The sequence below is a fragment of the Rhinolophus ferrumequinum genome, chromosome 4 (assembly GCF_004115265.2).
Source record: "Rhinolophus ferrumequinum isolate MPI-CBG mRhiFer1 chromosome 4, mRhiFer1_v1.p, whole genome shotgun sequence".
In the NCBI taxonomy this organism is placed as follows: domain Eukaryota; kingdom Metazoa; phylum Chordata; class Mammalia; order Chiroptera; family Rhinolophidae; genus Rhinolophus; species Rhinolophus ferrumequinum.
In genome coordinates, this window is record NC_046287.1 from 86,273,925 (window position 1) to 86,562,282 (window position 288,358).

The following is a 288,358-nucleotide window of genomic DNA, read 5'->3' on the forward strand; positions in this document are numbered from 1 at the left end:
TGTGGAGAGGAGGGGGACGGAGGAAAGAAGGAAGGAAGAGAGAAGAGAGAGAGAGAGAGGAGAGAGAGGAGAGAGAGAAAGAAAGAGAAGAGATTGTTTTAAGAAATTGGCTCACGTGATTGTGGGGGCTGGCATGTCTGAAGTCCGCAGGTGTGCAGGGCAGGCCAGCAGGCCTGAGATCCAGGGAAGAGTTGATGTTGCAACTCAAGTCTGAAGGCAGTCTTGAGGCAGAATTCTTTCTTCCTTAAGGAAGGTGTCTTTTTCTCTTAAGACCTTCAATAGATTGGATGAGGCCCACCTACATTATGAAGGGTAATCCTTATGTCTGTTGATTTAAATGTGTATCTCACCTAAAAATCACCTTCACAGTGAATTCTAGACTGGTGCTTACCAAATATCTGAGTACTGTACTAACAAAATTGACACATAAAATTTTGGGTCACAGCTAAGAAGAGGAGAGGCAGACCAGGGTGGGCTTTGAATACTAGATAAATTGTTTAGCTTTATTACTTTATAAAATGTGTATAATAGCACCTGAAGTGTAGTAGGCACTCAACTTGTGATTCCTTTTCTCTGTAGGAAGATTTTGAAAGTTGTTGAGTAGCATGACCAAAGCAGTACTTTCAGAATATATTTTTGGTAGTAATTGTACGATATATTAAAAAAGGAATGAAACAAAGAGAAGGGATATAAATGAGAAATCTATTGCCATGGATTAGGCATGAGGAAATAGATCCATCACTTACTATTAATATATGTCAGGTGCAAATACATGCTTTAAATACATTATCTCATTTAATACTAACAACCACCCAATAAACTGGGTACCACTCTTACTAATGAAAAACAGACCTCCCCCAACGCAAATGAACTTGCCCAAGATCTTATAACTAGTAAATGGTGGAGATGGGATTCAAACCCAAGTCTGTCTGATTCCAACCTATACTGTCATTAATGAGGGTTGTAGCAGTGGAAATAAAAAAGAGGGGGACAGATTCCAATAACATCGTGGAATTGAAAGAATGGAGCAAATCATCAGATGTCCTAGTGACAGACTGAGGACTTTCAGGAAAAATAGGGTAGCTCGTATTAGAGGCTGGTTTTGGAAGAGTCAGAGATTTTTGGATTCATTCAAAAAGTATTCACTTAATGATGATTGTGTAACAGGCTTTGTTCTAGGCACTGGGGATCCATCAGTGAACAAAACAGATTAACATCCCTTTCCCCAAACTTTCCGGTGTGGAGAGTCAAAGAAATCAATGATGAATAAGTAAATTGCAGTTTATGTCAAGGATAAGTGTTCCGGAGAAAAATAAAGTGGGAAAGGGGAATAAGGCGCATTTAGGGTGGTCAAAAAAGTCCTCATTGAGAAGTCACTCAAGTGAAGACCTTAGGGAGGGGAGGGAGCCAATTATGCAGGTATCTGAGGTAAGCATTCCAGCCAGAGGGAGCAACAAGAAGAGGGAATGTAGAACGGAAGAGGATGAGACGAGGTTGGAGGCTCATTGGGTAGGACTTTCTAGATCCTAAGAAATCTGGCTTTATTCTGAGATGAGAAGCCACTGGAAGGTTTTGTGCAGAGATATGTCAGGATCTGATTTACTTTTTAAAAGCACCACACTGGCTGCTGTGTTCAGAAGAGTGAAGTGGGATGAGGTGGAAGCACGGAGGCCAGGAAGGTGGTTGCTACAACAATCCAGGAAGACCTGATGGCAGCGTGGACCAAGTAGGAGGCAGAGAGAAGTGGTCAGAAGTCGGCATGTATTTTGTGAAGAGACCAGATTTGTTGATGGTTTGGATGTGAGATCTAAGGGGAACGTGTATGAATTTTAGAGTAGAATTTTTGTATATAAGTGGCAATATCTAATAACTCTCAGAAACATTAAGACTGGAGCCCATGGGAGGACAACGCTGGAAACGAAGATTGGAGTAACATTCACAATAGTGCCAGTAAGATGTCTTATGAATCAGCATAGTACTATTACTGCTAATTTTGGACGTCTCCTACTCATGGTGATATTACTTGATTCTATTTGTGATTAAGGCATTTGATCATTTGAATCATCACATAAAACATCTGACAGTTGACAGAACTTAGATTTGAAAAAAATCGAAGAGGTGACGGGTATTCTTTGATCTTTTTAGTTCCTTTTGTTTTGGGCTGCTTAATTTGTACTCATGAAAAATGTGTTATATCCACCTGTGATGAGCTATCCTACTCTTCCCACAGACACTAACCTCATTGTTGTTTGGATTCAGGGCTTTTTAAAAATGTATAAAGCACTAGGATTAATTAAATGTTCACGTTGGGCTTATAAATCCTTAATAGAAGTAAAACTGGCTTTCACTGGCTTTTCCTTGGTGTGTTCAAGACTCTGATTTATAGTTAAAAATAAGTGTTACATAAGTGAGATTCTCTGTGTGCAAACAGCAAATCTAAGATTTAGCTGCACAGGGAGAAGTCTCCTCTTTTACAGAAAGAAGCATTTAACTATTCAGAATGTTCCAAGACTGCACTGGTAGTCTCCAGGCTTATAGAACTCAAGAAAGTGAAAGTGTCCCGTGAATGTCCTCCAACTCGACTGTGATTGGATTTGGCTTTTCTTCATGGTCTCACGTCAGTAAGAATCTCTTCTTGGTTGCATCTCATCAAGTATGATCACCATTGTGCAAACAGGGTGATAGTTTGGTCAGACCTCCTCTGCATCTCTTCACCCTGCAGACTGTCCCCTCACACTCTTCCTTTTTTACAGTCCGACAAATTTTCTTCATACTGAGAATGCTTCTTGCTCCCATTCTTAACTTTCTCCAACTGCTTCGTCTGAATATATTTAGTGACTGAGAGCTTATATGATGCTTACATTATGACTGTCATCATTAAGAAATATCTTCTAACACATAGTGGATTCCAGACTGAAGATTTTTAAATTTAGAAGATTTCGGCTTAAAAAAAAAAAGTTTGTACATTTTCTCATCAATTCTAATTAATGGAAAATGAAGGACTGGAGTGAACTTGTGATAGTAATAGTCAACTTTGAGAGCTTACCATTTGTCATGCGCTTTATATATTTTAACTTGTTTAATTCTTACAATAAAATTCTACGAAGCAGGTATTTCTAGTATGCCCATTTTACAGATGGGGCAACTGAGTTTTAGACCATTTAATTAACATGGCCAAAGTCATAAAGTCAGAAATTGAATATGAACTCAAGATGTGTGGCTCCAGGGTCCACATAGAGCCTGTACATTCCTCTGCCTCCATACTTCTTCGCAATGAACTTCAAACTTCATTTACTTGTAATAGCTCGGTTCATTGTGTTTCTTAAGGGTCACAGCACCTTTGGCAGTTGGGTAGGATAATTCATCGTTGTGCAGGATAGTCCCACACTTTGTAGGATGTTTCATATTCCTAGCTCCTGGCGCTAGGCCAGTGGTCACTGCCTGGCACCCTCTCCATCACCGAGAGACCAAAGTGCCCTCATACATTTCCAAATGCTTCCCAGGTAAATGTCTCCAGCTGAGAATCACCAGTCCCACAAATTTTTTACAGTCCCACAAATTTTCTTCATACTGAGAATGCTTCTTGCTCCTCAGTGAAGGGGAATGACTGCATAAAAATAAATACATGCATACATACTCTCTCCATCTACCTATGTCATAACTTCTCTAGAAGTTTCTTAAGTGTTTATAAATTTGTAACCGTTTAAAACTTTTATAACTTTAAAAACACAGCAACACAACTGATAGGTAAAGAAAATGATCAGGTTATGAAAATGAGGTAATATTTTAGATGTGTTTGCTCTTCTTTATTATTTATGAATAAACAAGTTTGAGCCTAAAAAATCTTGGATAGTTTGACATTAAGTAAGATAAACTCTACTGTTTACCCATCTGCCTAGCAAAATTTTTTTTTTTTAATAGTGCAAAGGTAAACTTGAATTTGGCCTCAGCCAAATCTCAAAGTCATACATTTGAAAGTCATGTTTTTTTTCTCTCCTATGTCTATTTTTGGCTGTCAAACTTCAGACCATTAGGCAAATGCCTGTTGCTCTTTTACCAGAACAAACTCTTCCTCAAGGAAAGTACAATAAGTGAAAATCTTTAGTAGAATAAAAGTGAATTTTGGGATTTTCTATTTTCTAAGCTATCCTAGGTCCCCTTTACTAGACTTTGTAGAATTGGAGCTAAATCTCCAAAGAAGGTCATCCACCTTACAAGGCTGAAATGTGGACTTTTAACTTCATTTGTTTTATTTATTAAAATTTTTCAATTACAGTTGACATTCAATATTATATTAATTTCAGGTGTACAGAACAGTAGTTAGACATTTATAAAACTTGTGAAGGGATCCCCCCAATAAGTCTAGTATCCACCTGGCACCTATACAGTTATTATAATATTATTAATTCTATCCCCTATGCTGTACTTTACATCCCTGTGACTATTTTGTAACTACCAATTTGTACTTTTTAATACCTTTACCTTTTTCATCCAACCCCTGAATCCACTTCCCGTCTGGCAGCCATTAGTTTGTTCTCTGTACCTATGAGTTTGTTTCTGTTTTGATTGTTCATTTATTTTGTTTTTTAGATTCCACATGTAAGTGAAATCATATGGTATTTGTCTTTCTCTGCCTTACCACTTAGCATAATACCCTCTAAGTCCATCTGTGTTGTTGAAAATGGTAAGATTTCATTAGTTTTTATGGCTGAGTAATACTCCATTGTATATATGTACCACATTTTCTTTATCCAATTGTCTATTGATGGACACTTAGGTTGCTTCCATATTTTGGCTATTGTATATGAAATGTCCTTCTTTGTCTCTTGTTACAGCCTTTGTTTTAAAGTCCATTTTGTTTGATGTAAATATTGCTACTCTAGTTTTATTCACTGCCATTTGCATGAAATATCTTTTTCCATTCCCTTTACTTTCAGTCTGTGTGTGTCCTTTGATCTGAAGTGGGTCTATTGTAGGCAGCATATGTATGAGTCATTTTCTTCTCCATGCAGCCACCTTTGTCTTTTGATTGAAGCATTTAATCTAGTTACATTTAAAGTAATTCTTGATAGGTGTGTGGTTATTGCCATTTTATTATTCATATATATTTTTTTCTTCTTCTTCTCAAAGAAGTCCCTTTAACATTTCTTGTCATACTGGTTTGACAAGCTCCTTTAGCTTTTTCTTGTCTGGGGAGGTCTTTACCTGTCCTTTGATTCTAAATGATAGCCTTGTTGGGTACAGTAATCTTGGCTGTAAGTCCTTGCTTTTCATCACTGAATATTTTGTGCCAATCCTTTCTGGCCTGCAAAGTTCCTGTCGAAAAATCAACTGACAGTCTTATGTGAGCTCCCTTGTAGGTAATTGCTTTTCTCTTGCTGCTTTTAAGATCCCCTGGATCCACCTTGGAATTTTAATTATGATGTGTCTTGGTGTGAGCCTCTATGGGTTCATCTTCTTTGGGACTCTCTATGTTTCTTGGACTTGTATGTCTATTTCTTTCACCAGGTTAGGGAAGTTTTCTGTCATTACTTCTTCAAATGCTCTCTTCTCTTTCTGGTACCCCTATTACACGAATGTTATTATGTTTGAAGCTGTCCCAGAGCTCCCTTAAACTATCCTCATTTGGGGGGGATTCTTTTTTGTTGTTGTTGTTCTGATTGAGTGTTTTCTGCTACCATGTCTTCCAAACTGCTGATTTAATCCTGTGCTTCATCTAATCTGCTCTTGATTCCATCTAATGTATTCTTTTCAGTTGTTATATTTTTCATTTCTGAGTCGTTCTTTTTTATGATTTCTATCTCTTTGTGTAAGTTCTCAGTAATTTCATCAATTCTTCTCTTAAATTCATTGAACGTCCTTAAAACCAGTGTTTTGAACTCTATATATGGTAAATCGCTTGCCTCCATTTTGTTTAGTAGTTTTTCTGAAGTTTTGTCCTGTTCATTCATTTGGGACATTTCTGTTTCCTCATTTTGGCTGCCTCCTGTGGGTGCTTCTATTTATTAGGTAGATCTGCTATGTCTTCCAGTCTTGGCAGGGTGGCCTTAGATAGTAGGTGGCCTGTGGGGCCCAGTCGTGCAGACTCCCGCGTCACTTGAGCAGGTGGTCCAGAGGTGTCCCTTTGTGTGGGTTCTGTGTACCCTCCTTTTGTAGTTGCACCTTGATTGCTGTTGGCACATCAGTAGGTGAGACTGACCCTCAGGGTGACTGGCTATGAGGACTGGCTGTGGCTACAGCACATGAGCTGTAGTGTGGGGGCTGACCCAACAGAGGGAGATTTACTCTAGTGGGCCACTGGTGCCTGCTGAGTCCACCTATCTTGTGTGTCATTTGTAGAACTAACTGGGTGGTGCTCTGGTGTGGTCTGAAGTCGGCCACTGTGTGTGTTGGTTCTGGGGCCTCTTGGGAGGGGCTCCAATGCAGGCCAAGTTCAGCTGCTGCCTGTGCCTGGCCCAGGGCCACCTGGCAGCAGCTACAAAGTGATCTCTGGTTGGTAGCTGCCTGTGCTGGACTTGGAAGCACCTAGGAGAGGCTATGCTGGGAACCAAGGCCTACTGCCACTAGTGCTGGGGGCCGCTTGGCAAGAGGTACAGGGCATGTCGAGGCCAGCTGCTGTTTATTTCGGGTTTGTGGACCTTTGAGAGATTTTAGGAAAGCCCATACCATAGGCTGAGGCTGGCAGCTTGTGAAGAACAGCTGCTGAAAAGAGGTTTAGACTGGTGCATGGGTTGGGTAGGGCAGGGTCTCAAGGAATCACCAGGGTGGGGCAAATTTTATGGGAGACTCAGATTTCATGCTTGCCTGGGCCTGCGGGCTGTGTGGGGAGAGGGCTCAGCAAAGGAACAATGGAGCCTGCCAGCATTAACTTCGTTTTTAAATGACTGCTTTCTCAAAGATGTTATAATAATGCTCTGAGGAATGTTACTAGGAGGAATACATTTACTGAAGGAGGAAAAAGGTCAATTATAAGATATATCCTGAAATAGATATGCCTAGAACTTCCCCTCCCTCTTTTGGTTTACTTATTAAAATAGCCTATTAGTCTTAAGCAAAATACTTTATAACTTTATACAATATGTTAGGTATTGGCAACAGCCAGGTGACAATGTTAGGTTTTGTCCATACCCTGTGTTGCCTATTACATATCTGTTTGCAACATGCTTCCAGAGCTTGAACAAGTAGTAGAGGAGATATACCTTGATGCCCCTAAGAACTTAAAATTTAGGTCTTTTATTGTTAGAACTGTTTAATGATGTTGCAGAGATTTAAAATAAAAATTTTCCTTTGATAGCTGTGAAATGACAGAAAAACCCACATATACTGGTATCACAAAATGTTGAAATACGTATTATTGAAATTGCCTTGAAATATTTTTTATCTTAGAAAATAAGGCAGAACATATTTTAAAAAGTAGTTTATCCATAATGAATATACATTTTAATTTCATTAAAAAAAAAAAAAAACCCTACCGTGCCAAACATTTTTACTTACACTTTGGCTTTCCCTGAATAAGGGTTAGAGATGGTTAAAGGAATAGTCGTTGCTAGCACATTCCAGGATCTTTTTATGAAGGAATACGGTACCCTTCTGCAACTGTAACTTCTGGTGGCTTAAGGCCAGAGGAGTGTGCTTAGTCTGCTCTGTGGAAAGGAGCAAACTATTGGATCTGAGTAGTTAATAGGTTTCAGAATTCTTTATGAAAGTGAAAATGGTACTGCTTCAAAGTATAAAAGGATCATGTTGGAAGCATTAGTGAGAAAAATGAAACACACTTTTAACTTAAAAATTATTTTTTATCTTCAAAAGCTTCAGTGGATTAAAGGAAAACATGCACTTATTTAAGTTTTCAAAAGACATGAGAAATATTTTTTCCATATTGATATTGTTATATCTAAACAAATTCTCCTTCACAACTGAGACTGACTTTCAGCATTGAGAATATTGTCAATGAAATGATAATGTTGACACAGTACTACTGGTGAGAACAGGATATATGCTAAATTGCGGTTGGGGTTAGGGTTGTGATATGGAGCTGGAAGAGTTGTAATTAAACTAAATGAAATAATTTAAAGAAAGAGAAAGACTTTCTATAACACAGGCTTAACTATAGATGATGGGATCTAAGCAAAGGGAAAAGTAAGCAAGAAAAAGTTAAAAAGAGAAAAGTACAGGATTCTTGGTGGAACAATGGTAGTTAAAAGCTACAATTTAAAGTTTTATACACACACACATACACACACGAACACATAAAATATACATATAAAAAATTAACTGGATAACTCAGTCAAGTATTTTGGTAATTATAGAGAAAAAAGACAAATCTTGCAATCAAGGGGACATTTGGGTTTGAACTTCGTTAGCTGGTAATGTTCATCATTTCATTATTCAGTTCTTCATATTACATTGCTTGTATTGTCTTGGGTTGTATTTTGAAAAGCAAATCTGAACCAAAATTACATTTCACAGATCTGAAAATTAAAACCACAACATATCTATATATTAACATGAAAGGTCACAAAATTGCTACATGAAAGACTGAGAGGCTAAGTCATATTTATGACACGATTACATGTTTAGGGCATGGTGTAAGGGAGCCAAGACAGGCTGCAGGGTCTGATCTGTGTTTGAATCACAGCTGCAATTCGTTGGGGATGCTACCGTGTTTCTCCGAAAATAAGACCTAACTGGAAAATCAGCTCTAATGTGTCTTTTGGAGCAAAAATTAATATAAGACCGGGTCTTATATAATATTGACTTTATTATATTATATTAGACTCGGTATTATATTATATTAGTCCCAGTATTATAATATATTATATTATATTATGTTATACCTGATCTTATAGTCTTATATTAAAATAATATTTTAAATATATTAAAATATAAAAATATATTTAAATATTGTATCAAAATATATTTTTTATTTTAATATAAGATTGGGTCTTATATTAATTTTTGCTCCAAAAGACGCACTAGAACTGATGGTCTGGCTAGGTCTTATTTTTGGGGAAACATGGCAAGTCTCTCTGAGGTCTCCTTTCCCGGTGATTCCCCTTAACTGGAGTAATAACTGCTCAAAGAGTTGTAAAGATTGAGAGCTACAAGTATTTGTAAAGCACTAAGCATAATGATTCCTAGATTTTTTTAAATGGCTAGATTTCCTACCTTTTGTTACACACACACACACACACACAAACACACACACACACACACACACACACACCTTGCTCATATTTATTCATTTTAAAGAAAATACTTAGAGGTTTTATATGAAGTTTTTTTGGCTTATTCATTTCAAAACAATTTATATAATAAAATTCAAGTATAACACAATATTGGATTATGCTTCAACATTTTGTTTTACTATGGGATTAACTGGTACACAATGTGTCACATGTATGAGGCAGATGTTAGTGCTACGTATTTTTATACCTATTACATTTTGATAATATTTTTCATTTACACATGTAAAATTGGTTAATTTTCTCATAAAATACATATTTGTCTTCTTTTCCTCTTTTTGCTTCACAAAATCAAGTACCTTACATAAAACTCCTGATATTGCCATTCTTGCAACTGAACCAGAAACCCAATGATCCCACAGATACATCTGTTGAAGGTCAAGATCTTTACTTAATGATATATGAATAATACAAATAAATATTTGTGGTAAAAGTATAATGCTTCAACAGATGTTATTTTTTCAACATGTCACCAACTTGAACATGCTTTAGTTATGATAAAATATATTTTAATGATAATCAAATACAATAAACAAATATTTTCCAACTCATAAACATAAATAGAGAAAAAGGTCATTTATACTTAAAACTTTTGAGACTATACTGCACATTATGAACTATTGACCATTGTCCAAAATGATAATCTGGTTAACCAAATGAGTTTTTAAAAGTTGCCATACCAATATTTTAGTGCCAAACGGAAGTTTGGTAAAAATTTGTTTTCCTACTAAAATTATTTTATTTTATTATCACATTGAAATCTTTCCATGTGTGAAAACACTTCATAATTACTATGGAAGAAATTTGAAGATCACCACTAGTTTCATTTTTTCTAACAAAATAAGTCATCAGTTTTTCAATGTATACTAGGTACCAAGCACATGCTGGGCACCACATATACATTCTTCCTAATCCTGGCGACAGTTCTACAGTGATAAGACTGCTGTGCAGCCACCATGCAGATAAGAGTGGCCATGTGACATAGCTGGCCAATCAGATCTGAGAGGAAATTATTAGGAGTGGTTCCAGATAATTTCCTTTTTAAAAAAGTCCAGCTCAGCTGACATGCTTACTTTTGTCCTTCCCATTACTTTTACCAAAGCAAACCTACAATACTTGAGGTGAAATAGCTGATTACGAGTTGACAAGCACATATTAAGATTGGCACAACAAGTAAACAGAGAAAGTCTTATGTTTTTAATGACATTATAAAACTTAGATTGGACAAATATCTGCCTGGACTGCCTACCACTGACATATGTGATAAAAATAACCCTTGTTTTTTTCAGGTTTCTCATTTACAGATGAATGAAACTCTCAACTGATTCACCTGCAAAGAAAATGTTGACCTTTCAGTCAGTGTCTGAGAGGAGGCAACCCAGCTTGGTACAAAATAGGACAACATTTGATGCATAAGTATCAGAATCATTAATGACGATTTAAAAGTGCTTTGAGAACCTTGGATTAGAAGTGTTATAGATCATGGGGAAGATACAATATTGGAAGATGTTTAAACATTTCCCTTAATTTTATTTCCATAAATTTTCACCTTGGGCAAGTGTCTTTACCCTTGTTCTCAGTTTACTTATCTCTCTTTTTAAATTTTATTGGGGAATATTGGGGAACAGTGTGTTTTTCCAGGGCCCATCAGCTCCAAGTTGTTGTCCTTCAATCTACTTGTGGAGGGTGTAGCTCAGCTCCAAGTCCAGTTGCCGTTTTCAATCTTAGTTGCAGGAAGCGCAGCCCACCATCCCATGTGGGAATTGAACCTGCAACCTTATTGTTGAGAGCTCGCACTCTAACCAATTGAGCCATCCGGCCACCTCACAGTTTATGTATCTTTAATACAAGAGAATTGCACTAGATTATTTCTAAGATTCCTTACCGAGAGAACTATTAAAATACTGTACATATTGGCCTATAATGAAACAACACCCTGGCTCCAAAATGCATTATTCCTTGTAATCTTATGAATACTTGTGAACTATAAATGTGCACAATACAAAATTTAATGCATAGGAGTCCTAATATCCCTAAAACTTAGAGAGAGGAATAATCCAAACAGACACGTAGTATTGTACTTTGTACTGAAATTTACATAAATGTGCTGAATGAAGTCACTAAAAGATCATGGTCTCCGGTCTTGAATTTTGCTTTTCTAGACAGATTGTGCCTTTTTAGAAAGAACAAAAGTGCTATACATTTATAGGACAATACAGTAAAATCTCCCTGATCCAATGCTGGTAGGGGATTAGTGGATCCAAGAAGTAAACTAAAGCAAAAAAAAATTTTTTAAATGATGCTTCATGCCTTTAACTTTTTAACTTGAACTACAAGTGTACTTCATTTGTCAATGTTTTGAAATGCAAACACTTGTAGATTTTTACTTTTTCTAGCCTCTTGCAGTTTTTTTGCTTACACTTGACAGCAATTTCTTCAGTGACTTTTGTTTCATTCCATTGGTTTGCATAATATTTAATTAAAATAATTACAATAACAAGTACAACTGGTACAAAGGGACTTGGGGAAAAAAATGCAACTGACTCCACAAGTATGGAACTTGCAGTGGGAGCAAATTATAGTAAAGGGAATTTTAGTAGTTTTGAGAATATACATGCTGTGGGAATGTTTTAAAGAGCGAACGAGGAGCATCAATTAATCTGGCAAATTAAGTGTACGTCATGAGAGCTCCTATGTACCCATCATCAATGATAGATATTGCATAATCAGATGTGAAGCTATTTTATTCAGTTTTAGAACATGGGTCTTTGGAGACTAGTGAAATTGAATATTAAAATGATCTTCTCACTAACATCCCAGAAGCTCTTACCCTTTTATCCTTTCCATCTTGTTCTTATGAACGAATTTCTCCCTTATATTTTGTTGTCTCATCATTTTCTTATGTGCCTGAGTCTATGCCTTGTTTTCATGTCAGGTATCCCATTTCTAGTCTTCACAGGGATTGGACCCTTTAGCTTACAGGTTAGATTAAATGATCAAGGGAGGCTGTAGCAGAGTGCCTGGCATAAGTAAGCGTATGAAATGTTTTCTTCTTTCCATTTCTTGATGTTACTGAGACTTCGGACATAACTACTTTCTTCTAACTCAGTTGACACTAATCAGAACTCTACAACTACTTATATTGTTGAATCTCCGAGGTTGACCACTGCTGCCAGGATCTTTGTCCTTATGAGCCTGGATGATCGGCTTGCGTGTCCATACTATTAGCCACCAAAGGAATTTTCTCAAGCACTGAGCCTAGCCCCTATTCTCACTGGTCAGTATGGTGACCATCTATTTCCTATGGATGCCTCAGTACCTCTAAATTTCCTCTCCACCTCTAAATTTCTCTATAATTGATTCTGTCATTCAACATATATTTAAACACTTACTATATACTGGTGTATTAGGGTTTTCCAAAGAAACAGAACCAATAGAAACAGAACACAGGACACACTCACACACACACACGTTGGACAATTAAGTTCGTGAACTTTCCACTGTGTAAGTGCATGGTGGAAAGTTCGCAACTTAATTGTCCTTTCGTATATTATATGTGTGTGTGTGGAGAGAGAATATAAAGAATTGGCTCACAGGATTATGAGGCTGACAAGTCCCAAGAAAAGCAGTCGGCCAAACTGGAAACCCAGGACAGCCAATGATGTCATTCCAGTATGAGAGCTGGAAGGCTTGAGACTCAAGAAGAGCCAATGTTTCAGTCTGAGTCAGAACACAAGAAAAGACCTAGCTCAGTGCAGTTAGGCAGGAGGAGTTCCCGCTTACTGGTGAGAGGGTAAGTCTGTTGTATTTAGGTCTTTGATTGGATGAGGCCCACCCACTTTGGGGAGGGCAATCTGCTTTACTCAGTCTACCCATTGAAACGTTAATTTCAACAAAAACAGGCTCACAGACACACCCAGAAAATTGTTAGACCAAATATCTGGGCACCCTGTGGCCCATCAAGTTGATACAAAATTAACCATCACACTGGGCACTGTGCTAGGCATTGTTCACATTCTTGTCATTATTTCTGGTCTCAGAGAAGTCTGTGTCCCTTCTTTCACATACTAATGCTCCCATTTATGCTCTTTACCCTGTAGTCTCCTGTTCCTGAGACTCGCTATACCTCTCTCACACCTTTGGTTTTTCCCTGCTCTTTTTCTACCTAAAAACTTGTTTGGGTTTTTCCTTGACCTCAAAATAAAGGTCCTCTTTGGTCCTTTGAGGTACTATCCCATCCTCTTTTTTAGTGTGAAAAGAGAAGTTTATGTTCTCTGCCTTCAGTAATTTCCTAAAATCCCTGGTGATCTAATTAACCTTGTTTCTTTTGTCTCTATATTCCACTAACAAGACCCTTACAAAAGTCAACAATAGCGTTCTCAAATCTAATGGCTTTTGTTTAGTCTTCACTTTGATGTTGCAGTAACTTCTGAAAATCCATTCTTTTCAGAAGGGAAATTCTCTTTTCCCTTTGCTTCAGCAAGTCGAGTTCCTGGTTGTTCACTTTCTTCTCTAATTTTTTTTGCTTTCTCTTTCTTGTCCTTTTAGGTAAATGTTCCTCATAGCATTTTGAACTTTTTTGGCATTTATCAAATGCCGCTCCACGTTTTAGTTATTTCTATAGTACAGAATTAAAAGAAAACACCTAGCCCCACATTCTTATTCTCTTCCCTGCTTTATTTTTCTCCAGAGCACTTTACCACTATCTGACATCATATATAGTTTACTTTTTGTCTCTTTCCTCCTCCTCAGGAGGGCAGGGATTTGGGACTGCTTGTTCATTAATTGTATCTCTAACATCCATGGCAGTAACTAGTGTTCAAACAATAGCTGTTCAATTATTACACAGATTTACATACAGGGTTGTTCAATGCATCATTATTTATAAAAAATAAAACATCTGGCAATAAACAAAATATCTAGTAATAAGAGGAAAATAAATGATATTGACTATCAGATGGAATATTATGCATTTATTAAAAATCACATTTAAAAATTACTTAATGAAAAATGCTCACATTATATTAAGCGGGGAAAAAGCATGAATGAAAAGATTAATATACTCCAATTTTATTTAAAATATAAAGGAGAGGATATATTAAAATGTTACCAGTGGCTTTGTCTGAGCAGTAAGATTAAAAGTAATTTTTGCATTTTGTAAATTTTTGACAAATCTTTAAGTTTTTTTAGTTATTTTTTTTCAGTTACAGTTGACATTCTATATTGTTTCAGGTTTTGACAAATCTTTTAAATACTATAAAAATTTAAAGATCGAAAATTGTAAAGCTTTGAAGAAAAAAATGCTTCTTCATTCAGTTGCTTTATTCTCTTCTCTAGTCTGAATGAATTTCTCACTTCAGTTAGAGATGTGATTTGTACTTATCTTTTGCGCTGATTATATGCTGCCTAGTTTTACGTATATGTATTTTCTCTACTAGGCCCTACACTTTCTGAAGTCAGAAATCATATCTTATTTACAATTTGCAGAGTCTACAGCACTTGTTTCTACAGTCAATAACTGAAAGAAAAAACACATTAAAAATGTTTTAATCGCCAGAAACAATATATACTGTTAGTTGCTTAGGGAAACCATCAAATAATGTAATTTTCTTATTTGATCTGGTGTCTTTCATGACTGCCTTGAAAATACTCTTGTTTAATGCTATATTAGAATGATGACAATAATACAAGCATTTTTGGGTTTGGCCTACTCTCTGTTGTCTTTATTTACATATATTTTATTAGTTGTTGGTACATTATATGAAAACTTTTGATTCTAGAGTAAATTTGGGCATGATAGATTTCAGGGACTGAAACATTAAGTTCGTTAGGCTAGGCTGGTATAACAGAGAGATCATGGTACAAATGGATCCAAAAACAGGACAAGTTTATTTCCTGTTCTTAAGGGTGGGTGTTCATGGTTGGCTGGTAGGTTCCCTCCACACATTCACAGTCTCAGGGCCTTCCAATTTTGGCTTCCCAGTATGTCCACAGTATGCTAATTATATTTAATAATCTCTGCCTCCAGGATAGAGTATAAATTCAAGTGAGGCATAAAATTGCCAGATTCAGCAAATAAAAATAAGGGATGCCCAGTTAAATTTGAATTTCAGATAAAGAACACTCAAATTTTAGTGTAAGTACGTTTCATGTAATATTTAGTACATGATTATACTAAAAAGTTATACATTATCTAAAATTCCAATTTAGACTCCACTTTTATCAGGCAACTCTATGAGGGTAGGGATTAGGTCTATCTTATTTAACACCGAATCCCCAGAATCTAAAACAGTGCCTGTTAAGATAAATAAATCTCTCAATAATATTTAATGAAAAATTGGCATTCTGCCTTTCAGGCAGAACCTGTGTCAGCAAAGAATACTTATTATTATTAATTAGAATAAAACTGCTATTAATGAGAATTTGTATTAAGTATCAGCAAATACTTACTCATTAATATTTATTGTTAAGAATAAGATTACTTGTTAATGATATTTCTTCACCCTGTAAAGCGTATTTTTCAACCGGTACGACTTGAACATGTATCAGCATTTCAAACCACAAATGTTTCACTAAACTTCAGTAAGCGGATAAAATCTGTCTTCCCTAGATTTCTGCACGGCTATCTCACTTTTTACAAGTCTCTCTACTCAAATGTCATTTTTTTCAATGATGCCTTCTCTGTTCTCCTCTTATCTAAAACTGCAACTCTCCTCCCTTTGCAACAGTTACCTCTTCCGCTCCCGCTTTATTTTTCCTCCTTAAGTATACCATATAATTTACTTATTTATCTTGTTTATTGTCTACCTCTCCGGCTAGAATGTAAACTTCAAGGACAGGCATTTTCCTCTCTGTTTTATTCACTGCTCAATTCCCAGATCTTGCACATACTAGAGATTCAATAAATATTTGAACAAGTGACTGAACAAACACCAATGGCTGTTATTTTAATTTAAAGTTACCAGTAGTTTGATATTTACTTTACATGACACAATATGGATTTAACCTCAACTATATCATGATTCTGCCTGCATCTACTCAGTTCACCATGTCCCATCAATTCTATCACCTCAGTCTTTTATAACACACTCCTTACCTTCCGTTGCCACTTCCACATTCGTTCCAATAAAATGATTCCTATTTGTTCTCTGTATTAATGCAGAAATTGCCTAATTGGTCTCTTTGCCCAATTCTAACCCATCTTCCCAATTGTTACTAAAATTATCTTTCTAAAGTGAGAATCTGATTATATAACTACCTTGCCCCCAAACTGTCTCCCTATCAAAGATAAAATTCAAAATATCTTACTTGGACACTTGAACCCCTTTATGATGAGGCCCAGCCTCAACTCCTACCACTCTTCCACACCTTCCAGCCCCATGTGATTTGTCTGCTCAAATATCACTTTGTAAGAATAGCTGCTCTATCCTCAGTGCTCAGAGGTCTCTGACACTTATTTTACGAACTACCAGCACTAAATGGTATTTTACAGATTTTACGATGTACATTTCTGTTTTAACACCTCTAAAATTGGAATTTAACTTGCAATAATGGTATCTTACAATGCTGTCTCCAGAAGGCTCTTGTGATGTAGCTATCTTAGCTTGTACATGTGCAAACTTCGTGGTTATTCCTGGTGGCATAACTAGGCAATTGCAAACCCTAGACATTTCAGTCAGCCATTTAAAGAAAGGATATAAATCCTGGTTGTGGTCTGAAACCTTTCATTGATATCTTCTAGTTGGATCAAGAAAGCACCAGCATCAAAACTCGAAGAATGGAAGCCGATGGTTTGGAAGAAAATACTGAAGATAATAGCTGAGTATTCTTTAAAACATGTTGAATCGCTACTGCTCCTGGTTGGTAGAATTTAATACAGTGTGGATAAATTCTAATTGATAAAGAAGCATTACGTCATAGTTTAATTAGTAGCATTTTTTTCCTTTCAGTGGTCCAAAAATAAAGGCATTTCTTAGAACCCAAGGTGTCTCAGCATAATGAAATATGGTTATGTTGCCTCACATTTTCAAAACAATCCTCTAAGACAGGTCTTATTACATGCCTGGGGTCTGCTGACTCATCATAAGTGTATTCTCATCACCTGTTTATCTGCCTCTGTCTTTCCATTAGATTATAAACTCTCTATGGCCTACCATAGTGCCTGTCATATAGGTGTGCAATTAATATTAATTTTAAAAATTATTGCAATTTTCATGCTCTTTTGCTAGAGAAACTGTTCTACTGTGATTCTCATTCTCAATTTGGATATGTCACTTTCAGAACTGATCTTGAATTATCTCAAACTTCAACTATTACTGTGAAATACTGCTCAATGGAAAGGTCTAATTCCTTTTAATAGTAGTCCCTAGCAGCATGTTTTCCTGAGGATTGATATTATATAATATTAGGATGACCAAAATACATTTTCTTGTATATATATTACCTGAATACATTCTGCTGCATAGTTTCACATCTAATTTTTTATGCTTATTACGTCATTTTTTTGATGCTCTCAACCTCTCAACATCATTGACTATTTGTGATCTCAAAGAGTAAAAAGCAGAGAGCTAAGGAAATGGTAAGTGAGCCAAAAGAACCATTGTTAGGTTACACATGAACACTAATCTGATTATTTTGTTCAGATGGCACATCCAGAAACCATAAGCCATGTCATTGGCACATAATTATTTTTAAACCGTGTTTACCCTGTTTAATTGGTTTAAAGTAATTTAAAAGGGCTCTGGTTGGCTTCTACAAATCAATCTAATTCATCAGTTTTTTCAATTCCGTTAGAATAGCTCTATTTACACAATTTAGGCTATTGTTAAGCCCGAGTCACCATTCTTTCAGAGGGTTTCATAAAATTTATTCATTCTCTTTTAAATGGGAGCCACAGCATTTGGGCAGCACTCCTTTAAAAGCAGCAGTAAAGAGCAAGTTTTCTCCCACTTATCTCTGTTGACCAATGCCCTCCCAGAAAAATCTTCCTTAATTCCCTAGACTGCAACAGCACAGGGCTTAGCACACACTACTCCAACTAGTTTTCTCTCTAGCATTGCAAGAGCTCACCACTTCTTCAGTTGAGTCTGATGAAATAGTTGGCTTGCATTTAGGAGCCATGTTTTAGAAAAATAAGTTGCATATAACCAGAATCTTTCTAGAATCACAGGGATTGAGTAAAAAAAGAGATTCATGTTTCTCATGTTTCCCAAGGCCTAAAGTCACCAAGAAAAACAGTGGGAATCTCTCGCACTGTTTAGTCTTTGTAATTAGCTGTCCTGATCTTTGTATCTAATCCTGGCTTTACCATACACCTCCACTTATGACCCTAGTATGACAATCTGCCAACTCCCAAGTTAGGGAAGAAAGAGCGATGGCTCCATGGAAAATGACTTCAAATAACTGCAATAAGGTAGTAACTGTAAAGCATGGTCACCCACTTCAGTAAGCTAGTTTGATTCCCTTCAAACACTGCTTTGTACCAGCACCCCATCTAAAAACTCTCATTTATACGGAAACAAAAATCCTTAGCCTGGAATAAAGGCTCTCTACTGTCTAGACATGACCTACCTTTCAGGATGTTATCCTATTCTTTGTGTAGCTGGTGCGGCAGTCTTGCTGTATGTACTTCACTGTTTCCCAGAAAGCCATTGACAATGCTGTGCTAACTTTCTTCACTACATTTTAAATGTCTAGGACTTTTTCATTGGCAGCTTCCTCTTCCTCTACCCATATATCCAAATCCTTTAAAGGAGTATTTCTCAAACCTGAGTAATGTAAAATAAATTCTTATGATTCTATAGAATACATTTTTAGACAGGCAGGAGTCCATAGACCACAGTTTGAAAAGGACTGACATAGAAAAACTGTAGACCAATTCCATGAAAATCAGTTGCCAATTATCACGTTAAAAAAAATATATATATATTATTATATATAAAATATATATATAAAATATATTATATATGTAAAAAATATATATATGTAAAAAAATATATATATATTTTTTAACTGGTAAAACAATTTGTATATTGTCGTTAAAATGAAAACAAAAATTTTAAAGCATCAAAGAATTCTGAGTCTTAGCTCCAGATCTAGGACCCCAGTTTGAGAAACACTGCTTTAAGGCACAGCTTAAACATACTGACCCTGGAAAATGCTCTTTCATCACCCCAGGGTAATACATTTTCTCTTTTCTGAGTTATTTAGTATCTAATCACTTCTGCCTTGTAGTAGCTAGTAATACTAATGTAGTATTTTTCTAGAAAAACTATAAGCTCTTTGAAGGCAGGGACCATATTTTAATCATTTAACTCCACCTGGGGTCCTCAGCAAATATTGCATGTAAGACCTGTATTTCATCTTATTTAGCAGTCCCAATCTCTTTAAAAATCTCTCTTCTATGGCACACACTCACAGGACAGCGTATTACTGAAATAGCCCTACAATAAACTAAAAGTTCAGAGGTTGTTTTAAATATTAGGAAGAGTCCAAGTTATGAAAGTGAAGATTTTTAAAAAGGGCCACAAAGCATGTCTCTTCAGTGTTAACAGGAACTACTTCTTAAAATGATCAGTAAAGAATTTCAGCGTGAAGAGTGAAACAAAAAAACACGCAATGCAAGGCCTAGTAAGAGAGGCCCTAAAAAAATCCTACAGTCTTATGAGAACTATTATGTCCCTAATTCAACTTGTATTTCAGGCAGTATTCAGTTTTTTAACTAGTGTAGAGGATTCATTACTTCAGGTATGACGACTGAGGCTTGTTTTAACCTAGAACGCCTTCCCTCATACTGTATTTGAAATGAGTGTGAGAGGCAGCAAATAGTGAAAGGAAAGCACAGACAGGGTTATGGGAACCCCATTCTCTGGGTCACCTGGGCAAGCTGAAGTCAGTTTTTTCATTTAAAAATAAAGAGTAATTCATTATGGTTTGCTACCGCCCCTTTTAGCTCTGAAATCGGTATTCTATGGCCCTTAAGTAAACAAGGTTTGAGAGAAGTATTTCGTTGGGTAGAACCGGTTATTTTCCCCTAAGAATAAAATGGGCAACAAACTGTTTGTCGATATTGAACTCTTTTCCCATCCCCTTTTGGGGCTGTTTGAAAAAAGTGGGTTGAATCCTTTCTTGGTAGGTCCTCGAACAAGAGGGGTCCTGGCCTGCTCCGAGTCCAGCCCTCACCCCGGCTGCTCCCCAAGGCTGAGCGGAGCTGCGGGTGAGGTTTGTCTTTCGTCCCCACTCCCCAGCGGGAGCGCTGTGACTCGCGGAGATTAGTCCCTCGTCATAAACAACCTCTCACTTCCCTTCCCCCGCTCTGGGTCCGCCTACGCTGAGGCCGGCCCTCTGAAGACCAAGGAACCTCTTCCGGAGACCGCTGGCCTGCCGCCTTCCCCTAATTGGGCGTTTGATCCTATATTTATCCCCTCCTCATGTGCCCACCAGGGAAGGGGCTCGCTACAGCGACCTCGGAAGGGGAGATGAAGCGAGCCTCCATTTCCCCTCCCTCGACCCCTATCACCTCCAACAGCCAAGGAGAGGCCGGCAGCACTGACGCGCAGACTCAGCCGCTGCTGTCCTGCGCGCGCCGACGCGGCTCCCACCCCCCCCCCGCGATCCTTCCGCGGTCCGTCCCCGCCCATTCCCGGAGCCCGCCTCCGCGTCTGCCGACCCGCCTGCTCGGCCCTCGCGATCGCTCTCGCGCGCACCCGACGCCCCGCCTTCGCGCGTGCTCAATAACAGTTCTCGGAGCCGGCCTACAAGCTTCTCCCTCCCCTGAGCTGTTTGAATATGCTAATAAGAGGCTAGAGATTAACGAATTGAATTGCGGGGCGGTGCGTCACGTGGCGCGAGGACGTGTCAGGAGGCGGAGCCGCTGCAGCCCCTGCCCGAGTTAAAACCGGAGTGTGAGAGAGAAAAGCGCTTCAGTAGCGAGAGGGGCTGAGAAAGTGGTGACACAGCCGGGGTGCGGAGGGAGTCCCTGAAACTTCTCCCAACAGCCCCAGGGCCAATCTCCCCTTAGCCCACTCCCCTCTTCGCCAGCTCCCAGGTCCCCACTCCCTGCACCGGGGGTGGGGTGGGGAGCCAGGCCCGTCTCCCGCTGGGACACACACAGGGGCCGGGAGCGGGGACGGGACCCCCGAGGCGGGGAGTACGGACCGACAGACAGACGGCCGGGCGCCCGCCCTAGCGGGCAGGCCGGCAGGAGGAGGCGGAGGAGGGGGTACGACGGGGAGGACTGGGTCTGGGAGTTTCCTCTCAACTATCGGGGGAGAAACTCCCCGCAGCCGGAGGAAAGACCCAGACGGTGTTTTCCTCCCGGGGGCCGCGCTCCCCCGCCCCGCGTAGCGGCGGTCGCCGCCGCCGCCACCGGCGCCTCCACCTCTACCATCTCTTTCTCTACCACCTCGGGCCCCGGTGTCCCCGGCCAGCACTATGCCCATCTTACTGTTCCTGATAGACACGTCTGCCTCTATGAACCAGCGCAGCCATCTGGGCACCACCTACCTGGACACGGCCAAAGGCGCGGTAGAGACCTTCATGAAGGTACCGACTGACCGAGCCCGGGCGGCGATCCCGGCCCGGCGGCCCGCGGGCGGCTGGGGTGGCAGGGAAGGCGGCCGGGGGCGGCGAGGCGGAGGTGTCGGGGACCTGACTGCGGGAGCTGCCGGGCTCGGGGACCCCCTCCCCCACCGCGCGGGCGGGCGGGCGCTGCGAGCGGGGCTCGGCCGGGGCCCGGGCTCCGGCCCCGGGAGGTGTGTTGGGGCCGATCTGTGTGTGGGGGGCGGCGTGAGGGGGTGGCCGCTGCGTGTGCGGTACTGGGGGTGGGGGGGCGGTGGGGCCGCTGGGCACCCCTTCTCCGCCTAGTAACCTCGCCTCTGTGCTTCCCTCTCGCTCGCCCTGTTTCTTCTCCCGTCCCCCACCCGCTCTCCCGCAGCTCCGTGCCCGGGATCCTGCCAGCAGAGGAGACAGGTATATGCTGGTCACTTTCGAAGAGCCGCCCTATGCTATCAAGGTAACAGCCCTCGCCCTCCCCCTTCCCTTCCCAGTTCCTTCCTCGCTCGCCCTCCCCGCCCCCCATTCACCCTTCATTATGCTCCCCTCCCCCACCCGCTGTGCTCCAGGAGCTGAAGTCTTTTCCCCTGCGGGCTCCCACCCCCTCCCCCGCTCCGGAGCGCCCTGGCGCGGCGCGGAGTCGCGGGGCCACCGCCATGCCCTCCCCAGCCCGGCCCGGTGGCGGCAGCGGCGGCGGCGCTGCGATCAACATGGCCGACATTTCCCCTCCGCGGCGTGAGCGGCAGCAATGAACTGTGGGGGATATTTATTCAAGTTAGCCCCAGTGACAGCCGGGCCGGGCCGCGCCGAGCCCGGGTTTGCATTAAAGGGGAATCGGCCCGAGGCTTGGCCGCTCTCGCCCTTGCTGGCGAGTGAGCCGGTTAGGAGGCTGCGGGGCTTGGTCTTCGGATTCTTCCCTAGAGGGCTGCGGGCCAGTGGGACAGCTGTAGGTTAACTTCAGAAGTCCTCATGTCTGCTTTCCACTAGCACTTTGCATCCCCAAATTTTGGGTATTAGGTTAGAAGTAAATTTCCCAGAGAAGTTCCAAAGTAGTTATCCTGTTAGCTACCAAAAGCAGTAGCGCAGACAGGTTTATTCTTGGCCACCTTTGGAAGAGAGTTTCCTCAGCAATGATACGATTTTAACACATCATTAACCAAACCATCCTGAAAAGTGAAGCAGCTACTTGATGAACCACAGATTGTAATGGCTGTCCATGTATGCAAAGCTTTAAAAAATAAAAAAAAGTCTTAAATTTTTCTTTTCAGGCCGGGTGGAAAGAAAACCATGCAACGTTTATGAATGAACTGAAAAACCTTCAGGCTGAAGGACTTACGACTCTTGGCCAATCCCTAAGGACAGCTTTTGATTTATTAAATTTAAATAGATTAGTAACTGGCATAGACAACTATGGGCAGGTAGGTTGAATATTAAGGTGGAAAAAACAGTTGATTTTTCTTTTTGTGGAAAAACACAGTCCAGTCCAAAACTACATAACATGAAATACAAGTATAAAACATTTCAGATTAAAATACACTGTACACATAATACAAAAGTGAAACTGACTAAACTGTATGTGGTTTTATAGCCTTTTTTTTCTTAAAATATATTTGCATTCAGAATTAGAATCTGAATTCTTTGCTATAAGATTGACATAAATTGGTTTTAATACTTTGCACTCAGGGCATAAAAGGGAAAACATCCTGCCTCACCACACAGTTTCTCTGATACTCTATCCACAGGCAGTTAGTCTGCAATGAATTATAGACACTAGTTGATTAGTGGTCTTCATTTATATAGTACTAAAAACGTTAGAGGAAATTATTCTATTTGTTGTATCAGGGTTTAATTTAACCATAGTGTACAACTACTCTGAAAGGTAAGATTTTCATTAAAGTGTCATAATTGGCTGAATACATGAAGATTTCTCAGCTTTTGAAGCATATATAATAAGCAACTATGCAGGAAGGATTCTGAATTCATTCCTGAATTAAATGGCAGGTCCAGAGGTTATTTATTTATTTTTAACTCCAAACTCTTGGAAAAGAGGCTGTTTGAAAATATGAAAGAACCTTTCCTTCCTTCCTTAATGCCCCCCTTCCATCCACACTTGCTTTTATCTATTTGAAGATGAGACAGGAGCTTTAAATCACATGACGGTTCGTTATGGAATAATGTAAGGTGGTCCACTGTAACTTTTTTTTTGAGATTGCTGGCCTGGAAAATAAAAGATACTGAAGAATGTGTAATGTTACACATAAAAGTATTAAACCCAAGGAATTCACTTTTTATGCTGTAGTGCAAAGCACTGTTACCACAATGATACATTTAGGTATACATTTTGTTCTTTTCCCAAATTCCATAAGCCACGGTTTTCATGAGTTGCACAAATTTCAGGGGCATTCTTCCTGCAACTTGTGGCTGCTTTATATAGAAAGATACAGAAATTTTCCCTTGTTTTAGTAATGTTTGTACTTTACTTCTTAGGGGTAATTTAGCCATATAGCATTTAAAGTATACGTTGCAATTCAGAGTCACTTCTGTTTTTACTGAACTGCACTTCCATTGTTTAATTAAGTAAATGGGTATTTCCTTACCACATTAATCTTTTTATGTTTACCCTCTCTGCTGCTTTATTTTGCAACTCTTAGTAATTTAGGCAGATTTGCCATGAATTTTTCAGTTTGTTTCTGTAAAATAATGGGTTTCTTTTCCCTTTCATATTCTTTTGTTATATGTAGTGCTTAAGGTTTTGATCTAAACTTTCAGTTCAAAGGCATGTTTGAAACTTAGCATTTGGTTATCTTGGTTGTCAGTATATACTAGAACCATTATTTCTTCTGCATCACATTTCTTAAGTGGGAAAGGCGTTTAGAAACATTTATTTCCTACCCGCTAGTTAAGAATATTTCTTAGGGTGCTTCCTTATAAAAACATTATCATGGAGAGGCTGAGGACGTTTATACCTATATTTTCCTTTTCTCAGTTGCCACCTTCTACTGGAGAATATTTAAATTCTCGTCTATAAAGTTTGAGGTTTAAGCTGATCCTGCTGTGCTGTTACCACTTTGACCAAGCGAAGAACCTGGAGATTAGGATGTTTTTGCATGTTAGGACTTAAAACTAATTCAACAAGGGAAAGGGATAATGCTTCTCAGTTATTTTGATGAATAAGCTAGGATGCAAGGAGAACTATTAATGCTTATGTCCTGAATTGGCACATAAAAATGACACTAGCATTAAACTAATTTAAGAAGCTACAATTTCGAAATGAAAATGAAAATGATTGAGTAGAGTGTTTAGTGAGAAGAAAACATCTTTCCAGAAGATATTTTTCATCATAAGACTCTATTGCTAATTTAGATATTTTCAATTAAAGGAAAGGATAAATTGTCAAGAATTTTGGATTTCTCAAATACTTGATACTAAATATAGTTCATTTATTTTCTTTGTAAGAGTACTTCGCATCAACCTATGTTCTGTGAAATACTTTTATTCTGTAACCTCAGCGTTTTTACATAAATATTTCCCTTTCATATTCTATGCTAGGATCTGTGGAGCCCACAGTACTAAATACTTATATATAATCTAAGAATTGAAGGAAATGAAAAAAGGTGAGCTAGATGAAAGACAGCATATTGGTTTTATAGAGCACCTGAAAAAAACTTTAAGTTTCTGAATAATTTTCTTAATCTAAATGTGGGCATATGTGTGTGTATGTATATACATGTGTACATATATATCTATATAGATACCTAGATATAGAGATGCTGCCACATCTGCTCCCTCCACATGTATGCATAGGTGGTTTTCCATAACCAATTACAAAAGTGTTTTTAATACCTGTGTTGCATCTGTTAATTTAGTGAACATACCTGCAAATAAAACATTGAGATATTCACTAGTATGCTAACAGAATTTTCAGGACATCAGTAAGGTTCAAGTAGCTGAGAAGAATGATTCCTGTTGAATGTTTTCCGCAAGCACTTTGAATATTCCACTAAAAAAATTCCTTGCATGTAGGAGTTCTTATAAATATTTAATTTTGATAATCAGTCCCATTTGCTGATATTTCTGTAATCATAGAATAATGTGTAGCTTCTAGTCAATCTTTCCTAATTATAGCAGCACCTTATTGCTTATCATTGCAGTGAAATTTGATACATTTTTTTCACAAGTGTTCACCAGAGTTTCAAATAATGCTGATCTTTTGAGAGCCACTGAAAATCTGAACCAGCCTTAATACCTAAAGTTAAGACATGTCTAAAGTTTTAAAAGTCTGATTAAAGTTTTATATGTAGATTGGTTTAGTTTTCATATTGTCCCAAATAAGTTAGGTACCAGTTAGGTTTAGCTGCTAAATATTACTCTGGCTTGTAATTCATCATTTTTGTCCCTGGACTGATTCCACACTTCTATCCAATATGCTACCATGTTTCACTGAAAATATAAGACCTAGCCAGACCATCAGCTCTAATGCGTCTTTTGGAGCAAACATTAATATAAGACCCGGTCTTATTTTACTATAAGACCGGGTGTTATATAATATAATTATAATATAATATAATATAAATATAAATATAATATAAATACAATATAATATAACATAATACTGGGTCTTATATTAATGTTTGCTCCAAAAGACACATTAGAGCTGCCGGTCTGGCTAGGTCTTATTTTTGGGGAAATGCAGTAGTACGGATTAGATTGTTCCAGGACTTAGAATGGTACCTAATCTACGATTCTGTGTCCTCTGTGAAGATAATCCTTGACAAGTACTCCAAAATGAGAACACAGTACTTTAATTTGGGGGGGATTTTCAATGCTAAATGTTTACCTCATTGAAAAATGGTGGCTTTTAGACGAGGACAAATGGAATGAATCTTAGGGAGAGTAATTTTAACCAGTTTTATTCTTCAGCTGTTTGTGGACTTAGCAGATAATTCAGGTAGAATTCTAATGCTTTTTTTTCCTCCTTTACTCAAGCAGTACCCACTTCATACTCTGGTAATACAAAATACAGGCTTCTCTTTTAATGTTGGTAGGTCAAGTAATGAAAACTCCCATTTGAGTTTTTGGTTTCTCATAGGTTGTCAACAAATGTATTAATAATAGTTCAGTATTTATTGACCTATAGACATCTTTAAAAAGAAAGTAGATTATTATACTTGAGTATACTACTGTTCTGAATATGTGGACGGGAAACACAATGATGAATTTGGTAAATTTTTTAAGTCCCTGAACTGTTCCTTTACTTTTTAAATTGTGGTAAAGAACACATAACATCAAGTTTACGATCTTAACCATTCTTAATTGTACAGTTCAGTAATATTAAGTATATTCACATTGTGCAACTAACCTTGGAACTTTTTCATCTTGGAAAACAAACTCTGCCCATTAAATAACTCATTTTACCTACCCCCCAGCCTCTGGCAACCACCATTCTACTTTCTGTGCCTATGAATTTGACTACTCTAGTGATATTTCATATAAGTGGAATCATAAAGTACAGTTGACCCTTGAGCAATACTGGGGTTACGGGCGCTGACAGTCAAAATCCATGTATAGTCAAATCCTGCACAGTCAAATCCATGTATAACTTGACTCCCCCAGAATTTAATAGCCTGCTGTTGACTGAAAGTATAACTGATAACAAAGTCAATTGACACATATTTTGTATTTTATATGTATTATACACTGTATTACAATAAGCTAGAGAAAAAAATGTCAAAATTATAAGGAAAATATTTATAGTAACTATACCTATTTATTGAAAAACATTTGTATATAGGCTTTGTAGAAATGCCTATGCAAGTCCTTTGCTCATTAAATTTTTTTTTGAGTTGTAGGAGTTCTTTAAATATTCTAGATATTAATCCCTTATCAGATAATGTGATTTGCAAGTATTTTTCCCCACTCCATGGATTGCCGTTTCACTCTGCTGATTGTGCTTTGATGCACAGAACTTTTCATTTTTGATGTATTCCAGTTTATCAATTTTTTTCTTATGTTGCCTCTGCTTTGGTGTCATTGAGGCAGTCATTACCAAATCCAATGTCATTGAAGCTTTCTCCCTATATTTTGTTTTAGGAGTTTTAGTTTTAGTTAGGCCTTACATTTAAGTTTTTAATTCATTTTGAGTTAATTTTTGTATGTGGTGTAGGTTATGGGTCCAGCTTCATTCTGCATGTGGACATCTAGTATTCCCAACACCATTTGTTGATGAGACTGTCCTTTCTCCACTGAAAGGTCTTGGCAAATCCCTGAACTTTTAAGCCTCCTCAAATTATTTTCAATAATTATTGACAGGTAGGGGACTCTAAAGTCAAACTTGCTTAATTGTTTTTTTCCCCTCTTTATTTAATTGTGTAAAAGAAGGGCAATGGCCAGGAATGTGAAAATTGGAATCCCAGTCCTGACCTTAACATTGCGTTACTATGTAACATTGGGCAATCACTTTACCACCCTGATCCTTTGCTGCTTCATATTCCAAATTGCCAGTAATGAAGCCATTGTACCCTTATTGTAGAATCAATGAGAGGTTTAAATGGAATGATATTTTAAAATGTACTTTAAAAATCATGAAGTGCTTGCTTAATAAGCAGAAAGCATACTTTTTCATCAGTAGATTAGTTTATTTACCTCGTGTTTTCATTATTTTCAACTTTAAATTTGAAATTATAATTATAAAATATCTAGTGATTTAAAGCTGATTTTTATTACATGCTTTGAAATCTAGTAGCATATTAATGTATTTTTTCTTGGGCTTTGCGTTACTTCCTAGAGAAGCAAGTACTGTGAAAAGTAAGTACTATAGCTTGGCCAAAGTTGTGCTGATGGCAGTTGAAAAGCATGGGATAAGTATAGGCATGGTATTTTTAAAAAAAAAACGTTAAGTGAAAACGATGTAAACAGTTTAGCAGGTAAGTCAGAAAGTCATTGTTTTGCAGAAATACAAGTTAGAAAAGGAACCCTTAAAAGACTACACACATGCTTTAGGATTCTTTCAAATAGCAGCTCCCCCTAGTGTGTTTAAGATGAGATTTACACAAGTTTGATTTGTACAGAAGCTTTGAGTAGCACATCTGTTGGGTAAATCAAGGGCTATTTTAATCAGAAGGTTTGACTGAACTCAAAGCATAAAATGGATATAATTATTTCCTATTGAGCGTTAATTTTAAAGGTGGTAATTTAAATGAAAAATTTTAAGACCCAGATTTTATCTTTGATAACACTTGCTATAATTTTCTTCATAATAACACTAAATCTGTTCTAAAGAATCAGAAACTACTCTGTCATGATCTTTTAAAAGAAAATGAAAAAGAATGTCCTAAAGACATCATTGCATTCTTAATTAGAAATTATTGAAAACAAATAAGTACAAAAGGCAAAAACAATAGATTCTATTTTTTCAAAAATAGTTTTATTTTCGCTTTATGCAAGAGGATGTTAATAATTATGCATTAAACTGTACAATTGAAAATTAAAAGGCCAGGAACAAATCCAATATTTGAATGAAAGAAGTCCTTTTATTCAAATATTTTGAATTAATTTAAGAGGTCATTTGTGGTCAGAATTAGCTAAAAGGATAGTTTAACCATGTTCATGTCATGGATTTCTTTAAAGAGATTGTACAATATTTTATAACTTGAAAATTTTTTAAATATTTAAAATTATTCTTATCATAATCCTTCACCCAAATTTATAATCTGTAAATCATCTTGGTGGGCTTTTTTTGTTGTTGATCAATGCTCATGTAAAGCAGCCATATTTTCTTTCATTTTAAAAAAATTTCCTTATATAAATAACTTAATTTTTGTTTAGTTTTATTAATCTATTTAAGCATGGTCACCAGGCCATAAACAAAATACAGAAGTTTTTCTTGTTTTGTTTTAGGTTTTTATTCCTTGATTCCTCTTCATTTTTATTGAGATAAAACTTAATTTTATTTTTCATTGAGATGTAATTTAAAGCACAAATCCTAAATTTGAAGCTTAGTGAATTTTTATATATACTCTTGGAAAAAAATTGAACTTTTGCATCTACTGACTTAACTTTTCATTGGACTTTCTAGAATTATTTTCTTGATTGTTTCATGGGGCTTTAGAATTGAAAATGATGTTAGAAGTTTACTCCATCTTTCCCATTTTATAGATGAAGAAAATAAGGCCCATAGAAGTTAAAATGCTTAATTTCTTTTTAAAGACATTTATGAAATATTTTAAGATTGCAATCGGTTATTGAACAGTTCGGCAGCTTTTGTCAGTAATTTTTATATTTTTTAAGAATAAATTTTAGTTAAAAGTATAACCAGTAGATCTGAGTCCCTTTTTGAGAGGTATGTGTATGATTTTCTAATGAAATATGCATTCTTTCATGTCCTCTGAAAAATCAGGCATTTCATTTTGTCAGTGTGTTATATTAAGCCTTTCTTATAACAACACTCTATTACAATGTTGTTCATCCCCAATAGTATGGTAAACATTTAACAAGGTAAAGCTTTCATATCTGAAACCTTTGAGAAAAAAACAATAAAAGTTGTTTCATAATTCAACACACATGCATCATGAGAAGCTAGAATGAGCTCTTAAGTAGTTCCAGCTAAAGTAACATTTTTTGCCATAGGTAACACAATGGCTTTTGGTTTTGATTTGAAGCTCTATAGATTGCTCCAAAAATACTTTGCCGTTGATGTTAGAAAAGTCCTCCAAGTCTCTATTTCTTGTTCAGAAACAGTTTTATAACAGTGAGTACTTAAAACATATTTTTGATTTTAAAAGCAAAAGAGATTTAAGCTTCTTTGAGGAAATTTAGATCTGAGTCCATTTCTAGGGCATTGTAACAGTGTATTTTAGGATTCAAATTGGTGATGGTTGGGGTAAGGGTAAAGGGAGAATGTTTTTATCCAGAAAGTCAAATATAAAATGTATGATCTCTTTCACTGTTTATTATATAATGTAGATTTATTGTGTGTGTGTGTGGGAAACAATAGGATAAGCCTAGGAAGAATTTTTTTATGTGGCAATACTTCTTTTATTAGGGCATATGTTGTTTGAAGTGTGATTATTGGTATATTGAGAGATAGCACATAAAAAATATTTTAACTTACAATTAAGAGGATTAGTTGTAACCAAAGGACAAATTTATATCAGCCTAGTGATGTCTTATCACTAGTCCCTATGGACTCTTGCCTTTTTTTATCTGTGCCTTAAAAGGGCATGACATTTGAACATTTTTTTATCCATTAGTTTTGCCCAGATAAGCTGAAGGACTTCTGGTGAAGGTCTTTGGTAGGATTAAATCATCTAAAAAAGTTTATTATAGAAATAAAAACAGTTCTGAGTATTTGAGGAAAAAATAATTGCAGCATTAGCTATTAGGTAATGTAATTTGTAATTAGTAAATGACAGGATTGATGCTGGCTTGAGAAAGGAATCCTTTCCCTTTGTCTTAAGGCTGGTGAACCTAATTAGATATTAGGAAACATCAACACAAGTCTTCTGGGTATTCTGGTACACTGGAAACATCCAAACAATTATTCTGAAAGCATCAAAAACAGTAGGTTATTATTATTTTTTGACAATAGATTATTTTTAATCACTATAATTGAAGATGGTTGATACTCAGTGTTCTGTGAAAGGTAGGCTGCAAAAAAACTGCAGTGAGTGATGTTACAAAAGCTACGTCTGAAAGAAAATGACAGGGTGTAGTAGTACTTTTGGATTATTAGCAATAAGCAAAACGGTGTCTATGGACTTCGGTAATGCCTGAGTTGTGATGGTGGTTACTGATCATTTAGGTACTTTGGCAGGTAATAACTAATGTAAAATTATGAATTTTTGTTGTGCAATTTTAGATGTCATTCCCATTTCTTAAGTAAGTTAGGAAGAAAAACCAAGGAATTGCCTCCAGAAAATTGGGCCTAAATCAGGTAGTAGAAAGAGTAAAAGGTCTTTATATCTAAATTTTGTTGTTAACCAAGAATGGATAATGTCCAATCCCAAACAAGATTAGTATAATGAATGTAAATCCTAATGCAAAAAAATTATCTTGTCATATTCTTAGATCTTCTATTTTAGTGTGCTATAGCAATCTAAAACATAACAATCTGCAGTCATCCATATGTGATACCTGCTTTTTCATGAGGTTCATTTCTAAGGTAAAGCCTTGGTGGTTTGTATGTATAGTTAGAAAGGCTTATAAAACATTGTTTTTAACAATAGGTCCGAAATAGGTGGCTAGTGTTTTGTTTCCCAAAATTGTGGTCTACCTTGAAAATTTTAAATCTTTATATACTTGGGAAAGTATTTAGCACAAGCATCAATGAGTTAATCGGAATCTAGTAAGAATGGATTTCTAGAAACTCTTTACTCAAGTATATATACGTATGCAATGGATTTAGAGAAATTGAAATATTTCCTCCTAAAAAATCTTACTGAAATTGGATTATTACCCATTCGAGAAAATGAAAAAACATTTTTTACGAACTAGGGCCGTTCAACACTAATATTGCATTATGATTTATCCAATTATTTGCAGGTCGGCCTTCACATGTAGCATATGGGAAACTATAGACTGTCAGTTTTTCCAAGTGCTTATCGTGAAATTTTTTTCTTTATTAAATTGAATGCTTTATTGCTAACTTTACTGATATGCAACATCTATTAGGCAGTTCCCTCATTTTCGGTTGTAGTCTTGAAGGTACTTACGTAGAATGCTGTGTTTGAATTTTGTCTTTTTTGTAGGATAGCTGTTGTGTGTGTGAATGATTCTTTTGAGAGTATATTCGTAGTGTGGATGTTTTTAGAAGGAGATTTTTTAACCATAGTGATTAAAGATGTGATTTAACCAGACTTTTGCAAAGGTAATGTCTGTAGATGTGGTGGTAATAACAACCCAAGTAGATGATTAATCTCCATGAAATAGGTAGATCTGTATGATTTATTGTGGTCAGATTTTCAGCATTATTGCTATGTAACTTGTCTTTGAAAATCGGTTTTCATCTTGGCTTTTATTTATTTTCCACTTTTCTGCCATGTTTCTAACATGTTTATTATTACATACTTTGCTGGAATAATTTTTTCCCAAATTATTATTACCCAATCCACTTAATACAATGGATATATTAAGTTCTTTATCTAGAATGTTAGTATTTCTTAAGTAAAATTATATTTCTGATACCCTCATTACTCTGTATGGCAGTATAAATACCATTTGTCTGCAACTTTTTAAATATTGCCAAAACCAATTTATTTGTTAGGGTAATCTTTTTCAAACTTTATACTCCAGTTCAAATGAAAAACTCAAAACCTGTGAAATTCTTAAATATTTAATATTTCAGATATATTGAATTTCTCTTACTGCCCTTTGATGCGGTAATACTTAGCCCTATCAGTTGTTGAGTTTACTTAGCATTAACTTTTTTCACGCAGGTCAATTTTGCAGTTCTTACAGTCAATATTTCTTGCATCATTACTATTTGGTTAATTATTTAAATCAAATTCCAGGATATTGCTTCTTAGTCATTATATTAAAATGAATATATGGATTCTACTGCTTTTGCTTGTCTTAATTTTCCATCTGTTTTTAATGCTGTTTTTAACATGAGGAATTACATGGTTAGGTAAAGGAACTGTATTTGTATACAATTATATAATAAGATTTCTTGAAACTGAAAATATATTTCTTTTAATGTGGAATTTTAACATGTTTTTCTATAGTTATAGACTTTAATGTATTCTAGGATACTAGGATTTTATACACCAGCAGGTTTTTAAAGTTTCATTTTTGGATACTAAGCACATTTTAATTTTGAAGAGTACTTGTTTTGAATATGTAATAAATGCCATGGTTAAAAAGTTCAAGCATTACAGAAAGTTATACAGTTGCTCACATCCATTCTTTGGAGGCAACCATGGTTAATCAGCTTGTAATATATCCTTCAGAGATCTTTTGTATGTAATCAAAGGTAAAATTTTAAGAGCACTAATTTCTTCGGGTGAATATTTTAGAGTTTTTACACCAAAAGTCGCACTCTATACCACTTGAGAGCTTAACTATAAAAGTAATAATCTTGCTGAATTCTAAAACAAACATAAAACTTGAAATTCTGGCCTTGGAATATTGATTTAAGTGTACGCCCCTCAGGCCTTTATTGACAATGTTAATGACAATTACTGAGTAGAAAATACAGTTAGACATCAAAACTATGATTTCATAGATCTTACTGCCATAGTTTTAGGCTAAAATTGAAAAATGGAACTGATTAAAGAAAAATATTAAGTATCTGAATAACGGTATAGGTAATCAGATATTTGAAAAAATTTTAGTTGTGGTATGCAGATATCCAGAGTTTGAGCAATACTGAACTAAAGAATATTATTTATTCTAGTTGAGTTGTGTTGCAAAGTATGTATTAAAAGCTTCTTTCCTCAGTTAAATGTAGTTGTTATAGTGTTTATTATTATCAGTATTATGACTAATAAGTCTTGGGATGTGAATTGTATCCTAAGATACTTTTCTTTTAGAAATAAGCTTAAAGTAGAAGAACATTATGTTTAATATCAATATTTCTGTATTTTATATTTTCTTTATAGAATCTGAATTTTCACAAATTAATAAGGAAATGTCAGAAAGTTTCTAAATGATGTGAGGCAGTTTGTTATACTTGAGAGAAACATCATTAACCTCTTTATTATCTGTGGATAATAAAGTAATAGAGGAAAATAGTAGGATGGATAATGTAGGCATCATTTAATATTTTTTTCTATTTATGTAGATTCCACAAAAATATAAATAAAGGGTACCTAAAGATCTAGTCTAGCAACTTACTGTTAGAAAATTTTTAGCAGCAATTCTGCTTAGTACTTGTCTAATATATGCATGAGAATCTTTAGTGGTGTAATATGTATTTGTCAAGGCAGCCCTTTCCATCTTTTCTGCTTGTTATTGTTATTTACTTGAAAAGGAAGTTTCAGATTGAAAAAAACACAAGCTATTTCTGGAAGTTTTTGATATTCTTGCTAGGTGATATGCTATTAACCTAGATGTACAAGATGTTATATATCTTAACATCTGTTTCGTTGACTTCTATTGGCCATACCTTTCCTGGCATGTAGCAAAATAGCTAGATAGTAAGTAATAGGTGTGTGTTGGCTGAAGATGCTGCCACAGCAGAGCTGACTTTTGGTGCACATTTTCCCTTCAACAGAAGCCTTAAGCTGTGAGAAAACTGTAGCACCTACAGGTGTTTGGCTGTCCTTATGGGATTGTTAAAAGGGCTGGTCACAAGGTGGAGCCTGGTGGCACTGAAAGACCGCGTGAGCCCTTTGGTCCTATAGGGGAGTAGCCACTGAAAGTTTTCTGAGTGCTCAGGGCTGCCTTCCTTTTGCTTTAGAAGATAATAAATAGCTAAGACTTCATTAAAGGTATAGTAAAATTCCAGTGCCCCTCCCTGCCACTACATTTTAAATGTTTGGGTAAAACTAAAAATTCTGATTCTGAGAACCAGGCTAGTTTACATCTGCAGAGAAATTAGCCTTATATTTACATTTTCAAAGCTGTTTTGTTTGCAAAATGACTTAACATTTGAGAAGCATTTTTTTTTTTTTTGCAAAAATGAAATAGTTTCTTGTGGATAGGATCTACTTTAATAATATTCTTTAAACTTTCTTATTCGTATTTTATGTCTTAATTGAATTGTTTAATACCATGATATTTTTAAAATATTGAGAGAACTTAAGTGAAAAATTTTTACTTTATAAAAACTCTTACCTGAGGCTTTTGACCAATATTCAAATCAAAATTTCAAAATGACAGGATTTCCATTAGCTAATAGCTCTAGAGGTACAGTATTATACTTTGCAATATATATTTTCTAGTGACATGTCTAGATTTCTTTGCCAGGAACCACTGCTTTCAGAGTGCAACATCTTGACTTTAATGCTGCTAATGGCAAAAGTAAACTTTTAGTCCCTCTACTGGCTGCCTTTGTCGTAGCAAAGCTTATTTATTTATTTATTTATTGAGATGTTATAACTAAGATAAAGGCTGTTTATAACTTTATGACCAAGGTGAATTTTGAGGGAAACTCTAATATGGACTGTTCCCTAATTAAGTGACTTCATAAACATACTTAAGAATAAAAATGTAAAATATTCTAAGGATAAAGATTTGAGAATACCTCAAATAAATAAGTGAAATGAGGATAGTCATATTTTTATTTACTTTTTTCCTACCTCTGATCTTTATCTGAATTTTCCAAAATGTAAAGCCATTAAAGAACTTAATGTTTTATCTTGTATATGTACTCCCTCAAAGTTGGTTGAAGTTACATAGTTTTCAAAAAGTAAATATATATATTGCATTATGTTTCAATGTGTTTTTGTTGGGGGGAGGTATATTGATTTATATATAGAAGAATTGATAGTGCTCGCTTTGGCAGCACATATACTTAAAGAATTGATGGGTAAGAAATCACATCAATGGGAAACCAAGTAAAAGATTAATCCTATCATAGTTAAGTTTGCTGCCGATAGAATATATTAAATAAAACCAAACTGATTGTAACACCATTCATTATTGGGTGAATCTGGCATAATCCAGGTTGATGTGGAATTGTATTGAAAATTAGCTGCTACCAACAGGACCTTTAGGTGCTGTAGGAAGGCCATGTGATTAGGAGTTGCAATAAGGTTCTGGTTTTGGCAGGTACTGGGTGACTGTGGATTGTATCATTTAAATTCTCTCACCAAGTTTTTAGGGTTAAATGAGGTAACGCAAGTTCTTTATTTTTATTATCAAGTACTTGGTCATTATAGTAATTTCAGGCATAGCCTCTGTGGGGAGGGTATTATGTGTATAAGACTAGTAAAGTTTCAACTAAAGGCTTTGTTTTGTTGTCAAGAAAAAAGTAACTTTGGTTTTAGTGTTTGAATTGAGCTTAAATTTTAGTAACTCAAAGACTTTGCTAAATTTGAGTACATTCTAACTTGATTTTTAGATGTGGTTCTTAAGAAAGTATGTATTTTTGGATTGGCATCCTCCATAAAACTCTTAATTATAAATGACCAGTTCTCTGGGCTCTTGAGGATAATTCTCAGTGTGCAAATACAGGAATAAGAATGGATAGGTGTCAAAGTTTTGGTCAGAAAATACGACTTTGATTTAGGTTAAAATGTAGAGGTGATACAGGGACACCTGCGAGTATTTGGTCCATGCTATGGTGGTTTTAAGAGATTTGCTGATTTGCTTTTGCAAGGTAGCAAGTCAACCAAAGTATTACAGTTTTAGCTTAAGGGTGGAATCAAAATACAATGGTTTCGAAAATATTAGGACATCTTGTTTTTCTTTATCTCCCATTGCCAATTTTTGAGCTAAAACGATATTTGTAGAGACCAGGAGAGGAGAGTTATTGTTATATGTGCATGGGTACATACATTTATTACGTATGAGAGTAGAGATTATGTATTTTGTACCTAATACAATGCCTGATATATGGTAGCCACTCGTTAAGTGTTTGAATGACAAATGTGAATATGAATGGACACTGAGTGGCTGGACAGATAATAGGAGGGTGGAAGTGTACCCTTGGAGGTAGTGTACCGTAGCAGATTCATGGTGCTTCCGTGTTAAGTTTTGGTAGCATTCATTTATATTGAGATATAAAGGTAACATATCTATACTTTTTTGAAGCCTCTTGAAGTTTGAGTAATTTTAAATGGTTCTGTGAACTTGGGCAGGTTTGTATTAGGCTGTAGTCAGTGAATCAGTGAATAATTAAGTGCCCAGTGCTTAAGTATTTTGTGCTTAGGGCTGAGGAAGAAATACAGAGGGTGCCAAAAAAAAGTATAGACACATTGTAAGAAAGGAAAAAACTGGATCAAAACTGTAATACTCAGTATATGCCAGTAACAAAAGATGAATACAAGTCACGTGTATACTTTTTTTGAAACAATAGTAAATAATACAAGATAGTGTATTTAAAAAAAATTGTAGTAAGAACACATGGTTTCATGGAAGAAGAGGAAGACAAACTGGGCCTTAAAGAATGATTCGGACCTGGATGGGTTGTGGGAAGGGGAAGGGAAGAGCATCCTACCTGAGGGAATCAGTCTAAGCTCAGCAGTTGGAATGAACTTTGCCTATTTCCAGATCCATGAGAAGACCTACATTATTAGAATTTATTATTTATTATGGGGGTGAATGGTGTGAGACACAATATAGTGTAATGTATTTCCAAAAATTTACCATGAATGTTGTAGAGGAGGAAGGGAAGGGAAATTCATGTTTTTATCCTGCAAGGCTTCTGTAACATTTAAATGCTCCTGTGCATTGGAAATCTTCTAGAGGTTATATCCAACATGTTTTATTTGAGCAGAGGAAGCTTTCTCCATCTGGAACCACTGTTTCTTGGACATTAGTTTGAAAATGTAAATGCCACTTACAAGTTGTGTGACTTGATCAAGAAATTTAATCTGTCAGACACCCCCTTCACACAGACTTTTTGAGTAGGTTATAATCACAATTACTGTATTTGAAAAAGTATTTGTAAATTCACTCAATCTTCATTTTATTGAGATCTCCAAGTGATTCATAGGCACATTAAAATTTGTCATATGCTTTTCTACATCCTATTTAATAAAATTTCATTCCATCCTTTCTTGAACACAGTAGCAGAGAATTTGATACAATTGATTTCAAACACAAGGTTTACCCTTTTGAAACTTCTACCCTTTGGTCATAGTTTTATACAGAATGTGATTGATATCTCAAATGAGAGCCATTTACAGGTAAAAGATAAGCTTATGTTTATCTGAGTCCCTCAGAAGATGTGTTACCTAGAATTGAGCCTAGTACCACCCATGGAGTGACTTGGCCAGAGAATTGAATGGAAGTTTTTGAGGTTATTTCACCTTATGTATAGAGCATTTGAAAGTTCTATGCCACTGTGTTTCATTGTCTCTGCTACTGTTTTTGTACTCCTCTTGTTGAGCAATTTCTTTTAGTAACTACCCTTCTTAATTTTAATTTTTCATACTGGACTATTATTAATTTGCTGAGAGTAGTGTTTCCATGGAACCAGCTCTTAGAGCCGGTTCTTCTATCCATATACCTAGTCACTTGGTTAGACATTTGATTATAGGCATAGATTAAATTACATGGTAATGTTCACCTACTTTTTTTGCCTTCTTTTTAAAGAAGGTTATCAGAAAATATTTTCTTTTTTAATTTGTAGTGTCTAAATATGTCAGATTATTAGAATTGACCTGTGGAGTCCCTTTGAATTTAAATATTTAGTTAGTTACATAAATATGAATGCTCACTGTAAAATTTAAAACAATATAGGAAGAAGTGAAAAATCTACCTTTTTCTCTACCTATTTCCACTCCTTTAAGGTTATCCTCTGTTTTTTCCTTCCAAAGTTTTTTTTTAAAATGTACACTATATGTAAAATATAATAAAGTGGGATTTATGAACTGTTCTGAGAATTGACTTTTTACTCAGAAAACTTAAATTAATGTTATGACCTTACTATGATCTATGTATTTTTGGACTTTAGGGAAGAAACCCCTTTTTCTTGGAGCCAGCAATAATTATTACAATTACTGATGGGAGCAAGTTGACTACTACCAGTGGAGTCCAGGATGAGGTAAGTTATGTTTATCTCATCATAGATTATGCAAATGCAGTTGAAAAGTCTTTATTTTTATGTGAACTGTCAAATATTGAACACCTTACATAGGTTCTTTCTTGGATAATTAGATATAGTCTAGAGTCATCTGTCTCCCAGGACTTATGTATCTTTGTTGGTTATAACAATGGTCTTCAAATTTTCTTGAGAAGGAAATCCCTTCTGTGAAAAAATTTTGAGCCTATCTCCACCCCAATAATATGTGTATTCTTGAGTTTATGTGAGGGTGACAGTATCAGTTCATACAGTAACTTAGTAAATTCTAATATTCAAGTTAAAAAAATGGAGACAGTATTCTAATAATTTCTTCCCATATATCAGTGGATTGTCATGTGTACTCTACTGTGGACACTCCTAGAGTATAGCAGAACCATGAGGAGGTTAAAACTAGGAAAAGGGAAAGTTTTTGGATATTTTTATTCTAAGTCAAGTATAGTATAATAATTTATAGCTTACCTCACTGTTCTCTAGTAGGATGCATTATGCAGAGTTGGTTGTGTGCTGTGTGACAAGTTGAATACAATCGAATTATTTTAACTTTAAGCTGTTTTTATTGTAGTATTTGAACTGCTTGAATATTTGTTTTTAAACACATGTTGATATAGAAAGGAGATGGCTTAGACTACTCTCTTTACTGTTTGCATTTGCTTTAGAATCTTAACTTTAATTCTCATTTTATTTGCAAACGGTTTGATTAAGTAGGAAAAGTGTAGTTTTTAAATTCAGTAATTTTTAGAAATATTTTCATTGTGTGACATTGTAGAATGCAAATTGGATATCGAATCAGGACATGTGTATTCTATTCTAGTCTTTGTTCAACTGTTTTCTAGCAGTGAGCTTTGTACCAGTTACCTACCTAACATGTCTAAATCTCTATCCTTGTCCACGAGATAAAGATGATAAATCTTGCCTTAACTCATAGGATTGTTGGAAGACTGAAATGAAAAACGTATGTGAAAGTGATTGGTAGGCTATAAAGAAAAGAACATACTATTCTATCATGAAGCATTGGGACCAGTAAAGAATTGTGGCTGCCTAATCTTGAGTAGAGGGAAGAAACCCAGGATTGTTTGGTTTGAGCAGTTGATATTAAAGGGAATTTAGGCTATAATTCATGGAGATAGAGCTGAAAAATTTAGGTAGATTAAAATTCATAATTAAATAATGAATATAGTCTATGCATAATTAGTAGCCTCAAAATGCTCCACAACTGACTTTAATGGATTTTGGGGCTTTCTTGAACTTGTATAATGCTTTCTTGACATGTATAATGTCTTGCCATTATCAGGAACAGATAGACACTGAGTGTATGTACGTGAAATGCTACTTAACTTTAAATTTGAAGCTTTCAAATTGATTTTCCCCACTTTACCTTCTTTTTGAAAAATTTGAGAAAGATTGAGGTATTATCAAGTTAGAAATATTAACAGAACTCCTAACAATTAACTTCTTCAATTTTATTTTATATAAATTAGAAGTCTTTTGATGGTTTGTTTCATTTTGTTTTTACTCTTAATGATTTTGATTTGTAGTTGTGATGACTGTAAAGGTGTTTCTGTAATAATCCTAGATGTGAGATTATCCATTCGCGGTGCTTTGTTTTACTGCCTTTGTAGACATGTCCTTTGTGGTACAATGTATTGTTTCCATATATCTGTATAGGTTTTGTTTGTAATGTTTGTTTTGTAAGACCTCCTCTAGCTTTTAGAAATACCTTGAAATAATACATGGATATTGGAATTGCTCACTTTTCTTCTTAGATTTTTGGGGGAAATGTTGGAGAAATGGGACTATGTGTTTACAGTAACCTAAAACCATCTTGCTAGTAGGTTGGGAAGATTTTCCTGTGGGCAAGAATCTTACCTTTTCTCTTTTATGTTCTACAGTATTTAGCATAGTACTGAGAACAGCTTACATTTAAAAAGTACTAATTACAGACATTGTTATATTGAGTCTGGTAGTTATTAAGAAGAAAATTGATTACTACTACTTATTTGAGGTGGAAGATTCATTTGTTTTAAGGCAAGGTTTATTTTGGTTATGTAGTTGGAACATAGGTCTATGAGTTGTTTTTGGTTTTTGGGTTCAGGAATGTCTTTGATCTGATGCACGTTTGGTTCTTAATATCCCAGCAAGACTCATCTTGTGTAGAAGAGAGATAATGTACCCCTGATCTGCATATTGTTGAAGCTTAATTTTTGCTAAAATGTTGTGATATATTGCTCTGTTCTAGCCCAAATAATTAAATTATGTGATTCATTTCAATTCATACAAAGCATAAGGATGCTTTTTGTTTTGCTGTTTTGTGTGTGTATATGTTTTGCACGTGTGCTACGTCTGATCTATATTGTAATTTCTACTAGAGAATAACAAACAGAATTTTGCCTTTATGTCTCTCTTTCTTCAGATTTCTTAACTTTTGGCAAAACTTGATTCTTTTTCAGATTTATTGAATGAGTGAATGTGTCAGTAAATTTCACATTAGGCGTGTGTGTATAATTCTTGACTGGCTGTGGTTGCTAGTATTGATGTGACCTGTTACTATGTACGGAGTTGTGTATCCCACCCATAAGATATCTTTTGCTCCAGAGTTACAATATAATATCTCACATGGTATATTATATCTGTTGTGTTAGTGCTGTTTTTCAGGTATAAGTGTTCTTGCTGCTTTAAAATCATGCTTATGTTATATAAGGAAACATAGAGCTCATCTAGTTTTACTGTTTATTTTATAAATGAGGCAATTGAGATCCAAGGAGGCAAAGTGATTTGCTCAAGGTTATAATATTTGTTACTGCCAAAATCTGGATTAAAATTTATCTACATTCCAGAGATAAATTCCAGCCTACATTATCTACATTCCAGCCCTTCCAGACCAGTGCTTTCCCCCTCATATATCTGCTGCCTCTCTGATTCTGTTTTTATGTGTTCTTAAATTTTACCTTCTATTTACCTGACTTCTCTGTCTACTTCAGCTTTCTGTGCAATTTTGACTTAGGTATTATGTTCTTATTCACTCAGTGTGCCTTGAATGACTTAATACAACGGTATTTCTAGGCAATGAGGATAACCATGGTAAATAGAGTGGATTGCCAGTTCTCAAGTTCACCGTCTTATGAGGGAGATCACCTATTAAATGGTTTTATGAATGAGACAATAGAGATACCTACTAAATGTATTGGAGCACCGAAGAGGGAGGGAAGAGTTAATATTACCTGTCTTGTGCATATGTCAAATCCTGTGTAATGTGAATTTTTATAGTCATTTAATTTTGATTAAATTCAAGGATCTTGTGGATGATTTGGCAGAGGATGTGGCTTATAGTTTATATCTGTGAAATTTATAAAGACGTCTGGTAAAGTTGTTTGGATCCTAGAAAATAGTTAATGGAAAAACTTGGGTGCCATATTGTCTCTTGACCTGGCTTGGTTTATACCGTCCAGAGTGACCCAATTTCTTATACTTTGTTTGTCAAAATAGTATAGGGATACTGTTTCCTCTGTGGCAGTTCATCACTTAGCCTTGTGTTAGAATTCTGAGGAGCGGCTTTGTATTACAAACAAAAATCTTGAGCTGTTTATGATCATTTTACCTTAATTCATGACTTTATCTTTTTTGGTCTCATTTAATAAAGTTCAGGCCAATGTCTGAGGACTCATGAGTGTGTTTCTAGTGTAATATTTTTGATAACTCTCTAGGACTTTTGATAACCATTTGAGTTGGAAAAAAGTATGTGTGTATTTTTGCTTCTTTTTCTTTTAAACTGCAGCTGTTTGATAAAATTGGTTGTTTGCAATATTTTCAATTATGAGGAATAAGTTAGGTGGGACTTTGAATCCTGATACACAAGAAAACTTTATTGTTTATCCCCGTAATAGTAGTCTTTGATATTGATAAGCATACTTGTGGCGAAATAGTCATGTTATATTACTGATATATCAGATGTTTTCATAGAATGACCATATTATAATTAGCGTGATTGAAAAAGATTTTTTTTCTGGTCTTTATTCCTGCAATAATCCTCTCTAGTAATGTTTTGCAATGGAAAACTATTCTGTACTATGATTCCAGGAACACGTGGCTACCTAAATACATTGCTCAAAGTAGCCAGAGAAATCCTGCCAGTATGATCTTACTGGTGAATGACATTCCAGGAAAGTGTAACAATTATTTTTCTCTTCCTTGAAAGTGCTAATAGTAATATTATCTTTCAAAATTGAGATTTCTATATGCTGAAGAATCTTTCTGCATCTCTATCAATGTTATGATTGCCCTGGAGGCTAACATTTTAGAGCAGATGTTTGCTGTAAAAAAACAAAAAACAAAAATAAAACAAAACAAAAAAACTGTTGGCTTTTGACATTAACAGCTTTGCCTTTAATGAGCTTGCCCAGCTTTTTAAGATAACCTAGGACAGCTACTTTTTCAGCTTCTTGGCAGGTGTTCAGAAAGGGCATGTATGTGTTTGTAGAAAAAAAGAGTTATCTCAGCTATATGTTTAAGTGGCTACAGATTGTGATCTTATCTTTCAACTTCTCAGTTCTCAAAAGGTGATGCAGAAGTTCCATTGGTCTGTTGATGGGTACTAGTGACTTTTCTGTGTCATGCTGGGCAATGTGAATGGTTTTACCTTTTACAAGGATAATCTGTAATTAGGATCTATAATTATAGTTTGTGTTTAACTTTTTGCAATATGTACTGATTAAAAGACATTCTGGAATTTATTGAAATCTGTTTCTAGTATCTGAAATAATTCAGAAACCACATCTCTCTTCTTCTGCATAAAATGTTTTTATTCCACTAAAATCACTAAAAGTATGTGCCAAAAGCTGGCAAACTATTTAAGTTGTGTCAGTAAAGATTTTTAAACACATATTTAAAATAGTTATTTTTTCCCCTTGACACTTAGAATTTTGGGGTACTTTCTCTTTATTTTTTAAAAAGACCACTAAGGAATCTTGAGGGATGTCATTGTAATATGATAGAATGTGTCAAACAGATCTGTGTGTAAATGTGTTTCTGAGTTTTCGTGTTTATTCCTTAGTAATGGTGCCTTTTCTATATTATTAGTAGGGGCTCAGTAGCAATATCAAGATTAGCTCCTGTCTTACTGATTTGTGATTCAAATGTTCTAAACATATGTACAACGAACGTTGCTGTGTATGTTAGACTCTATCAACTCTGCTTTCCAATAATTTATTGGGTGCAGACTATTTGTATTTTTTTTTAACCCATATTTTTGTCCCTGTTCTCTCAACACCTGGATTTATTACTTCTGATGTGCTATAGAAATGTATACATCTGCAATTATTAGTATATTGAAAATATGCCTAATGGAAATGCATAATTAAAAGAAATTGATGAAATAGTTCAATTTAAAATCTGTAGTGAATTTTTAACAATTCACATTTACAATACTTTTATTGAATATATCTTTTTTCAAGGTCATGTGTAAAGAAAAACTCTTAAGGGATTGCCTCTGGACAAACACTATAATAGCATAATTAAAAAGAAATGCTGGCTGATTACTCTTTAATGAAGCTGTATGGTAAAATAACTAGTATCTAGAAATCTGTGGTTAAGATATATCAAAACAGTTTTTATTCTGAGGGTGAAGCAACTTCACCCTGCATTTATTAGCCTGTTAGAACCCATAAACAAAAAGAGACACTACACGTGTGAGGAAAATTTCTATTTAGAGATGTTTCTATTACTCTGCTGATTCTAGCTCTTCCATATGTAAACTGTGATATTTAGAACAGTAGTTTTCAAATAGCTGCATCAAAATTACCTGGGGTGTTTTATGAAATACAGATGACTCTTAGCTCTAATTCGGGAAATTTTGGTTCAGTTTATTTGGGCAGAGACCTGGGGATGTGTGTTTTTGGAAGTGTCCCAGTTGATTCCCATACACAGATTTGGAAACCATAGTTTTAGAACACAGTATATCTGCAAATATATCTATTTAAAACTACAAAAAAATACATGTGAAAATGAATAACTTTAACAATTTAAAACTGTTTTTGACTCACCAGGTCAGCAAAATATTTTGTTTAAGATAAAAATTAATTCTTGATCTTTAGAATTGTTAAACTTGGGAATGGGTTTCCAAGGGATATGGAATAGGTCTCCTGTGAATATTTTTATTGTGTTTGATGTGGTTTATATTAACTTCTGTGCTGACTGTAGTCAGTCTGTAGTTACTAAGCTTATGGTTTGCTGTATTGAGGCAGACTCTTAGACCCTGAGTATGAGATGGAGTAAAGAAGGAAAGGGTAAGAAAAGAGGAATAATTACTTAATATTTTCTGTCATGTGCTTGCTATCCCAGGTTTAGGAATTTTTATCCAAAGGACTACATATTATTCTGTATCCTTATGCTTTAACTCCTGGTTTGGATGTCCATAATAGACATTATTATATATATTGTATGTATGTATATATATACATATGACCGAGATGAGGACAGTTTATAAAGAATTGGTGATAGTTAACACTTGCTTTCGGGAGTTGCTGCTAAAATACTCTTCCATAATGAATTTTTCAAATTTTGAATTCTTAAAGGTTATTTTAGATTAAATTCAGCAATAATTTTTTTTGTGAAGCATAGTAACTGGTTGTGAATAAGAATAGTGGCACACCATACATTTATATTTAGCACTACTATGTTCTAGGTACTGGGAACACAAAGATGGAATTAAACAAGGCTCTTGCCCCTAGAAAACATACTGTCTGAAGATATGCAAGTAAATAAGCACTTGTAATACATTGAGATAAATCTCATGGCATAAATAAACAGAAGGTTCTGAAAGAGCATAAAGAGAGGAGCTTTTTGAGAGATGAGTAAGGAATTGAGCCATGACATTTCAGGAAGAGGAAACAGTGTGCAAAAAGCATGAAGGCATGGAAACATGTATTGGGCAATTATAAATTATGAGTGGAGAATGGAAATTGTGTTAGGTTGGTGCAAAAGTGATTGCGGTTTAAAAGGTTAAAAATAATTGCAAAAACTGCAATCACTTTCGCACCAACCTAATAGGTAGGATGCTTGAAATGTAGGTAGAGGCCAGATGATACCATCCTAAGGAGACTTAGCATTTCCAGAGGAGGTATTGAAGATGTTTAGCAGGTGGGCCACATGATCAGATTTGCATTTTAATAAACTTACTCTGCTAGCTAGGTAAAAGAAGGTAGATTGAAGGATGGTAAACTGGCAAGAATTGGCAAACTACATGCAACAATTCAGGAAAAACATGGGGCTTGCTAAAACTAAGCCAGTGCTGAATCGGAAGGCAGAAATCTGAACCCAGGGCCTAGGCTTTGGCTTCAGAGGACTCTGTGAATTCCCTGAAATCTCATCCACGTTGTCTGTCTACGTGTGTGCACATTTTTCTCGGGGACAGAGGTTTATAGCTTTAGTCATATTCTCAAACAAGTAAAAAAAAAAAAAAAAACAAAACAGTCTAGTAGCATTTCAAGGTTGCCAACTTGGGAATCGATGTGGATGTTTGTCGTGTTAACTGAATGGAGCTATTGGATAAGTAGTAGAAGAATATAAAATAATTGTTTGATCAAGTATCTATCTTTTAGGGTACAAATGTTTTAAAGGAGTTGTGAGCCAACTTTTAAAACAATAACCTCAAAGATTTTTTTCTTGCCTTTTAACATTATGTCCTAGGAAAAGTATTTTGTATTGAAAAACAGAAATAAGTAGAATTTTATCTCTGGATTCCTATAGTTAAAATTTTTGTTTTGAAGCAGATTAAATAAGACTTGTTATTTATTTATCAGATCTTTTAACGTTTTAAATTTAAGGCCATAGTGATGAGAACATTTAAAATTGCTTATTTCAAATAAGTGTGAACATTGAAATTCAGAATACTAGGACAAGGGCATTGTGTGTGGGAGGTACACCTTGTATTAGTGTCAAGTCACTTAAAGAGGATGCAAGCCTAAGTCCTTTTCTGTCTATCAGTATGTAATTTAAGAATAGTAGTACGTAGATTGGCTTTAATGGCATTGGCAGTTTTCTGCCAATTAAACTCAGTTAAAGTCAGCCTGTTAGGTATGTTTCAGGCCTCTGTAAATCAGATTACCATTTGAGAACATGGAAACGTTGAGTACTTTGTCTCTTGATGAGACACACTCACATAAGCCTTAGGCTGTTAGTCGTTTATGAATGCCTTCATTATACTTATTTACCTGTATTCTATAAAATTATTTTATGTAATTACCATTTTCAGTTCTTTTCAGATGTAATGCAATAAATTTAAAATTTTTCAGTTTTGTATATTAGGAATAAACTTTGTTCAGTGACTGAAACAATATTGAAACTATGATCTTTACATCAAGGCAAGGCTACATTTTGATCTAAACAAGGCTATTTTGGTATATTTTTCCCCACGCTCTGTCTTTTCAGGTTGAATTACTGATTTTTTCCCCCTTTGTTTTGTTTGTTGTGGTTTTGATGTTTTTTTTCCTTTCAGCTAAAGGAGCAGTCCAGTGGTTTTCAAGAAGTGCCAAAGTGCACTGACTGGTGCCTCAGGGAGGGTCATGATTCCTGGATACAGGATCGACCTGATCCTGGATGTCACTTCAAGCAGTCAGATCGTGGGGAAAAGCCTTGTCTAATGGCTAGCCTTCCTCAAAAGTCTGATGCTAGTCATCTCGGAAGGCCTCAGAAAGAGCCTTGAAGGTGAGCAGAGTAGAGTGTAGTTCTCTCGGGGGCTGTGATTATTTGTTGGAGAATATGATTCAACATAGAATGACATCCCTAACCTGACAAGTCCAGGTGCAATTGGTAAATTTTAGTTTATAAATTTGTTGATGATACTCAGACTCCAACTTTGAAAATATTAGAAACTACCCTTTTAACCTTAAGATCTATAAAGGGAGGAATTCGGTATTTCCTGGGCCCTTCAGAACCTGAGGTTAGTGTCCTAAATGGAAACCTCCTACTATCATAGACCAAGAACACTGGTTGCAAAATCACATTATGTTGTTAAGTACAGATGGATTAAAAAAATTTAGCTAGTCAGGTGTTTTCATTTATATATTTTATCATGTATCTGTTATGTATCAGGCAATTGGGCTTCAGGATATGGAAGGACAAATTTGCATTTGATTTGTTCTCTAATAATCTGAAAAAAACAGCCATCTTTGTAGCAGTTGAATTTATGTAGCTCATGTTTTATTCCTTTCAAATTGAAGGATATTAATACTGCCTACATTATTTAAATAACATTTTTAGCCCCATGGAAAGACTCTGTAGAGAAGTTTTGAGCTTTTTTGTTTGCAAAACATTTAATTCTAGGCCTCTTTCTCTGCTTTAAGCACTTATAGATTCCAATTGTTTACATAATAACATTTACTACTAAATTTTCAAACTCTATAACCTGTCCTAAGAACTTCTAGGGTTTTCTTTTTAAATTGAGTCACCTATATTAGAAAACACAATAATATGGGCGTGTACCATCCCCAATATGTGCACATTTTTCCATTTAGATATTATATGTCTCTGCTGTATTAATATTAGAAAACATGCAAAAACAGAAATTTAGATAGATGAGGTAAAAAAGCTTATACAAAGGAAGTTCTGATATTTTTTTTCCTCCACACCTTGCATCATGCTGTATTGTATACTGGGGTTGGCAAACTTCTTGTAAAGGGCCACATGATAGATATTTTAGGCTTTCAGCCCATATGGTCTCTGATGGAACTACTGAGTTCTGTTGTGAGGCAAAAGCAACCACAGACAATTTTTTTAAGTGAATGAATGTGGCTGTCTTCAATAAAATTTTATTTGCCAAAACAAACTGGCCTGGATTTGCTTGGTGGGCCATAGTTTGCTGACCTCTATAGTATACCCTGTTTTGTAGACCACTGCCCTAGCCCTTGAAATTGTGGTATACTAACTTCTGTTCAGTTTTAGAGAGCAATTGATCTTCCTTAAAGGAGTGAGCAGAAGAATGCCAAAGGTCAGAATGTATTTACTTCAATTGAATAAATGCTTACAGAACACCAGTGATGCAGATACAAGGTCAAGTGCTGAGATCATGAGTTTTCAAGAGAGATAGGTAAACAGTTATGGCATGGCATAAGAAGTCAAATGATTACAGCACAAGCTGCTGAGAAAGTGAGTGTGGCACTGGGAAATGATGTCTCAACTTGGACTTTGAAAGATTAATTTCAGTTTGTGAAGTAGATGGGTGCAAAGACATAAAGATGATCGAGCGTGGGGGAACTATATGTAAACACCTCTGTTCTGATAGTTGGCAGAATGTTTAGGAAAGAAGTAGCAGGAAATGAGTGGACAGATTGGCATGGCCCATTGTGTATGCTTTGCCAAAGAACTTGGACTTTGCTTTATAGGTCGGTGGTAACCATTGAAGAGATTTTAGTTGAGGAGAAATTGATCAGATTTGGATTTTAGAATGTAATATGTACAAGGAGAAGGTTTTTTGAATCTCCTTATAAAAGAGAACACAATTGTTTGTGGGTTGTTTTATATTAGTCATAAAATAAAGAAACTTCGAATACTATTTAGCAATACAAAGGAATGAATTACTGATATGCTACAACACGGATAAACCTTTTTGCTAGATGCAAAAGACCATATATGGTATGATTCCATTTTTATGGAATATCCATAAAGTAGATAGTGGTTGCCTGGGGTTGGACTAGGGACTGACTGCAAATGGGCAGGAGGGACCCCTTTGGGATGCAGTGAATGTTCTAAAACTGGATGGTGGTCATGGTTGTACAACTTTAAGTTTACCCAAAATAATTAGACACTTTTTAAATGGGCAAATTTTATGGTAGGTAATTATACCTCAACACAGTTCTTAAAAAATTAGAAAGACCTCACCTTTGAAATTTCTTGGAATAAAACTTTGTTAAAGAAATTGTTTCCATACTGCTGATTGCCAAGTAATTGTTCTTTCCTCTGAAGAACTGTTAATCTTAAACTACTGGAACCCAAAAAATGTTTTCTTTATAAATTTAAAAGGGTATACATTGTAACTATAAAGTGTAACTGTAGGAACTACCAACTGAATAAATCAGATTGTTACTAAAGTTTATAGATTTCGCTTTGACTTTAATAATTTCTTTATTTTCCTTTCCTTATTAAATACCATATGAAGAGAATCCTAAGTGCTTATACTGAATAATATTTAAAAGCTAGAACTAGGCTAAGGAAAACTTACTTGATTTTTTGTTTTCTAAGGAAATAATTGCTAAAGAACCTGAAGTGTGATGATTTTAAATTTATAAACTCTTTCCTCATAATCTTAAATCATAGAAAATGAATTAAAAAATACAAAAAAAAACTGGAAAGTGGTTTTAATTTCAATAAATATTTATTGAGCGCTTACTATGTACTAGACACTGTTTCTTAGAAACAGATTGTGAAAGATTCTTGCTATGTTAACTTTATTCCTGGATACCAAAATAATTTATGAGGTTGAGCATAATCCTTTAAAAAATATGTATAAAACTTAATTGTGTTACTTTTTATTGTTTGTAAGATAATTTCACAACTCAATTCACAAGTCTGTGAGAGGAAGAAAACTCAGTCTTAGTATAGTTGATTCCCAAGTAAAAGACAGAGTTGGGACTTGATGATTGGCTTTTTTCTTTCCATTTCAAGTCTATTGCTCTTTGCACTCTAGAGTGTAGGATTTTAAAAAAAAGTTCAGTACTATATAATGATAGACATATAGATCAATGGATACAATTGACAGTCCAGAAACAAACACATAATGTTTATGGTCAATTGATTTTCAACAAGGGAGCTAAGATACTTTAATGAGATAAGAATAGTCTTTTCAATAAAAAGATTATGGACAATTGAACATGATCCTGTACTGGTCAACTGAATATTCCACATACAACAGAATGCAGTTGGACTCTTAACTTGACACCATATACAAAAATGAAATAAAAATGGGTGGGCACCTAAATGTGAGAGTTAAAACTCTTGGAAGAAAAAAACAGTATAAATCTTCATACCTTGGATTAGGCAGCAGTTTCTTAGACATGACACCCAAAGCACAACCAAAGAAAAATTAGATAAATTTGACTTCATCAAAATTAAAAATATTTATATTAATACTTCAAAGGATACTATCAAGAAAAGACAGTAATGGAATAGGAGAAAATATTTGCAAATCATATATCTGATAAGGGCCCAGTATCCAGAATATAAAAGAACTATTACAATACAAAAATAAAAAGACAACCCAATTAAAAAATGGGCAAAGGGTTTGAAAAGGTATTTCTCCAAAGAAGATAAACAAATAAATGACCAATAAGTACATGAAAAGATGTTCACCAACATTAATCGTTGAGGAAATTAAGGAAATGCAAGTCAAAACCTTGAGATACCACTTCACACCTATAATAGCTATAATAAAAAAGATGGATAATGACAAATATTGAGAGTGTAGAGAAACTGGAGCCCTTGTAGATTGTTGATGGGAATATAAAATGATGCAGATCCTGTGGGCAATAGTATGGAAGTTCCTCAAGAAGTTAAGCAGTTAACCTATGACTCCCAAATTCCACTCCTTGGTAAGTGCCCGGAAGAAATGAAAACATGTCCATATAAAATGTATCAGCATTACTTATAGTAGCCAAAAAGCAGAAACAACACAATGTCCATCAACTAATAAACTGTCGTATGTCATAGAAAGGAATATTATTCAGCCTTAAAAAGGAATGAAATTCTGCGACACCTACAACATGATGACCTATGAAGACATGTGAAGTGAAAGAAGCCAGGCACAAACGGCCACTTACTGCACACTTCTATTTCTATGAAATGTTCGGAATAGACAATTCCATAGAAACAGAAATAGTGGTTGCTAGGGGTTGGGGGTAAGAAGAGATGCTAATGAGTATGGGTTTCTTTTTCGGATGATGAAAATGTTCTGAAATTAGATAGTGGTGATGGTTTACAACTCTGCCTCCGTGGTTCACCCGTTCTAAATACATGAAATAAAACAAATGGAAAAACTTAACATCTTTACCTCCACAGACCCTATTTCCCTTTCTAGTGACTTTCTTAATTTCCTCCTTTCTCTTCATAGCAAATTTAGAAATTCTTTCTGATATCTCCTGGACTTCCCTACCTCCTTTTAAATCTTTAATCTAGTATAATCTGGCTTCTGATTCTACCATTCTTAATAATGTCACTGATGACTTTCTCATCTTCCAAATCCAGTCGTTGATTTTTAATTTTTCTCTTTCATGTAGTATTTTGCCAGCCCTATTGAACACTCTTCAGGTTTCTCTTGGCTTCAGGGTTTACGCTCTCCTGGCTTTCCTTTGGCTTTCTGTTCTGTTTTAATCCTTGATTTTAGTTTATTTGCCTGTCACTTAACACTTGTAATTGATTTAATCTTAGATTCCTTTTTGCCTTTTTATTTGACGTGCACTTCTTGGGTAATTTCGTTCATTCCCATGGCTTCATCCGTCAATATATACGGATTTCCCTCTATGAACAGATTCCCAAAATTAGATTTGTTAGCCTTTATCTTTTTTTTTAACTTTCTTATTTTTAATATTTGATATGGTAAACATGAATAGATAGATACAACCCACATAAACAAACGTTTTTAAGTGTCCTCAGTAATTTTCACTTGTGCAGATGGTGTCAAAGTAGAAACTGTTAGAACACCATTGCTACATAGTTTTGTGTGTGTGTATGTGTGTGTGTGTGTATTAATTGAGATACAGTTGACATAACAATTGACATATAACATTATATCAGTTTTGGGTGTACAACATAAATGATTCAATATTTGTATACATAGTTGACCCTTGAAAAACGTGGGGGTTAGTGGCACTGACCCCCCCCCCCATGCAGTCGAAACTCCTTTAAGTTTCAGAAATGTTATTATTTCTTTGACAATTTTTTCCCTTTTATGTCTCTTCTTTCTGGATATCAGACTCTGAATTCATCCATCATTATTATTTATCTTCTGTCTCCTATTTTTATCTTGGAATTTTCCTTAACTGGGTTGGTAAAAGGTTTGGTTTTTGCTAAGGTTTGCATATTTTTTTATTGAGGTGAAATTTACATAACATAAAATTAATCATTTTAAAGTGCACAATTCAGTGACATTTAGTACATGCCTTCCTTTTTAATAAAACTCTTACACTAGGCAGAAATATAAAGGTGCTATAACAGAGTGCATTGGTTTTTCTCTAACCCCAAGCAGCAAATTCTAGAAAAGGCAGATTTCTTTCATATACCTTTTCTCAGCCAGATGATGTCAGTTTGAGTATCCTTGGATTTTTGACTGTTCTTTTTGGAAATAATCAGAAAAATAACTGAGGATTATGATTATTAAAAGGTAAGACTTTAGGGAGAGAAGGGAAGTTGAGGACTAAATATTGAGTCTTAGAACTTTTCTTATATCTATTGAGGAAGAAACTGAAATAAATCTGTTAAGGGCCTGATGCTAGTTACATGGTTTTTTGGTTATTATTTGTTAAGAATAAGAGCTAAGGCTGTTATATTTGAGGAAGGAGATTTAAGAAATAAACCCCACTTGGTTTTACTAAAAATGTTCAAATTTTATTTGAAGCTCTTTCCATCTATATCATCCAGTCAAATTTGAGTAATTCGGTAGAACTTGATCCTAGAGGTGCCAGCTTTTTAGTTATTAAATCACAAACACATTTAGCATTAGTCTGATTAGAATTTGTGCTTTCCTGCCTTTAATGCGCATGCAGTGCCTCTTTGAATACATATTTTGTACAACAAAGCAAAACATTGACAGGCATCTGACTGAACCTTCAGGGATTCTGAAAAGCTTCTGAAATGGTGTACTTTTTCGGATACTCGTTCAGCTGCTGTAATTGGGATACAGCTAATAGTGGCTTAAAAAGAAAGAAAACTTCTTTTTCTCTCACATCAAAAACAGAACTGTTTAGGGTGGTTCTGCTCTAAGCTATTGTCTAGACCCTCAGGTTCCTTCTATTTTATATGAGTGGTTGATACTGGTTTTACAACACATCCTAGTTCAGCACTACAACTGAATTTCAGCCTGTGGGAAGGCGTAAAGAGTGTGGAGGGCAGGCAAGTCAATTATTGTAAATCAGTTTAAAGTACTTCAAGTATCCCTTATAATGAAGCCACTCTGATTCTTCCATTTTGTTACATTGTCTTAAGTGGGAGACAACAGGATACATAGATTATCCTCCTAAGAATTAAGTCTAGTTCTCCAGCAGGGGTGTATGTGCACGTGCACAGCTTTTGTGTCCCGTGGAAAAGACTGAGAGTGACTATTCTCACTTGGATCTTTACAGAGTCACTCTTAGAAAGGAGGCAGAGGCAGCATGGTACAAAATAAAGTACCAGATTCCAAATTCAATGACATGGATTCTAGAGCTTTTTCTTTCTTTCCTTTTTCTTTTTCTTTTTTTTTGCCACTAAATATACGGTGCTCAAACTTTGCATTTGTTTATATTTCCTTTGTTGTTATTGTTCCCTTTGTTTAGCTATAGTTTACATGCAGTAAGATGTAGCAATTTCAAGTATAAAACTTGATGAGTTTTGACAAATGTAAACATCATGTTATTAACAGCACAATAGTGATATAAAATAGATCTGTCATTCCAAAAAAGTTCTCTTAGACCCCTTTGCAGTTAATTTCTATCACCATCCCCTGGAAACCATTCTCTCTCTCTCTCTCTCTCTCTTTCTCTCTCTCTCTCTCTTTCTCTAGTTTTGCCTTTTCTAGAATTTCATGTAAATGATATCATATAGTGTGTGTAGTCTGTTGTGCCTGGCTTCTTTCACTTAGCATAATGTTTTGAGATTTATCCATATTGTTGCATATATTAGTAGTTCCTTTTTATTGAGTAGTTTTTCATTGTATGGCTACACTACAATTTGCTTATCCATTCACCAGATAGGACTTTTGTTTTTTTACTTTTTTGACTATTATGAATAAAGCCACTGTGTACTTTGGCATACAAGTCCTTTTGTGGACGTATGTTTTCATTCTCTTGGGTATATACCTAGGAGCACAGTTGGTGGCTCATAAGGTAAGTGTATATCTAACTTGATATGAAACTGCCATACTGTTTACTAAAGTGGCTGTACTGTTCTGTATTCCCACCAGGAATGTATGAGAGTTCTAGTTGCTCTGCATCCTTCCACCACTTGAATTTTTTCAGTCTTTTAAATTTTAGACAATATAGTGGGTGTTAGTGGTATCTCATTTTGGTTTGTTTGCATTCCCTAGTGACTAATGATGTTGAACATCTTTTCATGTGCGTATATATGCCATCTGTATATCTTGTTTGGTGAAGTGAGTGTTCTGATCTCTTGCCCATTTTTTACTGGGTAGTTTGTAAGAATCTTTTACATATTCTGGATGCAAGTCCTTTATTGGATACATGTTTTCAAATATTTTCTCCCAGTCTACTATGGCTTGCCTTTTCATTTTTTTACAGTGTCTTTTGAAGAGCACGTTTTTAATCTATTTTTTCTTTTATAGATTGTGCTTTCTGTGTCCTATTTCAGAAATCTTTGCCTAATCCAGTGTTACTAAGAGTTTTCTCTTGCATTTTCTTCAAGGAGTTTCATAGTGTGAGCTCTTTTAGGGTCATGATTCATTTAGAATTTTTATGTATAATGGGAAGAAAGTGTTAAAGTTCATTTTTTGGGGCACAATATTAACTAATTGTATTAGTACCATTTTTTGAAAATATAATCCTTTTCCCATTGTATTGTCCTGGCGTCTTTGTTGAAAGTCAATTGGCCTCATATTTCTGTGTGTCTTTTTGGGCTTTCTATTCTGTTTTGTTCATCTCCATTCCTGTGTTTTACCAATACAACACTGTCTTTACCAATACTGTAACTTTATAAGTCTCCAACTTTTTTTTTTCAAAATTGTTTTCTCTTTTCTAGGTCCATTGAGTTTGCATATAAATGTAGAATCTGCTTAATTTTTATAAGAAAACCAGCTGAAATTTGGATTGGAATTATATTGAATCTATAAGTTGATTTGAGTCTATAAATGAATTGACATTTAACATTATTGGTTATTCTGATCCATGAGCATGGTATAGCTCAATTTTTTTCTTTTTTTCTTTCTTTTTATTTTGTTTTATTTTTTTATTAGTTTCAGGTGCACAAGACAAAGTAATACTTAGACGTTTATCATTTATATCCCTCACACTGTGTGAACCCCCCTCCCCCCATCCACTATCCCTCTGACATCGCACAGAGCCATTACATTTCCACTGTCTCTATACCTAATGCTGTACTCCGCTTCTTGTAAGTATATACATACATATATATGTATGTATATATATGTGTATATATATATATATATATAAATAATTATAGTTGACATTCATTATTATTCACCTTCAGCTGTACAGTGGCAGTGATCAGGCATCTACATCATCCCTGAGGTGGTCTCCCAAATGGGACACGTGTCCATCGGGCACCCTACAAAATCTTTACAACATTATTGATTACATTCCCCAAGTTAATTTTCAAAACCCCGTGGCCATCTTGTGGTTACCGACTGTTTTCTAATCCCCTCACCTTCCCCCTTATCCCCACCCCCCCACCCATCTAGCAACCCTCAGTTTTTCCTCTATGTCTCCAAAACTCTTTCTGATTAGTTCATTCACTTATTCTTTTCTTTAGATTCCGCATATAAGTGAGATCATATGGTATTTGTCTTTCTCTGTCTGACTTATTTCACTTAACATAATGTTCTCTAAGTCCATCCATGTTGTTGCAAATGGTAAGATTTCTTTCTTCTTTATGGCTGCATAATATTCCATTGTATAAATGTACCACAGTTTCTTAATCCAGTCATCTACCGATGGGCATTTCGGTTGTTTCCATGTCTTGGCTATTGTGTATAGTGCTGCAATAAACATAGGAGTGCATAAAGATTTTTGAATTGGAGTTTTGGATTTCTCCGGATAGATACCTAGGAGTGGAATTGCTGGATCATAAGGTAGCTCCATTTTCAGATTTTTGAGATACCTCCATACTGTTTAGCTCAGATTTTTTTAAGTCTACTTTTTCTCAGCAATGTTTGTAGTTTTCATTGTATAATTTTTGCACATATATTTTGATGGTATTGTAAATTGATCTTTTTACTTTAAAATTTCTGATTATTTGTTGCTAGTACATAGAAATACAGTTGATTTTTGTTTTTTGATCTTGTATTCTGTGACCTTCCTAAATTCACTTATTATTAAGTAGCTTTTTCTAGATTTCTTGGATTTTTTTTTTCCTACAAGATCATGTTTTCTGTGAATATAGACAGTTTTAATTTTACTACTTCATTTCCAGTGTCTGTTCACCATTGTGTCTTGTCCTAATGTACTGGTAGAAGTGGTGAGAGTGGACATCTTTGTCTTTCTTGTTTCTGATCTTGGAGGATGGGTTGGTGAATGAAACCTTTTACCATGCAAGTGTGATGTTACCTGTAGGTTGTTTTGTATATTTCTATCAGGTTGTGGAAATTTTTCTTTGTTTCAAGTTTGGTGAGTTTTTTTTTTTTTTTTTTTTTAAATCATGAATGGGAATTGAATTTTTTCAAATGTTTTTTATGCATATGTTGATCATATTCTTTTTCTCTTAAAATGTTGTTAGTATGGTGAATTACACTGGTTAATTTTTAATGTTAAGCCAACTTTGTTTATGTCCTTGTTACATATTTTGTAGGTGAGGAAACTGATAGGCAAAAGTGGTGATATAAGTAAGCAGACATAGGAACCACCCAGAAAGCAGCAATCTGAAATTATTTTCTATAAGATCAAGCAGAAAAACGGATTTTAGTAGGGTGACAGTATAGGCACAACGTAAACATTAGATGGGAATCCAGATATGTAACAAGGACGTAGCAAAGTGAGAGAAAGTGAGTTTAAGTCTTTGTTTTTCCAGAACCTGTAGTAACTTGGGACATATTTATCAATCTCTTTGTGTCAAGGTTTCCTTACCCTCTTTCCACCTGTAAATGATAAGTCTATATTTCTTTGATTCTAAGAAATATTAAATCAGGAGAAATTAGTTAGCTTTCAGCCAGGAAATAACCTGTGATGGACTTGTACTTGGGTATTGCCTGTGTCACTGTGTATTTAGGCGTAGGTGTGGATCATTTAGCTGTCACTGAGGCTGAATTATTGCTCTGCTACTGTGTTTAGCAAAAATAAGACCTAGCCAGACAATCAGCTCTAACGCATCTTTTGGAGCAAAAATTAATATAAGACGTGGTATTATATTGTGTTATATGATATGATACATGATATGATATTTATTATATTAAAGACCTGGTCTTATCGTAAAATAAGACCAGCTCTTATATTAATTTTTGCTCCAAAAGACACATTAGAGCTGATTGTCTGGCTAAGACTTATTTTTGGGGAAACGGTAGCACATCATGTCAGGTGAAATTTTTATATTCCATTTAAAAAAGTTAAAGTGTTTCAGTTTAAGTAACATGAACATTTGGCTAATAATTACGTTTACAGGTGGGCTAGTAATAAAAGAAAGAAAGACTTCCTTCCCATTCTCATTTCCTTTCCATAGAGGCTTTTAATTGCTTGTATTTTTAACTATTGTGTTAGTTAACTCACATATGTCCAATTTTTAAAAACTTTATTATGGAACTTTTAAACATACACAAAAGTAGGGAAAATAATAAGCTTCAAGAACTCTTACAGAGCTTCAATAATTATCCACATTTTATTGGTCTTGTTTCATCTATTCTGCCCGTACCTCCATATGCACTATTTGGGGAAACATTTTAAAGCAAATCCCAAACATTATATCAATTCACCCATAAATACTTCTATATGCATCTTTAACATATAAGGATATTGAAATCCATCCATATACACATCTGTAGTGTTCTATAGCCTAACAAAAGTTTAATTTATTTTAACAAATTTTAATTAATTTAATTAAATTTGATTTACCTATAGTTTAACTAATATTTGAAGGGATCCAATAAATAATCTTAATATTCAATCTATATCCTGATTTCCTTGCTTGTTTCACAGTTGTTTTGTTTGAATCAGAATCCAAACATGGTTCACACATTATATCTGATTGTTTTTTTCACCAGAAGTCTCATAGAAGTTTAAGATAAATTTGGATCCCTAATTATTTCTTAAAAATTTTTAAAGGAAATGATTACCATTTGGTGATATACCTTTTAAATTAGCATTGAAACAAACAAAAAAACCATTAGATCACCTAACATACAACAGGCAGTGCAAATAAAGACAGTTGAAACTGCCAGATTTCTGAGATGAGAGGTAAAACTTTCAAAACTATTAGATGGTATATCGACTATGAAGAAAGAACTATTATTGAGGAAACAAACATCTGTCCAAAGCCAATCTTTTAAAGGGAAGCATTATATCACCTAGCAATTCATAATTGATTAAACAGATTGCAAAATATTCTAATGTTAACCAAATAGGAAATGCATTTGATATGTCTTGAAATTAACACTATTCAAACTAAAGATGCTAAACAGGTCACTATCATAAGCACAGGCTATAAAATTAGACTCATGTTCTGCTTAATCTCTTATGGTCCAAAGGGATTCAGAAGAACCTCTAGCCCCCCAGTGTGGAGAGACCTAGATTCAAACTCTGTGATACTGGAACTCTATGATACAGTGAAGATGAATATGAAGATATGGCGAAGATGAATATGATATGAAACTGGAGAGATAATTATGTGGCTATTGGAAAAAATTTTTCTATACATTTAATGTTAAATTTGGGGAAAGCAACAAAATAAATTAATGATACACCTTAGAATCTTAAGTTATGGGTAGTAGGTGTTGGAGAATTGAGATGATTCAGCGTAGTATATCTGATTGACACCATTAACTTGTTACATGATTTGGGACAGTATTTGATATGAATAAGAAGTTTTGAAGTATTTTTCTCTCCCCACTTCTTTGAATTATCAAGCAAAGGTTATTATTGTTATTTTTATGGGGCATAATGTACTGTGGAAAGTTTATTGATAGGTTTTTGTACTTGAAGCATTAAGTGCTTTCAGTTACGTAGAAAATAATGGCCCTCAAAATGATTCACGGAGCTTTTACTATATTTTTATTTTTTAAGTTTCTTTATCAGCATGCTTTGAATTAACCTTCTGACCTAATGCTTTATAATTTGTTTCAGCTTAAATGTTTTATGTTAGATTCTGAATAATTGGGGACATTACTTAACAGTTATGTGTAACTTAACGGTTATATATGAGAGTTAATAACAGCATTGTGTATCTTTTTAGAAGATGTGCATGCAAATTGCACGTATGTGTATGTGGAACTTAGTTTTGTAGTTATTTTAAAAAATCATGCTCCATATATTACAGTACCTTGTTATTTTGAACATGTTAAACCATCACTAGAATACTGGAGGTAGAGAAAGCATCAGGGCCTTAGGACATACATATATATTATATTTTTTCCTCTGTAATTTATCTTTGGTTATCAGTCCCTTTTTGCTTTTATTAATCTTTTTCTTTCTTTCATTCCTATTCCTTTTACCATCAGTCACAGTGGTTGCTTTTCTTAAGTATTACATTAGCTCCCTGACTTGCTTTGGTTTCCTTCAATCTGTCATACCATGGCAATAATTATTCTAAAGCATACCACTTACATGTATTATTCTGTTCATAATGTTTCATTGCTTTCCATTGTCCACCAGATTTCTTAGTATCCTTCACAGCAGCCAGTCACATTATTTATCCATCTACCTGTTTATTTATTTAGGTATATTTATTGAATTTCTTCTGTGAACCAGTCATGGTGCTAGGCTCTAAGGATCATATGATGAGTGAAAACAAGCAGGAGCTCTGCCTCCATGAATTTAGTTTCGAGAAGACAAACATTAATAAAAGTGTCACATAGATAAAAGTAAAATTGCAAGTGTTATATATCCAACAAAAGGGAGGAATATGTGCTAAGAGAGCTTCAGAATGGGTGCACTAGATTTAGTCAGGGAGGTCATGGAAAGCTAACATCTGAAGAGGGGAATAGGATTTACTATACCCAAAGTGGAAGGATGGTCATACCAGGCACAGGGGCTGTAAAAGGCTCTTTTCCCAAAGGAAGTATGTTTGAGAAGGAGGGATTGGAAGAAGGCTAAGGTGACTTGGAGCATAAGAGCAGAGGAATCACGGTAAAAAAAGGAAAAGGAGGTTGGGCTTGACCACACCAAGACCTGTTAGGCATGTTGCATTGGCCAAGGAGGTTGGTAGAAGAAATAGAAAGAAGCAACAGTTTCAAGAGATATTTCGAAGGTTAAATCAACCAAATTTGCTGACATACGAGTATCTCGCATTTTGGGTTTAAGGAAGAGGAAGATCGCTTCTTGCAAACCTGGATAGATTATGGTACGATTCACTGAGCTAGGAAATGTTGAACGGGTACTGTTTTGGGTGGAGGAAAATCTTGACTTCAGTTTTGAACATGTTGAGCTTGAGGTACATTAGAGCTTTTCAAGAGGGAGTGTCAAGTAGGCAGAAGAATATTTATTTGGTGCTCAGAAGAAATATCTAGTCTGATCATACAAAATTTTAAAATATCTGACTATAGGTAGTATTTGAGGCTGTGTGTGGGTAGGCAGGTTGAGGTTTTCGAGTATAAATTGCCCAAGGCTTAAGACTGAGCCTTGAGGATCTGCAGCACTTGATGGCTAGGTACTACAGGTTGAGTCTGGGTTGGGGAGGGGGTTGAAGACAGGGCAGCAGCCGGAGAAGAGGAGGAAAACCATGAAAATATTTCAGTGTGAAAGCCAAAAGAAGGATGTCTTTGTAAAGAGTGGTATAGTTTTGAATGCTGCTGGGAAGCCAAATCTGAATAATCTCCACTCGATTTAATGACCCTTTTAGTTATTTATTTCGGTGTAACAAATCATCCTAAATCTTAGTGGCTTGAATCAACAGTAGTTTATTATTTTGCATAGTTTATTATTCTTTGGGTTGGTTTCATTTAGCTGGGGCTGGAGCATCCAAGATGGCCTTAGTTATTTGTCTGGGGCTTTGGTGCTCACTGTTGCCTGGGCCTCTTGCTTCTGGTTCCTGGGGCTTCCGTATCTCCATGTGATCTATCATCAGTCAGTAATCTAGTTCAAGTTTCTTTACATGGCGGCTGCCTTGCAAGGGGGTGACAGTCAAGCGGTGAGGCCTGTGTTAAGACTTAGGCCTGGAATGCTTGGACCACGCTGTCATCTACCACAGTGACCAAAAGATCACTGATCACTTAGAGTGGAGCTATCTTAGTAGAGGGAAGAAAGACTAGAAAATGGCAGCATTGTATTTTCTCTAAACTTGACACAAAACAGACTAACAATTTTCTGAATGCTTCCTGTTTCTTTCCTTATATGCTCCCTTTCCCTGAATATTATTCCTCTGTCTCCCCCATATTAAAATCTTACCAATTCTTAAAGGCTTTCTTAAAATCTTCAGTCTCTCTTTGTACTTTATTCTCTAGCAGTTCTGAATTTTAACTTAGTTTTTTATCAGTTTATTATTATTTCTTGCCTCCTATATTTTTGATCATGATCTTCACTCTGCATATTCCCTCTAACCAACTAAAGTTTCTAGATTCTCAGTAAATTTTTCATTCTTCAAACTTACTCCGATGCTGTTCCCTCTGTGAACCCCCTGGTTCATCTCCTAGATAATCACTTATTCTTCAGTATCTCATGCATACTTTTACTATTGTACATATCATAACATGTTGCAATTATTTATTAACATGTTGGTAGTAAGGTAAGAAATTAGTGTCCAATGTGTCGTCTTTCATTAAGAATTCCTGAGTTATAGCTTGATTTGTGATCCCCATTATTTTTTTTAAAAGGCTTCACATAACAATTAAAAATTGAATATTGATAATAACCTAATTACTTCTTTAATACTGTGCCGAGTTCATTGGTATTAGCCAGTGCATTGAACTATAAAGAGAAGTGATGCTTTGGTGTGTGAGGTACAAAACTTTTGCAAGAAATAATGTGTGGTCACGTTTTTTATATCTCTGAATAAGGTAAGAATTTATGAGGTTGTATTCTGTGTGGGCCTCGGTGAAAGTAAGTCCTCATGCAAATTCTCACTGTGAGTATTGTACACTGAGCTAGATGGAGTAGTTGTTATGGCTTCATCATACAGAATGGTTGTTTCTCCACTTCTGCTCTAGGTGTTAGACACAGGTTTCTCAGCTCATGTCTATATCCTCTAGCTGTGGTCATCTGCAAGGGTCATAGAGATTAGCTATTTACACACATAGGGACAAAATAATACTCCCAGCTCATAGAGATAAGACTATCTGGTTCTGTGACCCACTGCAAACATTACCGTGGAATCCATTTTTGTGTGTTTGGATCCACATCTGTATGCGTGTTGAGATGGGGGGACCCAATTCTTGGCAGGACACAGAGAGGTGCTTGTGCTCTGGTTGCAGTCTTACTCTGCCCCCCCGTACTCTTGTACTTTCCTTAGGCTGTGGGAATGGGAGAAACAAACTCTATCTGTGGTGGGGGGTGGGGGAGGCACAGAAAAGATTCAGACCTTTTCCCCTGCCCTCCCTCAAAATGGTGGATATGCAGCCAGGTAAATAGGTCATTAAAAACTCAAGGTGGGAAGTGTGATTATTAAACGATGTATAATTTGAATTACTTCAGTAATAGAACCAGTTGGTAGAACATTCAGGTGCAAGGGGACACCTCTCAAGTGTTGGTACAGATTAGTCAGCCCTGGCTTTTATGATAGGCTCTCGTGTGATCGTCATGGAGAAGCCAGTTAGGTTGTCTGTATGCCAGGAGAAATGTTTGGTTCCTAATTCAAGATGTTTTAAAAATAAATGTCTTTTATCTTCTTTTAACTTTTGCTGACTTTTATTTATTTTGTACATTCTGCAAGTTTAAAAAATAATATATGAGACTCCTCATTAGTGAAGTTTTATAATATGGTTTCTTTTAAAGTGAGCTAGCTAACACATCTCAAATCTTGTTTATTTGGCTTGGTCTAATTCTTATTAAATCCTGAAATAATATCATGCTTATGGTAGGCGCTCAATGAATAAGTAAATAAAGATTTGAACCTTAGTCTAGTCTTAGCAAAGTCTCAAATAATATAGGGTCTGAACTGTAATCAAACATAAAACAGTCAAATAAAGGGGAAATTGTACTTCTATCTGTACAGAAAGTTCGAACATTTGAATATACCTAATGATAGACTCTCTCACCTAATCTGCCCTTTGTTTTTTAAACCTGTGGAGAAATTTTTTTTTTCTTTTTTTAATAAAAAGTTCAAGAAAGACTCAAAACGGAAAGGACAGTAAGATAGATCTCCAAAGGAAAGAAGGAAAAATTTAAATTGGAGTTAGCATTTCCTTTTCTGTCAGCTATTAAGACAATTAAGATATCTGGAATGCTGATATTAATAAAATGAATCATTTAAAATAATAATATAGAAAACCTCAATTGTATTCAAGTAAAACTTTGTTAGTACAAACAATAATTTTCTTTGCTTATCAGTCCATTTAGACTGAAGCTTTGCCAAGTATAATATTATGAAGACTCTAATGAAGACCAATAATGTCATAGTTATGGGAAAATTATTGTATTACTGAATTACACATGATTTATCCAGTTCTTAAAATTTTCAGTCTTCCTTGGATGCTCTAAATTTGATTATATAGCAGGGGTTATTTGAGCATGTATTCTCAAACAGGTGTCTCCTGACAATACAGTCTTATATTATAACTTGTCTCTAAAATAGGGATAATAGTACCTACCTCATTGGTTTGTTATAAATATTATATGAAAAGATCATCGAATGGTGGTTGGCACATGGTAAGCACTCAGTACGCTAGCTATTGTTGTTTATTTTTATTGTTGTTATATCCCCTGGACTTGAGACTTAGAAGAGACCAGCAAGAGGGAGAAAAGTGTATTGCTGCCTGTTTCCAATGGATTAAAGAGTAACTGGGGGAAAAGCATAGGACTATGCTTTATAAAAACAAATAATCTAAAATGTTTATAACATATTAACTAGGGGCTTAAAATTACCAGATTGATTCAGAAATCAATGTTTTTGAAATTTTTTTCTAAAAGTTATTCTCATAATTCAAGTTTCCTTTTATTAGAATTAGGGTGTTTTTAAAAAAATATTTCAACACTTGATTTTTTAAAATGCAATCTGTGGTTTCATTAATGGTTAGACAGTGTAATGCATTGTTTAAGAGCACGGAATCAGAGGTCACATTATGTGGGTTTTAAGTCTGTCTCATCATTTACTGTGTACTTTCCAAGAAGTTACTGAAGCTCTCTGTGTCTGTTTTTAATCACTTGTAAATAAGAATTATAATAGTGCCTGTGGATTAAATGAATTAATGTATATAAAGGGCCTGCCATATAATACTAAGTACTATATAATTGTGGTTGTTACAACTAATTTTTTTAGCATTATCTGTTTAGACACTTAAATTTGAGTATTCTTATACTAAAGTTTCCTGCAATTAAGTCTCAGAAAACAGCAGTTATAAAACTATTTTCCTGTCAACTGTTTCAGAACTAAAAATCCTAATAAATATCTTGATAGCCAATACTGTGATTTTCCATTTTCTTCTTTGTGTTTAACTTATCCTAAACACTTCTAAAACATTTCTTTAGGAACATGATCCCTTTCCTCAGAACTCTTTAAGTAGTGGGACTGTTTTTCATTATGTACCTTTTAATCTCCAGAACCTAAATGTGCCTAATATTTGGTAGGTACATAACAAATGATGAGTGAAAGCAGGCATAATTTTCAGGGAATAGTCTAACCTCTTGCAGTATATTTTAATAGCTAATCAATTCAAACTGTTAAGAGTCCTTATAAGTGTCTAAGTTTTGAGGTTAGTGATTGTATCTGATCTACATTTTATTGAGTTGAGATGTGTATGAAGTTTTCTTGTCTTTGGTTTTGTATAAAATAATGACACTATTATAAAAGAGGTATAGATAACTACTTGAATAATTTACTGGCTTTTGATAGTTACTGCCATATTAATATATTCTATTCTGAATATGAATATGCAATAAAAAATTATTTCTGCTGTATTTGCCTAGTTTTGTTCTTATTTGTTGTAGATTTTTAAAAATATAGTAAATGGAAAGGAACATTCCAGATAATGAAGGTATAGTTTCCTTTGTTCCTCTACTCAGTGTTACTTCTGCCCCTCTTCCCCGTCCCAGAAGCAACAATTATCATGAATTTGGTGTGTGGCCTTCCAGTTCATGTTTTACTATATGTACTTGTATGTATTATACATATATAAAAGTACACTAAGTAATTATTTAATGGTGCAATTAGATGCTAATCTATGTGTATCATTTTACATCTTGCCTTCTTTTTCATCTAATACTATTTTTGATCCAGAAATAGACTCACATTTGTATAGTCAACCAATATAAGAAAAATGTGACATAGAGCAGCAGGATAGTCTTTTTAAAAAATGGGGGTTATGTCAATGGGATATCTGTTTGAGACAAAAAAACTACCTTCACCCCCTCCCTCATATCATACAGAAAATTTAATTCTGAATGTATTTCACATTTAAATGTAAGTGATAAAATAATAAAGCTTTTGGAAGAAAACATAGGAGAACATTTTCATGACCTTTGAGGATACAAAAAGTACTAACCATAAAAGGAAAAACACATAATATCAAATTCTGTTTTTCAGGATATTGCTAAAATAATGAAAGTGGTCAAAAAGTGGGAGAAGATACTCGTAATATTTATATACAACAAAGGACTTATGTGGAATATATTAATAATCCTTCAAATCAATAAGAAAAAGACAGTTAACGCAATTTTATTTTTAAAAAATAGAAGACTTAATAGGAACTTCACAGAAGACCACAGCAAAATGGCCAAGAAATGTATGCAGGGTGTTCAGCTTCCTTAGACATTAGGAAAAATCAAACCCTACTGAGACACCACTACACACACACACCAAAATGGCTAATGTGATTAAGACAGCTAAACTAAATGTTAACTAAAGGAGATACAGAGCAACTGGTATTCTCTTGCACTGCTGGTTGAAGTATAAATTGGTACAACTACTTTGGAAAACTAGTACCTGATATAGGTAATTTTATTCCTTCCCTATGACCCAGCAGTAATGCTTCTAGGTGCATATTCAACAGAAATGCATACGTACTCGTATGTTTTCCGTAAAGACATGTACTATAATTTCATAGTTGTGCTATTCATAATATACCCAAACTAGAAACGACCCAAATGCCTATCAACAACAAAAAAAATGTATAAATACTGTGTTTCCCCGAAAATAAGACTGGGTCTTATATTAATTTTTGCTCCAAAAGATGCATTAGGGTGTATTTTTAGGGGATGTCTTATTTTTTCATGTACAACAAGCTACTTTTATTCAAATACAGTCATGTCATCTTCTGGAACATCGTCATACTATACTAAATGCATCTGTCTGGCTGACAGTCTTAACTGGGGCTTATTTTGGGGGTAGGTCTTATTTTCGGGGAAACACAATAAATTATAATATATTCTCCCTCCCACACCTACACATGCCATATGGCAATGGGAATGTGTGATCTATACTTGCAACAGTATGGATGAACCTTACCCACATAATATTGAATAAAAGAAGTCATAAACCAAAGAGACCAAACTCTATATAATTCCACTGATACAAAGTTCAAAATTAGGCAAAACTAATCAGTTGCAAAAAGGGGTATTGACTGGAGGGGGCATAAATTGTAAGGTTGTTTCTTGATATAAGTGCTAGTTACACAAGGGCATTCAACTTGTGAAAAATCATCAAGCTACACCCTCACGATTTATGTTCTTTTATGTATGCACACATGAATGTATGTATATTATACTATCAAAAAATAGTGTTTTGAGATCGATCCATGTTGGATCTTAGAGATCTAGTTTATTCATTTCAACTCTGATTTATGAACCAGACCTTGATTTATTCCCTTACTGGACTTCTAGATTGTTTCTGTTTTCACTCTATTTCAAATAATGCTGTAGATAATATTCTTTTACATTGCTTCTTGTGAAAATATGTGAATTTCTCTAGGATGTATAACTAGACGTGGTGTTGCTGGGTCCTAGGGTATGCTCATCTTCCGCTTATCAAGTATCATATTGTTCTCCAAAATGGCTGCATGTAGGAGTGATAGCGCATTCCCAGTGCTGTTTGTACTTGTTATCTCTTTTTATTGTCAAACTTTTAAATTTTGCTAATGGGATGGCCGTGAAATGGTATCTCTGATATTTTAATTTTCATTGTCTTGTGTTAGTGTATTTGAGCATCTTTTTACCTATTAATATTTATAGGCCATACAGATTTCCTCAGGTATATTTTTTTGCCCCTTTTTCACTTTGGGGAATTATCTATTCATAATTATTGCACTTTTTTCTAATTATATATTATATAATTATATTTTTTCTAATTATATATTAATTATATATTTATATATTGATTACATATTAATTATGTATTTTTCTTCTTGATTTATGTGTAATTTGCTTTGATTCTCAAAGTCCATATATTCAGAAAGACCTCCCTTTGCGATTTTAACATATTGCTAAAATTTCACCTGTAGACTATGGAATAATTCAACCTACCTAAGAATATTTTTTTTTAGGTTTTTTATCTGTTTCCTGTTCCTGATTGTCTGCCATTATTCCTTCCTATTTTACTGTCACACTTCAGCTATAGGGGATTCCCCCCGCCTTTGGCGATGAGAAAGGGTGGTAGTGATATGGGAATGGGAAATAATAAAAAATAGAAAAATGAGTAAAAATTTGAGAAGTTTATAAAATTGACATAGCTATGTGTGAAATACGCTTGTGAATCTTGTTTTTTTGTTTGTTTTACTGAAAATGCATTCTAGATGTAGCATTGTACAGCCAAAGGCCAATTATTTCGTTGTATGTTGTCTCCCTTGTAGGTGTTGGTCTGATCAGTTTTGTGTGTGTGTGTATGTGTGTGTTGTTGATTAGTTGTTTGTATATGTATTCTGATTAACAATCTGATTAGTTGTTTGTATATGTATGTATGTGAATGTAGTTTGGGGTCTATGATTATTTTATTCACCACTTATATATGAGGTCTCTGCAGTGCTGTTATCCACTGGATTCTTGAGATAGTTTCATGTATCCTTTACTTCTCAGAGCAGTCATTAACAGTTGAAACCCCTTTCTGCCATGTCACTGGTGCTTTGATGTTTCTGTGATCTTAAGGAGAAAATGACACCTGATAGTTGTGCTTCCCTAGTACAAAGGTGGTTAGTCTGGGGTAAAAAGAGATGACTGAAACAGTGCTTTATTTATCTTTGGCAGGGTGTGGTAATGGCAACAAGGGCCTGGAGCTCCTGAGCTGTTTTGCAAGTGTCACAGCGCCTTTAAGATTAGAAAAACCTTCCTCAGAGAACATCCTGGCCCAGATTTCTTCTAACATTCCTTCCTTATTGCCTCTGAATCTGCCTTAAGTAGAATCAGTGCCAGGGGAGGAGCTCATGACTCCTGGCCACTAGCATAAAATCTTGGCTGATCTTGATAAAGGAACCATAGTCTCTTGGCATGAATCTTTTGGAGAGAGGTACCAATTTATCAGAGCTTTACTAGGAACTCTTTTAGAATAGAATCTGATTTTTTTTTAATGGTTTGATGTAAGTCAATGAAAAATCGTGAGTCTTAAGTCAGTGTAGAATGACCTCAGTCCCCAATTTATTAAGTTCAGAAATCTTTGAGCTGAGAAATAGAAAGGCTATAAGCAATACAAGTAAGTCTTGCATCATGGCAAACGTAGTGTAAACTCTGGCAATTAATTTGGCAGTGATAATTTTAAAGTGTGTTTTCTAGTTTAAAGAAAACTCCAGTATTTGTATAAATAAGTTCCTGAGTGTGCTGGTCCTGAACTTTGTATTTGTTATAAAAATTTTTATAAGTGACAAGGATTTTTGTTTTCTTAAGCACTATATCATCATCACACTTAAAATATTATTAATAATTCCAGTATATCTCAAAATTTCCTGATTGTCTCAAAAAATCTTTGCTTTTGAACCCTCCCCACTTACCACTCTGCTTTTTCATGCTATTGATTTATTAGAAATCGGGTCATGTGTCGTGTAGAACGTCTCACGTTCTGGAATTTGACTGATTTTCCTTTGTAGTGGTGTTTAACTTGATCCTATACCCCAGTAGTCCCTGTAAACTGGTAGGTAGAACTGAAGGCTTGATTAGATAGAAGCTTAACCTTTGCTTTCTTTCCCCTTTTCCTTTCTGTGTTATACTCCCTGTTGCATTACATCTTGAGACATGCTGTCTGTCCCATTTATTAAGAATTACGCTAAGATTGATGTATGGATTCTGTTGGTACAGAGGTACCCATTAGAATAATTTTAAAGCTTTTTAAAGATTCTGAAGAATCTTAGATTCTGATTTAGCAGGTTTGATGGGGATGGGGAGAGACATTAAAAAAAAAAAAATCATGCAAAAATCCCCAAACCCTCTATTTTCACTCAGATGTGCTAAAAATCACTACCTTTAGACATTTAGTATGCAGTTAGAGTGACAAAATTTACTTTCATGCAAATGCTTTGGGAATGTGTTTTGTATAAAATGAAGCACATATAAAATTATTAACTGTGGAGATGTGTGAGGCTGCTGTGATGTAACAGAAAAGGTATGGACTTGTCCTAGGAGGCCAAATTGTTGCTTCTCTTTGAGACCCATTTTTTTTTTAATCTAGAAAATAGGAATAATTACCATAGGGTTGTTTTAATGATTAAATGAAACTATTTATTTGGAAGCAGTCCAGCGCCTGGTGGTTAGTTGAATTGAAATCTGAAAAGCATTATAGTAATAAGATTTTTTTTCAATTGAGGTCTTCGGAGAAGAGCTTAAGAAGATTGAAGTAACAATATCTCATGTGCTATTTTAGCTGTATCTGCATAAGCTTTTGTTTTTGAGTTTGTTTTTGAGTGATGGGAGACTCATGATGTAGTTTTAATACAAGTGTAATTAATGTGGCCTTTTGGGCAAAATAGCATGTGGAAATCTTATTGTTTTTTTCCCCCTTACTTTCAGCTCCATTTACCTCTTAATTCTCCTTTGCCTGGAAGTGAATTGACCAAGGAACCTTTTCGTTGGGATCAGAGACTCTTTGCATTAGTGTTGCGGTTGCCTGGCACCATGTCAGTAGAATCAGAACAGTTGACAGGTGTTCCTTTAGATGACTCTGCAATCACACCAATGTGTGAAGTGACAGGCGGTAAGTTTTTGCTGGCAGTCATTCAGTGACTTAAAGCAGAGTTTATCTGAATGTTTTAAAATGTACATTTCAAAAACTCCATGTTTGCTTTGTTTGACAAGCTGTAACATTAGGAATTAGTAGACATATATGGTTTTAAAACTACATCGATAAAGGTTTGTGATTAAATTTGAATAGGATCCAATAATGAATGGTAATTTTTTCTACCCATATAGAAAATACTGGTATTTCAAGTTGTTAAACTTAATTTTCTTATCTATAAAGATTGCCAATGATTTATAAATGCCGAAGAATATTTTCTGTGAAAAATGTTTTGGGAATCATCTCATTACCCATTGTCCATGTAATGATTCATGCCTGGTTAAGTTCAGCTTTCCCCAGAGGCAAAGAGGAAGCCTGATAGGTTAGAGAAACACCATCTGGTCCAGGTAGTCACATGTTAAGCGAACGTTGACGACACTCTTGAAACAGAATATATAATAGACTCAGAACGTCTTTAATGTGGAATGAGTTAACAGGTGGATTAATTCATATGGATATGTATTGAGTGCTTACTGTGTACCAAGCACTGTTCCATGCTTTAGTACTTCAATAGTGAATATGACAAACATGGTCTTCTTACTTTCATGGAGCATTTAGTTCTCACCTAAGGAATTTGACACTAAAATGTCCAAGTCTGGCATACCACTATTTCGCTTGTTGTCAGGGGCCTGTGACATAGTCTCTAGACACACAGTTGGTGCTCTGTTGAGATTCCATCATAGCCCGCTATGTAAGTTTAAGGAAAATCTAAGATCTAATGAATATTTTAGATGCTTTTCTTCTAAAAGTCCAGGGGTATGGAAATCTGCAAAATTCACAGAGAATAAGGTGCTGTACCTACATAGGTATGTGAAGTAGGGAAGTTAGGAGTTTGTCATTAATTATTAAATGTTCCCATTTTATAGAAGTACTTTTTGGTGAACTCATGTAATGCCTTCACAATTTAATTTACAAAAGAAAAAAGGTACGTGCACAAATTTTAAAGGGAAAACCTATCATCTAAATTTGAAAATTCACTGTTAATAATTTGTGCCTGGATAATATCTTTCGGTGACAGTCCTAATTGTTTCTGTGGGTGGATGCACATTTGTAATCAGGAAATTTTCATTTTCAGCCTTCAACTGACCCACTTGCTAAAATCCTGAGGGGGGTTTATGTTTGTTTGGTTTTTTTTTTTAACTCCAGTATTTTCACTTATAACAGATTGAAGAAGGGGTTTGAGGCTGTAATTGAAACATTCACACATTAGAAATTCCTTACCGTAAATTACTTAGTTTGAACTTAGAATTTTAAAGTCACGGGACTGTATGTACTATAACTTTTGTCTTCTGGGATCAAAAGTATTCAGAGTATGAAACAGAGTGAGTGGTATAATCAAAGATGGTCTGAGAAGAAGCTGAGACATCATGTAGTCGTTAATGTCCTTGCCATTGGGCAATAATATACCTAAGTTATGTTGTTTATTCTTTGAAAGGAACATCTCTAGAGAAGGTTTCCAAGTCACCTTTGGTAATTTCTTTTAATGACCCAGAAACCTTAGTTGGTTAAGAAATGAGGAAGCTTTTCCCAGATACACACCCTAAATCTCTCCTGATACAGCAGTTTATTTGCCTCTTTTCATGCTCTTGCTAACAAAAATTGGAAGCTGCTCAAATGCCACTCACCTTTTCATATATTTCAATATGTTTTCTTATTTATCTTAAAAGAATGTTGACTAAAGAAAGTTTTGAGAATAAACCATCAAAAAAGTAGAGGGACCAGAAAAACTAATATCCACTAGTATTACACTATGTAATACATAATCACTGCTAATGATTCCTGTGCATTTTAAAAAACTTAGTGATAAGAATAGTGTATGTACATTTATTTTTTCCCATTGTAGAGTAATTCATGTTCACTTAGGAAAAATTGGAAAGAAATTTACCTGTTGCCAAAATAATTGCTTAACATTTTGTTATACTTTATATATGCTTTTTAAAAAATTATGTAATGGTCATTGTAAGCATTTTCCTTTTACTATCAGGTAATTAATGAGTACCCACTCTATGTGAAATAACTATTCTTGATGCTAGGAATATAGCAGGAACAATAGACAGACAGCTTACATTTTGAGACTGTATGACATAAAGTCATGTAAAGTGAATAAATAATATTAGGGTGTGCTACTTTGAAGGAAAAATAGGGTAAGGATATAGAGAGTAAGTTGAGGCAGAGAATGAGTATTAATGGGAGGTCTTCTGAGGAGGTACCTCCCCCCCCCTTTTATCATAAACCTAAAGGATGTGCTTACCCCAGTTTGAATCAGTTTGAAATATTGCTTACCCTTGGAGATTATTATACTCGTTATGTAAAGAAGTAAATAAACAATAATTGTTTTTTTTACAAATTACGTTTGCATATCTCTAGCTCTGAAGTTCAAGTCACTTATTTGAATAGGGATTAAATCAGCCCTGGTTGTATCTTAAAAATATTAGTCCCATTAAAATTATTATCACATCATCAACCCTCTTTTTTTCAATTGAGGTATAATTGGCATACAACATTATATTAGTTTTAGGTGTACAACATAATAATTTGATATTTGTACATATTACAAAATAATCACAGTAAGTCTAATGTATGAGTAGAGGTCTGAATAATGCAGAGGAAATCGTATGAGGAGAAACATGCTCTGTATTTTGGGGAGCAACAGGAAGGCTGATATGGCTGGAGTTTACACAGGGAGGAATAGAAAGTAACAGGTAGATTTAGAGAGGTAGGCAAGGACCAAATGTTGAATAGCCTTTTAGGTCATAATAAATATTTCTGTTTTCCTAGTGTGATGAGAAGACATTGGAGGGCTTTTTATGAGAGGTGACATCTGATATCTATTCCTGAAAGATCACTTCAGCTGCTGTATTGTCAAGTGGCAAGGATGGAAGCAGGGACTAGTAGGAGATGACAGTTCTTTGGTTTAAAGTGCTAGGTTTGGAGGTGGTGAGGAGATCTGATACAAAGGAGAACCAAGGATGAGGGCAATGAGAGAAGAGGAAATCAGTGATGATCCCTAGATGATCCAGTTGGCCTGAACAAGGGGAGGTGAATGGTTGTGCCATGGACTGCAGTGGGTACACTGGGGAGAAGCAGGTGTGGGGGAGGCAGAGGGATGATACCAAGTCAAAAAATGCCTAATAGACATGTTATGTTGGTGGAGGTATTGAGGATAAAAATCATTTCATAAAAATTGTAAAACTTTTCTAGATTAAATACATTTAACTTCCTTAGCCCCTATAAGGACTGTTGCCTAACTTCAAAAAGTTCTTTTTGTCTCTTCTCTGTTATACTAAAATGCTAATCTAATAGACTTCTGTCAGGTTGTTTTTTGTGTGTTTTTTTTTTTTTCACTTTACTGACTTCAGACTCACTATATTTACTTTGATTTTTATTTTTGTGGACTCTACATAATCACAAGTGAGCCATCTTCTTGACTTGAAGGTGTGTGCTTTTCTCACTAATAGAATTAGTGATCCTAGAAACTTCATGCTTCAGTGAGTTTTGACACAGAGAATAAGAGACACATTGCATAAGATATAGGCTCACTTTGTAAAGATGGCAAAATTTGCTATTTCTCTTTAACTTTTAAAAGAACTAATGGATTATTATTTGCCAAATGACTCAAGGTTATTCCCTTTTTCTCTAATTTTCATTAAACATCTTTGGTAGTAATTTTATTTCATAGTAAGATCATAACTCATTTACTTATGGTTTTCTAATCAATTGATGATGATACAGGTTAGGGCAGTAGAAAGAATTGTCACAATTTTACACTTAAAAACTTGTTTTTTAATGACTTCTTGGGAATATGCTTAAGTTTCATGAAATAAGATATTCAACCTTCATATAATTTCATAAGAACTTTGTGTGTTAAGATGGTCAGCCTTTTTATGTACTGTTTTATGTATATGTTAAAATTGACTTGGAAAAAATTTGACTTTAGTAATTCTTTCAAATATATGTGACTCCATATAGATATTCTGTTTTAAATATTGGTTTCAAATGAACATCATGATACCCTGTAAGGGTTTTGATCTTGGTTGTACTACTGTAGTTAACCTTTGCATGCTTTCGTTTTCTCTTTTGTAAAATGGAGAATGTAACCTATACATTGTTGCTAGGATTAAATAAATTAATATGATAAAGTGATTAGAATAGTGCCAGGCACATGGACACTCGGTAATTGGTAGGTATTTTTATTATTATGACTATCATTATCATACATAAGTAAGTTGTTTGTCACATGATACTTTTTTTTCTAAGCAAAGCTGACCCTTAAGAATTTCAATCGCACTACTGCCTAATATTCTCTTTTCTGAGTAGCCTTTAATAAATCACAAATTAAGTATAAATTGATGTGAGTAATTCAGATATAATGATACAGCTGTGTTTGGTTGAATTGTTGAAAAATTTGTAAAATTCCATATTGTGCTCATTGCAAATTACATTTTAAGATGTTTTATTAAAGATTGTTTCAGTTAAGGTTTTCAGCATTGGTCAATATCAGCACATGTAATAAAATATGACAAGTTAAATGTTATTTTAAATTTTGTAGTAGCCACATTAAAAAGAAATAGGTGGAATTCAGGTTCATGTTATTTAATTCATTATACACAAAATATTATTTAAACAGGAAATTGATATTTAAAAATTATTGAGACATTTTACATTATTTTCGTATTAAGTCTACTAAATAAGGTGTATATTTTATACTTCTATACGTCTCAATTTGGACTAACCATACTTCAAGTTCCCAGTAGTCATATGTAGCCAGTGACTATGGGACAGCACAGGTCTAGATACATCAAAAATCCCTGTTTAAGAGATCTTTCCATTATTAGTTTTTTCTTAATCACTAGCATTTTAATGCTTCTGAACTAAAAATCCCATGGGTTATAAAATATGCAAAAGGGAAATTCATTTAATATAGGCAATTTCCAAGTAGGTAAGCCAAATGAAATTCAGAAATGCACTTGCTACCATCTGTGTATTAAAGTGCAAATATTTAAAATAAGCAACAACTGCCAGCAGACCAATTATATAAGTATCTGCTATGTGTTTTGCATTAATCTTAGTGATAATACTTTTATTAAGCAGGAGTAGGGTTTGGGGGTTAGTTACTAAATGTTGTATATGTATAGTAAAGATAAATTGTATTGGATAACAGTTATAGTTTTTTATATATATATTTTTGAAATCATACTTTTATACAATATGTATAATATATATATAAATAAAACATGATTTTTTATTGTGATTTGTTCAGACCAAGATTTCTATTTTTCATATATCTATAATTAGAAGAAAAATGTTGCTGTATTCTCACAAAATGGAATTGTTGGTTTATTGAAAATAACTATTTTTATTCATTCTTTTCACAAGATAATGAAATAAGTCAAACTTTATCATTGAACCTTTGTTAATCAGTATTGTCAGAAACTCCGCTATGGTTCTCTCTTGCTAAAGGTAGGAATTTCTGCAATTAACTAGTTCACTTTATTTATTTATTTTTTATCTCAGGCCGCTCATACTCTGTATGTTCTCCAAGAATGCTTAATCAGTGTCTGGAGTCCTTGGTGCAGAAAGTGCAAAGTGGCGTGGTAATAAACTTTGAAAAAGCAGGACCAGATCCTTCCCCTGTAGAAGGTATTATCACACTTTTCTTATATTCTAAACTTGCTGTATCAATTATGCAACTAGAATTTAAAAATTACTATGATTTGGCCTTAAGATTGACAAGGCCAAATTATTAAGATGACAAAACAGCTATTGGTAAAGAGGGAAGATTAAATAGGATAGTCAAGGTAAACTGATAGTGGTTCAGTAGCATCATTTTTTTATGTTGATTGTTAATAAACTGAAGTTTTATAAGAGCCAAAAAGCTAAGCATTTACAGATGAGCAAACTCACTTCCCTTTTAGTATTGTAACATTGCCTCTCACCTGTATGTATGCTTCTCCCATGTCTTTCAATACACAAGAGTGAACCCTACGTGTTTCTTTAACTCGTTAGCTATGTTTTTTCTAAGGATCAAACTGGTCATAACCAAGTGGTGTGTGTGGTTCCAAAAATGAGGAACCAGCCTTTGCCATTAAAGCTTGATTACTTTAACTGTGGCTAAACCCCTTGTGGCTTTATTCTAATATTCTGTGATCATGAAGTATTTACATTAGCCAGAGGGTATAAAGAGTTAACTAGAATCAATGGAAAGCTGTTACATCTGGATGCTTTGCATTGTACAATGCAAAGAATTAGAAAGCCGAATACAAGAATTAGAAAGCCGAAAATGACACTTGGTAGAGGTGATCCACTAGAGTGGGAGAAGAGAAAGGTCAGAGGTGAAAAAATGGGTACCCTCAGAGAGGGATTATAGGGGAGGAGTTGAAGATGGTAAGATTATATAAATTGTATCACTGTTTCTGGTTTTTTTAAAAAAAAATTTTTTTCTTTAATTGAATTGTGGAATGTTTATTTTTAGATTATTTTAGTGCTTGGTTTAGAGTTAGGCACTAAGTAAATGTTTAATTGAAGAGAGTTGCTCTTTTGATAGAATTATTTAGGATTAAAGGTAGGTGCTTTAAATGTGGATTTGAAGGGATTTTTTCAGTTGTTGGGCTTTAGGTAAAATGATTACTCATTTAGCAATACTTTCGTAGTATTTACTACGCCAGGCATGATGATGAAGAAATTGAGCGTTTCCCCTTATCATCTGGTGGGGAAATACATCATTCATTAAGCAAGTACTTGCCACTAAGTATGTTGTACGTATTCTGATTGGGCAAGCAAGGGGCGCTGTGGGACCTCCTGGCAGCTGCTAAACTCATAGCTGGCATCTGCAGACTTTACTCGCTAGTGAATTTGAATCTAATCTCAATGTTAAGCAGTCATGATGGTATTCTACCATTTAAGAAAAATAGGAAAATTCAGAATCGAACAAGTATTAGAGCGTTTTTATTAAGTTAATAATGGATATAATTTAACCTTTTATGCTTTTCCCCCTTAATCATAAATGCTTTCTTTGTCTTATTTCTTTACTGTAGATGGGCAGCCTGACATATCAAGGCCTTTTGGATCTCAGCCTTGGCATAGCTGTCACAAACTCATATATGTCAGACCAAATCCTAAAACTGGGGTTCCTATAGGTCATTGGCCTGTTCCAGAATCTTTTTGGCCAGATCAGAATTCTCCAACACTAGTAAGTACCAAAAAGACTATGACTTTGTAATAGTAACCATTTAGCTGCTTTTCATACCAGTTTTAAGTACTACTATCAGTTAAAGGTATGGCTAATTTATGGGAATTAGACAGATGTTCAAAGTGCTGCGATAAGCTATTAGTTACTTTAGTGTACTGTATTGTTCATTATGTAATAATAGAAGAAAGGCATCTGTTTCCTTTAGAATCGAATACTATGCGGACGTTTTTATTGACATCTGGGTACAGAATCATAGATGTAATGAGTTTCTCTTTGGACTCTAAAAATAATGTAACATGAAGATTTGTCTCTGGGACACAGTTTAGAATTTAAATGAAGTCTTAGAAAATAATTCTGATTGTTTGCCTATAATCTTTTAGGACTTAATGTTGATTTGCATGATTTTAGTTATAGTCAGTGATTTTAGTCTGGAGGTTTAAGGTAGAAAAGATCTTCTGATCTTGTTTGCATGAATTATTTTTAGAAATAGTAAGGCTCGTTGAATGATCATGGTGAATTATTAGTATTCACTATACGGTTCTTTATATAGGGTAAATTTATACAAACTAATATCTCTTTAATCTTAATAGATTTTTTTTCCAGATTAGTATTTTTTCTAGTATCTGAGGACATCACAGGATATTTTGTGGGAAAGCATGACAGTGGTTCTTTCCATATTAATCTTAGAAGCTAAAAGGTGTATTTCGAAGATCATTAAGCAGTCTTTTAATGTTTCACGTAGCTATCATTTATTAATTAAACTGAACCCTATTTGAAAACTGGATGCTTTAAAGTTATATCAACTCTCCAGGAAATATTTTCTTTTAATCTATATAAGGTCTATAAAGTTATACCTCCTTTATTCATTTGGCTTTAATGAAATTAATGTTTTATAATTTTCAGTGAGGTATCTTCTTAATTCCTTTTTTTTTCTCCTGATTGAACCATCATAGTGTTTTAGTCTGGCCTAAACAGAAGCTCTCAATTCTTTTTATCCATTTTACTTTCTCTTCTGGACTCCTTTCAACTCTTATAAAACAGGTATCATATTTGTATGAAACGCTTTCTTGTTGGTTGTTCAGTCTATTATATTTATGTATCACCTACAGTAGTACATATGGGCCTTTTTGAGTCCTAATAGAAAGAAATTCAAAACCAATATCACAAACATCATATTAATACTACTCTAGTGGTCTATTGCAAATTGTTATAAGCCATAGAGGATTTTGAAGTATGGGTAGGATTTCAGTGGGAGGACGGAGCAGTATGAGAAAAAAGTGTGGAAGTAAAAAAGAACTAAAGAGGACTAAAAAGTAGCTAGGTATAGGCAGGTCACAAGACGTATATAGAACATTGAGAGTACTATTAAATGAACCAAACTGTTCATGATTTTAAATGCAAGGTTAAGGAATTGAAGCTTTTTTCATTGAGACTCAAAGAACAACTGAAGATATTTTTATACAGTGCTGTTTTAGGAAAATTAATCTGATGGTTGTTATTTGCAGCAAAATTAGGAGATGAGTTGAAAGGTAAGCAGGTTTCCTACTGGGCCATTGCTATGGTTAGATGTGATGGAAGAGAGAATCATAAGAAAGATGATATTGGAAAGAACTGGCAAAATTTAATAACTGAAGGATATTAGAGGGGAAATGAAATTTTTATGAATAACAGTGTTTCAAATAAGAATTGATATTGAAATTAGATGTGATTTAGAGACTGATTCTGAATTTAAATCATGGCTCTACCAATTATTAGCTATGTACCTTTGGTTAATTATTTTCTCTAAGCCTTAATTTCCCATTTATTAAATAAAGATAATAGCTCCTATCTCACAGGATTGTTTGGGGGATTAAATGAAATAATTAATGCAAAATTTTCTTAACTAAGTTCTAGAAGATTCCCTTCCCCTCTCTTTTCCTTATGGACTGATTCAGTAAGCTATGTGTTAGGTGCATGCTAGGCACAGGAGCACAAGATGAGTAAAACGGTGCTTACCGGGTAACTCTTGAACCTTACCATTACACAGGAAGGTCGGACATGTAAAGATAATACAGTGTGCTAACTGTCGTAGAGGGCAGAGCAGAATCTAGAGGAGATGGTGTCTAACTGCCTGGTATGTGATAGGGGTACAGGGTATGAAGGGGTGTCAGAGAAGAAGTTTCTTTTGTGGTTGGTACTTGTCAGTCAGACTCTAGAACTTTGTTTGTAGGATGCAAGGGAGAAAAATAAAGCAGTCATGGATAACAGAGTGAAACACAGGGGTGTGAAAGACGATCATCTGTTTGAGCAGCTACAAGTAGTTTGGTGTGACCAGAGCACAGGGTGTACACGGTGTGGTGGGTGAAAGGCAGACTGGGACCAGATCTTCAAGGGTCTTTGTATATGACACTAAAAGAATTGACCCTGTTCTTAGGTGATTGGCTATTGCTTTTACCAAATAATTTCAGATAGGGTAATTATATTATCATATTTAAATTTTATTACCATGGGATTAATTAGAGGGGGTTGATTAATTAGGGGGAGACTAAAATAAGTAGTTGTACTAGTCTAGTCTGAGAAATGATGAAAGTGTGAATTAGAGTGATAAGAAACAAGATAAATTTCTAGAGAGATGAGAGTTTAGTACTGACAGGGTACTAACTAATACTGAGCACCTGACATATTAATGTGTTCTGCTAAGTGGCTTAGAATTTGTGGAATCATTTATCTGGTTCTTTGTGATAATTAAATATGGAGGATAAGGGGGAGATATTAAGGGTAATACCTAGGTTTTTAGAACAGGTTTTAAGGTTTGAGGGAGGAACAGGGCATTGGATGATCATGTGTCTGAGGGACCCATAGGAGATTTAGGTTATATCCAGTAGGCAGTTGGAAACATAAAAGAAACGAGAGGGATCTATCTGTTCCCAGCACAGTCATTCGGGAGCCACCATTGTATAGGTAGTAACTGAGACTAGTAGAGTCCTTTATAGCTGTGAAATTTTGAATTATTTCTTCATAGCTCATATTTTCTTCACCTGTCTTCAACTGATGAGATTTTACTCATTTATTTTACACTTTTCCAACAAGTATTTATTATTAAAGTCATGATTCAGGATCGCATGGTGGGGATCGCCATGTACCCAGAGCTCCCTTCACCACCCTGGGAGAAGGATGGAGGACAAAGGAGAGGTGGGTGGAGCCAGTTCAGATCTTCCCAGGAAACATGCCTTCTGCTTGGCAGCTGTCCCAGGCTGACCCCCGGGATGTGGGGCAGAGGGACTTGTACACATGCCAGTACCATTCGCACATGTCGACATTACCTCTTTAGTGGTCATTGCCTTCTCACAGCTGTGGAAGTGCAGGAAGTGCAGTTCTGCTAGCAGTTCCTGATCTGGTTCTGGCTGGGGAGGCAGCTGTGAAAAGGTGCAGTCTGATAGTTCTTGATTTGATCGTGATGTCTTCTGCCATGGCGCTGACTTCTAAAGATGCCCCTGAAGCAGCTTGAAGCTCAGTGTGACCCTCAGCAAACATTTTAAGGAAGGGGGGGAGACTGGTAAGGGGGATATAGAGTAACACACCCCCCTCTTTTTCCCTTTGAAGTATTGTGGGTTTTGTATCTCTAGAAGCAGGGTATATAAACCACAGGGATAATCAAAGCAGTCTACCAGAATAAGAAAGGAATACATTAGAACTTATATTTATGTTTATTTTTATTTTCCTATTTTTAATATTACGTTGGTATATATTTTGTGTGCCTGCACATATATATACGTACTTACTACTTTACAAGTAATTTATAGCTATATATAATGTGGTAACATTGTATATACAAAAACTTTTACTGATCCAGGTATATGATCAGTTTGGAAACCACTACACTATATGAGTAATTAAATTGCTACAAGTGAGGACTCATGAAGGTTTCTGTATGTTTATGTTTCTTGGATGTAAAAATTAATGAATACTTATTTAATTCCAAAATGTTGCATTTAGTTTCTCTGAGAAAGTTTAATTTTAAACCTAAAAATATTTTCATTCTGTAGATTTTGTTTTCTCGTGAATATTATATAACTGAAGCTTTTCATTTTCAAGTACTTTTTTTTCAGTTCAATGGTGTTTTCAGTAGTAAATTAGACTCTTACTAGCAAAACTAAGGAACTGAGTAAATTTTGGTAGTGAGGCATACTGAAAATGAGTTCGTTTCTGGTATTTTGTGTAAATAGTAATAATAAGAATTTCCCCTCTAGCCACCTCGGACATCTCATCCTGTAGTGAAGTTTTCCTGTACAGACTGTGAACCAATGGTTATCGACAAATTGCCTTTTGACAAATACGAGTTGGAACCTTCACCACTGACTCAATTTATCTTGGAAAGGAAATCTCCTCAAACATGTTGGCAGGTGAGCTGAACAACCACAGTGACTTAAAAATTTAAGTTAGATATTTCTTATATAAACCATGGTTTATATAACATTCTGTAAAGGTTATGAAATACGAAGTTTTAACCATTCCTTTTTAACAGGTATATGTGAGCAATAGTGCAAAATATAGTGAACTTGGTCATCCGTTTGGTTATTTGAAAGCCAGTACAGCACTGAACTGTGTCAACTTATTTGTGATGCCTTACAATTATCCAGTCCTCCTTCCCCTTTTAGGTAAGTCGTTCTAATCACATTTTCTATGGCTCAGCATACATATGCATTTTCCTAAAAACAAACTTTGGCAAAATCTCTTTGTAAGTTTTGCTGTCTGCTGAAAATTAATGAAAATGATTTTAATATTCTAAAATACTGAACCTGTTAAAGGTTGTTTTATTGCAACTTGGTCATGTTTGTGGTAAATTAAAAGGCAGTGTCAAAACACCTTCGAGTTGAAGGCATTATATTTAAAATTTTTAAATTAAGTATTCAAACTTTTTTTGAAGTTAGATTTCTTACATAGTTAGAATTGGTAATTCAGGCTTTGTGTTTGGTAAATAAGACATTTTGTAAAGCATAGTCATAAGATCTGAGTGTATTTTCTTTCTAAGAATTTATCAATACTTTAATTTTCACTTGGCAAATATTTTTTTTAAATTAAGTTTATTGGGGTGACAATTGTTAGTAAAGTACATGGATTTCAGGTGTACAATTCTGTAATACATCATTTATAGCTCACATTATGTGTTCACCACCCAGAGTCAGTTCTTCTTCCATCGGCAAATATTTTTTTAAACGAATGAATTTATTCCAAAATAATACCTAAAAGCCTAAAGTTAGTTTTTAGGGACCATCTGGCTATAATATTTGAGGAGTCAAATATTTGAGGAGTCAAATAAGTTAGTTTTTAGGGACCATCTGCTATAATATTTGAGGAGTCTCCTCCTCCTGTTGGAGGAGACTAATTTTCCTCCGTGGAATTACATCATATTTAAAAGTTACTAGAAAATGCTGTGCATAGTTTCTTTCTGTCCTCAAATCTGTTTCATGTCTAGGTCTAGGTAGTGAATAGATTTTCCTTGTGTATTTTGTGATTCTACCTATACTGTTAGTAATTCTATAACATAATTGGTGCCTTTTCATTTTTAAATTGGTATTACTAAACAAAAATGCCAGAACCAAAAATTTTACCATGTATTTTTTAAAAGCTTATGTCTTATGTAACTTTTTCATTTACAAATAAGACAGCAGACTTTAAAAGTGAAACTTATTTGACTTGATTTTCATCTGTGAAAACAATGAGTGATGATAGTTTGTTCACATTATACTTTTGTAGATGACTTGTTTAAAGTACATAAAGCAAAACCAACATTGAAATGGAGACAGTCGTTCGAAAGTTATTTGAAGACAATGCCTCCATACTATCTTGGGGTAAGAATATTGTTGTTAAGAATAGAACTAACGAAGTTTTACATTATGCTTATAGTTTATTATAGGTATTATAAACATGTTTATTGCTGTTATAGATTAAATGTCATTAAAATTGAGTGTACAAATGACCAATATAGATGTAATGGGAAAAAAATGTTTCAGTGATTTGCAAAGTAATGATGATAATTAGTACATATAGTACTTGCCCTATGTCTGGTACTATCCTGAGCCCTATACATGTATTAACCTCATTTAATTTATACAGTAACCCTACAAGGTAGAAATGATCATTGTTCCTCTTTCACAGATGAGGAAACTAAGGCAGTAAAAGATTAAGTAATTTGTCTAAGGATGCATTGCTAATATGCAGGGGACTGGAATTCAATCCCAGATGGTCTGACTTTAGAATTTAGGCTTTTAAATTCAATTGTTGTATTACCTTTTTAAATTGCAGTTTTAAAATTATTTCTCTCTAATGGTACAAAATAGTTTTTGTTGCATTATTTCCTAAATCTCCAGAAATATGTTTTTAGGTAGATAAGTATATATTCTCATAGAACCATGAATTTTCTCATTACTTAAAATCTAGTTTATTATAGTAGATAAACTACTATTTTATGAAAAGTAACTTAAAAAAAGACCTATATTGAAAGTACTTTTAAGCATTACTTCTGCTTTTAATGCAGGAGTATTACAGCATTTGATTGTAACTAATCTTTGTAAATGGTTCCTAATACGAACATTAATTTCTTGAGTTTTCAAAATCATATTTTATAGTTTTAAGAGATAAGTTGTGTGAGTGTCTAGCACATATTGCCTGCCATGTAAGAGAGTGAAAAGGAGGAAACACTTTGAATGTGAACTGTTACATATGTTGACTCATTTACATTTCATAGCAACCTGGAGGACTTAGCCAAAGCTACACGGGTATTGAATATCAGAGCTGGGATTGGATTCCAGTTTGACACAAATGCTTATACACTTTCTAATATGTCCATGAATTACCATCCTTTTTCTGTCTGTCCCATTCACGTGTGCTAGACATTCCTGCTTGTGGTATTTCCCACTGGTTCTCAATTGTTCTCTCCTTACAATTAAAAATTATGTCACTATACCATATCCACAGTAAATATTAGACTGGTTTTCCTCTTTATTTTTCCTTTAGAGCTAGTTTCTGTTTTTTTCAGCAACTAATGATAATAGTAGTAGATTAATACCTACTGAATGCTTACTCTGTGCCAGACGCTTTTGTAAATGCTTTACAGGTATTAATTGAAACCCATGACAACCCTATGAGGTAGATGGTATTATTATCATTTTATAAATGAGAAACTAAGGAACAGAATGGTTATACAACCTGATGTGGGGTCATAAAGCTAGTGAATGGTTGAGCCACATCCTACTCAGTTACCCAAAGTGAAATCTATTTCTTTGATTCCTTTTCAGTTACTACCCGAGTTCTATCAAATCTATCTCTGCAACATGTCTTTTGCCCATTTCTTCCAAAGTCAATATCTCCAATGATACTAAGAAGTACAAGACTTCACTTTTTATTGAGTATTATTATAGCCTCTAATCCTTTTTTTTTTTTTTTGACCTTAAAAGCTAACTTTATTTCCAACTACACTTATGTAGATAAAATCTTTAGAGCAAAATAATACACTCTGTATCAGGAGAAAATTTGGATATAGGATCTAGATGACAGGAATTATTTGTGGGGCTTGACAGAGCAAGTTACATCTCAGAAGAAACTAGTAGGTTCTCAGTTTTGACCTTTATTCCCTATTTTCCCACCTTCTCATCTCCATCCAAGAAGTGGTCTGCTTTCTGGAGGCAGAGCACAGCCATCTCGGCTCTGGGCTACAGCTGCCTCAGTGATGGCTCAGTCATTCTCAAAGTAAAAAAACCTGGCTTCTGTGCATGTGACTTAACATGAGAATGTCATTAGTGAGCAGACCACACCAGTGAGCAGCTGCCGGTCTGCGGTGCTGGTGTCTCAACACGTGAACACACTATATTCTCGCTAGCGGCTGGGTTCGAGACACAGGAAGCAGAAGCCACACTGTCCGCAACCCGCCGTCCAACTGCAATCCGCGCTTGCCTCTAATCCTTTTTAACTATTTCAAACTGCCTTTCTTTCATACCACTGACAAATCAAATACAAATATGTTACTCTCTTATTGAAGGAAAGTAGAAATTTGGAGTGTCAGAAATTTTCAAAACTGACTTAATACATGTAACCATAAATTTTTGACAAGCTTAGAACTGAGTGATGTTTTCTTTGTTGCCTCCAGCCTTTGAAGAAAGCTGTTAGAATGATGGGAGCGCCTAACCTAATAGCGGACAGCATGGAGTATGGACTTAGTTACAGTGTCATTTCGTACCTCAAAAAACTGAGTCAACAGGTGATGTTAAGAAATAGAGCCATTAAGTATTTTGAATGGTTTTGGCCAAGATGGTTAACAGGCCAGATGTTAGTACTGGATAGTTCTAACGGAATTCCATCCTATTAGTATATTACATTTTAAAACCACGTATATCATGTAATAATATAATTCTATCTCCAGGTACATGATATGCTATGTTTTGAAATGTTAATTTCAAATAAGTCCTGGTTTATGAAAATGACTTCATTAATACGGTCCTAGACTTCCTGTATGTGAACATTGTTTTCTTTTGCAAAATTTGTTAGAAAGTTGTTTTTCTTAGACAAAATAGCAGTTTCTTTTGCTTTATGTTTTGAAGCCTGTTGTTCTTCCTTCGAAAATTGGAGTTTCTTTTGAAATGTTTGTAAAAGACATTGAATTTTGTCGTTTTGGGCATAATTCACATTAACAGATAATATGGTAGTTAAGCAGTGTACAGTTTAACTGACTGCCAAGGTATTAATGTTATATAAAATACATTATTTTCCCAGTACTTCTTCCATTTCTACTTTAGCTATTCATTGAAATGCAGGTTATAAAGAGTCAAAATACTGCTATTTGATTTACAGTGAAAAACTACATCATTATTTCCCATATCTGTGAAGATTTAGTTATGTGCTAATAACAGTGTCTTTAAGTAAATATTGATGAGATGATTTTTTTCTATTTTATATCACCTGAATTGGAAATATATATTTTCATCTAGAGTGCCTTTATATTTCATGGTTTAAGTGTAGTGGACATTAATAAATAAAATGAATTGAAGTTGTATTTGTTTGCCCTGCCCCAAAAGCCTAGAATTCTAATGATTTAAAATCATAAGACGTTGTTTAAACTATGTTTACCAAGCATGTGACATAAAGTATGCTACTTGAGTTAATTTCTTACGTACATTATAAATATAATATTTAATTTATAGAAGACGAAAGCTATAGTATTTAATTTGCCAATTTAGATTATAACAAGACAATTCTTATTTTTACTTTAGGCCAAAATAGAATCTGATCGAGTCATTGGATCTGTAGGCAAAAAAGTAGTACAGGAAACTGGTATTAAAGTCCGAAGCCGATCCCATGGTTTATCAATGGCATATAGGAAAGATTTTCAACAGTTACTCCAGGGAATTTCAGAGGATATTCCTCACAGACTGCTGGACCTTAATATGAAAGAATACACTGGGTTCCAAGTTGCTTTGCTCAATAAGGTAATAGTTACGTAAAGTTAATGCTGCTCTAGTTACATTCTGTTGTATTGTTGAACAGATTAAATTTTCTATTAACTGATACTGTTTGTCTAAACTTTCAGAAGTACTTTTATACTTTCGCACAATAATGATCATTTAATCATTGAATTTTGTAATTAAAACAGGCATTGTACATGGTAAGTGAATGAATGAATATATTGATGAAGAGTAAACCAGCCTATTCATTTTGTAAATGAGTAAACAGATGCTTAGAGATTGCTTAAAGTGATATAGCTAATGGTAGAGTCACTATAGTTTGGTACTTACACTGATGACCTTGGGCGCACAGCCTGATCCTAAAATGCTTTATGAATACTCATTATTAAAAAGATCTTTATCCCAGCAGCCTTTTTGTGAAAATAAAATTTATATGCTGATTGTAAAATACATATGGAAATGTAAAGGTACTAGAATAGCTAAAATAATTTTGGAAAAGAATAGAGTTGCAAGACTTGCACTATCTAATTTTGAAAGTTACTGTAAAGCTGCAGTGATCAACACTTTGTATTGTTGGCATAAGGATAAACATAAATCAGTGGAACAGAATAGAGTCTAGAAGCAGGCCCTCACACATATAGTCAGTTTTTAACAAAGGTACCAAAACAATTCAGTAGGTGAGAATAGTCTTTTCAACAAATAGTGTTGGAAAAATTGGATATCCATATTCAAAATATGTAAATGTGACTGTTACCTAACATTACTTGAAGTGACCATGGTCATAAATATAAGAACTAAAACTATAAACTAGAAGAAAACTGGAGAAAATCTTAGTGACCTTGGGTCATGGATCATTGAAGATTTCTAAAATACAACACAAAAAGCACTTGATAAATTGAACTTCATGAAAAGTAAAATTTTTGTCTTCAAAAGAAACTTTGAAAAACGTGCAGGAAGTTACAGCCTGGGAGAAAAGCATGTATTGAATAAAGAACTCATGCAACCCAACAATAAAGGGATAAGCATCCCATAAAAAAAGGGGGGGGGGCAATTTGAACAGACACTTCACCAAATAAAATATACAAACTTGAACAGACACATTGAAAAGGTGCTCAACCTTATTGGCTGTTAGGGGAATACAAATTAAAACCATAATGAGACCCCCACCTTACACCTACTAGAATGGCTAAAATTTTAAAGACTGAAAGATTTCAAGTGTTGGCGAAGATGTAGAATGACATCTTCAGTGGTTGCCTGAAGCTAAGAATAAGGATTTGACTACAAATGGGCACAAGGGCCTTTCTGGGATGATGGATTGTGGTGATTGGTTTACAGCTCTAAAGTTACTGGCCCTCATCAAACTGTGTACTTAAATGGGCAATTTTATGGTATGCAAATTATACATCAAAACTTTTTTTAAAAAACAACCACTTTCAAAATCTTTAAAATTTGGAAATTCATTTTATAAGATGTTTACTTCTCTTAGCCAGAATGTATAATAAAATCTTAAGTTCGATGTGAATTTGCGATTACTTGGTTGAGCTCACAACTGATTTTTTATCTTTTGGTTTCCAAAACAGTACATTAAGATTACAGTATAACTCTTTATCCTGTTTTTTAAGCTAATTAGTTACCTTGCATATCTTACTTTCAAACCCATCGTGCAGGGTAGAGATTTTAGTCTCTATGTTTGTAAATAACTTTTGTTTTTGAATGTTTTCAATAGGATTTGAAGCCACAGACATTTAGAAATGCATATGATATACCAAGACGGAATCTTTTGGATCACTTAACAAGAATGAGATCTAATCTTATGAAAAGCACGCGCAGATTTCTTAAAGGACAGGATGAAGGTTAGATCATGGTTTTAATGTTGGTATTTCTTCTGTAAATTTGCTTCTGTTGAAAAAACATAATATAATACTGTAACTCTTAAAGAATTATTACAGTAGTATTACATTCTCATTGTAAATTCAAATAAATGAAGTTAAAAAGTGAATCATCCCTGATTCTTTACATTTCTTCCTACTGTCACTGTTGCCCCAAATTCTATTCCCCAGAGGTTCAACTGTTGTCAACAGCTTAGTTTCCTTTGTTGCTTTTTCATACGTTTTCACACATTCATATGCAAAGATACCACAGTCATTTTCGTATGATATACTAATATCTGATGGTTTAACCCTGGGTGGCCAATACGTCATATTCTGATATTTCCTTCAACTAAGAGGGTGCCAAAAAATGTATACACATTGTAAGAAAGGAAAACTGTATTAAAATTGTAATACTCAATATATACCAATAACAAAAGATGAATACAAGTCACGTTTGACTTCTACAATTACAAGAGGTGCTCAAAGTGGTTACCATCAGCATAATTTTAATACAGTTTTTTCCTTTCTAAAATGTGTATACAATTTTTGGCACCCTCTGTATATCCATGACATCTACTACAAATTAAGTCAGATGAGAATTTAACCCTTTGCTACCTCTGATGTAAGCAATGGCTTTATATAAAAAGGGTTATCTATGTGATTTTTCTGTAAATTCTGCTAAATTAAATTCTTTTTATTTGGAATAGAGTAGAAGAGACATTCCTTTTCATAGTAAATTATACATATTGCTTATTCTGTGCACTGAAGTTAGCTGCAATATTTTTGTTTTGTTTAGAAGATAAAATTCATGATTTAAAATTTTAAAAATCTCAGAGTCTTTTATGTCACACTATTTATAATGGCAGCACGTTCATTTAGAATATGTGGTAAGGGTCTGCCTGGAATAACATCAGGTAGCATTCATATATAAGAAGACATGTGATAACAGAATCGGTTTTAGTGAGGTTAACTTCTGTTGTTGCTCTGTTCTGTCTGAAGATCAAGTGCACAGTGTTCCTATAGCACAGATGGGGAACTACCAGGAATACCTCAAGCAGGTACCTTCTCCGCTGAGAGAACTCGATCCTGATCAGCCACGAAGGCTGCATACATTTGGCAACCCCTTTAAGCTGGATAAAAAGGTAAGTTTGAAATGTTCCATTACACAATTCGTTTGTGCTAGGTGCTATGGATTTAAATTCTTAATGTAACTAAAGTAAGCTGAGGCTGTTTTCCTGGTAGGGTATCTAATAAATGTCAACATAGTCAAATATAGTTGTTTTAATGGGAATTAGAATTAGTTGTGTCATTTAAAAACTGTAAATCTAGGCAAATTGTATTCCTTTTTGCTCTAGGGTATGATGATAGATGAAGCAGATGAATTTGTGGCTGGACCTCAAAATAAACATAAACGTCCTGGAGAAGCAAATATGCAAGGGATCCCTAAAAGACGTCGCTGTATGTCTCCACTACTAAGAGGCAGACAACAGAATCCAGTTGTGAACAATCATATTGGAGGAAAAGGACCACCTGTACCTATGACTCAAGCCCAGCCAGATCTTATTAAACCCCTTCCTCTTCATAAAAGTAAGAGTTTGGGGGTTTTTTTAAAAACATGATTTGCTGCTTTTTGGGTCTTTAGAGAAGAGATTTTTTAATAGATTATAGAACAAATTGATAAAGTCCAAGAGTGTCTACAGAAGATAATTTGTTTATTCTAAATTTTGGCATGTCATTATTTTTATGTCGTTTTGATGAATGAATGTTGAACATCTTATACGTTCATTATGCATTATTAGCTATCATGAGCTAAAATATTATTTGCAAATCTTAAGTATTTCAAAATAATAGTATTTAAAGAGGCATTGTCAATACCCATACATAGAAAGGTGGTTTTCAATATCAGTTTAATGTAACAACTAACTGTTAAATACCTGTGGGATTTTAAAAATGTTAGGCATTAAGGTATAGCAATGATGGCGACAGTAGTGATTTCTGCCTTCATTTCTGAGCGAGGAAAGGAAGTCATTGAGCATTTCATTAGAAGTGTAGTGAATGTTACAAAAGCGAAGTCAAGTATGTTGTGGACGTATTTGGCAAGACGATTTAACTTGGTCTATCGGGTCAAGGCACTTTACTGAGGAAATTGTTTAAACCAGCACTTGAAGGATGAATGGGAATTAGTTAACTGAAGCTGTCCGTTTGCCTCTGCCACAGGAGTAATCTAAGAAGAAAATGTGTAAAGTCTATAGGAAAGAGAAGGGCATTAGAGAAAACTGACAATTCTAGCATAGCAAGGATGTTGGGAATGAGGTAAGGTGTGACCTGAAAGATAGGCAGAGGCCAGATCATGGAGGGCCTGGGAAGCAATTGTAAAGATGCTAGACTTTAAGGACAATGAGAATCCACTGAAAGATTTAAAGAGGTAGTGACCTGATCTGATCAGCATTTTCTAAAGACCAGGCTGACTGACTAAATTGTGTGGGATATTGTCAGGAAAGGGAGGAATGGATGTAGGAACCCTTCATGAACTAATGGGTTCATTAATTATAAGTAGTGATCATTCATGGCTTATAACATCTTAACTGGAGAGAAAAGAAATATATCCCTTCTGGTGGAATTATACAGTATTTCCCCCGAAGTAGTCTTACCAAAAAAAAATTTTTTTGAACATCAATCTGATCAAGCCTCTAACTACCAATTTATAGGAAATACAAGGGACAGAGAGACGTGTTAAATGACAAAACAGGGATATGATTAGCAAAATCCAGATTATGGGAAACTATAGGACAAAGACTCTGGTGTGTTTGTGTGTGTATTTTTGCTTCCAAGAAAAAAAATACATAGAAAAAAGAAAAGTACAGAAGGATTTTATAGCTTCAAAGGTAGTTAAGAGACATATAAAACAATTGCAGTTTTGGTCCTGATTTGGACCCTGAATCAAACAAAATCAAACTTTTCCACAAATAGAAAAATATATCAGGTAATTAAGATTGTGGACACTGACTATATATTTGATGTTGTTAAATTTTTGGATGCACAGGACCCAGTTAGGAAACCCAGGGAAGAGCTAATGGTGACCTGATAGTGGGTTGCAAGAAGAATATGTGCTTGAGAAATAATTGGACATATCAGCAAAGGACTTGGTGACGAGTGACAGCATGCTGGAGCCAGGGCAAGGGAGGAATCAGGCTTCTATCTTGAGATACTGATGAGGGTAGATACTGATGATGGTGTCAGGGGTGGAGTAGAAAAAGAGACGAGGAGTGAATTAAATTTCAAAGTGCATACTAGGTAGCCAAGTAGACGTCCTAAGTTGGAAGATGATTGTTTGAGTTTAGAACTCAGAAGACGACTGGGCTAGAGAGGTAAGTATGGGAGGCAGCTTAACCCCCATTGAAGTGAATAAAATCTCACCAAGGGAAATAGTGAGAAGGAAGAAAAGAGCCTAAAATAGGATCTTGAAAGTGCCAAAGTTAAGAGGAGATAAAAGATTCAGCGAAGGCGATTGAGAAAGAAGAATCCCAGAAATAGGAAAAAATAGAGAAACGTTTAGTGTCATGGAAGCGAAAAGGTAGGAAAACTGAGTGGTTGGTGGTCTCAGATACTTAAACAGATCAGTCAAGAAAAGAATTAGATTCTGTTAGTCTTTGGTTATCTTAGCAAGAGTAATTTTTATGTAGTAAAGGGGATAGAAGACTAAAGATGTGGGTTGAAGAGTGAGAGATGAGAAAATGGAGACAATGAGTGTAAACAACCAGTTGAAGTTTAGTTGTGAAGGGTAGGTGGGACAAGCGTGTTAGCTAGAAGAGGTTATGAGGTTAAAAATGGTGATTTTGTTTTTAAGATGATAGAGAGTTGAGCATCTTTAAATGCTGCTGTGGTGGAGCCAGTAGAGAGGGAGCAGTTGAAAATGAAGGTGAGAAAAAGTATAATCAGCACAAAGGCACTGAGAAGGCTGAAGGGAATGGTCCAGACCCTAGATGAAAGAATGCTGCGTCTATTGAATGTACGTGGTTAGAGGCTTGGTGGTGGGAAGCAGAGGAAGTTCCCATCCCACAGCTCTGCTTCTCTGTCCTCTGTGAAGCAAGAGGTGACATACACTGCGGAGAGGGAAGGAGAGATTGGGGAGATCGGAGATGTGAAGAGAGTAGAGAAGGTTTCGGTGATCTTGCGGGACAGGGATAAAAGCTGGTAGTAAGACTGCCAGTCAGTGCTGAGGTCCACGTCCAGATGGTGACCGACCGCTCTGCAGAGCTGGGGCATATTTTAGAGCTCGCCATTCTAAGTGCAGGTGTGGAACAAGCAGCTAGGTAGAGTCATCAGATGTGGGGCTTTGCCTGCCCGGTGTCATGGGAGAGAAAATTGAGGACATTGGTAAAAAGTGATATATTATGGGATATACGTTAGAAAATTAAGCAAGTGGATATCTAGAAGGGATCTGGTTAATAAGTGGGAGGAGTTGCTGGAGTAAAAGTCTGGCTGAGTTGAAACGCAATCGCAGGAGCACTGCCAAGATAAGGGTTATGTTTCTCCATCCCTGAATTTGTGTTTGAGTTGAGAGGCAAACGTGAGACTGAAAAAGTTCTTTGGAGATGGGAAATTGAGGAAGTGGTGGGCCCGGATCTTGGCAGGTTATCTGCTTAGACATTGAAGTCACGCACTACGGCACTTCTCAAACTTGAATGTGTGTGTGAGTCACCTAGGGGTCTAGTTAAACTACAGATTCTAATTCGTTCAGCTGGGGTGGGGCTTTAGACAAGCATTTCTTGGACGCTCTGATGATGCTAATGCTGCTTGTTCACAGACCACACTCTGAATAGTAAGGACCTAGTATGATGTCCTGAGGGACAGGGAGGTGGAAGTCTGAGCCAGGTGCCGGAGACACCCGTGACCAGAGGTGTGCTTGGGGATCAATAAAGGTAGTGACGGAGAGAGAAGGAGTATAGTGACACAGTAGAGCCTCAAAAGAGCAAGAGTTTTTCCAGGAGTGCATGGAAAAAGGGTCCTGAGGTGGTACTGAGGGGTGAGGGAATCAGTGACTCCACACCCGCCGAGAAGGAGAGAAAGCAGTTTCTACTTCACGTCTGAAAAGGAGAGCCGTTTCTTTTCAGGAAAGCTGGTTTCAGTTAAAGGAGTTGTAGAAGATACTCAGTAAAGTTGGCATATCATAGAATAAGAATTTAGGAGAGAGCCAGTAGTCAGAGGGATTTTTGTGGGGATGAGTTTACATTTTGGACAGTAAGTGAGGGAAGTAGAGATGAGTTCAGCTGGTGTCCTGGTGGTTTGGTGAGAGCAATCAGGGAACTTAGAATTCTGCTGCTTTCTGTGGGTAGCAAGTGTACTAATCTAATGTTAATTGGCAAGGTGGCAAGCAAGCTTTTACCTCTAGTTGTCTAATGATCTCAACTGGGCACCAGGTGGGTCCTGCATTGCTCAAGTTATGAAGACCAGATGAGAAGGGTATAAGAAAAGAGCGTACTGGGGAATGGTCTGTTTGGTGGTATGTCCCCTGAAGAATATTGAACAGTTTAAACTCCCTGTGTTTACTTTTGCCTCTAAATAATAATACGTGGATAAGGCAGAGGTAGGTTGGAATGAGCTAGGGCTAAAGAAAGGATAAACATAGTAATGTTGATCATTTATATTTCCCTAAAACTCTACTTGTTCAATAAAATTGCCACAGAATACAGCAGAGAACTAAAAGTTGGTTGAGGTTGGCTTTTATTTTATTTCCCCTAAGGACAGAAATTGTACAGGTTTTGTGAATATTGTGAACGTCTTACGTTGAATCCACAATATCTTTGGCAAAGCTTAGGAACCATATCACTTTATTTGTTAATTTTCATCAGTCAAGTGCAGCAGTTGTGATTTGCTATATCAGTTGATATTTTTTCGTAGCTTTCTTTACTACGTGCCTCTCATCATTTTTCTCCCTTATCTTTGTTTTTAGTTTCAGAAGCTAGTAATGATTCGACAGTAGATGATGTGGTTGAAAATCATGTTGCTGACCAACTTTCATCAGATATTACACCAAATGCTGTGGATACTGAATTTTCAACATCCTCTCCAGCCAATTTACTGGAACGACCAACCAATCATACAGAGGCTCTCGGTCATGACCATTTAGGAACTAATGACCTCAACGTTGGTGGATTTTTAGAAAATCATGAGGAGCCAAGAGATAAAGTACAGTGTCCTGAAGAGAATATACCAGCATCTTCACTCAACAAAGGAAAGAAATTGATGCATTGTAGAAGCCATGAAGAAGTCAACACTGAACTAAAAGCACAAATAATGAAAGAGATCCGAAAGCCAGGAAGAAGTATGTATAATTAGAAACAAACCTCAGATTTGATTTCTGTGTGTGCTCAAAAAAACAGAAAAGTCAAATTAACTAAAAGCGTAGATGTGATTCTAGATCAGTCTTGTCAATATATAAGCTATATAAGATTTGATTCTTTATTCAGCTGACGAACACTGAGTATCTGCTATATCCAAAGTCCTGTGCTACGTAAGGTAAGCAGGAGGGTCTGAGAGCACAGGAAAAACACACAGATAAATTACACATGGTTCCTACAATGACAAGAGCCCATAGTCTAGAGTATTCTTTTAGCCAGCAACTGAATTTTAATGTAGCAGTAAACCCAAAAAGATGTAGTGACTGTTATGTGACTTCATGTTTGTCAAGTTCGCAACATGTGCCTACCACCGTGTTTAAGATTTAAACTATGATGGTGAGCAGGGATGTGTTTAGGTCAAAAAACTAAAGTTACGAAGCTGTCTATTACACGAATACAAAAGAACTTGGTGGAATAAAATTTCAATATTATTGGCGTTCATTCAGAAGATGTTGACAGATCACCTGCTATGGTGGTACATTGACCCGTGGGTGGTCCAGAAGTGGGTAAGACTCAGCCCTTGCCAATTTAGGATCTTATAGACCTTGGCAGAGTTTTGTGTGAAAACCTGAAACTGAAATAGCGCTCTCAGTCTGTTTTATTTTCTTGCCTCTGTGTAGCCTCCCCCCCCCCCCGCCCCCCCTTCCTATGCTAGCTGTAGTTTAGAATTTAAATTATAAGGATGGATTTCTGTAAGGGCAACTTGCTGCTTTTCAGTGGCACCACCAAAAAGCTATTTATTCATCCTTCCAAGTTTTGATTCGTTAATGGGAACTTTTACCAAAAAAGCAGTATTTGACAAGTTATTTTATTTTTCTTGACATATGATAAAATATATGTATAATAAAGTCTTCAATGAGCAGTGAAAATTCTATGTAGAATATTTTTGTTTTTGTCTTAGTATATCTTGATGTAGTAAACTGCAATAGAAAAATACTGAATAAGTATAAAGGAAAGCCACTTAATTTTTCTTTTTGCTTCTCTCGTTTTAAGAATATGAAAGAATCTTCACTTTACTGAAGCATGTGCAAGGCAGTTTACAAACAAGACTAATATTTTTACAAAATGTCATTAAAGAAGCATCAAGGTAAATCTATTGAACATCAATATTTTATAGTATCTATTTTGTACTTGTGTTGTTATGCATGTGTGTGTGTCTCTCTCTCTCTCTCACACACACACACACACACACACACACACAGATACACACACAGCCCTACGTCTGTCTCTTAGTCTGTTGAAAGAAGTTTAATTAAAAAATAGTCACACACAAAATCTTTAGAAATTATGAACCTTTTCTCCCTACAAGTTACAGATACTTTTTGGTGTCTTTAATTTTATAGCCTTTAATATTTCTTCTTTGTATATATGGACTACATTTAATATTAATCAGTGATTAGAAGTAAACCTTGAGAGGCTATATTTTAATGCATTTCATTTGTATGTAGGAAAACATGTAGCTAAGGGGACCAGAGTCAGACTAATGGGCCTTATTCTGATTGCTTCAGTAGCCCAGGATTATGTCTTTTTGTACAAGGAATATGGATCACGATTATAAAGGGTAACTACATAGTGCAGTTAACTGGAAAGCATAGTTGTATGAGTTTAGTGAGTACAGAAAGTATTTCTTCTTTTTCGTTTGAGACTTTTAGTAAGAAAACTTCGGGTTTGTCTTATCTGACCTTCCAAATATACCCATTCTTTAATTGGTCCCCCAGTTTCTTCCAGGGTACACTTGAAGATTGTTTTAGGTAGAGCAGTTAATTTTTTATTTTATTTTATTTTTATTTATTTATTTTTTTGTGTGTGTGAGTGACTAGAGTATAGGCCACTTTGAAGATGCAAGATAAGGCCATAACTTTTTGTGTTACTTGTTTTGAGTAATTAACCTATTCTGCTCTTTATGTAACATTCTGTCAGCTCAAACTTCTTCATGGGTTTAGCTATATTCCTGGTGCCTGCAATCTACTTCTGGCACCATTTAGAGATTTGTGTAATATTATGTGGCTATTCATTAGTTTACAAGTAGAGAGGAAGTGGGTATAGATTGGGCAATATTTTGGGATATTTGAAAAAGCATCAGCAGTATTAACACTTATGTAGACAAATGCAATTTTAGTGTACTATACCTACTACTGAAAAAAATTTTAAATTACTACTTGAACTTTAACTGTTTGTTGTATCCTGTACTAAAGATGTCTAATTATCCTTGATTTACTAGCTTTCAGATTGTAACAGTAAAACACAGTGGTTTTTAAAGTGTTAACTACCCAACTTTGATTTCTTTTTCCATTATATTCATACTTTGGGGGATTATATTCATACTTTGTTGGGATTCCTTTCAACATTCACCTTTCAAAGAGCATCAGAAGAAGCTATTGGAGTCATTGCTTTGGGAGCCCTAATTTGCTGGAATATTTGTAATCCTTGTATATCAGGGTTTTTTGTTTTTTGGTTTTTTTTTAATTGTGGAAGGAATAACCTCTTTTCCATTGTACTTAGGCTGGATTATTTGTTTTAGGAACAAACTGTAATACTGTACTGATAAAATAATATGCTAATCTTCTAGCAGATTTTATTTATCATAAGGTTGTTGAGTTTTAATTTTCGTTTCACTTTGAAAAAATCTTCCCAAGGCAGTTTCTCTATTTAAAAAGAAAATTATATTAATATATAACTTTATCTATTAAAAAGAAATTGAGAGTGCTATTATTTTTTTATACAGGTTTAAAAAACGAATGCTAATAGAACAACTGGAGAACTTCTTGGATGAAATTCATCGAAGAGCCAATCAGATCAACCATATTAATAGCAATTAAAAGAAAACAGAATGTGGCCACTTATTTCACTATATCTTCTCCAAATACAAAGTAAATGCAAGACTGTTGTGATCTTGCATTCATTTTTTGACATGCATTGTTGGCTATTTGAAATACTAAGAGCAAGTCTACAAATCCTTTTCCCATCATTTTACAGTGACCTTTTCTTCATTTTGGTTTATTTTTGTAATGTGGAAAGTATCACTCTAAAAAAAAATTTTTATTTAACAAACTAAAAATATTCCTCCAAATCTCTTGCTTGTCATTGACTCTTGCGTGTCAATTTCCCTCAGGTTCTATTTTCTTAAACCAACCTTTAAAATTGTCACCTCTGTTAAGGTTGAACTTTGCCAAAAAATAAAAAAGAGAAATTACTTTGTAATTTTTGGGGAAAAAAGCACATACATTAAAACTAGGTAATGTTTTGTATATACAGTTATTTTGGATATATTATTGTAAGTTGTACAAATGTATTTTGAAGAATATTTAAGAAAAGCACTTTTGTTATTCCATCAATAAATGCTCTATTTTACTCTTGTGTGGTTTAGGAAATAATCACATTTAAAGTACTCATTTAAAACCATCTTAAGATAATGGAATTTTAAAAGCCTTGCTTTTAGCATTGGAAAAATACACCACTTGAAGTTCACATTTGTTAAGCCTAACTGTAATTACGTGGTACATAATCTGCATTGTCTTTTTAAAATATGTTCTTAGTTTTTGTTGGCCACACCAACGTACTCCCATCTGCCTATTAATGGAAACGACGCTAACTCTGTGGCAGATAGGCAGACACTTTAAAAGCTGTTGAAAAAGCAGACACCTTTGGACATTATTGGTTTCCTTTCTTCCCTTCAGCCCCTTTTCCTTTCTCACTAGGATTGTGGATGGCTCTAAGTTGAAGCTGTTAGTTAGGGAGTTGTAACTTTGGGGTATGTCACGTGCTCTGAAATGTCTAGCCTTTAGCAGCTTGATGTCATGATTACAAAAGTCCCATAACAAACTGGGGGTTCAAAGGGGATTTCTTTGTTCTGCTTTGCTATTCTCTCACTTAAACTCTCTATTTTACGTAGAAGCTAAATGGAAAGGAAACAAATTTCAGATGACTTTGCTCATTTTGCATTTCCCCTCATTACCCAGGAAAAGGAAAAACCAACACTTATTAATCGCTCATCCTCAATAAAACGGCCTCATGTGTCCTTACTGAGGACTTGACCCACTCACCATTCATAGATCACTGCTGTGCCTTGTAGTACTTTTGGGGTAACCAGGAGAAAAAGGTTAAAATGCATTTAGATTAAAAGGGTGAAATAAATTTATAAAATTATAGTAAAATGGAAATATTTTTAGGTTCATAACATTTGAAAATCACATACCCTTATCTTTTTACACTTTAGAACATTTTTTAAATTTCAAGGGTATAGCAAAATGAAATTGTAACTTTTTATGAAGAAAAGTATAGATGAAAGAGGAGAACATGTTTGAGATCTGTTAATTTTAGTCTAGGGGATTTGAATCTCTCCCAATACTGAAGACAAACCCTGTCGAGAAAAAGAAGCATATATAATGTTATATAGTATTTTCATATACAATTCTTTAAACATTTTTACCTCTACAAAATACCCTTAAGTAAAGCAGGATGTCATTTAATAGATGGAATTGTTAAGGTAAATACCTACAGTCACATTACTAAATTCAGCATGAGCTACACAAAATCCAGAATATATTGTCTAGTCTTAAATTATATACTGGGGGTGCCAAAAAAATGCACATGACTTGTATTCATCTTTTGTTATTGGTATATATTGAATATTAAAATTAAGTTTTCCTTTGTTGAAATGTTTATACATTTTTTTTTTGGCACCCTCTGTATATTTAGATTCTGAGATCAATGGAAGGGATTATAAATCATTCAGATAAAAGTTAATGCTTAACAAGAATACTTAGGAAATGGATTCAGTCTACTCCAATATTTAGCTGCTTTCCTTAGAAAACTCTTATTTCCATTTTCCAGGTTGCTCATGAGGTAATAAATCCTTTAGACCCTTGACCTTTAATCCATTTTTTTGGGTGAACCCTAGAGGGAGTTAGGAAGAAGCAGTTTGTTCAAGCTCCTTTTTTTTTGTCCGTCCTCTCTCTGCCACCATACTCTACATCCTCTTTCGAAAGCCTAGTCACAAGATTTGAAACCCATTGAAACTCAACCTTACTATCCTATCTCTATTAAGTTTTCCACATTTTAAGAAACTGGGTATATTCGTTCAGTTAGTGAAATACTGTATAATTCTTGTAAGCAAAAGGGAGGGGAGTATATTTGAGGGGAATTTGTCTTTTAGGCCTTTAGATCAGTGGATGACTTTAGGCTGGACAAATGGTGTTGTTCTCCAACAGTTTAATCTTGAGGTTAAGGTTGTTTTTCTTAATAGTCTCATATGTGTCCCATTTGTCAATTGATTGAGTCATTATTCACCCTTATTAGTAAGATTGATCAATTTGGTGTACTGAAGGCTGACACTCGTGTTCACCTCTTTAATACCCCTGTCATCAGAAGAATGGCCACTTGGCCTTGTGATGCGAGCAAGTGCCTCCCAGAAGGAGGTAAATAAATTCAGAGGCCTATGTTTAGATGTGCATTGGATATGGATTAGCCTTACGTTTTCATTCTGCTTACTAAGGCTGTTCTGCAAACTCCTATCATAGAAATAGTGGTGTGTCCCTTACTACGTTAAAGATTTTATGTCTTTTTCATGCAGTTGAATTCCAAAAGAGAAGGTGTTCTCTTAACTGTCATCAACCTTTATTGGCTATCAGCTTTTGACAATGACCTTTCTGTTCAAATTTAGTTCTGCGTCTTTGTTTCTTGAGGGATTGGAACCTGTCATTTTTTTCATCTTTCATTTTTTGACATGTATCCTTTCTAAGAGAGGGCTCTCTGTTGCCTGTTCCGAGTGATAATGTGACATTTTCATCTAATATATATGGGGTTGGGACGATCATGGTGAAATACTAGCAGGATATATTCTGTTGGACTTTTTCTACCCAAATAATCCCCAAATAGATTATTTCCTAGTGAATGATTATTTCCATCTTTTTTGTCACAAGTGTTCCTTTGATTTCTAGCACAAGTTACAGCAGTATGCAAATGATTCTCAGATAAAATGATGTTGACAGTATTTCCTTAACAATTTGTATAAAGCCTATGCGTAATTTTCATTATTCTAACTTTTGACTTTTTTCTCTCCATAAATAAAAATAATGCCTGATGTTTAGTTAAAGTAGATCCACTTTTGCTTGATTTTGTTAGTCTTGTTCCATCCTATTTCTTTTAACACATTGTTTAGACTTGCCAACAACTCTTTACTGAGAATCTCTTTTTCCTGAGCTGATAAATAATTGTCAGAGGGGGGAGGGGGAACCTTAAGAAGAATAATTTGAATACTTTTTTCAGTGTAGTTGATGCTAAAGGACTTCTGCTTGTCCTTCGATGTGCTGAAAGCTTGTTGCCTATAACATACCGGTTTTTAGGTCGAGGTGGTATAGTGGGAATTAAAATTAACAAGGGCAAACATTTGATTTTTGTGTGATTTCAGCAAGCTTGAGAAAGATCAACAGAAAAAGTAAAATCCAGGTGCATTCGTTAGAATATTAGGGTTGCTGAGTGTCAGAGGACCACTACTTGGCTACTCTAGTGGTCTGAAGGAAGTACCTTTTATCCTTCAATGCCAAAGTTAGGCAACAATGGAAAAAGGATTTATCATTTATTTTACTTGCATGATTTTTCTAAGTCTCACCAGAAGTAGAAACCTGACTTTTAAAATCTACATCAACTACAAATGAGCTGAGAGATAAGGGGGGAATAAAAACCCCACAGAGGATATTAGTTTCCTTTGTAGTTACAAAATATTCCCCTTTCTCCAGTTATACAACACAGCAACTGGGAAGCTTCTGAAGCACCATAGAAACGAGCTACAGGGAATGCTTGATTTAGGCCGCAGTGGACAAATGAGCCCTTGTTGCTAGAGAGATGCTGATAAATATTTATCGGAATTTTATCAAAAATACTGTAATACCTGTGTTGGGTTCTCTCAGGAAAAAGATGAATGGTCAATCTGCTTTAAAAATAGGAATCCAAGACCTTTTCAGTAATAGTCGAGCTGCAGGAAAGGTAATAGAAGAATCCCATTGCATTTTCTATTCATTTGAGGAAAGCCACAATTAAAGTTGGGTATGAAGTCAGTTATGTCCCTTGATTTTTGAAGAACTAAGAGCATTCTAATGATATTCAGATTTATGACGGGGTGAAATGGGGGAAATTAAAAAAGGAAAAGATACCACTTAGTGAATGCTATGTCAATTTTTTTTTAACTATTCCATGGAATAAATTCCTTGATGAAGGTAATTATCAGAATGACTCTTCCTTTTTTTTATGGGGATGATGGTACAAATTTTCAAAATTGATAGCTCTTCCATCAGTTTTCAAAAACTTTTTTCTCTGTTAACATTTCGTTTTTAAAAATTGCTATACCACATCAGGACTTGGGGTTTCCAGTGGGAAGTTTTAGAAGTGTGAAAATTGGACTGGATTAACCTAACAGATACGGGCGGCAGTGTAACCAAGTGTCGCTGACTCCCCGTTTTGAGCATACGTGTAGCTGCAGGCGCTTTAGTGCCTTCCTCTGAAACCTCAATCTTGACTTTGTGGATCGCTTCAGAAACATAAAATTCCTCTTGGCCTAATCCCAGGAAATAAAAATGTGAATTGCTTATTGCATTTTTGATGCATTTAGTTTAGGGATTTGAGTACATTTTTAAAGAATGCACTGTACTTAACTGCTGCTAACTTGGTAGCTAGGGAGAGATTTGTTTGGAAAATTCTTAAGGTACAATATTCTTTGCAACTTTCAAATCCTCAATTTTGATACGTTATCTAAAAATCTAATATTCAGAGCTGTGCCTTATTGTTTCAATAGTCATTTTAAAAATAGTTTCTAGTTAATACATCTTTCCTTCAGTATTTCTAAAACTTTGGTGGTATAAGAATCGCCAGAGTATGTGTTAAAATGCAGATTTGGGGGCCCAGGAATCTGCATTTTCAAGCTGCGATGCTGTACCTTGAATGCCATATTGGACTGTTTTAAGATCCACTTTTAATGATTAAGTCACAGGTTTGCACTATGGGCTTTAAAAGGCATAATTCAGTGTATTGAGACTGTGTCTAATGCAGGACTGCACTCTATATCAGCTATGCAATTAACTTGCTTCATGGGCTAGAGCCTGCAAAAAAAAATGAGAAGTTAGAACTAGAATAGATGGCTGTGTGCTAACAATTTCAAAGGTAAGCCTAGCAAATAGGACTATGAGTGATAAGTTAGGGGAATTGACAGATTTTTGCAATTTAACCATTAATCAATTTTAACTCTCCCCAATGAAATGGTACTTGACACAATAAAGAATGAAAGGTAAGAATCTTTAGAACTAGAAGAAACTTAGAAATCATTCTGTCCAATCTTTTCATTTTAATATGCTATTAGTATGTCAATTCAGGTCACACACTTGGTAAGAAGTAGAGTTGGGCATATACAGGTTTTCTGACTGCAGTGTCCATTTCCACCCATCCCTCCACACAAACCCTACCACCTTCCAAAAGTACTCTAGTCAACTTGAGCATGCCCCTGGAAAGGCACCTGTTGTATGAGTCTTACTCATTTTGGTGTTTATGTATTTTGAAGCCTCTTTCATTTTAGACTAATTAAATTGTTTTGCATTTTCATGCACATATAAGGAGATGGCAAATGAGGGTCATGAGAGAATATAACCAGCCCACAGTATAGACTATGCAGCATTTCATCCATCTTGTAAATTAGGTGTGCACAGGAAATTGTGAGTTGGCTGATTTCTCTGTAAGGAAGAGTTACTTTCCAGCATCATTGAAGGGGACCAGAGAGGGCCAGAGACAGAGAAAAAATGGAAGCATTCACCTGGCATCACTTGTCCTAAAACCAGAGAAGAATCTGATTATTTTAGCATTTGCTCTTTTTCTGCAGATCTTTCAGAAAAGAAACAAATTTTCTATAATTGTGGATAAAGAATGGTTCGTTGATGGTCATGCGAAGGTTTTACTAATCAGTGACTTCATTACTACTAATATTTTAAATAAATGTTAGTGAAATGCGCAGAGGTTCACTATGAAACCCTTTATCAGCTAAAATACAGTAAATGTGTTTGTGTTAGAGTCCAGGCACCTTGGCACAATGTGAGAAATGGGACCAGTGGGTATGAATGAGTCTGGTTAGATGGGTTTGGCTGTTTCAATTTCTTGAGACTGCGACTGATGAGTTTCATTTTAATAGCGTTTCTCCCTCACACTACAGGAATGGTGCAATAATTGTTATTTACATGTTTGCACAGCCGTAAGCCAAGACCCATAACCTGTCAGGCCCCAGCGTCCACATCTCTTACATTTCATCTCTGGTAAGAGTTAACATTTCAGAAGACCAACATTTGTGATCAAAGTAAGAATTCAGAAGTTATTTGGCATAAGTGTTTTGGGTCACTAAATATGTCCTGACATTGTGACATGACTCAGCAACTTGATCTAAGTGCCATGTCATAAAAATTTTGCTGTGACCCTTGGGGGGAAAAAGAATTCAGGAGTCATCTGTGGGAGTGTTTTTCTTCTTGCTTTCTCTTGTATCATAGGTACTTACATGCTTACTTTTGTTAAGCAGCTATTGACATATTATGCAATTAATGAAATCAACCTAAAAAAGGCCAAGCACAAAGGGATTCTCCTGCCTTTGGTCTCATCCTCTCCTGCAGTGTTAGCAGCAGCTTGATGCCATTGAGGTCACACAACCTATTTTCCGAAAATTTGTTCCCAAGATTGTTTACAGGTGCTAGTAAAAGGGTTCTCTGGTTAATTCAAATGGGAAATGCAGGTTGACTAGTTTGACGCTTTTGTTTTTAGTAGTGGATTTCGTAGAACTGCCAATTTGCTAATGTGGGTTGGTAGTGAGTCCTACAGGAGGACTAACTAAAATGTGTTTAACGATGGAACCATCCACACCCTCCCCTTTCTCCAAATTTACCAGATTAGCTTTCTGGGGAACACAACTCTGGGAAACCAGCCTACCATAAACCCATTTACTCATACATCACATTTTAATAGCCAAAGCAAATGAGTATGATTCTTCCTTACTCTCCCTCCTGGCATTAGTCTCTACTCTTCTTCTATTACATCTTCTAACATGTTTACATGTTAACCTTACTTTTTAGATTGTTACCTCTTAGGAGGCAGAAGCTGTCTTACTCATTTTAAATATTTTGTACTTTGCTCAACCAATATAACAATGCTTCTGTGTAGTAAATGTTGGATGAATGAATACTAGATGCTGCTCACACTGTACCTGTGTTTCATTTCCTCTTAAAAATAGCGGCCTTACTGTTCTTTAATCTGATTTCACTTGTAAGGAAATGTTGGCTGGTATCTATAGAACCGTAGGGGCACAGGACAGAAAGGGTCTTGGGTAAGTCTCATCCAAATGATTGTTTCATTGGCCCTTCCCTTTGGTAGTGGAGACCATCATTCTTTGTTTGTGGTTGGTTATACTTTCAAAAGGTCTGTCTTTATAACATGACATTGTGTAAACACAAGATTACAAAATGTAAATCAATGTCCCTACATTTGATCATCAGCTTCACATAAAGCAGGATAAACATATTTTCTTTGTCTTTTGTCTTTAAATTATTATTACTTACTATTGGAAAATTCAGTGGCTTAAAAAAAGTTATCACCTGAATTTACTTCTAGTTTCTCATCTTTTTATCACTTAGTTTAAAAAGATGGAGAATGTGTATCATAGCACCCAGCCAGGATACATAGAGCTAAAAAGAATCTGAAATGGCCTCTGAAACTAGGCTGTGATTAATTTCTCCATTCTTTTCTAGGGCACTCCTCACACCGTTCTTTCTCTTTGCCCCAGCTTTACTGAGTTATAATTGACATATAACTAACTGTAAGTTTAAGGTGTTCAATGTAATGATTTGATATATATATATATATATATATATCTTGTGAAATGATTATCACAATAAGATTAGTTAACACATCCATCATCTCACATAGTTACAACTTTTAAGTGTATTAACTTTTAAGATCGACTCTCTTAGCAACTTTCAAATATAAGACACAGTATTGTTAACTATAGTCACCATGCTGTACATTACATCCCCAGGACTTAAAACTGGAAGTTTGTACCCTTTGATCACCTTCACCTATTACCACCAACCCCCCTTCCTAGGCCCCCAGCATATAACAATCTCGTTTTTAAGATTTTTTTAGATTCTACCTATAAGTGATACACGGTATTTGTCCTTTCCTTTCATTCAGCATAACACCCTTAAAGTTCTTCCATGTTATTGCAAATGGCAGGATATCCTTCTCACAACTTCTTTATCCATTCATCTGTCAGTGGACACTTAGATTTTTTCCATGCATTGTTGTAACTTATGCTGCTATGAACAGAGGGGTGCAGATATGTCTTTGAGATAGTGATTTCATGTTCTTTGGCTTTATACCCAGAAGTGGAATTGCTGAATCATATGATAGTTCTATTTTTATTTTGGGGGGATACCTCTGCACTGTTGTCCATGGTGGCTGCACCAATTTACATTCCCATCAACAGTGTACAAGCGTTCCCTTTTCTCCACATACTTGTCAGCATTTGTTATCTCTTGCCTTTTTGATAATAGCTATTCTAACAGGTGTGAGGTGATTTTGTGGTTTTGATTTGCATTTCACTGGTTTCAGTGATGTTGAGCACCTTTTCATGTACCTGTTGGCCATTTGAATGTTTTCTTTGGAAAAATGTCTATTGCAGATCCTTTGCTGATTTTAAAATTGGATGATGATGGTGATGGTGGTGATGATGATGATTTGCTGTTGAGTTATATAAGTTCCTTATATATTTTGAATATTAGCCCCTCAACAGATACGTGGTTTGCAAATATTTTTTCCCATTCTATAGATTGCCTTTTCATCTTGTAAGTTGTTTCTTTTGCTATGAAGAAGGTTGTAGTTTGATGTAGTCCCACTTGTTTATATTTGCTTTTGTTGCTTGTGCTTTTGGTATCATATCCAAAAAATTGCCAAGAGGAATTTCAAAGAGCTTTTTTTCAATGTTTTCTTCTAGAAGTTTTATGATTTCAGATACTTAAGTCTTTAACCCATTTTGAGTTAATTTTTTGTAAGTGGTGTAAGGTAGGGGTCCAGTTTCATTCTCTTGCATGTGAATATCCAGTTTTCCTAACATCATTTATTGAAGAGACTATCTTTATCCAGTGAGTATTCTTGGCTCCCTTGTCAGATATTTTTTTGACTGTATATGCATGGGTTTATTTCTGAGGTCTGGCTCTATTCCACTTACCTTTGTGCCTGTTTTTGATGCCCGCACCAAATTGTTTTGATTACTGTAGCTTTGTAATATAGTTTGAAATCAGAAAGTATAATGCCTCCAGCTTTGTTCTTTCTCTGGATTGCTTTGGCTATTCAGGATCTTCTGTAGTTCCATATAAATTTTAGGATCCTTTTTTCTATTTCTGTGAAAAATGCCATTGGAATTTTGGCAGCGATTGTGTTGAATCTGAGGATTGGTTTGGTATAGACAGTTAATAGTATTAATTCTTCCGATTCATGAACACAGGCTATCTTTCCATTTATTTGCGTCTTCTTCAATTTCTTTCATCAATGTGTTGTAGTTTTCAGTGCAGAGATCTTTTACCTCTTTGGTTAAATTTATTCCTAAGTATTGTTGCTGGTGCAATTGTAAATGGGATTGTTTTCTTTATTTTTTTTTCCAGATAGTTTAACTGTTAGTGTATAGAAATGCAACTGATATTTATGTTTTTTTATATCCTGCAACTTTATTGAATTTGTTTAGTTCTAACTAATTATACACCACCATTACAATTTTAGGTAATTAGATTTTGACTATATACTTACCATTAACAGTGATTTTTGCACATGTTTTTATAATGTTAATTAGCATTAAACATTTTCAGCTTGAAGAACATTCTTCAGTGTATCTTATAAGGCAGACCTATTGATGATGAACTTCCACAGCTTTGTTTGTTTAGGGACATCTCCCCTTTCATTTATGAAGGACAGCTTTGCCTGGTATATTATTCTTGGTTGACAGGTGTTTTTTGTTTTTTTTTTCCCTTCTAATATTTTAAATAGATCGCCCCACTCTTTCCCGGCCTGCAGAGTTTCTGTTGAAAAATTCATTGATCACATTACGGGGGTTCTTTGTATGTAACTTCTTTCTTCTCTCTTGCTACTTTTAAAATTCTTTCTTTGTCTTTGACTTTTGACAATTTAATTAGAATGTGTCTCAGTGTAGCCCTTTTATGGGGTTCAACTTCTTTGTGATCCTTTGCACCTCTAAGAATCTGGATGCCCACTTCTGTCCCCAAATTTGGGGTTTTCAGCCATTATTCCTTTAATTAGATGTTCAGTTCCTTTCTCTTTCTCTTCTCCTTCTGGAATTCCCATAATGCATTATTGTTTCTTTTTTATGTATGTCCCCCAACTCCCACAGGCTTTCTTCACTCTTTCATCCATTTTCTTTTTGCTCCTCTGACTAGAGAATTTCAAATGACTTACCTACTTTATTGATATTTTCCTCAGGTTGGTTGCATCTATTGTTGAAACTCTTTTAAATTCGTCAGTGTAGTCATTGTATTCTTCATCTTTAGAATTTCTGTTTTTCTTTTTTGTTGTTGCTTTTGATGGTTTCTATTTCTTTGTTTAACTTCTTATTTTGTTCATGCATTGTTTTCCTAATTTTGTTTAGTTGTCTATGTGTTGTTGTCATTTGCTAAACTATATAAGAGGATTATTCTGAATTATTTGTCAGACAGTTCATAGATCTCCATTTCTCTAGGGTAGTTATAGGAGCTTTCTTCATTTCTTTTGGTGGTCCTCTTTATTTTTCTTTTCCTGATTCCTCTTTATTTTTGATGTCCTGCATTGGTACCTGTGCATTTAAGAAAGCAGTCTCCTCTTCCAGATTTTACAGGCTTGCCTTTGACCTTCACCAGTCAGCTGGTAGCATTCTTGGGCAGGTGGAGCTTGCTAGTGATGTCTGTATTTGGGCGAGGCCCCTGCATATGTTCTGAGGTTCTGGGGGATGCTGCTGGCGGGGTCCTGTGATTGGGTGGGACTGCTGGCTGGGCTCTTCGTTTGGGTAAAGTTTCTGGCTAGGCCCCACAATCAGGTCGCACCACTAGCCTTGCAATCAGCTTTGGTTGGGTGAGTGTTCAGGCTCTTCCCTGGCAGGGTGGTGCCAAGGTTTGATGCCTTGAATGGGCTGTTATGGGCTGAGCTCTGCAATTGCTCCTGGTTAAGTGGGGGTCTCAGGCACGCTTTCCAACTGGATGGTGCTGCTGGCTGGGTATAGGTGGGGCCACAGGCTGTGCCGTGAAGTTGGGTGGGACTCTAGGCTGGGCTCTCTGGATGGGTGGTGCTGTAGGCTGGTCCTGTAGCTTGGTGGTATTGTGGGCTGGGCTCCAAGGCTGCCCAGAATTATTGATCAGGCTCCCTGATTATGTGGGGTCAGGGACTATGCTCAACAGTTGGGCAGGGCTGCTGGCTTGACTCTCCGCCTAAGCAGGGCTATACAATGGGCTTCTTGGCTCTCTGGGTTCTCTGGCCAGGCTTCCTGACTGGGCGCGACTTGAGATTATGCTCAGCAGTTGGGTGGGGCTGTAAATTTGCTTCCTTGCCTCAGTGAGGTGGTAGTATGGCTCAGCGTCTGGGGACCCAAATCCGGCAGAACTGCTAAACAAGCTCTCTGTCCAGATAGGGCCACGGGCTCCTCTCTGCAGATGGGCTTTACTGCTGGCTGCGGTCTTTGCTGAGGTGCCACTGCAAGCAGGAACATGCTTACTGTAAGCCTTGTCCACCACTTCTCCATTTCTCCCTGATCCCCAGTGCTCCTTGTGAGGCGAGACATGAGGGGGCCTGCCAGGAAGCATCCTGTAACTCTGGGTGAGCTGGATATCTACCTTGGGCTCTCTTTTCCCACTGAAGAAACTGTAGGCCCGGGGGGGGGGGGGCATTGTTGGTGCAGTGCTGGAAGAGGCGTGGTGCTGGAAGAGTGTGGCCATTCCTCTTACCCTTCTAATACAGTCCTCCTTCTCTGTGTTTTAGAGGAGTGCTTCAGCCTCACCTCTGCGTGCTGGGATTTTTACAATGGTGGCTTGCTTGTGGACAGTTGCTAGTAGGTTTTCTTGGAATGGGGACTGACATCAGAAAGGACCTATGTCACCATCCCGATGACCGATTGCAGCTCTGAACGGTCCTCAGGTATGGCGCAAGTTAATCACTGTGCAGCCAAACAACTAGGGGTGGTTTGCTGTAATAACAGGAGCTTGTACATCTTACTGAGCAGAGATTGGAAACTAATTACTCCTCTATAAAAGTCAAGAATAAAATAGTTTTTTTAGAGTTTCAAGTTTGTGCACAAAGAATATTTCTTGGATTTAGGGAGCATGGATTTGTATCAAGCCTGCTGGTCCTATAGGAAGTGGGATTCATCAAGAAGTGCATCTCTAGCTAGTATCTTTAGTGTAAGTGAAACTGGGATTACTCTTAAAAGCTTCATGATAGGTAGGGTCAAGGATGCTTGAGGAGAAAAATTATACCCTGGGCCCAGTGGGGCCTCAAAATTGAGTAAGTTCTTTGGGCAGTAAAAAAGGATTTGATGCCATGAAGGAAGAGATAAGGGACTTTTAAATGGGGAAGAAGAACTTGAGTAAAATGATTCTGGGCTTTGGAATCAAATGAAAAGAAAAGGCCAAATGTTCCCTTGTGGTTGTTGAGCTTCTATCAATAGTACAAAACTGCTTGGTAACCTCTTGTTCATTGTAGGAAGGGAGGTCAGCATATTCTGATCACTGACTTTCTGCTAATAGTTTGCTATATGTTAAAGAATTTTATTTCCACAAGTAAGATGTGAAGTGGGTGGTAGCTATCCCATTTTAGGAATGATGGAACTGTTCGTTAGATTTAGTGGCTATATCTCCAGAATTAAGTCAATAGCTCACTTGGGCACAGAAGTGACTAGTCCATTGATTATGTTTAAAGAAGGGCCACTAGAAAGCAATACTTTAGTTGGCAAACTTTATTTGTAAAGGGCCAGATATTAAATATTTTAGCCTTTGTGGGCTATATGATGTCTGTTGCAACTGCTCAATTCTGCCATTGTAGCAGGAAAGCAGCAATAGATAATTTGTAAATAAATGGGAGTGGATGTGTTTGAATAAAACTTTATAAAAACAGGTGTTGGACCACCATTTGATAACTCCTACCTTAGAGGAACAAAACTTTATGGGAGAAGATTGTAAGGCTCGTGTGTTTTACCCATAGGAAACATGAATGCAAGCTTTATACTTGGCACATGGTAACTGCTTAATAATTACGTACGTAACAAGCTAGATCCATGAGCCCATATTTCTGCTGACTTAAACAAATACAAGTAGGCTTTAATTGCATTTTTACAAATGAGGTTGGGTATCTAAAAAAGGATATTTTTAAACTAGGTTAGATCTAGTCAGAGGCATTTAAGGGCTTTGGAAGTCTTTATCGGTAGGGAAGCTGCACAATGTGGGTTAAGCTCAGTCCTATTTGAGGACGCAGGATTGATAGCGTTTTAAAATGTACTTCTAGGACATAACAGCAGAGAGAGATTTAAGAATGATGAAGGAACAATCAATGAATCATAGTGATTAATTGCACGTAGAGTGGTGTGGGAGAAAAGGTCAAGAATGGCCCCAAAGTTTTGAACTACAATGATCTCAAGAAGGATGGTGTTGACATCAACGGAGGTGCCGTGGCTGGGCTCCAGAATTGCAAGAGGACACTGTGATTGGATTTTTCACATTATTAAAGATAGAGTGCACTCAAGTTCTTCATCCCTTGCTCTTTCCTTGACCTCTAGTCTTCCTCTGCAATGTCAGATTATGCCTGTGTTACCAGGGAAAATTTCTGTTTGCGTCATTCAACCAAGTCAACAATACTTATTGGGCATCCACTGTGTGCCAAGCCTTGTCAGAGGCACTGCATTCATATACTTGACTATGGCTTTGCTTATTTCTTTGCATATTTAAACAGTGAGTGCAGAGTTGGTGGATATTTAAAATTCTAGAATAAATTCTTCCTTCTGTGTTCTATTTGATAAATCTCTGCCAGTTAGTCTGTTTGGTCACATTTAAAGCCGAAGCCAAGACTTCTCTTGCAGACCAAACTCCCATATTTTCTGTGATTGTTTAAGAAAGAAGATTCTGAGCAAAGAAGCAGAAAACTTCTCTGTGTTGTAAGTTCTAGCATTCAAAATAGAGATTCTCAAGCTCATCAGGAAAGGAAAACGTCAAGGCCAATGAAAATGCCTGCTATAGTGTCATCTTCGTACAGATAACTTACTGTTATCTATTTACTATTTACTGCTATCAAATCATAAGAAAACACAGCTCCTATAGTAATAGCATGTCTACTGTGGGCAGAGAAATTTAATGTGGACTCTGAGAAGGAGATAATTTTAGGGCAACATTACAGGTGCGTAGGTAATTTGAAGAAAAAAATTGGATGGATGAGGAAAAGTTTCCAGGTTAGCTCATTAGAAGAGGACAGAACAGGTAGAGGGAGGGAGGGAGAAACGGTGATTTTGAGGCTGGCATGACGGTGGGAAGTCAGAATCCATAGCTGTGTTGCTGCACCAATGTCTCTGGCCTGCTCCTCGTCGTGATGGGCAGAGGGAGGGCGAGTTGTAGTGTGTCCTGCGGCCATTGGCCTTATCTGAAGGTGGTCTCTGAAAATGGTACTTACAGATTAAAAGAAACCTCCTCCCCCACCGAAATTTGACTTATCAGAAGCAACACATTCTTATGAAAGAAAAACACCTTCTTTATTCTTTTAAATACTATCGACTCTGGCTGATTGCCACTGAAGGCTCTGCAGAAATGAGAATTCCTTAATCAAAATATGATAAAGCTTCCTACAAACACAATGCCAAGAAGTTTGGAAGAACTGTTGTTACCTGAAATTCCTTTCAAGTTAGTTTGAGTGGATCAAAAAGATCGGTGACTCCCCGAGAATTTAAAATGCTTTTTAAGTCAAAATGATTTTGGATCCTAAATCTGAAAAACAAAAACAAACCATCAACTTTCATTTAAAATTTTCATTCAATATACTTTCATACACGCCATATGACATCCAAACTCCCAACTTGGAAGTCAGGGTTCTCCAGGCTCATTTGCAGCTTTATCTTTCATTGTTCCTTCCTGTAAACCCTACTAACTGAATAATCTAACCACACAGGGCTCTTCCCACCTCTGTACTTTTGCTTCTGCTGTTCTTTCTAGGTATCCTTCATCTCCCTTGATGGCCTTTGAATCACTATCCTTTCCTCTAAGCCCACTTCAATTGTTATCCCCTTCTTTCCAGCTGTTTTGCAACCTTTGGCTGTGAAAGCCTCATTCACACTTTGTTCCCCTCATTTGATGCATTGAATATTTTGCTTCCTATTACTGTTACTTATGATATTATAAACTACTTGAGAAGAGAGGCAATCCCTCTTCATTTTTTATTTCCTAATAATTAACATTTACTCAGTGCTTACTATGTGCTAGGCACTAAGCAAAGTATTTTATGTGGATTATTTTATGATCACATAACTACATTATTCTTATCCTCATTTTACAGACGAGAAAACTGAAGCTCAAAGTGCTGAAGGAATTTGCCCAGAATGACATAATGAGTGTGCAGTGGAGCTCAAGTCACGTCGAGGCTGCCTGAGTGCAGAGCTTGCCATCTACACTTCGCTACCTCCCTCCTCGTGTGGCATCTCACGCATAGTAGGTGCAGAAAAAAAGTTGTTGACTAATTGACAATTAATAGAGTGTCTCATTTAATATATTCATTTTATTTTATTTTTTTTCCGACTCAATGTGTCTATATTTGATAAGACATATTTTCATGTTTGCTGTGTGCAGTGTGTGCCTTCGACCCACAACAGGGAAGGAATGCAGTTAAAGCTTTGGTTTTCCTAGCAAGTCCTGAGAGCTAGAAGAATCAGCACACTAACTTCGCAATATTTCCCCAAGGGCAAGTTATTTAAAATTTTACTGTTGAAGCATCTTTAAAAGGTTGCTGACATTATTTTTCTTTAAACATAAAAAAGTTCAAAATGAAATTTAGATAGTCTTTTTCTATAATCCATGTAGAAATGGACAAGATCATTTCATATGAAAGGTCTTCATTGCCATACAAGACAATGTGACACAACTTTTTAATTATTTTTTGGTTTTGTTTTTAAATCAGTAAAAGAAACTGGGTCCTAGAAGCTGCAATGATCTAAGCAGCAGTAAGTTTGTGCATTTGTCCTTTTCGTTTTTGTTTAAATATGTTTAAATTATCACACTGCTGGCACACCTCATTTGCATGAAATTCTGCACCATACGTACTAATTTAGTCAAGTTTACCCCCCATCTCATCCCAGGAAAAAAAAAACTACTATGGAAGATAATTCTCAGTGAAATCTAACCAAACTTCGTTAAACAAAAGTATCAGATTTTCTCATAAAGGGATGTTTTGGATCTTCAGAATAGGTACATGCTTTCTCCAAACCAATGCTGACATTTCTCAAAAAAATTTTGGACCACCTCTTCTAAAATTTTCTTAAATACATAAAACACATTCTTTGAAGACGCTTAATGCTGAGATATAGCAGTTAAGAATATGAACTTGGGAATCTAATGCTGGGGTTTGATTCCTGTCTCAGCCTCTTACTAGCTGAGGGACCTGGGACAAGTTACTTTACCTCTTTTGGCCTCAGTTTCCTCATCTGTGAAACAAACCTAGTAGTGCTTAGTTCTTAGCTTTGTGAAGATTAAGTGAAATAATGCTTGTAAAGTACTCAGAACAATGCCCAACACAGCTCATGAGCTTTATTGTTACCATTGTGATTTTATTGTTTCTCAATGATACTGCAAAAGAGCTAAGGGATGTTTGCAGCCAAGTATGGCGATTGTGGTAGGTGATAAAACTGGGTAATATAATTTTTAGTAACTAAAGAGAATAGTAAAAGTGAGGTATGATTATAAAAGATGAGTGATTTTTCTTTTCTTTTATGGCTATGAAGGCCTGTCCAGAAGAAATGCTACAAAAATATCTTGAGTTTAAAGAAAAACACCCGTTGCCAAAACCAGACAAGGATAGCGCAAGAAAAGAAAACCATAGGTCAATGTCCCTTATAAATAGATACAAAAATCCTCCACAAATACTAGCGAATTGAATCCAGCAACATGTAAATCACACCATGACCCAGTGGGATTTACCCCAGAAACACAAAGTAGGTTCAACATATGAAAACCCATCAATGAACAACACCATATTAATGGAATAAGGGACAAAGGCCACATGATCATCTCATTAGATGCAGAAAAAATTTTGACAAAATCCAACACACTTTCATTAAACACAAAAACAAAAACCATTCAACAAATTTGGGATAGAAGAAAACGTTTTCAACCTGAAAAAAGGCATCTACAAAAAAACTCACAGCTAGCATCATAGTTAATGGTCAACAACTGAATGATTTCCCTCTAAGATCAGAAACAAGACAAGGGTGTCTACCATTTCTATTTATCCTTGTACTGGACAGTATACAAGGCAGTTATGAAAGAAAATGAAATAAAATGCATCCGGCTCTATTCAGAGATGACTTGGTCATACATATAGGAAATCTGAAGGAATCCTCCCCACACAGGAACAAAAGAATGTTAGAGCTAATAAGTGAATTCACCAAGGTGACAGGATATGAGATCAAGATACGAAAATCAACTGTTTCTTGATACTAGCAATGGACACTCTGAAAATGAAATCCCATCTATAATAACATCAAAAGGAATAAAATACTTAGAAATATTTAGAAATAAATTTAACAAAAGCAGTGCAAAACTTGTTCACTAAAAACTAAAAAGCATCACTGAAAAAAACTAAAGAAAATGAAAGATGCTGTGTTCACGGATTGGAATACGTAATAGTGTCAGAAAGCTATATTCCCCAAATTGATCTACAGATTCTACACAATCCTACCAAATCCCTGCTGCCTTTTTGGCAGAAGCTAAGTTGTAATAGTTCTTTATATATTCTGGATACTAGTCCCTTATTAGATATGTAATTTGTAATATTTTCTCCAGTTTTGTAGGCTGTCTTTTCACTCTCTTGATGGTGTCTTTTGAAGCATGAACGTTTTTAATTTTGATGAAGTTCAATTAATCTATTTTTTCTTGTGCTTTTTTGTGTGATTGCTAAGAAACCATTGCTTGACCAAGGTCATGAAGATTGATGTCTATGTTTTTTCAAGAGTTTTAGCTCTTATAATTAGATCTACCACCCATTTTGAATTCATTTTTGTTTATGACATTGAAGTAGAGGTCCAATTTCATTCTTTGCATCTGCTATCCAGTTGTCCCAGTGCCACTTATTGATAAATCCCACTGAATTTTCTTGGAAACTTTGTTAGAATCAGTTTACCATAAATGTATGGGTTTATTTCTGGACTTTCAATTCTATTCTATAGGCATAAATGTGTATACTTTTGCCAGTATCACACAGTTTTTATCGCTGTAGTTTTTTAGTATGTTTAGAAATTGGAAGTGTAAGTCCTTCAACTTTGTTCTTTTTCAAGGTCATTTTGGCTGGCTGTTCTGGGTCCCCTGCATTTTCATATGAATTTTAGGATCAACATAGTGTCCAAAAGTTTTTGCTCTTACTAAATGAAAAATGGAGGCTGACTCTAGGCTGACTTTAGAGCACGTCATATTAAATGATGAAGGAATGATTTGCAAAACTGCAGGTAAATGCTTGCTCAGAAGCTGATTTGTGTCTACAGTGGTCCAGAGTTTTGTACCCAAATTTAGACCTACAGTAGTTTTAATTCTTTCTCTACTTATTCCCTAAAAACTAGTTGGTTTGTTTGTTTTTTTCTTTAACTTGGTGAGTTTTGCTCGTGAACTAGCCTCATTTCCCTAAAAACTTCTATCCTTCTTGGACAGCAGTCTTGATAGTCTTAGGGAGATTAAAAAAAAAAAACATTATCTTACCAGAGGGCAAGGGGGGGATGGTAGGAGAGGGTAAAGGGGATCAAATATATGGTGATGGAAGGAGAACTGACTCTGGGTGGTGAGCATACAATATCATATATAGAAGATGTATTATAGAAATGCACACTTGAAACCTATATAATTTTACTCAGCACTGTCACCCAATAAATTTAATTCTAAAAAAGTTTTCAAGATGAAGTCAAGTATTAACTAATACCTGCATCACTATGATCTCTGCTTTCCCGTCCCTTCCTCGTCCTCTAGTGTTTTTCAGGGTTATTCCTTCCGGTTTGTGAGTTCTAAAAGCAGAATTTGTGACAGTGGAAAGTTCTCAGTGGAGCTGGGCATTTCCCTGGAGCCTCTTCCTTACATCAGCTGCTGCAGGATGAGGTCACCCATCTGTCTCCTAACTCCGAAAAGATTTGTGGCAAATTTCTACACCAGATTGCATTTCTTCTCTACTTTTAACATTGAAAGCTCCTCTTTCTTCATTGAACTTCCTTCAAACATAACGGAAAGACTTGTGTTGCTTCTGGTCTATGCCAGAGAGATCTGTTGAAATATCCAGACTTCGTGCTTTGATTTGGAGTCCAAATATTTGGTGTGGAGAGATAAGCTTTATGTTTAGAATTAAATTCACCTTCTGCCCTGGCTATGCCAGATGCCACTTTAGACCTTGACCCTTAACTTACTGGGTCTCTCTTTGTGTGTTTTTATTCCAGTGCCTCGACTTATTTTTAACTCCCCGAGGGAGCACTGCCAAAGCGTCTGGCTCAGCACTGCTGAGAGCCTGATCAGTAGAGGAGGGCAGTGGGAAGGAGCGTGAAGAATCCACACGCTGAAAATGAGCCCTCGGACAACAGACCTCACTTAATGCTGGTCTACAAATGAATTATAAATGTACTCTGATATCAAATGTACTGGAAAAGCTTACCATTTAAAGAAGTTCAATGAGATATCTTTTGTGCAGTAGTGAGTTTTACAAATAGGTTTTGCTTTGGACAAGCAAAATCTAGCACCATCATTTAACTTTTTAACAATTTGTATTTGTACCTATTGGGTTTTCTTAAAGAAAGTCTCACCTCTATTTACTTAGAGGTGAAAGAAGGAAAACTTCAGCACAGAGATGTAAAGTCTTAAATTTTTATGCCTTAATTTGGCTCCTGATTAGAATTATATCTGTATTTGTTCAGTTACGTGAGCTATCTTACCTCTGGAAAGAATCTTTGAAAAATGACAGTTGTATATGAGTACTCTTAGAATGTGATAGGATTTGGGGTACATTCTCCCAAAGTAACTGCACTGCCCTTCTTTTCCTGCTCAGACAACTGGTTGTGGCATGAAGCTGAAGTGGGGGCCTGGGGGCTCTAGTCTGGCCCAGTAAAGGTATGGTATCCCCTCTTGAGAAGACCCCAGGAAATTAGTTCTTTCCAGTCTGTGTCATGAGCTAGTCAGCAGTGATTTTGAAATAGACCTAAACTCTAGGGTACCTCTCCCTGGCCTGACCTCTAGGGGTGCATGAGACAAGCTAGCCGAGTGGTTAAGGGCAGACCCTGGAGTAAGAGTGCCTGGCCACCTGGATTAGGCTGCAGAGCACCGGTGAGGACAGTGCAGCTGCTTCCCCGGGCAGGAACACTTCCGTCCTGGCTCTCCTCAGGCTGGAGTCCAGATGTGGATGATGCTGACTGTGAGATGGGGCTCAGTGGGGTGTCTGTCACGAGGCGGCACCAGGAGTAGACTCTGCACTTCCCAGATAAGCCAGCGCCAGTGCCTCCGTCTGATGGCCCACAGGCTCCTGGTACTGGCCTGGAAGGCCAGTGGATGGGGATTAGATCTGTCCCAGGAGCCAGGGGGACCTACCAGTGCCAGACCCTGGGAAGGGCCAGCTCACAGAACTAAAAACAATACATTTTATTAACAGGGTGTCTACCTCACTCTCAGGAAGCAGTTTAAGACCAAAGATTGTTGGGTGCTGTGGTCACCTTTTCTGGTGTTAGGACCATAATCTCTAAGATACCTTCACAATGGTTGAGTCACAGGGCCCGCAGTGGCTGGATGTGGTGGGGCCTATGACACATGGGAGAACCATGGGCCCTGTCTTAAAGGGGCAGGTACTCCAACCCTGGCCTATTGTAGCCACGTGGGGACCCAGGCTCTTGGTGCCAGATCTTCCTATATTTGAACAAAAGTTGTAAACCCAGATGTCACATGAAATTTCTCAATTCTTAGAACACTGCATAGGACAAACACAACATGATTTGACCTGAGGGCGGACAATTTGTACCCTGTGACATAAGCAAATAGGTCCTCTGTGGGACAGCTGGGAGTTTGGGGTAAAGGCCATGGCTGGCCACGGACAAGTGCGGCCCACTGAGCAGAGCATAACTTCAGAAGTGCCTAATGGGACAGGTGGCAGCGGACACAGATGGCCAGAAACAGGGAGACCCAGCAAGGGTTGCTGGTAAATGCACAGACAGCAGCCAGACCCAGTGATGGGGCAAGGAGGGCAAGTAATATGGAGCGATCCAGGCAGGCTGAGGAGACCTGGCCGCCTCTGGGAAGCTCCAGGCCCGACCCCTTCCCTGGAAGGACGGCGAGGCCTGGGTCTAGTGTTGGGGGCCCGCAGAGCTGGCTGGCCACTCGGGCAAAATCTTAAACTCAGTGAGGAAAGGCAGGGGCAGGGTTCACACGCCTTACTTTATCTGTCCCAAAAGTAGTTGCTCAGCCTCTGTTACATGCCAGCTACCGTGCAGTGCATCCTGGGAAGCACAAGAGCATCAGGAAACACCAGCCAGCGTGCAGCTAACAGTCAGCTTATCCAGCCCGGGTCACAGCAGCAACGGGCAGGTGTTGGGAACAAGAACTGCACTACGTTGTAAATGTACGTTTACTTACCCAAAGGCGGTGTTCCAGTCCCATCTTACTTGACCTCTAGTAATGATCATTGGTCGAATAAACAAATGAATAAATTCACTGAACGCTCACAATATGTCCTGCGTGGACTCAAAGCAAGTTTTCTAAATGCTACAGTTTCTAAAACACTGATTTAAATCTCATTGCCTTTTTCTTAGATGAGAACATTGTTAGTCCCATAATGGACTAATGGAAGGAGACAATGGACTAGTGGAGGGAGCTGAGCCCGCCAATGAGGGAGAGGAGGTGTGAGGGGCAGGGCAGCGGGGTCCCTTCCTCTCTTCCCTGCTGGGGCCCCACAGAAGTGTCCACACCACACACCGGTCTGCTGGGATGGGCGCACTCACTGGCATTACACACCACCCACCGTCCGGCATGAGTGACCATCAGGCAGGCTGGGCAGGCAAAACAATTGTATTTCAGGACCATGGTACTTTCAGTGTGGGCATGCTTTCGGGAGCCTTTTAGACACAACTCTCAACCTTCTATCCTTTGTCGGCACCAAACAGTGAAACGGTGTTCAAGTTATGGGAATACCTGCGGGGGTGGGGGTTTGGTTCAGACATTTTTGGTTTCACACTAACTCCTCCATTTACTAAGTGCAGAGGGAAATGTCAAGCATGAAATGGGTTTCTCTTCCCCATCTGCTTCCTGCCTGTCCCTTTGAGTTTCACAGCTCCCTGATCTTTCCTTATTCTACACACTGCACAGCAGAAGGAACCACAGGAAAAGTCAGCCCGACCATTTAAGAGCAGAGACCTGGCGTCTTCTGGCCCACATTGCTTCCGAGGGTCTCTCACTTTAGACGTGGCTGGTGGGAAAGAAGCTTACCATAGCTGACCTCGGCCATTTGGTACTTCACGGGGACCTGGAGGACAAAGCCCTGCGCACAGGTGAAAGGCAGGAGCTGAGTGTCTGTGGAGGAGAATCTCTGCCACCAAGCACTTTGAAACGACATGGTGCCGACAAGCACCAGCTGAGCAAATGCTGCTCCACCTCGGTCCCACGTCCAGCCCCCTGGGCCTTCACCTGCAAGCAGGAGAGCGGCTGCGTGACTGACATCTGCGTTCATGCTCTGAGGGCACCGAGGCAACCCCAAAGCTGGGTTTGTAGCCTGCTTGTTCGTACCTATTAGCTGCAGAATCGTGTATAACGAGCCGTTGCTGAACACCAAGCTTTAATTCTCTCCTGAACAGGTTGGGATGCTCTGGCTGGTTCCGGATGGTTCCATCTGGGGCTGTTTCCCAGGAAGCATTAGGTATGCCCTGCTCAGGAAGAGACCCCTGGGAGGGACTGAGTGCTGTGCTGGGAGAGGCTGCACAATATTACCTTCGCTGTACCCCGTCCCCCAGCTGCCCGACTGCTGGGCCTCATCCCTGGCAGAGCTTTTGCTTAGACAACAACTTCCAGGGCCATCCCTCCCTCAAGGGATGGTTTTTGTTTCAGGCCTTTACTTATTTAATAAACACATACATTGGGCTAGGCTCTGTTCTAAATGCTTTAATAAACGCTCACCAACTCCTCCCACCAGTTCTCTTGTTATTCCCAGTTTTACAGACGGGGGACACCACGTCTTGGAGACATTGTCCGGAAGCACATACTGTTAGTGGGGAAGCTGCTATCCACACACTTGCCCAAGATAGAAACCGTAGATTTGAACCTAAGCAGCTTGGACCCAGACTGCACGGCTGCACCAAATGCTCCTCTTTCTTAGAGGACAATCACCCTGGGGTTGAGAGCAGCTAACTGTGACCTTGGCCTCCTGGCAGCACAATGAGCTGAGACAGGAAATTTTTAAGTCAGGGTAGGATCTCCCTAGAGAACAAACTTCTGCTGCAATTAAAGGAGGCCCAAGGACCCATCCACGTGGCTTCTGACAAGTAATGGGTGGTATCCTCTTTCCAGCCACCTGACATGTCCTCATCGAGATGGACAATTTTTCTCTTTCCTGCGCTCTGTCTGGAAGCCCAGTCCTCGGTCTGGACGGTGGTGCTGTTGGGCTCACTGAGGTTGGCGGGCTCCAGGCTGCAGTTGCCCCACCAGGAGACCTGCTCCAGAAAGCAGGGGGAGAGCGACATTCCTGCTTGCACAAAAAGGGTGCAGGCCAGCTCCATCTTGGTGCCTTGCCTGGAGTTGGGTAGCTTGGCATTAATAGCGTGCAAGAATTGTCTCACCGTTTGGTCTGCGAGAAAGGTGGATAAATTGATAATGGAGTCAGCACAACTCTGTTTGCACCCTGCATTGAAATGGGGCCCCATCAATTCCTGTTTTATAAGGTTCATCTACCATATACAGTCAGTTTTGTCTAGTCACAGCTAAATAACTTGGGAATTAGCCTGGGCCCACAGATTAGAAGTTGGGGGGAAACATGCTAGCTCTGAAAGAAATCAGGCTGTGATTCAGTGGACTAAAAAAACACTATGGACATCCCAAGGCTATTTTTCCATAACTTCTTGATTCAGAAATGTTGAGCAGGGCTGGAGTAGAGGGCTGGGAAAGCTGCAGGTCTGGTGTGCAGTGCGGTGGGGCTTCAAATATTTATGAAATCAATTAACACTGATAGCCAGTAGCCAGGGTGTCAGGTGGTCAATCTGTCTTGTACAGGGCCTAAAATCCATCCCCACAACTGCACATCACAAGCCTGAGTGACATTTGGGTGAAGGCTGTTTTAGAATTATGCTTTTAATTGGAGAAACACAGAGGAGAGGTAAGAACACGTCCCATCCCCCACTCCCTTGACCCCAGCAGACGGCTCATGTTAGTAATGTCAGTGAGAGGCTGCAAGAAGGTTGAGGAAATAATAAGCATTTGAGAGAGTCGATCGTTTCCACATTGTTGGATGGCGGCTTGACTTCCATTTATTTACTGCTTATACAGGAGATTGCTTCCTTTCCTCCATCATCAATAGTGGATTTGTTTTTCACTCTATCATTCACGTCTGTGGTTTCTGTTCTCCCCTAGGCATCAGGAGCTGGAGTGAGGCCTTACCTAACTGCTGAGTCAGAACACAGCTGAATATCCCAAGCTTTCTGCTCCCGATACATGCAGGCTGGGCTTTTCCAGCAGTCAGGTCCGCTTCCTGGGCAGGCTGGCTCTGAATCATGGCTCTTCCCTGTCGCCCTCACCGGTGGTTCCTTCCTCTTGGGCAGAGCTCTGTGGCTGTCCACAAATCTCCTCTGAGGCTCATGATTTGTACCCTCTTCCTGCACCACTCTGATCCGGCTGTTTCTCTCAGGACACCTGTTAGGATGTGTTTCTGAGTTGGCTTGGGGCCCATCCACTCTGACACCCTTCATGTCACAGAGGCCAGGCCATGAGGCAGCAGGAGACCCCCAACTTGCCTGGCCAAAGTTCTCTGGGGGTGGGAAGGGGGGGACATGGGCATCCAGGATACACCCTGGCCAGGGACCCCAGCCACCAGGCATGGAACACAGTTTTGGACAGATTTCACTCAACCGTAAACTTTTACTACTAAAGCTGCTTCTTAGAATCTACAACTGCAATGGAAAAAAAAAATCAGTATATATATATATATATATATATATATATATATATATATATATATATATATATAATATATATATCGTGAATTACAGCCTAACTCGAATGCTTGCCTTTTATTTTAGTGAGAAAAGAAAGGAATGAAAAAAAACCTTATAATCAGGTTTTCCTCTACTATGTACTTATAGAATCATGTTCCTCTAGAATGCTGACTGTCTCCAGGGGCGACTTGAGTCAGTTCAGTGGCCCAAACTGTAGTGTGACCTTAGGACGGTCACAGAGCTCTCCTCTTTGTACCCGCATCCTCTGGGCCAAGGGACCGGCCGATCTTTTAGCTGGACTCAGTAAAGCACTGGAGTAAATTGGCTTGAGAAATCTTTCCTCCACCTGAGCCTGGTCTGCCCCTGCTCATCTGCACACAGGAAGAGCTTTCCTAGACGGTGTCGGAATATACACTGCCAGAATAAAAAGTAATGAAGGTTGACGGTGTTCCCAGACTGTGCCAAACGCTCTACATTCAGGATCACGTTTAATTCTTTCAACGATGCTGGGAATTAAGTGCTATGATGATTCACATTTACAGATGAGAGAGCTGCGCTCACACAAGTGAGGAAACGTGCTCAGTGTCACCAGCTTGCAGGAGGGGGTGCTTCACTGCCCTCCTGCCCACAGGTGAAGGACAGGTGGGCTGGGGCACTCTGGTCCTCTGCTCGAGAGAGCCTTTCCCTCTTGGAATGAATGTGGGCACGAAGCACATGGAGCACAAAGCCTCCGATTTTGCCTTATTGCCGTGCGTTGCCTGGGGCCTTGTTGGCAACAGGGCAAAAGGGGCTGATGTGAGTGATGACAAAGTGCTGATCCCTGCAGCACTTGAACGAGAACCCTTTCACTGCTGGCTTCGTTCCTCCCGGCCTCCTGCTCCTCAAAAGCCGTCTTTCTTGCTGGACAGGGGCTACGTGAGTGTACTAGAATGTTGGGCAGGGAACGAGGCAGGGGAAAGAAAACCGTGGCGGGGGTGGGGGGCTGCCACGCATCAGGAATGTCTGGGGAAGGTGTGGGGGTCTGAGGAGAGGGTCCCTGGGATGGGTGCAGAGTGAGAGGAAAGTGCTAGAAGAAGAAGTGGTATCTTCATGGGTCCTGCTGCAGACCAGTCTTTTAACTCGTTTGCGAGGCCGGCATGGAGGGTGCCTGCCTTTTTTAACACATTTGCTGAACTGGCCTTCTTGAATGTGACACTGCATCTGACAGGTCCTGACTTTGTAAGGTTCATGTACGTATAAGGTTCATATTCTCAAACCATAAAAACCATTGTTGTGACGCTGATGTTTCAATTGCCTGAAAATTAAAAGAGGGTTAAGTTTGGGATGCTGTCCAAAGGGTTTGGTTGGTCTGAGAGAGTAACAGGATACCTCTGGGAAAACTAGAGGAGGCAAGGTGCTTATCTATTTAAGTGGCTTTGAATGAGGCTGAGGAACGGTGGAAAGAACATAGGATTTGGAGTCAGGGAATCGGGAGCTTGAATCCTGGCTCCACTACTTGCCCGTCGGGTGAGCTGAGTCTTGCCAAATCATTAACCTCTTGTCTTATTTGTAAAATGGGGATTATTAATGGAGACCTGGAGATTGTATGTCGTTTCTATAGGGATCAAATGACATCATGACTGTAAAAGTGAAATCCACACACATCATCAAACAGAATTCTCTCTAAGGCCACCTCCATCTCTGAGGCCTGTGTTCCTAGCAGGGTTCTTCTGCTTGATTGAAAGCTGTAAAATGTTCTTTATTAATTTATGTGGAAAAGCGATGGAAATCCCTAGAAATTATAACATCAGGAAATTGTATGTTTCATGTAGTGAAAACAAAGGTGCTCTCTGGGGGTTCCACTTGTGTCCGTTCTGAATCTCGGGGCTGTGTTTGTGTGAGCAGCAGATGGGAATCCTGGCAAAGGTCCTGGTTGTCACACATTGGTGGGAAACGCAGGGAGAAGAGAGCTCGTGTCCCATTGCAAACGTGGATAGAGCATTCTGTTCATTAAACAGGAACAAGGCCCCAAGACTCTGGGACATGCTTTAATGCTGAGTTTTACACATGGTTTATTGGTCTGTATTGACTAAGGAAAGAAAAACTGGGCCAGGGCATGTGGGGGGCCCTGGTAGATTGTTTTAAGTAGCACACACATGATTCTCTGAGCTATCTGGGGGCAAACCAAACTACAGGGGTATTCTATTAACTAGAACTCTGTCAGCGGCACGGTCCTGTTTATAATAATTAACCATGACCCCATAAGCTAATAAAGCAGTTTATGAGTAAGGGGGGAAAAGAGGTAGGATTATGTTCCACAGAGTTTGGCTATTAAGCATTCTTGACATGGTGATTCTTGAATGGGCTCCATGGAAACCCTGCTAATCATATTTGGTTAACCAGGTACCATGATTGTACCTGACAATGGACAATTGACCGCGATCAGTCCCCTCTCTCTGCAGGATAGCTACACTTGCATTTCTCACTTTCCTCTTAATCCTGACGTCTCAGAGACCCTGTTTTAAGTTAGGCTGAAATGCCTGCCCCTCTTTCGTATTTCTGTTTGTTCTTCATAATCCCGTTCAGATGTCATGTCTTCTGGGGAGCCTTCCTGATCGGCCAGGGGACTAAATCATCCCCCCTGTACTAACTGATTTCAAATAAATACCCTTACTTCCCTGCATGAGAGTGTATTTCTGTATGCATCGCCTTGTGAGACCAGGCTGCTTGTGCTCAGAGTTTCCTTCTAGATCTGAATGCCGAGCTCCTGGCACAGCACCGGCCTGCAAGGCAGGAGCTCAAGAGTACTTGATGAATTGCAGTGCACTGAATCTCATGTGGCTGAAAAATAACTCCATGGCTATGTCCATTTCCGTAATATACTTGCTGGGAAAAATTAAGCTCGATAAATTGTGTTTGTCTTTGGTTATCCCCGAAGAGAAAACACATTTGTCTGTTGGCCTGCAGGATCACGAGAATTGTTTTGGCAGGGGACAGGGTGTGGATGGAGGTAGAAGGGAAGCACAGCTCGTACTTGTGGCCTGACATCTTGAGTGATAACTTTTACTGGCCACCTCAAGATTCTAGCTCAAAGGAAGTTCTCACTAAGACCGTGTTGGTATTAGTTCTTGTACTTAGTAAAAAAAGGTTAACTTACACAAATGTAATTCCCATCATTTTTTATTGTCAATTTATTCTAAGACAGAGAAAAAAATTATGTGGATGAGTGTCTGTGTTAGCATGAAGTTGGTAAGTTGATACCAAGGCCAAACATTAAGCCAGAGGCCTTGAGGGTAGGCCAGGTATGCCTGACTGACCTGGCATTCCTGAGGCTCTTGCCACTGCTAGCAGAATTATTCTAAAATACATAATCAGAGAAACATGTTGGTAGATACAACACTATCTAGAAGTCACAGATTTATGTAAGCAGTTTGGTCAAGGTATGGGCTCTGGAACCAGACAGCCTGGGCTTGAGTCTCAGCTCTACCACTCACTGGCTGTGTGACCTTTAGCAAGTTGCTTAAACTCTCTGTGCCTAGTATTCATCTCTAAAATAGGGATGATGATATAATTACCTTCCTCAATAGGGTGGTTGTGATCATTAATTAAATTAATATTTGTGAGGCGCCTCGAATACAGCCTGGCACCTCGTAAGCATTGTGAAATTAAATTGAAAAATTGCCATGGGACCTTAAGTTAAAAAGGAACTGTAAAAATCATCAAGGGTAACCACAATGGGCAGTTTAAATGCCTTCTGCTACATTCCTGTCAAGCGGTCATCTTTCTCTAGGTGCCCACAACTGATAGCGGGGAGTGCCCCAGCTCCCGAGGCAGGAGGAGTGGGAGAGCAAGGAGGAGAATGAGTGTGAGTGTGAGAGTGACGATGAGTGTGAACAGCAGAGTGAACAGGAGAACGTGCAGTCTCCTACCCTGGGTGGTATAACCTGGGGACTCTGCCAGCTGCCAGCCAGTGTTCCCTTGGGCTCCAAACTCCAGCATCTCCAGAGGGATGGTCACGCGGGCAGGAGAAATGACAACATTTGTTCCATTTCTGTCTTCTGCAACACTCTGGTAGAGGCGGAGTGCAAAATCAGTCTTCAGCAACGTCAGGTCCTCTGGGAGGTTGCTATTTCCTTCACGGAGGCAGGAATGAAGGAGGAAGAGAGTGAACAGGAGAGGCCTCATGGAGGCAGGGAGGGGTCCTGCAGTTCAGAGGGAAGAGATGCAGGGTGAGGCAAGAGACTGTCACATCCTCCCCAGAATGGACGGGGACGTCCCTGCTCTGTGCATAGGGGTTGAGAATGGCTTGGGTGTGTGTGTGTATGTTCATTTAACAAGCAGCCCCCAGCTGCTTTACTGCATCGTGTGTCTGCACTAGAAGCCCTCTCTGTGAAGCCAACCTGTGAGTTGGGAGACCTGGAGTTTAGGGCTGCTGCTGTCTCTTACTAGATGTGTGACCTTGGTCAAGGTCCTGGTCAGATCAGAAGCAAACCATTATGTTGAAAAAGAAATGTAAGAAGTACACCCTACTCATTTTCTTGGTGCTTAGCCAGCTTATAGCTGTGCCATGTCTATCATTAATAATAATAATAATAACAATAATAATAATATCATATACTACGTTAAAAGAACTTTATATTTTCTCAGTTAATCATTACAACAATCTTACAAGGTAGCCGTTATTGTGTTTCAAATATAGAGACGATGAGGTTTAGAGAACTCAGTGAATCATTTAAGAAAACACATGAGTAAGGACACAGGCCCATGACTCAAGTCCTGGTCTTCCATGATTGGTGTATAAAATACTGAGAATATAAATGCACCTTAAAATATTGATTCATGAGCTAATTATACCTAGAATATCAGAATTCTTGTGATGTGAATTATTTTTATAGAAAAGAGCCTTTTCACAGAGATCGGAATTACATTAATACAAACATAACTCCTACCACAGATATGTCCCCCTCCAAAGAAGAGAGGACTTAGCTGGAAATTAATGCAAAGAAGAGAAAGGCAACGTGAACAGTGGTTTCAATGGCCATGCCACACACAGAGCGTGCAGCCATTTTGGCCGTTGTCTAACTTTGGTATCAGACAGGATCGTTCGTTGCGAGAGAGAGGCCCAGTCCAAAGTCTCTTCCTATGAGAAGTTTACTTCAGATAAAGGCCCATGATGAAAAATCATGCTCTTCCTTACAACGTTGCCTGCAGCCAAGCACAAAGGCAGTCCTTGGATGACTGAGTACCGTAGGGGTGTGATGTATGTGTGTGTGGGTTCTTTCTGCGTGTGTGTTTGGAGGTAGCAGATCCCAGCCCAGGGTCCTTTGTAAAATGACCAAGTCCCAGTGCTCTTACAGCTCCCATCACCTCCCACTGGGACACTCAGCCATCACACCTTCAGGCCCCTGCGCTCCCCTTGAACAAACCCCTGCCACCGTTCGCCATGGATGAGCTGCTTACTCACTGACTTGTACCAGACCGTTGCGTTTCCTTGCTCGGCTCTGTTCTTGTGGGTCTCCAGCAGTAACGTGCTCCCTTTTTTAAAAAGTGGAGCAGAATCTGTTTGAATCCCAAGACAGCGCAGGGAGGAAGCTGGCAATTGCCATCTCTGCCGGCCATGTCTCTACCTCTCAGTCCAAATTCCTGGAGCCTGAGGTCCTGCTGGGAGCCAGGAGAAGGAGCATAGCCCCAGCCAGCAAAGCTCAGCTCAGAACCAGAGCAGGGCCTGGGGAGGGGGCCAGCCACACCCATCAAGCTTTCTTAGGCTGTGACATGGTTGTACCAGCCAGGAACCCCTCCTGTAGCCCTTTGTCACTTTGAGGAGTTCCACTGATAACTCTGCCCTCAGGCCGTTTGCTGGGTACCAGGTATCCAAAGCTTCTCCCCTCCTCCTGTGAAGAAAACAATACGTCAGTCATGGGGCACTTGAAAGTTTTAGCAAATCAAATTCTGCAAAAGAGAAAGAAAACAAGGCAAGATATGCACAGTCAGTTGGGAACAGAGTGACTTGCCTTATTATTAATAAAAGTGAATGCACTTGTTTATTTATATGTAATATAAGCACTATTAACAATCTTGTTCTTCTCAGAGATAACAGTTAATTAATTCACTGACTTAACGTGAGAAAGAAATCGTGTTGCCAATGAGTAAATGTACATTTGGGGGAAGTATAAACAGATTGTGTCCACAGTCTGTCCTTGTGACCAATTCAGAATTACATACATTTCTATTAAGGTCGTAGGCATTGTATAAACTTCAAAATAGATGATAGGTTATATATTGTTAAAGATTAAAGAAAACGTTTGGAAATGAATGCAATTTTTTTTTCCAATTATTTTTGGGGAAATATTGGGGAACAGTGTGTTTCTCCAGGGCCTACCAGCTCTAAGTCGTCCTTCAATCTAGTTGTGGAGGGCGCAGCTCAGCTCCAAGTCCAGTCGCTGTTTTGAATCTTTAGTTGCAGGGGGTGCAGCCCACCATCCCATGTGGGAATTGAACCAGCAACTTTGTTGTTAAGAGCTCGCTCTCTAACCAGCTGAGCCATTGGGCTGCCCCTCTGGAAGCTCAGCTGCAGCTTGTTGTCTTCAATCCATGTGTGGAGGGCGCAACCCACTGGCCCATGTGGGAATCGAACAGGCAACCCTGTTGCTCAGAGCTTGCGCTCTAACCAACTGAGCCATCTGGCTGCCCTGGAAATGAATGCAATTCTTAGCAAATGTCTCTCAGGCACCTGTTAGTGTTAATAATTGAAAATGAATGAGACTGTCTTTCATCTGACAGGCTACTCATACTCCTGTAGTCAGCAGTGGGTAATTCACTTTAAAGCAGATTTTTATTGCTGACACTCAAGCCTAGGGTAGTTTATAGGACTTAGGATAGTTACAGTTCTATAATTGTTTCACATGAAATCGCCCCAAATCTTTAATTTAGATAGCAAAGCATTACTGCACGCCTTGGACTCAGTATGATGGGGGAATAAATGTGTATAACTTATTCTATAGCACCCAGAGAGGGCATCCCATCCATCCATCCATCCATCCATCCATCCATCCATCCATCCATCCATCCATCCAACAAATATCTCTTGCTGTCTACCAGGTCCCAAGACACAGTGCTAGGTTGTGTGGATGTGGCAGTGAACCAGCAACCTGGGCTCAGCTCTCATGGGACCTGGAGTCTTGTCCACTGGGTGCAGAGTTTTGCTTTTGATGGCTTTGAGGAGAAAGAGCGGACCATGAGGAGGAATGCAGTAACTTGCACGGACTGTCTTCCAAAACCATGAATTCCCTGTAGCCGTGGTTATTTGAGCAGAACCTGATTCACCGTTTGCCAGCGGGGGAGATGCTTATAAAAAGATTTCCCAAATGGGAAAGGGTCTGGCTGTGTGACTTCTGTGAACATTCCTTCCTAACTCTAGGAATGTACAAAATTGCTTTTAAAAAGCATTCTCAAGAAAAAAAAATGTTAGGAAAACTTAAGATACAAAAAAGATTTCCCGTATAGGTTAAACTTTTCAAAGTATGAATGAATGAATGAAAGATGAACTGCAACTGATTCTTCTTTTGAGTGCTCAGCTGTGACCCTGGGTAAGTCCCTGTGCTCTCTGCCACTTCAGCGGAAATTATCAGGCTTGTTTCTACCTTGCTGGGATATTGGTTCCACTGCCAAGAGAGGCTCCATTCTGGGAGATATTTATTCATAATTCTAACAACAAAAATAGTGGACATAAATGAGTGCTTACTGTGTTCCTTGTACTCCTAAATACATTCCATTCACAATTGCAATGAGTCCTCACAGCAATCCTGAGGAAAGTATTATTATCCCCATTTTGCAGATGATAAAACTAAGGCTTGAACTTCATATACCAGTCCAAGTTCCCACAGTTAGAGAACCTAAGGCCATCTTGACTCCAAAGCTCATACACTTTGCCACAGCCTTGGTGGTGTCTGTCAGGAGCCTACGGTCTCTTAAAATCCCTCTTGGCTGTGGGATTCTAAGACATTTGGTGGCCGGCTCAGACTCTATTGGCTTATAATGTGTGTATACTCTGCAGACGTTCACCAGGGCAGCTATCACCTATAGACAGATTGCTATAAGGTACAGTGCCCTTTTAATGATTTTTAATTTTTCACAACCCAATTTCTTACAGGCAGAAACACATCACTTCCAAACCAAGAGGTCTACCAAACTAATGTGATGGATGGAAGCATTGCACTTTCATTCAGTTGGAACATAATTAAGACACAGACTTCTCTTCTATGTTGTGTGGGCTGCTTGTCTGGGGTTGTACTGAGAGGGTGCCCACTGTCTTTCCCCTTCAGGAGGCACCCAGGCTGCCTCCACATTTTGGGCATTGTAAACAATGCTGCAATGAATGTATGGATACACATGTCCCTTTGAAGTAGCGTTTTTGGGTTGCTTCAGATAAATACTGTGAGGTGGGGTTACTGGGTCCGTCTTTGTCTCTTGTTATAGCCTTTGTTGTAAAGTCTATTTTGTCTGGTATAAGTACGCTACCCCATCTTTTTCTGTTTTTTTTGTTTTTATTTTTGTGTTTTTTAAAAAATTTCCATTGTCATGAAATTGCTTTTTCCATCCCCTTACTTTCAGTCTTTGTATGTCTTTCAATATGAAGTGAGTCTCTGGTAGGCAGCATATGTAAGGGTTTTGTTTTCTTATCCATTCATCTCTCCTATGTCTTTTGTTCAGAGCATTTAATCCATTTATATTTAAAGTAATTGTTGATAAATATGTAGCTATTGTCATTTTATATTCATAATTTTGATTTTTTTTTTTCCGTTTTAAAGAAGACCCTCTAACATTCCTTGTAATACTACTTTGGTGGTGATGAACTCATTTAGCTTTTTTTTTTTTTTTTTTTTTTTTTTTTTGTCTGGGAAGCATTTTATCTGTCCTTCGATTTTAAATGATAGCCTTGCCTGGGTAGAGTACCCTTGATTGTAGGGCCTTGCTTTTCATCACATTGAATATTTTGTGTGAATCCCTTTCTGTCCTGCAAAGTTTCTGTTGAGAAATAAACGGACAATCTTATGGGAGCCCTCTTATATGTTACTAGTTGCCTTTCTCTTGCTGCTTTTAGGATTCTCTCTTTGTTTTTAATTTTTATCATTCTAATTATATATAATATGTCTAGGTGTGGGCCTATTTGGGTTCATCCTGTTTGGGACTCTCTTCACTTCCTGGACTTGTATGTCTATTTCCTTCACCAGGTTAGGGAAGTTTTCAGTCAGTATTTCTTCAAATAGGTTCTCAATCTATTGCTTTCTCCTTCCCCTTCTGGTACCCCTATAATGAGAGTGTTGTTATGCTTGATGTTTTCCCAGAGTTCTCTTAAATTATCCTCATTTTTTTAGATTCTCCTTTGTTTTTGCTGTTCTGATTGAGTGTGTACTGCTACCTTGTTTTCCAAATCACTGATTTGATCCTCTGCTTCATCTAGTCTGCTGGTGATTCCTTCTAGTTCATTCTTCATTTCAGTTATTGTATTCTTTATTTATGACTAGTTCTGTTTCATGATTTCTGTGTCCATTTTTATGCTTGCTGTCTCTTTGTTGAAGTTCTCACTAAGTTCCTTGAGCATCCTTATAACCATTGTTTTGAACTCTGTCTCTGGTAGGTTGCTTGACTCCATTTAGTTCAGTTCTTTTTCTGGATTTTTCTCCTATTTTTTCATTTGGGACACATTTCTGTGTTTACTCATTTTGGCTGCCTCTCTGTGTTTGTTTCTATGTATCAGGAATATTTGCTATGTCTCCAGTCTTGACCAGGTGACCTACTGTAGTAGGTGTCTTGTGGGGCCCAGTGGCACAATCTCCCTGGTCACCTGCTCCAGGTGCTCCAGGAGTGTCACTTGTGTGAATTGTGTGTGCCCTCCTGTGATAGTTGAGCCTGATTGCTATTGGCACATCAGTGGGTGGGATTGACCCTCAAGCTGATTCGCTGTGGGGTTTGGTCATGTCCACAGCTTATGGGCTGCTGTGTAGGGAGCTGACCATACACAGTGTCATTTGCCCCAGGGGCTCTGGTGCCTGTTGAGACCACCCTTTGTGTGTGCCACTTGTGAGGGTAATTGGGTGATGCTCTACTGTGGTTTGAAGCCAACCTTCAAGTATGTTGGTTTTGGGCCCTCTTGGGAGGAGTTCTGGTGCAGGACCAGGTCACCCACTGTCTGTGACCAGCTGGGGACTACCTGGGTAGGAGCTATAAAGTGAACCACAGTTATTCACTGCCTGTGCTAAACCTGGAGGCATGTGGGAAAGGCTTCACTATGAACCGAGGACGGCTGACACCAGTAGCAGGCCTGAGGTAACTCTGCAAAAAGCCAGGACACCCAGAGGGCCTGCTGCCATCTGCCGGCTCCCTTAAGGCTCAGCTGCAGATAAAGCCTCATGTAGTAAGCAAGTTGGGTGAGGCAGGGTCTCAGGGAGTCACTAGAGTGGGGAGAATTGTAGTTAAAAGGTTAATGTAAATTCTGTTTTGCTGCCAGTGCTGAGCCTGGAGTGATTCAGCAAAAGTCTCAGAGCCCACTGAGGCCAGTCACTGCCTGCCTAGGGCCTGCCAAACTCTGACAGTTTTCCAAGAGAAAGTGCTATGTGGGTGCGGCTGGCCACTCACAGCAAAATGCCTCCAGCTGTGTGCACAATTTGGGTGGGGGTGGTCCCAGCTGAGTTAGCAGGGTGGCGCAGTGGAGCTCACCAGGCCAATCAGATTCAGATTTGGCCTGTGGGGGCGGGCTCAACATAGGCAAGATGGCGTCCACCTGTAGGCTTCACGGGAGGAGGATCTTTCAAAGGGAAAATGCTGCCTTCCAGTTTTCCCCTGAAGCTACACACCTCAGTCTGCATCCACCCCATATGTCTCTGAGGCCCGCCAAGTCACTCTCTCTCCACCGGAGCCCAAGGTGAGTACTTGTGAGTGAGTGAGTCTGTGCACGGGCCGTTTAAGAGGACGTCTGGGTTTCCTGCAGCCTTCCGTCCCACCTGAACGGTTGGAATCCCCACTGTTTTTCACAGTTAGATGTTGTGGGGGCTCCTCTTGCTGGCACCAGTACTCCAGGCTGGGGAGCCTGGTGTGGGGGCTGGGGTCCTTTGCTCCTCTGGGGGCAACCTCCACAGCTGAGATATCCCTCCTGATTCTCAACCTCCACATGGAGTTTTGGGGCCTGTTCTGCATTTCTGCCCCTCCTACCAGTCTCCTTGTGGCTTCTTTATATTTTTAGTTATAGGACTTCTGTTCACCTAGATTTCAGATGGTTTTTCAGGTTGACTGTTATACAATTTAGTTGTAATTTTAATGTGTTCATGGAAGGATGCAGGCAGGGTTTATTTACTCTGCCATCGTGCTAAGAAATTTTGTGGCTTATCAACTCTTAATTATTTTTTTCTATGAAAAATTATAGAATATAAAATGGTAAATGTTTGCAAGTGTCAAAGAGAATTAGCTGATGTGATCAATACATGTTTGACATGGTCTGAAGTTTCTAATGAAGGGTGGATGGCACTGAATTAGAGGCAGTGTTGGGCAGATGTTAGAAAGATTCATGGTGATTTACCCCCCTCATATTTTGGTTCTGATTCAGAAGAATGATATTTGTGGTTATGACAAGTTGAAAGTGTAGATTTTGAGAAAGAAGCCATGTGCTGTGAAATAGAAGTAAGAGACTAAATGATAAAGAAGTGGAAGGTATCTGGGGACAATATAAATGCTGGGGGCATATGCTAAGGGCCTATCATGGGCTTGTTCCTACTGACAAGCTCTAATGCTTAGCCCAGCTGTTCTACAGTCCAGTTTGGTTCCAGAACTGGTACAAATAGAAATTCTGCCTCAAAACCAGCTCCAAATAAGGCTTTGGGATAAGCTAAAAGCAATTATTACTTAGCTTGGAGAATAGTCACATAAACAGCAAAGTAAGCAGAGAGTAACAAAGATTGAAAATAGAAAACAAGCACCAAAGTGTTTGGCTGTTCTGATTCTTTGTATCTTGCTTTTGGTGTTACTTTCTTATAAATTCCTTTATAATGAGCATTTTGCCAACTCTTATATAGTTGGATTAAAAAAAAAGAGAGAGTTGGGATTATTCCGTGTTTTCCCCTCTATCACTTGGGTTGCTAGGAGTAGACCGGTGAGGCTGTTCCTCACTAAGCCAGTATCACAGTTCAGGAATTGGCAGGTGTGGTCAGTAGGAAAAATCAACCCAGGGCTGCAAGCCCAGCACATGTAACTGTCCTTCTTCACCCATGAAGCTGTGGGCATCACTGATTTATTACAACAGTCTTTTCTACGAACTTAGCCTTGACCTACAAGTCTTCTCAGAGGAGGACTTGAGGGAATCACTTGAGATTTATCATAGTTAGTTCATGTCTTAGCTCGAGCTGCTATGACAGAATACCACAGATTAGGTGACTTAATAGGAACTTACGTCTCATGCTTCTGGAGGTTGAGCAGGACTCTGCTGGCTCCTGGATGACACGGCTGGACAGCCGTGTGGGCAAGCTGCCCAAGTCAATTAGTACACACTGAAGAGACTTTGGCAGATCACAGACACATACCTAGGTGGCCCTGAAACCTGAGACCTGGAAAGGGAGCCCCCAGGTGATGCCACTGGGCTATGGCCCCATGGCTGTGATTCCTGTACGGGCTGCGTGGCTGTGTCCTCTTCATTTCCCACACACCGTTCTTGTGGCCTCGGCCAACCACATCAGAAATGTCTGCTGATCACATGGAGGCACAACCTGAGAAAAAATCGTGAGCCACTAAGAAGCTGTGCAGGGGTTTATGAGAGGAGCGAGGGTGGCAAGGTGGCAGGGATCTGATAAATCATTAAATGGTGGCTTTAGACAAATGCTGCCCAGCGGAGGCATTGGAGCTGGGGAACAGGGCAGCGTGGTCCTTGGGAAGAGCCTGAGAACTACAGGAAGAGCCTGGGAACACAGTGCCAGGTGGATACTTCAACACAATTAATTCTCATTCTGTATACAAATTGCACATTAAAGCAAATTATAACTCTTTTTCTTTTTTTTTGGTGGGGAGAGGCAGGAGAAGAGGTAATGGGTGGAGAGTAGGCAGAACAATTAAAATACGTTTAAAGCATTTTGTGAAAGCTCTGACATTGAAAACAGCGCCGCGGTGTGTGGGGTTCATGTCCTGCACTAGGGGGCCCAGCTCTCACAGCACCCCGACTGGGGGGGTCAGGGAGGCCACACCTCCATCTTCCAGCCCGCTGCTGCAATGTGGTGGTGAGACCCCAGAGTGACAACATGAAGAGGATATTTGCAAAGCAGAGGCAGAATTCCCAGCACACACATTCAGTTAACGTGCCCTTACAGGCGATCAGGAGGCGGCGGTAGGTGGGAGTGAGATTTAGAAACATTATTATTTCTATTTCCAACACAGCAGGGATAGTGATGCCGCTTGGTTGGCAGTGGAGTGAAGGAGGGAAGGGTCAGAGTGCTGGGGAGGAGGGCAGCACAAAGTAACCACAAGTGCTGGCTCTGTTCTGCAAGGTCTGGATGCACAAGTCAGAGACGTAATGTCTGAGTGAAAGCAATGACAAGCACAGATTCATCCCGCAGTGTCCTGAACCCAGCGAGCCAGTTGGGAAGAGGGTGCTGGGCTGCAGACACAGGCAGATCCTGGGGAGGGCTCGGTGGGAAGGTGGCCTGTTGGGTGATGAAGGCCCATCAGCAGCATAGCTGAGGGTGTGAGGGTGGAGGTGTTGGCGGGAGAAGTCAGGTCCTGTCACAAGGTTACACGCCTCGGGAAAATGCCACGCCTTAAATGGCACTGCACGACCCCTCAGAGGGGACTCATTCCAACAGCGCCCACACCTGACTGATTGGGAAGAAATGGAGAATTTCACACATGATGGGCTCCCCACACCTCTTTGTTGCGCTTGGCAATGCATATAATGATGTGATGGTCATTTATTCTGAGGAATGATACCTCAAGTCAAAACAAGAACCTACATTTAGGATGTCAAGGAGTAGGAACCATTGTGCACAAACACCCCTTATCCTAAATAGGTTCATGCATTTATTTTCTTCAACAAGCTCAGGAGCCCCTGCAGGCCAGCAAGAGGGGTGGGGATGGAAGCCAGGCCCACCTGTCTGGGGCCGGCTTTCCCTCTCTGCTTTTCCCCTCTCTCTGAGTGGCACAGGCCACTCAGTCTCAGCCTGTGCATCCAGGAGTCTCCACTTGTGGAGGCCTTGGTGTCCATTTTCCCTCAAGGCAGGAGTCTCTTGTGGTCAGCACGTGGTGGACTGAGCAGCTCAGATACTCTGGGAGATTCAGGGAGTCAGCGCTCATGTGGTCTAGCAGCCAGGGACTATATGGCAACTGGGGAGCCTGCACACTCTGCGCTGCCTCATGTGTATTTGTTTGCAGTTATATTCGCTGTATTGGTTGTACCCAAATTACATAAGCTATTACACCATGGGCTGTATAAATTCTTTGCAAGTTTCCTCAACTTAACAATATATTCCATAATTTTCTGTACCAACCAAAGCATGTTCATGACTTGGGGGGTACAGCAGATGTTTGTTTATCTCCTTTGAAGGAGCCATATACTTATTGGTATCGGGATAAGCATGTTCATAACTCTAACTACTTTTGAGAAAACCATGTTTACGAGCAAAGGAATGATTTTGGTGGAAGAGCTTGTTTATCAGTTTTCAGCAGAGCAAACAGGTTTGTATTCATGCCTGTTGAAATGGAGGGTGAGGCATCCTTTACAAAAATTCACTTCACATTTCACAGACTAGACAGTGGACTACACTTACCACCCATTGTTTGTCTCAGTTCGTCTTTAGGTTCGTTTGCATTTCCCAGGACACCTGGCTTCTTGTCCTAGAAGCAGGGTAGTGCCACTTTCCTGTGGGAGGATTCCATTGAAAATATGTTACCAAAAATACTTAGGAGACTAATGGTTAGCTGATGTATCGGGTACTGGTGGTTTGTGTTTGGAGTTCTTGGACACGGCGCTCGATGGGAATGGAGTTAAGTACTAATTGTTCATATCTGGTCCCAATTCTGAGAACAGTCTGGCATGTGGAAGGCGTCCAGTACATGTTTGTTGTATTGTAGAAAGGGAGGGAGAATGACTCTTTTAATGGATATTTTGTCACTCCCACCCCAATGCCAAGGAGTTCAAAGTACTATATAGATACTACTTTTTACTCAAAAACTTCTTCTCTATGAGATAAGAAGAGCAGCTTCTCAGCCTCTAACCACGTGGGCCAATTCCTTATAATAAATTATATGTATGTCTGTATGTATGTGTGTATATGATATGTTCCTTTGAACCTGGAGGTGGAGGAGACAGCGCATACGTTATACGTCTAACCTGTGGTGCATTGACAGTTGTTCCCAGGGTCTGCAGGAGCACCGAGTAGAGTGCAGAGTGTCAGGCAGGATAGGTTCTAGGAGGAGAGGCAATGTTGGACAAGGCTGGGGGCTGTTTGCACAGGGGTCCTGTTTCCTTCCAGGGAAGGCATGTTCCATCCCTAAAGTGTCTGAGCAGCAGAGTGGCCTGGTTAGACCTGCATGTGGGGTGGGTGCTGTGGAAGCCGGGTGGGGGCCTGACTGGAGGCAAAGGTACAGTCTTCAGGAGACCACCCAGGAGGCTGACCAGGGGTGTGCTTAGCACTAAATAGGGACATCAGGGAGGTACTGTGGGAGCCAGCAGAGGAATGCTTGCGTCTTGACTTGGAGTTGCTGGGAAGGATTGGGGGTTAGTGGTGGGAAACACACACACACACAGCAGAGGGGAACTCACATGTGACCAAGGGCATAAACACACATGGTGCACTTGGCTTTGACTTCCCACCTCCCTGCTGGCTAGCAGACAGATATTCGGATAGCTGCAGAGTCGCCTCCACAGCCTGACCAGCTCCCCAGGGTAGGACCCTGGTAGCCAGATTCGGACCACGGGACACAGTGACCTTGACCCAGGTAATCAGCTAAGGGTGAACACCTGGCCCGCACTGGCCTATTGGCTTCTCTTTCTTGAGATTAGGACTGAGAGACTCAAAGGCTGGGGGTGGGCACTGACCCCTATTTAGGGCAGAACATCAAGAGTGAGCTTTAGAATCTCCTGCTATGGGCCGTAAGCTGTCATGCTTCTGTTTCCTGAGCCCCAGTTTTTCAACTTTCCTTAAATTCCCTAAGATTATCCTTCCAACAAATTCCTTTTTTTTTTCTTCCCTAAAGTGGGTTTTGTTATTTATAACCAAAATAATAATATTATTTTGGTTATAAATACTCACTGACCAAGATAAATTTGCAAAGCAAAAATAATATACTTCACAAAGTCCATTTCAGAGTCCTTTGAGAGGAACCTGCATAATGATTGAATTAGCCAAATTATGTCTAAATGTTTGGTCTTATAAAGTTCACAAGATCACCTGCTAACCTCAGCTTGGACGTGTGGCTAGCGCTCAGCAGGCGCCAGGCTGGTAACTGTCTCTGCCACACGATGGAAGGGGAGCTAAGAGACGTCTGCCATCCGCCTCTTCTTCCCTGGGGCCGGGCACACTGGCTTCAGCGCCAGGGAGGCTGGTTATCCCCAGGGTGATATATGAGCCTGTCCAGCCCATGGGTGGATGGTTAGAGGACAGAGGGGGGAAAGAAGAAGCCAGGGTGGGTCTGGTCCTCAGTCAGTGTGACCCAGACTCTGCCAGGACCTGAATTTGAATGTCCTGTAGATTCAGGTCCAGTAACAAAGATCCACCGCATGCTTGTCTTTCCTGCCCTGCTTGCAAAACACATTTTCAGAATACGTTTGAGAAGTATTTTCTGGTCAGAAGGTAATGTAAACTGCTACCATGGAACTCAGCAGGAAGCTAGAATAACATGCATTCTGGGTGCATTATAAATTTAATTAATTTGCCCAAGAATATTTCAATTGCTTTCTCCCTCATATGAATGAAATCCACATGATACCCAATCTGTTTCTATGGTTTCCTTCCTCTGTTCAGATACATTAATTAGTTTGTCAGTTCATTATGGATGTTGGTGCCTTTTTTTCCCTTCAAATTTGAGTCCATATTAATTTAGTTTTGATTCAACAGTGTTTAAAAATAGAGCAAAATTATTTTGGCTAGCCTACAATCAGGCCTGTGGGTATTTAAGGAGTTTGTCACAGGAGTCTAGATTTTCATTGCTTTTCTTTTTCCTGAGATGAAGACGTGGCTGTGAGCTCCTGTTTCACCTTGCCACAAGGTGAGCCCGCCTCATTTTTCTCCATAATATTCAGTTTCACTTAAAACCTTTGGCTTTTAGACTGCCAGACAGAAGCATGCTCTAAAAATCATCAGGACTCTCCTTAGGATAGGCCTAGGCAAATGTATCATCATGAAGAGAAAGATTAGTTCTGTCTTTTGTAGTTAGTTGTTGGAAAGCACAAAAACCCTGGACTCCCTCATTCTAAGACACCGGGGGCCATTATTTAATATTGTTCCAAAGAGCTGATGTTTTCAATCCAAGTGCTCTTTGGGGGCTGCTCAGCCGCTTCCCGCATGACAGCACTGGGCACAGTGCCCCCTGCTGCCCCACGGGTGAAACTGCCGTGGGGCCCACCCAAAGAGGAGGGCTCTAGTGTCTCTGGCTCCTTCCCTTGTTTTACTCCTAGGACAGAGGTGCTCAAACCCGGCCGTGCCTTTGGATCACCTAGGGGAACTTTGAAGAGTAGAGATGCTTGGGCCCCAGCCCTGTCCAAGTGAATCAGAATGTCCAGGGGTGGGGTCCAGATATTGGTATTTTTTAATACCTAACAGGCAGCTGGGTTTGAGGAGGCGCCAACTGCTCAAAGGCCTGGTGACAAGGAGTGTCATGGGTTGAATTGTGCCCCCCTCCCAAAAAGGAAATGTTGAAGTTCTAACCCCCCCTCCCCCACCTCAGAATGTGACCTTATTTGGAGATAGAGTCTTTGCAAATGTAGTTAAATAAAGATGAGGTCATTAGTGTGGGCCCTAATCCAACGTGGCTGGTGTCCTTATAAAAGGGTGACATTTAGGGACAGCACCCATAGAGAGACGGCCACGTGAAGAGGAAAGCACAGACTGGGGTGATGCTTCTACAGGCCAAGCAACACCAAGGATTGCAGACAAACCACCAGACGCAGGCAGGGAGACTTGGAACAGATTCTCCCTCACAGCCCTGAGAAGGAACCGACCTTGGGGGCTGCTCAGCTGCTTCCCGCATGGCAGCACTGGGCACAGTGCCCCCTGCTGCCTTGCCGATCTCTGTCCTGTGAGACTGTCCAAGACTGTCCAAGACCTTGATTGGACTTCTGGCCTCCAGAATGGAGACAATAGATTTCTGTTGTGCTAAGCCCCCCAGTATGTGGTACTTTGTTACAGCAGTCTTAGGAATATAGTAAAAGAGATCATCACCCTGTGTTTGGAAGTGCCCAACCCTGCTAGAAGAGCCTGGGGGCTGCTTTGAAATCACATTTGGGTGTGTCTGAACCTGGTGGCATCTCCCACAGACCCCTCCCAGGAGCCAGGGCCTCATCTGAGGGCTTCGACGACTTGTTGTAACTGGTCCATGCTGTGCATCGTCTCCTTTGGCCATTGGTGTGGGCACACCTGGCACACTCAGTCCTGCCCATTTTCTGCTGACAGTCTTCTTTTTTGCCTCTGTAATTTAGGCCTCCATCCATCCTTAGTAAGTTATGCTCTGAGTCTTTCCATGCTGCCTGCTCTGGCTACTGATTCCAGCAACCCCTGGGGCTGGCCCTACCTACACGCACACGCTTTCCCAGCTCCTGCAACCCCAGTGGGGTTTGCACCCTGGCTTCCCAATTCTAGAGGCTGGACAAGCCCCCCAAATGCCCAGGGCTCTCCTTCTGGTACCAAAGGTAGGGATCGGGTCTGGCATCTGGATAAGGAACAGCCTCAGATCCACATTAATCATGTTGCCCGCTGTCCCCTGGCTGAAAGCCTGTTTCAACTTGTTTCATAGATCTGAACATAACAACATTCTTCCCTATGAAATAAACATTTCTAGTGACTGGTATGCAAGGTGTGTCCTTCTTCCAGGTAAAACTCTTCATGAAATCGATATGGATGACAGGCTGGATGAAACATAAGCCCTTTCCACTCAGGGCTTACCATATTCATTAAGAATGACCGAAATGACTAAGAAGCACCAGAATATCATTTTAGAAAATTCCTGAAGATGAGGAAAATAAGATCATCTGTAATCTGTTTGTCAAAAACATCCAAGTAGACAGTGGAAAACTCAACGTGCCATCCTAATGTTTATTTTATAAATTTGGGATAGAACATATGTAGGCCCTGAATTTTTTACTTCTTATGTGTTTTTGCTGTTATCTCTTAACCCCTGCCTTCCCCAACCCTTTTCAGCTGCAGTAACTGAGGCCAGGTACCTGGCTCTTAAACCAATGCTGAACACGCCGGTAGACATAGGAAGACCCTCCCCGGGTGGGTGAGGCCTGGAGTTCATCTTGCTACTGATGGTGTTGCTGGTGTGTGCCCTCATTCCCTGAAAGCTCAGGGCCTTTAGCTATGGCATATGGGCATGTAGGGTACAGAGATAAGGACTAGAACCTTGGACTCAGGTCTGGACTGTGCTGCTGGTCTCTGCTTCCTGGCTGTGGGGTCTAAAGCACTACCTCTAAAGTTGTTGTGAGGCTCATGTGAGATGCTATAGAAAGCATATGGCACAGTCCTGGCCTAACAGTGGCTATTGTTGTCTTTAACACCCTGCCTCTCCCTGTTCTGTGCCCCTGGCCTATGACCTCTGGTCCAGGCGCCTCTGAGATCAGGGCCTGTGCCTGGATCTTGCCCCTCCCTGGTCTAAGTGATGACTCCTTACCTTGTATCTGCCTGCGGCCCTCCCAGAACTCAGGCAGACCACAGAGAACTACAGTCTACCTCCATCTGACTTCAGGTATCACCCTTGATCAAGTGGTGGATGGAGCCCAATTCGCCAGCCACTTTGGTTAGTACAGGCGGGCGTCTGCTCCACCTCCAGCCCAGCCTTGTGCAGACGTACCTTCCCCACCCCCCAGGTCAGCTGCTGAGACCTCAACAGACCGTGTGACCAAACTGCCTGCCTCAGGATATTGGCATGTCATAAACACCAGGACTTCAGAGAACAGACTACATGTCTGTAACTGTTTTATATTTTGAATCATCATTGACGTTCATCTTTTCAATTTCCGTAAAAGAGGAAATAAATAGGAAGCATTATATTACAGAAACCTGAAAATGGACATAAATCTATGTGGGTCTCTTGATGCCATTATAGGCAAAACATTGAATTGCAAAGTGTGAACTTCACAAAACCCGTTTGTGTGTGTGTGTGTGAGTAAATGACACCTGGCCTGACAGATACTGTCAGTGAATGCCTGATGAGTCAGTGTTGCAGACGCTCAGCCTCGCTGTCCTCAGGTGGGCGGGCCCTCCTGCACCCATCTGGTTATGGCTTGTTCACCTGTCTGCTTCCAGCTGATTGGGAGGCTCTTTTGACCTGGTCTGGGATTCCCAACATATGGCTGGGTTTCTGGCACATAGTAGGTGCTCAGTAAATATCGGACAGATGTAAGAACAAGGTCGTACTGTGTTAGTTTGTTGTGAGCATCCCCTTACCGCTGTTGCCAGCATGGCCTATACTTGTTGATTTCCTCTTTTTAAAAAGGAACACCTACACGGTGCTGCGTGCTTAGTTGAACACTTTTTCCATATACTGTTTCAGTTTCATTCTCATAAGAATTTTTTTTCTCATAAGAAAAAAGTACTCTTACTCTCTTTTGGCAAAGGACCCTGAGACTCAGAGGTTGAAGACTTTGCTTAGGTCACACATTTAACCAGAGACAGAATCAGGAATCAGTTCTGGTCTTGGATTAGTTACTCAGCTTTTTAAATTTTTGTTTAGCCTTTGAAACTCTTAAAGCCATCAATCCCAACTATAGTATAGCCTCTGTTTTAAGGGTGTGAACCAAGTGTAATATTTCTTTGAAATTCCCACCGTGACAGAAGTAACTGATAAATAATTGCTGATTGAGTCCCATAAAAGGCCTTGATTTCAGACAGCTGACCAGTCTTATGACAAGCCCTTCTCTTTGAGAACTTCAGCTCCATGAGTTGGCTCCAGGACACAGGGCTGAAAACAAGTATTATGTTTGAGGGCAGGAATGGGCAACAAGTTTGTATCCCTGGAAACCTGCTTTACCAGTAACAGTGAGCATGAGTCAAGTTCATGGTTAAAGTTCCTAATATTTTTTAACCTTTGTGCCCTGCATACACAGAGACAGGCAGTCAGCATGGATTAAAGGGGCCCCAATTAGCCCCCTAACTCTTCATATTTGGTCGTTGTACAGAAGTGGGCTGCCAGGTACTGGAGTTTAACTGTTGTGGATTATCTGCCTGGGCAGATTAGCTGGCCCACATTGGAGCAGCTGAGTGTCCCTTAGCTGAGTAGAAGAAAGTAGAGGAAAATCATAGGTCAGGAAAATTCTGGGCAAGGTAGAGGTCTTGAGAAAAATCTGTTCTGTGTTGCATTATATGAGTATTAGCCCGCTTGGGCTGCCATAACAAAATACCAACAACTGGGTGGTTTAAACCACAGACATTTATTTTTCCTCACAGTTCTGGAGGCTAGAAGTCTGAAGTCAAGGTGTTGGCGGGGTTGATTTCTCCCTAGGCCTCTCTCTTTGTCTTGCAGATAGTTGTCTTCTTCCTGTGTCTTCAAACTGTTCCCCCCTCCCCCACCCTTTCCCCCTTGGGTCTGTGTCTTCATCTCCTCCTCCTATAAAGATACCAGTCGGGTTGGATTAGGGCCCACTCTAGTGATCTCCTTTTAACTTCATTATCATTTTCAAGACCCTGTCTCCAAATACAGTCACATTCTGGGGAGACGGCGACAGGGCTTCAGCGTATGCAGCTTGGAGGGACACAGTTCAGCCCAGACCAGCGAGATCATTGGTGTGAGTACTCAAAAGGGCTTATCACAGAAGCCCTCCTCCCCAGCAGCCGCCATGACATCTGGTGTTGTAAAAGGAGCTTGTTTCCTGTTGCGGCTGGGTGGGCTCTAAGACAGAGGCCTCTCAATAAACTTTGACCAGAGAGCCTCGAATCAAAGTTATGCCCCAGGACTTAATAAGTAGGATGATTCTCATCTTGCAAATTCGAAAGCTTTTGAGAGTGAAACAGAGAGAGCTATTACTAATTACATGGAGTCAACCAGTATGGACCAGGATTGTCTGGCAAACTGGGTAACTGGTCTTCTTATTAATAAATCATGATACCACACTTTTCTGCTCTCCGAAATTCTACATTGAGTTGTGTCAGGGTATCACTTGCGATTAACACACGAGAACTTCTGGTTCATTGTTACTGACATGCTCAGACATACTAGAGTTCCTAGGGGCAGGCGACAGAAAACAATTAAGGCTGCACTGAGCAGAAATAGAATTTATGTAAAGGAAATGAGTGGCTCACAAAATCTGTGGGAGGGTCAGAGGACCAGGTCATGGTACAGAGCTAGGAACAACGCGCCACTGCCTCCACAGAACTGCCCACCGAGGGCCTCGCGTGCACACAGCAGTCTATGCTATTGCTGCCACACCCTGGCCTCTGGACTCTGTCTCCTGACTGGACAATTGTGCTGGTCACTCTGCTTCTTCTCTCGCTCCTTTACATTTCATTCTCTGCACAACAGCCGGAGTGATGTTTAAAGAGTGCAAATTGTATCACATGTCTCCTCATGTGTATTCTCATTGCACGTGGATGAGCTGGCCCCTACCTAAGCCCCGACCTCGTCCTCGTTGTGTCCCATGGATACTAGCTGTTCCCACCCCCGTGCCTTTGCACTTGTTACTGTTCCCTCTGCCCGGGACTCTCTGCCCCAGGGTGGTCAGTTTCTTCAGATAAGTCAGGTTTCTGCTCAAATGTCACGTTCTCAGAAAAAAGACCTTTTCTGATCACCCCATCCACAGAAAACCTCTCTCCAGGTGCCTCCAGCCACTGTAATAACAGCCTGCGTTATTGCAGCATTTATCTGAAATGTTGTTCATTTATTTGTTTACACATTGGTGTCTGTTTCTTGGTTCTAGAATAGGTGTTCTGTGAGCACACCTGCTTGTCCCTTGCTGTCTGCTTAGCCCCAGAACACTGCCCAATCCCGATAAGTACTCAGTATTTGTTAGATTTCTTCTTCTTCCACAAATGTTTACTGAATAAATAAATGAAGCTGCAGCATTTACCGGAGAGGAGGGGAGGGGACTTTGTGCATCCCAAGGCAAGAATGGAGGATTGAATGCTTCTGTATTTCTCCACCCAATGGGAGTAGGAATGAGTGAGCATATTTTAAGAGCCCAGAGGGAAGGATGATTTTTCCCCAGAGGGAAGGATGATTGTGCCTTGTAGGACAGTATCAACAGCTGGCTTTCTTGCACCTCCTTCTCTCAGGCAATGGCTCTCCGTGGCCTGCCAGGGGGTGAGGCACACGACCTGGGAAAATGGCCCCAATAGGAGCCTTTTCTGCAGAGCAAGCTTTCCTCGCAGGCCCCCAGTCTCTTAAAAAATACCAACGTCTGGCCATACGCCTGGAGGTTCGGGTTAATTGGTCCGGGTTGAGGCCTGGGCGCCCCTAGTGGTGAAAACAATTCCTCTGATGATTCTCAGATGAGCCAGGCTTGAGAAGCAGGGGCGGAGATGAAGCTTCTGCAACCTGAACAGCCTGCGAATGAATGAATGCCCGGGGCACTGTGGGACAGCAGATTCCCCCTCAGCAGCGCCCATGGAGCTCCCAGGGAACAGGCCGGGGCTCCGACCTCTATCTGGGTGCCTAAGACGTACATCTGCCTGAGGTGTAATTTGACAGGAGAGTAGGAGGCTCCAATTTGGCCTCCTACTTCTGGAGGGCCCTGCATTTCGAAGGCATTGGGGACTTAAACCAGGCAGTTAATAATAAACATGTTTAGGTATTAAGTCGTGGAGTCTAGAGATATAGGTATAAGCTTCAACTAAATATTTCAGCTGCTTTGTTTGTCATGCAGCTTATAGTCAAAGATTTAAATAGTAAGTTATGTTCTAAAGGCCTACCGGTAAAGCAAGTTCCAGGAGAAAGGCTTAAGAGTAAGTACACTTTGCTTGAGAGCTTAAAAAAAAATATATACCTAGTTAAGTGCAAAACAGTGGCAGCATAATCGATAACAAAGGTCACAAGATGTCTAATTTCTGCTTCTTGCTTTAAAGATAACATCACTGACGCACAATTATGAGGTATTTTACAGAATCATGGTTCTACATGCCTTGTTCTCACAATTTAGTTATAAAGTGCTAATGTGGTGTCTCTTTATCCAGCAAGAGGAGATAACTTCAGAATCACAAGGAGAATTTATGAGTTTGTTTTGCAGAAGGAAAGAATGTCTCCAAGGTACGTAACTGCCACCAGCTGCTGGTACCCTGGAATCTGATGTGAAAAAGCAAGCATTATCTAAAACTGAAGAAACAAAGATTTCTCTCTCAGTTTTCTGAAGCTTCCCCTCCCCTACTCCCTAGCGGCATAAAAAACTCCCTACTTTTGCTTTTTGGGGAAGCTGGACTTGAGACACCATCAGGTCTCCCATCTTCTTGCTTGGTGACTTCTCGATCAATAAACCTTTCCTTGCTCCAAACTCCGACGTTTTGCGTTTTGCCCTTGGCCAGACAGTAATACTATTTCCCTTCCAGTGTTGCTAGTGTGAGTGTGTGCGTTTTCGCTAATGGCCAGAATGCCCGGTTGAGGAGGAGTAGCAGGGTGGGATCCCTGGGCATAGCTGACTTCCTGCCGAGGTAGAATCCAACGCTAATAAAACAAACGCTAATCCTTGATAGCATCCATCACCTCAGACTTCCACACACAGTCTGCTCAGGCACACCCAGTCAAGCTTTTTCCTTTCCCAGGTTTGTATACAGGCCTCAATGCATCTTCTCCTGCATTCAGCATCCCAGTTTTGCTGGGAACCTAGGGTACTAGACTTTAGTCCAATGAAAGGGCATCTCAAGACCTAGAGGATACCAGATAGGTCCTCTCAGTTCTGACTGCTTCTCTGGACCAAATGGGGTCTTACTCCCTCGCATATCTGTATCCTTCTGTTGTTTATACTTCCCAGCCTCTGCCTTCTGGATCATCACCTGGAAATTTTCTAGCAACTTAGCCTGAAACTGTAAGTTCCATTTATGCAGAAATTGTGTCCCATCCATTGCTATGTCCCCAGCATGTAATGCAGTACCCGGAGTAGTCATTCTCCAGAAAAGAACTGAAGGAATGAATGCTCTCCTACCCTCTAGTCTCCAGTTCTGACTCCAAGCTCAGTTTCCTTTCACATGGGTATTTGGAGGAAGGGACAGGTTTCTGTTCTACTCACAATGGTGCTGTGTGGTACTAGACTGTAGTCCCATGAAAGGGCACGCCATACTACTTGGAAAAACCTCAGGGATTGCAGGTTAGACGTCTGTAACAATTGTAATTTTGGTTGAATTTACCAACCATCATCTGAATCAGTGGTTCTCAATTCTGGCTGTGTTTTAAAATCACCTGAGATGGATTGATAACTATAGATGTTGGGTTCCCAGTGCAAATCACTGGAAATGTAATCTCTGGGGTTTGAACCTTGGTCATCTCTATAGGTAATTCTGCAGCTCACTGAAGTAAATAAGAGTGGCATTGATATGACCTGGTGCATTGGTTATTCTAAGAGCGCCTTATAGAAAGCTTGGGAATGGTTGGGTTGCTTCTAGAAGGCTGTGTGTATGGAAACTACCTGATGTCTTAGAGCAGTGGTTGTTAAAATGGGGTCCCAGGACCAGGAGCCTCGGCATCACCTGGAACTCCATTGGACATGCAAATCCCCAGCTTTGGTCTAGACCTGCTGAAACAGAAACTCTGGGGATGGGACCCAGAAATCTGTGTTTTAAAAAGCCCTCCAGGTGACTCTATTGCAGGCTCAAGTCTGAGAACTACAGCTTTACGACAAAGAGCTCATTCGTGGCACCTGTAGGAAGTCTGCACCGCAGGTGTCTGCTCCCCTCCACCACCTATATTGTGTCTTGACTGGGTTAGTATCAGACCCAAATCCATCCATGCAAACAATATTAATAGAGCCTCTACTACACCTAGGTATTATTCTAGGCTCTGGAGATGCAAAGGTGAGCAAACCAGACAAGGTCCCTGTCCTCATGGAACTCATAGTCTACAGGGGAGGACAGATATTAGTTCAAAATAATAGCCTAATATGTACTAATCAATGAAACCTGCTGTGCAGGAAAAGAATAGCTTGTGCTGGGGAACTTGATCCAATGTGAGAGGGCCACTTTCTCCAGTGATGTGACAGTTGAGCTGGGACCTTAAGATTAACACGAGTTAGTAGGTGAGGGGTGTGGGTGGGAGAACATGTGGGAAGGGCGTGTACGAAGGCTGTGCAGTCGGTGACAGCGTGACACACTCACGATGCTGAGAAAGGCTGTGTGGGAGCAGGGGGCTGCACACTGGACAGATGGGCAGTAGAGCAAGGAGTAGCCTTAGTAGTGGTTATAGTGTGTGTGTGTGTGTGTGTACAAACACATGCACATAGGTATATACACACCTTATTTATAGTACATATGTAGTAATATATATATAGTGGCTATAGTATATATTTAAATATGTATATACATTATACATACATATATAAAATATTATATAATATATATATTAGTATATACAGTGGCTATCGTAGTATGGCCACTGGGTCCCTTTGGCTACCATCTCCTTGGATCACAACCTGTCATTATGTCCTAGACATGATTTTACATCACTGCTAACTCCACAGCCTTATGGCCACCTTGGAGTTTTTCATCCACCAAGTTCACCTCATTTTGCAGTAATGACAGCCCCCAGGAAAAGCACAGATTGGATTATCGCGTAGTACTGTTATTTCAGCACCCTGGGGATTCACAGCTGTGACTCACAGCTGTGACAAGCTGGTTCACCCACTCACTTTCTTTAAATCAGCAATGACCTAAACAAACCAAGCCCCACTCCCGGGAAATGTAGCTGGAGTCAGTGCTGTGAAAACGAAAAGGCACTGAACAAGAATGAAAAGTTCATGGTTCTCAAAAGCTAAAGCTGAAAGCCAGAATTTATCGATTTATCTGTGTAGCGCGCTAGAGCTCAAATTTCTCACAGAAATTGCGATTCAAAAGTGTTTAAATGCAAATGCTATGGAAGTACAGTCTCCCTCGAGAGTTTCACCTGATTATGAGACTAAGTTTGTGGACCTATTCCTCATCTAATATTTTCAAATTAAATTTCACTTCAATGCTATGCTCTTGAGCTCCTAAGAGGGATAAGATGCAATGTAAAATCCCTAAGGAATTCCTTAAGGAAGTTACATGTTCCCACAGCCCAGAAAAGTCACCCACAGAGCAGTTGAGGGAGAGGTTAATTATGATATGTGTGTGTGTGCAGGGGGGATGCCGGGGGGGGGGGAAGAAATGGAACATCACTTCCTTCTGGAGTGGATGGGGAACTGGGTCTTCTCAGACTTTGTTTCTTCCATTGCTTTGAGTTGCTCTTTGGACTGAGAGACTATGGAGGGTAGGAAAGGAGAGTACACCAAGAGGAAACACTGCCTCTGTACTTTAGAGGAATGGTAATGTAGGTGAGGAAAACAAAATCAGGTGGGGTGAAGCTGCCTAAAGATGCTAAAACAAAAAGGAGCTGGGAAAGAGAATAAGCTGTGATCACCTGTGGTTGGGCTGGTCTGAGAGGGCTTCTGTGCAGAGACTCAGGACACGGTATAAGACAAATGGGTAGAAACACTGTTCCAAAGTTGTTTAAAACAACAAACTGGCCAAATGGTGAATTGGTAAAAATGATTTCTCGCCCTTTTTTTTAGACATTGATCATTTTATTTTGCTAGAAGAAAAATTCAGCAATATTTTATGTGTTAAGCAGTTCTGCTCATTTTCTAGAATATTTTTAATAGTTTTGGATTTTATTGTTTTTATAAGATTTTATTTCCAATTTACTTTCAGGCACATTGACTCTTTCAATTACTAGTCAATGGTTTCCTGAAGTCTTAAAATTTTGCATTTAGCTGTTAGTGATTTCTCCATCGGAAAAAAAAAAGATTGGTTAGAAACTAGTGTTTCTAATCACTTGCTCAGGTTTTTGTACCATCTATAAAACTCTTGAATGAAAGTAAAAGCAATTTTGTCCATTAAGCAGATATCATTTTAAATTGTTAATTCATTTTCAATTAATGAGGTGACAGCTGTCCTAGTTTGCCTGGGACTGAGGGGTTTCCTGGGACATGGGACTTTCAGTGCTAAAACTGGGAGAGTACCAGGCAAACCAAGATGGTAATCTCCCTAGGCAGCAATGCCTGCGGGATAGAGATGGCCATCTCTCCCCCCAAACATTCACATTTTCCTTTCACAATGTCACCTTTTGGCCCAGCCCAGAACACTTTTCCCAGCCTCCCTTGCATCCAGGTGCAGCCATGTGACTGGTTCTCATCAATGGCTGTAATGTGAGCAGAAGTGATGCAGGAGCAGGTGTTTTTCTACCTTCTCCTGCTGTACTACCTGGATGTTGATTCCCAAGACCACCTTGGAAATGCCATGAATCAAAGATGGCAGAGCCACTGTCAGCCTGAATTAGTGACTGGCTGTATGTGGCCAAAGACCTCCATGACCCTCCTGGCCACCACTGTCATGGAGCTTCACACAAGCAGGACACAAGCTTCTACTGGGTGAAGCCAGTGAGATGTCAGGTTCCAGCAGTTTGTGCTATAGTAATTAGCATAGCTAGTTAACCTTTTAAGCTAAGTATTTATATATTACACACACACACACACACACACACACACACACATATATATATATACATTTTTTTGACCATTTTTATTGTATATTCTTTTTAAAAGAAAAGGCTAGGGAGTTTTAATATAAAATTTATTTATACCATTTCATGATATTCTATAGTTACCATTTGATAAGACGTTAGCTGTCAGATTTGAAGACTGACATTCCTCCATGTAGATTCAGGCTCGGTCTGAAGATGGGTAGGGAATTCTTAGAAGAAGAGTGGATGGCATATCAATGAGAGAAAGGCTCGCTGACAGATTTCTTGTCTAAGAGGGGCAGGGATGAAGGAAGGCTATGTGACCAGTACAGGTAATAGCCTTTGTTCTATTCAACCTATAACATAATGGATTTATTATCCCTTACCCTAGGCTCATGAAAACTGTATGTGAACTGCATCTTGACTCCAAATGTGGGATTTCTGTAGAAAGCTAAGCAGAGCTGGCAGTTCTGTAAATACTGAGGGCATCAGCAGTCATTTTGCCAATTAGAATTTCACTTAGATGCTTTAAAATCTGGGAATAATAGTGCTTACCTTTATGAATTAGATGAGACAATGTATTTAAAAATACCTAGCATACCTGATATGTAGTAGATGTCCATAAATCTTATTTTCCTTCTCTCTGCAAAAATAAAAGTAATATTAATTTTTTCCCTTTTACTCACATGATTAAAATGCTCTAGTGTAGTATGTCAGTCTGAGTCCTTGAGAAGCAGACTCTAAGTTGAGATTGGACCTGCAGGAGATTCATTGGGTGAAGTATCTGTGAAGAATAAAGGGGAGAGGGAGCAGGAGGCAGGAGAGCCTTCCAACTGTGATGCTGCTGGTCTGATACGTGGGACAGGAGAGAGGGAAGGAGAGAAGTTTGGGTAGGAAGAGCTTGAGAGTTTGGTGCAGCTCTGAGAAAGTCTTGGCCAGCCAACAGGGAGCCCCAGAGCAAAGGTTCCCGGTTAGAGGATTCTGCACGGGCTTTGCCTGGGAACAGCCCAGGAAGAGCATGGCCTCTGCTGAGGGTTTCTCAGAGATTTCAGGTTATATATAGCAAAAACCAAACCTTCAATATCTGAACAGAACAAACTGGTGAAAATCCTACTAGGAAAAGATTGGATTTTGCATAATAGCCAGTAGGTGGAAAAGCCTCCCATGTAATAAAATTCAAAGCAGCGCAGCAGCCTGGGAATTCGGGGCCGCGGGGCACAAGTTGGGTTAATGTCAGTCCTACCGAGGAGACTGCAAAGTGTGTCACTCCGCGGAGATGCTATCACTGAGAGAATTAAATCTTATAATTAATTCTCTGCTCTTAAGATATGAAATGAGAAGTGCACTGAATCCTTGAGCAGTTGGGAGAGTGATAACACTGAGGATTAGCAGACTGAGGTGGAAGGTTTTGGTGGGAAACCTATTTTTGTTGTTCATGTCCCGAAGAGACAAAGGTTTAAAAGATGAGAGATGTAGAGACCTGGGCTTTGTTTCCTGCGTTTTCTCTGGTTCAAGTTACTTGACTGGTCTGGAAGTCAGAATTTTTATCATGAAAATGGGAGTCATTCTTGTGGTGCCAGTTATCTTCCCAGGAGAGAATGGCAAATTCAGTTTAAATTGATCACGCATCCCAGGTGTATGTCCAAGTTTTCTGGAGTCTGAAGCTGACATAATCTGGGGGGGACCTTTTTTTTTTTTTTTTTTACAAAAAAAGGATAGAAAACATTTAAAACATTAGGTAAGAAAATGAATACTTAGAATGAGGAAAAAAATCACAACAAATTATAAATCGACAGCACAGACATCTGACAAATAACACAAAAATCACAAAGTCCAGAAAAATAATGTAACATTTGAAGGAAATAAATACCTGACATGCCTTTATATTACCTTTTTCCCTACAGTTTTTTGGCTGCATGTGTTTTGTTCACCTTTTCTTGTAATAATCATTTTATAATATCATACCAAATCATATTACCTTTTTATAGAGGACTAGAAAGATAAGGCAGACTTTCTTCTAACGTGGTTGATTAAAAACAAAATTTCTCCAGTTTTACTGAGCTATAATTGACATATAAGATAAAAAAATTAATTGATAGCTGGGATGCATGAAACACGTGACTTCGCATAATGAAGTACACAGTATTGTGTTATTGCTGTAGGTTTGTGTGTTATGGACAGGCATTCTGATAAATTCTATTTCATGTACTCCTATAGGAGAAAAATAGTATGTGGTATGTTTATAATTATATAAATTATATTATTGAATATATTCCTAACAAACGAGAACTTCTGTTTTCAGTAGGCCACTATGAGAACTGAATTCTCTGCTCACATTTTTACATGCCTGGGGATTGGAAAGTTCCTCCCAGACAAGCTTCTGGCTGGGCACATTTCAAACCTTGTTTCTTCCCACCACCCAGATGCCAGAGGACCTGTTCTGATGATAATAGTTGACTCCTGGCTCATGGGCTGATAGGGCCCTTCCTGGAAGCCATTCTTACTGTCATGTGACACCAGCCATGACTTAGTTACACATGGAAGAGACTGCGAAACAGCACAGAAGTATATCCCGCTAGACCCAAATGAAATGCATCCCTAGCTTAAGTCCCTGTCAGTGGTATCCCCAAAAGCTTATAAGCCTCTCTAATCATCCAATGAGGGGAATGAATGAAGGGGAAACTGGAGTTGAAGGAGACATCAGTGTTAACAACTTATGGTTAACATATCTTACTTTCGTAAATGTACCCAAGTCTATGACCACGTGAATATATTGCCAGGAAAGGGCCTATGCAAGTGAGGGGCCCTTCTCAGTAAACCCACCTCTGGTGAGAGCTGACGGGAAATTGTTCTGTCAAGGGGAGATGCCTGTATTTTGAAGTGAGACTAAAATCTCATATGCTAATGTGTAGGCTGATCCCTCTTCTTAACAAAATGTTCCTGAAACTTGCTAGAAAGTTGACTAAGAAAATTAAATAGTAGATGTATGAGATCTATAGGCAGAGGAGGTGTTCTGATTTTAAAGGGCTCAAAAACAATAAAATCCCAAGTTACACATTCTTTTTTTAGGTACAATCTTTATCCTGTATTTTTAGAAAAGGCACTATATTCATAAGTTTGTAAGGTTATATATTATAAGGTTATAAAATTAAAAAGGCACAAAAGACATACATTGAAAATATTCTGCCTCATTTTTGTGTCCCCAACACCCAGGGCTGCCTTCCTGAGGTGACCAATAGTTCTGGTCTCTCGTGCTTCACTTCGATTTATGCCAGTATCATGTATGTGAGTAATCATAGTCATATTTGCATTTAACTTTTAAACTATATATATGTATAGTACAGTCTTTCCCCCTTTTTATTATTTATTTTTTTAAGGTATGATTAATATAACATATTAGCTTTAGGTGTACAACATAATAATTCAATATTTGTATATATTGCAAAATATCACCTCAATATGTCTAGTTAACATCCGTTGTCACACATAGTTACAATTTTTCTTCTTGTGATAACTCTTAAGATTTCCTGTCTTAGCAACTTTCAAATATGCAATATAGTATTATTAACTATAGTCACCATGGCGTACATTACACCCCCAGGACTTACTTATTTTGTAATTAGATGTTTGTATCTTTGGACCTCCTTCGTCCATTTCGCTCATCTCCCTCCTTGCCTCTGGCAAGCACCAATCTGTTCTCTGTATCTATGGGTTTTTAACATTTTTATTCTACATATAAGTGACATCATATGGTATTTGTCTTTCCCTGTCTGATTTATTTCTTTTAGCATAATGCCCTCAAGTCCATATATGTTGTGGCAAATAGCAAAATTTCCTTCTTTTTAATGGCTGAATAATATTCTATTGTAGATATATACCACATTTTCAACCCATTTATCCATCAGTGACCACTTAGGATGTTTCCATATATTGGCTATTGTAAATAATGCTGCAGTAAACATGAGAATGCGTATATCTTTTGAGTTAGTGGTTTCCTTTTATTTGGATAAATACCTAGAAGTGGAATTGCTGGATCATATGGTAGTTCTATTTTTAATTTTTTGAGGAACCTCCATACTATTTTCCATAGTAGCTGTGCAAATTTACATTCCCACCATTAGTGTACAAGAATTCCCTTTCCTCTGCATCCTCCTCAACACTTATTTCTTGTCTTTTTGATAATAGACATCCTATCAGGTATGAGGTGATAACTCATTGTGATTTTGATCTGCATTTTCCTGATGATTAATGATGTTGAACATCTTTTTCTATACCTGTTGGCCATCTGTATGTCATCTTTGGAAAAATGTCTGCTCCGTCTGTGCTGAGCCCTACGGGATAGCTGGTTAAGAAGCTCCTGTTATGGCAAGAGTGTATGTCCGTCTTTCCTACCAGTTTCAATGTGGACTTTTGTCATTTATCCAATGTGTAGGAGTTGCTCAGCTAATGTCTGGATTTCTTTCAGAAGGAATTGTTCCATGTGTAGCTGTAGATTTGATGTGTCCATGAGAGGCGTTGAGTTTAGGTGCCTCCTATGTTGCCATTTTGGACTTGAACCCCAAATAATTATAGTTTTATCTTATTCATTTCAGTTTTATACCTCCACTTTTTTTTCACTAGCTGATCGCATTGGCTAGTAGCCCAGAACAATGGTAAGTAAATAATTGAGGTGATAGTAAATGATCTTGTCATCTTTTTTCTGACCTTCACTATGGTGCTTCTAGTATTCTCTCATTAAGCTGGCCTTTGGGCTGAGAGGTAATGAGTGAGCTATTATCTTAAAGAAGTATATATCTATTTCTTTAACTAATTAAGATTTCATATCAATACAAAGCATTGATGAAGTGCACAGCCTGTCTGTGTATTAGATTGAGTAAGCATTTCATTAAGACATCTGATTTGATGTGAATCTTCGTATGCCAGACTTGGCATGCCAAATCGTCCAAGTGTATAAAACTTATGGTACATGGACTTCATATCACTAGAGAACCAAAAGAATCCCTTAAAGTATACTTGCTAGGCCCCACCTACCTCTCCCATCCACTTGGTGAGCAGCATGCACATTGCCCAGAAGAACTGTTGTCACAGGAGAGCAAAGGGGGAAGCAACAGCTGATTAATGGTGTATTAGTTGCTTATTGCTGCTGTAACAAATAACTACAAATGTAGTGTCTTGAAACAACATAAATTTATTATCATATAGTTCTATAATTCAGAAGTCTGAAATGGGTGTCCGTCGGCTAATATCAAGGTGTCAGCGGGGCTGCATTCCTTTCTGGGGGCTCTAGGAGAAAATCTGGTGTTGTTTTTTTTTTGCCTTTCCAGCTTCTATATGCTGTCCCCATTTTTTGACTTACGGTCCTTTCTTCCATTTTCAAAGCCAGCAACATAGCATATCTAAGACCCTGCTTTCATCAACAAATCTCTGTCTCTGATAATCTTCTGCCTTCTTTGCTCATTTATAAGGACACTTGTGACTACAATGGTCCCAACTCAGTATTAAAGTCATTGATTTGTAACCTTAACTTCACCTGTGACCTTAATTCCCCTCTGTATGTAACAACATATTCAGAGGGTTGAGGGATTAGGACATACTTGGTGGCCATTTTCCTGCCTACCACAGGTGGCATACATTAAGGGAGGGTCTGTGGGGTTTGAGTAGAGGGGACCAAACCTGAGGGAAGCATGTGAGGAGAAGTGTTCAGCCTCAGGGGATGGCCCAACCCTGGTGCATTGTAGACACCAGGCAGCCATGTGGGGAGCAAAGCCAAAGTCTGTAGATCTTCCACTGACTTAAAAAAATAAAAAAAGAATACTTAATTTCTTTAAAGCATCTTAGGTTCACAGCGAAATTGAGGAGGAAGTACAGAGAGTTTACATATACCCCTCTCCTCACCTTCAGCCTCCACTGACTTTGAGGGAGCCCTGCACGTCCCCTCCGCTAAGGGAGTGGCAACAGTTATTCTTCTCACTAATGTTTGGGGTGGGGTGGACACGATGCATACTCTGGTCTCAGATGCAAATCCTATCTAGACTTCCACCCCTTTTCTAATGGCCCAGGACACCTGTCAGGACTCCAAAACAGAGGACAGCATCCTTAACAACTAGGGTGGGCAGAGGCAGGGGTGCTGAAGAAGAAGCCCCCAACATTGATATCGATGAAGATCATTCCTATGTCACTAATATCAACGTTTAGATTCTTACTTTCCAGTAATTTGTTTAAGATAAAGGCAGAACACGATAGCATGTCAAATAATTGTACAATCACTAACGAACCAAGGTGATCTGGCTGAATTGAATGGTTGTGGCTTAGAACTGCTGGTACAAGATCCAAGTATGATTTGAAGGCCAAATCAGGCTTGGGAAGGGGTTTAGGAATCTCAGGGTATAGTGTGAGAGAGTTCGAGATGGACAAAATTCAAACCTATAGAAGCTGAGAGCCTGGCAGGAAATCAGTGATCCCAGATGGAAGGCCATGGAGGCCAGGCCCTCTGTTTGGTGATTTGTCCACATGTAGTTAGGTGAGCTGGTTTCAGCGAGCTGTCTTTGTGAAGTCCTTGAAAATAGAGAGTGCAACAGTGAAGTGTAACAGAGTTTAGAGTCAAATGCTATCATAGCAAACTCCAAAAGATGGTTTGTAGTCTTGGTTGCACCTGAACTTGATTGCATTTAATATTGCTTGACATGAATGGACTACCAGCTGGGGTTGATCTTTTTTTGCTTCTTGGAGATTTTTATTGTAACTGATTTTGTGAAAAAGACTATCTTGCAATGCTTTGAACCTACAGTACTTTTTTAATCTCAATATCCCTGTCACTTCTGAGACAGTCCGGTGACAGTGTGCTTTATGTGCTTTATTACAAGTTTTCTAGACTTTTTTCCTTTTATTTCACAGCTTTGGTGGTGGTGGAGGGGGTCCCTGGGCTATACATAGAAAGAAACAGCAATAGTATGTTATCAAACTTGATTATCTTGGATTGTTCAATTTGCCTGTGAGCTCCAGGAGTCTACATGATGCTCAATGATTTATTAATTGTTCATATAAATTATGGGGTAAATGTAATACTTTATTAAACAGAGAAGCAAGGAAAGCCTTATTATCATTTCCTTTGGTTTGTCAGAGCACGGAAAGGAACAAGTCATAGCTTCTTAGGATAGTTTTAAGCGTCTTATTTATCAAAATGGCAAATTTGTGATTTTTATCAGGACCTCAGAGTCCATTGGCGTGTTTGTGCCTTTTTGCATGGTACCTCGGACAGACAGGTATGAGTGCCGAGGCCTGATGTAGGATATACTGCCTTTCTTGATTTAAAAAAATCAAGTAAAATACTACCAGGAGTTACATATGTGTTAGGCTTTAGCATTTACAAAACTCCATTATACATAATATCTCATAGAGACCCTTTCAAGTGGAGGAAATTACTCAGTGCTCCTGGAGAGTATTAATACACATTAATATGTATGTAGTATGTCTGCATACATCCCTACAGCATTTGCATGATGATTTACAATTTACAAAACACTCTTATAAATACATATATCCTCTCAAGGAGAGGAAACTACTTAATGTTCCTGCTCCCTTGGGTATAAATAAATATTAAAGTGGGCTTGATAGCCCCAGGATTGCTTCCTCTGTTAAATTAGATCCTTTACTTAAAACTTGGACACCAGCAGACTTGTAGCTTCTGAGGGCCTCTGATTTGTGCTGGGAAGGAGGCATTATTCTGCTGTTACAAGACAACTCATAAGCTCTTTTGAAGCTTTCCTTTGATGTGTTCACGATTTCTTGCAGCTGGGAAAATAGAACTTAAAGTGATAGCTCTTTAGCAAGTTGTCATTGCTGTGCCTGGATTTCCTGCCCAAATTTCTTATTCTTTTTTTCATTTTTAAGCCTCAGATAAACGGCCATTTACTTAGATACCAGTGAGTACTTGGTGAGTCAGCTGCTTGGTGGAGGAATGTGCTTGCCACAGGAGATCTTACACCCACAGGCACCATTTCTGAATTCAATTATGCTTGGAGAACTCAGTTTTCCTGAGTTGTGAGTTACGGCTTTTCCTGGCACTTTCTTCTATTTCATCATGGTTTGATAGAGATTGAAAGCACCATCAGATGCCAAGTGGGTTGGCTTGCTTACATTCTTTGCCCTGATTTGTTGCTTTTCGGGGGTGCTTACCCTGCACAAGACTCTTTCTCTTCCTGACTTCCTGACATCTGCTCTATATTCAGAAGACAATTCAATGTGTATGTCACTGAATTAGTGATAATAGTAATTATTTAATGAACCAAGAATTATTTCAACTATAAACCTTTCAGAGTCTTACATCATCTGTTCTACTCTTAAATGAATTGACTCATTTTAAGGAAATCTGATACCCAATCTCAAGAAACACGTTAACTATACTTGTGGATAGTCTTGAAACAAAATTTCCTCTGATATACATTTCACTTTCTTCCTTTTAGTAACAGAGCTATGTGAGTTAGCTATGCTCAGCTTTAAACTACAACTGCCAGCCTCCTTTGCAGTTACGTATGGCCATGTGATTGAGTTTGGGCCAATGGAATGTGAGTGGGAGTGATGTGTACAACTTTTGGGTTTCTACTTAAAGATGCATATCCTGGCTTCTCTTGTTCCTCTTCCTACCACCTGGGAAAAAGGCAAAGACTGGAGCAACCTTGCAAGCCATGTGCTGAGGGCTGTGAGGCTGCCTCACATACCCCTTCTACTTCCCCCAGACCACTTTCTCTAGTGTTTGGCACAGCAGCTTGTTCTGTTCTTTATGTTAAAAATGAACACTCCTATTAGAGAATACATTACACGTCAGTATGGGAAGGTATGGGTCATGATGACTAATGAATGTAACTGCTGCCCTGCCTTTTCCCAATCCGTTCTCCAAATGGCTGTTAAAGAGAGGTCACTCTGCTGCTAAATCTCTTAAAATCTCTTGCTGGATCCCCAGTTACCTAAAATCCCAAACCTTTAGCATATCAGGATTTGTTTTTCCTGAAAGTAATAGAATTCCCGACTAAAAACAATTTAAAGATTAAGGTTTTGGTCTACTCTAATCATAGAAAATCTTGAAGGAGGTGTTTCCAAGGTTGGTTTAGCATCTCAATGATGTCAGGATTCTGGCTTGCCTTTGCTTCAATTCTCTTGGGTTTTCCCTCATAGTTATAAGATGGCTGCAGTGACGCCAGGCTTCACACCCTCTCACCTATCCAAATGCAGGAAGGGAAGAGGAGCTTTTCTTTTTCTTTTTATCAGGGAGGGAAATCTTTCCCAGAACCCCCTGGCAGACTTCCCTCACTTTGGCCAGACTGAATCACATGCCAATGCCTTAGCTGCAGGTTGGCTGGGAAAGGGAGTGTCTATTGTGGAAGGGAAATTCTACTTATGTACACAAGGGGAGCAGGCATGGCTGCAGGGCAGGCAGTTACGTGTGTGCTCTAAGAGCCTCATAGACTTCCCTAGAACAAGAAAATAAAAGACTGAATTGAAATTAAAAAAAAAAATTATTTCCTAAGACCATAAGGTCCATTATAAACATTTCTTTTGGATGATGATTATAATTACGATTTATTGGTCAGAATACAACTGACCACAGTAACATATACAAATTTTGATAAATAATGAAATAAAACAAAGTTGATTTTATTGGCAATCTATTTTTTAATGCTATTAAAACACATTCAATGGAAGAATATTATTTATTGCTGGAATGGGATAGGATTTAGTTCCAACCGCATCCTAATCTTTTTATGTTTATGGATTGAGGTGGTAGGTGTTGAGTAACTTTGCTCACAAAAATAAATTGATGTAAACATAAGGCATTTTTTAATAATTGCAAGTTCGATTAGTTCTTTGGACCCATCTGAGTTATGTGCAAAAATACACATGGCGATCTATAATAAAAATTAATAAGGTTTGGGATGGCTGCGTGGCATGCCTTTCTCTTGTGAAGCAGGAGAAGAGGAAATGGGAAAGGGGGTCTTCACCACACCTCTCCAAAGAGTGAGCTCAGCAGATCAGCTTATAGGAAGAGGGCAGAGGAAAGTTGAGACTGAAAACTGATTCCCTGCCTGCTCAGTGTTCCTTTTAGAAAGTCTTTGGAAAGCCTCCAGTGATACACGTACTGCAGTTTACAGACCACTGGAGGATCAAATGAGACAACATACACAAAAGCCGTTTGTGTGCCATAAAGCATGTTACAAATGTATTAATAATAGCATAATCCCTATGCCATGCTTTGTTTTTCCATAATTGTGACTACAGCCCGCGCAGGAAAAAAAAAGGCTCTAAGTACATAATGTTGTAAGTCCTGGAAGCTGCTCACTCTCAGGGAAGTCCGTACCCCACTGGGCTTGCTGAGAACATATACTGAAGAAGGTTAAAGGAAGGGAGCGAAAGGTCACCTGTTCTGGGGAGTACTGAATAGGGTTGCAGGAGGTGAGGAGGTTGGGGCAGGTGCATGGGAGAGGGTGCCCTTTCCCCTGGCTGATGTCTGCTCTTCCATGGCATTTGCTGACCAGGTCTGGTCTATGTAAAAGGAGGGAAGAGCCCTGGAGCCACTCTTACCTGGAAAATGTAATCTGCTCAGGGGCTCAGGCCTAGGAGACCAGTGGAGACTGGGGTCTGAGGCTTGCCAGGCTGCAGAGTGGGGCACAGGAGTTAGCTTGTCTGATGGTGTGAAGCAGCCAGGCCACAGGGTCACTTTCACTGGTTGTGGGAGCGCCTGGGGATGTGTTCTTTGTCAGCAGAACTTGGGGATCATCAATTAGATGGGTGATAATGACCACCAAAAGGTGGAGAGCGACCTTAGTGCTTTCTCTTTGGAATTGCTAAGGGTGGGAATGTCTTTTGACCCTCTTCCCCTTCTCCCTGACCCAATAGCAGAAGAGCAGGCCCAGGAAGGGGGATGGGAATATGGCCACATACATGTGCAGTGCTGCTCTGATATTATTCAATGAACTCTACCTGGTGGGATGCTTTACACCATAAGAATCAGCAAAAGTTACAATTCAGTGTTTTCTCCTCCCTTCTACGTTGAGATGGGTTTTAGGGGGTCTACCATCTACCAGCACACCACTGATTCCACGTCCCTGGGACCAGGGGCCTAGCATGTGGGCATGGCAAGGGTGGGCATCAGATAGGAGATGGAGATTAGAAAATGGACAAAGATAAGGCTGAGTAACCAACATGAAACTATGTTAATAATAGAAAATGATTGAAAAGTTATTAAATGGGACTAAAATGTCCTTAAGCAGCTTACCACTGAGAAGAAGAGTAGAATTTGGCAAAACATAATGGTATATTAGAAAAATAATGTCTCATGCCTATATGTCACTAACTGAACCTCTTCAATCAAATTGCATATCTCAGCACAACTACAGGCATTGAGAAGGGTCAGTTTTAATCAGGAGTTGCCAAACACGATCAAGTATCGGGGTTTTAAAGAGTTGTTCCTGGGCATGATCCAATTGGCCTCAAACCTTTTCCTTCCCTTGGATTTAGCGGCCATGGCCTGTTGACCACTGAGCAGTGCCGATGGGGTTAGAAGCCTTGTCTTGTCTCCAGCAGGCGTCGTCCTCCCTGCCTGGCCAGGAGAACAGGCTCAACTCCCCATGGCAGACAGCGCTCACTTCTCTGGGGTGGGGGAGGGGGGCGGGCGGCAGGCGGAATCCTGCCTTGGCCAAGCTGGTTCTGGCTCCAGAAGCAGATTCTGCAGAAGTGACAAGATCACCCTCCCTCCAGTACTTGGGCCATTTCTAAGGATGAGCAGCTGTGCAGAGAATTAGTTCTTTTGCAGAACAGAATCCTTCAATGAGAGTAATTGTTTTTATAATAGGACTTTCACCCGAGAAGCGAAACAAGCTCTCTCGTAAAAGCAAATGGATTGTCTGCTCAGAATGCGCATCTTCTGCCCAGCAGGTACATAATTGCAGATGGTGCTTTTACATTCCCAACTGGTTATTTAATGAGGAAGAAGCAGGGTCTAGCTCTCCTCTCCCTGCCACAAACACTGCCAATGCATTGCCTCTGTTCTTTGAGATTCACTCTGAGGGGGGAGAGAAAAAAACATCTATTTTAAACGAAGTAAAAGATTTAGATGGAATTTAAATCAAGAAGGAAAAAAACACACCACTATATTGTTTCCAGGCTGACAATAGTTTTAGAACCAAGCCTGTTGTCCATAAGCTGCCAATTCCAGGTGATTTGGGCAACACGGAGAAGGCGTCCATGCTGGTGAGGGCTGAGCTGGCTGGGACAGTAAAAAAACCAAAATGGGATCTCTTTATCTCATGTAACAAGTCTGATGTGGGCAGTCCAGGGCTGGTGTAGCTACTCAACAAAGCTGCTGTGGACCAGGTTTCCTGGACCTCCCAGCTCTTTCTTTAGCATGGAGCGCCTCTGCTTGGAGTGGCAGATCGGCTGCTCTTCCTCCAGGTACTGCCTTTGAGTTGCAGGCAGGAAGAAGGGCAAGAGGCCAACTACAAAAGTGATGGGTCACAATCCAGGATTCATGCTTCTTGCTGTTTACCCAAATGAGTTAAAAACACATGTCCACACAAAAGCCTGCACACAGAGTTTTATGGAAGCATTGTTCATAATTGCCAATTGGAAACAAGCAAGGTGTTCTTCAGTAGGTGAATGGATAAATAAACTGTGGTATCTCCACACGATGGAATATTATTCCATGCTAAAAAGAAGTGAGTGATTAAGCCATGAAACGAGATGGAGGAACCATAAATGCATATTGCTAAGTGAAAAAAGCCAATCTGAAAAGGCTACATACTATATGATTCCAACTATATGCCATTCTGGAAAAACTATGGAGACAATAAAAAGATCAGTGATCACCAGGGCATAGGAGAGAGGAAAGGATAAATAGATGAGGTACAGAGGATATTTAGTGTAGTGAAACTCTTCTAAATAATAAACTATTCTATATCATATCATAATGGTGGATATATGTCATTCTACATTTATAAAAATCCATAGTATATACACCACCAAGAGTGAACTCTACTGTAAACTACAGAATTCGCGTGATAGTGATCTGTCCAGGTAGGTCCATCATTTGTAACAAATGTATCTCTCTGGGCTGGGATGTTGACCGTAGGGAAGTTGTTTATGTGTGGGGCCGGGGTAAGTGGGAACTCTACTTTCTACTCAATTTTGCTGTGAACCTAAACTTGCTCTAAAAATTAAATCTATTTATTTTATAATAGCTATTTCTATGTATCTATTTATAAAAGTGACGGGATAGTTGAGTCTGTCCCTTTTAATCTGCAAAATAAAAGCTTCTCTAGAAATCCCACCCAGTAGACTTCTGCTTGTACTTCATGTGTCAAAACTGGTCACATGACCACCCCAGCTGCAAGGGAGTGGCTTCTTTCCTTCCTTCCTTCCTTTCTTTTTCCATATAATCTATGGTTTATTTTCTTCCCAGGAAAGACATACTATCTGAGTCATATATGATCAACTAGTATATTATTGTTTTTATAGTACAGCTGTGCACTGGAAGGAAAAACAATGTTTCAGAATCATTTTGTTGAAGTCATTATTCAGCACACATTCATTTCAGTTTCAACATGGGTCTGTCACTCTTCTGGGATCTCAGGAACAGGGGGTGGGGCTGGGCAGAAACAAAGAATAAACACCCCTGCCCTGAGCAGACTGTCACTCAGAAGACAGGCCATACAGGAGTGAGTGCAGGTGACCCCAGGGAGCTGGGAGAGCAGAGGGGACAAGGCCATGAGCACAGCGGGGTGGAATTTCTCTGTGGCATCTCTCTCCTTCAGTGTTCCCATCCTCTCTCCAGCTGCCATAAGGAAGGGGATGGTCTGGCATCTGGGCAAGCCAAGGGGTGCTTCCTGGAGATGTCTGTCCCTATTTGTGTCATCTAGGTGGGCAGCCAGCTGCCCTGGTCAGACACAGGCCAGCTGGCAGAGCAGTAGTCCGAGCAGGCTGCAGTCAGGGGCCCCTGATCTGTGGCCAACCAGCCTGGGTAGCCTCTGGAGCACCTGCCTCAGCCCCAGAGTTAAAAACCAGGGGCTGGACTGCAGAGACCTACACTCACTTCTGACAAGAAGTTGGCTCATCTGATCTGTTTCCCTCCCTCCCTCCCTTCCGCCTCCTTTCCTTCCAGTTTAAGGTATACCGCATCATGACTTGACATACATATATTTCAAAATGATTACCACAATAAATTTAGTTAACATCCATCTCCTCATATAGTTAGAAAATTTTTTTTCCTTGTGATGAGAACTTTTGGGATATACTATCTTAACAACTTTAAAAGATACCATCCAGCGATGTTAGCTATAGTCATGTTGTACAGTATATCCCCAGTACTTGTTTATCGTATAACTGGGAGTTTGTACTTTTTAACTACCTTCATCCAATTCCCACACCCCTAACTCCTCTGTCTCTGGTAGCCACAAATCTGATCTCTTTCTCTATGAGCTTTAAATTTTTTTTTTTTTTTTAGATTCCACATACGTCTATAAATGAGAGCATTTCAATGTTTGTCTTTCTCTATTTGACTTATTTTACTTAGCAAAATGCCCTTGAGGTCCACCCACGTTGTTGCAAATGGCAGAATTGTATTTTTTATGGCTGGCTAGTATTCCATTATATATATATATCAAAACCGTAATGACATATATACACAAATGACATATATATATATATATATATATATGCATGATATACAAATGATATATATGCGAATGATATATATATACACATATATATATCTACATATATGTGTGTGTATCATTTTTTAAAAATCTAAATAGAAATGTAGGTTGTTTCCATGTTTTAGCTATTGTAAATAATGTTGCAATGAATGAAGTCATACAGATATTTCTTCAACATAGTGATTTAGTTTCCTTTGGCTATATACCCAGAATTGCTGGATCATATGATAGTTCTAGTTTTAATTTTTTTGAGAAACTCCGTATTGTTTTCCATAGTGGCTATACGATTTACATTCCCACTGCCTCACAAGCATTTGTTCTCTCTTGTCTTTTAAATGCTAGCCATTGTAATAGGTGTGAGGTGATATGTCATTACGGTTTTGATTTGCATTTCCCTAGTGGTTACTGATGTCGGGCACCTTTTTATGTGCCTGTAGGCCATTTGAATATATTCTTTAGAAAAATATATATTCAGGTCCTTGGATCTAGTTTTAAATTGCGTGATTTGGTTTTTTGCTATTGGGTTGCATGAGTTCTTTATATATTTTAGATATTAACCCCTTATTGGATATATTACTTGCAAATATTTTCTCCTATTCTGTGGGTTGCCTTTCATTTTATTGATGGTTTCTTTTGCTGTGCAGAACCTTTTGAGTTTGATATAGTCTCAGTTGTTTATTTTTGCTTTTGTCATCTGTGCTTTAGGTGTCAAATCCAAAAAATCATTGCCAGGACATTGAAGAGGACCAACGTTTTGCTACCCCAAAATATGCCTTTTGGGGTATTGATTTTAAGTTGGTTATTAAGAAACAACAGACTCAGAAAGAACATTTGACCCTCCCCCTTTCCTGCATAAGGGAATCAGATGACAGGCCTGCCTCAGGAAGGCAATCTTAGCATATTCGTCTTGGCATGTTCACTTCAGCATATTCACCTTAGCCTATTTGAATTAGATATGATGGATAGGAAGGATCCAAACAGGGGTCTATTCTCTGGATTCCTCTCTGTGTCCCATTGTTTCTGGATTGCCTAGCAGGAATTTGCCTCATGTTTGCTCTTTCTCATCTACCTATGAATTGTCTGCTTTCCCTTTGAGGTCCTGGATCCCTGCCCTCCTTCTTCTTTGTCCAAAATGGCACATAAACCTCACTGCCCAATACGTGTTCAGGTTCTCATATCATATGGCACCCCCTGAATGTACATCATATAATGTTTTGGACGTTTTCTCCTGTTAATCTTTCTCATACGAATTTGATTATTAGCCCAGCTAGAAGAACTTAGAAGGTGGGAGGAAAGTTATAGTTTGGGCCCTCACACCCATGTTGACCCCTATGTTTTCTCCTAGGAGTTTTATGATTTAGGTCTTACATTTAAGTCTTTAATCCCTTTTGAGTTAATTTTTGTGAGTGGTGTAAGATAGGAGTCTAGTTTCATTCTTTTACTATGAATATCCAATTTTATTACCACAATTTATTGAAGAGAACATCTTTTCTCCATTGAATATTCTTGGCTCCCTTGTCAAATATTAGTTGACCATATATGTATGGGTTTATTTCTGGGCTCTTGATTCTGTTCTATTGGTCTATATGTCTGTTTTTATGCCAGTACCATACTGTTTTGATTACTATAGCTTTGTAATTTAGTTTCGAATCAGGAAGTGTGATGCCTCCAGCTTTGTTCTTTTTTCTCAGTATCGCTTTGAATATTTGGAGTCTTTTGGGGTTCCATACAAATCTTAGGATTGTTTTTTTCTACTTTTGTAAAAATGTCATTGGAATCTTGATAGGGATTGCATTGAATCTATACATGGCTTTGGGTGATATGAACATTTCATCAATATTAATTTTCTCAATCCATGAACATGAGATATCTTTCCACTTATTTGGGTCTTCTTCAATTTCTTTCACCGATATCTTGTACTTTTCAGTGTAGACTAGCTCTTTCACTTTCTTGATTAAATTTATTCCTAAGTATTTTATTGTTTTTGATGCTATTTTGAATAGGATTATTTTATTTCTTTTTCAGATAATTCATTGTTGGGAGTAACTGTTTTTAAATAGCACACTGTTGTCCCCTCCCACCCAAACTGCAATACTATTAATAAGGAAGAAAAGGAGAATGGATATTATATAGGCAATCTGAAGTGTTTGCCACAGCTTCCTCTTCCACCAGATAGAAAATACTTGCCCCACGGGCTACCTAATACCAAAAATTGGCCAATTAGTAAGTTATCCCTTTTACTTAAAACATTATTTTCAGTTAAAAGGTAGTATTCCTGGGAAGGTAACATATAAGCTTTGTTGGTCATTTATACCTCAGGATGAGTAAGCTCATTATATATTCCCAGTTTTACTCATTTCCCAGACCCACCCCCTAAAGTCTGGGACCCTTGATCCTCTCTCTGTGGCAGTAGTAGATGCTGCCTTCTGGTCAGGAGATGCAAAGCCAAGTCCAGTATCGCTGTCCCATAAGCTTACACAGGAGGCCAGCTCAAACCATTCCTCTGTCATGGACATTTGTTATGAACATGGTCACCCAGATCCTTGAACACTATTCTTACAGTACTTGCTGCTTCCTCAAGGGAGAGAGCAGAACTCATTTTCCCAGACTTCCCCAGAAGCTAGGGCATGGATGTGTGACAAAGGCACAACCAAGGGATGCTCCTATATTGTCCGGTCAATGTGAGGAAATGGCACTTGTGGAATCTGTTTTCCGGAAAGGACGTGGGTCTGGTTCTGGGGGTATCACTGTAAAGTCTGAGGGGACTGCACGTTTGTCTCGTGGCAGCAGCAGCAGCAGCAGCAGCAGGGGTCTTTGCTGAAGCTGTCCCAGGTTGGAGTCTGGGCGTGACTCCTGGCTGCACAGCCTCCAACCTGACCCATTGGCCCTTCCAGAGATTCAGTGAGCCAACCAATTTCTTTCACAGATCCTGGCTGTTTAAACAACCTAGTGTGGGTCCTGTTGTTTATAATTCATAACCCTGCCTGGCACAATCTTACAACTTGTTCTCCTTAGGTCGCTGTCCAAAATGCTAGCCCCTTTGGACATCTGTCCTTTCCCATGCTCTCATGGTCACAGTGCTCTATGCTTTTTCTTCCTGTCTGGGCTTCCTCCTCCCCTCACTACCTCCCTTCAGTGATCCCTGAAAAAACACCACTCTGTGGTAAGTTAGTTCTTGTACCCTCGGGCCCTCCACCACCTGGCTAGAGTAGAATCCTGGATCTTGTCCTGCCCTGTGCAGAGGACGTGGTCATTCTTCCGTGCCCCATGCACCTTGAGGCCAGCATGGGGGAGAGGGCCAGCATTTCCACCCATTTCTCCTCTACCTTTGTAGATGACATCTGTGCCTTTCAAGTTCAAATCATCTGGTCCTATCTTTTCATCCATGACATCTCGAGGCCCCCATTCACAGGATGACACGTGACTCTGACTGCTTCAGTCCTTCAAGGACCAGCTCTTGGACCATATTTCCTCATCCTTGAAAGCCTGACTCTACCACCATGCTCGGCACATTAGTAGATCCTCAGCAATTGCTTATTCAATACTCCTTTAGTGGACCTAAATCTTTTCTGTTCACCCTCTCCTTATATTCATAATTCCCATATTGTCACACTTTCCCAAGGAAAACACCTCCAAAATACATCTCCCAGACTCCCTTTCCAACTAGGTGCAGCCATGTGACTTACAGCCATCTACTTAGAAGCATTTACACAGACATAAATGGAAACTAGGAAATTGCAGTCAATGCAGGGAGCCTGGTCCCTTGGGAGGCATGGAGGCAGAGGCCTCTGGCTCTTCGGCAGGGATTGTAGTGGGAATGTGATGTCCAGTCCCAGGCATGATCTGTGCCAATGATGCTCAGAATAGCACATTTTTTTCTGGTATAAAAATCCCCCAAAACAGTTTGGCATCATCCCTGGCTGAATTTTTTCTGGCTATGTGGCAGTCAAGCGTGGGTCTCTGCCCCTTACAGAGACTCTACGATCTGCCCAGTATCCTTTAACAAACTTCTTTCTAGATCCAATTAGGAGACCAGATTCTGTTGTTGATAGCAAGAACGACTTCCAACCAAGTGGTGTTGAGGAAGTGTAATCATTAAGAGTATGGTCTTTGGAGTCAGACAGACCTGAGTCTGAAACGTGAGTGAGCTGTTAGCTAGCAGTAGCCACTGGATAGCTTGCTTAATCTCGCTAAATCTCAGTTCCCTTATGGATAAATTAAATAAAATAAAATCTATCACATTGGGTTGTTTAGAGGATTAAAAATAAAATGTTTGGATAGAATTTAGCACAATGCCTGGGATATAGTTGACACTCAATAAATGAAAGGGTAGTTATTCCAGTGAGGCATGCATATATTCCCTCTTTACCTATTAGGTTATTTAAAAGATTTTTTTTTCTGTTATAAAGATGCAAAATAAAAGGTTGGAAACGGCTGGAGGTAAAAGCTCCATTTTCAGTCTCTTGTAGAAGCAGTTTTCCCATCTGTCCTGTTCCGTGAGACATTCGGAACCCTCTGGAAGCCAGTGCTGGGGTCAAGCCCTATCTCTTCAGAAAGTGGTGTGGTCTTTCTACACTGGACTGTGGCTTTGTCACTGGCTCTAAGTAGGATAATGCTACAGTAACCCTGAAGATAGTAATTTGCATGGGCCAGGGGTGGAAGAATCCAAAAAAAAAAAAAAAAAAAAAAAAGAAAATAGCATCAGGCATGGTTTCAGCAAAGATATCACTGTATTCCATGTAATATAAAAACAAACTCTGCCTAATTCATCTCTTTGTTCCTTCAGCATACATTTTCCCTTAGTGTTTAAATCTTTCATGCTGGCCTCCCACTCCATTTGGTACAAATATCCTCTCCAGTTATTTCTAGTTCAGCTGTTTAGAACATGCTGATTTATGGTTCCTTGCTAGAGATATGTGGTAGGCGAGTGAGCTGCCAAATGCAGTGGAAGGCATTTGCAATTCAGCAGAATGGCCGTAACTGTGGTGCCATCTTTACGCTGTCTAGAGGTGATAGAATGCAGGAAGGAATCTCAGATCGTGAATGAAATGAAAAGACAAAAATCCAGGCAGGCAGGGTGGTTGTTTTGAAGACCTTATGTTGGTTATAGAAAAATAAAATACATTCTCAAATTGATTGTGCTTAACTGGGGGAAAGCTGGCCAAACTCAGATGACTTGAGGGAACTCTGTGACAAGCTTTGACTTGCCAATGGCCTCATTCAAGAGTGAAGTCCACGTGCGGGGACAGAGGACTCATTCTCCTGCACCCTCCACACACCTCATCCTCATGGCTTCGTCCCCAGTGACTTCTGGGTTCCATGTCATCCTCCCGCCCTCTGCTGCACTCCCTAATTCCAGAGGTAACATTATAACTTCCCAAATAGAGCAAATTAATAGGAATTTTGTCCGGAAAATTTTATCACATCCTTTGACCTACTTGAAAATGTCACAGATCTGACTTTTATAAACTGTCTGGTCTTGCAGACATTATTCCTTTCTGTGCCCAGTTGTTCTTATTTGTGATGAGTTTTAGAACACCTATGCTTTGTGCCCTCCTTGGGGTACCATGAGATGAAAATCTTTTCTTTCCCTTTTAAGTTAAAGAGGGTACAGACTGCTTTAAGGGTGCAGAAGGCACAGGCATGATTCATGGCCTCCCAGGAGCATGGGGGACCCCTCCAAGGCTTCACCCCCCACTCTGAGGGCAACAGTGAGGAGCTCCATGGGAGCTTTAGATTTCTTCCATACTTCTTGCCCTTCTTCTTACTCTCCTGTTACTTCCCTTTCTTCTTTCCTTTCTCCAAACATTGAAGTGGTAGGAAGAATTCAGCCCTTGTTTGGGGGTGGAGAGAAGGCAGAAACTCATTCTTCTTCTTCCTTTTTCTCACCCCAAGCCAGAAAGGCAAGAAGCACCTCTGTCCCTTGCCCAGCCCCGCCTGGTGGCTGAAGGAGAAGCTGGTCTCCTTGTCAAATCACAAGTATCACGAAGACATTTCAGATGGGACGCTGTGGCCCTAAGGGCACTGATTGACCACGGAGGGGTCTGAAATCTTGTATATTTGATCTTCGTAGAACCAGATCTTTCATTTGTTACACATGGGTGCTCCTGACTGCCTTCCAAAGACAGAGTCAGACTCAACCGGCACATTCCTGCTTCCCTCTCATACAAGTAGGACTTTCCTATTTGAAAGGAGACCATTTCCTATATGGTCAGGTTTGTTAATGACCATAATTAAGTCATAGGGATAGAATTTTAATGGAGTCTGCTTATAACTTCTGAGACCTGAATTTAGTCCCAAACAGCTACTGGATTTTTTCCATCACATTCATTTAGGTGTTGTGTCCGAAAAGAACAGTGCTGTGATTTGTGCTTACAATTAAATATGTGAATAAGTGAATAAAATGTGTTAATATTTTATTAACCAAATAATGATGATGAAATAATAACAACATGTGCTATAGTGGATGTTGCTGGTTTAATCATTCCTACTTTGGGGAAGCTCAACTTAAGAAATGTTTCTGCTTGGAAGGACTTTCCCACGTTTTGTTCTCAAAATTTTATCCCTCTTCAAAACCCAGCTCAGCTGTTACAGCAGTGATTCCCCACTTCTCTCCAAGAAAAGAGTGTGCATGTCACTTGTCACACACCTCCCTCTTCCTTCTACATATCTGTGTATTGTTTAACTTTACCTGCTGTCTCGTCAGCTTCTTAGGGGAGAGTTCGTTATATTCCACTTTACCTGTTCTGATGCAACTTAATAATATTCAATATATTTATTTAAAAGAAAGAATGATGACAGTCTACTGTTTGCTAGTTGTATGATCTTAGGCAATATCTTATCTCTGTGCTTATTTCTTCATGTGTAAAATGGTGATAACTTATACATTTAAGATTAAATAATAATCTGTAAGTAAAGTACTTCGAGCAAGGCCTGGCACACTGAGTTCTCAATCAGTGTCAGCTGTTGGTTTTGTTCTTAACCTGGAATGTATTTTTCAGTAAGTACTTGAAGTAGGGTGGTTTCTTTGCTGATCAAGGGCACAGTGGTAAATGAAGGATGGATATAATCAACTGTATCTCATAAAAATAAAGTGACAACAGTAAAGCTAAAGGAAATTCAACTGGTAAAATGATGCTCCAAGTTCTATGTACAGAAATGGGCAGGGTTCCAGAAGGGCCCGATGTACTCTAAAGCATACATTCAGTCCATAAAAATACAACTCAATCTCATCACAGATTTGATCTACAGCCCAGATAATCATGTCCATTGTCAAGTGAACGCATATTATCCTTGTGGCCCTGTGACACAGTGCGCCTTTGGTAGTACTTTGGGTAACCTGCTCTTTTAAAAGGACTCTCCAAGGAAGGTTAAAATAATGCCTTATTCTTCTCTGCATGCATTTTCCTATAGCAAACAGAGACCTTCGTGATCATTCTGTGATCCTCAATAGCTTTGGTCAATATCTATCGACAATGATATTGAGACAGTTTCTGTCACTAGAGATTCTTTCTTTCAAAGTAAGCGCTGGACCCAGCATCTCTCCCCCTGATGTTCTCCAGATTTTCCAATTTCATCAGAGCTACTCTATATCCCTTTTCTCTGGCATCGTGAAATTTCCCTCATCTTCCCACATCAAGCACAAGCATTCACCTCCTCCAGGACGCTTTTCCCAGTTCCCCAGGAAGAGTTCAGCGCCACCCCCCAAACCCCCGGCAATACAGAATGGTTCTTATTTTGTGTCCTTGCCATTCCCTTATTGTAGGGCAAGTATATGTTTAAAGGTTTCTTTCTGCTGGTAGACTGTGAATCACTAAAAGGTATGGATCTGTTTTTGATCATTTTTACGTCTCTGTTCTAACAGGCAGTTTGGGGACAGTGGGATGGACAGCCATGCAGCCTTCCTTGAGCCTGTCTGGGGCACAGTGCCTGTCACACCCAGGACCAGAGTTCCGCCCAGTGACCGTGGTGGCCACTAGCAGGGATCCACCCCAGCCCCTTCCCTGCTTCCCCAGTGTCTCATAAACCCACGTCACTGTGATCTCTGAAGTGGCTGTGGGAGCCCCAGTGAAGGCGAGGATCACATTTCCTAGGGACCAGCACGTGGGGGCTTTGGGAGATGACATTTGATCTATAGAAACAAAGGAATCTGATAGATCACGCACTGTAGAGTTCTAGACTAAAATCATACAAGTGCCTGGTAAGTGCTCAACATTTGTGCAGGGATTCATTCATTTATCCCCTCAACAAACATTGACAGATCACCTGCTAGAGGCCAGGCCCCCAAAGGATAATGTTAGAGGCAGCCTCTGTCACCATGGAGGGCAATCGAATCCGGGTCCCAGATACAAAAAATACTACAATTCACAGATATAGATACTTATAAATTGTGATCGATATCATAAAGGAAAAAAAAAAAACAATCCAGAGGCTGAGATGGAGAATACAAGGAACGGAGGGAAGGAAATGCACATGGGTGGGGGTAAACACATGGATACAGATAGATAGTCCGGGAAGGCCTTGTAGAAGAGATGGCATTTCAGCTGAGACCAAAAGGATAAGAAAAACACATAGGAGCAAAGAGCAGGGAGAAGAGCATCCCAGGCTGAGGGGACTGCCGATGAAAAGGCTGGGTGGAGGGTCTGACAACCTGCCGGAAGTCTGGTGGGAGCGGAGCACAGAGAGTGAGGTGGAGATAGGAGAGAGTTGGGTAGAGATAAAGGGGCCAGATCATGAAGGGCTTTGTGGCCAGAGGACAGGCAACTGGATTTTTACTCCAAAGGCAATGGGACTTACAGGGGGATAGTGACATGATCCAATGCACAGATTCCATCACCTTCTCTTTCTTTTTTTTTTCTACTGGGCTGTGAATACACCGCCAGCTCCTGCAGCATCTGTCTTGTAGTGAGGGGGTTCTTCTCTGCACGCTTTCAGGTGGCCTCCAAGTGTAGATGTGCTGAGACGAAAGACCAGAGCTTTGAGTACAGAGAGATGGCAGCACCCCTTGAAACAGGCCGGCAGCCCTCCTCCTCCTCCTTTGGCCTCCACTGTTGAGCCATTGCACCACACTTCCCAGTAACCTAGTGTGGGAGAGTCTGCCAGTTTTCCACTTGATTTGAAAAAATAGGTAAATGATTGCACAGTCAGTACACGGATGTGGTGAAAATGCAAAGCAAATGAGAGGGTTTGGGAACCGCAGCTCCAGGCAATGGCCGCAGCGCTGAGAGGGGTTCTCAGGGCACAGCCTGATCCGAAAGGACCCCGTTTGCTGGTTTATGTTATGTGTATGGCTTTATACACTTTTGTACATGTAGCCAACCCTGAGGGAAATTTTGGAAAGTGACAATGGAAAGAATTTTCAGTCGGAGGCAAAGAAACAGGTCAAATACCTGAACTTCCAACCTTGAAAGGCTTTTAACCTGAGAAACGAACATTAGACAGAGCAAGTAAATGTGCTCATGCCATTTCAAACACGTGGATTGAAGTCACTTGGGTTTGGAATCCATTCAGTTTGTGTTTTTGCCAAGAGTTTTGTGGGTGTAAAGTTTAAAAATAGCTGTGTAGACATGGGATATCATCTGTAGGGACATGTGGATAAATTCTAGGCTGGGAAAAGTTTCTGTGAGCAAGTGCTCACAATGGTTAGCCCCAGATGTTTGTAAAGACAAGAAACGTTCTAGAGATCAGCATCGCGACTCTGTGTTACTCTGAGTCCAAACCAGGGCGTGTCTGTATCTCACCGTGGGTGTGGATGGATTACTCAGAAATACGTAATGGGGGGATTAAAGGCCCAGAGAAAATAATTAAAAATTTAAAAGAGGTGATGAGGGAATACGGACAGAAGAACCCCATAGGCATAGCCTAGAAAAGTTAGGATTTTTCATTCTGGAAGCATGAAGGCAGATGGGATTGAAACTGAAAAAACAAAGTGGCTGAGGTTCCGGTAAGTCTGGGCTTGATCAGTAACGGCCTGCTGTTTTCTTCCCTGCACACCATCTCTCCTTGTCACCTGCCAGGACATTCCAATCGAATAATCCTGATGTGAGCACCTGAGCAGGGTCTGGGGCCTTGACTTGGGAAGGTGAAAATGGGGATCCAATATGAAAGCAGCAGCAGCTGGGCCTGCTGAGGGACTGTGTCAGAAGCAAGTATATCCTGCCTGCACTCACTCAGCCAAATCTCGTTTATCGAGGTCCTGCTTTACACTAAGGACTAGTTTCTAATCCGCCTGGGTAGGTAAGTGTCGTACTGAAACAACTCCAAGACTAAGTATCCTGTGATTGGTCCTGAGTCAGGGACAACCAAGTACTGGAACATTACAGCAGGGGAAGGGTGCTCTGACCGTGATAACCAGGCAGGCTTCCTGAAGGAGGTGGGTGTTTGCACTGGGCTTTGGTGGACAGTACAATTTTGATGGGCCAAGAGTTGGAGGAATAACCTGAGCTTTGGCGCACAGGTGGGAAAGGTATGTTTAATGGAGAGTGGAGAGACTGACTGGAGCATAGAATGGTTAAGTGCTAAGATGGACAGATGATCACGGCCAGGTGAAGACGTTGAGAGTGTGTCTGGGGAGAGGGCACTCTTGCTTTGTCAGTAAGAGGGAGGTATTGGAGGGTTTGGCGCAAAGCACTTTGAAACAATGGACAGTTGTGTGTAGATGGACAGGAGTGGGCAGATGTTGGGGTCATGGAGAACCGTTGGCAGTCTATGGTCATAGCGTAGGAGAGTGATAGCACATTTCATAGAGACAGTGCCTAGTGAACATGACTCTCAGGCAACCAGTTAAGGGTGCAAACATAATTCTGACTCAAAGCCACCTTCCTGTGTTATTGGGAAATTCCACTGTGTTCATAACTGAGGACCCTCTCCTATGAAAATGCTCATACCAGTATCCAGGAGGATTATGTGGCACGTGAGCTTGGGGAAGGAGCTTCTGGTTGCTTGCGGTCCTACTGATGATTTCTGTGCTATTTAATCTGACAGTGTACATGAAGCACTTCTGTATTGTAAAGACAAATACCCTGAGAGGTGAAGTGAGTATTTGAGTGCCTTCAAGTTACAGAGGAGGAAACTGAGGCACAGAGGTTATGGAATTCATCCAAGTTTTCACAGCTAGTAAGGAAGGAGCCAGGATTCAAAGACCCTTGCTCTAATCACTAGTCTATCCCACCTGTGTAACTGGGCTTGGAGGGAAAGGAAGGAACAGAAGCACGTAAAACCTGGAGAGCGTGATTAAGCAAGAGTAGGGACAGATTTCATGTGAGAACTGTCAAAGGTGGCTCGGTTTTCCTATCTTTATTTTTTAATGATAAAATTAGTAAGTGCTATCATAGAAAATATGTCAAGTGCAAAAAGGAAAATGAGATAGAAAAAATACCTCCCATGGGTCTACCACCCAGAAGCAATAGCTATTATATTTTTATATAATCCTGTATAATTAGTTTCTTTCTACACTGTTCTATATGGTCAAGGGCATGTATATGGAAATAAAATGATATCCTGTGTTTTTTTTTTAAAGCTTAAAGTTATATTAAGCTTTCCTTTTTGTCATTAAAAATGTCTTGAAGCATTATTTGTCATGGTTGTATTCTATTCCATTGCATGGGCTCCTAACTTACTTTTTGAAAAAAATTTACTAATTGACTGCACATTTGGGTTGTTTCCCAATGGTTTACTACTATAAATTATACTGTGACAAACAGATGTACAGTATCTTTACCTTTGTTTAGGATAATTTCCTTGAATAGACACCTGGAAATTGAATGACAAAGCAGAAACATTTTTAAGACTATTGATATATCTATTGCCACAGTTCTTTCCAAAAAAGGTTGTACTGATTACTGCTAAAAGCCACATATAAACACAAATTGAGTATTATTTTTAAAACCTTTGCTAATTTGAAAGGTGGAATGACCTCTCCCTGTGCAGGCATTGCCCTTTGATCAAATTTATTCCTCAGAACGACCCTGTGAAGGTCTAATTCCTTAAAATATTAATCTTGCTGAGTGAGTTTTTTGGCGCTCTCTTAAATTTTGCCCCCGAGGCAAGTGCTGCACTCGCCTCCTCCTAGTTCTGGCTTTGACTTGCTCCACTTTGCGAATGAGGGAACCAAGGGTGAGAAATGAAGTACAGTGGACCCTTTGCATCTACATTCTGTATCCTCAGAGTCAACTAACCGCAGATGGAAAATATTGGGGAGAAAAAAGTTACATTGTTGCTGATATGTACTATGTAGTTAGTCTTACCATGGTTGCGTCTGTACTGAACATGTACAGACTTTTTTTCTTGTGATTGTTCCCTAAACAATACAATGTAACAACTATTTACATAGCATTTACATTGTATCGGGTATTATAAGTAATCTAGAGGTGACTGAAAGTCTACGGGAGGATGTGTAGGTTATATGCAAATACTATGTCATTTTATATAAAGCACTTGAGCATCCATCGATTTTGGTATCTGTGGGGGTCCTGGAACCAATCCCCCGTGGATACGGAGGGATGACTATATCTTGATTAGGGTCACACGGCCAATAAATCTCAGTGATGACATTTAAATTGGGTATGTGTGACTCCAAAGCCCTGTTTCTACTAGGCTCTCTTGGTGCTTCACTCTTGATTTTTGAATATGAATGATGGGAGAGAAGAAACCATGAACAGAACTGAGAAACCCAGCAGAGGAGCTGGTCCTTTCCCACATGCGTGCGTGCATGCGTGCTTGCGTGTGTGTGTTGGTCATGTTGATTTTGGGACACAGGGAAACCAGACCTGTACACTGTGGGATACGTAGCAGGCATCTGAAAATTCAGGTGTGGCCTGCAGGAAGGAGTGCGACTGCATGTGTGAGAGAGGCAAGACCTGGGCCTGTAGGACAGGAGAGGACGGCCAGGCCATGCCTAATTGAAAGCTCCAGTGTTTGTCAAATCTGAGAGCAAAGTCTGGGTTGGACCCAGAACACAGCTGTGACCAGGCAGAGTTCCCAGGTCCCATGTGGTTGGGTCACAATCCTGAGCCTGCTGCCAGGTGCTCAAGAGTGCCCTACCCGTCTCCATAGCTGCAGCCAGTTCACTGTGTCCAGCAAGGACAAAGCTGGAAAGGGAACACTCGTGGGAAGCCTGGGCAGAGCCGGGGGGATACTGACCAGAGGAGCACGGGGGTCACTGTAGGTCTGTAGAGCCAGCTCAGGTGATGAACACAGGCCCAGCTGCCATGGACTTTTATGGCTGAGGAGAATTCCAGAGCCCCTGGCATAGGGTGATTTACTTGTATTGGGCACAGGAGGCTCACTGTGCAGGAAGCAGAACATAACTCTTGCAGTAGAAATAGGAAGAGGAGTCTCCCTGCTGCACAAATCTGTTTCCTCTGCGGTGCCAGCTTACATTTGCAGTTGTCAGACCATTTCCAATGGCAGAGGACCTGGCAGTAAATCTGTTCTACTCGTTAGTCTCTTCTTGCCTCTTACTTATAGTCAGACACATCTTACAGCATAAGGAGGGAGCCTGAAGGGATTACGGACAGCCGGGCCTGGTGGGATAGGTGGCAGGGCTAGCTGCTGAGAGTAGTGCGAACCAAGGCTGTTTAGGGGACATTTGGGAAGTCGAAACAGGTTTGGAAAGTTGAAGCCTGTGAGAGTGGATGAAAGTTGTCCAAATAGCTGTGGATGGTTGGTGTGAATGGGAGCGACTCGGCACAGTGTGTCTGACAGCTAGGAGGTAGAGACAGAGCAATTCCCCAGGAGGGCTTGGCACTTCTTGGAGGAGGCATCAGAAGGCCAGAGGGGAAGCGGGGCAGGAGCTACAGAGGCAGCGGTGAAATGCTCAGCGTGGGCTCCAGTGGGAGCAGGCAGACACCGGAACCAGAGGAGACGGTGCGGGAAGTAGGTAGAGAAGGAGATGGGCAAGAGATGGTGGAGCGGGTTCCACAGGCTTGAGGGTTGACAGGCAAGGAGCAAGAGGGAAGTGGTTAGGGAAGGGAAGCTCAGTGCTGGACATCTGGGAGAAGGAGCGGCACAGTGGAAACCAGCACCAAGTCTGCCTTTGCTGGCGGTGGCTTGCAATGGAGGGAAGAGCAAAGCCAGTGAGGTTGAGGGTGTGATATTGGAAAGATGATTTCCTGTCGGGTGGACTTCTGTCCAGACAGACATTTGAGAGGTGGTGGTAGAACAGCTGATTGTAAAGAGCACTTTGAAGCCAAAACTTGTCTGCCTTACTTGGCACAGGGAGTCTGTGAAGGAGATCGGAGCCTGCTGGGCAGATCATGTGACCGGTCATTCTGTAGCCCGAGGGAAGAAAAAGAACATCAACCTTCATGAAATACCTGCTATGTTGCTGGCAGTATAGGAACTTTTGTACAAATTATATCATTTAACTTTTGTAATGTTCCTCCACTGTCGTCCATGTTTTACACATGATAAAACAGGCTCAGAGAAGTGAAATAACTTACCCTAAGTTCCCATAGTTAGTAGTGGAGTCAGAATTGGAAGCCAGGTCTATTTGATGCTGAAATCTGAGACTCCACATTTAACTGTAGCAGAGGTTAATTCCATCAGATTCATCAGGAGGCCTATAAAATGTATAGCTGAGTGGTAAATAGCAGTGATGCTTACAGAAAGTTAGTTCCATGCGGGAGAGATGATGTCCCATTCAATCCTAAGTCCTCAGCACCTAGTCCACCGCCTGACACACAGTGGGACTCAGAATCTGCTTACTCAGAGCAAATCCACGCAGAGCAATGAAGAAAGAAGTGCAGGGATGCACATTCCTCACAGTTTTTCAGGAATCTCAGTGAAGGGTGGGATGAGGGGATTTATAACATATCTGGAAGCCTCTTAACTGGGGGAGGTTAGAGAACTGGAGTTGACTCTGCAATAGCAGAGCCTGGATGAGGATGCAGAGGGGGCTCCAGTAGATGTGGACTGTCCATGCACACAGGCTAGAACCGTGGGTAAGAACCTTGAGTTTCCCAGTAGGATGTCAACCTTACATCCTGTGCTCCACTTGGCCAAACTGTACAGATTTGGCCTCAGGTAACCAGAAGAAGCCAGCCTCCAGGCTTTCTTGTGAGGGCGAAATTTCCCTAGGGAGGCTCGTCCAAAGTGCATGGCTGTGTTCACTCCTCCAGGCCTTGTAAATTCATCCTCCAATCCAGAAAGCTACCAACTTGGACCAAATGAATAACCCTACAGAGAAAATCCCTTATGGAAATCCCCTTCTGAGAAAGTTGAGGAAGGACATTGAGGCAACTTCAATTACAGTGAAATAAGACAACATCACTAGATTCTCTTATCACAAATGATAACTGCTGAGCTATTCCCATTTCCCTTTTTGCTTTGGCTTCTAGGAAATTCATTCACAACAGTTATATTTTTCTTTATGATTAGCATATTTATAGACTCTTTTCTTCCTTAGCCCTGATTTTCTATTTCTGTTTGCACTGTCTTAGGTCTTTATAATTTAAGTTGCCTCAGTACCTTGTAGAAATAAATACTTAGATGCAGAATAATGAACAGAAGTGAAGTACCTCCCTCCTGTTCATCCAGCTGGAGTCTTAAATGGAAAGGGCGGTTGCTGACCCTCCTGGGCATGGTGGCCACCAGGTGGCACCAAAGCTTTCCCGCAGCCATCTTCAGTGAGGCGCTTGAGCCTGAAAGTGTTTCTGTTCAGCAGGCCATTTCTTGAACTGTGCCACACACATTCTGAATGGCCCCTGTCCAAAATGTACTGGGGACTGGGCAAAGCTGACCTAAGGGAGTCTAGTCAGCTTATTTCAGATGCTCAGTTTATAAGATCAATATTTCAAATGGGGTGGGCCAACTCCCAACCAGAACAGGCCGTTTGGGGGTTGTGAAAAGCATTCTCAAAAGCAGCTCCGTTTTTTTCTCATCATCTGAGGCAACCGGAGGTGGGACGCTTATCACAAATGGAGAGTTTACGGAGGGGATAATAGGGGCACGGGGAAGGGGACTTTTCATTCACCCAATGTTCTGGCGACTTCTGAAATGAATATATTACTCCTAAAGTGGTCCCGTAACTGGACCATAGTTAGCACACCTCTAAAATAGAAACTGACTGTTAAAAAGACCCAAATGTGCCACCATTAGCATTCATGTTTGCCTCCATTGTTCACTCAGATAAATTACGTCATTTAAAGTCATTTTGTGTCTAGGCATCTATGCCTAAAATCTGGAAAAAAGCCTTCGGTAGAAGTCAGAAAAATATAATTATATAAAAAATCTTTAAATTCAGGTTCTTAACCCTTCGTTTATAATAATTGTGACAAAAGATGTTTCAAGAATCTATTTTTATTCATGTTGATTTCTCTTATTTTTCTCAAGCCTCTGCAGTACCTGATCAATTGTATTTCCAGAGGTTTAATGAGAAGTAGAATCCTACAAGTCAGAAGGGGGCATTTATGTCCAGACCAGGCACGTGGAGCAATGCGGCCTTGGGCAGAAAGGTAGAAGGTGACTATTCAGCTGTTTCCACTGCTCTCTGGAAATTCAGTCGTGGGATCACAGGCCAGAACTGGTCATTGATACTGTTCTGAGGATTTAGGAGGGAGAAACCCTCCACAGTTTTTTTTTTTTTTTTTTTTTTTGCCTTTAAGAATCTCTTCCAGGAATCAATCAAGTCTACTCAGGTGCCTCTTGCCTGATGGACTGGAGAATTTTTTCACCTACAGAAAGCCCAGCAGGGGGATAGGAATATATATATATATACACATTTCTCCTGATTTACTTGGGGCTGAAGACAACAGCCATAAACTCAAATGTCTTCTTGACGAAGGTAAACATTTGGTCTCACCTGGAATGCACTAGACAGTATGGTCCAATAGACGTCCACGTGACTGTTCCTCCGCTGTTTGCCCCTCGGCCCAAGGGGCATCCGGCACTGCAGCCCACGTCAGCATTCTCAACATCACAAATGCCTCTTCGATGGCTTCCAACCCCACCTCTATGGGTGACCCAAGATGATTTCCACAGGGCTCAGCAAGTCAGTTAGGGACCACCCTGAGAAATGTTTGATCTTTAAAACAGATACTAAGGGGTGTTTAGGGTAGGCCATGGTGAGACTGTGAGCAGTAATTCTGGGGAGTCTTATTTGGAAAACAGTCCAACAAGGGATGGGCTTTGAACTATACCAGGTCTGTTATTAACACAACCCTTCTGGGGCAAGCTGGGGTAAGAAACTGGGTTCCATTAAATGACAAAAAACTGGGGTTCAAAAATCTCGATTTCCTACATCCCAGGGCCTAATCCAGGAGAAATAATTTATCAGACAACCTCAATGCTTTTATATTGAACAAATTTATTGAGCACCTACAGTATGCCAGCATTTATCACAACAGTAATAATACAAGAGTCAGATCTACCAGTGGGTGTCAGGAGCTCCTCTGGAGGAGGAAAATGCTAGTGAATGGCCAGAAGTGGAAGCGAGGTTTCTGTTAGTGTCTCTGTGACGCCTACTCCAGAGTGACTGCCGTTTCCGACCACAGCACTGGAGAGTAGGGTAAGGGAGGGTAGGGTAGGGCCTGAATGGGGTCCGTGGGGAGCTTCCATTCCTTCTCTGTGTTATGGTGGCATCCTGCTTTTTCTGCTTTTGAATGGTGGTGTTGACATCCTTTGGGGTCAGTTTGGTTGAATGCAGTGTGCTGAAAAAGGGGGGGACCAGGGAGTATCAGAGTTGGGCTCTACGGCAATTCTGGGTGTGACTGCGAGTACACTAAGTGTACTGATGAAGGATGAAGACAGGAGGAGCCATCACTTGGCAGTTGGTCCGCTCATTTATGCCTCATTGACTGGCTACTCCTGAGCTTGTCCCCTGCCCCTACTTCGGAGGCTGCATTTATACCTCTAAGTTACTTTTCTCTTCTTCCCTAACTTTAGCATGTTGCTTTTCTTTTCCTTTTTTTTTAAAAATCAAGTATCACAATGTTTATTAATAGATACAAGTATATAAAATCAGGGCATGAACATGACTTGATAAATTAAGTAAACTTAATTTCAATACTATAATATGAGGGACCAATTCAAATTCTCACCGTTTGTTTCATACCCACAAAAACCACTTCAAGAGCGTTAACGTTCTCTCAAAACTGATTAGTTTTGTGCCAGTAAACCAGGTTTCTTTTAAAAAGACATGTATACTTGCCCAGGCTCAAGGATTTAAAAATCTAGCACAGAAAGAGGTAGAAATACCGGCAAGATACTACTACGGCAACAACCATCAATTACAGTTAAGAATTGTTCTGTAACAACCAAATGGATGATCAAATACTGCAGCAGCTCAGGTACTACTGAGCAAAGTGCATTGCTACAGTATCCAGTGTTGCTATCCTATGAAAACTGGCAGCAAAGATAGTCCTGGCACTAGACACCTCGAAGTTAGTTTTCTCTTCCTTCCTAATGTTAGCCTGTTGCTTTTCATCATCAGCTACTGACTGCCACTTTTTCAGGCAGGAGGTGGACAAGCGAGTGGCTTACTAGGAATCCTCTCTGCAGAAAGAAGCCCCTCGCTGATCTACACCCTGTGGTTCCCTAGACACTGGCATGACCTGGGGAGCTCACTGTCTCGGCCTCATGTACTACAGCACAGCTGGCTGCAGACCTAGATTCTTCATTGCCGACTGTGGCTGGGATCTTACATCTACCTCAGCCCAGCTCAAGGATTGGCAAACTACAACCTTTGGGACAAATCTGGCCCTCCACCTATTCTTGTAAATAAAGTTTTACTGGAACTGAGCCATGCCCACTCATTTACCTGTTACCCCTGGCAGAGTTGAGCAGTTTCAACAGAGACCAGTTGGCTAGCAAAGCCTAAGATATTTATTATCTAGCCCTTTCCAGAACAGGTTTGTTCACTCCTGGTCTAGAAGTATAAGAGACCATATTTTTATTTAGTTAAACTGGAGAATATTACAATTTGGAATTTTGGAACATCCAGGATGTTTGGGGCAGGATCGAAGGCTCTCATTGTAGGTATGGCAATGATTGAGGCTTCAGCGCAAGTCTGATGACTGGTAACAGCCAGGAGGGCCGTGTGGAAGATTCTGGGGCTGTATCTGGGCTGGTGTGGGCACTTCCAGAGAGGTGAAAACTGAGACAAAGAGCACCGGCTGGGGGGAAACGAGCAAGGCAAATCCATGCTCTTCTTTCCCAAAAGAAAACAGCAACCAGAGAGAGAGCTCAGCACTGGTCCTGATGCCCGCACGTGGCATTGTGGAGGTTGCAACTATAAACAGACCCTTATGGGGGTGGGAGAGAGGTGAAATTTAACTAGCATTCAAGCATTCACTCTGTGACAGAAGCAGGCAGGCAGGAAGGGCCCAAGGTTGGGCGAGAGCTCCAGCTTCAATTAAGGCGCCGGTGCACTCATGCAAGGCCAGCAACGCCTCAGCAGTCGTTCAGGGGAGCATTTCGTACAAAGCTTTCCATTCGGAGAAGAGGGAGCGTTTAGTCATCTGCATTCGACATGCCAGTTGCAATATTACAAATTATTTAAAAATGAAGAAGACAGGGTGACAATACATATGTACTGGAGAAAGCAGTATAAAATGTGGCTCCTGTCATTTCTATAGATATATACATATGCAGCCCTTAGATTGTGGCTTTTAAAATGGAAGAATCCTAAGACTACCTACCCACTATGTCTAAATCCTATTATTCTGTAACTCTAACGCTCGATTCTTCCTCAGTGATCCAAATAAATCCAGGTGGTGGGGCGGTCTTCGATAGCCCCTCACTTGTGAGTGGGTGTTTTGTTGGAAGGTGGAGGCAAATCTAGTTTTTGGAAGTCGTCATATATTAAATGCACCCAGAGTCTGTTACTCATGCTAAATCCTTATAAAGCATACTCGCCACGTTAGTGTAAATCCAGATTTTCAGATGTTGCATGGCATCAAAGTGTGAGGTATTACTGTAGTCTGATACGTTTACAGCTGTCTTAACAAGTGGACTTTTTTCACTATATGCAGTACTTGGGATTTCTTAGGGTCACTGTTCCCTGGTAGTGTAAATCTCTCTGGAGAATCCAGTAAGCTGTACATTACGTCATTGTGCACTTATCATACAAGTCACTTAGTATCTCTCCCACATTCAACATTTTGGCTTTAGTTTTTTCTTCCTTTACAGAGTGAAAAACTGCCAAATCAGCTTTGGCTGACTAGGTTTTCTTTTCATTTCAAATAATTATATGAAGCATTTAAATTGTAGAAGCGCACTCAACCACAGCTCAAATGGAATTGAGTGTTCAAAATATATATATATTTTACGACCTAAGTTTCTTGAGAATTTGCATAAAAATGCCAGTATTTTCCCACTGAGTCCCTAGAAATATGCCAGCACTCAGGTAAGAATGGGTGGCATGGCAAATGTGCTAGCGATCCCTGTAAAACAGATAATTAGGTTCCAAAAGACCTGGGAAAGCTGGGCTGAGAACACGGGCGGTGTTCAGACCCCAAAGGGGTGGTGGGGCCCGAGCCTGTGTGCCTGAAAAACCAGAGTAGAGGGTGTTCAGATGTAGAATTCCTCCGTGTCATTGTCCCCTGGTCCAGCCAATGCTGAGGGCGGTGGGATGTCTCTGCCTGTCCACTCGGCACTGGGAGCACCACCAGAGAGCTGGGGGGATGACTCTGTGTGTGAGGGGGCCCCAGAAGCTGGGGTAGCAGCAACCGCTGTCGCCGGGGAGCTGCAAGGCCCGTTAGTGAAGAAAGGGAGGGAAGCCCAGGAGGTCTCCGTGGTCACCCTGCTCCCAGCGGGCAGCGGTCCTTCTGTGGAACCCTTGTGCGTGGGCCAGTGGCTGCTGCATCTTTCGGAGGGGAGGGGTGTTTCCAAGGAGCTGCAGAACCTACTGGGTGCAGAATACGCAGACACCACAGACAGGTCCGAGGAGGATAGCCTCAGGCCTGTGTCCACGTCCGTCTCCTGGGCCCCCTCTAAGTCATCAATGGAGAGGGGGTGGGTGTGCCTCCACTCTGACGCCCAGTGCCCTGGGGCACCTGTGTTTGAAAACCACTCTGGTACAGCTGAGGAGGAGGCCAGGGAGGGGTCTTCTGTGGGTAAACAAAACAAGGACTTGCTTCTCTGGAAAGACCAGGGAAGGCTGGGGGTGCTGCTGGCCCGTCTGGTGAATTCCTGCTGGTGCCCAGAAGGCAGGCCCATCTGGCTGGGCTCCAGGTGTGGACTGTCCAGCAGGGGCTGCTGGCTGCTGCCAGGGGTATGGCTCGGTGTGCTGGCACTCGGGGAAGGCATGGCGTGAAGTTTCTGTGCCGACGAACGGTGAGCTCTGCCAGGTTTAGGAAACTTCCTGTGCACCCTTTGTGCCTGTAGGGGCAAGAGGGCACATCCCATTAGTCACCTGGGGAGGGGATTTATTGTTAAACACATCATGAAACACAGTTTCTCCTAACTGGAAACTTCCAGCAATGTCGTGGCAATAAGGCATTGCCAGAAATTTCATTCTCCAAACTCTAAAGCAAAGACAGAGGTAGCGGAGCTTGGGGTGATACTGATGAGGACCTAGGAGGAGATGGCAGCCCCTTGGTGAGGGAATAACACTTCCTCAAGTACACGCACAGGGGCTTAATAGACCAGCCACAAGAACGAGGGCTTGGCTGAGCCTGATGGAGAAAGTAAGAATTACCGTTAAAAAAAGAAAGAATGCTTGAAGGGTTCGTTCCCTCCGACCAAGGGACCTTTGTTTGGAAACGTTACAGGTGAGAGGATGGAAGTGATCAGGAGGGGAGATGCACCATCTCAGGTCAGACCAACAAGGGACTTGACCCCAACACCCGTGTGACCACCAGGACACATCGTAGGGCTGGCCCATGGTTCAGGGTGGTAAATCTTCAACGAGTCAGGGGCTCTCAGGAAGGAGATTAGCATTTATTTACTTGCTCTTAGGAATCACCGACCATGTATTGTGCCTTCCAGAGACTGCACGGGAAGGGAAGCTGCAACTACTGACTAACCCCTCGGATGCCCCATAGGGTGTGGGCAAGCAGTTGTACCCTTTCACGTCTTAACACGTCCTCCTATTCTCCCCACCCTCCCCGCAGCTCAGCAGGAAGCTGTTTCATGGACCCGGGGTCCTCTCTTCTACCTGGTCTGCTTCTCTCAGATTCTTCCTCTGGTCTGGCTCAGAGCTCGAGCCAACAGGGGGGCAATCTTACATTGCAAAGTTTCCGTTAAATAATGGATTTGGAGATAGTGGGTCTGGCTCTATTTGGCATAGGATCATCTATCTGATTTATGAATCCCTGCAATAAGAAAAGGGCTCTGACTGTGGTTCACTATAAGGGCTATTGCGTGGCACGCAGCAAGCTGAGACACTGGCCCTTCCCTAGAAAACACACCCCTCTGCTACCCTGTTCAGCAGGAACCTTGTTTCCCCATAGCTACTTGGAAAATTTAGCTCTAGGTCATATACATTTATTGAGTACTGATTACAAGTAAGGGCGAGGTAACTGCAATGACATGGATTCAGTCCTTGAGCACATGAAGCTTATATTTCATCAAAAGGATAGAAGGCAGAAAGAAATAGCTTAGACAAGGGAAGGTGCTGACTGGTACAATCATAGTGCTCTGAGGGACAGGCTGTGACGATAAAGTGAGTAGCAACATATGGGGCATGTTGGAGACAGACGAGGGAGCTGCTGATCTGACAGAGGAGGGAGGCGGTAGGGGAAAGGGGAGGAACGGCTTGCCTCGGAAAGTCGTGCTTGGATGAAATCTTGGAAGTGGAAGAGGTGGTTGCCATTGGGAAGGCGGCAGTGCAGCAGGAAAGGGCAGTCAGGCACGGAGGCAGCCTGAGCGGAGGCTGGAGGCATGCACCAGGAGGTGAGCCCCGAGAAGTGAGAGGAGCCTCATCACGGTGCGCCCTGAATCACACACCAACAGGAGGACCTGCAGGCTTGAACGAAAACCCTGAAGGCTTGGAAGCAAGATGGTGGCATGGCCCGATCTGTGGCAGCAGAGTGAAGGAGGAAGGATCGATGGGGGTGTGGGGGGTCTGGGTGGGGAGACAGGGCAAGACGAGTGGTAGGAAGACCATTTATTAATAGAAGATACCATAGCCGTCTTTCCCTTTTTGAGATTTGGGACAAATGAGTCATGTTTTCAGTTGCTCGTGTGAGTTTTTTCTCAATCATCGCTTCAGATATTGAGGATTTTCTGAGCATTATCTGTCCAGCCTTCCTGATCTTCTCTTTAATTGTCAGTCTCTCTGTTCTGTGTGTATGGAGGGCTATGTGTGTTTGTCCCCGTGACCTGCTGATCCTGTTCCTGCCCCTCAGGCTCTTAGAGCATATTGAAATTCCCAAGGTGTTCTGCTAAGGGTGGCTTCCATAAAGACTGCGATGCACATGCTTTTAGCACAGGTTGTACTGGGCAGGGTGTGGTTCTTCTAAGAATCACAGTTCACAAGGCCATTCTCCCCATGACAATGACACTTCAGTTTTAAGTATCTCCAGATTTTATGACTATGGGAGACCTAGCTGAATATGGTGAGGAAGATTCTGAGCCGCGCCGGGTCTTCCTGGGTCTGAGCCACTCTCCAGGGCTTGCTGCTCTGTGCTCCAGTGTCCCCTAGACTCCCAGCCCAGCCCTTTTGACACTGCCCTGTAGTGCGCTGTACTCTCTGGTCAGCGGTCTCTCTTCTCTGCCAGGCTCTCTGCTCTACAAGGGAGACCCTGCTCGGCACACGGCCTGCCCAGTGCCTGACACATTATTAGAGTATAAGCATAAATGAAGAGTCACCCCTTTGGGATAGGGTAAGGAGCAGCCTCAGAAGGCCCAGGTGTCCCTGAGAGGTGGCACAGCTGGGTGGCTGCTGGAGAGACAAACCCATCACTTGTATTTGGCTAAATAAGAGTTAAGATATGTCATGAGGCTCTTTAGAGAAGGAAGTCCTGGAGGCCACTTCTGGGGCGACAATGTCGAGTGGTTCCAATGTCTTATTTCCCCAAGGGCCAAGTTGTTCGGTGCCCCAATGTCATTCTCTGACCTGGGAAGTGTCTGCCACGCTGTGACTTCTATCTTCAGAGCTCTTGGGGAGCATGTGTGCAGTATGAACCTGCCTGAAATAGGAAGGCTTTGTGGGTATTGCTGCATGAGACGCAAAAAGCCATGGTTCTCACGCAAGGAACTGCTAAGCAACCTCTGAATCTTTCCACCGTCAGGGACAGAGTGGTGTTCAATTTGCCTTAAACTCAGGAACAACTGGCCGAGGATGGATACTTGGCGTTATTATAGATTTTCAGCCCTGTGCTTGTTTAACAGAAATCTGCCTGTGCTCTGTCTTATTTTTACCCCATCAGGAGTCCGAATAAACCCTAAATTCTACTGCTTTGAAGACAGGTGGTGTTTTTCACTGGAGGGGTGGCCACTGCACTATGGAGGTACCTGCTGGGAGGGCGGGATTCCAGCTGGCACAGCGCTGGCTGGCGATAGCGGCAGGAGCCTGGGGCAGGGAGCTGGGGGAGGGTGGCTGCAGAGACTTTGCACCCCCAGCTCCCAATCTGGGCCGAGGGCTGGTGTGGAATGTGCCTGTTGTGGGGTAGCAGATATGGTGGTATTGTCCAGTTCCTCCCCGAGGCGGAGCAGTCTTGTCTGTCCTAAAGACAACTTGCACATGCAAAGGATGGAGCTTCTTTCTGTGCCAGTCCGCTGGAGGGGGCTGTTTCCAGCCTCTTGCGTCTGCTTGACCAGAACACTAGATGCTGAGACTGAATCATAGTAGATGTTTCAGGAAATTCTTCCCACTGGCCTTTCCAGAGTGAAACAACACCCGGTGCCCTCCTCTCCTGGAAGCCTTGCTTCTCCCCGGGCTTTCGGCTCTCAGGGGCTGCCCTCCAGAGCTTCTCCAAGTGACAGCAGCAATGTACCTCCAAGTGGCTTCCTTTCTTTTCTGTCTGAAGGGGTGCAGGCTAGCTGACTCACTGGACTGCAGTAGTTCCCTTCTTTGCTATTTATGGAACTTTCTCAAAAGAACAGAGAGCATTACATAAATGAATCTGCTTAAAGCAGCCAGAGCGATCTGGTTAATGTCCCTAAAATCACCAAAAAAAAAAAAAAAAAAAAAATTGAAATGTAGTAATAGATCCATGAATTTCTCATGCAACTTCAAGCACAGGCAGTTTGTAGCTGGCAAAGTAAAGAGGTGTGAGTCAAAGCATCTTTTTCAAGGATCTGGGTGTCAGCAGGCTCATTCCCTGGCACATGGATCGCGTCCCTGCTCAACGTGACTCTGCCCCTGACGCAGTCCCCTTGGCAGGGTATCACGGCTCAATCACGGTGTCTCATGGGTCATTCATGGCCAGGGAATTCTCTTTCACCTTCACACCTCCTGTTTCTAAGAAAAGTCATTCATTTCCTCTTGTTTTGTCCTTGACAGAAGTACAACCAGTGGGGCACTGTCTACTGTGTAAAGAGCCAGCAATGCTCCTTTTAACCCAGGGACTAATAAAAATTAGGGGCCGTCTCAAGGATACTGGGCAATTGGTTCACATGAGAAATCACATTTTTGTCCTAAAGAAAAACATCACATTTGCTTGTCCTTTCACTGTCCCCTGGGTAGTTGTCATATACCTTCAAAGAATACTACCACAGGCAAAGCCTATGTTGTCTTTAAAAATATTTCTAAAAATTTTAATTAAAAAATTTTAAAGTAAAATATAATAGACATATAACACTGTATTAGTTTTAGGAGTACAACATAATGATTTGATATTTGTATATATTGTGAAATGATCACCACGGAAAGTATATTTAACCCCTTACCATACATATTTAAATTTTTTTCTTATTGTGAGAATTTTTAATTTACTTTCTTCGCATCTTTTAATAACAACATAGTATTATCAACTATAGTCACCATGCTGTGCCCAGGACTTATTTATTTGATAATGGGAAGTTTGTATGTTTTGACCCCCTTCATACCCTCTTACCCCTGGCAACCACCAATATGTTCTCTGTATCTATGAGTTAGGGTTCCCCCCCCCACATATTAAGTGAGATGATATATTTGTCTTATTTCACTTAGCATAATGCCTTCAAGGTCCATCCATGTTTCACAAATGACAGTATTTCCTTTTTTTTATGGCTGCATAAAATACCATTGTGTATATACACACCATATTTTCTTCATCCATCGATGGACAATTAGGCTGCTTCCATGTCTTGGATATTGTAAATAATGCTGCAATGAACATGAAAGGTGCAAATATCTTCTTGAGTTAGTGTTTTTGTTTACTTTGGATGAACATCCAGAAGTGGAATTGTTGGATTATATGGTAGTTATATTTTTAATTTTTTGAGAAACCTTCATACTGTTTTCCATAGTGGTCGCAAAACTTTACTTTCCCACCAGCAGTGCACAAGGGTCAGCTCTCTCCACATCCTTGCCAACACTTACTTCCTGTCTGTTTGATAATAGCCATTCTAATAGGTGTGAGGTAGTATCTCACTGTGGTTTTGATTTGATTTTCCCTGATGATTAGTGATGTTGAGCACGATTTCATGTACCTGTTGGTCATCTGAATGTCTTCTGTGGAAAAATGTGTATTCAGGTTCTCTGCCCATTTTTAATCAGATTGGTTGTGTGTTTTTGTTTGTGTTGTTTTTTTTTTTGGTATTGAATTGTATGAATTCTTTATATATTTTGCATATGAACTCCTTACCAGATATATGCTTTGCAAATGTTTTCTCCCATTTGGTAGGTGACCTTTTCATCATTGATGATTTCCTTTGCTGTGCAGAAGATTTTCAGTTTTAGAAAAACTTCAGTAGCCCCACTTATTTTTTCTTTTGTTGTTTGTGCTTTTGGTGTCAAATCCAAAAAATCATCACCAAAACTAATCTCAAGGAACTTATCACCTGTGTTTCCTCGTAGGAGTTTTATGGTTTCAGGTCTTACATTCAAGTCTTTAATCCATTTTGAGTTAATTTTTGTGCATGGTGTAAGACAGAGGTTCAGTTTTATTTTTTTGTATGTGGCTGTCCAATTTTCCCAAAACCGTTATTGAAAAGACAGTCCTTTCCCCATTTTACAGTTTTGGCTCCTTTGTTGTAAATTAATTGACTATATAAGCATGGGTTTATTTCTGAATTCTCTATTCTGTTTATTGATCTGTGTCTGTTTTATGCCAGTACCATGCTGTTTTGATTACTATATATAGTCTTGTGATACAGTTTAAAATCAGTAGGCATGATGCTTCCAGCTTTGTTTTCCTTTCTCAAGACTGATTTGGCCATTCGGGGTCCTGAGTGGTTCCATATAAATTTTAGAATTGTTTGTTCTATTTCTCTGACAAATACCATTGGGATTTTGATAGGCATTGCACTGACTCTGTAGATTGCTTTGGGTTATGTGGACATTTTTTAAGTATCGATCCTTCCAATCCATGAGAATGGAATGCATTCCCATTTATTTGTGTCTTCTTCAAATTCTTTCATCAATGTCTTGTAGTTTTCAATGTAATTTCCAATTACAAATGGAATTGCTTTCTTAATTTCTCTGATTGTTTAGTGTATGAAAACACAACAGGTTTTTATATGTTGATTTTGTATCCTGCAACTTTACTGCATTTGTTTATTATTGTAACTTTTTTTTTTTGATGGAGACTTTAGGGTTTTTATTATATAATATCATGTTATCTGCAAATTGTGATGTTTCACTTCTTTTTAAAAAAAATTGGATGTATTTTATTTCTTTTTTTGCCTAATGGCTCTGGTTAGGACTTGTAATACTATGTTGAGTATAAGTGGTGAGAGTCAGAATCCTTGTCTTTTTTCTGATCTTAAAGAAAGAGCGTTCAGTGTTTTTTTTTTTTTTTTGTTTGTTTGTTTGTTTTTTAACCATTGAGTATGATGTGAGCTGTGGGCTTGTCATACATGGGCTTTATTATGTTCACATACATTCTCTCTATATCCAGGATGTGAGAGGTTTTTTTGAAAAATCATAAATGAATGTTGAATCTTATCAAATGTTTTTTCTGCACCTATTGAAATGACTATATGGTTTTTATCCTTTACTTTGATAATGTGGTGTATAACATTGATTGATTTGTGAATGTTGAACCCTCCTTGTATTCCTGAAATAAATCCTATTTGATCATGTGTGTGACCCTTTTCACATATTGTTGAATTCATATTGCTGTTATTTTGTTCAGGATTTTTGCATCTATGTTCATCAGGGATATTGACCTGTAATTTTCATCTCCTGTGGTGTCCTTGTCTGATTTTGGTACCAGAATAATGCTGGCTTGGTAAAATGAGTTTGGAAGTGTTCTCTCCTCTTCTATTTTTTGGTAGACTTTGAGAAGGATTGGCATTAATCCTTCCTTAAACGTTAGAATTCATCAGTGAAGCCATCTAGTCTGGACTTTTGCTTGTTGGGAGGTTTTTGATTACTTATTCAATTTCCTTACTAGTAATTAGTCTGTTCAGATTTTATATTTCGTCATGATTCATGTTGGCAGGCTGTATGTTTTTAGGAATTTATCCATTTCTTCTAGGTATCAAATTTGTTGGCATATAATTGTTCATAGTTATCTCTTATGATCGTTGTATTTTTGTGGTAACCATTTTAACATCTCCTTTTTCATTTCTGATTTTATTTGAGTACTCTCTTTTTTTCAGGTGGGTCTACCTAAAGGTTTATCAATTTTGTTTATATTTCAAAGAATCCACTTTTAGTCTCATTGATATTTTAAATTTTCTTTTCCTTCTACATTTCATTTATTCCTGCTCTGATCTTCGTTATTTCTTTCTTTTTACTAAATTTTGGCTCATTTGTTCTTTTTCTAGTTTGTTGAGGTATAAAGTTAAGGGCTAGATTGTTTATTTGGATCTTTTTTGTTTCTTGAGGTAGTATTTATTGCTATAAACTTCTTAGAATTGTGTTTGCTGTATCCCATAAGTTTTGTTATGTTGTATTTCCATTTTAATTTGTCTCAAGGTTTTTTTCTGTTTTGATTTTTTTCTTTGACCCATTGGTTGTTCAGTAGCATGTTTTTAAATCTCCACATACTTGTGAATTTTTCAGTTTTCTTTTGGAATTGAATTATGGTTTCACACCATTTGGTTGGAAAAGATGCTTTTTTTTTTTTCAAAGTCATTGAACTTTATTATTTTTTAAAAGATGCTTGAATCTTCTTACATTTATTAAGACCCATATTGTGTCCTAACATATGATCACTCTTGGAGAATATTCCATGAGCACTTGAGATGAATGTATATTCTGTTGCTTTTGGATGGAATGTTTTGTATATATCTGTTAAGTCCTCAGGTCTAACGTGTCATTTAAGACCAATATTTCCTTACTGATTTTCTGTTTGGATGATCTATCCATTGGTAAAAATGGAGTATTAAAATCCTCTTTAATATTGTATAATTCTCTCTTTAGGTCAGTTAATATTTGCTTTATCTATTTAGATGTGCCTATGTTGGGTGCATAACTATTTTCAAATATTATGTCCTCTGTTGGACTGACCACTTCATCATTATAAAATGACTGTTTTTTTGTCTATTACAGACTTTTTCTTAGTCAATTTGTCTGATATAAGTATTGCTACACTAGCTTTCTTTTGGTTTGTATTTGCATAAAATATCTTTTTCTATCCCTTCACTTTCAGTCTGTGTGTGTCTGTACATTCTAAGTATCTTGTAGGTAGCATATATGTGCTTTTTTTTTTTTTTTAATCCTTTCAGCCACTCTGCATCTTTGGATTGGAAAATTTATTCAATTTACTTTTAAAGTAATTGTTAATAGGTTTGTACTTACTGCCATTTTGTTCATTGTTTTCTGACTCTTTTATAATTCCTTTGTTCCTTTCTTCTTCTCTTGCTTTCTTCCTTTGCAATTTGATGATATCCTATAGTGGTGTCAACCCCGAGAATGAATGTGCCTTTTAAGAAGGACTTGTGGTGGCTAATTGGGCTCAAATTTATAAACAGAGTCTAGTAGTCATTGCTAAACAGAGGCCTCTCATATTCTCTGCACTTCAGGGAAAAAACTGCACTGACCTGCCTGCCTCCTGCCTGTGCTTCTGATGTCTGAGATGACCATTATAAAGGAGTTCTTCTCACTGTTTCTATTCAACATAGTACTTGAAGTCCTAGCCAGGGAAATTAGGCAAGAAAAAAAAAAAGACACCCATAGCAGAAAGGAAGATGTAAAATCATCTGTTTGCAGAAAATATGGTGTTATATATAGAAAACACTATCTTAAGTTCAGATGAAACATTCTCCAACATAGATCATATGTTAGATCACATAACAATACTTAATAAATTTAAGAAGATTTAAATCACATCAAGCATCTTTTCCAACAGCAATGGAATGAAGCTAGAAATCAATTTTAGGAAGAAAACTAAAAAATTCAAAAACATGTAGAGATTAAATAACATGTTACTGAAAAACCAATGTGTCAAAGAAGAAAATTTAAAAATAGATTGAGATAAATGAAAATGGAATACACCACAACTTACGAGATGCAGCAAAAGCAGTTCTAAGAGGAAAATTCATAGTGTTAAATGCCTACCTCAAAAACAAGAAAGATTTCAAATAAATAAACTTGGTTGACACCTCAAGAACCCTGAAAAACAGAACAAATTAACACCAAAATTAGCAGAAGTAAGGAAATAACAAGGATCAGAGTAGAAATAAATTAGACTGAAAAGATTATAGAAAAGATCAATGAAACTAAAAACTGCTTTTTTGAAAGATAAACAAATTGACAAACCTTTAGCTAGACTCACCAAGAAAAAAGGAGAACTCAAGTAAAATCAGAAATGAAAGAGGAGACATTAAAATTGGTACCACAGAAATACAAAGGATCATAAGAGACAACTATGGAACAATTATATGCCAACAAATTGGACAATCTAGAAGAAATGAATAAATTCCTAAAAACATACAATCTACCAACAGAATCATGAAAAATATGCAAATAACCTAAGTGTTCATCAATGGTGAATGGATAAAGAAAATGTGTATACTCAATGGAGTACTATTCAGCCATGAGAAAGAAGGAAATCCTGCCATTTGTGACAACATGAATGAACTTTGAGGGCATTATTTTAAGTAAGATAAGTCAGATAGAGAAAAACAAATATCACTTATATGTGGAATCTAAAAATACTGAACTTGTAAAAACAGAGAGTAGAATGGTAGTTATCAGGGGTTAGGGAGCGATGAAATTGGGGAGATATTATTTAGGATTACAAACTTGTTAACTAGTAAATAAATTTGAAGATCTGATATATTAATACAACAAAGGGATTATAACCAGTAGTACTTACTATAAACTTCAGAGTTGCTAAGAGAGAAGATCTTAGCTATCCTCAACACAAAAAAAGAAATGATAATTATGTGACACAATAAAGGTGTTTGCTAAAGCTACTGTAGTAGTCATGTTGCAATATACAAATGTTATCAAAGCAACATGTACACCTGAAACTTATAGAATGTTATATGCCAATTATCTCTCAATTAAAAAGTAATAAAAAATCCCATTTTTACTCTATTTGAACAATAATCAAGAGAAAGGATATTTTTGGTTTGGATTATCCAGATAATTCCTACAATTCATCCTTCTAATTTTCTGGAGTACTGAGAATATAATGCTAGCCTGTGGCACTGAACTTTAGTCAATTACTATATTGCAGGCCACAAGATTATTCATTTAAGTAAAAAAAAAAATACACATACACATATTTTGAGATTCTTACTGGAATCTTAGAGATTTAGTTTAATTCAAGATTTCTCTCCCTTGGTACAATTTACATTTTGGGCCAGATAATTCTTTGCTGTGTATTGTGACAAGCCAAAATGTCTCCAGACATTGCCAAACATTCCCAGGCATGGGAGGGGTGAAAAAATGCCCCCAATTGAGAACCAGTGCTAACCTTTTGTATTATGAAAACATAATGCCCTTATATAAATTCTGGGGTCAGAATTCTATGGGAATGCTTCATCATTTTTTAAATTAAATTTTTATTGTTTATAAACGGATATGTGGACAGTTTAAAAACCAAGTCGTTCTACAAAGCTTATAATGGAAGAAAAAAGGTTCTGCTCTTACTCCTGAGTCTTATTTCTTAGAGCAGTGCTGTTAAAGAGAACTTCCTGCAGTGATGGAAATGTTCAATATCTGCATTGGGTGGTATAATAGCTACTAGTCCAGTTCTCCCCAGTCTTGCTCAGACTCCTGCCTGGGCAGGTGTTAGAAACAGCCTACGTTCTTGAAGCCAGTCGGAGAGTGTTGGGCTGGTGTGCATGCAGCCAAGGATCCACAATGCTACTTCTGCAGTAGCAGTCCCACCCTTGACTGTGCTTCACATCCTCAGGTCTAGTTCTGCTGGCCCACCTTTCCAGAGAATACGCTCCAGTCTTCTGATGGAATGAGGAAGAGGTGGGTGATCTAGGGGTTCAATTGCTCTGGGTGTGTGTATGATCCAATAAAACTTTATTTACAGAAACAGTCGGCAGACCAGATATGGTCTATGGTCTACGGTCTGTTGACCTCCCCTCACCCAGGCAACACACACAGTGTATGCACTCTGCCTCTTTCAGCTTCGCCATCTCCCTCCTGCCACTTCCTCAGATCCCTGGCAACACCAGCCTGACGCATCAAGTCTTGGCCTCAGAGGCTCAGAATGATAAAGACAAGACAATCACTAGGCCCCTAGTTTGTGAGGATGGTTTGAGGACCCTTGATCTTGTAGGAAGTAGAAGGAATGTGTTTACTCAAAGATAACCTACTGACCTGACGTGCTCCCAGCCCTCTTACGTGGAGGTGGGTGGATGGAGTTCTGGTTCTGCTGAACTGGACCACCTGGCATGCCTTGAGGAGGGAAATGGCTAGTCTCAAGTTGGAACTTCTCTGAACTTCAAGTTGAGGTACTTATCACCTTCTTTGTTTTTCAGAATGTACTCCAACCACTAATTCAGAGATAAGTGGGCACCCATCACCACTATATGACATAAACACTGGGCTGGTACCAAAGTAATTGCGGTTTTTGCAATTTTTTAACCTTTTAAACTGCAATTACTTTTGCACCAACCTAATAAATAAAAGTGGATTATCAAAACTCAAAGGTGATGCTGTTGCAAAGCTGAGCTAGCTGCCTGTATCAGAAACGAAACCACACCTGATATGAGGCAACACCAATGAGTCAGGTCTACCCAACACCTTCAAAACCTTCCAGTGGACGTGGCCAGAGGTACATTACTGCCAGGCTATGGCCAGCCATCATGGTCCTCTCCTGGATGCCCTCAACTTCAGCCCCCACACTGTCATCAGTGTCAGTGAATACATGTATTGGTCAGAACAGATATTGGTAGGGTCCTCAAGACTAAGGCTTTCAGGAAACCATGCTGAGAGAAGCAGAAATGAGAGCAGAATGCAGAGTGTTATGTAGACCAGTAGTAGTTTGCAATCCAGGCTGCACATAAGAATCACTTGGGAAGCTTTAAAAAAATAGCCCACTTCAGAGCAACTGAACCAGAACCTCCAAGGTGGGTTCCAGGCATCAGCTGAAAAGCTTCCCAGGTGATTTTAATGGGCAGCCGGCACAGGGCCAACTTCCTGATTTTTCCCTGCTGCCTAGGCTTTATTTTTCTTGTGGACATATTTTTATGGCTACTGAAAGTGATACTCTGAATGACTAGATAGTATATCCTTTCATGACGATATATATTCTTCAAAGCTTAAAAAAACCTCTTTCTTACTGTGAAGCAAACTCCTGTAATTTACAGCTCCAAATATCTGTGACTGAAAAACTGAAAACCGAGACTCAGAAAATCGTGCGTTCTACAGTCTGCACTGAGAAAACTAGTGGGAGAGGCAGAGCTAGCACAGGAATACTCTTTTGTGTTTGTCTTACCTCCCACTATGTTAACTAGATTAGCATTCATGTTTCCCCCCTTGTTTTATACAATTATTTTGGCTAAAGTACACTGAACTTTTCCTCTCAATTAACCTTTGTCTGGAAAATGATATGGATAATGGAAATTCTGAAGAACGAGTTTCCACTGCCACCTTCCTCCCTCAATAATTTTTTACTTTGTTCTTATCTGCAAGTCTGTTTTAATAACAAAACTTGCTTTTTAAGGCTTGAATTCTCATGAGTCCCAACCATTGCTATGGCTTACATAAGTTTCCTCTTGCAGTATTATCTGCTAACTCACTTAAAACAGAAAACTATTGGATATATTTATAATGCTTGTGCCAGAAACAAGGTTGCCCACATCAGAAGAGATCAACTAACTGCCCCACAGAACAAAGACTCAGGCTGGACAAAATCTCCATCTAGTCTTCCTCAGAGCACACTGACGTCATTGTCATTGTAGATTCTAAAGAGCAAACATGGATCTAATCTTCTCCATAAATCTGTGTCACTAGGGAAAAATGCTGACTGGTGACAGCAGTCTTGTGATAACAATGCCTCTACTTAGCAAACGGAATTTAGGACAGCTCCTCAAAGTTCGTGGGTTAATAAGAACACCAGGAATGTATCAAGAACTTACTATGTCCTTAGGTGCTCTCCTGGTTAGAATTTGTGTGGGTTTTCTTGGGTGATTGAAAAGGAAGTAAAAATATTTTAAGAACAAACAAAATCCTGTCCTTGAAGTGCTTACTATTCAAGACACAGATGCAGCACAGAAGGACGTAACGATGGGACAACTTGATAGATGTGCGATGAATATGTCAATGAAATAAGCATTTTCACTGAAGATAAATAAGATGGGATGCAATGTATCTTCATAGGTTGTAAGGGAGGAGTCACTTCAGGCTTGCATTTTCAGATATGGCAACAACCTGACATGTAGTCAGGTGGCCATTTGCCTGAAGAATTTACCAACCACTTTAACCTGCTGTGGTATCAGGGCTGGAGGATGAATATAGGTCTGGGGTCACTGCTTCGGGTTGGGCTCTGGACTTGCAGAAGACCATCAAGGGGATGGGCCAGATCCACATGGGATCTGAGAGAGGCCTGAGTAAGGAGGACCTCTCTCGGAACACCGTGAGTGAGTGTGGGCCCCCCAAATTGTCTCACTGGTCCTGAACTCACTCTGTTCAGTAGTTGGGTCCTTGGACCTTCTACTATCTGGGGGACCAGACCCAGCTACACTTGTATTAGTTCTGGTTGGGATTAAACTAATGTTCCATTAGTTACTCAGTTAAAATTCTAGAATGTTAATGTAGGTTTTCTGATCTGCTTTTGTGCACAGGAAAATATCCAAAAGCTACTTTTGAAAAATTAATATCCAATTAAGGTACCAATTTCAAGCCCAATTTTTTATTAAACTTACTGATTTAAGTTCAACTCTCAAATCTTATTACTCTAGTAACTAATCTAGCAATGTTAACAACACTTATTTTTAAAAGGGCTCTTTCAGTTTAATCGACTAATTTCCTTTAACATCTTAAATTGCATTTGTCCATTTACTGTATTAATTTTTGTTTTAAGTCATTCAGTGGTCTGATTAATACACAAAACCTTTCAAGTACTTAAATGTAATCAATTAAACACATAAACATGGCAAATATTGAATCCTCTTAAATATTTCAATGTTATAAATTTTACTGAAACTTTACCCCTTACATTCCTCAACTTAAAACTGCAAAAATAAATCAGTTCTAAACCACATTGTAAATTGGAATCACGGGTTGATCTTTTGTTCTAATAGACCATCTTCTCTAAAACACAAATTTTTAGACTCCCAAACATGAACAAATTATTTCTGAACCTAACACAGACAAATGTAGTATTATAGGTTTTGCTTACTTTATTATTTCTGTACTTAATTACATTTTTTTTCTGGGTTTAAAACATAAATATCCACTAAGGAAGTAACTATGTCATTCCAAACATTTTGGGATTGTTTTTCTATCTGACTTACATTATACATGGACAGCTGTTTTTACCAGGAAGTGTCCCAACACGGAGGGACAAGTAGGACCTTCTTTTGTGGTTACTATCACAGGGATTCTAGATCTCAAAGGAGTTGTTCTCATGGCCCATCTTCCTGGATTTAAGTCAGACCATTATCTATTTCCTCTCTACTAACAGACTTCTGCAACCTTCTCTCAGGTTGTTGCTAACTTCCATCACTGCTTCATTAGCTCTGCATGTCTTTGTTCTCTTGGATTCTGCGTCTCTCAAGACTTTGTTGCCTCTACAGTCCTCTGATAACCAGAGGTTCTTGGGTTCATGGAAGAGGGGAGCCAGTTGAGGCTGGAAGGCTCAGCTACTTGAAATGTCCCACATGAATCCGGTGTTAAAGGATAAATCACGAAACAGCTGGGCAACTGAAGAGAGAGATTGGTTCAGGAAAGAAAGATGCTCAGCTGATCATTACTCAACTATCAAAATCATCAGTGATAAGGGGATTTTTGGAAAGCAATTTCATGTACTGGCTTCCAGGGCCCTACAACACAGCATGCCTAAGCCCTGGAAGCTTCTTCCTTGATCCTATTTACTACTACTTCCACTCTTTTCACTGATCCTTCCTATTACCTTTTCAAAAGATGGTGATCAAAACTGAATTTTGTCCTTCAAGACTGAAGGTATTACTCTTTTGCTTGTCAAGGACAGAAACTCATCTCACACTGTTAAACAGGGAGATTTGATGTAAGAGTATTAGGAGACATAACTGCAGAACTGCAGCAAACCACAGGAATAAGTGGAACTAAGGATTCATATGTAACAAGGCCCATTCTTTCTCTTCTCTGGGCTTTTCTTGTGCACAGATATTTTTTTCTCTCTAATGGCAGGATGGCTTTCTCTGTGTGGTGGAAAACACAGCTGCTGACCACTCTCAAGCTTTTCATGTTAAAGCTTCAGTCATCTGGAGGGAGACTAACTTTTCTTTCCCAGTCAATACCAGTTCCACAATGCCAAACTGACCTCAGTGCACAGATAGTTTAGATACATCAACTACAGCTGGGAGGCAGGATTGGGTTATTGGTTATTGGGTTATTAATATGGCGCTCCGGCTATCCTTGAGTGAATGGGGGAGTAGGCTCTTACCAATGGAGTACTGGGAAGGGACTAACTTACTGGGCCACAATATGGAGATAACCAGTGGTGAACATTAACATAAACGCATCTTAGCGCCCTATACTTCAGATCACTGCTTAGAAGTATTCAACATTAAGCTTTCTCTTAAATAACTAAATTACATTTCTCATTTATAGTATTTGAATGTCTTTTGAATCAGAAACAAAGAACATTTTAAACATCTTATTCTTATGAAAACTAAGTGACAGGTAAAACTCTGAAACTTAATTTCCTGGAAACTTGTAGAACATGAACAGGTAGCCAGCCTTGCAGTTTCAGGTATTTTCTTTGCTTTTCAATTTCAGGAAGATACCTATTCTTTTGGGGCGCAAGAGAGAAAATTCATTTGCAATTTCTGACAACAGATATTTCAGATAAGCAATACACTGGGATCAGACTAAAATGACATACATTTTGGAATTTTCAAAATTGTACACATATATTGTCAAGCACACATAAAAACATTCTCCGTCACAGATCATATGTTAGACTACAAAACAAAATCTTAATACATTTAACAAGATTGAAACTACATCAATTATCTTTTCCACCAACAATGATATAAAGCTAGAAATCAATTTCAAGAAGAAAGATGAAAAATTGATAAACATGTAGAGATTAAATAACATACTACTGAAAAACCAATGGATCCAAGAAGTAATCAAAAGAGAAATAAAAATAACTTTGAGACAAATGAAAATGGAAATACAACATACCTAAACTTATGGGATGCAGCAAAAGTGGTTCTCAGAGAAAACTTCATAGTGATAAATACCACATCAAGAAATAAGGAAGATCACAAGTAAACAACCTCACTTTATACCTCAAGGAAGTGTAAAAACAAGAAAATATGAAGCCCAAAGTTAGCAGAAGAAAGGAAATAACTAAGATCATATCAGAAATAAATGATAGAGACTAAAAAGACAATAGAAAAGATAAAAAAAGAAGTTATTTTTTAAAAATATAAAATTGACAACTTTTAGTGAGACCTATCAAGAAACAAAAAGAGGACTCAAATAAATAAAATCAGAAATGAAAGAGGAGATGTTACAATTGATACCACAGAAATATAAAGGATCATAAGAGAGTATAGTGAATAATTAGATGCCAAAAAGTTGAACAACCAAGAAGAAATGGATAAATTCTTAGAAACATACAAATTATCAAGACTGAATCAAGAATAGAAAATCTGAACAGACCAATTATGAATAAGACTGAATCAGTAATCAAAAACCTCCCAACAAACAAAAGTCTAGACCAGATGGCTTCATTGGTGAATTCTACCAAATATTTAAGGAAGAATTAATGCCAAGCTTTTCAAACTCTTCCAAAAAATAGAAGAGGAGGGAACACTTCCAAACTCATTTTACCAGGCCAGCATTACCTTTATACCAAAACCAGACAAGGACACCAAAAGAAAAAATAAAATTACTGGTGAATATCCCTGATGAACATAGATGCAAAAATCCTCAACAAAATATTAGCAAACTGAATTCAACAATACATTAAAAAGATCATATACCCTGTTCCAGTGAGATTTATTCCAGGAATACAAGTTTGGTTCAACACCAATTAATGTGATATACCACATTAACATAATGAAGAATAAAAATCATATGATCATTTCAATAGATACAAAAAAGTATTTGACAAAATTTACCATCCATTTAGGACAAAAACTATCAACAAGGTAGGTATAGGGATAACATACCTAAAGAACATAAAGGCCAAAAATGACAAAACAACAGTTAATATCATACTTGACGGAAAAAACTGAAAGCTTTTGCTCGAGTATCAGGAACAAGCCAAGGATGCCCACTCTCACCACTTTTATTCAACACAGTATAGAAGACCTAGTCAGAGCAATTAGGTATGAAAAAAAAAATAAAAGGGATCCAAATCAAAAATTAAGAAGTAAAACAGTCACTATTTACAGATGGCATTTCATACACAGAAAACCCTAAAGACTCCACCAAAAAACAGAACTAATAAATTCAGTAAAGTTACAGGATACAAAATCAATGTACAAAAATCTGTTGCATTTCTATATACTAATAACAAACTATCAGAAAGGGAAATTGAGAAAATAATCCCATCTACAATTGCATTAAAAAAGAATAAAATACCTAGGAATAAATTTAACCGAGGAGGTGAAATACCTGTACACTGAAAGAAATAGAAGAAGACACAAATAAATGGAATGATATTCCATGCTAATGGATAGGAAGAATTAATATTGTTAAAATGTTCATACTACACAAAGCAATCTACAGATTCAATGTAATCCCTACCAAAATTCCAATGGCATTTTTCATAGAAATAGAACAAACAATCCTAAAATTTGTATGGAACTAAAAAAGACCCCCAAATAGCCAAAGCAATCTTGAGAAAGAACAAAGCTGGGAGGCATCACATTTCCTGATTTCAAACTACATTACAAAGCTACAGTAATCAAAACGGTAAGGTATTGCCATAAAAACAAACACAGATCAATAGAACAGAATAGTGAGGCCAGAAATAAACCCATGCTTACATGGCCAATTAATTTACAATGAAAAAGTTAAGATTATACATTGGAGAAAGAACAGTCTCTTTAATAGGGTTTTGGAAAAATTAGACAGCCACATGCAAAAGAATGAAACTGGACCCCTATTTTACACCATATACAAAAATTAACTCAAAATGGATTAAAGATATGAGTGTAAGACCTAAAACCATAAAACTCCTATAAGAAAACAAAGGTGATAAGTTCCTTAAGATTAGTCTTGGTGATGATTTTTTGGATTTGACACCAAAAAAATAAAAAAATAAAATAATAATAATAATAAAATAAAAAGACAATAAAGGCAAAAATAAACAAGTGGGTCTACATCAAACCAAAAAGTTCCTGCACAGCAAAGGAAACCACCAACAGAAAGAAAAAGGCAACCTACTGAATGGGAGAAAATACTTGCAAGTCATATATCTGATAAGGGTATATAATATGATATATTTATATAATATGCAAAATATATAAAGAATTCATACAACCAGTAGCAAAAAACCAAACAATTAAATTTAAAAATGGGCAGAGGATCTGAATAGACATTCTTCCAAAGAAGACATAGAGATGGCCAAGAGATACACGAAAAGGTACTCAGCATCACTAATCATAAAGGAAATGAAAATCAAAATCACAATGTGATATAATCTCAAACCTCTTATAATGGCTATTGTCAAAAAGACAAGAAATAACAAGTGTTGACAAGGATACGGAAAAAAGGGAACACTTATGCATTGTTGGTAGGAATGTAAATTGGTGCAGCCATAATGGAAGACAAAACAGAATCATCACATGATCCAGAAATTTCTTCTAGGTATTCATCCAAAAGAAACGAATATTCAACCTTGAAAAGATATCTATATCCCCATGTTCACTGCAGCATTGTTTACAACAGCCCAGACATGAAAGCAACCTGTGTCTATCAATGGATGAATGGATAAAGGAAAATCATACACACACACACACACACACACACACACACACACACACACACACACACACACATAGACACACACAGAGTAGAATATATTATTCAGCCATAAAAATGAATAAAATCTTGTAATGGATGAACCTTGAGGGCATTATGCTAAGTGAAATAAGTCATACAGAGAAAGACAAATACTGTATGATCTCACTTATACAGTAGCCCTCCTTATCTGCTGGATAACGTTCTAAGACTCCCAGTGGATCCCTAAAACTGCAAGATAGTACTGAACCATATATATACATATGTTTTTTCTATATGTACATAACCTATGATTACATTTAATTTGGAAAGTAAGCACAGTAAGAGATTAACAACAATAACTAATAAAATAGAATGATTATATCTAACAATATACTGTATAAAACAATACATTGTAATAAAAGTTATGTGAATGTGGTCTTTCTCTCAAGATATCTTATTGTACTATACTCACCCTTCTTGTGATGATGTGAGATGATAAAATGCCAAACCTATTCCTGAATCTGTGTAACCATCCCTACCTGCAGTAAATAGCTTGGTGTCACACGTTTCAGGGGATCCCTTGACAAAGTCTTCATATACCCTCAGTGTTTCCTGGCAAAACCTGCTGTCATCATTCAGAACACGTTTTCTGTTCATGTCTTTCACCCTCAAATTTAATGCCTTTTCTATCATAACTAAGCAGTTATCAAGCACTGTGGCCATAACTTGAAGTGAGGTGCAACAGCAAAACTAGCACAAATTTCTTTTTCCTTCTTCACAATTTCATGAGTAGAAGATTCATCCTTACCATAGATCTTACCAACACAGCATCTGATTTTTTTCTTTCCTCATTGAGAATTTTCACCTTTTTACTTAAAGAAAGCACATTACGGTTTCTATTTAGTATATGCGAATTACCAGCATCGAGATTCTTACACTTTGCCATTATTGAGTAAAATAAGGGTTACTTGAACAAAAACTCTGAAATACCACAACAGTTTATCTAACAATCGAGATGGCTACTAAGTGACTAATGGGTGGGAAGTGTGTACGGCGTGTAGACACTGGAGAAAGGGATGATTCACATCCCGGTCTAGACGAAGTGGGATGGTGCGAGATTTCATCAAACTGCTCAGAACGTGCACAATTTAAAACTTACGAATTGTTTCTTTCTGGAATTTGCCATTTAATATTTTTGAATGGCAGTTGACCACAAGTAACTAAAACAGCAGGAAGTGATACCATAAGTAAGGGGGGACTATTGTATGTGAAATCTAAAAATAACAAAACAAAATCCTGAACTCATAGATACAGAGAACTGACTTATGATTGCCAGAGGCGGGGGTTTGCGGTTAGGTGTAATTGGTAAAGGTGATCAGAAGGTACAAACTTCAAGATATAAAATAAATAGTCACAGAGGTATAATGCACAGCACAGTGACTATAGTTAAATACTACTTTATTACATATTTGAAAGTTCACAGAGAGTAGATCTTAAAAGTTGTCATCACACAAAGAAATTGTAACTGTGTGGTGATGGATGTTAACGACTTATTGTGTGATCATTTTGAAATATATGCAAATATTGATTCATTATGTTGGAATCATCATTATTATATTAAAAAACTAATATAATTTTTTTGTCAATTACACCTCCATAAAAAAAAAAAATCCAAGGAAACAAACCAACATCAAAGCTCCGGAAGTACAGAATGAAATATCTTGGTGCAGATTCACTGGCCTCAGCGAAAAGGATATAAATCAGTAGGTGGAGGTACCTGCATTTTTATCAAACACTCTAGGTGATTTTGATGCAGGTAGTTCAGAAAAAAAACTCCTCTACATATTTTGTATAATATATAGTAAGCAAAAGCAAAAGAGTGCATTTAAAAACTAACAGGGTAATTTCTTCCGAAGGAGGTAAGTCTACATGTTTCTAGAAGTTTTGGGTCTGTATTACAGTGCATCTTAGCACATGTAAGGACAAGTATTACTTAACTAAAGTAACTAAAAATCTTTAGGTTTTGAAGAGTTAATCAATAGGGTTCTGATAAACAGATTCAGCCTTATATTACAAGTTTTAAAAAGCAGTTTGAACCCGTTCCCCTTACCCGCCGTAGGAACTCCTAACATACTGTATATACGTTTTTATATCTATTCTTTATTATCTGACTCCTCCTGCTGGAATATACATTTCACCAGGGCAGGAATTTCCATCTGTGTTGTTTACTGCTGTATTATGAGCTCAAGGTGCCTGAAGGAACAACTGGTTAAATTTAGGCATGGTATAAATTCCCCATTACGTAAAGATGACAGGTCTGTGTTGATGTCAACAACTACCGGAAGGATTAATTATGGCAGCAGATGCTAGTGCAGGATTTTCCCTATTCCCGAGTGCCAGCAGGAGGGCAGCGGTGCGTGATGGAAGCCAGAGGGCCCTGTGTGAGCAGAAGCCAAGGAATGTAGCAACACGGAGCAGGCCACACTGTTCCCAGTTAGGTGGCCTTGTCTTTTAGTGAGATAATACCCAAGTTTCTGCCCTTACTACTTCCATTCCTACTTATAGACATTTTTACAATGGCCTTTAATTTACAGTATTGTAAATCTTTAATCCACGTGGCTCATACGGGCCTTATCTCCTTCTAAAGTTCAGTTGCCCAGTTCTGCCATAAGCAAACACACGCTTCCTTAGAGCGTTACTGAGCCTCACTAACTCAACTGGCTTTGGGGGCAGACAGGAGGAGTCACGGTCACAAATGCACACGAAAATGGAGCTTTAGGTACCCAAGTTAGGAGTAGAAAAGCACAGTTTTATATTTTATCTAATATATGAAGGTTTTATATATTTCTAAATAAAAATCTGACAATATCATTCAATGGGCTCTACAGATGAAAGGTGCCCAAAACTATCCCCTGAAAATGGCTCAGAATAAGTGCACCTTTCTCCAATGTTTTATTATGAAACTTTTCAAACATAAAAAAGTTGAAAGAATAGTACAAGGAACACCCTAGATACAACTGTTATTTTGTCTTAACTTGTTATCTATATCTGTAGATATATTTTATGTTTATAACATTTTAATCATTTCATTTATTTATATGTATACATACGAGGCCCAACAATTAAGTTCACGAACTCGTCCTAGAAAAAGTGCTACATGCCTCATTGCTGAATATCACTATGGTCACCTTCGAAGTACTCCCCTTGGGAAGCTATAGCACCAACGCCAGCTAATCCACCCTTCAAAGCAATTTTGGAACTCTTTTTCTGGAATGGCCATCAGAGCTGTTGTCATATTACCCTTGATGTCCTGAATGTCATAAAAATATCTTCCTTTCAGTATTTCTTTCTTTCCTTTTTTCAAATTAAAGTTTATTGGGGTGACAGTTGTTAGTAAAGTGACATAGATTTCAGATGTAAAATTCTGTAATACATTATCTATATCTCACATTGTGTGTTCACCACCCAGAGTCAGTTCTCTTTCCATCACCTTATATTAAACCCCATTTACCCGCTTCTAGGGTCCCCCTCCCCCTTTTCCCTCTGGTAACTCCTAAACTATTGTGTATATCTGAGTTTTTTTCCCTTCATTTGTTTGGCTTGTTCTTTTGTTGTTTTCAGTTTTATGTACCACATATCAGTGAAATCATATGGTTCTCTACTTTTTCTGTCTGACTCATTTGGCTTAGCATTATAATCTCAAGATCTGTCCATGTCGTCACAAATGGTACTATTTCATCTCACGGCAGAATAGTATTCCAATGTATATATATACCACAACTTCTTTATCCATTCATCTATCGAAGGACATTTTGGTTGTTTCCATGTCTTGGCCACCGTAAATAAAGCTGCAATAAACATTGGAGCACACATGTCTTTATGGATAAATGTTTTCAGATTTTTTGGGTAGATACCCAGGAGAGGGACTGCTGGCTCATATGGTAATTCTCTTCTTAATTTTTTGAGGAACCTCCACACTGCCTTCCATAACGGCTGCACCAGTCTGCATTCCCACCAACAGTGTATGAGGGTTCCTTTTTCTCCACAGCCTCTCCAACACTTGTTACTATTTGTCATGTGGATGATAGCCATTCTGACTGGGGTGAGGGGATATCTCATTGTGGTTTTTATTTGAATCTCTCTGATGATTAGTGATATTGAGCAATTTTTCATATGTCTATTTGCCATCTGTATGTCCTCTTTGGAGAAATGTCTCTTCAGGTCCTCTGCCCATTTTTCAAATGGGTTGTTTTTTTGTTGTTGAGTTGTGTGAGTTCCTTGTATATTTTGGATATTAGCCCCTTATCAGAGACGTTGTTTGCAAAAATCTTCTCCCATTCAGTTGGCTGCCTCTTTATTTTGTTGATGGTTTCTTTTGCTGTGCAGAAGCTTTTAAGTTTGATATAGTCCCATTCATTTATTTTAGCTTTTACTTCCTTTGCCTTTGGAGTCAAATTCATTAAATGCTCTTTGAAACCAAGGTCCATAACTTTAGTACCTATGTTTTCTTCTATGCAGTTTATTGTTTCAGGTCTTTCGTTTAGTTCTTTGATCCATTTTTAATTAATTTTGGCACATGGTGACAGACGGCAGTCTAGTTTCATTCTTTTGCATGTGGCTTTCCAATTCTCCAAGTACCACTTATTGAAGAGAGTGTCCTTTCTCCATTGTATGTTTTTTGCTTCTTTGTCAAAAATTATCCGTGCATATTTATGTGGGTTTATTTCTGGGTTCTGAATTCTATTCCATTGGTCTGTGTGACTGTTTTTCTGCCAATACCATGCTGTTTTGATTATTGTTGCCATGTAGTACAAGCTAAAGTCAGGGAGTGTGATACCTCCAGCATTGTTCTTTTTTCTTAGGATTGCTTTGGCTATTCCAGGTCTTTTGTGGTTCCATACAAATCTGATGATTTTTTGTTCTATTTCTTTAAAAAATGTCATTGGGATTTTGATGGGGATTGCATTAAATCTGTACATTGCTTTGGGTAATATGGCCATTTTAACTATGTTGATTCTTACAATCCATGAACATGGAATGTCTTTCCATTTCTTTGTGATTCTTCAATTTCTTTTAAAAATGTCTTACAGTTTTCAGCACAAAAACCAAGGTCTTTCACATCCTTGGTTAAATTTATTCCTAGGTATTTTATTCTTTTTTGTTGCAATTGCAAAAGAAATTGTTTTTTTGTTTTTATTTCTTTTTCTGACATTTCATTGTTAGTATATAGGAATGCAATGGACTTGTACATTGATTTTGTAACTGGCAACTTTACTGTATTTGTTTATTGTTTCTAATAGCTTTTTGGTGGAGTCTTTAGGGTTTTCTATATATAGCATCATGTCATCTGCAAAGAGTAACAATTTAACTTCTTCATTCCAGTTTGGATGCCTTTTATTTATTTCTCTTGCCTGATTGCTTTGGCAAGGACTTCCAACACTGTGTTGAAAAGCAGAGCTGATACGGGACAGCCCTGTTGTGTTCTTGAACGTAGAGCAAAGGGCTTCAGTTTTACACCATTATTTATGAGATTTGCTGAGGGTTTGTCATATATGGTCTTTATTATGTTAAGGTATTTTCCTTCTATACTATTTTATTAAGTGTTTTAATCATAAACGAATGTTGTATCTTGTCAAATGTTTTTTCTGCATCAATTGATATAATCGTATGATTTTTGTCCTTTATTTTGTTTATGTGGTATATCACATTGATTTGTGTATGTTGAGCCATCCTTGTGCCCCTGGGATGAACCCCACTTGGTCGTGATGAATAATCTTTTTAATGCATTGTTGCATTCGATTTGCTAGAATTTTGTTTAGGATTTTTGCATTTGTATTCATCAGGGATATTGGTCTGTAATTTTCTTTTTTTGTGTTATCCTTACCAGGTTTTGGTATCAGGATAATGTTGGCCTCATAAAATGAGTTAGGGAGTATTGTCTCTTCTTCAGTTTTTTTGGACGAGTTTTAGTAGGGCAGATATTAGATCCTCTTTGAAGGTTTCGTAGATTCCACTAGTGAAGCCATCTCGTCCCAGACTTTTGCTTTTGTAAAGATTTCAGATGACTGATTGAATTTCCTTACTGGTGATGGGTCTATTTAGATTTTCTAATTCTTCATGATTCAGCCTAGGAAGGCTATATGTTTCTAAGAACTTGTCCACTTCTTCTAGGTTATTGAACTTGGTGGCATATAGTCCTTCATAGTATTCTTGGATAATCCTTTGTATTTCTGTGGCATCCGTGATAACTTCCCTTTTTTCATTTCTGTTTTTGTTTATTTGTGTCTTTTCTCTTTTTATCTTAGTAAGTCTAGCCAAGGGTCTGTCAATTTTATTAATCTTTTCAAAGGACCAGCTGTTTGTCACATTTATTTTTTCTATTGTCTTTTTGTTCTCTATTTCATTTAGTTCTGCTCTGATTTTTATTATTTTCTTCCTTCTGCTGACCTTGGGTTTCATTTGTTCTTCTTTTTCTAGTTCTTTAAGGTGGCATGTGAGGTTATTCACCAGGGATTTTTCTTGTTTCTTGAGATAGGCCTGTAATGATATAAATTTCCCTCTTAAAACTGCTTTCACTTTTTTTTCCCTACCAAAAATTTTGGTAGGATGTATTTTCATTCTGATTTGTTTCTATGTATCTTTTGATCTCTCCTCTTATTTCTTCTTTGACCTGGTCATTCCTTAAAAGTATGTTGTTTAACCTCCACGTATTTGTGATTTTTCCTGCTTTCTTTTTGCAGTTGATATCCAATTTCAAAGCCTTGTGATCAGAGAATATGCTTGGTATGATTTCAGTCTTCTTAAATTTGCTGAGGCTAATTTTCTGTCCTAACATATGGTCTATCCTTGAAAATGTTCCATGTACACGAGAAGAGAATGTATAGTCTGATGTTCTAGGATGAAGTGCTCTATAAATGTCAATTATCTCCATTTCATCTAATGTGTCATTTAGGGCTGATGTTTCTTTATTTATTTTCTTTCAATGACCTATCCATAGCTGTCAATGATGTATTTTAGGTCCCCTACTATAATTGTGCTTTGGTCAATTTCTCCCTTTAGTTCTGTTAGTAGTTGCTTGGTATATTTTGGTCCTCCCTGATTGGGGACATAGATATTAATGACTGTTATGTCTTCTTGGTGTATAGTCCGCTTTACCATTATGAAATGTCCATCTTTGTCTCATTACCTTTTTTATCCTGAAGTTTGTTTCCTCTGATATCAGTATGGGTACACCTGATTTTCTCTGGATACCATGTGCTTGGAATGTCAATTTCCACCCTTTCACTTTGTGTCTATGTTTGTCCTTGTAGCTGAGATGTGTGTCTTGGAGGTAGCATATGTGTCTCATGGAGATTGGGTTTAGTTTTTTGATCCAATCTTCTACTCTGTGCCTTTTTATTGGTAGTTCAGTCCATTTACATTTAGGGTGATTATTGATATGTGAGGATTTCCTATCATTTCATCTTTGGTTTTCTGGTAAGACTGTGTTTCCATTGTTTCTTTGCCTTTTTGTTGTTGTCTATTATTTCTTTCTGGTGGTATTGTATGATTTTACCCTCTGTTTCTTCTTTTATTATGTTATATATTTCAGTTCTGGATTTCTTTTGAGTGGTTACATTAAGTTTATGTAAAAGAAAAAGTTTCCTATTTAGAGTATTCCATTTTCTTCAGCATGCTTACTTTCTCCATTCCCATATTCCAGTTCAGGCCTTTACTCTCCCTCATTTTATGTTTTGGTTGTTACAAGCTATCCCTATTTATGTTGGTCGAATAGCCTCCTTCAGTATTTCTTGTAGTGCAGGTCGTGTGTTAGAAAATTCCCTCAGCTTCTGTATGTCTGGAAAGGTCTTTATTCCTCCTTCATATCTAAAGGATATTTTGCTGGATATATTCTTCTTGGCTCATAATTTGTCTCTTTCAATAGTTTGAATATTTGATTCCACTCCCTCCTGGCTTGTAGAGTTTCTGCCGAAATTTCTGATGATAATTTAAAGGACTTTCCTTTGTAGGTTGCCGTCTTCTTTTCCCTGCCTACCTTGAGGATTCTTTCTTTGTCGTTAATTTTGGACAGCTTCAATACAATGGGCCTTGGAGAAGGCCTGTTTGGGTTGAGGTAATTAGGTGTTCTATTTGCTTCTTGGATTCGAGGATATAGTTCTTTCCACAAGTTTGGGAAGTTCTTGTCAACTATTTGCTTGAATATGCTTTCTGTTCCCTTCTCTTTTTCTTCTCCTTCTGGTATGCCCATTATTTATATATTGCTCTTTCTCATGGAGTCAGGAAGTTCTTGTAGACTTCTTTCATTTCTTTTAAGTCTCAAGTCTCTTTCTTCTTCCATCCATGTCATTTTCAGTTTTCTATCTTTGATGTCACTGATTCTTTCCTCCATCTGGTCAACTCTATAAGCTAAACTGGCTATTTCATTCTTCATTTCTTTTAGAGTTCTTAATCTCCAGAAATTCTCTTTGGTTCTTTCTTAAAATTTCAATCTCTTTGGTAAAAGGTTCATTTTGTTTTTTTGATTGTGTTTCTGAGTTTATTAAACTGCCTGTCTGTGTTTTCTTGCATCTTGTTGAGTTTTATAAGAACTGCAATCTTGAATTCTCAGTCATTTAAGTCACATATTTCCATGTCTTTAAGTTCATTTTCTGGAGACTTTTCATTTTATATGAGCTGTCTTGTTACCTTGGTTATTCATGGCTATTAATGATTTATTATTTCTTTTCGTAGACATCTACAGGAGTGGGTTCTGCAACAGGCTGATAGAAAGAGGTCTTTCTTTCGTTTTTCAGTAGGTGTTGGTAGAATGTTTTATTTTCTCTCCGACTGAAGCCTTTTATTCTCTCTCATACTATAGTGTTATATTTTCTCTGCACTATCCCTGCTTCTCACATAATGGGGGGATTCCCTGTAAGGTGGGCTTCTCCTCTGTGAACAGTTTGCCTGGGGCATAGGGCACCTCTGTAAGGGGATGTGTAGAGCTTCTGAAGTTGCAAAGCTCTTCCTGCACCAGATTCAGAGCCCCTGTGTTTCAGCAGCTCTGTTTACTCCTGCAGGGATCTTCCCAGATAGGTGGGGACAGGGGCAGGGTGGGTTGTGAGAGGTAGCCCAGAGCAATGGCAGTGACCACCACCACAGCCGGTCCTGCTTCCATGGCTCCCTCCCCTTTGCTGGAACTCGTTGGGCTGCAACTTTGTGTCTGAGGACCACAGTTCTCAGAACTGCAAATATTCTGTTCTTTTGATCTGACACTGCTACAGTTCTGCTTCTAGCACTGGGCAGGTGGGGGCAGAGTTCTGGAAGGGTGGATGGGGTCAGCTAGGCTCAGTGCCTAAGACTTCCATTCTCTGCTTGGCAGTGAGGGCTTAAACCACCGTTTTCAGCCTTCTTCCCTCAGTCTTTGCTCTGAGGTCTCTGCCGTGAGCATTGGGTTTAGCCATGTTATATGCTGTCCCCTCAGCTTTGTGGGCCATAAGCGGAGCCCTAGTAGTCCAAATTCTTCCCTCTCCCACAGCTGCAGTAGTTCCGGATGCGGCGAGCTTGGAGCACCAAGCTACGTGTGCGTCCTGCGCCTGCGCGGTCCCGTCTCTGCACTTCTCCTTCCCCTCCTCCCCTGCTTGTGCAATTTGCCCACCTTTAGATGATTTCAGTAGTGTGCCTTCTCGTCTTGCCTGTTTGCTGCAAAAGGAGTACTTTGTGGAGTTATAGTTGTTCAATTTGTTGTAAATTCAAGGGGAGATTTCAAGAGGCTAACCTTACGTCACCATTTTTATGACATCATCTTCAGTACTTCTTTTATCTTCGTGTAAAGAAAGCAGTCATTAGGGGCCAGATCAGGTGAGTAGGGAGGGTGTTCTAATATAGTTATTTGTTTACTGGCTCAAAACTCCCTCACAGACAGTGCCGTGTGAGCTGGTATATTGTATGCAAGAGCCATGCATTGATGGAGAAAAGGTCAAGTCGTCTAACTTTTTCACACAGCCTTTTCAACACTTCCAAATAGTAAAGTTGGTTAACTATTTGTCCAGTTGGTACAAATTCATAATGAATAATCCCTCTGATATCAAAATAGGTTAGCAACATCGTTGCCACAAGTTCGTGAACTTAATTGTCAGACCTCGTGTTTGTGTGTGTGCGTGTATAATATTTATATGTATACATATATGTATAATAATATATATGTAATAGAATCTATATAAAGGTTTTTGCTGAACCATTTGAAAGCCATTTGTGATTTTGCTAACATTTACTCCTAAATATTTCAGCCTGCATCACCTAAGAATAATTTAAGTAAATCCTACATATTTGGCTGAAATGGGCACATGTTCATATGTACCAATCAAGCATCTTGAATTCTTGTCTCAGGCTGAAAGGTGCTTTATTGTGGTCTGGAGAGAGGCCCCTGAAAATGGGATACCATACGCAGCTACCAAATTTAGTTAATAGCAGAGCCCCCTCTGTGCATTTGAATTCTTGCTGGTTCACTTATTAGCTCTGTGGCCTGGGGCAAGTGGCTTACTAGCCCTGATAATATTGGCAGTGGTGATGACAATGGTGACAATAGCAGCAGCAGCTGCAAACACTTAATAACCTTAATGTGTGCGAGGATTTACTATTCTAATCTTTTCTCTTGGAGTGAAGTCACCAAGATGGTAACATATCTTCCCTGATTTCACTCCCCTCACAAGGAGAACAACTAACCATTACAGTAGTCTCCCATTATTCACGATTTTGATTTTAATGGTTTCTTACTCGTGCTCAACTACGGTCTAAAAATAGTAAACAGAAAATTCCATAAATAAACAACTGAATAAACAATTCATAAGTTTTACATTATGTGCTGTTCTGAGTAGCATGACGAATTCTGTGCCATCCCGCTCCATCCTGCCTGGACATGAATCATCCCTTTGTCCAGTGTACCCATACTGTATATGCTACCCACCCATTAGTCATTTGCTAGCTGTCTTGGTTATCAGATCGACTGTCACTCTGCCCATCTGCAGAGACAAGCTGGTGATCCTGTCTGGCCAGAGAGTTTGATGCACAGGTCTGCCTGATTAGCTCCCCAAGTAAGAGACTTGTCAGCCTATGTGTTCAATCCTCCCCCCACCCCCAAGGCAGGGAAGCTAATCCACAGCCCTGCCAACTGTTGAATATAGTTTCCAACACTGCTAAGCAGGAAATCAAACCAGAGCTCCTGGGAATCTTGGTAGCCCACCCTGAAGGCCTCATTATAGCAGCACTTGAATGGAGAACCTGACCGATGGCTCTGTGCCTGCAGAGCCAAGATAGTGATGCCATCTGTCCAGTTTGCTGAGCATGCATGTTTGCTTGATTTGATTGTGGAAAAAAGCCTTGCCAGCCTTGGGGCCTATTCTGCAGCCCCAGCCATGCAGGGAAGGCCATTTACAGCCACACCCAATGCTGAATACAACCTCCAGCCCAACCCAACCTGAAAACATATCCAGAGCTTCTGGGAGCCCATCTTGCAAGTCCAATTATAGTGGAACTTGAATGGAGAACCTACCCAGCAACCCTGCCCTTCTGCAGCTAGACTGGTAGCCTGTCAGGCCGGGGAACTTGGTGAATATTTCTGCCGAATTTGATCCCCAGTCTTGGGGCCAATATGGAGCCCTTCATGGGCAGGGGAACCTTCATAGCCCCACCACTGCTGAATACAGCCTTCAGCCCGTCTGACCTGAAGACCTAACCAGAACACATGGGAAGCTGCATGTCCCATCCTATAGCCCTTTTCGCAGTGGCACTTGAACAGAGAGCACAGCATGGTGTTTCCCTATCTGCAGAGCAAAGCTGGTGGTCCCATCTGGCCAAGAAATCCAGTGCACAGTCTAACCTGATTTGGGTCCCCAAACAATGAGCCATGGAGGCCTTGGGACCTGTTCTGCCATGCCGCCAGAGCAGAGAAGCTAACTCCCTGCCTACTGCTGAGTAGAGTACCCAGTCTCCACTATCTAGTAAGCCTGACCAGAGAACCTAGGCAACCGTGAGACCAACCCTATAGCCTCACTTGGGCAGGGAACCAAGCCAACATTCATATCCAACTATTCTCAGCCATTGTCACCATACCTCCACCTGACCTCAGAGCCATGAAGTGGCCTCACCCAAAAATAGACCCTGCTAGCAAGCCTCATCTGCCCAAGGGCAGTATCAGCTGACACGTCCAGAACACCAAGCTGATCCGAATGGTGAAAAACTGTCTCTGCCGAAGTGAATCTGCAAAGTCTGGAAAAGAAAACCACTTACTCAAATGTGCAGATACCAGTGTAAGAAATCAAGTATCATGACAAATCAGGTGAACATGACAGCACCAAAGGAAACTAATAAACATTTAATAACTGACCCTAAAAAAATGGAGATGCATGAACTGTCACACAAAGAATTCAGAATAATTCACTTAATGAAGTTTAGTGACCTACAAGAACACACAGACAACTAAAATTAGGAAAACAATGCATGAATAAAATGAGTTCAACAAAGAAATAGAAACTGTATAAAAAAATCCCCACCTAAAACGAGAAATCCTAGAGCTGAAAAATACTATGACTGAACTGAAGAACTTAATAGAGAGCTTCAAGAACAGACTCAATCACGCAGAAGAAAATAGTGACCCAGAAAAAAGGCTTTGAAGTTATGCAGTCAGAGAAGCAAAAACAAAAAAATGTGAAAAAAATCCAGAAAAAAATGGAAAAGAGTGAAGAAAGCCTATTAGACTTGTGGGACACAATCAAAAGAAACAATACCTGTATAATGGGAATTCCATAAAGAGAAGAGAAAGAGACAGGGACAGAAAGTATATTTAAAGCAATAATGACTGATAACTTCCCAAACCTGGGGAGAGAAATGGACATCCAGACCCACGAGGCCCAAAGGACCCCAAATAGGTTCAATTCAAATACAGCTACACTGACACTGCAATTACTGCATAATTACATTGCCAAAAGTCAAATACAATGAAAGAATTTTGAAAGTAGCAGGAGAGAAGAGGTAAGTTACATATAAGGCAACTCTCATAAGATTATTAGCAGATTTCTCAACAGAAACTTTTCAGGCCAGGAGAGAATGGAATGGGAATGAGAACTGTTAACCAAGAATTCTAACCAGGGCAAAGCTGTCCTTCAGAAATGAGGGAGAGATAAAGACTTTCCAAAACAAACAAAAGCTGAGGGAGTTCATCACCACTACACCTGCCACACAAAAAATGATGAAGGGATTCTTTGAGTAGAAGTAAAAGTATGCTAACTAACATCATATAAACTTAAGAAGGCAGCATAAAAATCACTGGTAATAGTAACTATATAGTCAATGTTAGATTCTGTAATAGGGTAATGGTGGTGTGTAATTCACTCACAATGTTAGTTTAAAAGGCAAAAAAACCCCCCACAAATGTAGTAAAAATAACCATAGCTATAGTAATCTGTTATTGATTACACAATATAAAAAAATGTAAACTGCAACATCAAAAACCTAAAGTGTGAGGGGGAGGAGAAATAAAAGTGTAAAGTTTAAGAATACTATTAGTGTTAAATTGTTATCAGTTTAAAATAGGGTGTTACAAAATGGCAATAGTAGGTCCATACCTATTAATAACTACTTTAAGTGTAAATTGATTAAATTCTTAATCAAAAGATGTAGAATGCCTGAGTGGATAAAAAAAAAAAAAAAGAGATCCAATGATATGCCGACTACAAGAGATTCACTTTTACCTTAAAGACGCACATAGACTGAGAGCAAAGGGATAGGAAAAGATATTTTAGCAAATGGTAACCATAAAAAATCAGGGGTGGCCATACTTATCAGAAAAATTATACTTTAAACTAAAAATGGTAAGAAGATACAAAGAAGGTCATTATATAATGATAAAGGGGGCAATCTTTCAAGAAGATACAACAATTTAAAGTATTTATGTACCTGGCATCGGAGTACCTAGGTATATGAAGCAAAAACTGACATAGCTAAAAGGAGAAATAAACAGTAAATAAATGTCTACATTTAGAAACAAAAATAATCTCTAATAACCAACCTAACTTTATGCTTTAAGAAATTAGAAAAAAGGGAACATGGTAAGCCCAAAGTTAGCAGAAGGAAAGCAATAATAAAGATCAGAGCAGAAATCAATGAAATAGAGAATAGGAAAACAGTAGAAAAGATTAATAAAACTAAAAGTTGGTTCTTTAAGAAGATAAACAAAATTGACAAATCTTTAGCTAGACTAACCAAGGAAAAAGAGGACCCAAATCAACAAAATTATAAATAAAAGAGGAGACGTTACAACTGATACCATAAAAATACAAAGGATCATAAGAAGCTATGATGAATACCTACCTATATGGCAATAAACGGGGCAACCTAGAATAAATGGAGAAATTCTTAGAAACAACAACCTACCAAGAGTGAATCAGGAAGAAATGGAAAATCTGAACAGACCAATTACTAGTAAGGAAATTGAATCATTAATCAAAAATCTTCCAACAAATAAAAGCCCAGGACCAGATGGCTTCACTGGGAAATTTACAAAACATTTAAAGAAGAATTAAAGCCAATTCTTCTCAAATTCTTCCACAATACTGAAGAGGAGGGAACACCCTTATACTCATGGTGGTATAGCCACCATGGAAAACAGTATGGAGGTTCCTCAAAAAAGTGAAAACAGAACTACCTTATGATATAGCAAGTCCTGTTCTGAGTATTTATCCGAAGGAAATTAAAACACTATGTTGAAGGGATATGTGCACCCCCATGTTCATTGCAGCATTGTTTACAATAGCCAAGACACAGAAATAACCTGTGTCCATCAACAGATGGAATGGATAGAGAAGTTGTGATACACACACACACACAAACACACACACACAGTGCAATATTATTCAGCCATAAAAAAGAAGGAAATATCACAATTTCCTTACGAGTTCTCATCACAAGGGAAAAAAGCCATTTATGTTGATAACTATATGAGATGGTGATGTTAACTGAACTTATTGTGGTAATCATTTCACAATATATGTAAGTTGTCATTATGCTCTACATCTTAAACTTATGTCATAATTGACATAATTACTGTATGTCAATTATATCTCAATAGAACTAGAAAAAAATCCTTTCCCTATATTTTACTGACTTCATCCCCTAACCATCGTGGCTTTACATTATGTCATTTTAGCCACGTTGGAACTATGTTTCCCTGAATTCCCTTCCCCGTATGATTCTGTTGAAGGTTGGTCACAAGTGGAACGTGCTTGGGATGTGAGGTGGAAATGAAGGAACAGCCGTTTTTCATGCTCGGAAGGTTGGAGCAGGGCGCCAGACACTGGTGGCTTGTACATGCTATCGCTCATCTGTTGGCCCACCTGTGGGCACGAGGCTGGCCCTGGGCCTGCAGGAACTCCAGCTCCCACTGGAGCTCCGTTTTCAGTTTCTCCTGGCCTTGGGCAGGTGCGTTTTAAGTCCAGAAGAAAGGATCCCAGCTTCTCTTCCGGTCACCACATCACATGAAATTGAGGTGGTGATGGACAAACCTGGGTTCCACTTTATTCCTGTGGGTTCAAGCTCCTTAACCTGCCATCAGCTTTTTGTCCTGACTGTTGGCCTAGCTGGTCTGGGGAGATCTCAGGTCCAACATCAGGGGCACAGCTGTCTCTGCCAGCTCCCACGATTGTGTGTGGCCCTTATGCCAGATTCTTCCTAAGTCTCCCTGAGTGAGCCCCGGCTTATACAGCAGTCCTACAGGATACTCGTATTATCCCTGCTTGACAGATAAAGAAAGTGAGGCACACAGAGAGAAAGGATCTTGCCCAGGGTCACAGAGCTAGCAAGGGGTGGGATACAAATCCAAACCATGGCTCAGAGGCCAAACTTGTGATACATGCAAAGTGGTAAAAATGATTCTTAGCCTTCGAGGATTAAAGATTATATATATATAATGTCTGGACCATGAGAGATGCAGATATATGTTTAATTAAATGGAAGCCCTTGCTATGAAGATAACATGATGTACTCTTAAAGCTCTGTCAGTTTCAATGAAGAGATATCTCAGAGTCAGTGGGCCACAGAACCCACTGACACGGGGCGGGGGGGGTGCTGACATGCAGGGGATGTGGGGAGGTGAACACTGAGTCCCTGAGGATGCAGGAGGAGTTGGCTTGGGTTTGAGGGACCCTATGGGAACAAGAACACGGACAAATGACAGGATGACGGAGCACCGCGCGGGTCCACCCAAGTGGTTGTTCCCATTCTGTCCCTGTAAGGTTTTATTTATGCCATTTGTAATTTATTTCCTCTTCTAAACTCTCATAAGTAGCAATCATAGATATTAAAACTGATCCAGAGCAAAGAGCACAGCATCTCTGATCTAAAGACTTTCATGGTTGCAGCTATTAGTCATCAGTCACTCCTGACTTTATCCAAGGCCACTCGAAAAACATTAATACAGCTTCTAAACAGTCATTGTGGAAGACCAGTCATTGTTATCTTAAATGATTCTTATAAAAGGAACATGAGCTTTAGCACCCAGAAATGTTTGTGTTTTCAGATCTGGATTTTTTTTTTTTTTCAATCAAACAATGAACATTGGGTTTCTCTTTCTGCTTTGGTCTAGATCTGTGGGATCTGCACTCAAACTGCTGTCTTCCAGAAGTTTCTGCTATAGTTTCCTTGTTTCCCCAGCTCTGGAGGGAGGCGGCCCTCTGGAGCATACCCACTGCACCCCACTCTTCTGTACTGTGGCTTGCACATGTCATTCCCCACGGAATGGTCTGGACCAGCTGTGAGTGAACTTGGAGCACAGGGACTCTTGTTTATTGCTGTCCCCCTGCAGTGCCATGTCTGGCTGAGAGGAGCTACTCAGTTTTTGCTCAGTTTTTGCACTCTTTTAACAGCTTCCTAAAAGGCTGCACTGCCTATTTCTGTTGCATTTATTCTCAAGGACAATGCAGCCGGTGTGCAAGGGACAGGCCCTGCCTGCTGGGAGCTACAGTTCTTTCTCTCACATCTGTCACCAAACCCAATCTCTTTGAAAGTAGAGCCCTGGACAGACTAAACTAAACAAGCTAAGTGAGACAAGCAGGCCAAGGGGGAAAGCTGCTTGCTCTCAGAGGGAGAGCAGAAAACATTGTTTCAAATTCCTCCCTTTCCTCCTTCTGCCTCAAAGCCCTGATTCTAGGTCTTGCCAAGGCTTGCCAAGGCTCACCTATAATAACAGTTCACTTTTTGTTTTCCTAAAAGTAAATGACCCTTCCAGGCCTGAAAGGGCTATGATATCACTTACACATTCTGTAGGAATATCAGTCCCAGATGATATTCTGGGAAATGATTTTTTGGGGGTGACTTTCAAGCACCCTGGGTAATCTGCACAGGTAAAATACCCCAGCGTCTGTGATGCAGAGAATGAAAAACAGCCGTTTTCTTAAGAGTCTGAACTGGGAGCTACAAACCCCGGGCAGGTGCAACAAGCTGCCATATCCCACGGCCTCCTGTTCATACAGTGTCTTCCTGCTTCCATCTGTGGCTGCCCTAACCCTTGGGTCACTGCACCTGTGCCTTGAGATACCAGAGACCCAGGGGGAGGAGGGACAAGCTAATGTCCACTGAGTAGCTGCTGTGCATTGGACATCAGGCTTGGGGCTGGGAACAGGATAAAGGCAGTTTTAGGAAGCTGTGCTCACCCTCCAGACACCTGCTTTGACTTGTACTCTTTTTTCTTTTGAGATATAATTGATATTAAACATTATATTGGTTTCAGGTGTACACCATGATTCCATATATGTATATATTGTGAAATAATCACCACAATATTGTGACTTACACTTTTGATGTTCTGTCCTGAGCCTCTTACTAAGTACAATTATAATATACTTTAAAAAGTGAACTTGCCCCACACATTGGTAATACGCATAAAACAGGAAGCAGTGACTGGGTAGTCCTGCCTTCAATGACCCTGTGCCTGGTGAACGTGCAGTGTACCTGGGAACTGGTTACAAATGCAGGATCTCAGGCCTGGCCCCAGCCCTCCCAGATAAGTCTTTGGGGGCAGGCCCCAGGAATCTGTGAGTTTCATGCCTGCTGAAGTTTGAGAAGCACTGGTAGAAGGAATGCCGAGATCGCTGCTGGGTTCCTTGGCAAAGAACAGAGAGCAGCACAGCCAGTGTGGGTTCATGAGTCAAATGTGCCTCCGTACCACTTGCTGTTGGTAACACTGGGAGTGGCGCTTACCTGACTTAAATCTGAGGGTGAGCATCTGCAAGGTGGGGATACGAATGGTCCCCGGCTGGTAGAAATGCTGAGAGGGTTAAGTAAGGTGCTAGAGTGCACTTAGCCTAAAGTGTGGCACTAACTAAGCAAGCAATTAATATTCATTATCAGATCATTATTATGTCTTAGATAAATTCTTCCCTGCATAAGCTCATACTTGGGCAACAAGCTGACCAACTGGAGCTCGTCTGTCCATTTCTGGCAGCTAGAAGCAGAGGCAATAAGACAGAGGAGTGAACCACCATCGTGTGTGTCTTTGGGCATTCCCAGAGATGCTGGCGGAGCCCTCCCTTACTCTTCTAGCCTCTCCTGAGAGAAACAGGCCTCTCCCAAGGCTAGATGGTAGGGCAGGGGTGGAGAGGGGCTGCAGCCAGCATGGTCATTGTTCTGTGTGTGCCAGGGAAGCTGGCCCACAGGGCCTCCAGCCTGGCATGCAAGGCAGGGAGGCTATGGGAGGCCCCCCCTACTTCCTTTCTTTGCCTTCTGCCATGTGTTCAATGGCTGGCATCCCACTCAGAGTCAGCCAACAGACACCAAGGCCAAGGAGTCCTCCCTGCAGGCACCTCCTGTGCTGGTCTCCTACGCTAGGCCTCTGTCACTCTACATCCCCGTCCCCAACTGCCTCTCAACCACCACGTGGAGGCTTTCCAGGACTCATTCTGACTCAGCTGTGTACGCCTGAAATAGCCCAAAGTCTCCCATCTCTCTCTCCTTCTCTCTGTCTTTCCTTCTTTTATTCATTCAACACTGGGCATCTAATATGTGCCAGACACGTAGACGTACTAGACATACAGCCATGGGCAAAACAGATAAAGTCCCTGCCCTCAAGGTGCTTCTATTCTGGTGCAGGAGATAGACAAACCTGTGATTCAGTCAATATATAATATGTTGAAAGATGACAGTGGTCTGGAGAAAAATAAAGCAGGTAGGGAGGATGGCTGCGGGTGTGTCTGCCTGTGAGAGAACAGGGGAGGGAGAGCTTTCCAGAGTGACCAGGGAAGGCCTCACAAACGAGGGGACATTAAGCAGAGACCTGAGATGGGTGAGGGAGTGAGGTGGCCAGCTGGGGGTAGGGGTGCTTCAGGCAGAGGACACTGAATGAGCACAGGGTGTTCTGAAGGATCAACAAGGTGGCCAGGGTGGCTGGGGCAGACTGAGAGGAGGAGGGATGAGAAGAGTAGAAGGGGGAGGTAACATCAGCCACTATGAGGAAATCAGCTTTTACTTTGCGTGCGAGGGCACAGGCAGCACCTGGGGATTCTACGTAGAGGAGTCACATGGTCTGACTTATGTTTCAAAGGACCTCTGACTGTCCAGTGGAGAACTGATTGTAGAGAGGTGAGGGCAGAAATAAGGTGATGGGTCAAAAGGCTCCTGAGTAAACACCAGCGGCTTGGAGCAGGTGGTGACAGTGGCCAGAAGTAGTTGGATTCTGCATGTATTCTGCAAGTGGGGTAAACAGGGTCTCCTTAAAGAGGTGGCCTCAAACTAACCCTTGCATTTTGGGCCAGAGCATCTGAAAAGTGGTTTCCCTTTTCCTATATTGGTTTCTCAGCAGACATCTTCCTGCCCTCAGGACGGCAGCTCAGGAACCTGACCACTGCCCTGGCCAGACCGCTCTGCCCAGGCCTTTGTGATTTTTGCTGCCCTGGGGCTCCCCTGGACACCTTGAACCCACGCCCACTCTCAGCTCAGCTCAGGCATGGTTCTTCTAAGAAGCCTTTCAGGACCATTTTCCCCACCCCTGGCCAGCAGCAATCAATCTGCCTTTGTGTTATAATAACTATTGTTTACTGGTTCATTGGGTGTAGCTGGTAAAGGACAGCTGGCACTCGGTCGGGAATAAAAAAGCCAAGCTCACTGTCACTCACTATGTATTGGAAGTTTGGCTGCGAGAAACAAGTTTTGGGATTTCCCTCCCTCTAGGATTAAGCGAAGCCCCCAGGAGCTGCAGGGGGTCCACCTTGTTTTACCCAGCCTCCTTCTGTACAGTAGCCTTCTGCTGGGCACCCTGGCCCACAGGCATTAGATAAGAAAAAGCTTTGTGAAGCCTTGTTGTGGTTGTCAAGGTACCGTTGACAGTGGCCTGTGGACACCACTATGAAAGGGAGAGGATGGCGGGACACTGCTCGCAGGACTCAGACCCATGAATACTGGTGCATCTAAAGCACGATTTAGTCTTACCTCAAAGACTCTACATCCCATCACTGATGATTTTCATTTTGCTTTTACTGCTAGAAAACTCAAAAAGTCAAATTTGGGGCCTATTTCTAGAACAACACTGTCTAGCAGACTTTCTGTGATAATGGCAATTTTCTGTATCTGTGCTTTCCATTGTGGTAGGCGTGAGCCACATGTGGTCACTGAGCACTTGAAATGTGCCTAGTGAATTTTTAATTTCATTTCATTTTAATTAACTACAATTTTAAACTTAAATGGCCACATGTGGCTAGTGGCTACCCATTGTACAGCACAGTTTTAGACGGCATACAGAAAACGACATGCAGTTTGGATGTCACACTTGGTTTATCTTACTTTCCTGTCAATATTTTTCTTCTACTTTAAATACCTTCAGTATCTAATGATTTTTTGTGTAGTATATTTTTGTGTAGCCATCTTAAATCTTGTTTTTAAAATGTGAGACCTACATACAAAAAAAAAAAAAACGGTAACATACCCATATTCCCAACTTTTTTGACTAGGTGTGTTACTGTAGGCAGAAAGACTAGGGTGGCAGGGAGAGCTGGGGGAGGAAGGGAAGGAAAAAGTAAGAGGAGACAAATGAGGGAGGAGATCAGATCATCCTTAAGAAAAGGTGCAGTTACCAGACGGGCCAGAACTAGATTTTGGTGACGGAGAACAGATCCAGGACACCATCTTGCCTCTCAAGGTGAACTTGAGCTGATTGTAATGGACTATAATACTACCGGTATTAGCATTGCAGGCTGGGAAAAATCTCCACCCTGTGTTGCCATGACAGTTCCGACAAGGGCCAAATAAGGACAAGGGAATCCCTCCTTCCAACTGGAAGGAGTGGTCAGCAAGGACCAGTCTGGGAATACCTACAACACCACACTTAAATTTTAAATATTTCATGACCTCATTTTGAGGGTAATAAATTCCTAAGCCTCTTTATTTTTTGGTGCAGTTGCTCTTCTCCTGGCCTGCCCACTCCCACTATTTTGGGAGTGTACTACTTTTAATAATTCTACTGCTTGCTTGGCTTTGCTTGCTTCACTTATTTTGTGCGTCTTTGTATTCTTTCCTGTGACGATACCAAGAAACCATTTTCCAGAAACAACAGGTACTTCCCCCCTCCCCCATGCAATATAGAGTAATTAATATGTTCACTTAAGGGAAAGGAGTCCCAGGAGTAGGGGAGGAGAGGCCTTCTCTTTGTTTCTGCCTCTATTCTGTTTCTTCATCTGGGTTCCGTTCACACAAATGTTCAATTTGTGAGAATTCATCAAGCTGTATATTTATGATGTGTACACTTTTCGTATGTATATAATTTATATTATTCTTCAATAAAAAGTAAAGGAAAACATAAAAAGAGAACTATAATGTTCAATGTTAGTTTAGTTCTAGGAGATGTGGAAAGACTCACAAACACGGACCTAAATTCCAGAAAGCTGTAGTTTAGTATCATCGGGCATTAATGCAAATTTCTAAGACGCATTTTTTCAGAGGGATCTCAGGCAACTCCTGATGCTAGCAACTCCCCACCCACCCACCTCCTGCCTATTCCCCAGAACTCGGCAATGCCAAGAAAGAAGGAGAGATGAGTTTCAGGAGGAGGAAGGCTTATTTTCCATCTTATCAGATCTCAGTAAAAAACATTGCCAAATTCTTATAAGAAGCTGAGTAACTCCCAGAAAAAAAACCTCTCAGCTTTTCTCCTGCAGAGGAATTAAATGGGAGGAGCAGGTGTCTGAAATATGGAATGTTAAATATGGGGCAGGACCAGCAAATAAAATGCAATCTATATGTTAAGAAAGTAATGAAAAACTACTAAACAACGATTTTTATTCAATGTATGACTCCACCTAATTGAGCAAAATCATTTATATCAAAAATTATAGTTGAAGATGGAACTTGGAAAACATACCGCTAAGGAAAATGTGGATAAAAATGAGCTCTTTCAATGTCATCCTTACTCTCCTGACCTAGATATCTTAATTTTGCTAAAGACTGAAATATACATTTTTACTTTTAAAAGTAACTTAAAGAGATGGGCAGGTGTGTAGATGCTAGAGCAGAAGTTTGCTTTCTGCAGTGATGGAGTAACAGTAATCTGTTCAAATGGCCGTAATCAAAATTTATGAGGAGGTTATTAGTCATTTCTGCCGACTTTAATTTAATTCCTTGATATATTACTATTTTGAACAGAGGTCTGCATTCCTGAGGCCTAAGATACAAATATTCTTTCTTACCCTTTTCACACTTTCATGCCATAACTTCAAAAGCCTGCACCTGTACAGATTTTGTAACCATTTAAATGTGTGGATCATCTTTGAGATAGTCTTTCAATGGTTCCTTTGAGCAGCGTGCAGGCCAAGCTTTCATACTTTGTTCTTTCACTTATATTATTATAGGGATCGAAAGAAAAGTATTCTAATTATTGCAAAAAGGAAGAAGTCCCTTCAGAAACAATCACATTCATTTTGGTCTTTTAGAAACAAAGCTTTCCATTAACTTTTACTTATTCACCTGCATTATATTTTGCATAAAGAATCGGCAGTCTTCAAACACAGAAGAAAATTTTTTTCACATTTTAAAAGAGATTATAGAGCAAATGCTAGCTTTCAGTTATAAAGTATAATGAAGTAATATTATTTACTTATCTGCATAATTCAAAGGGAAATCTGAAAATTATCTAGTTCCTATGAATAGTAACTATCTCAAGGTGACCTTTCTGACAGGAACAATGTGGCCTAGCTGTGGTTTTAACCAGTTATCTGACATATGCCAACTTCTCAATTCATTTTGTGATATGTGGATCACCGTTCTGATGGTTAATGCCAAACCCAACAAACACTGAAACTTTACCTGTGATTCAAGTAACTACAATCAGCACCTTTCAAGACAATGGCCCCTAATTCACTATCAATTTTCTCCTTTCAAGTAGCCAAAAGCGAAAACTCACATGCAGAGGCTTTTCAGAAAAACAAAGTCCAACATTCATCAAACTGATTTATATGTTAATTCAAGAAAGCCTGGGTTTGAAAGCGTTTATCAGGTAGGACCAGGTGTAGGCCATTCTTAAATCTATATGCTGAATTTTGAATTCAGAATTTAATTAATGGTCTTGAAAGAGTGTTGGACCACCACCGAAAGGATGGGAGGAGCAAAGGGTCCAGTAATTGAGCAAAAGCATTAACCAAGGAAGGAGCAGGACAGTCTACTGGATCCATTTCCTTAAAATGAATTCACTCACCCCTTCCTAAGCTTAATGAAACCAGAAGCTCCAAAGGCATCACTTACTCCTTAAAATGTTTATGAGAAAGTCATTTTCAAGTGATCACTGCCCAGCAGTGGAAGGGTAGATGGGGTGGCACCAGAGAGAAGAAGAAAACAGGTACTGTTGCCACGCAGCAGCCTACCCGTCTGTCTCCTTGTACCTGCCCCTAAAGCAAGGAGAGTCTGTGAGATGGATTCTTCAGGGACTTTGCTTCACCATTGTACTTGCACCTCATGTCTCCCAGTTTGGCCTCAGAAAGAGGGCTGGTCAGCCAATGATGAGTAAGATTCCCCACCGGGGAGGAGAGAGGGGGTAGGGGGGAGTGGGGCGGGCGGTGGGGGGGGGAACTCAAGCCAGGCTCAGTCAAGTGGGGACCAACAGGAGAACCCACGGGGTTTACAGAGGTGGGCACAGCCCCCCATCTTCCCCCGGCTAAGGAGAGCCTCTGCCTCTGTGGCTGCATTCCTTCCCACAACCTGCAAGGGAAGAGATTCAGTGGTGTGCTCTCCATCTATTCATATGCATGAAGGTTTTGTCCCTTGGGAAAGTACTTACATCCTGAGACTTAAGGTTCTGCTGCCTGCAGGCAAGGGTGATTGGTTTGAATCAGTTTCTTATTATAATGTGTGGGATTCAAAGATCTTGAGATTGACAAGCTTTATCTCCTTTACTTCCCCACCTAAGTAATAAAAACTATGTGTAGGCCCGATTTGGGGCCCAGACCTTGAGATGCCAGACCTTTGGCCCAACTTCACTCTATTCATGGCTACTGTCTTTTCTTAAACCCGCGCCGCCCTCCCCGCTCCCCACAACCCTCCTCACGCGGGACGTGACAAGGTACCCTCTCTACTGAGTGCGATATGTCTTAACTATTTTCATGGTTGGGTTTTCCTTATGTTCCTTTGTGGGAGTAAAGAATACATTGGTTAAAAACTCCTTAAGTGTGAGGGAGTAGATTCAGGAATCTTTAATAACAAGTTCCCCGGGGTATAAACTCATCTGAAATCCCAGGTGAACACCCAGGAGCATTTAGTGGGTGTTCAAACACAGGTGGGTGAAGAGGCATTGGGGGGAGAGGCGGATTGGTAGTTGCTTGACTGAGGCACGTGGCCATGACCGTAAAGTGAAAAGAACCAATGGAAAGAGCCGCCACGTCTCCTCTTTTGTTCGCGTCGAGTATGAACACCTTGACTTAGTACCAGGCCAGACAGAGGGTCGTTGCTCCCTCCCTTTTCTTAACTCATTGCTCTGTAACAGGTACTGACTCGTGTTTCTGGCAGAACCAACCCGCTAGTTTCTCGGTTTCCCCAGACAGACTGCCCCCAGGGTACCTGCAGAAGGATCTTGTTCCCGTCGTGGTCCTCCGTCTGCCAGCGCCCCTCACTGATGGGACTGCAGGGGTTGGGCAGGAGCGGCACGAGCTCGCCGATGTCCCTGACTCGGAACTCCAGCACGGAGGAGTCGGTGGGGACCGGGTTCTGGTCACAGGGCAGTCTTTTCAGGGAGAACTGGATGTCCACATCCAGGTTGGAGAAAATGGGGAAGATGCAGAAGTCCGTTTTCTTCTGGGTGGGGCTCCGCCTGAGGATCAGCTCGTAGAACTTGAGGATGTCGGTGTAGTTGTCATGGCGACAGTAGACGGTGAAGCGCACGATCTCCCTGCCGTAGTGCACGGGCCGGATGGCCCACAGTGGCGTCCCGGGCGCCAGCGTGAAGAAGTCCTGGCTGCAGGGCAGGTAGGGCAGGAACCTGCCGGGCACGCGCTCCGTGTGGTGGTGGCGCCAGGGCGGCCGCTGCAGCGTGCGGTGCAGCTGCAGGATCTGCTCCTCGCCATACTCCTCCTGCAGGAAGAGAACCACCGCCAGCGCCGGCTGAGCCACCCTCAGAGGCTTCCGCCGCCGCCGGGAAGCCCTCCTTTCAGAGACACGGAACAGCTGGAGGTCTGGGTGGATCCAAGCCAAGACCTTGTCGATGGCCTCCTGTAGGGGTTGGGATTCCCCGGGGTCTGCGATTATGTGGATGCTAACCAGGAAAGGGTCCTGCGCCTCCTCCAGGGAAAGCTCACCTGGGACACAAAAAGAAAAACAAAACAAAAAAATCCCCAAATTGTGACTATTTCATTCAGGTGTCTGGTGATCACATGCAAAGCGTTTGGCAGGAAGGCAAACTAATTTCTAAATGAACCGACTCCCGGATCGTTATGGTTATCTGACTCCAAGTTCATCTGCAAAAACTACTGTTCCCGTACCCCAGCAGCCAACAACTAACGAACTATTGCTATGAATGGTTCCCAAGCCGGCCAGTGTTAGGAAAACTTTGGTTCTGTACTTCATCAGGGTGAATATACTTTCTATCTGGCAGCAGAAAGTTAAGGCTGCATTGACCTGGAAGGGAGAGAAGGCCATTAGAGAAGATGCTGCAGCGTTAAGTGTCCACCATTTAGTATTTCCTGAGTTGCAGCCTTATCTTGCAAATGTTCCCTATACCATGGCACTCCTCTGGTTTGCTTATTTCATTTGTTTATTTTGTTCATTCATTTAACATTTATGGAATCCTTTCTTCACGCCCTATGCTAGGTGCTGTGCTAGCACTGACTCTTATTGACAGATGAAGCCCCAGCTGTTGAGCCATCCTGCCAACAGTGTCCTAATGGTGGGGTGGCCTAGTTATGATCATCTTGCTGCTAGAAACACAACGAAGAACATCCCGGGAACATGCCCAGTGTTCCTGCTGTCAGAGGACGGTTAGGGGTGCAGCTACGGTTAGGGGTGGGGGAGGTGTGGTGGGACCATTACTGTCTGTGCGATGCTGTCTTTTGGGCCTCTCCTCAGGCCATGTCCACCCAGAAGTCCATACAGCCTGAATGGGTCCGTTACTCTCCCTATATCCTCTGGCAGAACATCTGGAAGCATTGACTCCCACGTGTAAAGTGGACTGTTTAACTTGGCAACACTTTCCCAGGGGGTGAACAGTTTGCTGGCCACCCTGGTATATTTCTAATTCAGAAATATTCAGCATATTTTATCAGGTAACCTTGATAAAAGTCTTGTTCTTTAAAAAGATGGTTCTATTTGCATTTTTATATAAGCTTTAACGACTCATCCGAGGGTAATCAAGAAATTTCTTAAGTCTGTTGTGACTTGGGGGCTAGAGTCATCTAGCATCTAGATCTGTCTTCACACACGTGCCTCGCAATGTCCACTAAGGTTAGGCACCTGCCAGTCATGCAGTCAGTAATGTTTGAGAAGTGTGATCTGCTTCTAGGAACCACACTCTTGACCCATTCGCAGGATGAAAGGTAATTTTTGTTGTTGCTGTTGTTGTAGGGAAACAAGACATTCCAAGTGGGCTTACAGGTACCTTCCATCACATGCACCTGTAACAACATGGTTTTCATTTTGTTGGATCAAAACCTGGCTGAAGTTTCATCCCAATGCTGACTGTTAGATATCTCACTTGGGACTAGTTTGTTGTTGCGCTTTTTTCTCAGGTACTCCTTCATTCACACATTTCTTGAGCAATCAGTATGTGCTAGGCACTGGAGAGACATGGAAGCTGGTACCACCAAGTACTGTGGGAGTCCATTGACATAGACTCTGGTGTGAACAGTGCACCCTTAGACTTGCTCAGTGCACCGCCTGCACAACCATAGGCAGTAAGTAGCCCTCTAAACACCCATAAGCCACAAATGAGCACTTCATGATTCAGTTGGGAAGCACAGATGTAAAAAATTAAAATTCAATCTGATATGTGCCTATAGGAAATATAGTAGAGAAGTTATCTTAGGCAGGGGTTGGGTTCTAAAGTCACCATGAAATAAACATTACCTATATAGACACTTACCACTGAAAGTCCCTTAAATTTCCAACACAGTACTGAAGGTACTGACTTGCAACAAGACAACACAGCCAGATAGATGTTCCTTTGATTGAACACCAGGTGAAATAACAGGCTTGCTTCATGGCTGTGTTATAAAAGAATTGTCTAGACCCCCCACACAGGCTGTGCCTTTCTACAAGAGGGTTCTGAGAACTCAAAAGACTTCTGGAACCAAAAGATGAGTAAGGTAACAGCAGAGTCAAGTCTCCCATGATCATGGAGTAGAATAGTGGGTGGAATCATTTAAACTCTCCCTCTCTCTGGCTGAGCATGTATTCCCCAATTTGTATGATTTAATTTTAGCATGGTACAATTCCAATTTACTACCACATGACACAGGAAGGAGCAACGTTTTCTCCAGAGGGTGTCTGAGAAGGCTTTTTGGAGGAGGCGCCACGTGACTAGGTCTTGAAAGGGAAATGACCTCTCAGTTATAATGGCCTCCAACGTGGGGGAGATCGCTGTGGGAAGAGAGAAGACTGTTTGTGAAGGCACAGAACTGTGCAAAAAAACAAGCACATTTGGAAGGGGGTGGTGAGTAATTCTGAAACACTGCAACAGATACAGCAGGGAAAACTGGATGGGAGCCAAGTTGTACAAGGGCTTCAGCCCAATTTGGTAGTGATGAGGGGCCATGGAAAGTTTTAATAAAGGGATGTCGAGATCAAGTCAGGGGGAAGTTAACTATAGGCAAAGTGAGAAGTTGAAAGATGAGTGAAGAGGCCAGACAAGAGATAACAAGGCCTTGGCATGCAGGAGATTGCATTATTAGCCCTAGTTCTTTATCCTGCCCTGTCTCCTGCTCTCTGCCTTGTGACTCTGTAGTTACTCCCACTAAGTGGGTGAAGTGTGTTTCCCCACTCTTTGACTTTGGATTAGACAACATGCCTAGCTTAGCCAATAGAAAGAGATAAGAGTGACATGTGTTTCAGGATGCCTCTTGTGCTTCTGACACTTCCACAAGGAGGATATGCTCAGGCCAGCTAACTGATGCCAGAAAGGAAGACGAGAGGTACGTGGAGCAGAGCCACCCTCGCTGAGCCCACCTCCATCAGCCAACTTCAGACACCCAAAGACGCATGGTACCAGCCATCCAACTAAGCTTGGAACTGAGCTAGGAATTACAGGAAGAAGGGCAGGTTTGTGGGGCGTTCCTTGGCCATGTTGGCTTGAGATGCCCCGATGACTTCCAGGGCAGATGTCCTGTTGGCAACTGGACCTGTGTGTTGCTGAGGTGATGGGCTGGCTGTGTTTAAGGAAGGGCCAGTTATCTTTAGACCATATTCTTGCTTTTATGCAGTTATCTCCTAAGTGTGTGCCCCCATGCTGATTTGAATCAGGGAAAATTCATCATGATGACTTAAAAAACAATCCGAATTCATGGATTATTCTGGCCCTTTTCTTTGCTTGTTCTTTCTATTCACCTAGCTACTTTCTGCTTCATTGAACATGAGCACCACTTGAGCAGAAGTGCAGTAGAAACAAACGTAGTGAAAATACAAACCAATGAAATTTACTGCCAGTCAGTAACTTCAGTACAGGTAGGAGAAGATACCACAATCATCTAAAATGCATATTTCGCATTTCCATGGTGCCTTCATCTCCCAACAGTGGAGACATGTGACTTCGCTAAACATAAATGAATGCTCAATATAAATGGAAAGGGGCAGAAAGGCTGTGAACAATTTGGGGATGAAATTTACTTGCGAAAATTACAGATGATTTCTGTGAGAGGCAAAAAGGACACATGTTGCAGGAAAGTGTTTGGGAAAAGAAGTTGTCACAGCAGTCAGGCGGCCCTGTGAAGAGCCTGCTCCCCACTCAAAGTGTGCATGTGGCCGTGTACCTGGCGTGACACTGTCAGCTAACACTTGTATGACATTCACTGTAGGTCGGCTGGTATTTTCTCAGTGTTCTACATGTATGAACTCATTTAATCCTCACAACAACCCTAGAAGGGGGGATGGTGCTATTATTGTCCCCATTTTAGAGAGCAGGAAATTGAGGCACAAAGAGGTGAAGTAACCTGCCCAGGGCACCCAGCATCTAACTTTGTGTGCACAGTCACTCCACAGCTCTGCAGAGAAGTGTGCTCACATTCTCTGCTGGATTCATCTGACAGCAGAATGAGCAGCTGTCACTGTCCAGCTACCTCTGGCCACAATGCTACTCCTTCGCCTCTCTCTACATCTCTCCTGCCTCCTTCCGACTGGCTGGCTTCTCAGCCACCAGCCAATAGCTTCATGTCTTAGACACCCATGTACATCTCTTTCTTCTGGCCCCGAGTCTCTGAGGAATAACCCAGAAACAGCCCCCCAATGGCACAGGCCCAGGTCTTTACATCTGAGCACCGCCCCTGAGGGCAACTGAAAGAGACCAGCACTGCAGGTGGCGCAACAATGAAAGAAAAGCAAAGAGTGACACAGAGAAAGCCTGCAGATGGGCGTGAGCACCTCGGTGTGAAAAGACCTGGAGTACGGTAGCTTCTGAGCCTACAAGACAGAGCTGTCAGGGTGCTCAGTGTCAGGCCACCCCTATCAGCCGCACAAAGGTTTCCCAGAGAGCAGTAACAAAGGCCACACTGAGCCTGCACGGATGAGTGAATGTTCACAGCTTTGCAAAAGGGCAAGATGCCCGGTTGGAGCAGGGGGGTGGGGCTAGAAGGCACTGGACCAAACACTGGCTCAAGTACCAGCTTGCCTGGGCAGCTGTGGGTGCAGCCAATTGACCCAACTCCAGAGCTCCCCCCCTTTGCACTGTAAGAACCAGGGAGATGTCAGTGGCTAAAATCCTGCCCCGAGAAGAGGAAGGACAAGGAGCGACAGCATTAGTATGCTCCCGCCATTGCCAGCAATGTGCCCACTGCACATGAGCTGAAGATACACAGGCTCAAAGAGGCACAGAATGCAGCGCCAAACCGCCATCAGGGGACTCGGGTTACACACGCCCCAGAGGAAAATCTGCCTCCACGGAGCTGGATGGGAAACCAAGTATTTGAGGGGAAGGAGAGAAAATGTGAATAATTAATTGTCATGAAAAGCCTGTCCGCCTCCCGGGAGAAGCGGAGACGCCACAACTGTAGGATACGCTCTGCCTTTATCATATCTATTACACGTCTTCTTGAAGGACCGCAGAGAGCACCTGTTCAGTGAGGGCAAGGCACAGACCAAAAACGGACCCGGGACGGACGGGCCTCCCCAGGGCTGGTTAGAGGACGGGAGCTGTCCACGCAATATGAACAAAGCTTTCAAATTAGTCTGGGCTTCCCAAGGGGACAAGGACGATTACTTCCCATGTGACTATACACAATTAGGTTTTGCGTTCAGGATGTAAGACAAAAACAACTTGAAGTAAAGCACTGCACACGTTCAGACCTTCTATGAGGCAGAAAATGTACTCTCAACCTGAGTATTTGTTAGATTTTCTTCCCCAGTATTTCACTTCTCCCGTATATCCCTTTTTTGGAGCCCTTAACTTGAACAGAAAATAATTTACACAATAACAACCATGTCTTAAGCTCTTATTGTTTGCCAGACACTGTCCTAAAAGCTTTACATATATTATCTAGTTTAATCTTTAAAACAACATTATGACAAAGGTGCATTCTCCCATTTTGCAGGTGAAATGTTAACTGAGTCACTAAAGGTCATTTGGGATCTCCGTGTTCCTCACCAGTTTGCTTTCTCACCTCTCACGTCTACTCTTCTTAAAATCATCCCGTTGGCTTCCTGACCCAAACCTCAGCCTGCTTGGTTGGGCTCTGAAACTGTGGCTTAGCCCCTTCAGGCAGTGTGGGTGGGAGATTCTGCTGTGGATGAGCTGACCATCAAGCCTGGGCAGGTCCGGCAATCCCTGACCTGTACGGATGTCCTAAGCTTGCGTCTGGTGGAGGAGAGGGAGGACACTGAGGTCCTTCTGCCTGATGACGTCCTGAGGCTGGACCTCCACTCGGTGCTGCCTGCACCGGAACCCCTTGCGGCCATTCTCTGCCTCCCCCAGCTTCACACCAGCCTTGCCAGCACTGTCTCCAGCTGTCCAGTGCCTGCCAGACTGGCCCTCCTCCAAGAACTGGAAAACTGGTGTGTTGCCATAGCACTTCCTTTCCAGCAGCAGGTATTTCTAATTGAAGGTCCAGCTCTCTCATGCCAAAGGAAATGCCTCACCAAGTCTCAGGCTAGGACAAGCTCAGATACCGCCTTTGAGAATTTTGGTGCAATGATTGATGTCACTGTCATTTTATCCACAATTTATCACTGACAATTTGCAATTCAGTTGCAATCATTTATTTAATCAAGGAATGTTTACTGAGAACCTATTTTGTGCTGGGCACTGTAGGATACAGTGGTGAATGAAAGAATCTCTGCCTTCTTAAGATTTATAATCTAGTGGAGGAGATATACAATAAGCAAACAAATATATAAGATGAAGTCAGGTAGCTTAGTGCAAGAAACACTTCACTGAACTTCAAAACCCATATTCAATGGGGTTCCCAAGGCAGTAGCCATAACCATTGACCATCAACTTAATAAATTGGCAAGCAGCATTCCAGGGCCACAAATACTGCCAGCACCTCAGTGCCTCCTAAACCCTCAGGAGGCTAACAGTCTGAACAAGGGTACCTCCAGCTGCTGTAGGCTGCTTGATTTAGGGAATTTGGCCCTGGAGCCGGGCTTGAGACCCTCTAACCTCATATGCATGAAGTCTAAAAAACTCCTTAGAGGGTTAACAAACTCCATATTGGCATTTCTAAAGCCCCACACTGTGGCTGTTTGGAGGCTTGGATACCCCCTGATCCAGTGGCGGTACACCCAAGTGAGATGGAGGATCAGGTGTGTAACAAAGACACACGCAAGGCATAGGCTGAGGCAGTGAAGAATGATGAAGTGAGAAAGCAGGAGGGAAAGAAGCCTCAGAATGACAATAAAATCAAAACCCACTGCATCCTGCAGTGCCATAAGAGGGCCAACCTCCCCCGTGAAGCTGTCTGGTCTTCCCAGAATGCCTGAAAATGCTCTCTGAAAGGAGCTCTCGAATTCTTTACCCCAAGAGTCTATTCATCCAGAATGAATAACCTGCCTTCGTTTCTTTTTTTACAGCGTTTAAAAACCAGTTCCTTGAACCTCTGAACTAATAAAAAAAAATTGAAGCAATCCTCTTTGCCCCTGCTAACACATAAGAGAAACATCTCAGACTTTCTCAGTTCTCAGTAATTTTATGATTTCGACAATTCCTTTGCTTGGCCTGCAACCTTGGGCTGTGAAAGTAGCAAGGCTTGTCTCAGTGCTAGCCCCAAACTGAAGTCAAACTTAGATGCAGGGTTGGAACTAGTGGGAATCTGGGTTTTTAACATAAGGGATCATCGTATAGGTAATAAAGTTCTCCTCTCTTAGCCTGAATTCACAGAACTTTCCTGCAATTGAAGAATGGACTATACGCTGAAATGGTTAGGCCCAAACCTATATCTTTATTTGACAGAGGAGAAGAATATGGAACCTTTCTTATGCTTTGGCCCCTCTCTCAGGCTTTGTCAGAAGTATGGCTTTGCTATAACTGTATTACTGGACTGCTCTCTCAATTTTCATCTCCATTGCGGAAACGATGTCAGGGAACTGGATGTTCTCGAGCTCATTCTGAAACCAGGACACTATTAAGAAAGACAAAACATAGAAAGTAAGGCAGATACTTCAGATACCATGCATTGTTTTCCACCTGGAAACGAGACATCCACTTTACTTTGAATGTATTTCTAATCTTCATTCTGAAACAAATCTCCAGGTGGGAAGAGGAGGGGGCAGGAAACAAAGGCCAGACCCTAACCAGAGAGTAGTGACAAGAACGCTAAATTCTGACACAGCTTGACCGGCATTCTGGAAAAGAACCAGGAGGTTGATACGTAAGTAGTCTGAGTAGGTATAAATGCAGCTAGAAACACTTAAACGTATCTAGTGTAGTGATTTAAGTCCTTTGGACTACAATAATTTTGAAAGTTTATGAGAAGGTAACACAGTCTGACACACACCAGTGTCCAATGCTTAATAATGTACTAGGACCCTTTGTGATAAAAGCTAAAGGGTTCAAAATGACTGGCGTATCTAGTATTTTACACAGAATCCTTTATTCTACTCAGTAATTTCCATTCTTTCTCGACTACATCATGCCTTGTCATTTTCATCAGTAGCAAAGCATCCTGAGAGAACCAGAACTTCAGTAGAATTTCTAGATTTGGAGACAAGGCCGCAGGGCTTGCAAACGACAGGATTAGAATATCCATCTTATTTTAAGAAGCACATTAATCAAAACAAAACAGACAAGAGAGGAGGGTGTTAACCAAAACCTATCCCAAGGACTTGCTCATCAAAAACTCCAGGCTTCAGTCATACACTAGAGCTAGTGGTAGAAACCCTCACTATTATATTAATTAAGTCTTATTTTTAAAAGGGATTTATTCTGGCAGGATGCTGAGAAATCAGATGAACAATGATTCGCTATTACAACTGTTCTAGGAAAAAAACACTACTTACGTGCTTATAAAACATACCCTGAATGCGAAGTAGAAAAATCAGCAGCGGACTCTGGCCCTGGCTTTGCTCATGATCAAACGAGCAGGGGAGGAAACGGAGCCTGTAGACTCATTTTTTTCCTTCTGGCCTAAAAGTCAATGAAATATTCAAGTGCTTTGCCAATGTGAATATGATACTGACAAGTCCCTAGTCCTTGTTTCCATGTTTCCTTAGAATGTATGTATCATGCAGCCTATTTGAAGAACAAGCTTACTGAACATGACGAGAAAATTAAAGGTGGGTAAGGCATTTAGTCCAGCCCCCTCATTTTACAGATGAGATCAGGCAACTTGCCCACGTCAACCAGTTAGTCAGTGGCGGGTCTAGAAAGAGAACGAATATCTCCCAACTCCTAACTTGGGGCTTTCCCGCTGCACCTCAGCTGCCCTTAACTCTGAAGTGCCTACCTACTCTTGCTAACAGCCCCAAGGACTGCAAAGCAGGAGGAGACATGGTCCCTTCCAGAGCTCACAACCTAGCTGAGGAAGCAAGATGTTCACACATGAGAAATATAAGAAAAGCATAAAATGGGAGATGATAAGTTCTAAAAGATGTAGTGGAAGAATCACAGAGATAGTAACCCAAGTTTCCCTTTCCCACAATTTTCTTATTGCCTGTGGCCCTCCACCTGCAGAGCTGTTTCCTGTTTGTTGCTTCGGGGGTGAATAGGGGCAGTTATACCCACTAGTCAAATTTTTGGATTTCTATATATTTTTTCAAACCATATATTTTTTGGGACAGAGAAGGCTTTCTGAGGCCAGGTAGGCCAAAAACCTAGAGCAGAGGGTTCACCCTATGAATTGGAAGGAAAAACAGAATGTGTGATGCTGCAAGGGTGGCTTTGCCAGCTCAGAAGCTGTCAAGTTTAAGCTTCTGGTGAAAGGAAGAAAACTGGAAAGGACCTGACCAAGGGCTGGATGCCAGAAGGTTTCTGAGAAAGGATCACGTGCTGAACTTTTCCTGTGCTGAGCCCTGCAGTGGTGGAATCCCAGAGCAGAGCAGAGCAGACCTTCGCTTGCCAGGGGATGAGGGTGGCAGCTCAAGGGTGAAGTTCAGCTTAGTCACAGAGAAATACAGCAGTTCTGCTTTTATACCTGAGCATGTGGCTGTGAAAATCCATACTCACTATACTAGGAGATTCGTAAAGAGTTTTCAGTGGATAGTAGAAAGTGTTATAACCCAACTGACGGTGACTGCTTATACATGCCATCTCATAGAAAGACCTCCAACTTCTGAGTCTCGGTTATCTGTGATCTCCACACGTTTTAGCCAAACTATGCTCCAGAGCTGAGGCAATGCAATGTTAAATATGGAATCACAGAGGAAGCCCAATTCTCCCTGCAGTAGACAAAGGAAAGATGTCTCATAACTCTTCCTGTTACAAAGAAGGAAAAATCAGTTTTCCAAGTACCGGTTAAACAGCTCAGCTTCACTATCTTTGGTACCAATAATAATGTCAGAAGATGTCAAGGTGAGAGAAAAATAAAAGGGGGAGCAAGAGCAGATGGAATATTCCTTCCTTTCCCTAAACAGTATGTTCTACAAAATAGAAGTTTACTTAATGTGGAGGAAGGAGAAAAGGTTTACAAAGAAAGGAAGGGAGACTGATGGGATCCTCTTTGCTTTCCTCATCTGCTCTAAATACTGTACCCTTTAGTGGATATGGCCGGCGTTTTGCACAACATTCCCCAAACACTTCCAACTTGTTATCCCCTCAGAGGTTCACAGCAACAATACTGATGCTGAAGAAAGACAGAAATTGTCTCCTAGAGTGGGGAATACTTTCTATAAAGCCTGCAGAACACTGACGGCTTTGCTGTGGCTGTGTTGCTGCCTGAGGTCGGAACAGGGGTGTGATCAACACTGTCCTTCTAATGAGACCCACAGAAAAGACTTCAGCTTGTGGGTCTCCAAAACCTGAGAGTCTCCCTGTTTATAATCTACTCTTCAGAGTACTTTTGCCCATTGTTATTGTGTGTGTGTGTGTGTGTGTGTGTGTGTATGTATCCATACATATCCCAATAGGGATTGGAAAGCTTTAAAAAGTAACTATGCTTTTTACCTCAGTAATTCCACTTATAGGAACTGGTCCTAAGGAAATGATGAAGGACATGTACAAAGACTTAGTACAAAAATATTCCTGGCAATACTGTTTATAACAGTGAAAAAGTGAATATAAGCTACAGGACCAACAATAGGGCACTAATGAATAAAATGCGGTGCAGAAATATAATGGAATAGTGAGACAGTCAAACTACTGTAGAAGTAAGTTTATTGATATAGAAAGATGTTCACAATGTACTTGGTGAGAAAATTAGACTATAAACCTATATAATATCATATTTTGGTAATAATATATATCTATAGGAATATAGATGTTCAGAAAAAAAAAGCCTGTAAAGGAAGACACCAACTTAAGACTACTGGTTCTTTCTAGATAGCAGGATTCTGAATTTTCTTCTTTTTGCTAATCTGCATCTTCTGAGTTTTCTGCAATGACTATGTATTATTTGGATAACAATAATTACTTAAAATTGAGAAAAACACCATGCATTTCAGGGGAATATGCAATGGCAGCCAAGCACTCCTGTTCCCTCCTTTGGGGAACCGGACAACCCTAGTAGACCAGATGTCCCTGAAGTGTCACTTCAGCTTCTCAGGGAAAATATGGTATGAAAAATCTGCCTTCATATTTCTTTCATATCCTGGATAAAAATTGACACCCTCTACATAGTTGAAGGCACACAATTAAAACTTATCTTTGAAACCAGAAAGATTACACCCTATTTTGGGGGGAACAGATACCAGTGTAGTAAAGCATCAAAGTGGTTGTGTGTGTGGTATACTGTCCACAGCCCTTGATTTCCTGATGTGTATCTTTGGTTATCGCTTTTTTCTTACCAACTGTCAAACAGTATTACTGTCCAGTTTTTCAGGTTCCCATTTGGAGGACTCTGAACTTACAGACCCTATACCAGCAAGGAACAGTCTAAGTGTACTCATACTTCCAGCGTCAGTGGCTTCACTCACCTCAGAGGCTTCAATGCTACTTCCATGGTCTTATAGACAAGGCTGCCACCTGCTTCTCAAAAAGCACCCCCCACCCCAAGAAAAACCCCCACAGAAACGAATGCCTCTAGATTGCCTGATAAAGGATAAATCTCATGTTTTAAAATAAACCACTCTTAGAGGATGAACACAATTTTCTTCTTTGAAATTATCAATAAAATCATTTAAATATTTATCAAGTGAAAAATTTTCTCCTCTAGGTATCCTGCAAATCCTACAGCCTATAAGTTACACCATTAAAAATTAGACTCTAACGTAAGAAATTTGGACAAACCATAGTTCCCAGAGATGATTTAAGAGCAATCTTGCTTATTGGGGAGATGGGCTACCAGGATCCTGCATTTTTAACAAGCTCCAGGACCAATGCAGCAGTCCCTAGACCACACTGAGTAATAAATTTTCCAGTGTGGTGATTTTATGTGCTCTGCCAGGCCGAGAATGCCTTCTCTAGGCAGCTGACAAAATATGGAGTGAGCCGATACCCCAACCTGTGCCACGTAGCATTCTGTGATTCTCACTGTGACTAACCCTCCACCTGAGTGGCTGCAAGACCCAGATCTGCCAAAAATGACACAGCCAGGACTGTGGCCTTTTTATTAGTGTCACCTACAAGCTACACGCTACATCCTGGGGCTACATGCTTTATGTAAACTGTTGGGTTTGCAACAGTATATCAAACATCATCATTAGTATTACTAATAAATCTTTTGGAAACTGAGGAAGTAGAAAACCAATGAAACTAGTGATGGACCTGAAACTAGCGATGGACCTGAGATGCTTGTCAGGTTGGTCCCTAAAGACCATATTACCATCCATAACTAACATTGTCTAAAAGGCTATATTCTACTTTGCCAACTACATGCTAATCACAAAATTAAGTATGTTCAATGGCTAAAATTGTTCTTCAGAAGAACTAATGAATAGATTTGAGTTTTGCCTGGATCTCATGGAATAAGACTCCAAAAGAATATTTGCTCTGAAATTAAAATGGGGAAGGTACTTTACACCGAAGAAAAAAAACTGTGCCATTTACAAATGGATCAAAGTTAAATTAGCTCCTACTACCTCTTCCAAAATTCAGATCTTCTTTTTTGGGGGGACGTGATTAAAAACTGGCTCTACAATGAACAAAATATGTCAATAAGTCCTCTAATAAAAACAGAAAGAAAATAATGAATCTTTCATCATCCCAAGTCTGAATTTAGCTCTTGGATGTGGAAATACAGATCATATATATTCAAATATTCCTTATGAGTGACAAGTTCTACAGTATGTAATCATATCTTTTCAATGCGTTGCTTTTAAAACTCCTTACATTTGTGTATTAATTAAGTCACAATAGGCTTCTCTTTCCCTCCATGTTTAGGGGAGGCATGCTTGTGGCCAAGGACAAAATCAAAACATATTTCGCTTCAGTATCCTGAAACTTCAAAGAAAAGATGAAACGACAAAGAAATGAAAGGGAGAAGGTGGCATTTATGTGGAGAGAGATATGCCTGTGAGAAAAGGCAGCCTTAGGAAGCAATGAGATGTCCTTCCAGACTGACACCGACGCAGAGCTGGCAAGTCCCCAGTGTGGCTCTGACCAGCTACAGTGCCTTGCAATTAACCAAGACACCCTGACTTTCCTGTGTGAGAAACACCCACTTGATGCTTTTTCCTTGAGATGAGAGTGCATCGCATCCAGGGGCCCAGAGCACTCGCTGAGTCTAGTCAGGGCTGCCCTCAAGGGCAGGTCACAGACCTCAGCACAGCTGAGGGGACAGAACTCCATTGGACCTGCAGTCTGTGAAAGCTCGGGGTCAGCAGGGAGCACGTATGCAGGAAACGGGCAAGCTGCCGAGTCACTGGAAGGACAGAGCAGGAAGCCACGCAAAGAAAGCTGGTGGAGGGCAGGAATCTGAGGCCTGGGCGGGTTGAAGAAGATTCAGCGACTCCCACCTACCCATGACGTGTGCCTCTTATACACAGCTTGGTACACGCTCCTGGACTCAGATCAGCAGGACACACTGTTCGTGGCCATTTCCCCACGATTTCAGACTGGGCGAATCCCACAGGACACTGCCAACGGCCCTCTGTCACTTCAGCTGATCTTCTACCATTTGTGCTTCAAAAAGTACGAAGTGGTTCAGAACTGTAACACATTCCTGCTGTCACTGGCAGGCAGTTCAGAAGGGCCTGGGAGAGTTAATGACTATACCTGAGTTTGAGAAGGAACAGTTTTAGGACACGAATTAGGGGGGCAAACAGAGAACAGTCTCAAATAGAGAGAACTAGTTCATTCTTTGGCCACTTGCTACTGGCATTATCCTGGGGCTACAGATCCCCAAGAAATGTTATACTGTCCTAAAAATATCATTTAAAAGCCCCCAGCATGTTTAAGATTAGTTCTCCACGTATGATTGTAATCTTTATTGGAACGGAAATCGTCAATCAAACATGATGGAAGTTCCATTAACCTTACATGGCCCAGTTGATTTTTTTCCCCAACATAATTATTGTTTTTCCTTTTATCCTGTTTATAAAACTTCCCCTTATTTATTTAACACTTAAGCATGCAAATTGTACATCGTGGCTTGATGATCTCCTTACCAGGATTCTGGAAAAATTCTGAGAGTTTAAATTAAATTCGTCTTCCTTGGGAAGCATTATGATTTATTGAGGTCTCCTGAGTGTTTACAGTGTGTTTAGCTTTGTATTAGGTTGGTGCGAAAGTAATTGTGGTTTAAAAGGTTAAAAAAATTGCAAAAACCACAATTACTTTTGCCCCAACCTAATAGAAAGAAAAAAGAAGTAGAAAGAAAAAAGAAAAAGCCTGTCTGCCCTGTCAATCTAAAAAGGCCAATAATGGACCAGTCACAAGTAGAAAAAATTCACCTACATAACACCAGACCATTCATTAAAGAAGCCCCCTTAGCTGCTTGCTCCAGAGTTGAAAGTGACATCGGACACAATGGAAATGCGACACCATGTTCCATGAGGTTAAGGAAAAACAGGATATCCAGCAATCCACGTGCCCTCCATAACCCTGTACCTTGTCCATTTTCTCAAGGGGACAGGGATTAAAAAGCAGCGACTGCCCCACACCACAATGTCTGCACTTCCACCAATTTACAGGCAGCTCACAGTGCAGAAGCTCAGGGTGATTCTGAACAGCCCTCACTTCAGGATTAATGCTATGGGCCAACAGAGAGGATGCCCTTCCTCCAGACTCTACTCACGGACAATGAACAAAGGTACAGATTCCTCAATTGTTCACTCCTTCTCGCTTTTCCTCCATCTTCCCTTCTTCCCTTCTTCTCTGCTTAGAGGAGTTTCTAAGACATTTACATCTTAGCATCCCAGAGCTTCTGGAAAGGCCCTTAGAGGCCATTCAGCTCAGCCATATCATTCCACAGAGGAGGAAACTGAAGCCCAGAGAGGGTAATTGACTTGTCTGAAAGCACACTGCTCATTAAGGGTAGAACCAGGACTAGGACCTAGGACACCTAATTCTTGCACTTTGTCTTGGTGATGACCTCTCTTCATTTTCCATCAGGGGCAGGCAGCATGAGGAAGCAGCCCCTGCACTGAGGGAAAAGATGACTAAACATTGACTAGTGTTCTTGGTGGAAGCTTTCCTCATAATTTTGGTAAGGACGAAAACCAACTGTGAACAGACTCTAACCTAGCTCAACCCAAGGAAGCATTTCTGGCCCTGTGAACTCAGGAACCAATGGATAAAGGAGCATCATGTGAATGCTGAATAAGAACAACTCACAGACATAGAAAAATCTACTTCTTAACAGGGAATGGTTAAAACCAATGCTCAAATTCCAGTCAGGCATCATTCAGAAACAAGCCACTGGGTGAGAGAGGCTGACTGAGGGCAGTAGAATCACAGTGAAATGCAGGAGCTGCTTCCAGGACCGACAAATGGGAACTGGGATGGTCAGTCCCCTGGGCCCCACTGGTCACACAGGGGGCACCAGCCCCACCAAGTCAGCTGTGAAGGGAGAGCGACCCTAGAACTGAATCATTCAGGGTAGATAGTAACCACATTAACTTGCTCTCTACTCGGTCCTCTGTGTGATTATACAGTTGGTGGGGAAACACTATTTTAAAAATCTACTTGGAAAATGTTTTTTATGATTGCAGCACTGTTGAACTTATGTTTTAAAGGATTTAAGACTCTAGACTTTATTTTTTTTCTTTTCAGAAAGGGTTCACTGTTACCATTCAGTCCCTGCTTAAGGGCCTTCTGAGTATGGGTGTGATTTATGTTCCTTGGCTGGGAGGAAAGACAGACCAGGCAACATACGGGGTAAAGACATGGAGGGGCCCACCAATATCCACTCATCCCTTCTTACTGCCCAGAACAGGCACGTGATGGCTATGTTGCGGCAGCCATTTTGTGACTCTGAGGCAACTCGGAGGATGGAAGCCAAAAGCTGAGGATGGTGCAGCGGGATGATTGCAGGGGTTTCTACACCACACCTGCACTGCCTCCTCTGGACTTTTTTTTTTTTTAATGTTAGAGGAAAATACATCTCTACTTGTTCAAGTCATTATGTTTTTCTCAAGTCGTTATTTGTAGCCAAATACATTTCCTAACTGAAATATAAAACACATATAAATATACATTCTCACTCACCAAGAGGCCCCAGAGCTGAAGAGTGAGGCAGGAATCACCAAATATTTAAAGAGAAAAGAAAGAGCAATAAAAGGCTATTGATCCCAGTGGCACTAAGAGAAATTCCAGTTCAGAGATTGCAATTAAAATAATGGAGAGGAAAACATCCCAAACCGAATTACCAGTTTCTCTGACAAGAGAAGTGCTTTGTTGTGACCCAGAGGGCTGATTTGAGAGCTACAAATTGAGAAAAGGCTTTGGGCAAGTACTTTATAAAAATCATTCTTTAAAAATATATAGCCTCTAGGCAAAAGTGAGTGGAATGAAAATGGCGGCACAGAGAGAGAGTTCAAGGGAGCTTTCTCTGATTTTAGGAATGCTAAAGCTTCAGGGTGTGAACGCATGTCACTGGAGCATTATTCTCATTATTACTAATGGTTCTTAATAACTAAGGGGCAATGTTAAGTCTCCAGTTGGCTGAAATGAAAGAAATTGTTCGTTGCAGTTATACTAATAACTAAATATAATTTGACACTAAATTACAATTTCAGAGCTCCAGCTTTCTACACAGTCTCTTATTGTAAAGGAAAACCAAGCCAGGCCATTAGTAAACAGAATAATCCAATTAAATGTCTTTCCAACTGGGAACTATTTAGAATTGAGAGTTTAACATGATAGTGAGCTAGTAAATACTGAAGTGTTTTGTCCTGATTGTAAAAATCAGCACTTTATCATAAGACAATTTTTTGTTATTTTAAAATAAATGTTGAATCAATCTGAATGGCTTTGGTCATTTGCACACCTGAATCACTGTAAATTATTCCTAGACATAAGACCTAATTTCCCATGAATAGATTTACTTGAAATTTAATATTTAATATAGAGGTAAGTTTTTCTATGCTGATTGTGTTTATAAACATATTCCCTTATATAATACTAATAATTACCTGTGACATCTGCCTGCAGACACAGAAATACAAGGGAGGAAATTTGCCTATCAGATGAGTTGGGGCCACTCCATGGATCCAATGAATGTGTTCTAAGCTGTTAACCTTCAGGCAGTTAAGTATTTGATAAATGTTTGTTGCATCAATGAGTTATCTCAGATTCTTCAGAGAAAGTGTTTTAGAAGCATTCATGTTCATAAAGCCTCAGCTAGTTCCTCGAGGCTGAATTTCCATAGGGAAAGTAGTGGCATATCTAGTCCTGCAATCAAGGTGCAAATTCTCCAGGAAAAGCCTCCACTTTGGTGAGTCTTACTATTAAAGCTGGGGTCATGGGGATGGCCTTCTCTACATGTGTAGATGGGACTGATCCCTGGGGGACTGTGAAGACCCTGCTGAAGGATATTTAAACCATACTTACTGCTGGTGGAGGACATGTGGCTGTAGTCAGACCTGAAACACAAAACCTTAGTATTAGAAAGATTAGACATTATTTTTCATTATCCAAATGATTTCTTCAAGCTAGCATTTTAAAGTCAGTGGTAGGTAGCATTTAACTCGTAAAGGAATGACACAAATTAAAAACTATAGTGCTGAGTATTGTTTGTGCAAAATAAAGTTATGTCTGAATTTAAAAGCAAAACTTGAAAAGCACTTTAGAAATCTAGAGTTCTTCATATGGGCTCCGTGACTGCCCCAGATGGGAGACCAGATGGGTCCTGAACCATCTAAATTTACTGGCAAATTTTTGAATGGATGCTTATTTTTCTGGGGAGAAGGCTCAGAGTTTTCAACAGATTCCCAAAGGGGTCATAATTCCCCAAAAGGTTCCCTTCAAATGTTATCACCACACCAAATACCATCACAGGGGCAAATGTTTCTGTGCAGAAGAGTAGTGGACCCTGGGGAGAGTAAGCAGGGGATCCCGGCTGTGAGGGCTTCCATATTCAAGGTCTGGCTGACCATCAGGAAACACAAAGGCATAATGATGTCTGATTTCAGGTCCATCTAAGGAGAAATCCTACTTGACAGTAAGTGCAGTAACAGGATGTGGGCCGTGATCGGGAAAGGGAAAAGGCAGGGTTAGGGCCAGGGTGAAATTAGCCATCAGTTTCTGTGCTAAAAAATCAGCCTCTGGCATTCGGCCTCTGTGCGAATGGGCCTCTGGCCAAGGATCTGCCTGCTTAATCTCTACTAAGCTTCTGCCCTACTAGTGTGGCTGCTAAGCCTTCCCTGTCTGGCAACGTATTTGGTATAGAAGCTATTAGTTTTCTCCTCTCAGTGTCCTAAAGTCATTCTCGGTAGGAAATTAATCTCTCAGGCATCTAGGGATTTAGTCTGTCAAGGTGGTAGTTAGGGGACACAGTGGTGCACATAATGTGGTTAATTCTGTTTAATTTTATAGATATGCACTCCTTATATTTACTTAGTCTCACAGCGCCTTTCTTAAGTCATCCAGTTTTCACTCCCTTGAGTTTCTTACCACATTAAAAAAGTACAGTATATGCAAAACTTAAAAAAAAAAAACCTTAATAAGCATGGCTCTTACTAGTTAAAATAATCTACATGTCTTACACAAACTGATGCACCGATTTATTGGTAGAGGAAGGAAATGCAAGAAAAACAGCATGTGGTTTTCTCTTTTCTGATGAAATACTTCAGTAGTCATTGAATCACTGAATTTTAAAAGTGGTAAGAATAACAACTACCAACATTTGCATATCTATTTATATATTGCCAACTGCATCCTCCTAGATCTAATCCAATTTTTTATATTATTGATTAGGAGACTAAAGTGGTATTATTGGTAGGCAGACCAGGAGGTGAGAAGTGATAAGAGCTTGAACTATGTGTGCAGGGCGGTGGCAAGGTAGAACGAACTGGCGAGGGCAAGGAGACACGCTGGCTGGCTAAGGAAAATGAAAGAGGAAGGATCAGTAACATTCTGAAAACCATGATTTGTAACCCCAGTGTTTGTGCACTGCATGTTTTCTGGAATCAGGCAGGACAAAAATAAACTTGAGGCCAATGCTTAGAAATGTAACTATATATAAGTGCAATGAATGCTCCATAAATATCTACTGTGGTAGATGCAACAATGAAACAGTTCCATTACATGTGATCATCTTAAGATGGCTAGATCGGAAAGAAATTGCATGACAATTCAAACCAAACAGTTCAATAAGAATGTACGATAGGACTATTTATTGTATTAAAAATTTGTCAGTATTTTCAGCTAGCATTTTCCAAATATTCCTGAGGCAGATGGATTTCACATATGCATACATTTTAAAGATCTGCATACAGATGGAAATACATGTAGAATGAAATTTACATTTGAAATGTATTTCAAGAATCTTAAAGTGCAACAGTAGTATTTCAGGACAAGTGCTAGCACAACTAATATCCCTGCCACGAATTTCTCCATATTTCTTGTCACTAAAGGTACTGCCCAGGTCAGGCCTGCCAACTGGTCAGTGTCCTGACTGTCACGCTCACCTGCTCCAAGTCCTTCCCCATACAGCAGCCAATCTTTAATCTTTGCAAAGTACAAATGTGATCATGTCTCTCTCTGGATGAAGTTCAAGCTTGACATTAGACAGCACAAACCGCTCTTTCCATCCATCACCCCAACTTCCATCCCTGTCCACCATTAAAACCAGAAATCAACAGAAAAAAAAATCACCTAAAATCTCACATTGCTTTCCAGGCTCTGATCCTGTTCGTGTAATTTGTACGTGGTTGCCATAATGATGGAGATACAATTTTAAACTGCTCTTTTCACAAAACACCATCAAAACATGCTGTTACGTGGTTCCTATAATTATAATTTTAGATAAAGTGATGTACTATAATTTATTCAACCATTTCCCTTTTGTTAGCTATATGATTGTTCCTGATTGTTCACTTTTGCAAAGCACATGTTGATGAGATATTTATAAATATAGCTTGATAGTTACTTTCTTTTCCTTAGAATAATTATCATGAGGAAGAGCAGAGACTGAGTCAAGGTCCCTGCTCTTATAGCTCTTAAAATACAGTCCAAATACCTCCAAAAGATTATTCACTGGAAATACTGCCAGTGAAAGACAAACTGTAAAGCTTAAAACAACTTTGTATATACTAAATAGGTTTTGGTCTCTGGAGGGGTATTTATTCCCCAGCTATTTTAGAGTAGAAGGGAACAGCAGTTGATACCTGTCTTGGGAATCCTGTTTACTAGTCTCACATCCTAAGAATTTACCCAGCTGGCTATACATAAGACATTCAACTCTGCCAGAAAGAAGCATGAAATGTGAGTCCATGAATTTTAGGATGAGAAATTTATGGACACAATACAGATGAGCAGAATACAAGGATTATATATTTTCACACACCTTACCCATTTCGTAGACATTTCCAAATATTATTTATTTAGCATCCGTGGCAATGATGAAGAGAATGTTAGATGCAGTCCCTTGGCTATATTTTAATTATGATTATACATATAGGAATCATATATAAATGGGTCTGCACTTAAGATAGTTTACCACTGTTAACAACCTAATTATCAATTCATATGTATACAATGAATACTTTCCTAAATTCTCTATTCCAGGAAAATCTTGGCATGAGAACTGATCTTGGCATTTCAGTAAAATTGATCTTGACATTTCTGTAAAACATCAGCTCAGTGCATCATGGACCTCATTTGTTAACTCTCAGTCCGTTGAATTACATGCCATAGTAATTTAGAGTTAACTAGCTCCACCTTGAACACAAAGATTATAAAGTGCCTAATAGACCATCTTGTCTTCTATGCAAGATTTCTCCTTTTACCTTTTTTAAACCTGTCCCGTTATAAAATTTATTCTACCTATTCTTTCCCATCCACCTATTTATAAACTCTAGATCTGTGAATTTTTTGTTATCTCTTAAATCTCAGTTAAGTGTCAGCTGGAGGACACCCAAAGATAAAGGCCATGGTATGATGTGTGGACACACAAGGAGCCATACATGAAACCTGAGAAGCTAAGAGGAGGCCTGAAGGGTGGGCCCTACAAACTCAAAGAGACCGAAAGTAACCACACAGGATGGTCTGAACATACCATACCAATTTTTATGGTCTGAACATAAAAATTCCTAACTAAAAGCAAGTCATGGCTGGTTGTTATGCCCGAGGCCTGCAGCTTCCTTGACATCGGTCAATCTTTACCTTTGAAATTGTGTTGTCTGTTGCCTTTGTGTATCTAAGATAACATATCTTTGAAATGGCAGATAACATACCTTTGAAATGGCAATTTTCTTTTCTAGATCTCTCCAGGATGCAACTACCCAGCAACAGAGCAGGTGAACACATTGTTATCTTGTTTCCCACACACCATCTCTATGTACTGTAAATGGCAACTATCCTGTACCCAAAAATGTAAAAGAAGTATGTCCCTCTCCATTTGCTTTTTATCCAATCCCAGAGATCCCCGTGCCCCTGCTTTGCTTTCTCCCGCCTCCTTAATCTACCACCAATGAATTTCATGTAACCCTCCTTATATCTCCTCCTTTGATTTTAATGTATAAAATGAGCTGCAAAACAGCCATTCTCCTTAACATTTTCTCCATCGAGATTTTGCTTCCTGGCAATTGTCATGTTTGGCTCAAACAAAGTCTTATAAGACTTCTCTTAGGGTGGATGTTCTTTTGTTGACAGACCCTATGTTTTCAGAAGGTCAGGGACAGGTGACATGGAAGTGGAGGACGATTAATGCCAGATCAAACATTTGAATGAAAATAAACCATCAGGTACAGTCATATTTGAAAGAGTAGCTTAGAAGCCAAATATAGGAGACCTCACTAATGAAACACCTATTATAAAGCATTTGTCTTACTTATTCTATGTTTTATTTTTTGTTTGTTTGGGTTTACAACATTGCTTATTCTTCTATCAAGGGATTCTGTTGCTTAAGATAGTTTACCACCCTCAGTAGCTGACTTGCCAGTTTTTTCCTAACAAAAAGTACACAGAAGCACAAGGCTTGCTTTCAAGTGGAAAATGGGAGTTTCAATATGACATCAATCACCACAGAAGAATACTAGTTTGCTTTCAGTCTTGGCCTGTATTAGGTGGGTCAGACAGCAAAGGTAGCATTTCAAGCAAAATAATATGTCTGAGCAAAAAACAAGAACTAATTCCAGAAGTTGAGAGTCAAGTTCACTAGGTGGGAAGTGCAATAGAGACCCAGGCTTCAAAGCAGGCCACTGTGGGGGAGGAAAAAAATTTCCTCTACCCTTCTAGGTTCTTCTGGTTGGTCAAATAATCAAATTGACATGAGACAGATTAGCAGGAGAAAAACAAATTAAAGTTTAATAACATGTATACCTCCTGTATACATGGGACAGACCCAGGAAAACTAAGTAACTTGCCAAAAGACAGAAGCCACCACCTCAACACCTTCAGCTAAAGACAAAAGAAGATGTTGGGGGTGGTGAGTGAGTTATAGGAGGTGACCAGGAAAAGCACAGTAAACAAGGGTAAGATTGTTATGCAGCTTTAAGTCTAGGCCTTCTCCATTAATAGCGCAAGCAGGCCTGGCACACTGAGGGAAATAGCCTTACAAATGTAAGTGTCCTTCTACAAAGGGTAACTTCTACTTGGTTTCCAGAACTTCTCCCAGGTCTGCTGTTCTTTAAAATTAGCCAGCCTAAAATAATATCCCAAAGAGGCATACTTTGGGGTGGCAAACTCTGCTCCCCTTCATCACTAATTAGGCATGTACTCTCTGAATCTCCATTTGCTCATCTGTAAAACAATAATTATAATATTGAGGTATGTCCTATAGCCTCAGATGTTCTGAACGATGATCAAATTGTGTAAGGCATTGAAAAGCATCAGAGCATCTACTAGGGTGAATATAAAGAACATCTGGTCTGGAACACACCTGGAAATACACATTTTTATTATATAAAGCTCTGAGTTTACCACTTGGAGTGTTTTTCATAACAATACTATGATGAGCAACAATAATGTACTGAGGACTCATTTATGCCAGGCGCTGTTCCTACAGGCTTTTAAATGTATAGACTAATTTAATTCTCAAAATCATCCTATGAGGTGGTTGCTATTATTGCCATCCCCTTTTTTTCAGAGGAGAAAACTGAAGGCAGAGAGAGGATGAGTCATTAGCTCAAGTTTCTACAATTCCTACGTAGAGGAACGAGATTTTGAACCCTGGCAGTTTGGCTCTTTTGATTGTAACTTTCAAAGTGATCAGTACAGTCTGCCCACTGGCCGTGGGACCCACAATGGTTCCTGGAACCACTCTTTGACCATAATTATGAAAGGATCAATAATCAGCTCAAAAAAATACCCAAATCCCTTGCTCTTATGTTCATATCAGCAACCCAGTGTGGACCCTGAGAAGATTCATTTGATATGAACCCCGAGAAGGAGTTTATCTGCAGAGATGGACTCCCCATGGTCAACTGAGGACCCAAATTTTATAACTAATAACAGCATAGCAGGCATTTGCTGACGGGGGCTTCTCACAGACTCTGTATATTGGGAAGAACCTCCTACTGAACTATTGGCTTACGGTACTCTACCCTGCTCGGTTATGCACCTGAGTCAACTATTACGAGAGAGTTCCTGGTTTCCTCTTTTGACCAATGTACTAAGACCTGCCCTGTCCATTCAGAACTGCTCCATAGTAATCAATCCGGTTGCATAATGCCTACCAGTCAGTGCTGCATCATTGCGACCAATCAGAAGTGTACAAATTTGGATACCTCCTTTACACAAAATGACCTACTTGGGAATACGGGCAGGAACTTTTGCTATAAAAGGTAGCCTCTGTCAGAGGAGCACAATTTAAGTTGCTACCTGAATGTGTGTCTCTCCCGGGCTGCAGCAACTTTTGCTCAAATAAATGCTTTTTATTCTTTATTACAGTCTAAAATTAATTTGGGTTTCCACTAGCAATAGTCCCTCTCCCCCAAGCCTTGGGGATCCCAACTGCTCACCATCTCTCTGCCTATTTGCCCCTAGGTAGTTAAGCACTGCTGCAGGAAAAGAAATAGCAAGGCAGACTGGTCCCGCCGTAAACATGTAACCACTAATCTCACCTGGGTCCTCACTCAACAATGTCCAAACAACTATTTCAAATGTCCATTCTTCTGGGATAGGACTGAATTTTCACCAAATGTAAACCCATATTGCCTTCTCTCCTGCTAGTTTTAGGAGGGGAGAAGTCCCTCCTCCTATCCAGAGCCAGTCCCTCCATACAGGTGGTCTGAAGTCCACCTGCCTCCGCCTTTTCAGACAGCTGACATGACAGATCATCAGTTTTTCTCATATCTTTATCCTTTCCCTCGTACAGAATCCTTTCCGTGCATATTTATTGTCCAATTACTGCCTGTGTTTAGGAAATCCTTTCCTCACCCCACTCTCCCCTCCAGCGACTGCCTCTCCTTCTCTCTCCCCTTTTCCAGACAAAGGATTCCAGCTCTCTTCTCCTCCTCACCTCCCACTCCTTCCTGGCTTCCGCTTCCGCCACTCCACTGCACTCCAGTGTCGAATACTACGTTACCTTCCCTTCATTCTCCCCATTTAAAAAGACACTTCACATTCCTCCTCTTAGTTTTTCAGTAGCACCGTTGGTCTGTTTCTTCCTTAGGCTTCTGGTATACCGTCTTCTTCCCTTTTTTTATTCCATGCCTACTTTTTCCTCAGTCTCCTTTATTGGCTCATCTTCCTTTACCTGACACTTGTAGTTTCTCAAGGCTGGCCTTAAGTAGTCACTGCTTCACAGAGTTGTCTAAGGATTACATGAATTAATGAAATAATGGAAAGGCTCAGAATAGTACCTGCACATAGTGATGCTAGGTAAGTGTTTGCTTTTGCCTCTAATTGCTTTACTCTACGCGGCTTCCATTGCCACTTGTAGGCAGATAGTTCCCTAATGCAATGTCATCACACATACCTCCTCTCTAAGCTCCAGGTAAGTAGGCACATTCAGGCTCATCATCTCTACTTGGACGTCTCCCAACACCTCAAACGCAACCTATTGAAAATGAAATTTCTCACACCCTGCTCAAACTTGGTTTGGAGGAAATCACAGGCTACTTTAAAGATAAAGATCAGTCTCTTCTCATAAAAATTCACAAATGGTACCATTCTGCATAAGCTTGAGGCAATACATGGACCCCAAATTAAGGATCTCTGCCTTAGCGGATGTGTCACTTGAGCCGAGTCTTGAAAAAGAAGAGTAGAGTTGCACCTGGTGGAGAGGCATGCCAGGTGGAAAAGGGCGTAGCTGGCAAAGAGGGCAGTTTGACAAAAGCAAGGACCTGGAAACACCCTGCTGATGTGGCTAGATGCAGGGTACAAGGGTGGACCTTCCAAGAAGCAAGGTGTGTGAGAGAGAGAGAAGAAACCCATAGCATGGGGGCTTGTAGGCTACGCTGAGCTCCTCACCTTTTATAGTGACAGAGCCACTAAAAGTTTGAACGGGAGAGAGACATGATCAGATCTGTGTTTAAAAAATAATAATGATAGCAAATATATATTGAGTGTTCTCTCTGTATTTTATACCCAACATTAGGCAGCTATATGAAAGCTAGATAGGGTAAGAGGGGGCAAGCTCTAGAAAAGCAGGGAAACTATGAACAGCTTTTTGATAACTAAACGAAACTTCAAGGGATTTGTGAATATGTGGCAAACACAAGACTAATAAGCACACACAGAAACTATGTTATTTAAATGCAGGCCATTCTACCTGTATCTTTAAGGCTGCTACTGAGGCAATAAGAATTCTTTAAATAATTCTGTCCTGTTACAACTGCAAACTTTTGTGACAGGCAGAGAATAGAAGCTCTGGTGTCAGTATTGTGTTTTCCTGAAAATAAGACCTAGCCAGACAATGAGATCTAATGTGTCTTTTGAAGCAACAATTCTTATAGTAAAAATGTCTTATAGTAAAATAAGACTGGGTCTTATATAATTGTGGGGACAGAGCCAGGAGAGCAGTTTCCAGGCTCTCGGCCTCATGAGGAAAGGTGCTGGCTTGGGTAGTAGATGGCCATCAGCTGTGACTAGTTGGCCATCAGCTGTTACTGGTTAGCCATTAGCCACTGATATAACTGCCGTGACTGAGCTAGCAAGCGCAGATTGCAGTTAGCAAGGGGTTGGTTGGCAGAGAAGTGGACGGCAGGTTGCCGATCTTGTGGCTCCTGCTTCCTGCGTCTCCAACCCAGCCACCTGCGAGAATATAGTGGTATGACTCCCCTATTTGTGGCTCTATTGTTGTTTCTTTTTGGCCTCACCGTATCCTGTGTTCTTGTGCGGGGAGCGGGAACTGAGACCCCACATGACACCCTGCATGACAATAATATAATATTATATATAAGACCAGTTCTTATATTAATTTTTGCTCCAAAAGATGCATTAGAGCTGATTGTCCGGCTAGGTCTTATTTTCAGGGAAACATGCTCTGTTCAGCAAAGCCATTCCCAGGAGTCCTGGCAGCTGTCATGTTGCTCGTTGGGATCCTGGGGTGATGTCACCCTCCTGGGTCAGGGATTCCTCTCCACTCATTTCTCCAAGAGGGAGACCTTGGAAAAAATATCTGTTTTAGGTGAGCTCTGAAAATTGAAAACAAATGGACTAGTTGGTGCTTTATTTAACCTAGCTGAAAATGAGCTGGTTAATTTTGCTTTCTTCTATTCACGGTCCAGCTAACTAGAGGCAGGAGTGGGGGGAAAGCTAAGGATCTTCAATTAAAGTTGATAAATGCCACACATACAAAGTGTGGGAAAACGTAAGGGAGTTCAGTATTTGGAGTCAGGTTACTCCACTGGAATATTGTTGGGTTCTGAACCATAGAGGATCACAAATTTGGATAACAGGGAAAGTCCATTACAGGGCAAATGCTTTAGGGTATAAAGTCCCAGATTTGGGCTAACAGTGGCAGTGGAGGCTGCAAAGAAGAGTGGGGGTGGGCCTGCAGGAAGGGGGCTGAGTAGGGAGCCCTTCTTTGGGACTGCTCAGACCCATGGGTCCATTCTGGACCTGGACTCTCTTTCTGCCACTCTCACAATGTTGCCAACCTCTGAAATTAGTCTAAACCTCCCAACCTTCCAGGATGGAGATTTTCTGTCTGGGCAGCTCCAGCCCTCCCCCAGACAGGAAAAGACACCCTTTCCTCCTGGGTCGGTAAAGGCATCCTGGACATGGCGCTGACTCTGCATAGGGAAATCCTCTAGAGATAGGGGCTGGATGGAAGACTTTACAATGACTTTCACCTCCTAAGAGACATTCAGGAAACCGGTTTTGTTGGGAGAGGGCTAATTAGTCTCTGAAGGTTTGGGGTAACTGTTTGAGTCCATTGAAGCGAACTCAAACTCTAAAGCGAACATTTCTCTAAATAGGTCTTCGTCCCACGATCTTTATTCCACCTGTACCTAAGGCAAATAGTTATGGGTGGGGCAGGTGCTCGAAGAGGTGAGGAAGTTCGGCGGGGGAGTGGAGGAGTTGGGGGTGGGGGATCTCGGAAAGCCATAAAATGAAAAATGCTATCCTCTTAGACGACTTCTGAAAGAGTTTTAGGTGCCGGGTGTCCTACCCTCTTTTCCTCATGCCCAAGCCCCCACCCCGGACTTCAGAGGGCTCGGGAGATACAAGAAGAAAGTCCTCACGAAACAAGTGCAAGAGCATCCCTTGTTTGTCTAACGATGATCTCGGGGACACTGCATTTGCCTGGCACTCCACATCATCTCAGTAATAACGGAGGGCAAGAGGGGCTGAGGCGGGGGCCTGTGGAGGCGGGTATTCTGAACCGTAAGTCTTTCCACTTTCCCCCATCCCTGGGGTGGGTCCATCCTGCCCCCAGGAGCCATGGACCACGCAGCTCGGCTCTAAGGGCGGCCTGGGGGGGCGCGGGCCCGCCACAGACCCTCTGACTTCCCTGGGGACCCGGCGAGAGGGGCAGCTCCCGCTCGGCCGCTGGGTCCAGGAAGGTCCCGGGCCGGGTAGGAGCTGCCGCGCAACTCGGAGAGCGCCCCCCGCCCACGGCCCGCGTCGGCTCACCCTCCGGTCTCTGCGCCCGAGTCCACGCAGTCATCCTCCTCGCCAGCGCCCTCTTTGCGGTCCATGGCGCGCTCCCTGCCGCGCTCTGCTCGCGGGCGCCGGCGTGACCCGGGGCACGCTCCCTCGGGGCCGCCCAGCACGGTGCAGCCAGAGCTGGCGGGGCTGGCTGCTCGCGTCTCCACGCCCTGGCTAGGGCAAAGGATTCCAGCGTCCACCGCGGTCCACCGCGCCGCGCCCTCTCCTGGCCACCAGGGGCCGGGCACCAGTGGCCGCCCGCCCCGCCCCTCGCTGCTCAGCGGGGTGAGCCTGTGCACGCTATAAGTGCGTGCACAAGAGGGTGTGTACTCCGGGTGTGAGGGTGTGCGCGCGGTGTGTGTATGTGAATGAGGGTATGTGCACGCGCAAGAGGGTGTGAGCGCGAGTGTAAGCGTGTGCGCGCAGATGTGCACATGTGCGCGAGCATGTGTGAGCTCGCGTGTTGCGCGCCTGTGTGTGGTGTGCGGGCACGAGTGGGAGAAGTGTGTGAGGTCGCGTGCGCCTGTGTTTGTGGTGTGACGGGTGAGGTATGTGTTTGGAAGTGCACACTTCTGTGTATGTACTGCACGCGATTGCTCCTGTGCCTGTCTGTGATTTGTAACCGCGGGCGGCGTGTTTAAGTGCATGTGTGCCTGTGGGAGCCACCCCTTTCCCCTGGGCCCACATTCTGTGAATCAGAGTCCCAGGGATTGCCCCGAGGTTCCCAAGACCGGCGCGGCGAACTGCGCGGGGAAAATACCCCACCGCACAGTGAAATCAAGTAGGGATCTGTTTCATTTCTGGAACGAATAGGAATATCCAGGTGTTTTCTTCTAGTTTCCTCAGAATTGCCAACACGGAATTCATTATCCCCTTTCTTAGCACAGGTCTGAGTGGCTTCCCACCATCCAACTTCCCAGTTTACAATCGGTGCCATGCATCGTTGTGCTATTTTTTAACAAAATGTCTTTTAAAATAAAGACCATTCAATGTGCATTCGTTCAGTCAGGGGTTGTTGCAGTAAGGGGATAGATGTTCGTAAAGTACCCCTGTCAAGACCTGGGGTGAGTTAGTGATCATTATTGGAGGGACTCGCTTCTCTTTGTCTGACAAGCTGGGATGGACGCTTAGGGGGCGGGGAGACCAGAACCATTGGGTTTAATTCTGACAGCCCCGTCCAAGTCAGTAGAAGGCACTCATTTCTACTTTCTTCTGTTTTAAGACAAGTTATTTAATCTCTTTGAGGCTTAATTTACTTATCTGTAAAATAAGGCTATTGCTATCTACCCGATAGCCTGTTGTGAATTTAATGAGATCATGTATGTACAATACTTAACGTTGGTCCTGATACCTGCCAAGCGCTAGTCACAGGCAGCTATCGCTACATTTAAAGCCAGCTACATTCCCAACTTGCAAAGCAGTGTCACTCTGGGTGACAAGTGATACCATAAAGAGGAATATATTGTTTTTCCTCTCTCCTGCTTCCCTCCCTTTATTTCTTCCTTCCCCACCTAAATATCACTTTCTGATGCTTATCTTAATTAAATTACACAAAAGAGAAAACTAGTAATAAAAGAATAGAAATGCAATCTCCTCATCAGGTAAATATGCCAACCCCGAATCTTAAGTGTATTTTCCTTACTGAGCATAAAATTCCTTTTACACAAAACAGAAATGAATATATTCTACTCAATTTGTGCTCATTAGCTGAGAAAAAGGAACATGCCAGTTCTTCAGAGGAGATTTCTCCCGACCCCCAAGAAAATTCTCACGCGACAAAATAAATTTTGTGAGTGATTTACTACACAATGCCATTAATGACGATTTTAAATTTATCAGTTCATTCAATGATTTAACCAGATAGGAGAGTGAATTCTGAATATACAAATGACAGAAAACAGCAACAGATATGGTGCCTGCCCTCACAGAGTTTGTAATCCAGAGGGGGAGACTAGTTAAGTGAATTAGATATCTTGAAATATATAAAACATAAACAGAGGTAAATGCTATGAAAGAAAAGCATAGTGCGCCCCGAGAAAAAGGGAACATTTTAAATTTGAGTGTCAGAAAGGGATATTTTAGCCCTCTGCTGCCTCAGGGCCTTTTTGTGTGCTGTTCCTTCTTCCTGGAATACTTTCTGCCAGATTTTCTGCAAGACTCCTGCTATATGTGCTTCATGTTCAAATGGTCCCTCATCAGAGAGCCCTTCCCAACTAATCCTACATCACAGAATCCCTTTACCTCTCCTACGCTTTCTTATAACTCTACCAGCAACTAGCATATGATAGATTTAGTTACTAATTACCTGCTCTTCCCTCCCCAACTTTACTCCAAGAATGCCAGCTCCATGAGAGCAAAGGCTCTGTTTGTTCCCTGCTATATCCCCAACACCTGGAGCAATAAATAAATAAAATATATCCATTTCTTTTTTACATAAAACTAATTTTATGCTTAGTAAAGATAATTCACTTAAGATTTGCGGTTGGCGTATTTACCTGTGTTTTTTCTTGGTTATGAGATTACACTTCTATTCTCCTTTTGTGAATGGGTAAATGAAGGGGAAACAGACCCAGCGTGGAGGTGGGAAGTGAGGAGAGTGTCCCTGGTGGGGACCAGCAAGTGTGAGGCAGGGTGGGGCACTGAGCATGGATTAGAGGGGGAGTAAAGTAAACCTAGGTGACTGGAAGAACACAATATGGCAGAGGTGATAGACATTTCTATATAAATGTGACATCTCCGGGAAATCAATAGACAATTATTGCCTATTTGGAAAGTGGAAGAAGAAATACAGTGTCAATGAAACCAGATGAAAGGGAGTGATTAAAGTGGAAAAACAGATAAGTACAATGAGCATTCTACCATCTTGTTATTCTTATAGCTACTATAGCTTACAATCTACCTTTGTCTATTCTGTGTAGGGTTAATTCATATTTGTCACTTCATTTAACCCTTGACAAAGAAAGTTCTATGAAGTAGGTGTATTTTTCCATTTTACAGTGGAGGAAACTAAACTGCAGCGAGTGCCTGCCCCAGGCCACCCAATGAGTGAGTGGAGAAGCCAGGTGACCCTTATATGCCATGGAGTTCTAGTCATCTACCTGGAGGGCTAATGGATGGGCCAGTCCATTCTCAGGAAGACTGCATTAAGAAAAAGTCAGAGAAGAAAGAGTGAAATTAGCATGGCCTTTAGAAGGAGGGCTGTGGAAAATGAGATGCTACTTAAATTATTTCAGTCTTTTTTAAATATACAGAGAAAGGTCAGACCAAATAAAAAGCTTGGGCCACATCTCAAAATGATGCATTGATTCAGGTCCCCTCGACCAAAGGGACACAAGTGTTATCATTTATCTTTGGCACAGTATCTGATGGCAACTCAGTGATGCATTTATTATCTGGAAGAAAAGTCTGAATGGTAATCACTATCCCTCTGAGCTGATGTATCATGGTTCTGCATGGGCTCCCACTTCAATCCTCGGGTCTGAGGAGCCTCATTTTATTTGTTATTTTTTTGGAAATAGAGCTGTCAGCAGGGAATCAGCAGGGGGACTTGCAGTGATCACCATAGGGTATCTTGCCCATTATCTTGCATGGTTCCCTGGCTCTACTTCTAACTATTTAGCATCAATCACTTTAATCATGGGAGTACAATTTTCTCCTTCCTCATCCCTGCAAGATGGGAGCAGAGGAGTGTCACTGGTTTGCTTCGGGTGCTCTGCCTGCTGCCCTAAAGATTTTCCCATCAGAGTCTGAGGACAGTGTGGGAGGAATGCTGAGGTATGGCAGGAAGTGTAATAGGCCAGGAAACGCAAAACCTGACCTCTGGACCTGAATCAGTCATGGCACTACCGTGTTTCCCCAAAAATAAGACCTAGCCGAAAATTAGCTCTAATGCGTCTTTTGGAGCAAAAATTAAGACCCAGTATTATATTATATTATATTATATTATATTATATTATATTATATTATATTATATTATATTATATTATATTATACCGGGTCTTATATTAATTTTTGCTCCCAAAGATGCATTAGAGCTGATTGTCTGGCTAGGTCTTCTTTTCGGGGAAACACAGTAGAAGAAAAGGGTAGACCATCAACTGTTTTAAAAACTCTCACTACATGTCAGGGATTGTGGTAGGGATGTTACATTCATGATCTCTTTAATCCTCAACAAAACCTTATAAGACTCCCATTATCCTTAAAATGGGTGTTGATATAAATCCTCACAGGAGACTTGAAGCTCTCTAGAAACTATGAATCATATAAATAAGACGTCACTGATTTTTTTAAATCACTTTTGCTCAAACAGGTCTGAACAACACTCTCATGTTGTATTTCACCGATAATACTTGTTTTAGTCTTTGTTGAGGTTGGTATTAGAAAACAAGTCCATTCATCCATTTATTTATTGAGCACTCACTGTGCCAGGCAGTGGCTGGGTGCCTGGGACACATTGGGGAACAGGCCAGAAGCAGTGGCTGGCCTAATGGAGTTTTGAGGTCAGGAGAGGGCAGTTTATTATGTTCCAGGCCCCCTGGGTAAGGCCAGGCTTTCCAACAAGACTACCCTTCCTTAAACAGCTCCTGACACACACCTGACAGGTACACAGTGCCATCAGCCAGTAGAGTAGGACTGGAATATCAAAGTCCTTTACTGGAGAAAACAATCTCAAAATAATCTGATGGAAAATAAAGAGATTGATGATGAAAGAGATTAGTAATGGAGAAGGCCAAAAGTAATTGGGAGCGGGCCAAGGGTTCTGAATAGCAGAAGATAAGCAGCTTTAAGATAAGAACTTTAAGGGCTAGAGATTGAAAACAGATAAAAAATAAAACTCTCCTGCACATGAGATTTTCCTGAATTTGAGTTTCAAGTCATAGGGAAGCTAGGCCGCTTCCACGGCATGAGTCTAAACCTTCTGGATCATTTGCTGTAAGGCTAGCCTGATCGACTACAGTTCTTTAAATGAAGTATTAGTTTAGGGTTGCCAGCAGCAATGAGAACTCGAAGATATATTGGCTTGGAAAGTTTTGTTCATTCATTTTTATTTAATTCTTTACTTTAAAAAACACGTTTCCCAGAAACAAAAATTTCAGGTTAAAGAGAGACATGACAAAAAAAAAAAAAAAAGAAATCCAAAACTTTCTTCCAAGTCTCCAGAAGAGTTTGTCTGATGTGAAAAATAAATATTATGATCATGACAAGAAAAATTATAAACTATTGACAAATCTACTTAGACAAAGAAAGCCACTAGCCTTACATGTGAGCATAAGGGGACCAGATGGCAAGAGGAAAATGAAACTAAAGATAAACTGTTGAGTTGGAAAATAATCTCATTAAAATATAAATGACTCGGCTTCGATAAAAGACAGCAGAGATAGTGGTCCTGCCTGGGAGCCTATCCAAGAACTCTCAGCCTGCAGTTTATGGGATGAGACCTGGAGTCCAAGACCAGACGTCCGGCAACGTGCCCACGGTTACCCCTCCAACTGCCGGGTGGTGGGCGAAAGATGAGACGGAATGAGAAAGACCTCTGGAAAAGTGCTATGGAAACTTAAGAATACGGTGAAATCCTAGACCCAGGACATAGCCCTGTAGGCCCCTGTGAGGGTTAGATGTGCCTTCTGGGAATTGTGGTCGGGTCACCTATTTATCATCATATTAATTCTCTAAACGTGGACAGACTTGGCCCTCTGCCTCTTCTCATTCTCACACGTTCCTGCCCTGACCCAGTCTTCCACAGTTCTAACTGCTTATAGTTTGCTACGGCTGCCAGAACACCACACACTGAGTGGCTTAAACAACAGAAATTTATTTTCTCGCAGTTCTGGAGACTAGAAGTCCAAGATCAAGGTGTCAGCAGGTTTGGTTTCTCCTGAGGTCTTTCTCCTGGTCTTTCCTCTTTGTACACAGAGCCCTTGTGTCTCTTTTTGTGTCCAAATGTCCTCTTTTTATAAGGACGTCAGTAACATTTGATTAGGGCCCATCCTAAATGCCTCATTTTAACTTTATTGCCTCCTTAAAGAACTTATCTCCAAGTACAGTCACATTCTACGTACTGGTGTTAGAGCTTCAATATATGAATTTGAGATACACAATTTAGCCCATAACACTGCCTTTGAAGAAGTCTCAGGTAGGAGGCAGGATAGTATGTATCACGGGTAGACCGAATTTTGATGCTGGCCAGACTGTCCAAGTTCAAACCCTCCCCCTCTCGCTAGGTTTGTGATCTGGGGCAAGTTACTCAACCCCTCTGAGAGTCAGTTTCCTTGTTTGTATCACTAGCACATTAAGAGCTTTGTGAGGACTGAGAAGTTATTGTATGGAGAGTGCTGAGCTAGTGTCTGGCATGTGGGCAATGTTGGATATTATCATTTTGCTCTGCAGTCAGCTTCCAAATCTGTATCTCGCTCCATGCACTCTCTTGGGTACGTGTCTACTGTCCAAATGCACTTGACCCTCTCCACACGAATGCCATGCACTCTCTCCTCAAAATGATGTTTACCTAGGTATCTGGCTGGATCTGGTCTAAATAAGATAGAGACCCTGCCCTTGAACCCTGACAGTCATTAGTGGGGGATCCAGACCAGTAGACCCCAAACCTCCATACACTGTCATTAATGTTATGACAGATGTGTGTGCAATTCAATTTAGAAACATGTACAAGATGCTGTTCGAGCCCGCGGAAGGGAGGAAACAATACATCCTGGATAAGGTGGGAGGGGGTAAAGAGGAGGAATCAATGGGAAGGAATTTCTCAGAGTAGCAAACGAAGGTTGAGACTTAAAGAATGAAGAAGGTTGAGACTTAAAGAATGAATAAAGTTCACCGAATAGAAAGAGGGACGGTCAGAAACCGTTCTTTTTTGAGGTCTAGGCCATTCAGCTGTGCTTTCCAGCCCCCTTCTGGAATGTTGGTATTACCGTCATCCTACTTCCTCCCCTCGTCCAATGAGAACCTTGGCATCTGCTCACTGTCATCTTTTCCACCCCAATTCTTGCCTTCATTTTGTGCCTGCTCCAACCGCAATTTAAAATTCCAAGATCTAAATTTATGACTGCCAGTTTCAGTCCATTCTACCCTTGATTCTGTCTCCCCACCTGTTCCTTAACCTCATACAGACTTCTTGTTATGCATCTCAGAGTTGAACCACCCTGAAAGGTCTCTGGATAGATCTGCTGCTTCGAGAGCTATTGCCCCACAGCACAGTTTTAAGGACGTTCATTTGCACCTCTTCTCACAGAAGACAACCCCGTGCTTATCCCACCTTGGCTCTCTTGCCAGCCTCGTTTCTCTCTCTACCCTCTTTCCACTCTCTGTGATGGATCCTGCCTCCCGGTCCATCAACTGCTCTGTATCACGGATGGCACTAGGCTCGCTCTGGGGACACACAGATTAAAAAGGGCACAATACTTGCCCTTAAATGGCTGCCAGTATATCCAAGAGTTAAGAAATAACCCGACAGTTTGAAAACAATGTGATAACCTTTCTCAAACCCAAAGTCAGGCTGAGGAAAGTCCTCTTTCCCCCCATCACCCCCCTAGATATTTTACGTAACACCTATTGGTATACTCACCTTACTTGCTGTTCTTTTTTACCTATGTCTGGGGGTCCTGAGCCCTTTTTCTGTGTTGTGGGTTTACAAGTACTGTGGGGTCGCTGAATGAGAAGCCCTGTTGGGTGGTCTGACTGGAGATGTTAAGCAAAGCCTCAGGTTCAGATGTTTGCTCTGCTGGGTCAACCAATAAGCAGTGTCCTGAGTAGATGCGCTGTCCTTAGGGTGGCAACAAGAGGAACAACTGACAGTATCTTTGGGGTTCCCTGATACTGGCAACAAAGCTGCTTGCTCTGGCAACATGGTTGCCATTTTTAATATAGTCTGAGAACCTGACCTTCTCAACACCCACAGTGAGTACCTTCAAAATAAAATCTCTGCATCTAAGGCTCCTGTTGCCTCTAGCCTACACTAAGGCTCCTATTGCCAGAAACTACACTACTGCTTGCCCTTTGTCTCTGCTCTGTCTTTAATCTCTCTTCAGGTCTCTCCCATCAACAGTTAAATACACTCACCTCTCTCATGTTGAAAGAGAAAAAAGTCTTTGTAACCCCACGTCACCTTTTGTCAACTGCTACTCCTTCACGCAGTAAATTTCCTGAAAGCATTGTCCATATTCGTAATCTCGATTTCTTTTTCGTTGCAGATAGGTTTCAGTTTGCTTAGACATGGTTGATGCCTCCTTTTTTCTTGGAACAGGCTCTTCCCTTGGTTTTCATGGTATGATGCTCCTGGGTTTTCTTCCCACCCCTCTGGTCCTGTCTACTTTGTCTCCCATGCAGGTTCCTCTATGGTCTTTATGGACTGGAGTCCTTCAAGTCTTTTCCTAAGCGCTCTTCTTTGCACCCTCTCCCTTGGCCCATGATTTCAATTGATAAACATATGACTTCTAATGAGAATCCAGCTCTGACATCTCCTCTGTGCCTCAGACCTGTTGATCTTATATCTCCTTGACAGCTTTTCTTGGATATCTCAAAGACACTTCCAATTAAAGTTATACAAACTGAAATCATGATCGCCAACCCCCCCTCCATTCCCCTACCCTAACTCCTGCCATGATTGTCTTCCCTGTTTCTCATCTCAGTGAGGAGAACCATTATCTGTCCTAGTATGCAAGCCAGAGATTAGATGTCATCCGTTTTTTTTTTTTTTTTTATTTTATTGGGGAATATTGGGGAACAGTGTGTTTCTCCAGGGCCCATCAGCTCCAATTTTTTTCCTTTAATCTAGTTGTGGAAGGCGCAGCTCAGCTCCAAGTCCAGTCGCAGTTTTCAATCTTTAGTTGCAAGGGGCGCAGCCCACCATCACATGTGGCAGTTGAACTGGCAACCTTGTTGAGAGCTCGCGCTCTAACCAACTGAGCCATCCAGCCACCCCTCCAGAAGCTCAGCGGCAGCTCGTTGCCTTCCGTCTAGTTGTGGAGGGCACAGCTCACTGTCCCATGTGGGAACTGAACCGGCAATGCTATTGTTTAGAGCTCGGGCTCTAACCAACTGAGCCATTCGGCCACCCCTAGATGTCATCCTTAAAATACTCTCTTTCCTTTAACCATTTATCAATTCATTACCAGGTCCTGTCATTTCTGCTTGCTAGATGTGCCCTGAAATATTAATCTTGCCTTCTACTCCACTGCCATCTTCTTAGTCCAGTTTTTCCTCTTCTCTAGGCTACCTTATGACACTAGTCTTTCAGATGGCTTCCCACATCCATTCCTGCCCTCTTATCCAGTCATCGTACTGTGGCCAGAGTGCTCTTCCTGAAAGACAAATCTGGCCATGTCATCCCTTCAGAAGGGATTGCAATGGCTTCCTGGTGTTGTTAGGATGGAGACCAGAATTGTATCAAATGTCCAGCCCCCCACCCCATTCTCTCTGTGTTCTCTCTGCACCAAGTACACCAGCCTTGTTTAGTTCCTCCAATGACTACTTTCTTTCCAGGCACATACCTTTGCATATGCCAGTTTCTCTCTCTAGAATGCTCTTCCTGGCTCATCTTCACCTGGTTGACTGCTACTTGGTTGTCAGATCACCTGTCATTTATTATTGCCTCCTTGACTAGATGGACCCCCTGATTTCTGCATTCAGAGAACCTTACCAAAGTGGTCATTTTATATTTGTTTGTGTGGGTCTTTGATCATTCCCTCTTTTCACCTCTAAATTATAAGCTTCATGAAGACCAGATGATTCCATTCACCATTGTACCTTCACTATCTAATGCTTGACACATGGTGAGGATCATTATAGCAGATGCTTCTATGCCAGCACTTAATACAAGCCTAGCACACAGTAGGGATTCTTCAAATGTTGCTGGAAGGGTGACTGAACACATGGGCTGTGAATATTATGATGCCTTTTTTAAGCCCTTGGAGGAAACTAGAAAAATTCTCAAAGATATTCACTTTCTTTTTAAAAAAGACTTACGAGTACAGTTTTATTAAAGCATTCTTCATGGGCAGGACAGAATATGTAAAAGAGCAGACACAGTTCAAATAATTTTCATCCCACTGGGAGACTTACTTACTGGAAGAAACATGAAAAAAGGGTACACTGAGTGACAGTGGTTAATTCCCACAACTCCTCAAAAATTGACCCAAGTGACCTTGGACTCTTCCAGGCATGAGTAATCTAATGTGGAAAACATTATGTTGTGAATGGTTGTGCTTTGATGATTTCACTTTTCCATAATATTTTCCAGAATTCAAAGTATTATATCTGGATCATCTCTGGGCGAATTCGGTCATTTTCTTCCCAGTCTGTTTTTGACTAGCAATGTCCTACCGTGAAGGCTGTGGATGCCATGTCACCCCAGGGTTCTCACAGGATAGAGGTTGCTAAGCAGTGAGAATTGTTTGTTGGACGTTGTAGAATCTTCTCTTCTGGAGGGGAAAGAGCTGCCTTGTAAACATAAGGATTCCTTAGTTCCTTGGGGTTAGGTTAAACATTCTCCTGCGGGCGGGAGTACATTGATTCCACGAGTTCCCCTGGTCTCTCTCTGCATGATGATTCCATGATCCTATTAATGTTTGACAGAAGGGCAAGTCTAAATGTGCAATTCCATACAACCCCTGAGTTTTCTCCTGGGGATGAAATTGAATAGAAAATGGAATATATCACAGTGATGGGAATCTGGCTGTGTGCTTTGGAATAGTAACTAGCTGCACAGCTTGGTCACCTAGGAAACAAGCAAAGCCCAATATGAGGATCTTGGAGGGCTTATGCTACTGACTCAAAATTTATCTGAATTTGGCTTCATGGTGGGAGTGCAAGTGATATTTTATCTGTGAGTCTGGGAACACTGACAAATAGTGTTCTAAGTGATTTAAGAGAACAACAGTGCATAACATAAAAGATCGAGGTGTAAACACTGGCTTTATGTTAAAAAGGTGGTATGTGGGTTAGTGAGCTGTAGAAAGCTTTAGGTCATTTTACACATGATGCTACATATCAGAATGATTCATGACAAAAAATGGCTGCCAAACATCTGCCTATTTGGTTTACATGATGCCAAACATTAGGATATTTGGAAACATTCAGACGTCTGACATTGCAGTGACAAACTTTGTGGATGAACAATTATGTGGTTTTTCTTTGAATTCCTCATGATGGTGCCACATACATCATTTTTGAAAAGTTCCTTTATTATATGTAACCGGGATTTACATGTATGCATTTCCCAACATAACCTATGGCTATCCAGAGAGTTGTTTTTCAAAAAAGGAAACATTTTCTGATTCTATCATGGAATTTTTCCCAAGAGAAAAATTATCGACACTTCAGTTTGACCTGCCAGCAGCAGCCCGCACAGAGGGCCCGCCCTTCTCCCTAAAGGACTCCCTTCCCTGGACATCACCCCTGCGGGATTGCTTGTGTCTCTGGATGCTTTGCCAGAGGCAGAGTCCTTTGCCAGGGCCTAGAGATCACGCTGACTTCTTGTGCTGGGGTCTCAGTGTTACACTAGGTCCACCTGCCTTCGCCCCTCCCTGCTCATTCTCCACTTATTTCCTTGGTGACCCTATGCATGTTCATGACTACAAGTACTATCGTTATGCCAATGACGTCTAAATTTGTATCTTTGGCCACTTCTCCCAGCTGAGCCCCATTCTCTACATGGCATTTTCACTTGGATGTCTCAGAGATGCATCAAATTCAACATGTCCAGAACAGAAATGATAATTTTCCTCCCCAAGCCTGCTGCTTTTCTTCCATGTTTCTCAGTAAATCATCCCATCATCCACCAGAAGCCAAGGAGTCATCTTTGATAGCTCCACCTGTCCCACCTTTTACATCCAGTCATCACAAATACACCTCATAAGTGTCTTTTGGATGGTCCTTGTCTCTCCATCTCCAATATCACCCCCTTGGTCCAACATCATTGCCGACCAAGATGGCTGCAGTGGCCTCCTAATTGACATCCTTTATCCACTCCTGCCTTCTAACAATCTATTCTCTACATCACGTAGAGACATTTTATAGAAATGCAAACCAGGTCATGTTACTACTTTGCTTAAAACTCTTCTGTGATCTCCTAACACCTCCAGGAACAGTAGGAAGCATGGGTTTGCAGGCTAAGACTATGAATTATGTCTTAGAAATGTTGGGCTTGACATGCCTGTGGAACATTCAGTTAGGGCAGATGCACAGAGAGGTCATAGCAGGAGAGGTAACTAGAGCCGTTTTGCTGTAACAGAACCATGTGGAGATGTTATCGAGATAAACAAAGCGTTCCCCCAGTCAGGGCTCACAGAATGGCAGTCATACCAGGTGTGGTTAGAGGATGGGGAACTCTAGTTTGCTAGAAGCTTCCAGTGTTTTAGGGGGCTGTATACACCTAACTCATAAGACACTGATGTACAAGCATTGATGTACGATCATGTCAATTCATTAATTTGGAGTGAGACATATAAGTACCAAATTCTTCCAAAGAGTGTATTGAGTTCTTTTTCTAAAGACAAATGACTGTGAGATAAATTGTAATCAGAAGGTTGCTTGCTGAACATAAAATCCAAGCGAGGGAAGTACGATGAATGATTCTTATTGAATCATTGGTCCAGAATATTCATATACCTGTTTCCAGCCACTATTGATGCTATGTCTTAAAAAGTCCTGTTTGTGCTTAGCTAAACTTGAGATTGGGATAAAAACAATGAAGCAGTTTTTACTGTTATATGAAAATATTTTTCTACAAGTGGTTTTTGTTCTCTTATAAAAACAAAACAAAAAAACAGCAAACAACCAAAGAAAAACACAAGGCTAGGGAAATATTCAGTTAGAAATACTTAGTTCAAAATGTATTGTAATATGAAAGAACTGTATTCTCAGCAGGAACCAGACAGAAGAAGGTTGTAATTCATTAAAATTTTTCCCTGAGGAGGATAAAGCAGTTGAGAAAATAGTCATTTGATTCCTCTCTTCTGCTTGGGTCTTAGGGAAACAAACAAACAAACAAAAACAAGAGAGAGAGAGAGAGAGAGAGAGAGAGAGAGAGAGAGAGAAGCACCATGCTTCAGATGCAGTTGCCTTGGGGAAAAAGAATCAGTGAGAAGCAAGCTCTGCTCGGAGGAGCAGAAATTGGGGGAGGCACAATTAGTGTCCTGAGCTCAAAACTGCTGAGATTTGTGGTCTGCCTGCTCCTCTCTGCCCATTAGGGTGACAGTGAGAATTTAACTCTGAGTCAGCCACTGTTTGACACCCTTTGAAATATATTAACTCATTGAATGCTTAAAATTCTGTGAGGGGGACACTATTTATCTCCACTCTGCAGACAAGAAAACTGAGGCACAGAGAGGCAGGTAACTTGATGAAGGTACATAGCCAGTATTGGCTGCACTGGGGTTTGAACCCAGGTGTTTTGAATCCCGAATTCACAGTCTCAAGATCCCAGCCTGTTTATTTTGCTCTTCCTGGGAGAGACAGACACAGAGGCAGAGAGAGAGAGAGACCCCCAAGTTGGTCCCGGAAGAGCCAAAAACATCACGACTGTGAGGTCCCAGTCCGCTGGAGGAGACGTAGGTCTGCAGCCATGGAGGGTTTCCTCCTGAGGACCAGGGTGAGGGAGGGGGGCTGGGATGTGGGTGCCTTTCCTATGTTTTCTTTCTTACCCACATACCCCCAAAAATGGGATTCTTTTCCTAAGAGCCTGGCTACAGACTGCTTACCTCAGGCAAACCGTGGGGCAGGGTGGGGAGAACTGAGTGTAACCCACACGAGCTCTCAGGTCAGGCCACATGGCTTCCCTCTCCTCTGGTCTGCGTGTGGGACACACAGATAGAGCCTCACGGTCTTGCTCTTTCTCTAGGCCACTTGCTGACGACATTATTCTATAAAGTCTTTCCTCAGGAAGAACAAAATACAATGGCTCATATTTCTCCTTTCTTAGTTAAAAATCCCACTCCAATGGTGCTTCTCTGAGATGAAAGAACGCCCAAGGCAGCTTGACTGGTCTTGGACAGACCCAAATAGCATTGGTTTTGTATTTAGACACAATCCCTTTGTTTTCTTCTATGTATGTTTAACATTAGTACTGTGCTATTGGATTTTCTGTTTAACACTCAGCTGGGGACATTACTTATAAGTTACAATGGTAATTGCAGTGGGGATGGGCAAGAAAATTGCCTCACTTCTCCCTATGGATTAATGTAGGGAGACTGTTATGAGCATTTAAGTGAGAGCCAGGAAGAAAAGAGTCAGCGCAGACCCTGGTAAGGACAATATTTAAGGGAAGAGCAGAGGAAGAAGGAGACTAGGAAAGAACAATTGTGCATTAGTGAGAAACCATGTTATGGAAGCCAAAGTAGGTGAGAGTTCGGGGAAGGGGCTTAGTCATCAAGGATGTCAAATACTACCGGGAGGTCAAGTAGGATGTTATCCATGAAGAAGCCATGAAGAAGTCGCTGAGAAGAATCACAAAGCCTGACAGAAAAGTGAAACAACGTGTCATTGAAACAATTGAGAAGCTGTGGCTCATAGTCAGACCCGTGGAGAGCTGGGCAATAGCCAGGTTTGTTGATTCCAGGCCAGGGGTTACAGATTTAAATCAGACTTGAGAGTTCGGCAATGTGAGCCTGAATCGAGTTCTATGGGTGGATGACTCCATTAGGCAGGTGTGGAGTGGGGGTCCTAATTGGCATAATCTCCACAAAGCGGGGCTCAAATCTTGTGGCTCAGGGTCATTTGCAGAACTGCCCTGCAGAGCTACAACTTGTTAATAAGCAACTTTGGTTCTCAGAGGAATCACCCATTCTTTCTTGGGAGAGTCATCTCAATTCTCTTAGGCTTGTAACGTCAGCTTCGGTTCCCATAGAACAGTAATACCCATTTGGTTGAGACAATAAAATTGTTTTCTTGGCTAGTGTCTTTGACGCTAAGAAATACAGAAATGATAATGTAGATCAAATCTATTGTAGTCATACTCCTGTGTTAAGTTCAGGAATGATCCTTGGATATTTGATTTGTAAAATTTAAAAGAAATTTAGCATATTATTTGATCAACACACTCCCACCCCAGGGCCTTTGTATTTGCTACTCTTTTGCCTAGAAATCTCTTACTCTCAATACCCTTATGCCTTGCTTTACTAAATCCTTTAAGTCTGTATTCAAATATCAACTTATCAATAAAACTTTCCCTAATAACTTTTTAAAAAAGTTATACTTCACTCCTCCATACTCTGCTTTATTTTCTTCACAGCACTAGCCACCATCTGACATACCGTGTTTCCCCAAAAATGAGACCTAGCCAGACAATCAGCTCTAATGCATCTTTTGGAGCAAAAATTCATGTAAGACTGGATCTTGTATTATATAAAATAAGACCCGGTCTTATATTATAGTAAAATAAGACCAGGTCTTATATTATTGTTTGCTCCAAAAGATGCATTAGAGCTGATTGTCCGGCTAGGTCTTATTTTCGGGGAGACACGGAACTCTATATTTTAATTGTTGATTTGCCCCCCTTGTGCACTAGGTACTGTTCTAGGTGCCGGAGATATAGTGGTAAACAAAACAGACTTATTTTTTTTTTTGAAAAATGCTTCTGTGAGCTGCTTAGGGTTGGAATGAAGCTACAAGGGTAACAAAAGATAACGGAAAGATCTCAGGTACAATAAAAATGAAGAGAACAAAATTGTCTAAAAGGATTTCAAGCATCTTAACACAAATTATTTTATTAAGTTATATTAAGTTAATAAAAGTTTAGTTTGTGATAAGATTTCTTAATCTTAAAAATATATGCATATGGTGAAATATTTCAAATAGAACAAAACTACATACAGTGAAAAATGAGGCTCTTTTCCATTCTAAACTTCTTGTCCTTTAGACCTAACTCCCTCCAAGAGTTTTTCTGCTTCCTTCTAGATATTTTCCATGCATATGCTCACATCTATGAATCTATTCTTTTTAACCAAACTAGAATATTATATATGGAATGCTTTGATCTTTTTCACTTCACCTATTTTAGAGCTATTCCTATATGAATACATTCAGACTTGCCTCCTTTAAAAAAAGCTTTCCTTTTAATATTGCATTGAATGAGTTGCCACATTTTAAAATAGTAACCTACCGATGAACTCAAACCATGGCTCAATGAATGTTCTTATAATAACTCTTTGTTAATTTGTCCATGTGTAAATATATTTGTAGAATAGGTTGTTAAAAGCAGAATTGCTGATCTGACTACAGTAGAGTGTGTAACACAAGAGTTTAAAGCATTTCTTCCTCAAACCCTAGTTTGAAGAGCATAGAATCTGGTTTTACTTCCAGCATTCCCACTGTGTTAGTCGAACATGGGGCTTGATACTTCATCCTTTGCTGTCCAATTTCCTATTCAAATAATGAAAATATTTAATAGCTATGCAAACACCACACCAGAGATATAATTTATTAAATTGGCACCAGAAAGTACCACTACGCACTGGGAGCATTGACTTCATAGTACAATTCCACAAGCCTTTATTAAATACTCATTCATGGGCCTGATTCATCCTTTTGTCTCAGTCATGTGTGGTCCTCAGCTACTGCAGAGAGGAGTACAGAGCATGCCTGCTGTGCCTCACCATCTGAAAATGCAGCAGCTGCCCAGACTTTTAGCAGCTCAACGGTGGCCAGCAGGAGAGATTTCTATGGACACTCATTAACTGAAGGAAGGAAAACCTTTTCTTTTAGAGATCATGGGGAAATTCAGTCCCTTCCAGAACATCTGGGCTTGCTCCATTTCTGCCTTAACTGTGTGACACTGCAGGGATGGGGCAGCCCATGTGGAAGTCCTTGCTAAGGATATTAGGGCAAGGGGAGCCAACCTGCAAGTCTTAGGTTCATGAGCAGCTCTTAGAACATCACAGGTGGAGCTTAAAGGAGCTTTAGAGGAAAAACTGTTAATAAAATCAAACTTGTTTCTTTTTTTGCAATAGGGAAGAAATGATACCATGTTTCCCCGAAAATAAGACCTAGTCGGGCAATCAACTCTAATGCATCTTTTGGAGCAAATATTAATATAAGACCCAATATATTATATTATATTATATTATATTATATTATATTATATTATATTATATTATATTATAGACCTGGTCTTGTAGTAAAATAAGACTGGGTCTTATATTAATCTTTGCTCCAAAGGACGCATTAGAGCTGATGGTCTGGCTAGGTCTTATTTTCAGGAAAACATGGTATTATAGGGGCATATTGAGAAAGGGGGAGCAAGATATGACCAGGAGGCCTGGGTGGGTATAAAATTGTGGAGCCATCAGCATAAAGATGGCATTTAACATTGTGGGGAAGGAAAAGATGACTCAGCCAGAATGTAGATGGGGCAAAGACGAGAAGACCCAGTGCACAGAGGAACACCCCATTTAGAAGTCTGGTTGGGGTTAAAGAATCAGAACAGGAGGATGGGAGGGAGGGCAACTATGGAAGAGGAAAAGTAGAAAGCCAATGAGACGAATACCATAGGAGAGATTGCTTCCAGAATGCAGGAGCAGCCGTCTGCTGCAATCAGCTAATAGGGCAAGTCTTCCTTGGGGCCAGAAACGAGTCCGTGGGGTTGAGAGTCTGAGGGTTATTGTTGATGTTGAAAAGAATCCTTTCTTTGGAGTACAGAAACCGAAAGCCTTATTGAAGTGGGAGATGAAGAGGAAGAGGCAACATTTATGGGCAAGTCTTGGTCATTTGTTCTGGAAGGGAGAACAGAGAAGTGGAGCATTAGCATTTTCTATAGCAAGTTCTTCAGAAGGCTAGTTGTATTGTGTTTCATCCCATTAGAGCTGCTACAACAAAATGCCATTTCTGTAAACAATGGAATCCCATTTCTGTAAACAACAGAAATTTACTTTTCACAGTTCTGGAGGCTGGAAGTTCAAGATCAGGATGCTGGCTGGCATGGTTGAGTTCTAATAAGCGCCCTCTTCCAGGTGGCAGACAGCCGCCTTCTCATTGTATCCTCATTTGGCAGAAAGAGAGAGAGCTCTCTGGGGTTCTTCTTATAAGGGCACTGATCCCATGCTGAGGGCTCCACTCTTGTGACCTAATCACCTCCCAAAGGCCTCCCCTTCTAATAATATCACATTCGGGTTAGGCTTTCAATGTATGAATTTGGGGGAGACACAAGCATTCAGCCCATTGCATATTAGGTATTAATTGTTTTAATGCAAGTGAAAAGTTCTGAGAAACTTAGGTTTAAAAACATCTTTACTACCTATCCTTATAGAGCCTTGGTAAGTTAATGTGCAGTGTGAGATTTCCTCCTTATTTGATACCAGAAAGCTTTTTAAGAATTTTTTATTTTTCAATTACAGTTGACAGTCAATATTATATTAGCTTCAGGTGTACAGCATAGAGGTTAGAAAGTTACATCCCTTGCAAAGTGGTCCCCCTGATAAGTCTAGTACCCCCCTGCTACTATACATAGTTATTGCAATATTATTAACTATAATCCCTAAACTGTACTTTACATCCCTGTGACTATTTTGTAACTGCTAATTTGTATTTCTTAATCACTTCATTTTTTTTTCCACCCAGCTCTCCAACCCCCCTCCCATTTGGCAACCATCTGTTTCTTCTCTGTATCCATGAGTTTGTTTGTTTTGCTTGTTAATTTTTACTTTTTATTCCATGTCTGAGATCATATGGTATTTGTCTTCGTCTGACAAATAATCTTTTGTCTGAAATAATCACTTAGCATAATGTCCTCTAGGTCCATCCATGTTGTCACAAATTTCATTCTTTTTTATGGCTGAGTAATATTTTGTATATATGTACCACATCTTTATCCTTTGGAACATATAATCCATTTACATTTAAAGCAATTATTAATAGATATATAGTTATTGCCATTTTATTCGTTGTTTTCTAATTGTCTTTTAAATTCTTCTTTGTTCCTTTCTTATTCTCTTGCTCTTTTATATGTTGATGACTTTCTATAATGTTGAGTTTGGATTCCTTTCTCTTTATTTCTTGTATATCTCTTGTAGATTTTTGGTTTGTGGTTGCCATTTGCTTCAGATACACCAAGTTATGTTTATAGCAGTCTATGTTAAGTTGATGGTCGCTTAAATTTGAACACATTCTAGAATCACTATGATTTTTACTCACCCCCTCCATGTTTATGTTTTTGTCATTATTTTTTTTACTTCGTGTGTGTGTGTGTGTGTGTGTGTGTGTATCCCTTAATTTACTATTGTAATTATACATGATCTTCCTACTTTTAATATTTGTACTAGCTTTAGTGTTGGTTGATCCACTGTTTTTATTATGTGGTTTCCTTCGTCAGTGAGGGTTTTTTTTTTTTTTTTTTTTGCAATATTTCCTTATTTATTTGTTTTACTTTTACTTTTTCCCCTTCTTCTTGAAGAAGTCCCTTTAACATTCCTTGTAATACTGGTTTGGTGGTGATGAATTTCTCCAGCTCTTTCTTGTCTGGGAAGCTCTTTATTTCTCCTTCAATTCTAAATGATAGCCTTGTTGGGTAGAACAATCTTGGTTGTAGGTCCTTGATTTTCATCACTTTGAATATTTTGTGTTGATCCCTTCTGGCTGCAAAGTTCCTATTGAGAAATCAGCTGACAGTCTTATGGGACCTCCCTTGTAAATAACTACCTGCTTTCCTCTTGCTCCTTTGAATATTCTGTCTTTGTCTTTTAATATTTTAATTTAACATTTTAATGCTTTGTCCTGGCATTTTAATTGTGATGTGTCTTGGTGTGGGCCTCTTTGAGTTCATCTTGCTTGGGACTCTCTGCACTTCCTGGACTTATATGTCTATTTGCTTGACCAGGTTAGGGAAGTTTTCAGTCATTATTTCTTCAACTAGATTTTTAATCCCTTGTTCTCTCTCTCCTCCTTCTGGTAACTCAATGATGTGAATATTTGTATGCTTGATGTTGTCCCAGAGGTCCCTGAAACTATCCTCATTTTATAAATTTTTTTTTTGCTGTTCTTATTTGGCATTTTCTGCTATCTTGTCTTCTAAATCACCGATTTGATCCTCTGTTTCATCTAATCTGCTATTAATTCCATCTAATGTATTCTTTACTTCAGTTATTGTATTCTTCATTTGTAACTGATTCTGTTTTATGTTTTCTATCATATCTATATCTGTATATCTGTATATCTCTATATGTCTATATCTATCTCCTATCTCTTTGTTAAAGTTCTCACTGAGATCATCTATTCTTCTCCTAAGTTCATTGGGCAACCTTATAACCAATGTTTTGAATTCTGCATCTGGTAGATTGCTTGCCTCCGTTTTGTTCTTTTTCTGGAGTTTTGTCCTATTCTTTCATTTGGGACATGTTTCTTTGTCTCCCCATTTTGGCTGCCTCCCTGTGTTTGTTTCTATGTAATAGGTAAGGCTGCTATGTCTCCCAGTCTTAGTAGAGTGGTCTTATGTAGTAGGTGTCCTGTGGTCCCCAGTGGTGCAATCTCCCTGGTCATCCGAGCTGGGTGCTCCAGGGGTGTCTTTTGAGTGGGTTGTGTGTGCTCTCCTGTTGTAACTGAGCTTTGATTGTTATTGGCACATCAGTAGGTGGGATTGACTCTCAGGCTGACTGGTGAGGACTGGCCATGACTATAGCAGATAAGCTGTTGTGTTGGGGCTGATCCCAAAGGGTGGGATTTGGTTTAGCAGCCCTCTGGTGCCTGCCAAGCCACGCTTTGAGTGTGTTATTTGTGGTGCTAACTGGGTGATGCTTTGGAGTGGTCCGAAGCTGGCCACCAGGTTTGTTGGTTCCGGGGCTTCTTGGGAGGGGGTTCAGTCCAGTCCCAGGTCAGCAGCTGCCTGTGCCTGGCCCAGAGCCACCTGTAGGAGCTACAAAATGATCTGTGGTTGTTAACTGTTTGTACTAGGCTTGGAGGCACTTGGGAGAAGCTATGCTGTGAACCAAGGCTGGCTGCCACTACTGCCAGGCTTGGGGCCACTTAGCAAGAGGTACAGGGCACACTGAGGCCAGCCTCTACGTGTTTGGGGTTTGTGGACCTTTCGGAGATCTTAGGAAAGACCACAGACTGGCCAGTTATGTGGATTAGCATTTGAAAGATGCTGGGGACAGGAGTGTGAATTGGGTGGGGTAGGGTCTGAGAGAAACACCCAGGTAGGGTGAAAATGGTGTTAGTCAGGTTAATGGAAACTCTGATTTGGTGCCTATCTGTTCCTGTAGGCTGTGTGTGGGGTGGTGGTGGGGAGGGTTCAAAAATGGAACAATGGCGCCTGCTGGAACTTTATTCCTGGAGAGACTTGCCCCTTCAGCCCTCGCCCTATACCCAGACAATTCAGTTCCTTGCTATATGTCTCTGGTGACTTTAAGCTGTTGTCTCTTCTCTGGAGCTTAGGGCAAGTGTTTGTGAATGAGTGGGTCTGTGCTTGGTCCTTTTAAGAGGATGCCTGAGTCTACAGCAGCTCTCCCTCTCATCCCAACTCAGTCCCTGCTGATTTTCATAGCCAGTTGTTGTGGGGACTCCTCTTCCCTGCAATGGTGCTCTGGGCTGAGGAGCCCAGTGTAAGGCTTGGACTTTTCATTCCTCAGGGGGGACTTCTGCAGCCAAGATATCCCTTCCAATTCTTGACTGCCACACGTGGGTGTGGGACCAGCCCATTTCTCATCTCCTACAAGTCTCTGTGTGGCTTCTTTTTTATATCCTTAGTTATAGAAATTCTGTTCAGCTACACTTCAGGTGGTTCTCAAGGGTGGTTGTGCTATACTTTAGTTGTAATTTTGATGTGGCCATGGGAGGAGGCACGCATAGTGTTCACTTACTCTGTCATCTTCACTTTTTTTTTTTCAAGTTGTATCTTATGGGACTAATGGAGCAAACTTTAAGAAATATATACCGAGTTTACCTTAATTTTTGTCTTTAAATTTTACAGAGGAAAGATACTGTAAAGTTTACTAAATGCACGTTTTTGTGTCCTTTGTACAACAGTAGTAAGCATATATTAATTGAGTCACTCAATGTGCATTATACTAAAAAAGAAAATCTGTGACAAATTCCCCCTACAAATCAATACCAGAAAAAATAAATTACTTCTCTGAACTGGAGCATTTAAAAATATCGATCAGGACACAGGCAAGATGGTGCCTACCTGCCGGCTGCACAGAAGAAGGACCCCTTACAAGGAAAATGCCAATTGTCCTTTAGTCCTCCCCCAAAGCCACATCCCTCAGTCTGCCCCCCTGTATGTCTCTGAGGGCCCCGAAGTCACCATCCCTCCGCTGGAGCCCAAAGTGAGTGCCTGTGAATGAATGAGTCTGTGCGTGGGCTGTTTAAGAGGATGGCTGGGTCTCCCGCAGCCTTCCATCCCACCTGAATGGTCAGAATCCCTATTGTTTTTCACAGCAGGACGTTGTGGGGGCTCCTCTTTCTGGATACCAGTACTCCAGCCTGGGGAGTCTGGTGTGTGGTTGGAGTCCCTCGCTTCTTCAGGGGATCCAATGCAGGGGAGATATCCTTCTGATTCTCAACCACCATGCACAGGTCTAGGGCCTGTTCCATGTCTCTGCCCCTCCTGCTGGTTTTGATGTGTCTTTTCCTTTAAATTTTTAATTCTAGGACTTCTGTTTGGCTAGACTTCAGATGGTTCTCTAGGTTGATTGTTCTATAATTTAATTTTAATATGTTCACAGGATGTAGACACAGTGTTTATCTACTCTGCCATCTTCAGGCATTCAAGTGTTCTTTAAAAACCCTCAACCCCACCACCATCAACAAAAATCCACTTTAAAAAAATGACATGTATGTGTTTGTTAAAGAAAATTTAGAAAATACATATGGCCAAAAATTTAAAATTAATGCCCACCCATTATTCAATGCCTCAAAAGCAACTGTAGTTGAAATATTGGTGCACTTTCCTCTGTTCTTTCTTGTATTCATGTATTATCTATCTATCTATCTATCTATCTATCTATCTATCTATCTATCTATCTATAAAATACTTGATCTATAAAAATGAATATAGATTATTTTATAATGTGCTTTCATCCCTTATTAATACTACATGGTCACTATTCCATGTCATTAAATACTTTTCTACAACTTCAATTTTTTCCATCAGATTTATTGAGATAGAATTTACACGCAGTAAAACAGCCTTTTTAACTGCTCAATTTGATGCTTTTGAAAAATACATACAGTCATGTAAACCCTACAAAAACCAAGATATAGAGAATCTGGTATGTCTAAATTTCCTTTCCTACCTCTGATCCCTGGCAACTATGGATTTGATTTCTAGAGTTTTATCTTTTCTACAATATCATATAAATAGAATCACAGGATATGTTGCCTTTTGTGTGGGTATGTCTGGCTTCTTTCACTTAAAATAAAGCTTTTGAGGTTAAAAAATATATATTATCAATCAGTGAATCAAAGATGAGTCACAGCATCTAGAACTAAAAATGACATTAATGTAATATAGTCAATCATACTACTTTTACAGAGGAGAAAACAGGCCCAGAGATGTTAGAGAACCTGCCAATGCCCTGGGCTCCTTAGAAGCAAGCCCTTCCCTTCCCAGTCCTCTGGTCACTTCTCCATAGGGAAATGCTAGATGTTTCTGTCACCACACTACGCTGCCAGGAGTCTTGGTAGTAGGTCTTGCACTCAACCACAGTAACCGATGTATCCCAGTTGCCTGATGACATCTACTAGCCTCTCTTAAAATTATCTTTTTCTGGTTCTTTTTAATGAGTATGATTTACCTGGCTTTTAGTTTATAGCTCCAAAATTTTTAGAAAGCACAATTATAAATTATAATAATTTTTAAAAATGAGTGCATAGAGGAATTTTGAAATTAGTCCTGTATGTTTGGAACTTGGAAAATATTTTCCTGTGTAATCCATGTTAAACATGGTGGTTAGTTTATAGCACCAAAGTCCTTAATCCATAATGCAGCTGAAATTCATTCATGTGTCCTCCTTGGGTTGGCTCATTTACTATTATTGCTCCATTTATTCCTACCTATTAAGGATGAGACTTCACGAGTCAACAGAGGGGAGAACAAGGACCCCTCTAGGAGTCCCAGTTCAATAGAGCAAGCTAAGATTTATGCACTCCTGCTGACCCTCCTTCACTTGTTTCTTCTTCCATAACGTGGTGGTGGTGGTTGTGGTGGGGAGGACAAAATGACTTTGCAGGCTGCTAGGTACCTGTCCACTCCATCTCACTTTATCTTCTTTTCCACCTAAAACATTCCTTTGTTTGTTTAAAGATATTGGGACTTGAGCATTTGGTCTCGTCATGTACTCCTCTGACACTTCCTCAATCTGCCACTACCCTCTCCCCACAACCAGGGGCATAGGGAAGCAACAGTAGAGGTGGACATGTCCCCACCTCAAAGAAGCTAATCTTTGCAAATGGTAGTAGGAAGACTAAAGAGGGGAGAGATAGAGGGAGAGGGAGAGGGAAGGAGGGAGGGAAGGGGAGATAGATAGATAGATAGATAGATAGATAGATAGATAGATAGACAGACAGATAGATGATAGATAGATAGTTTTCTCTGGCTCTGTCAAAGCTCCCCACCCTTCCCCCTTAGCCCCCAGCCAATGGTCTCCAGGACCAAGGCAAATGAGAAAAGGATGGTGCAATCTTTCTTGCTCCTATGAACAGCTTCACCCTTAGCTGTTTGGATGTTGGGAGGAAATTGAAGAAAACTTTGTACTGAGTTATTATAATATTCAGAATTCTTATAAAGCCACAGATATTATTATATATTTTTTAAAGTTGGGGGAACTGAAGTTAAGAAACTTACACAAGTTAAGACTTTATAAAAAAGACTATTAACAACCCATTTGTATAGGGAAATATAATTTACATTCAGAAAAGTATATAAAGAGAGAGATAACAGCTCGTGGTGTAAGTGGAAGCACTCCCCAGGTTCAAACATAAGCATCAACTTCCCTGAAAACCACGCTCCTCACTTTTATGGGAACCACTTCCTCGATTGTTTTATAGTTTTTCCACATAAGTGTGATGTTTGTTTTTACCTGTTTTTTTGAATTTTAAAAGATGAACTCATATTGTATGTATTCTTTTGTGGCCCGCTTCTTTTGCTCAACAATATGTTTGTACAACTTTAAATTGAATGAATAGATCACAATTCTTTAAACCTGTTGCATATTGAGTGTTTTGGGGTTGTCTCCATTTTCCA

The 288,358-nt window shown here is 39.7% G+C and overlaps 3 protein-coding genes across 4 annotated transcripts; 1 reads left to right on the forward strand and 2 right to left on the reverse strand.

The window, feature by feature from the left end:
- Positions 1 to 21,163: 21,163 nt before the first annotated feature.
- INTS6 (integrator complex subunit 6) lies at positions 21,164 to 100,141 on the forward strand. Of its 2 annotated transcripts, XM_033104227.1 has the most exons (18): positions 21,164 to 21,788; positions 22,180 to 22,257; positions 23,066 to 23,215; positions 39,358 to 39,447; positions 71,628 to 71,811; positions 77,407 to 77,532; positions 78,927 to 79,081; positions 83,311 to 83,463; positions 83,586 to 83,718; positions 84,818 to 84,912; positions 87,207 to 87,317; positions 88,327 to 88,542; positions 90,245 to 90,371; positions 91,389 to 91,531; positions 91,745 to 91,976; positions 96,343 to 96,714; positions 97,784 to 97,877; positions 99,516 to 100,141. In XM_033104227.1, the coding sequence occupies exons 1-18, from the start codon at positions 21,678 to 21,680 to the stop codon at positions 99,607 to 99,609; spliced, it is 2,664 nt and encodes an 887-aa protein (XP_032960118.1). In that variant the 5' UTR covers positions 21,164 to 21,677; the 3' UTR covers positions 99,610 to 100,141. The 2 variants fall into 2 exon arrangements, with proteins under 2 accessions (XP_032960118.1, XP_032960119.1); XM_033104228.1 differs by lacking the exons at positions 21,164 to 21,788; positions 22,180 to 22,257; positions 23,066 to 23,215; positions 39,358 to 39,447 and adding an exon at positions 47,975 to 48,183 and having other exon boundaries at positions 99,516 to 99,983.
- A 2,888-nt stretch (positions 100,142 to 103,029) lies between these two features.
- On the reverse strand, positions 103,030 to 129,392 carry SERPINE3 (serpin family E member 3). The gene is given in 11 exon segments (XM_033104037.1): positions 103,030 to 103,668; positions 103,671 to 103,763; positions 104,256 to 104,342; positions 114,705 to 114,725; positions 114,728 to 114,807; positions 120,399 to 120,435; positions 120,438 to 120,514; positions 120,516 to 120,579; positions 122,518 to 122,861; positions 123,601 to 123,868; positions 129,137 to 129,392. Coding segments are annotated over 11 exon segments (1,509 nt in total). The 3' UTR covers positions 103,030 to 103,486.
- Positions 129,393 to 188,054: 58,662 nt separating this feature from the next.
- On the reverse strand, positions 188,055 to 263,231 carry FAM124A (family with sequence similarity 124 member A). Its single transcript, XM_033105103.1, has 4 exons — positions 263,164 to 263,231; positions 252,529 to 252,560; positions 234,375 to 235,108; positions 188,055 to 190,084 (listed from the first exon to the last, which is right to left on the reverse strand). Exons 1-4 carry the CDS (start codon positions 263,226 to 263,228, stop codon positions 189,275 to 189,277), a joined length of 1,641 nt encoding a protein of 546 aa, XP_032960994.1. The 5' UTR covers positions 263,229 to 263,231; the 3' UTR covers positions 188,055 to 189,274.
- Positions 263,232 to 288,358: the final 25,127 nt, after the last annotated feature.

Excerpts from the sequence above, each read along its gene's own strand:
- INTS6 (XM_033104227.1), top strand. The coding sequence starts at position 21,678 with ATGCCCATCTTACTGTTCCTGATAGACACGTCTGCCTCTATGAACCAG. Across the intron at positions 83,464-83,585 it reads CTCCTCAAACATGTTGGCAG|GTATATGTGAGCAATAGTGC; the intron begins GTGAGCTGAACA and ends CCTTTTTAACAG. Across the intron at positions 84,913-87,206 it reads TGCCTCCATACTATCTTGGG|CCTTTGAAGAAAGCTGTTAG; the intron begins GTAAGAATATTG and ends TGTTGCCTCCAG.
- FAM124A (XM_033105103.1), bottom strand. The coding sequence starts at position 263,228 with ATGGACCGCAAAGAGGGCGCTGGCGAGGAGGATGACTGCGTGGACTCG. Across the intron at positions 252,561-263,163 it reads TCGGGCGCAGAGACCGGAGG|GTCTGACTACAGCCACATGT; the intron begins GTGAGCCGACGC and ends TTTGTGTTTCAG. Across the intron at positions 190,085-234,374 it reads GGAACAAGATCCTTCTGCAG|GCACAAAGGGTGCACAGGAA; the intron begins GTACCCTGGGGG and ends TTGCCCCTACAG.